Source organism: Melitaea cinxia, chromosome 2 (genome assembly GCF_905220565.1).
Source record: "Melitaea cinxia chromosome 2, ilMelCinx1.1, whole genome shotgun sequence".
NCBI classification, from domain to species: Eukaryota; Metazoa; Arthropoda; class Insecta; order Lepidoptera; family Nymphalidae; genus Melitaea; species Melitaea cinxia.
The window spans coordinates 8,135,073-8,394,093 of NC_059395.1; the positions used below are offsets into that span (position 1 = coordinate 8,135,073).

Below are 259,021 nucleotides of genomic sequence, written 5' to 3' on the forward strand. Positions count from 1 at the left end.
TTTTGTTTTATTTTATTATTAACTGCTCGTGCTTTATTTTTAAAACATGGATGAATTATGCTTATTCTATAGGCGAGTTTGTTTTATTAAGTATAGCCCGACAGAATTGTGACTGCCTAACTTCGAAAAATTTTAGATGATTTAGAAGTATTTAATCTGATAATTTTTGTATCGAGTAGCATGTAGGTAGGTCTAATCTAAATTTATAAAACTGTGATAGGTCACATTTCGTATAGGTCCTGAAGATATAAATAAATAAATGCTTAACACTCAACGGCCCGCAGTAGGATTTTATCCTGTGTCGGGGGTCCGGAAACAATATACAAGCACAAACGCCCAGACCACGACAAACATCTATATGGCCAATACAAATGTAGTGAGCGAGGTTGAACCCGCGACCTGTAGCGCAACAGCCAGTGTTTCGACCGCTGCGCCAACGCGTCGTCTATGATACATATGATGAGAATTTATTTGGAAAGCATTTAAAATCAATAATGAAGTGGAAACTGCTTTTTTTTCAAATTCATGTCTATAATATGGCTTTTGCATTATGGTCATCATCAAAATTACTTATTGAATTTGAGTAATATTAGACACGATCTGGGCATTAGATATTTGAAAATCATTACTGTTCCTTTAACAAAAGAGGGTAAAAGTTAAATTCAGAATCGTTAACGGACTTACAGCTGCAAATAGTTTAACATAAGATAAGTAGCTTACCATGGCAGATACTTTATTTTAGAGTATGAAATAATAGTTATTGTCTGGATCATGGGGATTGCTTTTGTGAACAAACAAATCATTTCTCTTTAAGTGTAACATTAATATTTTTTCCGGTTCTAAAAATGTTTACAACCTGAAAGTCTATTTACTTTATTAATTAGGCCTCTAGGTCAATTTGAACAAGCTTTGAGCAAGTTTAGATAAAGAACAGTTCCATCTTATTTCACAGCTGAGTCACGACAGCTGGCAGATATTGAATAATTGTGTTTGCTCGCAAACGAAAAAAAAAACCGACTTCAATTACATCGACAAGTAATACAACGTAGATCGACGAAAAAATAGTCAAGCAACTACGCGTTATTAAAGATTACTCAAAAAGTAGTTATCAGATCTCGATAAAATTTATATGTGACCACATGATAAACATCAGCTTTCGATTAAATTAAAAATTATCAAAATCGGTACACCCAGTAAAAAGTTATTACGGATTTTCGAGAGTTTCCCTCGATTCCTCTGGGATCCCATCATCAGATCCTAGTTTCCTTATCACGGTACCAAACTAGGGATATCCCCTTTCCAACAAAAAAAGAATTATCAAAATCGGTATATCCAGTAGAAAGTTATGCGATATAATACAACGTAGGTCGACGAAAAAAGCGTCAAGTAAAAACATATTATTAGATATAACTCGAAAAGTAGTTGTTAGATCTCAAATAAATTTAAATGGGACCAATTGGCACACACCACCTTTCGATTAAAACAAAATTTGTCGAAATCGGTCCACACGGGCAAAAGTTCTGATGTAACTACATAAAAAAAAAAAAAATACAGTCGAATTGAGAACCTCCTCCTTTTTTGGAAGTCGGTTAAAAAGACGATAATTAGGAAGCAACTATTTTTACAACCACTTAAGCGCTAAGAGCAAAGTTAGGTGGTTTTCTTCAGATGAAAATTTCACAGTTCATTTCATGAACGTTGTAAAAAATCTATACTAAACAACGTGCTAAGAGAATAATAACAAAACGAGAGAACGAAGTACTGTGTGAGCTGGATACACTTGAACCGATTATTGAGTAGCTTGATGGGGAAGATGGTCTTACTCGAAACGATAAAAAAAATACACTTAGTTGCGTAGTACTTCAATAAGCGACTTACGAAGGTTTGGGACGTGTTATACAGTAAAAAAAAAAAAAGAATCTTAAAACCGGGCGTATTGTACAAGTAGTGTGTTAAAAATAAAATTATTTATTTCAAAATATAAAACATATACTAATATAAGGTGAGACTAATAGAATTTAGGACAAAAATAAGATACCTATAATAAATAACAAAATATAGGTAGGTATAGGTATATTTTAGTATTTATTATTACTGAAGTTTGTAACTTTATCTAACTTTAAGGTTAATTTAATATACTTAAAAATTTAAGAATAGGTAGAAATATACAAAATTTTGCGCTTTTATTTTCATACAAAGAAAACTCCGTGTCTTAAATAGTAAATTACAGTGATATTAATACATTGATTGCTTGTTAGCTATATGCAATATCAATTAAAAGATATATTATAATATTTAATACGTTAGAAATATTTCGGAATCCAAACAAAAATAATTTATTTAAAAAAGTACCTAAAAAGATATTTAAAAATTTAAATTAAGGTAAGTAGGTACTTAAGTACTTATTGAACTATAATAAATATTACTTATCACGTATTTGTCGTAATTTTAATATTAACAATACATAATGTGTGTTTAATTCACAAATAATTAAAATAGGAAATACTTAATTTAAAAAGTACTTCTAATCTCAAATAAATTATTAAATATGTATACAAAATATTGGCTAAAATATCATTTGAATATGTTATATAAAACAACTATATTATCTATTACATTAATTGATAACATCGTTTTGGTCGAGAGTACGATTATTTTGCTGCCAGCCTGTAGTGAAACCGACCGGAGGTGGTAGGAACAGCGGTAAGTGTCCGTGTCACACTTGCTCGACCATTGGGAACTGGTCCGTTGGAGCGGGCAAGGTCTCTGCATCGAAGAAACTTGCATGCAAAGCTACTACCGTCACTGTGGCTCCTGAAATAATTGACATTATTTATAAATAGTTGTGGACCGATTTGGATGATTCTTTTTTAATCCAAAGGTGATGCTTGTCATTTAGTCCCATTTAAATTTGATCAAGATATGATGAGTACTTTTTGAGTTATATCTAATAATGCATATTAATTTGACTACTATTTCGTCTAAAATCGATGTTGTAAATTTGTAATTACTTGTTGATGTAATTTAAGAAGGTTTTTTTCGTTTTCGAGCAAACGCAATTATGTAGTCTGTACTTTTTGTTCATAGCGTACATATATCAATATAGTAGCAGATACATATCTATATCATAGATATTATGTAATAAAAATTAAGACGAATATACGAGTAAAAAAGTTAAAACATAGTTTTATTAAAATGGTGTCAGAAAAGATTTAGTAATTAATTTTATCTTACCTAATACCCAGAATAGGACAGCCCCGGCGCCTGCTAACCAACAAAGAGCCATAGATCCAGCGGCTGCCACTGCATACTGTTGTGTCTTACTCAATTCCCATCCACCAATCTATTTTACAGGATACAATTTAGTAGATCACAAAGCAGTTTTAGAATAAAAAGTCACAGACACAAGAAATAGATTTGCAATAAATTGCCATAGAACACTAAAAAGAGTGATATATGAATATAAGGAGTGCATTTTACAGGTAAATCACTTACTTGTGGCTGAAAATTAAAATTTTTGCTATTAATTATTAATTAAGTGTAACTATGTAACAATAAAGGTAAAGTGCATTTTACCTTCCAAGTATTAGGTCCTGAGGTAAGTTTTTTGTATCCAAAAAAGCTTGCAACCATGGCAATCAAAAGCAATGGTGATGTTATTCTGCAATAATTTTAATTTAAATAATAAATTATTAATATATGTGTGTATATTGATAAAAATTATATTTCAGTTTTTTAAGTTGTTTACATCTTGGAATGCAGAGCTGTGTACATCAAGCTTGTATAAATACAGTTATTACATGTGTGTGTAAGCAGAACAGTAATTTTTTATTCTTAAAAAAATATTTACTATACCCCTTTTCAAATTTAATATAACATCAGTGCACAAAATTAACTGTCTTTTCACAACTAAGCTATAAATAAAAACTTTTTTTTGGGACTATTATTTTATTACTGTTAAACAGATTAGTAGGCAATATGAACTAATTGATTTGTAGCTAGTATACAGCTTTACCACAAAATTACAAAAATAAGGTACTATATAATAAATAGAATATAGTATTTCCCTTTTTTCCCATAATTAAAAAATAAATAAATTTTCTTAAAGTATAAAATATTGGTACTTACAAGCAATAAGCAAATAAACCCAAAAATATAATCAGGTAATTTGCTTGAAAATATTCAACATTTCGGTAAAATCTTCGTGACAATCTTGGTATAGAAGGGGGCACCTGAAAGAGTAATGCACAATTTTAAAAAATAATCCAAATTGTTTAAGAAGTTTCTCAATCCAGATTTATAATTAAAATATAGCACAAGTATTAATATAGATTATATATAACAAAATTATCTAATCTTCTTCTTCTATATATATAAAAATGAATGTTTGCCTGTATGTCCTTTAAAGAATCGTAAACTATACATTGAATCATGTCATGATCTTCAGCAAAATGCATGAGCCCACAAAGATTTCCGAGTTGGTACGAAGAAAAAAAAAAACATAGCAACCCAAGCTGAGTACAACTAGTAGTACATATAAAGAAATACATTGTAAGAGATAAAAATGATGTTAAATTAGTTTGACATTTATATTGACATTTATATTGAGTTTTATTTTTTATCAATTTTATTATGATTTTTATATAAATATAAACATTCGTAAGCTGTTACAATAATACATTTTAAAGAGAGAAATACAATAACAGTGTTGTAATTTTAAATAGAAATTCTACATTTCCATTAAATATACTTTACTTTAAAGTTTTCAGTAGCAACAAATTGCGTCCAAGCTCTGCGTGAAGATAACACTCCCATTACCAACGCAGGCCCTGCACCACTTCTTACATGTTGAAGAAGTCTAGAAATTACACATAGTTATGCATATTAATCAACTATGTAAACTTATACTTTTATATATCAGTAACAGTGACATTAATACATATAATACAAAATGTTTTTGTCTGTTTGTCTATGTATTAGTGCACGCTAATCACAGAAACGGCTTATCCGATTTAGATGTGGTATTCACTTATTGTGGTAAGCTTTCCTTAACATTTAGTGTTTGTTTCATGTCAATCAGTTCATAACTTAAAAAGTTATGTTAATTTAATGAATCACGTTGAATATGTAAATATCCAAACAATGGTGTTTATAATCCCAAATAAACCAAAAGATATATAACAAAGATATATAACCAAAAGATATCCAAAAAATGCATTTTCACTATTTTATTAATATGGAGTTTGTGAACTTCAGGTGAATGGAACTAGTAAAAAGATGACGTCTCAACTTTAGCACCGTTAGTTGAGCTTAGCACAGTTAGTTAAGATAAGCGTAGTTAGTTAAGATTAGCATAGTAGAAAAAAAATTAAAGTTGCTGAACTTTATGTTAATTTGAAGTTACTTCAACATGACTAATTTTACTGTTACAATAATAAAAAACTTAGGTACATATTCTGTTTTTATTTTAATAAAATATCTTTACCTGTGCCCAAGTTGTGCCTTGTATATTTACAATTAAAGAATATATATAATTACATATATATATTGTGTAAAGCAACTAATTAATTTTTTTCTCAACATAATCCTACATTTTAAATACAGTAGTTTATATAGGTTTATAAATATTTCAAATTTGGTTTAGTGTGCTGCTTGTTATTCAATAATATTTAATAATAATAATATTTTAACAACAAATAAATAATGGATGATACTGATCATAGGTGTCATCTCGTATGGTTGACAAAATATAATAATAAAAAAATATATCTATACAATTCTAACACGTTATGCTACAAAAATAAAAGAGATTAAAATAACATTTAAAAAAAAACTGAAATAAAGCGAACCACGTAGCACTGAAAGAATTTGTTAGTAAGACTTACAATTCCATTTCATTCACATACTTTTGTAATCCCCTTTTCTCTGTCGTAGCATTAATTTCACCTGAGAGATCTATATTTACGTTTTCAGCCATTTTTTGTGTAAATATAGTACGATTTTCTAAAAAATTATAAACAAAGTTAATTAGCTACTTGTCAAATGTCAATTGTCATATGACGTTCACTGTAACAAATCTGTCATTGTTTTAAGAGCTCTGTTGGTTAAAAAAAATTGGAGTAAAATATATTTTTTTTTACGTTCCAATAAATAAAACACTAAACTAAATTTATTTCCCTTAAGTTTTTATTAAGAATTAGTAGTAATTTTTAAAATAAACGGAATTATTTTTGAAAAATATCTTTAATGTCTATGGATTTAACAAAGGAAGTAGAACTTTTGCGTCATATCATGGCTGCCATAAAGCTTGATCTTGGTTGCTTTTCTTATGAAAGAGTGCTTGGTTTTCTTTGAACGTCGCGAATTCTGTCAATCTGTCTTTTATTTACGTCCCGACATGCTTTGTTCGGTAAAGTTCAGATAAAGTGATTTTAGTAGTGAGAGAGTGATAATGTCATTAATTTAGAAGTAACAAATTTCGACCAAAACAAAATGAACGACGGCGATTGGATATGTAGCGACTCGAATTGTGGTAATATTAACTTTGCGCGACGAAATTCTTGTTATCGCTGCAATAAAGAGAGGCCTAATGCAGGAAAACCTTCTAAAAAGAAGCTCGGAACTGAGATCGGCAAGTCAGCAGCGGAGAAATCCCGCGGACTTTTTAATGCCGACGACTGGCAGTGCAATAAATGCGCTAATGTCAACTGGGCCCGGCGTCAGACTTGCAATGTTTGCAATGCGCCAAAATTTGGTGAGGTATGTACACAAAGCTAATGTTTAATGCATTTTTATTATATTTACTTGGTCCGTCCACGTGTTTTTTATTATTATTAAATATTTATTCTAGGTGGAGGCCCGCACTGGCTATGGAGGAGGTTACAATGAGCGAGGTGTTGTCGAATATCGTAGAAGAGAATCATCTTCAGATGATGAATATGATGAGTTTGGAAGAAAAAAACGAAAACGGAAATCGGTATCACAAGAAAAGGTATGTATTTTTTATAACTTAAGTAAATAAAATTAATATATTGGCTACAAGATATTTTCAATTTCTAACAGTTATAAAATAAACCAATGGTCCTTTTGTATATTAATAAAATATGGCAGATAATGGAATTTGAAGCTAAGAAGACCTATGTTATTACTACTAAGTGAAATAACTTTTGAAGCACATCATTATTAAAGTGGAGATAATTTTTCCTGCCTTCAGGTTGGCATCACTGAAGGACCTGTAAACAAAAAGTTGCCACCAACTATGCTGCAGAAGGAAATAAATATGGACCATGTAATGCCAGTACCAGTTTTGAATATGTCATTACCGACCACCATATATAATCCTGTAAAAGCTAACGGCAGTCTTAGTGATGGTTCAGTATGTGACCTTCCTCCGCTCAACAAAATAGCATTGAAAGGAACTCATTTTCAAAATCAACCTTTTTATCAACGAGATTTAATCATTCCACCCTATAAGACTAATGGTATTCAACGTAAACGCTTTAAAAGTGTTGGTGATAAAGACCAAACGGGTTCATCTGGCTATGATACTAGTTCGAAGAAAAGTAGAAATGAAAGTAGTGTTTCACCAGCAATGAAATCTTATAATCCAGTCATGGAAAATAGGGTTACATCAACTAATAATGATGTTGTGTATAAATTTACTGGGTCAAATCCAGCTGAGGATTTTGAAGTGACTTATACTGTTGAAGAAAGAGTTAGGGCAGCGGCTTTTGCTATAGTATATAACAATTGCAAAATCAGTACAGAAAGATTTGAATCGTTGTATGATAAACCAGCTCCTGATTTCAAGACAATTTTTTCTTGGAGGCAAAGACTTTTAACTACTGGATGTTTGGTTGATTCACATTTAGAGGTACACAAAAAGGATTTGGAAAGGCCTTTTAACAATCAAACTAATACTGCTGGAAATATCAATAGAAAAAAGGTTTCTCAAAAGCTCCCAAATCCAGATGAAATTCCTATTGTATCTGATAGTGATGAAGAAAATTCTTCTAAGAATCCTGATGTAAATAATCAAGTTTCTTTTAGCTTAAGGCAAAAGAGTTTAAGTGCAGATACCTTAATTATCGGAGGTATAGCAGATAGTGAGACCAGGGTCACTGGTGGTTCTGTTAGCACTGTGGACGAGAGAATGTCACAAGGTAGAAGTCACTCTGCCTCAACACATCATAGAACTAGATCTAGCTCTTGTGACAGTCAAGATTCTAACTATCCTGAATCAGATGTGGAACAAATGGAAACACAAAACTTAAATACAAAGAAAAATAATTCTGTAAAATCAAACAGTACAAGGCAGTCGGTTTGTGATTCCGACTCTGAATCAATTTCATATAATAGTGATGAAGTAGACTTTCGATCTCGTGTTTTTGGTGATAGTAGAAAGTTTAAATGTAAGGCAAACAAACGTCCTACTACTTCTAACGAAAGTAACTTGTATACAGCAACAGAAAATCAACCATTCCAAGGCTATAGCACACTAAAATTATTAGAACAATCTCCATTAGTTACTGGAAATATTTATTCCATGTCTAATTTTAAAAGTATGAGTGTAAATCATAGAAACAGAGATTCACATATAGTTGAAAATGATGGTTACTCCAGTGAATATGTACCTACAAAAGTAGGGGTAAAAGTTAAAAATAATTATCAAGATTTTAAAAATAATGTAAAGAAAAGAGGATTCTGGGCAAAAGGAAATGGAAGTACTTTTTCAAATGTACCTACTATACCTGTTACTGCACCTGCTGAGCCTAAAGATGATGGTGTTAAAAAATCTCTAACGAATAATTACTATGCTTTCACCCAATATGAAACACAACTTCCAGGCTTGGAAAATCGACTTGAAGATTTTACGAAAGATGAAATTGATAATTGTATGACAACAGATCAGTATATGCCATTTGATAAACCACTGGAACTTGAAAAAAATGAAATGAAAGCAACTGAGAGTTCCTCTCGTGTCTTTGAAATAGCACAATCGAGTTCTGCTGTAAAAAATAGAAGTATAATGGACATTTTTGGAAACAATGACGAGAGTCAAGAGAGTTCTAATAAGAGTAATGATTTGGATAATTTCGATAGTGTAAAAAAAACGTATAACACTGAATGGGATGCGGATGATGACGCTCTCTATAAAAACTCTGACTCAGTTGATATTCTGCCTGAAAACTCATGTGATGTGCGTAAGCGTACTCCATCACCACCGAGTATTGGTGCAATAAGAGCGCAGAGTCCAGTGACCAACACGTTATATGGAACTAGTTTAGATACTCAAAAAGACACCAAAACAACTTCGATTGACATAAATGTTATAACAGAAAAACGTGATATGTTATTAGGTTTACTTAAAGATTTGCAAGGAAATGAACAAACTAACAATGATATGTCATGCACATCTACACCTACAATACCAAAAAGTAGCCATTTAAATGAAAATTTAAATCATATTGCTACCACTAATTTTGTAATGCCACAACCAGAAGCGATTCCTAAAGATATTTGTAACCAAATAAATTTTATAGCAGAAAGCAATAATGACATTCCCTTACCCCCCTCAGTACCTGAAATTAAATCTAAGGTAGTAAGTCCTTCTAAAAGAGTACATGTTTTAGAATCAATAACAATAAAACCAGACAATCGCAAAAATATACCTTGTGTTGTAGATAAACCTGATAAGATGGAATTTGATAAAGATCGACCTTTTAATGCACAGTCAACTAAACAGACAGCAGAAATTGTTTCACCACAAAACACTGTAAATCAGGATGTTAATAAAACCCAAACAACATCAAACCCATTGCAGCTTGACCTTTCAAACATATTATCCAATATAAACACAAATACACTTCTCCTGGCTCTTCAAAACTTACAACAGTTTTCACAACAGCCAAGTAATCCTGTGCATAATGATAATTCAGGTAATGGCCATGATAACGGAAACAATGATAACGAAACATTGGAAACAATTAATTTAACAAATGACGAAGATTGGGAGAAAGAGTCAAATCAGGATGAGAGTATAGAAAGAGAGTTAGAAAAGTTAGATGGAAACACTGGGGATACACCTTTTTTAAGTGATATTTTTGACCCAGGTCCAGTCGTAATGCCTCCGAGTGGTACCAAAAAATTAAATATTAATCTCAAAAATACAAGTGATAATAAAACAAATCAAACTCCACATTTGAACGAAAACGCTCCTGTGATAGGAAATTTCAAAAGTTTTGCACTTCCAAAACCAATCATGTTAAATAGACTGAAATTGACGGTTAAACAACCAGACAAGAATGTTAAGACTGGCGATGGAAAAAGAATCAAACGGAAAAGAAAGGTTTGTACAACTTATAAATGAGCGTAAGTTTGTGGAGATGTATTTTTAACAACTTTTCATACAAAAAAAAAAAAAATTCAAAATAAAGTTGAAATGTGGTAAATAACATGAAGTTTTAAAAATATGTCTCTACTTTCATAATTTATGGAAGAAATGAGTTGAAAGTTTTCTTTGTTACAGACTAAAGCATCTGCTTCTCAAGATGAAGAAGCCGGTGAGGAAGAAGATGAAGAAGAATCAGGTGATGACGCTGACCTCTCTAAGTATGATCTATGGGGCAGCGATGGGGAACAGGGCAACTCTTCCAAAATGGGTTAGCGGTGTTTATTATGAGATTATTTTGTTACTTCTCTAAACTAATAATATTAATAATCACATCTTTAGTGATATCTATCTTGATATCGTAATGCTGATTTTAAAGCATATGGATTTTCACAGGTGATGACAATAAACAAAGAGATGACTACAAAGATGATACCTCAAATACTGTAGATAAAAATGGAAGGTTAGAAACTAAAAGCAAAAAAAGGTTTGTTACCATGATTTATAAATACACATATTATTGCTTGTTTATGTATTAAAAATATACAAAGTAATGTTATATACATAACATTTACAGATCTAGAAGCTCATCTTCATCATCAAGTACTTCGTCTAGTTCAAGTTCAAGTCACAGTTCTACCCAAACGCCCAAAAATAAGTAAGACAACTAAAATTTTTTTCAAATATTTTGTAAGAAAATAATAATAATAGGTGCTAAATCTCATAACATTCTAACCCTTTTTTACGAAACCTGAATATTTAATGATTTTTATGTGTGGGTTTTAATTAACGTAATTAGAGCAAACGTAACTCTAACACTGGTTGGTAATAACTTTTTCGCGTTAAACCCCGGTTCATATTTAAAAAAAAAAACATTTCAATTAACATCGACAAGTATTAACAATACACGTTATATGGGATAACTCAATTACTCGTCAGATCTCGATCAAAAATGGAACCACACGACGAGCAGCAGCTTTTGAATGAAAAACAAACAACACAACACAACACAAAAAAAAAAACCGATGGTCCCGTACAAAAATTATAAAAAATATTTTAATTATATGATTTCAACTACAAACTTATGCTTTTCGAAAATTTTCCTTTATCTGTGTCTATATGTATAAGACGTTGCTTCGTATAGTTCGCGTCATGTAAAAAGAACGTTGGCCTTCAAGCTGCGCAAAGGCGATTTATCTCTATTCTGTGGTATGAGGTAGGGCGCGGGTGTGTGTATCACGTGCCGCATGCTTGCCGGTGTACTATTGGTTGGACAGTTCGACGTCGACTCAAAATACTATCGCGCACAAACTTTTAAAATACGAAATAGTTTTACATAGAAGTGAGAAAAAATATTTATAACATACAATTCGCGTCATGTAATAATTGTGTTTGCTCGCAAACGAAAAAAAAAACTGACTTCAATTACATCGACGAGTAATACAACGTAGATCGACGAAAAGATTGTCAAGTAAAAACGCATTATCAAAGATTACTCAAAAAGTAGTTATCAGATCTCGATGAAATTTAAATGTGACCACATGATAAACTTCGGCTTTCGATTAAATTAAAAAATCATTTAAATCGGTACACCTAATAAAAAGTTATTGCGGAGTTTCAAGAAGTTCCCTCGATTTCTCTGGGATCTTATCATCAGATCCTGGTTTCCCTATCATGGTACTAAACTAGGGATATCTTCTTTCCAACAAAAAAAGAATTATCAAAATCGGTACACCTAGTAAAAAGTTATTGCGGAATTTCAAGAGTTTCCCTCGATTTCTCTAGGATCCCATCATCAGATCCTGGTTTCTTTATCATGGTACTAAACTTGGGATATCTCCTTTCTAACAAAAAAAGAATTATCAAAATCCATACATCCAGTAGAAAGTTACGTGGTATAAAACAACGTAGGTCGACGAAAAAAGCGTCAAGTAAAAACGCATTATTAGATATAGCTCGAAAAGTAGTTGTTAGATTTCAAATAAATTTAAATGGGACCAATTGGCACACACCACCTTTCGATTAAAAGAAAATTTGTCGAAATCGCTCCACCGAGTCAAAAGTTCTGATGTAACATACATAAAAAAAAAAAAAAAAATACAGTCGAATTGAGAACCTCCTCCTTTTTGAAGTCGGTTAAAAAGAACGCTGGCTTTCAAGATGCGCAAAGACGATTTACAGTGTTGCCAACCATTGAAATTTTTTTTCCCTACTGTCCATTTTTTTTTTGGAACAGTCTTATTTAGTAAACAAACCCCTGTCAATCGTAATTCACGTTTATTCCGCATTTGAAACTCCATTTACTATTTATTTCATTAAAAACAAATATCAATTTATCATTTTAAACACACAAAAACTATTAAAATACGAATATCGAGAGTACAGATAATTAATATTTTTAAATATGAAATTTCAATATCTTGTTTTATAAGGCAAATAGGGATGTGGTGTGTGTGGCTCCCTTTTTAGAAAAAGCCTCACAATTATTCCACATAAATTATATATAATTTTATAGATTATTGCTTGCTCTATCGGCGACAACAAGTAAAAAATTGTTATTACTTTTGTTTAAAAAAAATTGTAATTTTGTAAAGTGATAATTATTATAGTAATTTAGTGCGCACTTATTCGCACAGGTATTTCTAGTATTTTTTAAAGTAACTACCAATAACCATTGTACGTAGCCGCGAGTGAAAGCCTAATTTAAAAATAAAACAGTAGTACTTTCGTGCGCGAGTGTACCCATGCGCAAACACACCCCCTCCAGTTTCTTTCAGCGTTCTTTTTACATGACGCGAGTTATACCGAATTCCAAGATTCTGAGTTCATAGGACCGTAGAGTACCCTGTAGGTTTTGATTCCCTTGCGAGTGTCGAATATTTGAAGCATAAACGGCTGTATCTTTGTATTGCGTTAGCTTAATAGTGAGTTACTGAGGTAGGGGGCACAGCAGGAAATTTCCTGCTCAAAATATGGAGCAGCCCGACGGATAGTACCTTGACCTTATAGAAGAGATCACAGCTAAATAACACTTCAAGCAGTGTTGTGTTCCTGTTGGTGAGTAAGGTGACCAGAGCTCCTGGGGATGGGATCGGCAACGCGCTTGCGATACTTCTGGTGTTGCAGGCGTCTATAAGCTACGGTAATCGCTTACCATCAGGTGAGCCCTACGCTTGTTTGCCGATCTAGTTACATAAAAAAAAAAGTTTGATTTTTCCACAACTTCAAGGGACAGTACACTTGAGTATTTGATATGTATGTATTTCAGCTTAATACCTCCACGCGTCCACAAAAAAGGATCTTGACAGACAGACTGACAACAAAGTGACCCTATGAGGGTTCCGTTTTTCATTTTGACGTACGGAACCCTAAAAAATGTGTGTGAACTTTGTACGCACGTAACAAGTTATACTTCATTGGCTTGCTAACTTCACGTTGCTAACTTCTTCTTCGTTGACTTGCTAGCTTCAGGGTGTCGGATTTTTCGTGACGGTGTGCGCGCGCAACTTAAAAATTTACTTTTATAATTATTCCCTAACGTACCAAAAAAAGTATAACTTCAAAAAACACAGTTGAAAATTGAAAACCTCCACACAATTGAAAACCTCCTTTTTTGAAGTCTGTAAAAACTGATTCGTAATACTAACTTACTAAAAGTTCGATTTCTAACCAGACTACAATATATGATGATAAATGTTTCGTTTCGAATATAACTGGTTCCTATATTTCATAATCCGTTCTAATACTGCTCTGGTGTAATGGTGCGTGTGCCGTGTCGGCGGCGCCTAAACACCTACAATCGCGGGTTCGATTCCCGCTCGGAGTGTGTATGTGTTTTTATACAAATATTTATATCTAGTCTGGTTGTTAGTCCTTGTTGGCTTCCCCACAGTGCCTCAGAGAGCACATTAAGCCGCCGGTCCCGGTTGATATCATGTACACCTGATAGCGATCGTTACTTATAAAGGAATAATTATGTCCGCTAACCCGCATTGGAGCAGTGTGGTGGATTAAACTCTGATCCTTCTCCTACATAGGTTAGAGGCCTATGCTGTGGAATATTACAGGTTAACGCGATATTTCATAATCGCTTGACGCTGGACTGCACAAAAACCCAGACCACGGCAAACATCTGTATGGCCAATACTAATGTTGTCATGATCGAGCGCGCTACCGCCAGCGCAACAGCCACAAACCAGTGCTGTTACCGTTGCGTTAACGCGGCGTCATATTTCATAATACAAGTGAAAAATGTTTGGTCGTAGATTCGATGACTTCAACCTAAACAGCGAGCGCGAGTCTCAGCACGGTTCGCCTAAAGCTCGCAAGTCGCGGTCGCGGTCCCGTTCACCGCGATCGCGCTCTACGGGCACGCCTTCTCGGAGAAAGTCACGCGACAGCCGGTCTGCGGGGGAAACCAGGTCTGTTTATATTGTATGTTATTATATCATGAAAACACTCGTAGTAGTAGGAAATATATATTTTTTAATTTGTGATATCAATTTATAAGACCTTCAAAATTTTAAAGTTCACCAGATCTAACAGGCTTTGTTCAAATAGCTTAAAAAACTGAATTATTAAATATTTTAATTTTCACTTTTAGAGCCATATCTATATATATAATTTCAATTTTGAATCTCAAAATATTTTTTTGTTTCTTTAGTAGGAGTCACGACACGTCCCGGGAAAAGGAAAGATCCCGAGAACGGGATAGACGCGATAGGTCCCGCGGTTCCCGCGAAAGGAAGGAACGTAGATACAGCCGGGAGGGTTCAAGCAATCACTACGGTGCCAAAGGAAGACACCGCTAAATTCCTCAAAAAAAAAAATTAAGAAAATAATAGATTTGTGCTAAGCGTCAAAATGAAACAGTAGTGTAGTTTATAGCAATGTCTTGAATATCTTTTGAAGCGTTACAGATAAAATAGTTAACTGTCAATATAAATCCTATGATTACACATATGATTACACAGTGGTAGACAGTAATCACAGAAACAAGATTTGTGCTAAGTCAAAAGAAACAGTAGTGTAGTTTATTGCAATATCTTGATAAGTGAAGTGTTAAAGTTACTTGTCAATGTTATTTCTATAATTTACACAGTGGTAATGTTTTCCTGTGCATATTTTGTTACTATTATTGAAATAAGAGAAAATCTTTGAGACAGAGTTGCTTTACACGTTTGTTAAAAAATATGTGAGCTATGTTAATTTTATATTCGAACCATATTTGACGATATGACGTAGGCTAATGAGATTTATGATTAATACAGTTCAAATGAGTATAAAAATCTAAAATGCTAATAGTACGATTGTACTGTAAACTGTTAGAAAATGTATATTCAATTTTTTTTTTTGGATAAAATGGCCTAGTTTTGTTTCCGTAAAAGTTTATTATGATGAAAAAAGTGTTTCAGAGTGAAAGGCCACCGTTCAAACTATTTTTTTTTTAAATAAATATTTACAAAATGCGTTTTTGTTGACTAATCTAATATAACTGAGTATTGAGCAACTCTCAAATGGACGTGAATATAGAAAAAAATCAATGTCAGTTGTGATAAATTATAACTAACGAATTACCTTTTTTGGTATACTCATAAAGAAATAACATAGTAACAAGTAGAGATGTGCCGAGTCGCTGTTTTATGGACTCGAGTCAACTCGGGTTGGTTTATACGGAATCCGAATCCTAGTTCGAGACTAATGTAGACTCGAGTCCGACACTCGAGTTCAGGATTTGAATCCGAGACTCGAATCCAGGATTAAAATCCGAGACGAGTCCAGAATACGAATCAGAGTTCAATTTTAGGATAAAAATATGAAAAAAAAAATCGTCGTCCAAGGTCGCCTGACTCGTGTCAAGCCGTGCTCGGCACATCGCTAGTAACAGTAATACAATAAGTACAGTAAAGCTCGGTTTCTATATTGTCACGAAAATGTCGTGTTCAAAATTAAATGGTCCTTTAGTAAACGTAACGTTAGTACTCGTATTTTATACAGAAACAGGGCTTAATTTAAATCTTAGCAGATTTTTAACAAGCATTTATTGCGTCAAAGATTGGTTAGCTATAAACTTTTGTACGCTTTTAGTTAAGAAGCTTTCTCTTTTAGCTTATTACAAGAAGATGTATACTTGTGAACACATTTTTGTTTCAATTTGTAAATATTAGATATCATTATCGGTTTTGCTGTAAATTAGAACTAAGTACATAACAAATACGATTACTTTTTATTAAGAGTTAAGTTGTTTCGTCTTAGTAACTATCCATATTTTATAAAACCTGATGTGGTAAAGTTTGTAAAAAATTGCCAATAAACGTAAAATATAATTAATACTTTTAGATTTTTATTTGTGTATATTAGTAAAGAAAGCATTAGATATAATTAGATGTTTATTCATGGAACATATATAAGGTTCGAAAGTAAAAATAATTGTTTAATCATTTTGTTGAGTTGATATAAAAAAAGTATGAAAAGATAAATTATAAATAATTATTAGGCTCCGTCCAGACAGTGACATTCTTGCTGTAAGAGAAAAAATAGAATAAACATTTTATTTAAATTCTATCATTATCTATACTTTTTTATACACCACTAATACATTAACAGTGATTAAACAGTTTTGAGATATTTTATCACTTCAGCCTATCGCAGTCCACTGCTAGACAAGGTCTCCCCAAGCTCGCGCCAAAAATGGCGTGAACTCATGTGTTTTGCCCATAGTCACCACGCTGGGCAAGCAGGACGCTGTTGCCCGTCTTCGGCCTGTGCGTTTCAAAGCCAGCAGTTGGATGGTTATCCCGGCATCGGTCGGCTTTTTAAGTTCCAAGGTAGTAGTGGAATTATGCTATCCCTTAGACGCCTCTTACGACACCCACGGGAAGAGAGGGGGTGGCTATATTCTTTACTGTCGTAACCACACAGCAAATAATAATAATTACATACAGTGTAGTAAAATCGGTTGAGGGCTATAGTCAATTAACCATTTCTTCCAAACTAATGATGGTCAAAATAAGTACAACGAAAAATTTACATTTGAAGACTTACCGCAGTTATGGGTTTTTGAGGTATCTTCGGTTGGTCAATCTTTTTAGGATATTTTGGTGTGCACGTTTCTGTCTTCCCGTCTGTAAAAAATCATAAATAATTATCTTCTCTCTATCTCATCGGTTTCTTACATCGACTAATCCATATATAAATCAATTAAAATAAATCGCTGAAATGTATGATGTACACGCGCACATTTCGAACGACTGCAAAAATTGGATAATTTTTTTGAGCAAATAAAAAAAAAATCGGGTCAGTTCGGGGAAATTGTAGGGACGATTTGTAAAAAAGAAAATTAAAAAAATTGATTTATCACGAATGAAAAATGGCGGTATGAAGATCGCCAGATCCGCTACTGTATTATGAAAATAACACTAACCTGGACCAACTTTTGCTTCTTCCACGGTACTCACTTTATACATCTGCAAGGAAATTAAATTAAAAATAAATTACATGTTTTTATAATTACTTACTGTCTTATTTTCCTAGATGTACCTACAAAAGCCATTAAATGTATGTATTGTGATATGGGTAAATTAACAACTTAAGGTAGTTAAAGTATTTGTAATTCTTGCGTATTAGTTAAGTTGAGATTTTCTCTTCTTTTCCTTTTTTTTTGCTTATTGAATAATGAATACTGCGTATGTCATTGAACCTCATAACTTTATATTAAAGATTAAAAAAATTCTATCATCCCACGTATTATTATTTTTTTATTATAGGAAGCCAATACACGTATAACTGTGCAATTTTCGACGTGACAAAGTCTAATAAATCGATGAACGCTGGCTGCGTGCACGAAAAAGAATGAGTCGTTGTCCCGTTGCGCTCATTGTACGCTTGCGCCGCATGTATCTCTCTTCCACTCGATTAACCTATCGTCCGTAAGCCAACATTACAGACAACCATTTTTTTATGAAAATTAAAAATTTTATATTTTTTATTTATTTATTGCAAAATTATAGGGTAAATCAACAAAGAAAGAATAAAACTAAATCGCTTAAAAAAATCTAGATACTAACGTACATTCTAGAATATACAAGTACAAGATAAGATTTCGTTTGAAGCAATAAATGAATATTTCGAGGCGAATATGATACAGTCTTACCCTGCCATCATCACCGGCAGCCAGTCCTGAAGACAGCGGCACAACATCTGGTCCCCATTGTTTCATAAAGTGTCCGAGGCGGGCGACGCGCTGTGCCGCCGTAGTCACCGTATGCGACCCGCCACAGTACCGGTTACAAATGTGTTTTCCTGTGTCTGACCTGGATAAGATATATTCGTAAAAGATTTTAAGGTGTGTATGATTTTATACAACAGGTAAGTTTGGGCAAGCATTTATCATAACAAAATAATTCTTGAACAGGTTTCTTAAAAAGTGTCGGCTGGATTTAAGGGTCTATTCCGTAAAATGACTTTTTATCAAAAATATCCATTTCTGAATTTAGATAATTAAATACAGGTATATCAATGTCATTAATAACTATTTTAGAACAAGTAAAAACACGTAAACACATAGGTAGGTAGATTCGTTTTGGTATCGTAGGGGAACCCATTTACGGGTGATATCCAGGATGCCCGGGTAAGCATTCCTAGACCGTATGTTGGCTTCAGCACTTGGGGGTGCAATACCGACCAAACCCCTGCGGGAGCCTTCAGCCGCTTTAATTGGAGGGTCTCAGAATATTACAGGTTGAACCGTAACTAGTTCTTACTCAAGTGATGATATGACAAACCTAATTTTTTGTGGCTGCTTTTGCTGTGTCATTTGTTTCTCGATATTCTCCCAGTCGTGTAAATTTCGTTGCGGTACATTTGTAGCTTGCGTCTTGCGTATTGCATCTATTAAAGAACAATATTTATTACCAGAAAGCAAAAGTTTTCATTAAAGCTGGAGAACTCTCACGTAATTAATGGATGCCCCCTAATTACCTACCCATATTTTTCGATGTTGATGGACTCTAAATTTAAATTCTTAATATATCTCATATATAAAATTCTCATGTCACAATGTTAGTTAACATACTCCTCCAAAATGACTGGACCGATTTTTATGAAATTTTGTGTGCGTATCGGGTAGGACTGAGAATCGACCAACATCTATTTTTCATACCTCTAGGTAGTTATAAGGGGGATTTAAGGGGGTTAATAACATGTATGACAAAACAAAGTTTGCGGGGTCAGCTAGTATCATTACATAGTATAAAACAAAGTCACTTCCGGGTGACAATATGTTTAGATCTTTAAAACTACGTCACGGATTTTGATGCGGTTTTCTTTAGTAAATAGAGTGATATATATAATGAGTGAGTTTTCTGTAGTAATAGTGTGTTTTATATGTATAATACATGCATACTATAGTAGAGGAACATTAATAGTTTTAGAGGTTTCTAATGTGATGTCGTAAATAAACACTTTTATTTGCGCTTACATTGCAAATATTTATTTTATATTTTAAATTTAGTATTAGCATTGCACCCCTGGGAAGCCGAGGCGGGTTGGTTGTTATCAATAAAATCTGTATAGGTACAGAGGTTGATATTGACAAAAACTTGCTTACCTAGTTCATAACTAAGATATGGTTTCATGGAAAGGTTTGCTGGTAGTGGTTTGCTGACAGGCACAGTCGATGGAGCTTCCATCGGCATCACAGCGTTGGCATCACAAGATATGCAGTTTACGTCCCTATTTCATTCAAGGAAATAATGAGTTTTGTCAAAAACGAGTTTGCTTTAGACCACACGACTGAAGTAAAACTTCTTTAGGTCCATATAACTTATATCTCCCTCACAACTTCCGTTCACCTCACACTTTCGTAACGCTCTCGTCACGCACTCTTCAGCTTACTCCCAAGTCAATCGTGCGTAAAGAAGTTTTACTTCGAAAAATATAGGCGATGAAAATTCTCTATATTTTCCACGTGATGACAGGAGACAATTTATTAAATTGAAATGATGACAAAGGGGTAGGTGTTTTTATAAAGGTATAGTGAAAGTCTTCGATCTACACCCATGCGTTTTGGTAAAAAAACATATAAATATGTAAAATAAAACACTACAATTAAAAGTACTAAAAAATATTAAATTTCATGTTCTCGATTTCCTTATATTCGATTCACCTGAGAAGGCGACGTTTTGTTCCAGCTGCCTCAGCTTCCCGTCTCAAAGAAGCCATTTGTTTGAGATTCTCCTGTAACTGACGTAATTTGCTGTTGAAGAATTCCTTCACTGGTGACAACTCCATCTTGTCGAGTTTCATTTCGATCTCTCGTTGAATGTCGTCCAAAGCTTGTTGCCACAGAGCTTCCTGTTGAATAGAAAACAATCTTTAATACTTAAAGATGTTATCTAAAGCGTATTTCGTTCACGAATAACAACATATCAGCTAAAGACAACCTACAGTTAAGATTTATTATAATGTTTGGTCTTAAATTAATTCATTAATTTAATTGTGTGGTTAACACATACATCAGCAGTTTATGAGCCTAATAATAATGAATAATGATTATTTAATTTATATACTAATGTATTATTTATATTTGCGTTTGTAAAAGATAAAAATATATCTACTAGTTTTTTAAAACACAACCAGTTGCCTAACTTAGGAGCTTACGATGAAAAATATAAGCTTTACTTGCGTAATTATTATCATCGCAAAACTTATTTAAAAGTTGTAAATACTCACTTGCATGTTAAGTTTGCCTAATGCATGTTCTAGACCCCGCGAAAGGTCATCACAGGCGAGCTCAAATTGATCATGGGACACCTTACGCGCTAGCATACGCAAGTCTGCCTTATCCGCCATTGCTTCAACCATGTCTTCACGGTCAAGTTTTATAGTTTTCAATAGTTCTATTTGTTCTAAGAGGATCTGGACATAACAGAAATTAAACTTTGTTGATTATATTTATAGTTTATTTTTTAGTACATTTTTTTTACGTTTTAACATCCATAGGCTCTTGAGTGCCCATGCCTTTTTTATTTACATTTTAATTTTCAAGCGTTGAGGCGTATTATTTTCAACATTGCATGCTTCAAATTACGAACTAAAGCTTATTTGAGTTTTTAGTACATTTATGTATAGATAAATCATGTGTTCTATTAAATAAAATATTGGGTATAATAAAGCGTGGACATAACATCAATTTATATAGGAAAACGATCTAAGATATTTAATGAGATACGAGTATGAATGAGAAATATTTTACGTTCATATGGTACTGTCGGTCTTCCTTTTCGTTCGCCAGCTGGAGAGCCGTATCATGCACCTGTTTTAACTGCTCCTGCATTTCTTGTACCGTTTGGAACAAAGTCATCAAACCTGCAATTTAATTTCCTTAATTATAGAGTTCAACATATTAAATTAAATTCTTTACCAAGATAATTCGTACCTTGCAAATCCTTTACAAGATCGGGAGACAGTTTGCCGGAAGCTAATTCCTCTGTTAATGATGAAACTTGTTTCATTAAGTACTCCACTTGATCTTGGAAGGAATTTAGCTGGAATATTTTTTTAAATGTTGTTGCGTTGTTATTTTTTGGTAGTTGCATTTAAAATGTCATTTTTTACCTGATCTTGTACTACACCGTCATTTTTACCGATGCTATCACAGCATTCTTTCAGACGTTTTTCTAGGTCGTTAATTCTTTGCATAAGTTCAGCTATCATAGCAGGTGATTGTTGAGGAAATTCTGACTGTCGTCGATCTGACAAATAACATAAATTTAATTATAGATTAATTTTAAAAGAGGACTTTATAAAATATCGTCACTAACCTTGAGAAGGTGTAGTTGTTGTTGTGTCTGATGGTTGAATATTTGATGGCGCTAATGAAAACAAAGTATATAAACACAATTAAGTCTTGGAAAGAGCCATAATAAAGGTTTTTTATATTATAGTGTTCTGAAATCTTAATTAATATTTAAAAAAAAAAGTATTAAAAATCTAAGTTCTAAATATAACATCTTTCTAAAAACTCCATTTTCTGAACATACCTAATCCAGTTAGTTGATCTCCGAGAGCGGTATATAAGGAGTTGGTTAAATTGTCAAGGTCAGCCCTTAAGCGGTTTAATTGTTCTTGCAACGTCGCTAGGTCAGATTTGTTCTCTGTTTCATCGTCTACAGCTTCAGTCTGTGACTGTGGAACGAACGCTGATGGAACTGTTGATGGAGCTGGAACTGTTGAAGGGCGTGTCAGAGCTGAAACACTATGAAAATGTTGTATTAAGCTTTGCTTTTGAATCGTAATCATTATTTTTTACTTTTAGATATTTCAAGAACTTAGCAGGCTTTTAGACATAATACGAACATTTGATTTTATTTTCTTACTTTACTGCACAAAAGGCTTAGTGCTCAAAGCATTCTAGCAACTAAATTTAAAACGTACAAGGGCATTGTAGATGAGCGAGAAAGAGAAATGAAATGAAAAAAATTTAAGAGGCAAAAAAAAGAATATGTACCTACATTAAAATAAACCCACAAGCCACTTTGACAACATGCATTAACACATACATATACACTTACAGTCTTACATACATACATAATTATGTATTAACATAAACAAATTCTTAGCACTTAACATGCAGATGAGAATTAACAAAATTATTTATTGTAGTCATATTTCATTCATTAAAACACAGGTTCTTTATTTGAAAGCCGTGAGAAAAATGCTTTTAAATATAAATGTAAACTCGTTGTGAACGCTTGTGGAAACTGAAGTCTGAATATGAAATCATGCAGTGTAATTACACAGAAAAAAAATATATGATAATAATAAGACCGCAGATAATGAGTAATACATAAAGAACACGCTTTTTTCAGGAAACATTAAACATTATATTTAGTTGTTAGTGGTGTGTTAGTATAGTTTCATATCTTTAAAATAATTTCATATCTTACGCCATGGATGGTCGACTTTTCAGTTCATCTTGTAAGCCCGTAGTTTCTGTTATAACATCTTGTACTAATGAGCTAAGCTTCGCAAGGCCAGCTTCGGTTGCTTCCAATCTTGAAGAAACGTTTAAAGAAGTCCACATGTCAGTGATCGCTTTGAGATTAGTTTGTGATCTGTAAAGGTTTTTGTTTCTTAAAACGGTAAGCTAGTAGCTAACTTTGTAAAATTTATCATTATATAAATAAATAAAAAAATCATTCTAAAATAAATATCTTTAGCCTTAATATTTCTCCATATTTGTTATCATTTAGCAGCAATGGAATGTTGTTACGGCTACATTTGTAACTCTATCGAACGAAATAAAATATACACACTCACGGTCACTATCTAAGCCATTATTTTATTAATTTTATTTGACACCATAACTTTAATATCGTAATAGTATATTTTAAAACAAAGTTAAAATTACTTTATTTATATTGGTTTTAAGTTTTAATTTTATGATAACGAAAAGCCTTGAATAGAAAATGTACCAAATTTTAGCTACCTCACTTCTTCTAAAATTTCTTCGTTTTTTGGTATGCTTCCATAAACACGATTTCTAAGATCCTCTACAGTGTTTTCGAGAATATTAAATTTGCTAATTGTCACCAGGGACAACTTCTCTGAGGAACCAACTTCACGTGGTTTTGAAAGATCACCGGGTGTTGTAGGTGGTAAACGACTACGCTGAGATCCCATACCACCTGCAAGAGCTGAAAGGTTTCCCACATGCCTTAATGAAGTAGCTGCGCGTTAATTTGAATACACTATTTGATTATTCAAAAGGTTTTTAATATATGTTCTTATGGTCGCACGCCTGGTGGTGGTTACCGCCAAGGTAAAACTAAATTTGATTCTGGCAAATGTTAAGCGTTATTCTTATACTAGCTGCCCGGATAGACTTCGTTCTGTCAAAAGTTAATAGTATTTTTTTTTAAAAGTATTATAACCTTCCGCGGGCTTAAGGAACATACATAAAAATAAATTAGCCGAATTGGTCGAGCCCTTCTCGAGTTATGCGCTTAGCAACATTCATTTTTATTTATATAGATAAAGACGGAAATTCACATACTATTTCTTCATGCAACTCTGTATGTTTTATTCAACACAAAATAATTGTTTTGTCGGAAAGCAAAACATTATATTACTTTTTTACAATTACTTTTACTAACCTTTCGCATCTGCAAACTTTTTCCGTTCCACTGAAATGATATAAAAGTATATTTTATAAATAAATTTTGTATCATTACGCTCAATAAAAGTTAGATAATTATTATTAAAGCCCAGTTCGATAGATTCGAAATGACGGTTCGTGAGCAAAACCGACCGCTTTTGTTTATAGGAACTGGACGTAAGTGTGTTAAAGCCTCGAAGACAAACAGAGGCATAACCGGAGTTGTCTGTTGTACAATGTTCGTAACGTAGCAATGTGTAGATAATAGCTACCATAGTCAAGATTGGTATTGCAAATGATCCTCAATTTTCTCATTTTGGCATCATTATTTCTCTCTTTACTTATCTACACATATTATTTGAGGTTGCTCTAAGTCAGGGGTTTCCAAACTTATTTTGTCTACTGCCCACTAAGAGAATAAATTATTTTATTGTGCCCCCTTTTAACAATATTTTAATGAATATTAATTGATGTTCAAAAGTTGTAGTCGAGAGTCCTTATAGATTAAGTGACAAATCCGCCACCAAGCACACAACGGCACCATTTTTTTTCTAGGTCTCTTACCACCCTTTAGTACTGCAGTGCCCATGAGAGCTTTATCGCCCACTTTTGGAAACACTACTCTAAGTGTTTATGAGCCTCGGTAATTATATTACACTTGTTAGTTCCTTTAAAAAATAGATTTCGTTGCCTCTTTACTTCACAGAGGTAGAAAATAGGAAATTCAAAGTTTTCGCTGAAATAATTACTTATGATGATGAAATTTAATTTTTTTGTAATAATTAATGAAGTTTGTACACTGAAAATGTACAATTTGAAATATTTCGCAGATTTCTAACCTTTAATGAACAACTATAATAAAAAAAAAAAAAAAACATTCACATAAAATAATTTATTATAAGCTAAAAATAATAATAATGTCATCCTCACCAACTAATAGCGTTTCTTTATCGGTGGGGGATTCGTTAGGCGCTGTAAGTAAATTGATACATATTTAATTAGTCGTCTTATTGGAAACAGAAATGTTTTATTTAAACAAAGTTAGCTCTTAATGTCTTACCTAATTCCTCCTTTTTGATAATTTTTGCTGAATCCTGAAATCGTTTTAAACGTTAGCTACTGTGAAGTAATTCATAACATGCATATTATTGACTTATATAATGTATTTTTTTTTTAATTTTTTACTACACAATACACACGCGGTCGTCTATTCCTAAAGTAAGCAACTTGCTGCTTGTGTTATAGGTAACACCCGACTGGTACAGCTACATATTTTTTTTTCGATAAACATACTTGTAAATAAAATATACATATATGAATATGTAAATAAATATTTACATTACACCCAGACTCGGGGTGGGTATCGAACCCACAACCCTCGAAGCAGAAAGCAGGGACACTACAAAATGCGGCAACTGGCTAGTCGTAGTGAATTGAATATAACATATACTTTACTTGTTTAAATACTTGCTAAACCCAAAAATAAACAAATGTAGCTAATATCCGTTTTTGATGAATATGGAATGAAGGATACACAACAAAGTTAAAGACGAAAAGAACAGCAGCAGAACTTATTTAGCTGGTATAACATGTACACCTTAAAAGTAGTTAATACGTCTATATATAGACATAATTAAGTAAACTAATCTTGGGGATAACGTCATATTTGTTTATATTTGAGAGCAAACATACATAGCAAAACAAATCTTTTAACAATTTCATACATACATTACATACATGTATTGATACCTAGCTACGTAATATGATTGTGTACTCGTAGTAGTCGTACACATACTCGTAGGTAATGGGATAAAAGTATAAATAAACTATATAACTAACTATAATAATGTTTTTTTATTGATTTAATGTAATTTTTATGACTAATTAAAAAAAAATATTAGCTTTCTGCGTCAGCGCAATTTTCGTAAAAATGTGCACAAAGTTTTTACTTCATTTAAGGTACAATCTTTAATCCTTTTAATTTGACAACAATTGTTATTCTATAGGTATAACTATTTAATTTTATTTAAAATAGTATTTATGTCGTTCAAAATACTCAAAATATAAGACAACAACTTGAGTGTAGTCACAGAAATTTGTGGAACAATTCAGTGTTCACAATTCTATTTTTAGAGGAATAAAATTGCTATGTTGCGTGCTTTGCGTGAAGCGATTAAGTCCAATTTCAGAAAGGTTAAATAAAGTGTTTGAATAACTTTCAATGGCTTGACATGCTAATCGTTTGTCAAGATTTGTGTGGATCAGAAATAAATTCAATGTATATTTTATATTATAAGTGTAGCATGTCGTCATAGATTTATTTCTAGGCGAGGTGGTACTAGTCAGGGTAGACTAACCGCAGTCATTTTGTGAAGGTCTTCAAATTTTTTTTCTTTACAGAAACTTAAGTGAGTTGTTTGTTATGTAGTGTAATAAACGCAGTTATTAATTCGGTTTTGATTTTTCTATGTCGGATCCCCGTATTTTTTACCGTTTCGCTTCAATTACATCAATGAGACTATGCAAATTTCGTCTATGTTTGTGCAAAATTGTCACTATTAAACGTATCCTTATTTATTATTAAACTAACCGTTGCGTCGGTGTCAACAACAAATTCGCTGACAGCAATAGTATGCGCTTTATCCCGTCCGACAGGCAGTACGGCGACGCTTCCTCGAAGCTCGACATTCTTCCCGGAAACTCGCAACTGCTGCGCGAGGCAGTGCAGCACTGAATGCAGCATGCCGAAGTCTACAACTCCAATCTAAAACACCAGTATTCAAAAAAACACTAGTTTAAGTGTTTCTCAGTATCAGAATAGAATGTTCTACGCATTCATAAATTTATTCCTCACTTTAGGTTTCTCAGTCTGTGTGAAGCATTTTCCTTTTGTAATTAATAAAAAAATTGAAACTTATTACGAAACATGTATTAGAGTATTTAAAAAGTTTTATAATTCATGTTCTTAATATAAAATAATTATTGAATGTAAAGTTTGGCTAATTAGTAACATCATGGCAATATATTACCTTCTCCAACAACGCCAGACTAATTTAATCCGGGTAACCTACTTGATTTTTACATATCTAATTATTATCATTGGGCAATCACGGCTTATGTTATTGTAATATCAAATATATTATTTTTTAAATACGCAAAAACTAAAGGCGCTATAAATCGAATAAGCTATATGAAAAGTTGAAATTGGACACGTTCAAAGTCGGTAGGCACTACTAGCGCTTCAATAGTAATGACCATTCATTTTAAAACAATTTTTGCACATTGCTAAGGTTTCAAATGTAAGTTATACCTTACCTCCGGCGTTCCTATTGCCAAATCAATCATATCACTAATGTTTAGTAAAACAGCTGTTTCATCTGAAAATATATTAAAATATACCTAAGTGTTAGTAACGAGAGCTTGAACTCATACTTTTGCAAAGCAGAAGAGATTTTTTTAATGACAATCATAATAATGAGAATTGATAATAATAAGGCTTCGACAAAATTTTCACCTTGTGTTGTGACTTTACTTGTGTATTCAGCGCTCTAACAGTTTCGTTTAGAGTGACAAAATTTGACGACGGATTAAGGAAAAGTCCAAGAAAAGATAATGTTTATCATGCCTTACTTTTATGATTTTTTTCAATGACATGGGTGAGAAGTAAACGTTTCGGCAGTGGGTTGATTCAATTACTTTGATTTCAATGTGTCTGATACACGAATGTATATCAAATCATCAAATGAATATTTGACATACTGAATAATCCATAATGACTAATATACATACAAAGGTATACTTATACAACAAAAGTTTGTTTACTATTATTATATAGTTCGTTTATTAATATTTTGGTTTACGATTTAAAGGAATACTAAATTTCGGTTTTTAAAATGTTTAGTACCGTAGTTAATACAGACATATAGATAGACAGACAGACAAAATGAAAAAAGTAACTTACATCCTTTATAGAACAACCTTAAACAAATTTTAAAATATTAGGAATCGAACTTGTTACCGTTTTCTTATAAACATAGATATAAGGATAACTAACTTATAACTTACCCGCCATATTGAAAATTTTAGAAATCGTTTGAATAAAATTTCATTTAAAAATAAATAGCAAAAAAACTATTATCAAATAATTGCTTAAAAATTATTAATCAACATTTTAGCAATGTTTACTTAAAGCTCTTGCTCTTGACGTAAATGATCTTTTTTAATTAATTTATACCAAAAAGTATTTAGTTATTACGATTTACGAAAAAAGGCGATTTTGTTATAATATTACTTTTTTTATATGTTAAAAATAAATTAACACTTACAAAAAATACACGTATTTTACAATTATTAAATTTGATCACAAGTATATGTGATAGACTCAATTTTACTGTGATAACAAATTAATAAAGATAATTGTGTTTGCAGGCAAACGAAAAAAAAAACGACTTCAATTATATCGACAAGTAATACCACGTAGGTAGATGAAAAAATAGTCAAGTAAATACGCATTATCAAAGATTACTCCAAAAGATGTAATCATATCTCGATAAAATTAAATGTGACTACATGATAAACATCGGCTTTCGATTAAATTAAAAATCATTAAAATCGGTACACCTTTGAACAGTTTTTTTTTTTAATAAATACAAAATTAATATATGAATTAGGATAAAGATATATTTACAGTAATTCGACATTTTAAGCGTTTCTATTTTACGGATATACGAATGTAGATGCTTAAAAACTTTTCCAAGGCATACAAGTTGTATTTTAAACCCACATAACTCGTTCGAGATGCCCAAAGATTTTGCGAATTAGTTAGGTTCAGGTATTGATGTGATCTCCTTGTTAAGCATGAAGGTTACATGTTATTTAATTACCTTCTTTATAATATTAGATAATACTATGACATTATCATTAGTATTATTCTGTCAAAATATCAATACCTAATTATTTACTATGTCTTATTTTATTGTTGAATAAAGCCAATATTCTATTTGGTTCTGTCTTTATCTGTATCAATTTATTCAACAATAATTTTGTGTTTTGTTGATATTGTGCTCGCTATGCCTGACGAAAAGGAAAAGTCTTCCTCAATATCGCGGTATCTACGTCCCGAACGTTTTGACGTGGAACCCGCAATGGCCGGCTCAGACCTGAAATGGATTCATTGGAAGTACTCATTTGAAAATTTTATCGCACAGGAAGCCGCTTCGGCTGACGATGCCCTTAAGTACAAACTCCTTGTAAACCATATTTCGCCATCAACATTTAATTTCATTCAAGCTTGCACCACGTACGTCGATGCCATGACCACTCTCAGTACCACCTACGAGAAACGAAAAAATATTACCTTGGCTCGGCATCGCCTTGCTACTAGAAAGCAACAGCCTGGCGAAACGTTAGCTGAATATTCGAGATCTCTTGCCATTCTTGCTCGTGAATGTCACTTCAAAGCTGTTACTGCTAATGAACATCAAAACGAAACCGTATGTGGTACGTTCATTGCCGGAATATTGTCACAGAAAATAAGAGAAAGGCTGCTAGAAAAATCGACTATGTCTCTGGAAGAAACATTGAATCTGGCAATATCTTTAGAAACTGCTGAAAATACTTCACGATTACTTACAGTATCATCTCCATCAACGTCTGCTGTCCCTGTTAATGCAATCTCTGAAACTCAAGCACCGCAACCAAAGCTCAATTTAGCAGCAACAAGAACTCAAAATTTTCAATACAGTCGCCCTACGCAAAGTGACCGCCGATGCTTTTTCTGCGGTGGCAATGTTCATCAAAGGATCAAGTGCCCCGCTAATAATGCTCAATGTCAACTTTGCTCCAAAAAAGGACATTTTGCAACCGTTTGCCGTAGTTCAAGACCAGGTCAACGTACAGTAAATGTTATTACCACAGACAATGACGACGTTACTCAACCCCAACTTACCGATTCTCATTTGTCAATTATATCCGCTGCTGCTCCATCAAGCCTACGCAAAGCTACCATTCCTATTACCTTGAACAACTATCAAGCAGATGCGCTACTCGACACCGGAAGTTCAATCAGCTTTATCGATAAGAATACTGCTCTAACCATGAACCTTAAACGAAAGCCCTGTCGACAAGCGATAACTTTAGCATCTCTTAACAATATATCATATGTCGAAGGACTATGCTACGCTACAATTCAGATTGGTGAACATATATACCAGCATCAACCTCTGCTCATTGTTGGCGATCTGTGTGCTGACGTTATCATTGGGCATGATATATTAGGAAAACACTCATCATTTGAACTTCAATTCGGGGGAGACAAAAGGCCCTTGAAAGTTTGCAATGTAATGGAGGCATCTGTCCCACCAGCTTCAGTTTTTACCAATCTTTCACCAAATATAAAACCTATAGCTATTCGCTCCAGACGGCATTCTCAAGAAGACCAAGAATTTATATCTAACGAAATAAGCAACTTACTTAAAGACAAGGTTATCGAACCCAGTATCTCGCCTTGGAGGGCACAAGTACTCGTTACGAGTGATGGCTATCATCGGAAGCGTCTTGTCATAGACTATTCTCAAACTATAAATAGATTTACGGAACTAGATGCATATCCTTTACCTAACATCGATTCTATCATAACTCAAGTCGCTAAATACAATATTTTTAGCCAAATCGACCTCAAAAGTGCTTATCACCAAGTTCCAATTCTTCAAAAGGAGAAGGTATACACCGCCTTCGAAGCGTGCGGGAATCTCTACCAATTCACACGAATACCATTTGGAGTCACAAATGGTGTAGCGGCTTTCCAGCGAACCTTACAGTATATCATTGATTCGGAAAAACTGAAAGGTACATATGCTTACTTAGACGATGTAACTGTATGCGGAAAAGATAAGCAGGATCATGATGATAACCTTCGCAAATTCATGAAAGCTACTGAAAAATACAAACTCACTCTAAATATGAGTAAATGCACTTTTGAATCAGAATCCATAAATCTTCTCGGCTATACCATCCATCATAACGTTATCAAACCTGACAAATCTCGATTGGAACCACTGACGAATCTTCCTATCCCATCTGATACAACTACTTTGAAAAGAGCACTGGGACTATTCGCTCATTATTCAAAGTGGGTCAACAACTTTTCTGCCAAAATCAGACCTCTGATCGAAGCTACATTTCCTTTATCTGAAGAGGCTATTAACTCTTTTAACAATCTAAAGATTGACATTTCTAAATCAGCCTTGGCTGGAATAGACGACAAAGAGATATTTTCTGTTGAAACTGACGCCTCTGACTTCGCGATCGCAGCAACGCTGTCACAGAAAGGGCGTCCCGTAGCGTTCTTCTCACGATCGCTTAACGATTCTGAGAAAAGACAACCTTCTATTGAGAAAGAGGCTTGCGCTATAGTTGAAGCTTTACGCAAATGGAGACACTTCTTGATTGGAAGACACTTTCTACTCATAACTGATCAACAGTCTGTTGCATTTATGTTCAACCAAACACACTCTAATAAGATCAAGAACGAAAAGATCGAGAGATGGCGCCTAGAATTGTCTTGTTTTAAATACGACATTGTTTATCGACCCGGAAAACAGAACTTTGCTGCCGATGCGCTCTCTCGAGTCTGCATGCACATAAATACTTTGTCTAATAGCTCCAAACTTGTTGAACTACACCGATCTCTTTGCCATCCTGGAATTACACGTATGGTTCATTGGGTCAGATCGAAGAACTTACCATATTCCATCGAAGAAGTGAAAAGAATGACGGCAGCATGCCCTATCTGTGCTGAAATCAAACCTCGTTATATGAAACACCAAGGGCATCTGATAAAGGCAACTGCACCTTTCGAAAGACTGAACTTAGATTTTAAAGGGCCGATTCCATCTAATACTCAAAACCGATACATTTTAACAATAATCGATGAATATAGTCGTTTTCCGTTTGCGTATGCCTGTAAGGATATGACATCCGGAACGATCATAAATTGCCTTAAAGATTTATTTTCCACGTTTGGTACTCCGGCTTATATCCATTCCGATAGAGGAAGTTCATTTATATCGGATGAAATAAGACATTTCTTAACCTCACTGGGAACATCTTGTAGTCGCACCACCCCTTACAATCCCCAAGGAAACGGTTTGGTTGAGAGACTAAATGGTACGCTGTGGCGAACAATTCAATTACATCTCAGATCGAATAACGAAGACGTTGCTAACTGGGAGAAAGCTTTGCTGCCAGCGCTACATTCCATAAGATCCCTCTTATGTACGGGAACGAATGCAACGCCACATGAGCGTATGTTCAACCATCCTCGTCGCTCGATAAACGGCCAATCTTTACCAACTTGGCTTCATTCACCCGGACCTGTTTATATGAAGAAGAACGTAAGGAGTTCCAAATATGATCCGGCTGTAGAAGAGGTACAGCTGTTACAAAGCAATCCTGAATATTCTTACGTTCGATTAGCGGATGGACGAGAGACGACAGTCTCTAATAGGTCCTTAGCGCCACTACCACAGGCCGTTGATGATGACTCGTCGGACGACGAAGAGCAATTAGAAATGGAGGAGGTCCCTTCTAACGAAGCTCCACCTGCTAGCCCAGAAGTGGAGAGTACACAAGTTCGTCGCTCTGTTCGAGAACGCAGACCTCCAGCCCACTTTCAAGATTACGTCTCTTCATAAAGGGGGGGGTGAATGATGTGATCTCCTTGTTAAGCATGAAGGTTACATGTTATTTAATTACCTTCTTTATAATATTAGATAATACTATGACATTATCATTAGTATTATTCTGTCAAAATATCAATACCTAATTATTTACTATGTCTTATTTTATTGTTGAATAAAGCCAATATTCTATTTGGTTCTGTCTTTATCTGTATCAGGTATTATGTCCATTGAGGAGTATTCTCAGATCAAATAAATCATTCTATAAAGCAAACAGGATACTCGAAGGCAGGTGGACTTGAGACCCTTCGGGTGGTCGATTACTTTCTCTTGGCAGTTTACAAACTTCGGGCCGTATTTATAGTACCTACGTGCTTGCGATGTCGGTACGAGTACACGTCTTTAAATGGCTTAAATACTTAGCGTGGTCAAAAAGTTTCAAACTCGTTTTTGAAATGTTCAATGAGTGAAGTTTAAATAAATTTAAATAATGAAAAGAAAAAAATTAGCGTAGAGACATAATCAGAATCACACATCGGTAAGAAATATACTTTATGACCTATTCTCATACACGAAAACTTCATAAAATTCGGTCGAGTCGTTTCGAAGAAGTACGATCAAAAACAACGTGACATGACATTTTTGTTTATTAGATTATGTACTTATGCGTCTTCATAGCGAATTTTTGGACCCGATATCCATCCATCCATCAGCCCTTACAAGTCCACTGCTGGACGTAGGCCTCCCCTAATGCTCGCCACTCCATTCGACCTGATATAATATTGGTAAATATACAAACGTCACGCACCACTAGAAAAAATCCTGTGTCTAGAAAAGTCTATAAGCAATCACAATTAAATTCCAAACTTCGACCACGACAATTGATTGCCTGGGTTGTACAAAAGTTTTTCATACATAGTAGATTGATCACTCTACCCCTAGCGCCCTAGGTTTTGATGAATTTGAATGCATAGCTATATGTTATGATACAAGACATCCCGAGCTTCTTTCTTATTTAAATAATAATAATAATAATCAAAATCTCACATGCAACGGCCACCATTAGAATTTACTCCTATGTCAACGGTCCGGAAACACAAATAATACACAAGCACAAACGCCAAGACCACGGCAAACATCTGTATGGTCAATACAAATGTATGCCATGTACGAAGATCGAACTAGCAACCACCAGCGCAACAGCCGGAATCCAGTGCAGTGACCATTGCGTTGACGCGTCGTATTTTGTAATCAATCGCATCGAATTTATAGCTTGGCGTTATGTATAGCGAAATATTTTGTGACATTCTAAATAGATCTTTGTGGAGCAAAAACAAATTATTAAAATTGTTCGCTCTTTTGTACTATTTTTTTAAGTAGATATAGGCTTATGATTTATGTACAAATATTTTATTAACCGACTTCCAAAAAAGAAGGAGGTTCTTAATTCGACTGTATTTTTTTTTTACGTGTGTTACATCAGAACTTTTGACCGGGTAGACCGATTTCGACAAATTTTGTTTTAATCGAAAGGTGGTGTGTGTCAATTGGTCCCATTTAAATTTATTTGAGATCTAACAACTATTTTTCGAGTTATATCTAATAATGCGTTTTTACTTGACGCTTTTTTCGTCGACCTACGTTGTATTATACCGCATAACTTTCTACTGGATGTACCGATTTTGATAATTTTTTTTTGTTGGAAAGGGGATATCCCTAGTTTGGTACCATGATAAGGAAACCAGGCTCTGGTGATGGGATCCCAGAGGAATCGAAGGAAACTCACGAAAATCCGAAATAAATTTTTACTCTGATGTTTATCATGTGGTCACGTATAAATTTTATTGAGATCTGATAACTACTTTTTGAGTAAATTTTGATAACGCGTAGTTGCTTGACTATTTATTTTCGTCGATCTACGTTGTATTACTTGTCGATGTAATTGAAGTCGGTTTTTTTTTCGTTTGCGAGCAAACATAATTATTACATTTGGTACGATATCTAAATAATAATATAATACAATATTGTTATTCCCAGAGGTCCAGATTAATATTTAATGGTCATTTATGTTTAGTGATGTATGCACAGTATGTAGCAGATTACGTGTTATAGAAACATATGCTACACACGTGCTAATAGCCGATATCTGTACATGAGTATTTAGGCAAACAGAGTTTTAGATATAATATATGTAGTATCTGTATAAGACAAAAGAAGAAAAATATATTTTTAGAAAATGTATGTCTGTCTGTATATTTGTTCAGGCATCACGTGAAATCGTCGGAATTAAATTTGATATAGTTTCCATAGTCTTAGAAATGTAACTAGCATTCTAATGTAAATTTCCTGTTGATACACTGTCAAGTAATGGAGATATTCCTCTATAAACATTTATTGCGAAATCGTAACGTAATAAATTTGTACAATACTTACATTATAATATACAATAAGATGTCTAAAGAAGAAAAAGAAGAATCAACTAGTATAGAATAAACTTATTTACTTTTTGTTCGATAATATACAACTTTGTACAGTTACGGTAACAATCCCATATTACGTCTTATGTTCTTCATTGACGACAACTTCTATAGAAATGGACTACGCATTTTTGAAGTAAAACTTCTTTACGCACGCTTGACTTGGGAAGTAAGCTGGTGAATGCGTGACGAGAGTGTTACGAAAAGTGTGATCGGGTGAAACGAACGATCAAGAGAGAGAATGGAAGTTCGATTTTTTTTCTCTTTTTCTCTTATAGCCATTTACGTTTCTTATATCTAAGACACAGTGCAGGAATATTGTGCAGAAGTTGTACTTCAGTCGTGTAGTCTAATGCACACTCGTTTGCTTAATAATATAATCTCTTTTAGCAAAAGAACGTGAAAATTCGTAATTGATAATTATCATATGTTCCTACTTTAAAGAATTTTTCAGTAAACAAAAAAAGTGGGACAACAAGCCTCATAACAAAACTTCGCTTTGCATTCGTCCCACCGATTCAAGATAATGCACATCACAAAGTCACAAGTTCTTAATATAGGGGTCGTTCATGGAATTCGTAAGGTTTAGTGTCAATCCAATATCGCGTGTATTGTTTGTTCACTTCTTCTGGCGGACAAAAATGTGCAAAGAAAATCATCAGAAAAATTTTACGACAAAAACTTCACACCCATTTTCGTGTAAGAAGATTTTCACCTTATTTAAGTTTAGTACCACCGTCAGCTTACACCAATAATTTTTTTGAAATTCATAAGGATCAATTTCACTTTGAGATCAGAAAATCGAAGTACATATTTACGCGTAAATCGCTTTAGGTGCTTCAAAACCGCATTTTGCACTTGACGTTTTCCGAAGAAAAACCATTAAATATACTGTGACATCTGAAATGTCTTAAAAAGTTTTGTTTTATCATCGTTCTAAATAATGAAGTTGCACATCATCATGAATTTGGATAAATTGATAAAACAATTATTGTATTCACAAAAATTAAATGTTCAGTTTAAGTAAGTGTCGTTTGGCATGGCAAACCAAGAACTCATTTCTTCATTCTGAAATCGATAATGTAATTTAATCTGGCAAAACTTTTTAAAAGACATCGAAAGCTCAACTCCAGTGCAAGCTTCGAGTGACCAGCCTTGGTATTCGAGGTTTTAAGGCTATTTTTCTTTTATTGCTATATTGAAAGGGCTCAAAGCAGTACTTTTTCATCCTTATACTTCATTTTGTTTTCGTATTATTTATTATACACTATTTCCTTCACTTGCTGCAAGCTTTTATCACATTATTTATTTCTCGACTGGGCTTGTAATCACTGTAGATATGTATAATCTGTTTTTCTTGTTCAGTTCTTTTCGTCGTGGGTTTTTTTTTTCTAGTCGAATTATTATAAATTATGATAACGTTTTAAGTGATTATGGTGATAGCCATCAATGTCTTTATTTAATAATAATAATATATTCTTTACTGTAGAGTAGAAGCACGTCTTATTAGAAGCGGAAGAGAATTCCAAAGGCGGACAGCTTTAGCAGAGAAGGAATTAGAATAGAAGAAGGATGTATGGGAAGGAACTTTTGGAAGTAATTGGATTTAAATATACATCATAAATATTAGTATTATAGTTACACAAAGATAAATTATAATATACCAACGAAAACATAGCTAATTATATATTCAAATCACGAAAACGATATTGTAGACAGAAAATAACTCTATTCTGTTTTGAAGTCTTCGAAACACTTGAGTGCTTTGTTATGTCTTATTCCTTTAAGCCCCTCACAGTTAGTTTTGGCAGATTGACCAAAGCAAGCAATTTCAATATCAAAGTTACCATTGTCTATTTTATCTTATTTTTATAACTTTTAAAACTTCAAGCATTTTTTTTTGGTTTTTGTTGAAGATGCTAGAAATTCCTAATGCTAATTAGATTAGCGAGAAGTTCCTACAACATTCTCACTGGGTATTCTTAAAATATAGGTATAAAAACGTATGGTCAATACAAGTTGGTACATCATTTGAAATTGTATGATATGGAATAATGGTCATATCAAATTAATTTTACTAACTAAAATAGAGCAAAAAAAAAATAGTAATAGCTCCATGTCGAATTCTTATTGTGGTCGGTACAATAATTGTTTTAATAGATTTGTTATAGAAATATAAAAGAAAACATATTTGCAATAATAATTTAGAAAATTAAAAATTTGGAAAAACATTTCTGTTATTTTTTCAGTATCAAATTTATATGAAGTATTTTATGTATCAGTAAGAAGTGACATTTCTTTATATAATCGGTTATCATACTACTTATAAAACAGTGAACTTGGTTTGCACAAGTTCCTTCCAAGGATAACCTTCTTTGGATAATCTTTACCTAACAGCGAGAACTTGTCTTAACAGCACAATAGTGTTTGTAAACACGCCGGGAAGTCTTATTTACATGGCATCCATAAATATTGACGTAGGATGCTCACCGAGATAAACCATGGAAACAACGGGTAAATGGAATAGAATATGTACTCTGTAACGATGAGTCGGTTTGTATCGGTGATTACAGGTGAGGCGCTAAAATACATTCGTTGTTTGTTCCATTCGTTATCAAGGCAGCGTTAGTTTCTTGATTCGGTTCGCGCCAGATCTATAGACCGCATCGCTCCCACCGCTGCAATTTCCGAGATCTTGAATGATAGATAATGTATCCAAATTACAACTTGCGGCGTGCGAACGTTTTGTAGTTCAAACCTCAACCGATGCGTGAGAGAGCGTTTAAACGAAAGTGGTTCAGTCGACGACTAGCGACTACCCTGGACGTCAATGAGAGCTCAGTAAATGAACATCCCGCGTATCTATCTATGCATAAAGTGCTGTTTGGTTTGGTTCGTATTTCGCCGAAATGTTGGGATCCTTAATTTTTTCAACCACCAGGTGACCGGTTGCGCGAGCGGGATGGATGCCTACTCCGGCGAATACGAAAGCTCGCGAGAGTTGGGATTCCAGATACAGTCTTGCGTCGGCACGGCCAACGGCCGACCGTCTCGTGAACAGCGTATCGAGTCGAGTGCGATCATTTATTAAACTTTACGTATACGTCGATATTATGCATGTAAACATTCGTTTTAAACGTAGCTTTTATTTTTAAATTTAGTTTTAGATGTTAAATTTGTGCTTTGTAGTAACAACTGTTCAACGTAATTTTGTGTCTTTAATTTTGTGAAAAATAAGGTTATCGAGTGCACGCCAGTGGCAGATCCTGTTGCACCTTTGAAAGTGGTGAGTATTTCATGCTTTAATGTTAAAAAGTATGTTCATCTGAGCTAACTTCCTACAATTGTTGCACTTTGTGAGGTGAGACAGGTGAGTTCAGGTTATTATCTTTAATGAAAAGATAAGATTACGCACGTTTTATTTTAAGGCGGCAAACATTGTCTAACAATAAGTTGAATCATGAAATTCACATTTTCGGACGTTGGAATAAATGTCTTAGACTTTTTTTATGCACTCGTTTTAGTAGTATTATATTTTAAATCTTTCTCACCGGAACACAAAAGGTAAATTTGAATGGTTTTCATAAAAAATGTAATTTTGTAAGAATTGATTAGGTATTATAAACGTATCTTATTAGCCTAGTTATTTAGTCTAAAATCAAATTATTAAGTATATGAGGTAAGTCTTATTGATCAAACCTTAATAAATAAATTACAAAAGCAATTATGTTTGTACATTATACCTACTCAAACGTGCAGAAATTTTAAACCAATAAATACAACGTTATTTCATTGTTATTTTAAAAATACGTCGCTAAAATAATTACTCCAAATGTTTTAAGCAGTCCTAGTAAAAATGACGTATATCGACGTATATTTATTTAGAAGATTTCGTATATTATTTCGGAAGTAATAAATATTAGGAAGATTCATTATGCTTAGTCTATATAAATTAAATAGTTGTAAAATATACTTTTTTTTTACATACAGTGAAAACATTTTTACATGTATCTATATCTTAAGGTACATAGATAATCGAAAATAATTATATTTAATTAAATGCATTTAATATTTACAATAAAGAAAGCCAGGCCTGCGGCCACCAACCCCTTGCCTAGTGTGGTGACTATGGGCAAAACACATGAGTTCATTCCATTTTTGGCGCGAACTTGTGGAGGCCTATGTCCAGCAGTGGACTGTATTAGGCTGAAGTGACTAAGTGAATATCTATAATATATCCTTAATAAATCTTAAAAAATTAATTTATTTCATATACTTGTAGCTCATTTCTTGCATATTTATAATTATAAATTAGCGATGATCGTTGCGGTTTATATTCCGGATAATTGCATATATCCGTATAATTGAGGTCTGGTTAATCAAGTCTACTGTAATAGGTTAATTAAAAATGAACTAGGTATCTCCTAATACTAAAGTGCTTGCGATATCAACGCGCGTTGACAGTTAATGAATACTGTTATTTTACGATAATGTTAGTTAACGTTATGTACTAAGAACATACCTATATAAGTGCTTCTTGATAATCTAAGTCGATAGTGAAGAAGTACTAATTACAATCCATTGAGTAATTTTTATTTGAAAACAGAACTTTTCATTTTATTTTATTTATAGTGTTCTTTAAAGATATAATTGTATATTTTACATAAAGCCGGTATGGGTAAGGTTACCTAAAATAATTTTATAATAAACAGGCTAGTTGCCTTAAATAATAAAAATATTTAAAAATAGAATTGGAATAAGTTATTGCAAATTCCATCAAAGGTTAATAGGACATTAAACTACTACTGTCAAAAGCAAGAGCTTGTATTATCCCCTAAAAATTTCAGGTCAATCAGGTCAAAAGGGAATAATAGAGACCATCATTAAAGAACTTTTAGATCAATTTAACATTTACATTATTAAGACATTGCTTATCAGTGTTATTAATTAATCAGTTAGTGAAAACGAAATTAAAAGTAAAATTAAAAAATATAGATAGATAAACGAGAGTAAAGGTGATTATCGTATCTATTTTTTTTTTACACGTTTCTGCCAGTTTTTTTTCAAGTCATCAACGTAGTACCTACATGTTGTAATATGGTAATTATATGAATATGTTTTGTGTTCTATCACTCACTTCAGTCTATCGCAATCCACTGCTGGACCTCTATAAGTTCGCACCAAAAGTGGCGTGAACTCATGTGTGTTTCCCATAGTCACCACGCTGGCCAGGCGGGTTGGTGACTGCAGAGCTGGCTTTTTCGCACCGAAGACGTTGCTGCTCGTCTTCGGCCTGTGTATTTCAAAGCCAGCAGTTGGATGGTAATGCCGCCATCGGTCGGCTTTTTAAGTTCCAAGGTGGTAGTGGAACTGTGTTATCCCTTAGTCACCCCTTACGCCACCCACGGGAAGAGAGGGAGTGGCTATATTCAATACTGCCGTAACCACACAGCATATTGTGTTCTATACTAATTATAATATACACAAATTAGCTGCCTAACTAAAAGTATTTTTCAAATTCGATACTGACGCTTGACAACGAAGAACCTTGGAATTAACGCGTTGAAACGCAAGAAACGTTCAAAACTCATCCGCTTATAATATTAGTAATTAGTTTTTATATTAAACTTATATTTGTATGTATGCGGGTATGTATGCATGTAACTGTTTATGTATTTAAGTATATATATATTTTATATCACTAATTTGGAATGTATATATGTATAGCAAAATAAGTATATGGCTTTTTTTTTATTATTTTTTTAACTTTTTGTTCAGTTTTTTTTTTCACTTTATCACAAATGCGCTTATGAGTCCCGCGATAACATGTTCTCTCACCACCATGGGTAGACTGGTAGAGATCTGTCACAGAGATAAGTTCGCCCTTGCCAACATTTTTTGTAAAAATGACTTGAAATTATGATTTTTTTTAAAGTGCAATAAAGAATATATATATATATATATTTTATAGATATTCGTATTTTTCTACACGTTTTCCTCTCTTCATTTGTACTCTGAACTGTGCGTTTTAGTTGATTTTGTCTTCTATTTTTTGAATACTAGTTGACCCAACAAGCACAGTCCTAGCTTGCGAAAAACTGTCAAACGTGTGTGTAGCTTAAATACGTAAATTTTTAGAATTTTTCATATTCCTCCACAATTACCCTACCTTTTCATTTCTTAAGAACCTTTACAAAATATTAATAGGCCCTAAAAATAATAATTGTATTTGCTCGCAAACGAAAAAAACCGACTTCGAATACATCGACAAGTAATACAACGTAGATAGATGAAAAAATAGTCAAGTAATACGCGTTATCAAAGATTACTCAAAAAGCTGTAATCAGATCTCGATGAAATTTAAGTGTGACCACATGATAAACATTAGCTTTCGATTAAATTAAAAATCATCAAAATTGGTACACCCATTAAAAATCTATGCGGTATAATACAACGTAGGTCGACGAAAAAATAGTCAAGTAAAAACGCATTATTAGATGTAACTCGAAATGTAGTTGTTAATAATGTTAGATCTCAAATAAATTTTAATGGGACCAAATAACAGGCACCACCTTTCGATTAAATTTTTTTTGTTCGATATCGGTTCACCCAGTCAAAAGTTCTGAAGTAACATATACATAAAAAAAAATTGAATTCAGAACCTCCTCCTTTTTTGGAAGTCGGTTAAAAATAGGCGATTCGGTCCAGCCGTTTTCGAGTTTTTATTGATATGTTTACTTAAAGATTTGTTATTTTATTATTTCTAGATATTATGCCTGAGCAGTATCTGTAATATAAAAGTTAGAGCACGTCAGTATTAAAGATGCATAGCTTCACGCCAAGTTATGGACACTATCGCCTCGTATTGCCTGTACTTAATGTTCTATTGTGGTGTCGGTGACCTGGCCTTTCATTTAAACAGGGGTTCTCTTTTAGTGTCTCAATTGATATGCATAATACACACATTATAAATAGGACGGTAAAAAGGACATTACTGTTATTGAATATTATCGCCAGACTAAGAATTTTAATGTAATGTTTATCGAAATTGATTCTTTTAATAGTTTATGATATTGAATAAACTTCATGTGCCAACGCGATAGCGTTTTATCAGCGCAGAATTTCGCTCAGCACAGAATTTTGATTATATTTCTGATACTCAGTAAATTTTTTTGTTAGTACATAATTTTTTTTTACATTTTAAATACCATAACACGTCTTTTAAGGATATCATTTCTCCAAATTTGTTTAATGTTATGTGTATAAAAATACATAATATTTTTAAATTCACTCCCATGTCGAATGGTGTAGGGTCAGACCGGCAAGTCCGACAAAGAGTACAATGGGCCCGATTGAATGACAATTGAATCCACGCACCAGCGCCGCTGCCCTGCACCATGGAATAAAAACCGGTTAAGTCAATCTCGCAATGATTTTTTAAAAATAAATAGAGTTACTGAAGCACTGGAAGCATTTCACTTTACAAAGTGTTTCTATATATCTCAATTTTAGTGCAAAAAAATAAGATTTTTTATTACTAAGGGGAACTAATCACTATAATCATATACATAATTACTTAGGACTGCTTAGCGTTAGATTTGAAAATTCTTGAATTTCATAAAAGATGTGTTATATATATCAAGGATAAATTGATTAAAAGAAAAGATACTTGTATAATAATTTATATTTTTTTAATAATTTTAACTGAGGTGAGGCACAGCAGGACACAACCTGCCTAAAATTTGAAGCAGCTCGACGGCAAGTACCTCGACCTAACAGAAGAGCCCAGCTAAGTAATACAGCTTTCAAGCAATGTTGTGTTCCTGTGGTGAGAAAGGTGACCAGAGTTCCTGGAGGTTATTAGGGGTAGGGTCGGCAATGCACTTGTGATGCTTCTAGTGTTGAAAATGTTGTGGTTTGTGTCTATAATTAACGGTAATCGCTTACCATCGGGTGAGATGTACGCTAGTTTGCCGACCCAGTTGTGTAAAAAATAAGCGTATTACTTTAGGAAGACCAAATTTTTGTTTGATATACTAATAAATATCTACTTCTATTATTTTTATTTGCGCATATTGCTAGTTTGTACTTAGTATCTGTATAAAATTTTTCACTTTCCAAACCTCAACCATCATAACATTTTTTTTTCAAGATCTGCCTACGAAATTTTCATATGACCTTAATTAAAAAAATACATATTGCAATTTATATTCTTGATATAGGGTTTTGCTCATTTTTTATAAGCCAGTAAATACAAAATAATGCGTTTTGGTTTAGAAAATATTTCTATTAATTATACTTGTAATTGTGCCTACAAGGTATTCGGCGTATGTAAGTGGAGCGATTCCACATGCAATTCTTTGCATAAATACATGGTAATTGATACCGCATTTGTAATTATCCGCCGAATAACTTCTCTATATATAACTTTTTTATTCAAATTGTTCGGTATATTATCTCAGTGATAGTAGAATATAACAGACGCTTAAATATAAAGAACTGCTGTGCTCGAGTCTTGTATGAATATTCAAGTTTTTTAATATCCCTAGATACTCATTTCTGGCACCAGATTACAAATAAAACGACTAGATGATTCGCGTGGTTTTATCTATCTTTTAAAGTGCATGTAGTCTAATTAAATTATAACATACATACATGTTATGTTTATAGATGACATTTTACAATCAGCGGATTTACTAATACTAAAAATTATTTTTGATTAATGATTATAAAAAATATCAAAAGCGAACGTCTTTTACTGTATTTATATTTATCGCTACACTATTTCTCATGAGTTGAGAACTAAAATTCAAGGCGTCAAATTTTTAATTCAATTTTTTAATAAAAACGCTTTTCTTCGCCTAGGCGTCAAGGCCGTCGACATTATTTCTTTCGTTCGAGACTAAACTTCTAAATTTAATAAAAACTCCGATCGCTCGTTTGAAAGAAATTCACACATGGCTTTCGTTACGTTGGCTTTGTTTATTTACGCCAAAATGTATGAACTTTTCAGCTGTTTTCCTATTGGTAAATTAGATTCTTTTTTTTGCTTCAGATTATTCGTACAGAAACATTGTGACCGAAATTCGGAATGTATTTAGATGATAAATTACACAGGTTTGATTATGAAATTGTTTTAGGGATATCGAATGTAGGATAAGTCGGAATCTGTCAAATTGTCTTTGAGAGGAGGACATAAGAATTTTATAAAACTTTAAGCAAATCCTCTGTTCACGGTCCAAAGTGAGTTCACATAACTCGTGCATTTTGTTATTATACAATTATATTTTAAAATATTTTTGTAATTACATTACATCTTATCATGTATATATTTTGATACATATGTTCAATTAACTGTAATGGCTTTCATGAATTTTGTTTCTTAATTAATTGTCATTATACTTATACAAACATATTCAAATTAGAAATAATCAAATAAATATTCATATATAATTTTACATACTAAAACAACCTATCAATATTAATTTAGTATAAATTTTAATAACTTAACTATAGTGTATACGAGTTATTCTAAATTAAGTTGACCTTCATTGCGATAAAATATATTAATTTATGTTCATCTCGTCCTACTTTACGTTCAGTCTAGATTGTCTGTCATGGTCTTTTAGGTTATTAAACACACGATTACAAAGAAACAGAACTATGATTAAATATTAGCACAAAAACAAGACGTCTCGAGCGGTTTCACCCGCGTGGTTTCTGGCTACTGTGTCACTCATATTCACCATTCCTTGACGTTATACAGCCTACAATGTCACTCAAGAAACATGCTTTCCAACCCAACCAAACTAATAGAACTGCTGAATCCTGAGATAAGAAAAAAATAATCTTGATGGCTTCTGCTTTCTTTATGGACGTCTAGATCTATAACTATATCTACAGTATTTTATCTAAAGTATTAAATCTGCTATTAATAGTGAGACTCACATATGAAACCTTCCTTATACATATTTACATGTTATTTGAAACAGAACAAAACACGATTAACGGATAGAATTAATCTCATAAAATGTTTGGTTAATTTTATATAATTTGTCACTATATTGAGTACATAATTATAACGTAAAAAGAATTTAGGTATTAATCTCGCCATTTCGACTTCATGACAATACCAATATTAGTTAAACGTTATTTTGTTCTTAACATATTTAAAATTAAAAGAATATATATATCAACACAAAACGAAAAGAAATTATAAAGTTTATTTTGCGTGTCCTAAAATTGGAGTATTAAAATAAACAATATCGTCTGTTGAATAGAATTAAAGTAGGTTATAAAATAAATCATCTGTACATAATAATGTAAATAATAAACAAAATAAACTACACTTGTTTTTTTTTGTTAATATTGTTATGGTTATCAATACAGACAAAAATCTTTAAGCAATTATAGTTTTAAGTAAAACAAAGTTAAATTTAAAGCTATTCCAAAGTCGATTTTAAAGCTATTCCACGCAATTTGCAACAAGCTGTGAAGTCAATATGAGTAATAGAGTGTACATTATTTAAGTATATACGTTTTTGTTTTTATACACCTAGCTAGACGAACCGCTTGGTTTAACTCATTTTTGTGATTAGTGACAGGCTTTCTATCAAAACAATTTCAATGTCAGAGCAGAACATCTTAAGTTTAATACAGAAAGACTATTCCTTGAATATATGTATATTTAAAGCAGTCCTTAATAGCTTAAACTTATAATAATTAATGCAAATCTCGTGTCACAAATCCTTCCTTTCGCTGGGCGATTGAAATGGAGAATTTTAGTGAAAACAACTATCTATATAACTGTTGTTTATTATTTTAATGATTCTTACTTGTTTGCAACAAGTATTCTTATTTTAGAAAGCAATATTTACTCTTCTATCAGACTTTATTAGGAAGACAGATTAGCGAAGTTGGTAGCATTAGACAGGTCCGTTTCATCGGAAATGTGGAAGTAACGGTTAAACCAGACGTTCCGTATGTAATGATTGTAGTACTAGCTTTTAACCCTTAATAGAACAAGACGTTGTAAAAGAAAGCTTTGACCATAATGAAAGAAATAAATACTGACTGAATAGGATCTACGCTTACTAAAAATAAAATGCTTACTAAAAATTAAAATAAAACACACTAAAAATTAAATAACATACAAATAATTAACTGTCTCTTATTGTTTCAACCAGGCCAGGTATTTTTGGCTACAGAATTCGTATGTTAAGTCATTGCAACATGATTTTATAGATTATTTTATGTCTTTTATGAAGGAAAATTATGTAATTTAAATTCAATTTTTAATTTGAGAGTCTATTTATAAGTGTTAGAGTTATCATTTACTTTACTCTATTGTTTAGATAAGATTTTTAAAAATTAAAATCGAAAGTTTGTATTTGTAAGTGCCTGATAGGAACTCTAGAATGAACAGACCGTAATAACTTCTCAGAACAAAAAATTAAAAATCTACGAACTTGCGCAGTTATGGTAACTTTTATCAGCTATTAAAACTTTTTAAACGAAGAATTTTCAATAAAAAAAATTGTATTAGTAGAGCTTAACTATTTATTTCAATAAGACTAGGTTTTTCGTATTTGTATAAGAATACGTTAATTAGTGATGTAATTGAATGCTTAATGAAAGGAATAGTTTGATGTTAGTTCACTTAGGAAGAGGGTAAGAAAGTTTTTTGTTTACCATTATTATGGTTAACTTATCTAGATAAATAATATATAATAAATGTTGATAAGATATAATACAAGGTTATCGAATTTTATTCAAAATAATTTAATCAAATAAATAGTTGTGTTTAAGATGTATGAAAATTTGTTTTTGTGTACATTTTCCGTTTCTGTCGATCATAATACTGACTTCACATAATAAGGCAACCGTAAATTTACATCCAAGTACCTATAGACCGCAAAAACGTGTTATATTTTTCTTGTCTTTCGTCAATATTTTTCTACAAGCTGTTTACACAAATTGTTTACGCCTCTGGAGCGTCATGATACGACATACGGAAGGTACCAGAAATAAGTAACTACACGATTTATCTTAATATTTATATATTACTAGCTGACCTGGCGAACTTCGTATCACCTTATTTTTTTCTGAAATATAATAATAACATAATATATCAAAATAAAATATAGCCTATCTTTTAAGTTGGATCAAACTGCACACGGTGTGCAAATTTGACTAAAATCGGTTAAGTAGTTTAGGAGTCCATTGAGGACAAACATTGTGACACGAGATTTATATATATTAAGATAATTAAATTATATGAAATTTTAAAGATTTATTTACTTATAAAAAAAGACAGATGGAGGAGTTTGTTACTTGTTTCAACTGTTGTTGGTTAGTATATAAGAACTTTAATTTGTAGATTAAATAAAATTTTAGCTCATAAATTTTAGTAGAGTTAGGTCTTATCTTTGCATAATGGTAACAAAGGATTAGTTTAATCCACAGCGCCTTCTGTATATATTTTGTAATTTTCTTAGTGTTTCATAATGTATTCGCTTCCCATTGAAATAGAAAACCGGCCATGTGCGAGTCAGACTCGCGAATCGAGGGGTCGCTCGGTGCGCGACGTACAAAAATTATTAAAAAAAATTTATTATATGATGTAACTAAACTTTTATGCGTTTCGTAATGTTTCTTTATCTGTGCTATATAAGACGTTGCTTCGTACCAAATTTCAAGATACTGAGTTCACGGGAAGTACCCTGTAGGTTTTGATTACTTTGTGAGTGTCGAAAATTTGCGGCATATATAATGGGCTGTATCTTTTGATTACTTTGGCTTAGAAGTTTGATTTTTTCGCAGCTCCAAAAGACAGTAGACTTTTGATATGAATTTCAGCTTGATACCTCTACGCGTTCCTAAGAAAAAAGGGTCTTGACAGACAGACGGACAACAAAGTGATCCTTAAATAATACATATTCATAATTTATTATTGAACCGAATTGAAAATAGGTTAAGATAAAAAACATTAAAAATTACAAATTAAATGAAAACATTATTTATTTAGGAAATCTTATGCAAAGGTATTTAAAAAACTGTAATTCCCTGACATTTACATTCAAGTAATTAATATCTACAACATTTTATCTCAAGCATTAAAAGGGAAACCAAGCGCAGAGGTAATTGCTTGAAGATGTCGGCTAATGATGTTGATTAGAACGTGTTTGTTTAGTGAACTAGGAGTAAATTTTTCGCGTCAGTGCATTTCTTGTCGTTGAGTTGTGATATATTTATAAACAGTTACTTCGAATATTTACATGGAATTATGGTACTTAAGTTTTATATCTACATAGCTCCGGTGATTTGCATTTGATAACTAGAGCCAAACGAAAAAAAAACGCTTTAAAACGTTCCTAAATTAAAAACACATACCCCAATTGGTATATCAAATGAGATGGTAGGTATAAATGACAGAAAATTATTATACAAAATTGACGTTAATTACAACTAGGACATTAATGTGTGATTTGATTACAAAGACTCTTCGATAACAGAGTGAATTAATTAGGTACTCGGTAGATGGAAAAATAATTCAATACGAATATCATTGGTAGAAACTGGTAGCATACTGCCATACCATAAAATCTGAAAAAAAAAGCAAAGTACATTGACAATATCAAACTTATTTCCACAATAATAGTTACCATTTTGACTAATTTTACTTAATTTTACTTTTAAAATTTAAATTACAAATATACATGTATTGAAAATGCTACCCCTCGCTGTAATTAAGAAAAAATGTTCTCGCCTTTGCAATGCTTTAAAACAATTAAACAGTAACTAGACATAAAAGAGGTCGTTAAGAAGTCGCAGGCCAGGTGTCGGCACTTATTAAAGAAAGGACTTAGAAAAACGTAATTACAATTTCAATCATCAGTAATTAACGAAATTCTTAGAAAGGGCATTCCTTAGATTCTAATATTGGACTTTGTATTTTTAATTGAGAAATTAATATGGACTTAAAACTTCTCGAAAATAAGTGATGTATATATATATACAGGTATTAAAAATATAAAAATTAGTCTTCCGTTAGAAGGTTTTGAGGCGACAAAATATTAGCTGTATAATTTACCGTAACGAAAAGTAATGGTAATAGCATGATACATAAGTAAAAAGCTATGACAAACTTAAGGTTGCTTGAATTAAATCCAAAGTTCATTCTATATATATATATATATATATATTAGTTAGTTCATTCTATATTTTCATATATACATTTGTACCGATTTTATTGCTACGTAAACGTGTAATCAGTAGAAATATGGCATTTCAATCTGTCTGTGGAATGTTACATTTTATTCAAATTACAATTTTTTGAAATATTGTCAGGTACACCCAGGTTTTTAGCCGTAACTTGAAGGGGCTCTCGGCCTCTTTTTATGACGCTTCTTGCCTTGAATGCCCGCGGCCATTCTTCAGAAAAGAAACCAAAGAATAAAGATGTTATGAATGACTGGCGGTTTTTGTCTTCCATTCATTGGAAGCAGCGTTAACTAAAATGTGACGATACGGTGACAATTGACAATTCTATCGTTTAAGTCCTGAATTAAACAAAGTGTATTTGTGTTTATAGCAAAAAACGTTGCTCGATGGGAGTTTATTTGCTTAAACACGTGTCGTCTGAGGATATCTAGGAAATTAAGCTGTATTACAATCAGTGTAAAATAGGGGTTTTGTCTGCAATAAAGATTATTAAATTATCTTATTACTTATTTGTCGATGCTAATTTAATATTAAAACTTGTTACATACTGCAGAATTAAAATCAAAATCTTTAACAGTATGAGATAATTTATTTCCATAAAAAAATAAGTTAAAATAAATATTAGAATACATAATTAAAAATTATTTTTATTACATTGACTATTATTGTTTCCTCAAACTAACACTATCTTTTGTTAATTTATATTTATTTTACTTAGAGGATCCCCCTAGGATTCACTAATGTGTCGGCGGTCCGGAAACACACAATACACTTACACTAACGTTCAGACCACGGACCAAATTTGTGTGGCCAATACAAACGTATGCAATGTGCGGGGATCGAACCCGCAACCGTCAGCGCAATGGCCTTAAGTTAGGGCTGTGATCGTTCGGGAGGTGGGCTTTTGGGGCTCATTTTGCAGAGCTAGCCCCAAGAGTCGTGAAAGCCGCCGCCTCACTGGGAAGGCTGCTGCCGAACGTGGGTGGTCCGAGTGCCCATTGCCGTCGGCTGTACTCCGGGGTCATCCGGAGTATGGCCATGTACGGGGCACCCATCTGGGCGGACGCCCTCGGTCGCGCCAACAAAATCCAGCTGCGACGGCCGCAGCGGGTCATCGCGACGAGGGCGATACGCGGTTACCGGACGGTGTCCTGGACGGCGGCGTGCGTGCTGGCCGGCGATCCCCCCTGGGAACTGCAGGCGGAGATCCTCGCCGAAACATATCATTTTGTGGCGGCGAGGAGATCCCGGGGGGAGTCTCCTACGTGGGAGGAGCTCGCACGCATGCAGAGGCTGGCGCAGGACACCCTGTTGCGGCGGTGGACGGAGGACTTGGCTTCGCCAGTCCCCGGGCAGTGGACGGTGGACGCAGTGAAGCCGGTCCTCCGGAAGTGGGTGAGGCGGCGGTTCGGGCCGCTGACCTTCCGTCTGGTGCAGGTGCTTTCCGGACATGGGTGCTTCGGTAAGTACCTGCACCAAATCGCGAGACGGGAGGCGACTCCAGCCTGCCACGAGTGTGGAGCGCCAGAAGATACGGCGCTCCACACGCTGGAGGCGTGCGCCACTTGGGAACCGCAGCGGCGCACGCTTTCAGCGGTTATCGGACGGGATCTCTCGCTGCCGAGTGTCGTAAAGGCCATGCTCGACAGCGAGAGATCGTGGCAGGCGGTGGTCTCCTTCTGCGAAGAGGTAATGACGCAGAAGGAGACCGCGGAGCGGGCCAGAGAGGAAGACGCCTCTGCTGGCCCACTCCGGCGCAGACGTACGGGGGCAAGGAGAAGGCGGTTTGCCCACCTCCTCCCCCCCTCGTAATAGTGGGGTCGGCGGCCGATAGTCGGGGGACTTCGGCCGGCCGGACGACACGACCCCATACGTCTGGGGGTGGCCTTGTTGTGAGCGAGGCCACCCCACCATCATTCCGGGGCCCGGAAGCTTTGTCCGGGCCTACCGCTGAGGCGAGGTGGCGAATGCTAGCGCGACCCCTCTCGCCCCACCCAGGCGGATGACTGCTAACACGTGGTGGTTTTTAGTCAGTAGGAGTCTGACATAACCCTCTGGCGCCCCCGCGCTGGAGGGTATCCATGATGGATTTTCCCCACATAAAAAAAAAAAAAAAAAAAAAAAGGGCTGTGATCGTAGTTCTAACGCGTCATATATTACTGATGCATGCCGAAAAACGTTTCCTAATAAATATTAAAATTTTAAGTTTATTAATTTATGTTACATGTTTTTATAAACTGCGTAAAACGTATATATATTCTAAGAAGTTTAAATATCTACCTCTTACGGTTTTAAAAATGAAAAATTGTTACAGACGGACGGACTGATGTTGACGGAATGATGAGTTGTACGTGGTGTTGGCAGCGTCTTCCTCTAAAATAAAGAATTTTATTACCTTTATAGAGCCTTTATAGTTGTAATATTTATAGTATATTTTTCTTCTTTAGTATACAGATGTCGTTCTAATAAAAAGAAAAAAGATCTAGATGGCAATTAAAATTTTAACTAATCGAAATTACTAATAAACCGAATTATTAAATCTATTTTACACCACAACGCTCATTAAAAAGTGCAATTTTTTACATTTATGCTAGTCGAATTCCTGCTGACCAACAAAAAGAAACAAAAAAAAAAAAAACTAACAACGAAAGAAAAAAAAAAATTCAAAAAGCTTTTATATTCTGTGATTTCACTTGTGAAATGATGCTTATTTTCTTGAATATAAAAATTAATAGCAGCACCAAGATCTTACAATAGATCATGGCTGCTTAACTCAATGGTAAACAAAACGGCTTGTTTTGACTTAGCTATTTCGGGTTTTAGTTTTTTATAAACGGCCGGCCTTGAATCTACTGGCAAGTTTTTATGGAATGGTAGCGGAATATAATTAAATCATGATTAATATTGATTTAACCACTTTAAATTAAATTCTTACTATCAAATTTAAATTCTAAAAACATGTATAACTAAATTTCACGTTACGTTTAAGTTGAAAAACTTTTTGATTGATTCCAATATTTTTACGAAAAGTTTCATTTATTAAACTCGGAATTTTTATACATGGGAATAATCTCTTGTATTTGAAATGGATTTGCGTTTTGCTGTCCGTTGTATATGTTAGTTAAAACACGATCTAATCGGATTGGACTGTACTAGAATTTTCATATTATGAAAATCTTTACATTCCTAAATGGATAATCCTATTCACTTTTAATTTCAAATCGAATTTAATTTTTGTTCCTCTACTTACGTAAATTTAGTTCGTGTTAAGATTTATTCTATTTAGTATATGAACTACTTCATATTTTTTTAAGACCGTCAAACCTTTTAAGAAACGTATTACCATAAAAGAACTTAGCTGTCAAGATGTCGTGCAGGCTTGCGCGCTCTTCTAACTTTTTTTTTTCATTACAACACAGAGATCGTATAATTAGGCGAATGTGTAAATACCTCCTACTGGCATTCTTTTTCTATTTGTTTTTTTTTTTCATATGGGTTTCTTACGCTCTGGTCCATGGAGTGAACGAATAAGGTGTGAGCGAGGGTGCGCATCCAAATAGGGTATCTAAATTCCTGTATAATGAATGCATTCCCTGTAATAAAGTTCTCGACATAGATTTAAATGGAATGATGATAGTTATAAGTACGTGCTCGGCTAGATGATCGGATGATTGAGCTGGAGAGGGCTATCTCGACGCTATCTAATTAGGAAACTTGTATCCACTCAACTCTTTATATACACATACAGGTACTTTTTGCAATGGCTGTATGTATAATTTGTTTCCATGGGAAATCACTATAATTTGGTGTGGCGTTCAGTATGCTGATGTAAAAAGTGAGCATATGCTTGCAATAGAAATTATAAATTATAAGATGCGATTAATTATTGACATAAACCACTTTTTTCGATTGGGCTTTTTACTGACATTTCTGTTTTATAGGAAATCTCATCGAATCACTATTATCGCTTCGCGAGAATGTCGCTATCTTCTAATTTAATATTAATCTTGTGTTAATTTTATTAATATTTCACAGGATTTGACCGGTAAATCAAGTTTTTTTTTAATGTAATGACAATTTAAAGTTGTTGAACCGCATGACTCAGTATTCGATAAGAATATTATTAGCATATTATGATTCCAACCATATATCATTCACTTTACAAAAGTTTTTAAATAGCTGTAGCAAAAAAATAATTATTTACAAAGTGTTAGGTTTTGCATACCTTAAGGACAATAGAGAATAGATGCATATTATATATATACTATATAATACATAATTCTGTATTCCTAACTTGAGGGGGGGGGTGGTACCTGGTGACTTTTAGTACAGGTATTTTACACCTTTTTGGGCACCAGTCTTTCGCTAATCGATTTGTCAAATTTTGTATTATATTTAAATCATTAATAAAATAAGGTTTCATTGTATTAACATGAACTTGATAAAAAATAAAACATTATTAAACAAATAAAAATAAAATATAGACAAACAGGTTCACATACATATGTCAAACCTTTTGCAGTCATAATATATTATATTTCCAGTTGCAAAATATCGTTAATTTAATTTTGTCTTGCAAGATTCAAGAAATCATAATTAATTACATCTCAAATAATATTTTTATTACCTAAAACTGATTTCCGGTTTTATCTGTTCCGTTATGAATCTTGTGGTCGTTTTACAGCGCATTTTATTACCTCGAGATGTTCTCAGACATTTTTTGCTTTATTGAAATATTATGAGAAAATAATGCAACACGGAAATTACTTTGAATAAACGTAGGTAAAAGTCATCGAGATTATTGCATATAGTGATTTTAATAACATATCTTTATTAGTATTACAACATACGTAAGACTCGCTTAATTAACTTCGAAAATCGAGCTGGTTAGGCAGGTGAATAAAATATGTAAATCTAATAAACATATAAAATTCTCGTGTCGCGGTGTTTGTAGTTAAACTCCCCCGAAACGGCTTGACCGATTCTCATGAAATTTTGTGTGCATATTGGGTAGGTCTGAGAATCGAACAACATCTATTTTTTATCGCCCTAAATGTTAAGTGTAGTCCACCGCTAATTTTTTTTTTTTTAGTAAAATATTTATTTTTTATTTTATTATAATTTGGCGTTAAAAAATACATACAACCCTAAATTTTCACCCTTCTACCGCCAACCCCTATTTTTAAATAGCGTTTAGCGGCAAGACAAAGTTTGCGGAGTCAGCTAGTAGAAGATAAAAACGTCGTTTTATCGTGCGTTAATGTAATAATTAGGTGCAGTCAAATTACTAATAAAACATTTATGCAGTAGTGTTCGCGTGATATGAAGAACGTGTTTCCGTGTTGTACCGCTACGCTGATTCGACCAAGACAGAATCCACTCTCTTCATCTCTCGTCAATCGAAGTGCGACAAACGGTTTTTTTGAAATTCAATCAATAAATCTTTTAATATTCTGAAACAGATTATAAAAACAGTTTTAATACATTCTAGTGTAGTACAAGCAGTGTGCATGATTTATAAAAGCTGGTCTTAAGTAAATTTTTTTCCGATTTTTTGCAACAACAAATTTTGAAGTAAAACTTCTTTACGCATGCTTAACTTGAGGAGTATGCTAGTGAATGCGTGACGAGAGTGTCACGAAAACTGTGATCGGGCGAGGCGAACGGAAGTTGAGAGGGAGATATAAGTTAGTGAAGACAGAAAGAGAAAGAGAGAGAGAGTTGCGTTTTTACGAAGTTTTACTTCAGTCGTATGGTTTAAAGCACACTCGTATTTTTTCTTATCTTAAAAAATATATATATATATGAATATTTAAACATAAGCAATAATCTTACACATTAAAATTTGTTACACCTTAAAAAGTACAATATAAATAATAATAATAAAACGAACCAAAAAAAACATATCTTGTTCGCTACCTCACACTAAGTGTTGTCCCGCTTTTGCACGTCGAAATTCTCAAACAACTTCCTTTTGCAGTTTCTTATGCTGCTTTTTATTATAATTAGTGTATTTATTAATAGGCTGTTCTTTCTTTCACCAGTAGAAGAAATCAATCATTACATACCTGTGAAATATAGGAATCTTCTAATTAAGGGGAATGGCCCCTTATTAGTCTCTTGAGAATACTCATCATAATAGGTGTTTCCCAAAGGAAACTTAACAGTTCGTAATTCTTGTTAGATCTTCGATTTCCAATTGAAAATGTTTCTCGCTTGGATTTCTATTCACAATTCTAAGACTTAGAATTAAATATTTTTTCCAAAGATAGCATACTATATAGTTATCTTTGAGAAATTCTTTTCATTCAATTTTATTGCTGCTAAAGACAAAACTAATTGGATTATTTGAATAGCATCACGCTAAAATTATATACAGATTGGCCTCTACTGGTAATTATGAGAACAAATAAATTATGTATTTTATCTAGTAAGTTACATATTTCCACTTAAGCAAATTGACTGTATAAGTGAATGTTACGATTATTGTATTCCTTCTGAGAGTCTTATAAAACGTCGATATACTTGTAGTCGACGTGTAATGGAAAAGCGCTGTCGCTCGTACGCCGCCGACCGAAATGGGATTAAACTCAACCTTTTATGCTTTTGAAAAAGTAGCTCTCAGCGTCATGGTTAGTCATACGGCTTTGTTGAATATTATTATTATTATATACATACTAGCTGACCCCGTAAACGTTGTTTTGTCATATATGTTATTAGCCCCTTTAATCCCCCCCCCCCCCCTATAACTTTGTAGTATGAAAAATAGATGTTGGCCAACTCTCAGACCTACCCGATATGCACACAAAATTTCATAAAAATTGGTCCAGCCGTTTCGGAGGAGTATGGTAACATTGTGACACGAATATTTTATATATTAGATTTTAAATTAAGTAAAATATAGTTTTTTAGTATATATTCATATAAGTTAAGTCATATAGATCTTTTTGTTAAAATAAATGTTATGCTAGTTTAATATATACATTTATTTATTTTATTTCTCAGTATGCGTTGTTAGTTAATTCATTGGTGTAATTAACGCTTAAAATATTCACAGTAAATAGAGATTCACTGCCATAATCTCAAGAGAAATATTTTATGAAATAAAAATTTTTATTATAAATTATGATTATTTTTCGGAATAACCTTTTGCTTAATCTTTTTATATTAGTAGTAGCAGCAGCAATTGTGCTAAACGCTTAACGTTTGCTATAACAATTTTTCCAGTATTTTTAAAGGAGGATATCTATCAACAGGTTGCAATATTTAATTGTTGAAATTTTATTATCTCTCATAAGTTTAACGGTAAAGGAAACAATGATAGCAATATGACTCAATGCCTAATGTTTTTACTCAAGAGAACAGGTGAATATATCTTTATCGTGATGGTAATATATTTTGGCAGTTCTCATAAATATTACATTTCTGAAACTAAATAAAATGTGCAAATATAACCTGTAGGTATTCTTTATTTTACATTCCGTGATGACCAGTTTCAATGAATATACAAAATATATTTATCTTTTAATATTTATTGACAATTATATTTTAGTTTTTAGCAAATTAGAATGTTAATTTAAAAGATTTGCATTTACCAAACATAATTCATGAAATCACTGATAAAATACTTTATGATTTGTATTGACTGTTAATACTCTCTAGAATTTTTTAAGATTATGAAGTTTAGTAATTTTCCTTAGAGGCACCTTCGGGGCTAAAAAACCGGTCAAGTTAAAGTTGTTATTCATTAATAAAAATATTAACTTAACAATATTCAAGAATAAATATTTCATCATCATTACAGCCTATACAGTCCACTGCTGGACATAGGCCTCCACAAGCTTACGCCAAAAATAACGCGAACTCATGTGTCTTGCCCATAGTCACCACGCTGGGCAGGCGGGTTGGTGACCGCAGTACTGGCTTTGTCGCACCGAAGACGCTGCCGCCCGTCTTCGGCCTGTGTATCTCAAAGCCAGCAGTCGGATGGCCATCCCGCCATCGGTCGGCTTCTTAAGTTCCAATGTGGTTGTGGAACCTTGTTATCCCTTAGTCGCCTCTTACGACACCCACGGGAAGAGAGGGGGTGGCTAAATTCTTTAGTGCCGTAGCCACACAGCACTAAATATTTGTTTGAATATTAAGTTAACCGCCCGTAAAAATAATATACCTTTCGGTATGGATTAGATCCAATGTAACTTTTTACTTTGTCTTATTTTTTTATTGTCATTATTATGTCAAGCGTAGCGCTACATACACACAGTGTGAAAATTTAAAGCTTCTAACTATTATAGTCCAAAATAAAGCTATGTAATGGACGGACGGACAAGTAAGTTTTATAATATTATAATTACTTAACATTTTCACCATTTGCCTTAAAATCGACATTTGAGATGTTATTAACAATGTAGTCATTGAGTAGTCTCAATGAGAGAAACGAAGATAAAAAGTTAATCAAACCAGGTTTTTGCTTGAAGCTGAATTGACCTCAGCAATTTTAAACGTTGTTTTTATTACAAAAATGTCTTGAGAAACTTTTCTGTTATTCGTTGTACAATAGAATCATTGTTATTGAAATTACAATTATTGACGTCTTCAATATCAATCGATGGCTTTCTTTTCATAATCTGTTAAAGTTTATTAAACCCATCGCTTTTCTTTGGATGATTATCGAATATAAAAGTTATTCATTTATGATATATAACTATAAATGTATATACCAAAATGAACTTTAACAATTTAAATGTTTGTGTGACATATTTATCTTAGTTAATGGAATTAAAGTATTTAAATATTTGATTATATTGTTTCTAAAAATGATATGTTAGTTATATATCTGAGTTATATATAATAAATATATTGTTACGGACACAAAGAAACTAGCGCCATCTAGCGGCAACCATTGAAACCACGCAGAGACAGAGACCGCATGAAACTCTCTACTCAATACTAGATGGCGTTAGAGGAGCAACTGTGGAACTATATAGAAGTATAGTCTCGAAAACCGTGTACATGCGCGAACTTTCCAGAATGGTCTGGGCCTCGTCTCGGCCGATATAAATAGCCGTAGCGAGGCGAACGAGTACAGTTCAGTTTGAGCGATCTTCGAGGCGACTTCAAGAGTGAAAACTAGTGATCAAGAGTGGTACCAGCGAAACCTACGACATTGGCTACGACTGAGGACATCGTGAGTGCTTAGTGGTTGAACTTAGTGCTTAGTGTTTAAACCTAGTGCTTTGTGTTGGACCTAGTGCTAGTGAATAAAGTCTTGAAAAGAGTCAGCAGGTCTTTCTCTCCAAATCCTTCGAACCCTATCACGTAACAACTGGTGTCGGAAGTGAGATTTGGAGATGCCATTGACTCCGAGAGAAGACGTTAAGGGGGGCGTCAGGACAAGGGCACAGCGAGCTGCGGAGGCCACACCCACTGGGGACCAAGCTCCGCCCAGCGTGGGCCAAGCCCCGCCCACCGGACCCGCCCACCTTACCACGCCCACCAGTGACACCGTAACTTCTACAGACTCTCAAGTGGCTTTTCAATTAGGAAGTTTAATTAAATTAATGGAGCTGCAAAGGGCTGAAATTCGTGCTTTGCAAGAATCACAAGAGCAACAAAAGGCTGAAATTCGTGGTGCTTTGCAAGAATCACAAGAGCAACAAAAAGCTGAAATTCGTGCTTTGCAAGAATCACAAGAGCAACAAAAGGCTGAAATTCGTGGTGCTTTGCAAGAATCACAAGAGCAACAAAAGGCTGAAATTCGTGGTGCTTTGCAAGAATCACAAGAGCAACAAAAGGCTGAAATTCGTGGTGCTTTGCAAGAATTACAAGAGCAACAAAAAGAGCTCCAAGAAAAAACGCTTTGGGCTATAAAAGATGTTAGTGACGCGGTGACTAAGCTTCGAAAAGATGTCGACGTAGTGGAAGAACGAGTTACCGGGTTAGGATTGGATCTTGAAAATGTGAAAACCGGCCTCGCTGAACTACAGAAGAGAGTAGTACGCCTTGAAACCATGAGAATTGCGATGTCTAGTGGAACGACCGGAGTGGGGCAAGGAGCAAAAGTGAAAGTGCCTCCATACGACGGCACTACTTCGTGGAACGCTTATCGTCGACAATTCCAGACTGTTGCTACTGCCAACGGATGGACGGAAGAACAATGCCTGACCGCTCTCACTGTTGCGCTCAGGGGGCAAGCTTTGTCGGTTCTGGAAGCACTGCCACATACGGAAAATGGGTTCCAAGACTTGATGGAGGCACTTGAATCCCGATACGGGGATCGACATCTGGAGCACGTGTTCCGTGCCCAACTGCGCGACAGAGTTCAACGCCCAGGAGAAGGACTACAACAATGGGCGTTGGAAATCGAAAAACTCGTTAGGAAGTCACACCCAGGAGCAGACACCGAGATGGTAGACACGAATATTGTTCAAGCATTTGTCGACGGAATCAAAGACCTGGAGGTCAGAGCTGCAGTGAGGCTTCGTCACCATACATCGTTAAAGGAAGCATTGGCGCATGCTTTGGAGGTCGAGGCTGTTCGCCATGACATACGGCATAAGATCCGCGAGGTTTCTGAGGAATTCAAGGTAGTTAAGGCTCCTACGAAGAAAAGTTCTGGAGTCATGTGCTACAAGTGTGGCGAGAGGGGCCATCTTCAGCTCAACTGTCCGCAGAAGAAGACCCAGATAGCACGGATGAAAAGGATAGAGGATCAAATAGAGGAGCTGAAGAAGGAAAGGGCTTCACCTCCTGCCCGGGATCAGGAGTATGACTTCAAGACGAAACACCGCAGCGGGAAATTGTATGGGAATGCCGACGCACTCTCACGAAGGCAGTGTTCGGAAGTCTGCAAACATTGTGTTAAGCAGGATTCTAATGAAGTAACATTAAAGCTAACAAGAACAAGTCCTTTGGGTATCTGGGAGAGTGATGCTATGAGGGAAGCTCAAGAAAGAGATGACGACCTTCGGCACATCATCACATGGAAGAAACGGGGTGACGTAAAGCCAATCTGGAGTGAGGTTGCACCCACTGGCGCTGTCACTAAGGCGTACTGGGCTCAATGGGACAGTCTGATACTTCAAAACGGAATACTCTACCGGAAATGGGAGAAGACTAACGGCAGAGAGTTCCACCTTCAGATAATTGTCCCAAGAACGAGAGTACCAGATGTTCTCCGTGAAATACATGATGGCGTATCAGGAGGTCATCTAGGTGTCAAGAGGACGTTAACAAAAGTGCGAGAACGATTCTACTGGTTGCATTGTCGAGATGATGTACAGGATTGGTGCCGCAAATGTACTACTTGCGCTGCTGTAAAAGGACCACAGACCAGGAGCCGTGGGAATCTGCGGTTGTATAACGTCGGTGCACCGTGGGAACGAATTGCAGTTGACGTAGCGGGGCCATTTCCTGTAACGGAATCGGGAAACAAGTATTTTATGGTCGTCATGGACTACTTCACCAAATGGCCCGAAGTGTTCGCCATACCAAACCAAGAAGCTACAACAGTCGCTTCTAAGTTAGTCGAAGAAGTGATATGTCGCTTTGGTGTGCCTCTAGAAATCCATTCTGATCAGGGCAGGAACTTCGAATCGCAAGTATTCCAGGAAGTGTGCAGAATTTTGGGCATGCATAAGACGAGGACCACCGCGTACCATCCACAGTCTGATGGAATGGTTGAGAGATTTAACCAGACCCTTGAGAGGCATTTGGCGAAATTGGTAGACGACAAACAAAAAGATTGGGACAAGTATATACCGCTCTTCCTTCTGTCGTACCGAACCGCCGAGCATGAGAGCATAAAAGCTACCCCGGCGTATGTCAATTACGGTAGAGAATTACGAATACCAGTGGACCTATTGACTGGAGAGGCACCGGAGGGACCAAATACCGTACAAGACTATGTCAGCGATTTAAGGGAAAAATTGCACTATATACACGCCTTGGTTCGGGAAAATGGGTTACAGTCAAGCGAGAACATGAAAACCAGATACGACCGGAAATCGAACACGAGCGGCTTCAAGGAAGGGTCACTGGTGTGGCTGCATAACCCGACCCGCCGGAAAGGGAAATCTCCAAAGTTGCAGACCAAGTGGGAGGGTCCATACAAAGTGGTTACCCGACTGAATGATGTGACTTACAGGATTCAAAAGCAACCAAGAGGGACATTCAAAGTGGTACACATAGACCGTTTGGCGCGTTACCATGGCAGTAACAACGATGCTCGGGACGAGCATCTCTAAGAGGGGAGTAGTGTTACGGACACAAAGAAACTAGCGCCATCTAGCGGCAACCATTGAAACCACGCAGAGACAGAGACCGCATGAAACTCTCTACTCAATACTAGATGGCGTTAGAGGAGCAACTGTGGAACTATATAGAAGTATAGTCTCGAAAACCGTGTACATGCGCGAACTTTCCAGAATGGTCTGGGCCTCGTCTCGGCCGATATAAATAGCCGTAGCGAGGCGAACGAGTACAGTTCAGTTTGAGCGATCTTCGAGGCGACTTCAAGAGTGAAAACTAGTGATCAAGAGTGGTACCAGCGAAACCTACGACATTGGCTACGACTGAGGACATCGTGAGTGCTTAGTGGTTGAACTTAGTGCTTAGTGTTTAAACCTAGTGCTTTGTGTTGGACCTAGTGCTAGTGAATAAAGTCTTGAAAAGAGTCAGCAGGTCTTTCTCTCCAAATCCTTCGAACCCTAACACGTAACAATATTAGTATATTAATTAATATATAGGTAAAAAGATATATAGATAAACTAAATCTCTATTATATCTGTATTTTATTACCCATACGCCTTGTAATAAATAACATTTACATCATAAATTAAAGGTTTGCTTTCAATTATTCAGTTTTAAACAAGAAACTAATAATGAGCGGTTTTCATAACGCGCAGAATTTGTTCTTTGCGGATTTTATGAATTACATTGTTATTTAAACATTATGTAATATTTAGTAGTCGTATAAGACACAATGTTTATGACGTAATTATATAACTGTAGGTTTAGTACATTTTGGATAATAATATCTACATGTATTTTTGGTTTAATATTAACTTTTGGTTCTAATAAATTTTTATTTTTAGATAAGAACTTTTTATATTTATATGTAACATCACTATGGAACTCGGAATGAATGTGAAAACCGATTTTCTTTGTTTGTCCCCGTCCACTGTAAAAATTATTGATGTGCCGGATCGTCAAAACTGTATATCAGCGGATACGGATCCGGATACGGATATTCAGTGCCAAGATACGGACACGGATATTCAGTGCCAAGATACGGACACGGATACGGATACGGATCTTTATTTACTCATTCAATCTGTGTTGGCGCGCGACGTTCGACATTTCAACTTGCATTGCGCGCGTTTTACTTTTGTTTAGCAACCAGGTCCAGGAAACGTCGGCAATTAAAAACTTAAAAAACCGCGATAAAATCCGAAAAAGTTATTTTAATAAAAAGGTTATTTATTCTTTATTTTCTTATATTTATAAAATTAATTTCATAACTTTCTGTGTAATAGTGATCTTATTAGATAGTTAATTGAGTATCTTTGAATTATATACTATTGGTATGGTAGCTTACTAGAATATATGTTTGCAATTAAATGTGCCAAATATTTGATTTTAAGAAATAAAAAATACTCTGAATGAAATTGTTTTTACTACTTAATCACATAATCTAAGTTATTATGCAGAACTTTATCCTATCAATTGAATTTGCAAATTAATAACAGATCCGTAAAAGATCCGCGAGAAAAGTGACGGATATGGATACGCATACGGAAATCATTCCCGCAAAATATCCGCGGATACGGATACGAACCGTATCCGCGAATATTTTGCGGGATCCGGGACATCAATAGTAGAAACATACATACGTATAATGAGAATAATAATATTTGTCAAATAATATTGAGGACTTAATAATATTATAACTTGCGTATATGATAATTGTATTACAGAATAATATATATTGTAAAAAGAATGTAATCAGCGGCTAACATCTTGTAGTCGGAAATACTTTGTGCCTTCTTATTCTTTACAGTTTATCAAAATAAAAAAAAAGTATTTTATTAAAGAAAAATAAATAATTATTTCGAATAATAATTTCAAAATAAAATTTTGTTCATGTTTGAATAGACAAGCAATTACAATCTTATATGCAAATATTTTTTATAATAATGTAAATTATGCACGCTTTTACGCGTGTAGAAGCGCAGAAATGGCGTTTATTAAGTTATCCGGCGGTAACCGTTATGGAATGCCATCTCAATTTGTTAATCATTTTCTGCAGTTTGTTTTACCGTAAGATGATGTGTTTTATTTAAATGTTTTTCTCTACGTGCATTTAACTTGGCAGAACCAAGAATAATTTTGATTAGGGTGATTTTTTTTTTCATTATTTTACATTAGTCTGTGGTTATATTAATATTTTTTGTTGTACACGTAGAATGCTAAGTAGTAATAACTACATTTAACAGTTGTGCAAACATAGTTTAAATTTCAAACACGACATATTATTGTAAAAAGTTTTGATGTACGACACCAAATGATTGAATTTGCTCATTGTGTTAACGTTATTAATATTCAATGGCGTCACGTAGGCTCTTCTATCTATTATTATTATTGCATAGAGGTTCCGAGAACTGTTTGCGGACAGTTTGTTTTTCGGAACTTCCGCAAAAAAAATTCTTAACAGTTTTTGGCGTCGACTGCATATACACAAACCCTGTAATGAACCAAATGTCCATGAGTGGTAGTAACCATTTACCATTGTCTGCTCGTTTTATAAAAATGTTCACAAAGTACCATCACGTATGAAGATTTTAGATTTAAAAAATACGGAGTGCAAGTAAATAGTTGTAATATAAATGTGTATGCAAATCTAATTTAATTTTAAATTACAAAAATAAGAAAACTTTCTATACCATTATAAAAGTTTTTAAATAAACAGAAATATGTATTGTATATCCTTAGGCTGTTCAAAACTAAATGCTTAATAATCTACGTTAGGATGGTATACACGGTACACACATAACGGTTGTCGCAAGTATTATTTATGCATATTTGCCTACATACTTATTTAAAGAGGTACGTATGTAATTGTTTTTTGATTTTTAGTTTAAGATGCAACGTCAAAAACATTAAAACTTGCGTTACGTACGTGGGGGTTATATACTCGACCTCTAGCTTTACCTTTAACGATAATTGCATTGACAGCTTTGACAGCATCGCATTTGGCAGTAGCCATGTTCAAATATTATTTATTATTAAATCTGTCGAGCGACTGTACCTACTTGGATAATTCTTTTTTTGTGTTCGTTATTGTCAGGACAATTTTTGAACAAAAGAAAAATTTGAAAGAATGAAATTTGGACAGCTAGTGAGATGTATTGATTACTTCATAGAAGATATTGCATGAAAAAATAATATTCAAGTGAATAAAAAAGTATACATAACAATGGGGGTCATTAATAAAATGTCATATTGTAATATTTAATAATAGTTTTGAAATTAGACAATTCTGTAGTGACATTGTTTTACGAGTGAATCTCGTAATGAAATGATTAAATTTTAATATAAGTGGAGGGTAGATTTCATTCATTAAAGAATATGATTTTTAACCGACTTCCAGAAAAGGAGGAGGTTCTCAAGTCGATTGTATTTTTTTATCTACTTATGTTACTTCAGAACTTTTGACTGGGAGGACCGATTTGGTAAAAAGAAGTTTTAATTGAAAGGTGGTGCGTGTCATTTGGTCTCATTTAAATTTATTTAAGATCTAACAACTCCTTTTTGAGTTATATCTAATAATGCGTTTTTACTTGACTAATTTTTCGTCGACCTACGTCGTATTATACCGCATAAATTTTTACTGGGTATACTGATTTTAATGATTTTTAATTTAATCAAAAGTTGATGTTTATCATGTAGTCTAATTTAAATTTCATCGAGATCTGATTACAATTTTTTGAGTAATCTTTGATAACGCGTATTTACTTGACTATTTTTTCGTCTACTTATGTTGTATTACTTGTCGATGTGATTGAAGTCGGTTTTTTTTCGTTTGCGAGCAAACACAATTATTTTTACTCTAATCGTAGCTCAGTAAAGTGCCGCATGTATTACATAGTACCTATACGAGTATACATATAATAACTTTTATATATTTGCTTGTACATTAGATTTATCATTTTGGATGTGAAAATAATTATTATAAAATTATTTGTAAATGCTAAGAAAATATTTTTAGGGTAATAACTAAAATAATAGATAAAATAAATAAAAAAAGTCGATGATAAAAACTCAGAGTTTAATTTTACTGAAAAATATAAATATTCGAGAGGACATTGAAAAATATCAGCCAAGAAACAAAACAATCGTGATAGTGAGTAATTCGCTATTTATGATATTTTTTTGCTACACTTTTTAATTACCTGTAATATTTAAGAAGGAAATATTCTGAATACATTTAATTTTATTTCGTGTACTTTTTATACATCTATTGTGAATACTTTTGGTTGTATTGATGTTGATTTAAATTAATATTAATTACTAAGGCAGCGAAGTTTCATTGTTTTGTATATTTATACTCGTTAATTTCTGACGTATTTAATTTTTTTGGTTAATGTTGTCAAAAGCATATGTACCTATTGTCTAGTTTCGTATGTTTTCGTCGATTACTTTGTCAACCTTTATGCTCACCTACTGCATAATTATGATAGTGACGTTTCGTTATCCCTAAGGAACTGAACATTTTTCCGGGATGAAAGGGTCATATGTCCTTTTCGAGGTACCAAATTTCATGGCAATCGGGCAAGCGACTGAGCCGTGAAAGTGGATCAAACAAATAAATAAAGAAACTCTATTTTGAATTTGTTAAATTAGAAAGAATATTGAAAAGGCGTTTGGCTAATTTTTATAGTTAGTTTTTTTCTCATAAATAACCAACAACCACCTATAATGTTCTAAAAAATGCATATAGATCTAAGAAATTTCAATTTATATGTTGCCTCTGTTGCCTATTTAGTAGTAATCAATATACCTAAATGCCGTGTAGGAAATCGAATCGGGCGTACGGCCAAATTCTATACAAACTTTCATCTCCTGTTTTATCATCTTAGGAATACATTTTCAAAAATCATCTTCTACATACATTGTTACTAGATGACCGCCGTGGTTTTCACTTACTTTGATATTTATGGCTACCACTATTCTGTTCTCAGTTAAAAGGCATGTTCTATTACTTCTCTATTCTTTTCTTCTTTTTCTGTTTATTTTAATTTCAATAAATTACAAATAATTCTAGTTTTTTTTTTCAAATAGTTGGTTCGTTGAGTTAATGACTTTCAACAGTAACGAATAATGGAGAAGACAGTATTTAATAGGCATACAGTTAGATTGAAAGTTTTAAGCAATTGTATTATTATTATTTTATTATTAATATTTGATACAATGTTAGACGTCAATAAATGAGTATTTTTAAATAGTCTCCATTTTCTCAGTTCTTTTTAATTGAATTTGTTTGGAACGGTTCCATCAATTCTCAAATAACGATAAACCAAAGCTAACCTTGAATCAATATACTTGATAACATCACTTACCTCTTTTTGTGTATTTCTTTTTTAATGTAATTTAATTTAAACTTAAATATGGAGATAAATATTTAAATTGAAACTGAAATATGGTAAACAATGTGGTAAATGTTTTAGCTCCCTTAAAATCTTATTGCTATGTTACTCGAGTAGAAATTTTTTCGTCTTCCTTAGAAGGACCGGACCAGGCATGCCTGATCAGGACTAGATAAGGCATGTAACGCAGATGATTGGTCTGGACCTGATCAGGATGAGATGAGATTTCCTGATCAGGTCCAGATCAGGAAATCTCATCACATCCTAATCAGCCGGTTCGGTCCGATCATTTTAAAAAACACAAATGTATAGTCTGGAAAAAATTGTTTAACAAAAAAAAGCTAATTGATATTATAAATATGTTACTTAACATAATTATTATGATATTTATTTCCGTTTATTTTTCCAGTGTATTGTATTTATTTATGTTTTTACCTTAAATATTAATTAATTTTATTTCTTTTTATGTTATTAATTAATTATTATTATTAAATAAATTTTATTTATTACCTTCTAATAATTAACTACTAATTAACTATTTCCTATTACTTACGACTGCTCCACTGTTTAGAAATGGACTCCCTGCTAGACTGTCCTGCCGGCCTAGCATGCATACAACGAGATATCTCTTGACGAGAGAGAGAGATAATGTCTACATCGAGTATTTTCTCGATTACCCTAACATGCGCACTACGAGAGACAAAATTCTCTTCCGAAGACTTCGCCTTGTCGAGTAGAGAAACATTATCAACCATAATCACAACTGAATATCATTCTTATTTCTTATGTCGTAAAGTTGAATTTACAAGGTTATTGACCAATCGTGCCAAACCGGGATGAGCCAACGTTTGTATAATTTCAAACGAGTGACACATGTTTTATTTAACAATGTTCTCGGCCTTTTGGCTAAGATAAAAAGTGTATATCTAATTTAAAAAATCTAATATGGAAAATAAAACGGCGTAAGTAAATGAATTTAATTATATATGCAAAACAATATGCTCGTGTTGTGCTTTATATCTTGTCGCACATTAGATAATTGTAATTCTATCACGCGTTGTTTTTTTTTTTTAATTTTTAAAATTTTTCGAATTTTTGAATTTTTTTTTTTTTTGATTATTGATTTTACTTTTATTCTATTTAATTTTATTTTTACTTATTGATTTTTTTAATATAATTTTGTTTTGTTTTTTATTCTGAATGTTGTCTTGTCTTGTTGTACTAACCCAATATGGACTTATACTTTGGTCTGAAATAAAGTATTATTATTATTATTATTTAGAATAAGAAGCAACAGGGCGCAAATACGTTTTTTGTGTCATTATATGGCACACTTCACTCGACTTTTCGCATTTCCCGCTCTTCGTATACCGAAATTATATAATTATAATAGGGAAACGCCATGGTATACAAAAAATAGGCACCCGGTTTTATTTATTTTTTATTTATCGTCTTTCTCGTCGATAATATTGAAAACGAGAAGTTTCTCTTCCTAAAACGACAAAATTCGACAAAATTACGATGTCATGTTAGCTTCCGTAGAGATAAATATCACAGATCACTAAAATTAATGATTATGATTATCTCTTCTATTGACGTAACGAGAAGAGTATCGCGTGCACGCATGTTAGCTACTGTAGACATAGAGAGATAATACGAGAAAAGGGGTAGACAAAATTTTGTCGTGGCGCGCATGCTAGGCCTGCTGATAACTGTATGTATAATAAGTGCACTTGAAAACATTAATAGCGTGATTCAGGCTCGGTTCGCGTAAATTCTTTCAGGCTATCCTGATCTGGACCGGACCGGGTCCTGATCCAGTATGCCTTACCATACTTGATTATGTTATACATCAGGCTATCCTGATCTGGACCGGACCGGGTCCTGATCTAGTATGCCTTACCATACTTGATTATATTTTACATTAGACTATCCTGATCTGGACCGGACCGGCTCCTGATCCAGTATGCCTTACCATACTTGATTATATTTTACACCAGGCTATCCTGATCTGGACCGGACCGGGTCCTGATCCAGTATGTCTTACCATACTTGATTATATTTTACATCAGGCTATCCTTGTCTGGACCAGATGTGGCCCTGATAGAGCTTGCCGGATCTGGCACGCCTTATTCTATCCTGATCCGGTCCAGATACATGATCTGGTTGAGCCTGACCTTTTTTCTAGTCGGGTATATCCTTCTAACTTCTTTCAAAGTTTCTTAGCTTTTTTAGCTTTTTAACCGACTTAAAAAAAGGAGGAGGTTACTCAATTCGACCATATATATATATATATATATATATATATATATTATGTATGTTCGGGGATAACTCCGTCGTTTATGAACCGATTTTTATAATTCTTTTTTTGTTGGAAAGGAGATACCCCAAGTGTGGTACTATGATAAGGAAACCAGGATCTGATGATGGAGTCCCAGAGAAATCGAGGGAAACTTGTTAATTTTTTCGTCTACTTACGTTGTATTTCTTGTCGATATAATTGAAGTTGGTTTTTTTCGTTTGCGAGCAAACAATATTACGATAATTTTTATATAAACTATTACAATAATTAAACAATTAGTTTTAGATAAACTAAACTAAAATCTGCAAGGACCGTATTACATAAATTTCGGTAGCTCCGATCCTAGGTGTAAGATCTTTATCACAATAACACTTCATGTCAAGTTTTATACAATGGATATTTTATGTACCCTGAGTATGTACGAGAGAGCCTTACTTGGTACTTTAGGAGTAAAACTTTCATATGGCCCAGTAAATGTCGATAGTAAGCTTGAGTTCAGTAATCCTCGTAAAGCGATATAAGTATCAGAATACAATTTATGTTCTTACTTTAAGACGCTAGTATATTTATTAGGCTTTAAAATGTACTTATACGGGAGCTGCTTGGTAGACAGGGCTTTGTGTTGAATGTGAACCTGATATTAAATATTTGTCATATTTTTGCTTTAAGTCCAAACTGCCGTATTTATGTGAAAAGCAGTCAAGTTCAAAAATCAAAATCGTTGTTGATAATTGAAAAAGAAATTTTTTGGAACTAAAGTATTTTTTTTTTAATATTATAGTTATAATAAATATATTTTGCAATGGTAACAAATAAAAAAATTATGTAATAAGTAAAAGAATTAAAAAAGATATATAATATACATGTACTTAAAGCATTGTGAATGAATGACCAATAAACAAATTTAAAACTAAATACAAATAAAAATAAAAAATAAATTGAGGTTTTTACATTTATTTTTTATGTAAACAACATCCGCTGTTCTAAGTTGCCCAAACCATTTTTACTACATAAAATATTTTTTACTGTATAATAATATTGAAAAAACCATGCGATTTTTTCAATTTTGTGTCACGAAATTTCACCCGCAAACCTCAGATTCGGATACAGCACCCTAAAATACATATAGAATGAAATAAATCAGAACTACCCCAAAACTTTCCTAGTAAATACACAATTTAACCGTGTTATATGTAAACCTGCAAACTTTTTCATATTTATGTCTTTTAAAATTTGATTGAAAATGCAACAAAGTTGCTGTTTTGTTTTAAAATATAAGTTTACGGTAGAAAAAACGATATCAAAATGTTGTATTTGTATTTTAAGTGAAAGAAAATTGAGACAGCTAAAGTCATGTATTTACATAAAGGTAGACTTAAATTACATAAAACCCTTCGAAAATTTATTACTAAATGCAGGACTGGTTTAATTAAACGAATTTTGAATGTGAAATGTCGAGCCTGAACTGAGAACTGAGCTTGGTGAATTATGACACCTAGATGACTGTGTATACATATAAGTATATTTCACTAGGGTTTTATTGATATGATAAGTCTTTTTCATCAGTCAATCGTCCAACCACACACAAGGCTGTATGAATTTTATTTTACTATATCCTGTGTGAAAAACAAGATTACTTATACTTATTTTATATATCAATAGCTTTTAGCGGCATCGCTCCCGTTGATTTTTTTAATGAAAAGTATTCTATGTTATTCATAATACCTCTAAGAATATGTGTACAAAGTTTCATGATGATCGGATAAATAGTTTTCGCGTGAAAGCGTAACAAACAAACTTACATTCACATTTATAATATTAGTAGGGATCGTTCGATCGTGGTTATCGTTCTTTTGGGAGAATTTCGCCGAAGGTATTTTTTTAGTAAGACCTTAATGCTAAAACTATTAATATAGGCGCTAGTTTTGAAGTAAAATTTCTTTACGCATACTTGACTTGGGGAGTAAGCTAGTGAATACATGACGAGAGCGTTACGAAAAGTATGATCGGGCGAGGCGAACGGAAGTTGAGAAGGTGATATAAGTTAGTGAAGACAGAAAAAGAGAGTTCGTAAGTTTTACTTCAGTCGTGTGATCTAAAGCACACTCGTTTTTTTATATTATGTCTAAATACTAGCGGCTCATCAAAGGGCTAATGTGGAAATAGGGAAAACTATAGTTCGTATAATCTTGCATGGAATGAAATGAAATGAAATGCTTTAACTGTTGAAACCTTTTTAACAAATTACTTTTAGTTAACTATTAACCAACAGTACAAATACTGCAGGATTTTATTAAATGAATAATTAGTACGGTGTTAAAAATGGTTCCTTTTATAGGCATACCGCAAATATATAACCTTAGTTATTGGTATAAATCTAAAAAATGGAAAGCGCATTGTAATATATAACGCCTATCTAACACGTCCGACCAGTTAATGTGCTTTATATGTAAAATAATGCGAAAAATATGCTGATTGTTGACGGACATTACCTTAACCAAACTTGGTCCATGGATATATCGCACGAAGCAGAAAAATATAGGGGTAGCTAATCAAATATTTGGCGACAAAAACGTTGGGGTAGGAGGTATATACCACGTATCCTTGCAGGGTTTCAAAAGGCTTCCCTAGTGAAATATAAGCAAAATTTGTCATGCCAGCTGCTTATTCATAGGGTCGTTTCAAATTACTTTAAAATTAATTTTCGGACACGTATTGTAGGGAACAAAAATACGACCGAATATTTTGAAATTTATTCGTAAAGTTTAATAGTTTATACTAGAAATTTCTGTATATTAAATAATTAAATAATAAATAAACGCTTCACACTCAACGGTCCTTGGTAGGATTTTCTCCTGTGTCGAGGGTCCGGAAACACACACAATATACAAGTACAAACCAGACCACGACAAACATCTATATGGCCAATAAAAATATCTGTCGCGAGCGGGGATCGAACCCGCGACCGCCAGCGCAACAGTCAGTACTGTGACCGCTGCGCCAACGCGTCGTCAAATTTAAAAAAAAATACTTAAAAGTAAAAAATCTATATAAATTTAAACGGATCTTAAAAATGTTCGTCCGCGCAAAAGATATCCAAACGACTGCTTCAAATTGGACAATTATTTTTTGTGTTCATAATACTATAAATTAAAACAAAAAAGGAGTTTTGCTTTAGACCATACGACGGAAGTAAAACTTACGAAACGTAACTCTTTCTATCTACTCTAACTTCTATCCTCCTGTTAAATTCAGTTCGCCTTGCCCGATCACACTTTTCGTAACGCTCTTGTCATGCATTCACCAGCTTACTCCCCATGACAAGCTAGTGTAAACAAGTTTTACTGCAAAAACTCCATTTACTCACAAAAAAAAATCACTAAACACAAATTCCCCGGGTCTGCTAATTTATTATAAGCAAAGTGCAATTAAGAATATCATATAAATTGTTATAATATTATTCAAAAGTCAAACGAGTGCCATCTATCATGATTAACTTAGATCATTAAATTATTTATTCATTAAATCCATTCACAAATTAAACTGGAATACTCGTTGGCGCCTAAGTATGTTTTAATTATCATAAAGACTTATCATGTGAAATTAATCACTGTCAATCGTAAAAATTGCAATCTCATAAAGAAAATAGCATTTACGTATATACTCAGTTACATTCGTAGCGTACGCTTAATTGCGTGTATTCATTACTAGCTGCTGCCCGCGACTTAGTCCGCTTGGAACTTTTAAAGGGGAACAATTCTGTCGTACATGATTTTTGCGCAAACTTTGACTGTTTACGCAGCGCACGCAGCGCACGCAGTAAACGATTTTGAAACATTCTTTATTGGTGCTCCGATTGTAATGGTCTTAGCGTGATGAGAATATATCCTATATCTCACCTTGATAAATGGATAATTTCCAATTGGACCAGTAGTTCCTGAGATTAGCGCGTTCAAGCAAGCAAACAAATAAACAAACTCTTCAGCTTTATAATATGGGTATAGAATTAGATATCTTAAGCATTTACATCTATTAAATCTCAATCGGTTTTTCGATGGTTCGATAATGTGGCATATTATCACGGCGTGTTGACATTAAAATATTATAATAATTTCGATATGAAATAAAATTTCTTTAATTGTCAATACAAATAGTCATATAATACGAATAATAATATAAAATATAATTATAAATAAGAAAAATATTTTACGATCCGAACATCTCAATCAGAAATCGCCTCAGGCCGGCCCAGTAGCCTCACATCCGCTGTGGTTATAAATCTGTCCACAACTTTTGTCAGATTGCCTGAATGGAGGCGGCTTGATATGATGAAAAAATATATGCAAATTATTGAATAACCATTGATTAGGAATTACGTCATTAAAAGGTAATTCATGTATCTTAAAAAAAGGTACTAATTCAGCAAGTACTTGTGCCTCTAAGTTTAGCTAGAAAATATTATTAGTGGTAAATCAAATCGAAATTAATCTTATTTTATTCAAGTGTAAGCTTACTGCTGTAAAAGTAGTGTTGAATTTCCATTGTTAAATAATGAATTATTTCAATTTGAAGTTATCACCAGATTCGGAATGTTGATCCTCCTGAGAAAAACCGACAAAAACTTAACAGCTACAATTGAAACTGTCGATGCCGGTTTGATGAGTTTTTTGAGCAGATTATACAATATAAAACCTTTTCAATAGCGCTTCTAAAACCAGTCAATGATAAAGACAAATGCTTTAATGGTGACAATAGCACCTTCACCTTCAGCATCTACAGTACCAACAAACAGTACGACGTATAGCGAGGCGGTGATGTAAGTGACAGCAAACGTACTATGAGAAAGAGTCTTATGCAAGTTTGAGTGAAATATGTTACCACTAACAGAAGATTTAAAAATTAGATGTACCTACTATTAGAAGATTCTTTTTTAATTACAAACAGATAAAAATGAAAACGCTTATATGGATTTTTTGAAATAAAATCAGAAGAATTAAAGCATTGTCTTTTGATTTGAAGCTTGTCTTTTGATCCAGAGTTCCTAAGGATTCCCTCTATTGGCAGTGGGTGTAGGATCGGCAACACGCTCGTGATGTTAGTTAGAAGCATTCATAGGCTACGGTAAAGGCTTACCGTCAGGCGGAGCGTAAGCCTTATTTGCCACAACAATTTCTCTTTATTATTATTATTAATTATTAAGAGATTTTTGCTAAAACTTGTCACAATTTCAAATAGGTGTCATATATTCAAATACATTATTAAATTAACTATTTAAAAATAAACATATCATCATCATCATCATCATATACATATAATCAAAAAATGTAAATGTAATAGGTTTGTGCACGCTAATCTCAGAAACAGATTATTTGTTTTAGATGTGGTTTTTACTTATAATATTGTGCTAAGCTCCATATAACATTTTTTTTGTTTGTTTCATGGCAATCGGTTCATAAATAAAAAAGTTATGCCAATTTAAAGAATCACGTTGAGCATGTAAATACCCAAACGATGGTGTTTTATAATCTAAAATAAACTAAAAGATATATCCAAAAAATGCTGTCCAAAGTCACTATTCCACGCGGACGAAGTCGTGGGCACAGCTAGTTAATTTATATATTTAAATATTTATTCATAAAATTCTCAGAGAAATAGGTAATTTATTATATTTTTTACTCTCTGGGTTTGTTTTTCAAAGCGAACTTGCAAACAGATTTTTTAAGTCTAAAGTTGTTTGTGGTCGGTGGAATTTTTACATAACGTCCTGGTTTTTTTATTTAATTTCGTACATAACATAAACAATTAAGTAGGTATGTATATTTTTAACTGACTTTAAAAAAGGAGGTGTTTTCTTCTAAATTGGAACGTATATATATACATATATATTTTAATGTATGTTCGGGGATAATATCGTCATTTATAAACCGATTTTGGCTTTTTTTGTTGAAAAGGAGATATCTCAAGTGTGTTATCATGATAAGGACACCAGGATCTGCTGATGGAATCCCAGAGAAATCGAGGGAAACCCTCGAAAATCGTAGTGACGACTAGTGCGTTTGTTATATATTTTCATCTATACTTGTGTTGTATTGTACTTGTCGATGTAATTGAAATCGTTTTTTTTTCATTTGCGAGCAAACAATTATTATATTTCAAAATTGATAAAAACAATATATATTGAAACCTTCACCTTTTAAATACATTCAAGTTATAAATTTGGTCAATTGATTCGTGTTTGATCAAATTGGATCGGACATTTAAATAAATCGACTTTCGTATTGTAGGAGACATCGTTTATTAAATTGAATGTCACTTTATTAAACGAGTTGTCAAATAGTACAATATGTCATAATAATTTCACGCTAAAGTATCTTATTATTGTACTTGATATTATGTAAAATACGATATTAGTTGTAGAGTACTGCGTTAATGTCCCGCTCAGATTGTGCTACATGCAATGTTGGACATATTTTCATGATCAAGATTCAGCCTGTAACATCCCATAGCTGTGCATAGGCCTCTTTCTTCATGTAGGAGAAGGATCGGACTTTAATCCACAACGCTGCTCCACTGCGGGTTGGCGGATATATTCCCTACTATAACGATCGCTATCAGGTGTCTGTGATAACAACCAGGACTGACACCAATCTGCTCTCCGAGGCACGTAAGGGACCACACAACAAAATGATAGACATCCAAACCGGAAACAAATATTAAAATAGTAAATATAAATTTTAAAAATAAATGTGATCTCTTCATTGCTTTGGTATTTAAAAAAATACGACAGTATTTTGTCTATTTTAGTTTTAAAAACTTCGGTAAGTACATTTTATGTTCGCCGAAATATTTTTAGTCTAGCTTTTTGGGTGTATTTTTTTGGCGCCGCGCCGTCAAGTACATCTTAAAGTTTGTTTTACTATTTTGAATTTATTTTAGACAAACTTTGAGATGACTTAATTTTACATGTTTATTTTATAAAATAGACTCAAAGAATTGCAAATACATTTTTAATTATATGTAGGTACGTGAAGTAAGAACCTATATAATAAAGTGTTTAATATTTTGATGTTTATTTAATTTTTTATTTCTAACAAAAAATAATTATATCAATAATATTGCAGAACATGTTATTTCCTGTTTTGACGTTCCTTTTTGAAAACATTACAGAACGTTAACAGCAATAAATAAATAGACTACAAGGAAATAAAGTAACTTGGAAAGATGTTATGATACTTTTAGAAAGTCTATTAACATGAGACTTACTTTGACTAAACATGTAATTATTATGTAGCACGCAGTAACCCTTTATTTACGTGAACTTGGCAATTTTATGCTTCTATAGTTCCATCACTCCCGGCGGATGTGGAATGCCTAGATAATACTACTCCTGGGAACAGATTGGATAATAGGTTTTAAGATAAACACTAAGTTAAAAAACGTTAAAATGTTTTTAAATGTATATTACATTTTATGCAAGTAATGCATTACTTTATTTTGATTATTTGCAAAAGAGAAAAAAACCATTGAGCCGTGTGGTCTTGTAAGGGATTGTCCATTAATCACGTGATGTTCTTTAAAAACTTTTTGGACCCCCTATCCCTATCTTGGTGATATTTGATGAGGTTGTAAACTTGAAAGACGTGTATTTTTTCTGAAAAGTAAATTTTAATTCTCAGAATACTGTATTTAAATACAAGTATCTGGTTTAATTATAAATAATTAGCGTTGTGCTACAAATTTCTAGACAGTCATCAAGGTTGTTGGTTGTTTTTTTGGTTTAGAAATCGCGTGTTTAACGATAAATAAATGTACGTGATATCTCAATGTAGCCGTACTCCTTGTGATATTTTGTGATGTTTTTTCGACCCTCCCCCGTCATTCGAGCCTCACGTGAATAATGGACGACTCCTAACGGTAATATTTTTTAGAAAATCAATTTCTAGTGACTTTCGAAAATCTGTAGATTGATAAAACTAACAGTGGTCTACTAGTTAATGTTTTTAACATTAATTTAGTTTTATTTCTAATTTCGATTTAATTTTTATTTGTTTGAATTTAGTGTTAATTTTATGTTTAACAGATTAAATATTTTTTTTTGAGTTTTATCAAAACGTAAGAGATATAAATACGGACAAAAACTAATGCCATTTACCATGTTCTTCTCAATACAAATTTCGATATTTTAGTCTTTACAGAAACATGGCTAAATAAAGAGATGTAACAAACCACATTAACATAGGATTGACAGTCCTCGTCACTCGATGGCGCTGACCTCCGTTAAACCGCGCTATGAAAGTTTATCAGCATAAGATTGCTATTGTTATATTATTGGTTATGGTATGTAAAACACAAAAATAGAAATATATTGTTGTGTTATTGTTTTTGAACCAAAGTGAATATTTTCTGTCAATATTTTTTTTATCCGAAGAGAAACTTTACTATGGATTTCTTCTTTATAAAATATTCCACAAAATCTGTAAAGCAAATTGTGTTTCTTCAGAGATTTGTATTTGTAATATGTTTACTTAACTTGAAAAAGTCTGACTCACCTACAGGCTCTAAATTCGATACATACACGTTTCATTAATCGTTTTCTTCTTAAGGCGCCTGCGTCTCTACCTGCCTAATGACTTAATAAGTAGTTGTTATATGGGTGTGCCTTATTACGGGTTTCAAATTTATACAATTTACATATTATCTACTGTAATTCAATTAAATTATCTACCTTCTCAATTATAATTATATTAATTAAGAGTCAGGAAATCTACTAAACGATTGTATCAGCTTTTAAGCATTAAAGCTTATGTTTTTAATAATATGGATATGTCCGATGCTTATTCTATAATTTATAGTTCATAAAATATAATCGTGTACTTGAATACACGAGTTTATTACATTACATTTTTAAAAGCAAAACAGTTCGCATATTTTAGTACTGATTAATGATTTTGTTTCTATAAAAACTTATATCTTATTTAAATCTTTTAGATAATTTTGATTACGTTAGGAATACGGTAGAAGTCGATTACGATGGTCTTGCACTGCTACAATAACTCATTATAGTACACCAGTAGTTTATTTAAGATATAACAAAACGTTAAATCAAAAGTAATAAATCGCAATTTAAGCTTTGCGTGACATTTCTAATGGGAGCATAAAACGCAGTAATATTGTGGCTGACATCAGTCGTATGCAGTCTAATTTTAGCCGTATGTTGATCCAAATGCGTATTTCAGTGTGTTTTGGCGAGCTACTAGCCAGGAAGAGAAGTGCTATTGCACGAACAAATGGAGTAGACGGCGATTTAGTTTTTTAGGACTTATTTAAAAGGCAATTTGTTTTGACCGCGGATATGCGGTATTTGCATCTGTTATTTAGTGCCATTACACGGCAGAGTTGTTTAAATCTTTAGAACAACTTGAATTTCTGATTAGACTTAGAATATATTTTACTATATGTTAATGTAGTGCTCCATATTATTTTTTAATTGAGCCTAATCAACAAGTAAACGTAAGGACTATTCGTTTTTAAATTATATTACATCTCCATTGTATGATAGCTCTTGCAAAGTGTTCTTTTTTTTGCAGATATAAATAACAGTAGGAAAACGTCACTTGGCCTTACTTTTGCTGTATATTTAAGTAAAAGTTAGATAGTCTAATTCTAATGTTCTATTTTTACTAGTGCTAAAAACCAGTAGACTTGCGATTTAGTTCACGATGGCTATCTCTATCATGCTCTGATTCTTCTCCTGCATGGGGAAGAAGCCTATGCCCAGCAGTGGGATATTACAGGCAGAAGCGATCTCTATTATTAAACTTGTAACATAAAGTATGAGCGCCAGCTCAAGATGAGCCTACGTTCAAAGATTTGCATGTGCATTTTGGGTTTCAAGTTGTTTTCGATATATACTCTACGCTAACTTAGTTCAGTTTTTTAAACTCGTTTGTGATATTGAAATCTAAACATAGAAACGTTTACAAATTTATTATTAGTAAGATTTGTATTGATCAAAACTATACATTAAAATTCACAAGTTAATGTGAATTTTATTGCATAGCTATTAAAATTTCAAATTGACCCGTCTGATTTATTCATTATCTTTAATCACTTTTGACTAATAGCTCTAAAATGGCCGATAATGAGTTCATAATTACCGCTTTTAAATAAACATTAAAACGTCAAATCCAGACGATTTTTTTTTAGTTGTCAATCAAGAACTCGAAAAAGTAATTTATCAAAGTGCATTAAAATAAAAAGCCAACTATGTAGAATATCTTTAACGTGTTTTTGTGGTGATTTCACTTTTTTATAATTTTAGAACACGAAAATCCGGTACGAAAAAAATATAGTGAAACTAGCAAAATACAATTAAAAAGAAGTAGGTATACTCGTCTAACAGAGTATTGTTCTACACTACTAAGACAGACTATTTAGACGTTATCTATATATTGTTAAAAAAAAAAGTTTAAAATTTTAGCTTAATGTTCTTAGATCTTGAAACTAGGCTATAAAAATGTGGTTTAGCTAATAAGTTATATATGTAAAAGATCTTCTATTCCGATGTAGGAGAAGGATCAGAGCTTAATACACTACGCTGCTCCAATGCGGGTTGACGGATATATTCCCTACTATGAGTAACGATCGCTATCAGATGTATATGATAACAACCGGAACCGACGGCTTTACGTGCTCTCCGAGGCACGGTTAATATATATAGGTATATATATTGTTGTTTGATGTTATAATCCTTCGCAGTTAGCGGTGGCCTCGTTTTTAGCTCCAGTGTTGCGAGTTCGATACTCGCTCCCAGCCTAAGTATAAAATTTATTTATGTATTTGTATCTATAACTATAAAAAATCGTAAGTATACATATATCAGCCAGTTGTTACATAAAACAAAGACGTTAAGTTACCTTACGATACCTACTATAAACATATAAAGTTTTTTATTTATTATATGTATTCCTAATATCATTCGTGTTTTGGGAATTGTTCCAATAATATAGGTTAGTTTTTTTCCTGTCCCTAGGGAATCTAGATACCATATGGAACATATATTTATCTGAAGGTCAAAGCTATTAGTATAACGATCATTACAAAATTCTATCAAGAGATTCCCACGCCGTTCGAGCAAAATCAAAAAGAAAAATACCCAATATTTAACTAAATATTTTTTTATTATATGATTCATCCCTAATGACAAAGAGATTTATCACGCTTTGACTAGCAATTGCAGGTAATGTACATTTATAAGTAGGATTTTATGATATTTTTACCTAGTTGTTATATGTAGGGCCTGTATCACCGGTTATGGATTAAGTTTATCTTGTAAAAAAGTAACGAATAGACTTAAACAGTAGGAGGTAGAATAGGCCATAAGGACCTGTTTCGCCTCACTCAGAAACTACAACACACGATTGCGAATAAAAATACGCCATTTATGGCGTATTATAGTGGAATGATGATGATGAAAAAGAATAATATACCATAAAATTTTATCCTTGTGATACCGTCATTTATCAAACCTGGCAAATAAAAACAACCACGAGTTATCTTTGACAAGCTCGTTGGCGCAGTTGCGGCTTCGATTCCCGCCTGAGTCTGGGTGTAATATTTGTATTTATACCTATATGTAACATTTCTATGTATATTTATATAAAAAAAGTATTTAGCTACCTATATTAGCCGGCTGCTACCCATAACACAAGCATTAAGTTGCTTACCGTAGTAATAGACGACCGTGTATGTTATAAGATATTTATTATTTATGTTTATTTATTTATCTTCTGGACGAATTCATACATTGTCGACTGTTTAGTCTAATGACTTGTTTGTGTATTATAGAAATACATAGCTATGTTTATACTACGTTTATGTATAGTTGTGTATTTATTTTTGCTGGGGAATAAAATAAATTGTTACATGTATATACTAGGAAACGACTGGCAGGAACCACATGGCCTGATTCGCGCCTGTGCATAACCGTGGGAATTCATAATGTAACCAGATTTAACTAGTTATACAGTTTGACATTTGATAATGATATAGATATACCTACATTTTTATTTTAGTCAAGTAGGTACTAACTGCTGCTCGCGTAATAAGCCAGCAGATTGTCTTACTTAAACCCATATATGGTTAGTGCTACATTATACATTTCTAAGGGTAGGTTTGTATAAATTGTAGAGTAGAAATAATAACTAAAAACAATAACAAAAACTTTCATCCCTATTTCTCCATTTGTGTATGAAATTCAAAAAAGCCTTTTTAAATTACACAGCACAGAATCAATATTCTATCAGAAACTCCTAGCAGAAAGCATGCCGCTTTGTTATTCTCCTGGTGTTGAAGGCGTCTATAGCCTACGGTCACAGTCATTGCTTACCATCCGTAGAAAGACCATACGCTTGTTTATAATCCAAGTGATAAAAAAACCGTACAAACTGTCTGTGAATCTGAATACAGTAAGAGAACGAGATAACGCAATAAATTATTTATTACATCGTGTTGTTTGTATATCTGGCTAGAGCAAGGTAAATATTAGTTGAAAATAGAAAAGTACAAGAAAACTCAAGTTATTATAACAAATACGCTTTATTCCCACAAATTCATAGTAACAAAAATATTGTTTAGAAATAACAAACAATTTTTTATTTCAAAAAAGGTCTTTACAAATACATCTAAACTAATAGTACCTAACTATTATAACAAATATGTGAAATATGTTATAAATGAGTAAAATACGTTTCTTAGTATCTAATCTTAAAACTATATGAAAAAAATATGCACAAAATTAAAAGTTTCATCATTTTTAGTAATTATTTTATGGACATTTCTTATAAAATAAACTATAAGTAAGATATTTTAGTGAGGTTACAAACTTTTGATAAGACAGTGTAGGAGTAATCTTAACTTTTATGAAATATTGTCAATATATATGTCAAAACTGAAATTTGAACTTTTGCTTTGAATAGCTGCTATTTCTTTTTGCAAGTTTGGATTAAGAGTTTGTCTATGTATAAAATTATTTCCTATTCCATGATCAACGCCTCCTCTTCCACGACCTCTTCCTCGATACTGATTGAAGTTTCCATTAGATTTAAATGGGCTAGACAAATTAGATTCAGTGAATCTAACCCTTCCTGGTCCACTTCCTGCGTTAAATCCACTAAAGTTGTTATTATGTGGTTTTAGTGTTTGCTTGTTTAAATAACTTGTAGTGCCAGTGCTATTTCTTTGTATTTTTGCAAAATCATTGCCTACAGTGATTGTTATTAGTGGAACTGAATTATTGAAACTATTTTTTGATTGTATAAATGACTGTTGTTTTTCAATATTCTGATGTGAATAAGTTTGACGATGCTCCTGACGTGTCTCATCAGATCTCAATTCTTCTGTGCGATATTGATTTCTAGTGCTAATACCACGGCCTCTCTTTGAAATTCCTTGTTTAAGTATCGCTATAGGCTTACGCTCAATACCCCTGTTACAGTTTGAGTGCACTGATGCTGGAATGTCGAAGGTATCATTCCCGATTTCTGTTTTTCCTTCCGGAGCTATGCTGTTTCCATTAAATTGACAACGTAAAGTTGATCTAGTTCTTTTATATGAGAAACTTCTTTGTCGTGATGTTGATCTTGTCTGAGATCGAGAAAGTCCACGTGACCAAGATCTAGCTCTGGACATCCGAGATCGAGAACGAGATCGACTCTGTCTCTTGTTGCTTCCAGCTCGTGATCTTCGTCGACGAGAGACTGCACCACCACCATTAGTAACACGTCCACAAACACGACGAGGTCGATTTCTTTTATTGAGCTCGATATATTCATCTAAAAAAAATAGGATTAGACATGTTAGTTTTTAATCTAATTAAATGTATATGTATAGGAGGATGAGTTTATAAATAGAATCATTTTTAAATAAGCCAAATATATTTTTAAAGTAAGGAGGAAACTGTTAAATGAGGTTTATTATTTTTTAGGTATTTTCTATTACGTTTTTTTGCTATCTTATTTTAATTCACGGTAAGAGCTATAAAATGCTATATGTATGTTGTAATGAAAAAATGCGGCGTTGACGCTGGAAGGCAAATGAAAATTAACACAACAAAACAAACATATCACAAACTTTTATCTGTTAGATTATCTTTGTCAGCGAGATAGACATTTGAAACTTTATCAGCACCAAGTAAAACAAGAGTTAAATAATATAACAATACATACCCAGTGACATGTTCTCCTTATAGGTCATTTTTCTACTTAAGATTACACTCACAAGATTTGTCTTCGACAGTCTTTTTTAAACTAAATATATAAACAATTTATAAATTACTCAAAAACAAATCACTCCTATTAAAATAGAGATTGAATAATCTAAATTAGTAGTTAGTATTAATTATAAATTTATGCAAAGGTGAATGATAATTTATGCAAGAGCCAGAGAGAAGACAACCACTAAGATTCCCTGTCAATTTTATACTAAGAGATGCTAAGCCCATACCCTTCTACCTGCCTTCATCCCCTCTTTAATTACAGATTGTAAAACCAAACAATACACGTACGGATGTTTATTACTCATCCCTAAAAACAGCAAACTTTCTACAACAAAAAAAACCACTTTGTTTTTCCCTTTCATTAAACTTTGTAAAGCCAGACAATAAGTAGGTAGGTACATATCCCTTAAAACAGCCAAATAAAAAGAGACATTAAAAAAATAAACGAAGAAGTAAACATAGAAAAGAGGCCTTATCTCCTGTAGGGTGCGCGGTAACGATAAGAGTAAAACTTTTTATTATACACTAATTACAATTACAACAGTTATAGAGGAAGAAAATCAATACGATTTTCTTTTATTTTAAGTTATGCGAGTAATTAATATCTAATAGTAAGAAATATAATCACGGTATAATAATGACACGTGTATATTATAACAAGTATTTCTTAGTGGACATGCTAGATCCTTGACGACATTTCGTCTGCTTGGTGGTTCATCATAATTTGAGTATACACAGTTATTTTGCTTCATAGCGCTGTAATCCGTGACCTTTCGGTATGCAGATGACAGCACCGTTGTTGAGCGTTACGTGTCTGACGCACGAGCGAGTGGGTCTTAGATCCAGTCGCTGAGAGAAGCCGTGATTCAGCATCTGAATTTTCCTTAAAGCTGTCTCTGATTGGGGTGACGCAAACCTGGTCAAGTTCCATGCCTGTTAGACCCAGGCGTGTCTATTTTCGGCAAAGCGGAGTCCTTTTCACTTTACTCCCTCTTTCCGAGGTGTGCCCGTGCCCATAACCGGGCACCTGGAGCTTTTGGTGTTACTTTGTCATCTACCCTCGATTTTGGCTTATACATAGAGGCAAACACTCAAACAGCTGCCAAAAAAACTGGGCGTCCTCTCGAAGGCGAGACAGTACTTCACTCCGGGACAGCTTCTATATATCGAGTGCAAGTTCGATCATGCATGGAGTAGTGCTCTCATCTTTGGGATGGCTCAGCCAAGGACCAGCTGAAGCTTCTTGAGTCAATTGAGAGATGAGCCAGGAGGCTCATTGGTGATGATGCACTGGTCGCTGTAAAGCTTGCATCATCAGCGTAAGGTGGCCGGCTTGTCGGTTTTTTAAGTGGAAACACTTCGTGCGCATGAACTTCATGCCTGATTCCGCCCTCCCTCTTCCATCAAAGTACAACCAGTCACATTGCGTTACGCCACCCTGATATGGTTGACATTCCCCCTATACGCACTAAGCGATTAACTAGTACATTCTTGATTCGTACGGCCAAAGAATGGAACTCTCTACCAGCGTCTGTGTTTTCGGAAAACTATAACCTGGGGCTTTTTAAGTCACGAGGGAATATGTTACTTCTAGGTGAGCTTGCTCCATCTTGACCACATTTTCACATTTCATCAGGTGAAATAGTGTCATAAATAGAAATAGGTCAGAAGAAATAGTGTCAGAAATAGGTCAAAAGCAAGGATATTTAAAAAAAAACATTGTTTAATTTTACATTCAGCATGTTAACGAAACTATTTCATGAATGATGATAATGTGTCCGTTCGAAGATGTGTAATTTCGTTTTAATGAAGCAGACTGTGGCTATCTATTCAATATTGATGTTACAGTTTATAACATATGCAAAATTATATTTTTAATTACAATAACGGTAATTACAATAACGATAAATAATTTTCGTAATTGACATGACGATAAACTAATGATTGCAAAGTTGAGGTAAGGTAATTAATTAATGATTTTATTGTCTGTAAAATCAATTTTTATTATCTACTATAACATTATGTTCAAAAAGTCTATTAATTTGCACATTTTAAGTTTTTAGGTAAATTTTATCGAAATCCTAAATATGTAGGTATATATACAAAATTGTTCGGTTACATCTCCAAAGGATTTGACTGCGTTTTCGATTAATTCTATAACCGTGTTATGAATTCCGAATATTAATTTGAAACAGAATTAATTCTAAGTTGTATAAATGGAGTTCAGCCACATATTTTGCAAATACGAACTCCAAATAATGTAGATTACCTACTCAACTACTCACTTATGTAACTTTTTAAATAAATAAATAAATTTTAACAAAAATAATAGTAATATTTTCTTTGTTACAAAAGATATACAAGATATTATTAGAATGTTTTAACTATAGTTATGTAATAAATCATATTCTTTAGTATTAGTAAAGCAAGTAATCTGGAAGGACAGCTTAGTTATCAATACAAAGAAGAAAAAAAAAAACGATAAATTACAAAAACAAAATACCTTTATTCACATAAGTTCATAGTTACAATATCAATATTTAGTAATGATAGATAATTTTACAAAGAAGTTAATTTTTTAAACAAGGTCTATACAAATACTTATAAACTAAACAACTTAAATTTTAAGAATTACATCAAGTATGTGATTTATGTCGCGAAGGTTACAAAATTGATTAAAATCATATGTTTATCTCAGACGAGATTGAGAACGTCAATGTGACCGACATCTACACTTGATACACAAGCCGGTGAACGGGACCAGCTTTGTCTGTTGTTGTGTCCCACTCGTGTTTTTGTCGTTGCTGTGTCCTTGTTGACTAGGAGCTGCCCCTCCACCACGAGTACAACGTCCCCTGTGTCCACCACCTATAAAGATAAAAAGAAATACGTTATTTTTAGGTTTTTCAAACAACTTTTGTGTGACATTACTTAGCATCGAATATCAAAGTGTAAATAAGCGATGTCACCGCTGGCGAAGAGATGAAATTATGTTTCAGTTAAGTTTAGCAGGGACTTTGATGTCACAGAGGAAACAAATTTATACAAATTTTTACTGGTTAGATACCTTTTTACGAGGGATAACCATTTGAAACTTCATCAGTACTAAGTAAAACAAAGTAAAACAATATAAAAATACCCTGTGACAAATTTTCTGCGTAGGCCATTTTTCTGCTTTTAAAATCCAGTGAACGCTTCCACAAAATTCGCCTCCAAAACTGCTTTTTTAGAGTAAAGATTTAAAGGTTTAATAAATCACTCAAGAAGAATCGCTTTTAGCTTAGAATGCAGGTCAAATAATTCTAAATTCGAATTATAGATTAATGAACCTGCGATTGGTACGGAATTGCGGGAACCAAAAAGTATAGAACCGCTACGTTCGAAAGTAAATGTGTCTACTGATTCCCTGTCAATTTTATACTGAGGCTAATGACTAAGATACGTTTAGTGTACCTTCATCCCCTCTTTAATTACAGATTGTAAAACCAAACAATAGTACACGTACGGATGTTTATTACTCATCCCTAAAAACAGCAAACTTTCTACAACCACAAAAAAAACTTTGTTTTTCTCTTTCATTAAACTTTGTAAAGCCAGACAATAGTAGCTAAATATCCCTTAAAACAGCCAAATAAATAAACCTAAAAAAAAATAAACGAAGAAGTAAACGTAGAAAAGAGGTCTTATCTCCTGTAGGTTTGCGCGGTAACAATAACAGTCAAACTTTTTATTATACACTATTGTATTGACAATTAGCACAGTTATTTAGGAACCTAAACATATAACAATGGCGGTATTTCCAAAAAAGCGTGGAATATTTCTTAGCATTTATTCATTTCTTATATTTAGAAGAATATCTATACAAATAAATAAAATTGGAGTGTCTATTTGTAATGTTAAAGTAACCGCTTTTTTACTAAATGCATATGGACGTGTACACGGTATATACTATATATACCAAAATAGCAATATTGGGCTGCAGCTACTGCTCTAGCCGGTGACCCCCCGTGGGAGCTCGTGGCTCGTCGTGAGATCCTTGCTGAGACCTACTCATACGTCTCGGGTATGAGGGCTCTCGGTGGGAAACCCCACGTTGGTCGGAATCCTACGGGTACGCCGGATGGGGCAATAAGCACTTATGCGGAGGTGGGAGGAGGATCCGGCGGAGCAGCCGTATGGCACACGCGTAATGGTTGCCTTGCGCCCGGTCCTTGAGCGGTGGATGCGCCATAAGCGCAAGCCCCTCACCTTCCGTCTGACGCAGGTTCTCATCGGGCACGGCTGCTTTGGTGAATACTTATTTCGGATCACCCAAAGAGGTCGTCGACTAGATGTCACGATTGTGGTTCGCGGCGGTGGACTCTGTCCAGCACACCCTCGAGGTGTGCCCGAGATGGGCGACGCTGCGTCGCGACCTGACGGTGCGTCGCGATCTGACGACAGTGTTCGGAGGGGACCTGTCACTGCCAAGCGTCATCACCGCGATGCTCGGCGACGACGAGACCTGGAAGGCGATGGTCTACTTCTGCGAGATGGTAATGTTCCAGAAAGAGAATGATTAGTGGATGAGAGAGGGGCCGCCGACGAGGCTTTCGTCCACAGGCGACGAACGGGTGTGCGTAGGAGGCGCTACTTAACTGCGCCTCCAGTAACGCCCCCGTGCCCGTGTCATGCCAGGATGGGAAACTGGTCCTGCTAGACATGGCGTCGTGAGGATTGTTCAGAGTTGAGCCAGACAGTCCCCATGGAGGAGAAGTCTGGCCTTTTCGCCGAGGCCAGCCTGTCGCTGGAGGGATCCTGTTGCCTGCAGATCCGGGACCCTCTAATTAATACGGCTGAAGGCTCTCGCAGGGGTTTTGGTCGGTATTGCACCCCCAAGTACTGGAGCCGATATACGGTCTAAGAATGCTAGGCGCATTCCCCCCGGGAATCCTAGATATCACCCGTAAATGGGTTCCCCTACGATACCAAAAATAATTGTGTTTGCTCGCAAACGAAAAAAAAACCGACTTCAATTTCATCGACGAGTAATACAACGTAGATCGACGAAAAAATAGTCAAGCAACTACGCGTTATCAAAGATTACTCATTAAGTAGTTATCAGATCTCGATAAAATTTATATGTGACCACATGATAAACATCAGCTTTCGATTAAATTAAAAATTATCAAAATCGGTACACCCAGTAAAAAGTTATTACGGATTTTCGAGAGATTCCCTCGATTTCTCTGGCATCCCATCATCAGATCCTGGTTTCCTTATCACGGTATCAAACTAAAGATATCTTCTTTCCAACAAAAAAAGAATTATCAAAATCGGTACATCCAGTAGAAAGTTATGCGGTATAATACAACGTAGGTCGACGAAAAAAGCGTCAAGTAAAAACGCATTATTAGATATAACTCGAAAAGTAGTTGTTAGATCTCAAATAAATTTAAACGGGACACATCACCTTTCGATTAAAAAAAAATTGTCAAAATCGGTCCACTCGGTCGAAAGTTCTGATGTAACATACATAAAAAAAAATACAGTCGAATTGAGAACCTCCTCCTTTTTTGGAAGTCGGTTAAAAAGACGTTATACGTGGGTAAAAAAATACCTATGTGTAGTAGTTTCATCCTATTTTCTTTTAATATTTTACTTTTGTTAAACATTTCAACTTATGTTAAAATACCTTTGAATGACTTCTTTCTGTTATCATAAATTGTATAGTTTTGTCGTTTGTCTTTGAATGTCTGAATTCTTATTAATTTTGCTTGGGACGTTTAGATTTACTCGTATCTCAACTCAAATCAAACCTTAATTAATGTCAAAATTATACGCGTCTACTGAGTACCGTCATCGATTGAGACCCATGCTTCAATTTAGTTTCATGCAAGTGTATTTTTATTAAGTAAAACTAAAGTAAGTGGTAGGTTTACCTACTATTGTGTCTGTCTAAATACCTTTCCAATTACAGCATTTTTCGTGATTATTTTTTAAAAGTTAAAATGTTATATATAATCTAGGACTTTTCTGTAGACATATTAAAGTAGTATAATTCCACCGCAATCAGTATATCGTATTCTTTATTAGGCTTTAAAATATTACGCTATAAGTAAAGGCAGAGCATTGTTTAGGGCACTCAGTGTTGTTACGAATCGAAATATAATCTAAAATGAAATATCTTGCAGGACTGATTAGTTGGATTCGAGCAATTAATTATAGTAAGAAATATAGTCACGATATGATAATGACTCTTGCATATTATGTCAAGTATTTCTTAGCGGTCACGCCAGCTCGTTTACGACATTTCGACTGCTTAGTGGTTCATCATATTAATACGAGTCGTCATAATACAGTGCTGTAACGATGTTTAATTTTACGTTCAGCATGTTAACGCAATTACTTTATAAATTTATTGTTCTGATAATGTGTTAGTTTGAAGATGCGTAATTTCGATTTAATGATGTAAACTACGGTTAAGTATACAATCTTGATGTTATAGTTTATTACATATATATTCTTAATGACAATAACGGTACTAATAAATATCGTAAGTAGTTAATGATTTTATTGAGAAACACGATCATTGACTAATGACTGTAAAGTTCAGGTAATGTATTTAATTAATGATTTTATTAAATGATGATTGTACATTGATTGACCCACGTTTGTATTAAACCGCATAACTTTTTACTGGGTTTATCGATTTTGATGATTCTTACTTTAATCGAAAGCGAATGCTTGTCTTGTCATATTTAAATTTGATCGAGATCTGATGACTACTTTTTGAGCAATCTTTTATAGCGCGTATTTACTTGATTGTTTTTTCGTCTACTTACGTTGTATTACGGTGTCGTTGTAATTGAAGTCGGTTTTTTTTTCGTTTGCGAGCAAACACAATTATGTGTAGGTTTATTTGAATTTTGAAATGTTGCAAACACCTGTAGTGGCGTATCAGTTATCCTTTATTTTATATCTATGTGCTTTTTTGAAAAATTTATATTTGTTGATATCGTCGATATTGTATCTTTGAAAAAAATATATATGTTAATTACATTTTGCACTGCGAAAATATCAGTCAAAATATTTGCTTTGGGAATTTAGATTTAATTATTCTAATCTCTTATTTTCTTTTAACGTCTTTAAAAGTTTTATTTAACACGAATGTAAACCTATGCATATAGGTTAGGTGTTCACTTTATTATAATTTAAATCCGGTTATATACTCACTTGAGTTTGATTATCGATGATAAAATTCTTCGATAAAGTTTTTTTAAGCTGATGTATTTAGTTTAAGATTAACACATGTACATTTGGCATATCCAAGGTCTTAGAATTTCCATGTTAATTTACAGATAAATATTTCATTCGTGATGACATACGAGTAAAGCATTGTATATAATTATATAGTTTTCTATTTATGCTGAATCATTACTCGGTTGGTAAAAATAATAAATATATTTTTATATTTTAAACTATGAAACTGTTATCATGAAATTGATTTACCCTAGGTTCAACCTTTCATTCTTATTATATTTGTATCACCTTGTATCTAATATATATTTATGTAGGTATTGTATGATTATTAAAACTTCAAGAGAGTAACGAATCCTGTCAAAGTTTATATAAAGAGTTGCAAATTTTATCTTGTACAAAGAAAACTACGAATACACAATATACTGGCTCTTACAGTAACATACATATATTGTTAAATTACGTTTCATTTATGTAATTCACAATGTGTGTGTAACACATTACTGTGTAAATTACACACATTTATGTGTAAATTTATAAAAAGTAATTAAAAATCAAAATTAAAATTATTCTTATTCAAATAGACTTCAAAAGCATCTTCGAATCGTCATTTTACAAAATTTTTTTTTTAAAGTGAAGCTACTACCGGTTCGGAACGCAGGTTCTGGAGAGAAGAACTGTCCAGAAGCTCCGCACTTACTCTTAAAAAAATATAGGTATATAAACTGTGATTTTATACAAATTTTTGAGTGATCTTTGATAAAGCGTTATTAAGCGTATTTATTTACTTGACTATTTTATCGTCTACTTAAAAAGAATAAAAAAATTGAATATTTTTTGTAATTTTGTGAAGTGATAATTATTATACTTATTTAGTCCGAATTATTCGCACGGGTATTGCTAGTATTTGGGTGAGTTATGTGTTTTTTGCTCCATAAAAAAATTGCTTGCTTATAAAAAACTACAGATTGTCAGCGTCAAGGTAAACATGAAGTTATATTATTATTTTGTTACGTTTATACTTAACTTAACTTAACACATCTCTAGATTTATCTACAGTTAGTAGGTTAAATTGTTATTGAGCAAAATTAAACATTTAATAATAATAAATAAATTAATATTAATTAATTTTCAAATTTATTTTAATTAATTTTCAAAATGGTTGACAGCGGGTAATGTGAGCTTAACATGGCTCTCATTACCCGACGTTGCTTTAATTACCCTATTAACTTCAATAATATATTCTTGTCATTTTAGATTTTTATATTTATTAATTACTAGCTATGCCCGCGGCTTCGCTCGCGTAGAAATCAGTGTGTCACAAAGTTTTCCCGGCAAACTTCCAGTGAAACTATCATCAAAATCAGCTTAGCTGTTCCGTAAACGTTCCTCATGAAGCCCTCTCTCCATTTGTAAAACCGCATGAAAATCCGTGACTATATACTTACACATATACTTTTGGGGACTTTGTTTTATAATACACTAACTGTCGCCCGCAACTACGTTCGCGTGGTTATGAAGATATGCATTACTATTAAGATGTTTAACGCAAATTATTTTTTTTATTTCAGTCACTTGAAATGCTTATCCACACTGAGTAACTTTTTAAAAGGCGCAATTTAGTATAATTTAATGGTTATTTTTATAAAACCTCTCTATACACCACATTTTTAATTTTATTTTCAGGCTGCAGTATAAATAACCTATCAGGCGAACTTAAAGCTGCTGTATATGTTTCATACAAACTATTAAACCCAATTAAACCCCCTTAGCGGTGGAATATCGCAAAATCCGTTCTTAGCGGACGCCTACTAACTATAATCTACCTCCCTGCCAAATTTCATCTTTGTCCATCCTGGATGGATGGACCATCCAGCGGTTATTAAGTTCTCGTGATGAGTGAGTCAGTGACCTTTCTCTTTTATATATATAGATTACGATGCATTATTTGGACACCTCCTCACCATCTATAGAGCATACATTTTAAATTTCAAATCTCTTACTTCAAAAACATAGGACTTTCATACAAACTTCCAACTCCCGTTTTATCCCCTTAGGGGTCGAATTTCGTAAAATCCGTTCTTAGCGGATGTTCACGACCTATAAGGAGCCTATCTGCCAAATTTCAAGTTTTTAGGTGTTATAGTTTCGGAGATTTCGTGATGAGTGAGTCAACCTACCATCCCCCGTTTTAACCGCAAAAGGGAGTTAATTTCTAAAGATACATTATTTGGACACCTTCTCGCTATCTATAGAGCATACATTGTAAATTTCAAGTCTCTTACTTCTAAAACATAAGACTTTCATACAAACTTCCAACCCTCGTTTTACCCCTTTAGGGGTAGTTGAGTTTCGTAAAATTCATTCTTAGCGGTAGTTTACGTTCTATAAGGAGCCTACCTGCTAAATTTCAAGTTTGTAGGTGTTATAGTATCGGAGATTTCGTGACCAGTGAGTCAACCTACGATCCCCCGTTTTAATCCCAAAAAGGAGTTGATTTCTAAAGATACATTATTTGGACACCTTTTCACCATCTATAGAGCTTACATTTTAAATTTCAAGTCTTTTACTTCAAAAGCATAGGACTTTCATACAAACTTCAGACCGCCGTTTTATCCCCTTAGGGGTCGAATTTCGTAAAATCCGTTCTTAGCGGATGCCTACACCTTATAAGAAGCCTATTTGCCAAATTTTAAGTTTGTAGGTGTTATAGTTTCGGAGATTTCGTGATGAGTGAGTGACCTTTCGCTTTTATATATATTATAGATTACGATGCATTATTTGGACACCTCCTCACCATCTATAGAGCATACATTTTAAATTTCAAGTCTCTTACTTCAAAACATAGGACTTTGATACAAACTTCAACCCCCGCTTTATCCCTTTAAGGGTCGAGTTTCGTAAAATCAGTTCTTAGCGAATGTCTGCGTCCTATAAGGAACCTACTTGCCAAATTTCAAGTTTGTAGGCGTTATAGTTTCGGAGATTTCGTGATGAGTGAGTTAACTTACCATTCCCCATTTTAACCCCAAAAGGAACATTATTTCTAAAGATACATTATTTAGACACCTCCTCACCATCTATAGAGCATACATTTTAAATTGCAAGTCTCTTATTTCAAAAACATAGAACTTTCATACAAATTTTCGACCCCAATTTTATCCTTTTAAGGTTCAATTTTGTAGCTGTTGTAGTTTCGGAGATTTCGTGGTGAGTGAGTAAACCTACCATCCGCCGTTTTAACCCCAAAAGGTGGTTGATTTCTAAAGATACATTATTTGAACACCTTTTCATCATCTATAAGGCATACATTTTAAATTTCAAGTCTCTTACTTCAAAAACATAGGACTTTCATACAAAATTCCAACCCCCGTTTTTTCCCTTTAGGGGTCGAATTTCGTAAAATCCGTTCTTAGCGGATATCTACGACCTATAAGAAACCAACCTGCCAAATGTCAAATTTGTAGCTGTTATAGTTTCAGAAATTTCGTGATGAGTGAGTCAACCTACCATTCCCGTTTCAACCCCAAAAGGAGGGTGATTTCTAAAGATACATTATTTGGATACTTTCTCACCATCTATAGAGCATACATTTTAAATTTCAAGTCTCTTACTTCAAAAACATAGGACTTTCGTACAAACTTCCAACCCCCGTTTTACCCCCTCAGGGGTCGAGTTTCGTAAAATCCGTTCTTAGCGGATGCCTACGTCTTATAAGGAGCCTACCTGTCAAATTTCAAGTTTGTAGGTGTTATAGTTTCGGAGATTTCGTGATGAATGACCTTTCGCTTTTATATATATTATAGATTTACATTAGGTGCTATGTTCAAGAGATGAAACAACTCAAAAAAGCTTTTTGGACGGTTGATAAATTAAAAAAATTGCAGTCCGTATTCTCAGAAGAGGAGACATTTTGGTATACAAAGTGTGTCACAAAACTGGGATACATGTTAAGGAAGAGATATATATTAGCAAAAGCTAAGAATGACAGCTACAAAAAAATCTCGTAAGCTGGGGCTGTACTGTGTTTGCACTTTTGCGCAAAAAGAAAAACAAGCTAACCATCTTCGCACTATGGCAAATATATGTTTAATATCTCAGATTAATAAACAAAAGGCAGATGGAGCGTGTGCAACAAAAAGTATGAAGCCACTTTTTATTCATGTGTGCGTGGCGACTAGAAATGGCACTGTAGGAACACGTGCATCTATGTGTGTATAATGATACCATAAAAAGAAAAAAACTCCCTGTATTTTTTAAAATGTCCTTTTACGACAATAGGTTCTAGTTTTATTTGGATACATGAATTTATAACTAAATAAATACTTTAATAATAATAATAATATTAATAAAGGTTTCGTTAAAAATAACGAAATAAATAGGTAATATGTCAAGATTTTTATAACTAGCGGTCCGTCCACACTTTGCTTCCGGTATTAATTTTGTTTTTGTTTAATAAGGTTTAAATGGACTTTACAATGTTTACAACTCTAGATAATAAAACTTTAGTGTTTTTCAGTAGTATCATATTTATTTCATTAGACAAATTAAAAAAAAACAATTTAAAATATTTATTAATAATAATAATAATAACTCGAACGCGACGGAGTCCGGCTCTACTGGGACCTGCCTATCGCCACAGACAGGACGATACTGGCGAACAAGCCTGATATCGTGGTGATGGACAGGGCACGGTCGAGGGTATTTTTAGTGGACATCACCGTCCCGCATGACGAGAACCTCGTGAAAGCCGAGACTGAGAAAAAACGTAAATATCTGGATCTGGCGCACGAGATTGTCGACATGTGGGGTGTGGGGTCTGCTGAAATAATCCCTATCGTAATATCTGCCAACGGTTTGATCCCGGTTAGCCTCGCTCACCATCTGAGGCAACTGGGGATCCGGGACGGTTCGCTCGCAGCCAGGATGCAGAAGGCGGTGTTACTTGACTCGGCTAGGATTGTCCGCCGGTTTCTCAGCCTACAGCCCTAACCCCCGGCCGTTTGATCTCCCTGCCGGGGCGTATTCCTCCACCCGCTTATATTTATATATGTAAGTATAAGTAAATTTACTATATTATTTATATAAGTAGTTATTATAATATATGTATCTATTATGTATTGGGCGGGCGGAGTGACATTCAGTATAATAATAATAATAATCATCATTTATTCACACACACACACACATACATCGATATACAGACAACTTAAAGACTAGACCAAAAGATTAGATAGTATTACAAATAATTACATTGGATTTTTTTTTTATCAACCTACGACATTTTTCGGTGAAGCATAAGCCATCCTCTTTAAAATGTAATGAACACACAACGCAAAATTTTGAAACCTGCCAATTATTGTCTTGCCTGCTTTGGCGAATAATAGAAACCCATTCCTCGCGTAGAACAACATCTGTCGGCAAACTGCAAAAATCATTAAATAATAAAACTTGACACTTATTACAATATGTATTCTTTAAATATATCTAGCATCTTCCATTAATTCCACTAATATTATAATCTAGCTATTGCCCACAACTTAACAAAATATACCATATATGTAAATATATATATATATATATATATATATATAAGGAACTAAATTGATAACCATATACATTTTTATTTAAGCTCCTGCATTAGATATTAATGACCGAATCACAGTAAATGGTAATAACAGATAAAAATACATCTAAATTCGGAATAACTATTTAGGCGTGATATTACGTGTGGAAATCGAATACACGTCCGTACATTTAAAAGTAAGTCTCACTAACGCCTAGACCATCAGGTAGTTTCCCCAATTGAAGGGAAAAACATTTCGCCGAACACAGGCAACACAGTTGAATTAATGTCGAGGTTTTGTGTTCCGAAATAACCATATAATTTATTGAGTGAAAAAATAATAAAATCAATTAAATAATTTATAATTACCTGTGAAATGAAATTCTATCCTCTTTTTTTTATTTTTGGGAACAACTTTCACAATGTTTAATAAACACAAGACGGCATTTTTTGACACAAAATAATGAATCACTCGAGACGTTTAAACAATACGACGCTATCTTTAGCACTGCTGCGACTTTGTATTCGCTTTTGATTTTGTATTCGCTTTGGTGGCTTCACTCGCATGTTCGGTGCGCTCCATCTGCCTTTTGTTTATTAATCTGAGTTTAATATGTACGATTTTATTTTTGTGTTACCCACATATCAAACATTCAAAAATGTTTTGATATGATATTCAAATATATGTTTATTCCTTATAAATAATTTAGCTCTCCCCAAAATCTTCCTGTTTTTAACGTAGGTAGCTAGTATTTTTAATATATTTTTAATTACTATTAATCTAATATATAAAATTCTCGTGTCACAATGTTAGTAACCATACTCCACCGAAACGGATAGACCGATTTGATTAAATTTTGTGTGCATGTTGGGTAGATCTAAGAATCGGCCAACATCTATTTTTCTTGCTGGGTCAGCTAGTATTGAAATAAAATAATGAGATACAAATACATTGAGTTTTACATGTTTTATTTTATCATATTTTAGATATTAACAAATGCAGTGATTGATGAAAAGTTTTGTTTTGATTAAACTTTTTTATACTATTGTTCTTTAGCTAAAATAGATATATATTATTTAGTTATTTAGATATGGTTTGTAAATACGTAAAGCGGTGCGTAAGCGGTGTCCTGATTTTAGCGAAAGGCACCGAAGTCGTCTGACCTTTGTAAAGTAACGGAACTCGATAATTCAGTTTCATGATTAAATGTTATTATTGTCCTTATGTATAATTAATATATGCCCACTGCAGCTGACCACGTTTACATTTGTGGCTACTGTTCTAGTAGAATCACTTTTTATAGCCTATTTAGTTTTCGGATACAGATTTATAAAAGTGTCAGAAGTGAGCAAGTATTTATACAAATATTATTATCACTTAAAAGACAAAAAATAAAAGAACAAAACTAATTTACGCATAATCGGGAATATAAATCGGGAATCGTGTAACGTGTAAAAAGAAAAACAGATTTTACTTAACTAAAATTTACTACAAATAATCTTTCAAATGTTCAATTGTATAGTATTGTATTCTATTTGTCTTAATGGATCTCCGGAAACGGTCTTTTAAAACATTTCTATTTACATGGCCTTTTATACATTGGATGAGAATGTACATCAAAGATTAAGAGCAAAGTAACTTTTTGTATCGGGATTTAGATGTTTAAAAAGCTTAACAGAAAACCTTTCATATAAATGTTTGAAATGAATTCTCTGTTAGAAAGTCTCTCGGGAATGCTTAAAAGATATATTACAGAATAAAATTCTTTATAAATACTAAACGTAAAATAATTTTATTGAAAATATGATTTTTTGATAACCTGATATGATTACGTATTACGCCGGTATAGTATTGGTTAGAAGAATTTAAAATGTCAAATATTTTTCATTATTTTAATGTTGAAAAAGTTATGGTCATATTTTGGCTTTCAAATGAAGTTTTCTTTTATAATACATTGTCAGCCAGTAGATACCCACTTACAACAATATTTGTACAATCTTGTAAATTATTTAAAGAAATTATTACACAAAAGTATAAAGGTTATTCACTCTTTTATCCTAAGCCTTTGAAACATGTAAGATATGTAATAAAATAAATATAAATAAACATAATAAATAAGCCTGATCAAATTCACAAATCTCATTAATAGGAAAAAAAATTGTACTATTGAGAAAAGCATTCGTAATAAACCTTTTGTCGCTCTATAGCCGTGGTTATGGTGGCAACGGTGGCAATGCGCCATGCACTAATGAAAATATCGCGTGGAGGCCGCTCGTTTATAGCCTATGAGCCAATCTTGATATTTGATTTTGTTTATAGTCTGAATTTTGCGAGCTATAATAGTAGTACTGTACAGTTTCCGTTTGTTTATTTTGTAGTTACAAACATTGGCTATTAATTTATATCAAATCAGATTTTATAGCTCTTTATTTAGGTAAATGAAATTTATGTACAGAATTTACTTATGTAAGTGTGTAATGTCAATGTTAGTAAATAGTAGATGTATCATACACGATCATTAAGTTGCTTAGCTTAGAAACAGACAATCTTGTGTGTGTTATAAATTAGAGAATGGTTTTATTTTCTGTTTATTTGTAGTGGTCTTCATTTATATATAAGTTATTTTTACCTTTTTCATCGTAATAACGTGCCACAGCTTTTTGGTGAATTAAATGATTCATTTGGCTTGACCTCAAAGCCGTCACTTCACCCACATTAGCAAGTACCCTTCGAATGTAGCGCTTTGGGGTCTATACCTTTATTTTTCACGTTTATTTTGTTTTATAAAAATTGGGGCATGAATAATATTTTTTTTATATAAATATAGGTAAATCGTGGTCGAGTTTATTTTACTTGCTATGTTTAAACTCTTATAGACTCTTAATTTAATGACTCTCGGTGATTATTTCGATAATTTTAAAGATTACATTTTAGTATTTACATTTTTGCCGTAAAACATTTTTTAATATATTTTAATCTACGTTTTATTTATGGGACTACTTTAGGTCTCGTTTATCAATTTATCATTTTACCCTAAACTACGGCTGTAAATGTTTTTAAATATTAACTATTTAAAAAAATAATTCTTAACATGAGCTTTCTTTCGCAGCTTCGCCCGCGTGGATAACTGTTCCGCTTGCTTTCGTTAATATAATTATAGTCTATGTCTGATGTCATATGTAACGTAGCATTTTACTAGTAAAAGATTTTCAAAAAACGGCCAAGTAATTATTTTGTTTATTCAATACAAACGATGAAAAAATCAAGTGCTTTCTTTTTTATTACATGTATGTAGATTACCTTCCGTAAGGATAATTAATTAATTAGGTTTTTATTGCTAGAGTAACTAAATAATGATGTTTTACAACAATACAAGTATCTCATTAAATTTGAAGTTTCACTCATTTATTACCTTTATAAATAGAATGGCTTTGATTTTTTCCTCTTTTCCATTAATTCCATTCAATAAACTTAACGCTTTGTGGTTTCGTTTACGGAAAGTTCTTACGAAATATCTATTAGTAGATATTCTCTGCGACATTGGATTTCGGATTTCAATAGAAGATAGTTCTTGTGCAATTTTATGATTATTTTTAGTAATCAATGGTATATTATTAAATTATATGTAGGTATATTAAAGTCTGCTAGATGGTTAGTGTGGTTAAAACTCCGTTTACGTTGCTGTTCCATTTTGACACTTTATAGTCTGATGTTTTATAACCTATAACCTAGTATTCCTAGTCCTTGATGAACGAGTTTTCTAAAGCAAAAAAAAAAAAAAAACTAAAAGAATTCCGACTCAGTGTGTTCCAAAAAGTAAACAAAAAATCAAACAAACTATTTAACTTCATTTCTATTAGTCACTTGTAAAACAATGCTTGCTATTCTTTTTTCTCTTTTGATTAAAGCTTTGCCATATATCTCGATCTTAGGTAGGTATATAGGTATACTAATGTTGAACCTAATAATAGTCACAAATTTTACGATTTATTTAAAATGTACTTATTATTCTATACATAAGCTCCACTATCGTATTATAGTTTGATTGTTTGAATAAAATTATTCGTGATACCAAATGATGGGAATATGACCTTTAGAGTGCGCACAGTCTATGCTAAATTGCTTGCACTATGATTTCTTACCAAAGACTTGTTAAATGTTTCCTGTTAATTCATTGGTAACAATTGCAGTCTTCGTATACGTATTTATAACAACACCTTCGCTATTTAGTTTAGCGTTTAACAAAAAATATCTTTACTATAATTATTGCAATGTTTATCTTTGGTTTGCAATTCATAACGACGTGATTTTTAATACAAAATTTTCTCTAAATTTATCGAAAATATTTTGTAATGTTACTACATAAACTTACGAAAAAGACTTTATGAACTTACTGAACTGAACCGATTGTATTAAAGTATTTTACCTTTAAAAAGCTACATTATGAAACGAAGTGAAACACGTAACTCACTCACGATACTAGACAGATGCATCAGGCTGCATCTGTCTAGTATCTAATATATTGTAATCTCATAATCAAGTCAATGACCCGGTATGCATCTGTCAAATTCAAATATTATGAAAGAAGGAAGTTTAAGCAATTTCTCAAGTTCCCAAACCCGCCTACTAATCAACGACTGTGAATGACCAGTTGTAAATGGCGGTATCAATATCAAGTCTAGCAGTTGCATTCCCAATCAAGGGAAGCAATTTAATTTTAGTGCTGACCACACATCGGTGCATTACTTATTTAAACTGATTGATCCCCGTACTTTGACCCGTTTGAGTTTACTTTGCGGTATTGAAACGAATAGTGCAAATAAATCTACATGTCGAATCGAAATTTAAATTTTTTATACAACAGAAATGGTTCAACATGTTTTGTTTTTTAATTAGTTTTTAACATTTAAAAGTTGGTTAGAGAATAGTCAAAAATATAGAGATAACTGTTTTATATTTCAAGTTAAATAAAAACCTTCTAGTCATTATCAAAATGCTTTAAATTAATTCAAAGGAAAGTCATGACATCAAATTTCCTTCTTATTTAAATAATGGTCCAAGTAAAAAAAAATCCAGCAATTTTCATGCAAAACTGAATAATACCTGAGGGCGAACGTGAAGTATGAAAGGATCGTTATTGCTTCTGGCTTGTCTCCGTCCTTCATTTAAATATCTTTAAACCTCTTGTACGTACAGCTACAGGCATAAAACACTCAATGTACTGTTAACAGCAACACGATGATCGTGATCTACTGTCTATGAAGGCAATGAGACCCCTACTACGAAACAGTATATCACGGAGCATACTAACATGAAAATAAAACTGTGCACACTCTAACAAGAGCTAAAATAAAAGGAAATAAAACTTCACTGCAATTTCATGTGATGAACTGTCTTATAATGAAGGAGAAAAATTTTTCTTTTGTTAAACCTTTCGTGGAAATTGAAATAGATGCCAGACAGAAATACTTTAGTCGAGAATATTAAATACGGTCGTTTGTCCATTTTAAGTAAAAATGTTAAAGTTTGTAATAAAAGCTTAGTAATGATAATTATGTCTATGCGTTGTCAAGTGCGGTCGTAAGGTTGATTATTCTTTATTGTCTGCTGCTATTGTTCGTTACATCTTAGACTGTTAAATATGGTGTCGTAAGAACTGTAGTGTCATAAAAGATAACGATCTTTTTAGTAATTTCTTACAATGTACGTTTTGTGTACGTGTAATAAAATTATTAGTCGTAAGCATAAAATACTTTGCAAAAGTGGCGAGCATGAATCTCATTAACACACGAATTGGCTTATTGTCCGCTTAAAAAGTTTTGAACATACATACCTACGTCTTTTGTGAAAAAAACAAACCTTTTGAAAATCGAATGTTATTATAAGCCAGTGATAAATAATTACTGTAACTTTTGGTACAAAGACGTTTCTACTTACTAACGATTGAGTATATAGGCAATACTCTTCAACAGAAAAGTGATTTGCCTACAATTGTATTATTTGTAGGTTAATTTAATTTAGACCAGTTCGTGAAATTACATTAAATCATTGACAGTATCTATTAACTTATCAAAATATTTGACAGAACAGTTTTTTCAGTTAAGGCCATGAAATTTTGAGAGACGATAGTAATTGTTCACTAAATGGTGATTGCCGTCCGGCTGTTAACGAACACAGTAAAACAAGTGCACTTAAAACTAAGAGGCTCAAATTAAAGATGCGATCCACTAAGCGGAGTAATGAGTTTTTTGGTGCGAGGTGGATCGTGAGCACGCATGTCTAAGTAGCGAAGGGTCGGAATAAACAAGTTGACAAAAGTGAAACGATATCTTGTTTTACACAAACGTCAAACAAAAGCTCGTCAAGCCGTCGTTTTTTTTATCCTTGTTAAATATTTAAGTATGTTATTCATACTCTTTTTAATTTAAGCTGGCTTTACTTTTTTTATTTATAGATACTTTGATTGGTTTTAGGTAGTAGAAAAACGAATCGGATAAAGCTCTGACTCTCATTCTCTCTTCTCATGTATAGAAGAAGAGATCTTTGTACATTTTTTGGGTTTTTAAAGACTTTTGCCTCTTTGTACGAGCTGTAACATGTTACAACTATTAGATAAGGAATTTTCTTCGTTATAAACTATAATTTCTTTTTTTTTTTGTGTCATGTCATTCCAATGCAGAAATAGTATGACGGAACAAGTAACAACGGTCAATTAAATGTTACTATCAGGAGAGATATCATATGTCAATATTGAAGATGATAATAATTTCTTTAACAAGTAATTAAGAAGGACTCGACTCGATTGCAACGAGAGTTAATAAACTGCATTATTATTTGTAATACGCGTTCTATTTATCATTCATCAAATGAACGTCAATTAGCCAGTTTAGAAGTCTCACATTGTAAGAAAAAATACTAATTATGTTATTTCAGTCCAATGTTCTGTTTAATATTTTATATGACTAGGTACCTACTATTGACAAAAATTTGAAAGTATGTAGGTATACATATGTAAGTCTTCAAAAGGTCAAAGAGCATAATATAGCGTATATAAATTTTAGGTGCATGTTTTTTTAGTTATATTAAATATGTACGTTATCAATTACAAATATAAAATCCTGCCCCTTTTTGTTTAAGTATTAAACGCGTTATGTAAGAATAAAGGCAGCGAGTAATTATTACAAATAACGCTTACTAATTGATGGAACAAAGTTTCATAAAAACCATTAATGAGATTTACATTTGCTCCCTTTACGGCTGTTGTTAAACTTTGCGGAAGATGTGATTAATTCCTAATTTAAAAGCTTTATTTAAAACTTCCTTCGTATTAAAATTAAAATCAAAAATTTATTTATTCAAGTAATCCTTAAGAACACTTTTGAATTGTTATTTTACAAATTGTAATTATATAAATCTTTGAAAAATTTATTATAGTAGATATAAAGCTACCGTCATCACCATCACCAATTATTTTTAATTTAGCCATGTTTTGCCTGATATATAGCATCATTAAACCCATTAATGTACCGATGTAGATTTAATGAACACATTATTAATTATAATTCGGAAGTATTCTTTCTGATGCCAATAATATTAGTCATAGATCGTGCGGTTTTTTTTACATTAAAATTTATGTTATGAAAGATACTAATTTATTGTGGAGCTGTAGCTTTATAAGTACAAATACATTTTTACAAGCTAAAGTGTAAAAAAATAATAGCTGGGTTTGCTTAAAATTAAATATTCCTCAACAACTCAACATAGGTATGGGCTTTTATTCTCGTTGTAAATAGAAAGCGTGCTCTTAAATTATAAACAAGCGACCATTATAATTCCAATACTGTTACAATGTAATGTAGTAAAAACAAAATATAAAGTTTACTGAACTCTATAGGTAGGTATTTTAGGCATTATTAAGCTGGCAACTTTACAAAATAAGTTTATGTATTTACTCATCATCATCATTACAGCCTATACAGTCCACTGCTGGACATAGGCCTCCACAAGTTTACGTCAAAAATAACGTGAACTCATGTGTTTTGCCCATATTCACCACGCTAGGCAGGCGGGTTGGTGACCGCAGTACTGGCTTTGTCGCACCGAAGACGCTGCTGCCCGTCTTCGGCCTGTGTATTTCAAAGCCAGCAGTTGGATGGTTATCCCGCCATCGGTCGGCTTCTTAAGTTCCAAGGTGGTTGTGGAACCTTGTTATCCCTTAGTCGCCTCTTACGACACCCACGGGAAGAGAGGGGGTGACTAAATTCTTTAGTGCCGTAGCCGTAGTATGTATTTACTAATTAAAATTAATTAAACGTGCGTATCTATCTATGACTGAGGAACCTTTAATTTTAAATTAATAATTTCAGAAGAACCAACAATAAAAAACTTGTGTCTTTTTTATGAAGCAAACTAAATTGTTTTAATATTTTATTTCTATAAACTAATATTTTTAACAAGTATTTGTATTAAATAAAGATCTTTCAATCAAAAATGCTTTTTATTTTATTCTTAATAAAAACACAATGTTTTCGAAAAAAATAAATAGAGTGCTTAATTACCTAACTTGAATATATACACAAGTTTATTTGATTATATATGTTTTAGTGTAGTAATATAGAGCGAGGCTAGACAGTGATAGTAACCCATTTTAAATTGTGTGGCGTGGCTAGGGCACAATATTCTTGTCTCTTGCTTGTCGACATCGATCGTTCGGAGCCCCTATCAATTACGTCACGGTCTGCATGGCTATAAATCAAGATCAACGGCGCGCGCGCTGGGGTGGAACGCATACGAACAAGATACCAGTCATTTATTTGTAATTGTAACTAACTGATTGGCTGTAAGTGACCCTAAATACTTCTAGCGTCTCTTGTAGCTTTGAGAATGTGCTGATCGTTAAAATTGTTATGATATGTACAAACTGAACTAAATTAACTTGTAATTGTCTTTATAGTAATTATATTATATGTAATTTGTATAATAAATTAAACAATTTCGGCGTAATTTTTTCTTGATTTTAAAATAAATAGTAATAACAAATAATATGCATTAAAAACATCTTGGTGCTTAGCCGTGTTTCTTTTCTTTTTTTATTAATATGTTTTTCTTATTTATAATTAATATGAAAGCTAGATATACTTCCATACTTCTGTTAAATTAATTACTTGAAAAACTTCAATATAAATAAACATAATTATTCTGTTTTACGAACGTAATACTTTACGTAATACAAATAGGTATGTATTTTACATTACCTCTTTTTAGATGCACGTAAAATTAATAGTGAAGCTAGCTTTAAATTTTTCGCTTTTATTTTAAGCAATCTTTTTCCTATAATTTTTCTACGTATCATTTTCTCACAGTATCAAATTGAACTAAAAACTCGAGTAATTGACCTCCTGACCTAAAATAATTAGATTTTGTTTGTGATTGATATTTAACGTGAACTTTTAATCACGGTGGTGACCCATGAGAATTGAAAGTCAAACCATGACACTAACACGTGGTTCAATAAGTCCCGAGACTAAGTACTAAAAAAAGGTCTTTTTATAAAATTAATTTTTATTCATCAACATAGTCTCCTCCAAGAGCGATACAGTCCCTCCAACGCTTTTCTAACTTTTCTATCCCATGTGTGTAGAACGATTTGTCTTTGGCTTCAAAATAAGCCTCCGTTGCTGCGATAACTTCACTATTTGAGTCAAATTTCTTACCCTGAAGCATTTTTTTGAGGTCTGCAAACAGCCAGTAATCGCTGGGGGCCAAGTCTGGCGAATAAGGGGGATGAGAAAGCAATTCGAAGCCCAATTCGTTAATTTTGGCCATCGTTCTCACGGACTTGTGACAAGGCGCGTTGTCCTGGTGAAACACCACTTTCTTTTTGTTCATGTGAGGCCGTTTATCCGCAACTTCGTACTTCAATCGCTCCAATAAGCACATGTAATAGTCACTATTTATATTTTGCCCCTTTTCAAGGTAGTCGATGAAAAGTATTCCATGCGCATCCCAAAATATAGACGCCATAACCTTACCGGCCGATTTCTGAGTCTTTGGACGCTTCGGGCGGCTTTCACCAGCCGCTCTCCACTCCGCTGCCTGCCGATTGGATTCCGGAGTGAAATGGTATATCCAGGTTTCATCCATTGTTACATACCGACGTAAAAAATCCTTTTTATTATGATTCATCAGCGCCAAACATCGCTCTGAATCATTGATACGTTGTTCCTTTTGATTAGTTGTAAGCAAACGCGGCACCCACTTAGAAAAAAGCTTTTTCATGGCCAAATTTTTATGTAAAATAGTGAAAACACTACCAGCTGAAATCTTCACTATCTCGGCTATCTTACCTTCCGATCTTCCAATACGATTTTGAGGACTTGGTTAATATTTTGTTGAGTCACTGCTTCATTTGGACGACCTGAGCGTTCCCCATCATTGGTGTCCATGTGACCGCGTTTGAAGTCGGCATACCACCGACAAATGGTTGCTTTAGAGGGAGCTGATCCTGCATAACATTTTATAAGCCACTGCTGTGCTTCAACGGTATTTTTTCCCATTAAAAAACAATGTTTTATCAACACGCGAAACTCGTTTTTTTTCCATTGTATCGAAATTACAACCGTAGCGTCACTTAAATGTTTCAAAATCAATAATTTTATTGTTCCATTTTTAAAAATTTGACACATATTCTTGTATTGATAGCCAGTACTTTTTAAAAATCAAAAGAGTTTTTAATATATGCGCCATTTCCAGGTTAGTCTCGGGACTTATTGAACGATCTAGTACTATATTTTTTCTTATAATATTATAATTATACATTTGGAATTAAATCGAACCCATATCCAATGTAGTTAAAGTTTCACTTTTTATTAAATCGAGAATAGTTAAATACAATAATATATAATTACTAATTTGATACTCTTATTTTCAACATGAATACAAAAACTATCTTTCCGACCGCGACTTTGTCCGCGTGGATTATAAAATTTTTGCGTTTCCGATTTTACCAGTTAAAATATGTAAGTTGGTGATAACGTAACATAGTGCTGTTGAAAGAATTTTTAATTTAAGCCTTTTTTGAGTTTGTCCGTTAAAAAAACAAAAAATCAAGTATATCCTGTTTGTAATTAATATTTAGTATAGATACATACCTACTTGCCGTGTGGTGTCGGTCGAGTAGAATAGCACCACCCCCTTTCTTCCCGTGCGGGTCGTAAAAGGCGACCGAGGGATAAACCTGGCTCAAAATCATCAGGGTCCTGGAGAAGGAAAACTTCATTCGAAACCCGGAATGGGGTCTCCGTCAAGCATTCGTGGCATAGCTCTAAAATGCGAAAGACTCCTGCAGCCGAACTGGCTCCACACGTATCGCGTCGTTCCTGTGGGCCTAGCCAGTGAGGTCAAGAGGGTGGCGCAGAGCTTAGGCAACTGTGCGTTTTCCTGAAGAGTGTCCTAGGCGACACAGTGTCGGTCTGACACTGTCAAAATCGTCTGCAATAGACGGACTAAGACCAATGAGACATACAGAAGTATAAATAAAATGTCGTGTTTTTGTTATGTAAATACGACTATGTCTGTTTAAAGAACTGCATGACATTTGTCAAGTACAGGGTTAACAGGAAAGGAAATAAGATACCTACGCAAGCGAGACTACCAATACAATTTTTTTTGATATTTCATGATATAAATTGTAAAATAAAATTCCTATTTTGAAGTACAGGATTTTATAGGTTTGCCGTATTATCGAGTAAATATCATCTATACATATAATAAAATGGTAGGAAAGTCAAAACTGTACATTGAATATTTTTTTTTTAAAGAATACTTGGGGTGTCATCTACAATCGATACCGAAGCCAAAAATATAGTTTTTAGAACTTTTGTCTGTTTGTCTGTATGTATGTCCGGGATAAACTCAAAAAGTACCGCATGGATTTACTTCAAATTTGGCACGAATATTATTAAGAAGTCAGGTCAACATATAGGCTACATATTATCATGCTATCACCTACCGGGAACGAGCAGTGAACCTTTATTTCCTCAACGTATTCTGTAACAACGTGTAATCTAACAACGCATATTTGAATGTTATTGTTATTATGTTAATAACCATGCTATATAAGCTAGCTTCACACTATAAAAATCACGCAATATAAGTAATTAAGCCGATAAACATAATTAAAATGAATATAAGTAGACAAGACATTTTAAAGCTGCGCCATCTATGAGATTTTTCTGTAGATATGAAATGTAAAGAAGAAACGGGTAAGTGAATGTTATTTTAAAAGGTATAATCGTAGTTATTTTTGGTGCTGTATAGCGTTCACGCAGACGACGTCGCGGGCAGCAGCTAGTATTATATATGGCTAGGCAATTTTTCCAAAATTTGAGAGTTCTCATCAACTTTTCACAATCATTAAGATGATTTCTATGAAATATTTAGTTTTTATTTAAATTTGCATGTTTTTTTTTATTTATTATAGACATAAGAAAATATTCTTGAACTTTAACAGAATCTTAGTAAACGGTAACTTATGTAATATATTTATACAGGTACCCCACGTATTGTACAGTAAAAAACTAGTAAATAATCATTATCTCTAAGTTTGTAAAAAAACAGCTATTTTTACTTTAAATTAATAGCAAAAAACTATATAATAAATTTCAATAAAAAATTTAAAACCAAATTTTTCTTTGAATAACGGATATTTGGAATTTAGACGAGCTTTTAACTAATACTTTTAGGTAAAATAATTTATCTATAGGTGACCGAAAATTTAAATAATTAAAAGTTAAGCATTTCAAACAATACTTTCATATGATTACATAATTATAAACTTTATTTCAGATCATTCTTATATCGGAAAAATATTAACAATTTTTTAATCCAAGTACGTGTTTAGTTTATTAGGGTATGTGTTTATCCAATTGGTGAAATCAACCAAGTGTTCAAAAAAACCATTTGGTATTCATGAACGTATTTTTTCTAAGGGCTCCAACCGCCGGTTCAATTCTGCTAAAAGCAGCATCGTGATTGGTTCTCTGATAGATTGCCATAAAATGTTTCCTGTACGCTAGAGTAACTCAATATTTTAATAGCTGGAATAAAATTGCGAAGTTAATGGTTGCAGTACCGCAGAACATTCCACGCTTTCTCTTGTCATTTAATAGATACGACCATACGAAATAGTATAAATTGTGTGTTTGTTTGTACACTTGTATTTAATTATAACGTAAAAATAAGAAATCCTTAAGCAATATGTCTGTTAACTGGCAGGAAATTTGCAAAACTTCAAAACGTTTTTTTATAATAACTATTACTAAGAGCAATGGACATATTCATTAGTTCTATACAGACACTTCATGTAGGCTAAAGATAATTGTAAGGTATTACGCGTACTCGTTCTCATGCATAACGTTATATTATATGTCGGATAATGTAAAATGTAGGGTCTACGCGTACAGTAAATGTCATGTTTTATTAAATAGAAACTCTATTCCCAGACGTGTACTAATTTTGTAATATTTCACACTAAAACTTTTTTATTTTGTTTCAGTTGGCAGCGCAAGATGGCGCTCGAAATAATAAACAACCAAATTTCGTTTGTGAAGTCATTAAAAACATGAAGAATATAGAAGTAGAGATAGAGAGAGAATAAATTAGAATAAAATTAAACTTTTAACAAAACTCATCACGAGAAGTTTTATCTTGCAAATAAATGATATTAATCGTAAAATAAAATGAATTTTAAAATAATATCACTATTATTAACATGGAATTTTCTATTGATAACTGCGAAACGGGACTCTCTAGAAGATGATACTTCTGGGGCGAAGGAGTTAAGAAATAAAGAGAACAACCGAAACCGAACAACCTTCAACGGTACTTTAACTGATGTCCCTGAAAGAAGATACTTAAGGCACCGGAACAGTTCAAGATATCGTGGTGATAGGAGAAGATTTTGGGAACGAGAGCATGAAATCAGGCGTGATAGAAGAAGAGGTTCAGATGTGTATTCTTCTGAAGAACATGTCAACCGAACTGATCCTTACTCCAAACGAGATGATAAACCTCGTAAAACTGATAAGCATTGGAATAAAAGTTCAGATAAAATAAATGATAGAAAGAAATCGAGTAATCAAAGTAAATCGCCTGATCGGTCTCCGGTAAGAGAGAATACCACGAGATTCAAACCGAAATTGGCCAACAAATGGCAAAATGGTGGATATATTCCGTACCCGCAACCGAGAGAAAAAAAGCCTAACATAATATTGGTTTTGACTGATGATCAGGACGTTGAACTCGGGAGCCTTAACTTTATGCCCAGGACTATGAAGGCAATTAGAAGCGCAGGTGCAGAGTTTCGACATGCGTACACCACGACACCGATGTGTTGCCCATCAAGGTATGTTCGACAATTAAAAAGCAAATAACAGAGTTCATAGTATAAAAAAAATTAAGTAATATCTAACGAGAATTTTATATCAATAAAAAGAATTTAACTTGAAATTTTTACAAGTGATGTTAATTTTTAAGAATATTTAGTCCAAAGAATTTAAAATATCATATACATAAATAGTCTAAGGTTAATGTTTGCTACCCTTCTTAGAAAAAAAACCTCACAATTACTCCATATAAATTATATATATCATTTTATAGATAATTGCTTGCTCTACCGGTATCAACAACTAAAAAACTTAAAACTATTTAAAAAGGAAGTTTAGGTATGCCTTAAGAAGAAGGCTAATTTTTTACTCAAATGAACGCGGGTGAAACCGCGGGTCCCAGCTAGTTACTCATAATTGCGATGCGTATAATTATGTAATTTCGTTATTCTTATGATGATACATCATGCTGATATCAGACTTTAGATCATCCTAAAACACTACGTATGAATTTTAATACGAAATAACGAATTTCTTAGTTTATCTACTTTGGTATTGTCTAATTTTATACTATTATATTATAACGCCAATACAAAAAGTATTAACACTTTAAACACCTCGCAATCTACGGCCTTCAAAGGGTGGAATGTCCTTTCTATGTCAGAGATCTAGAAACGTAAAACATACGCCCAGACCACAACAACTATATTGTCTATACCTACAAATACAATTGTTTGTATATTTATATGTCGCTGGGATCGGACCCGTGACCTCCGTGACAATGCGTCGTTATTGTTATTAATGAAGCTATTTTTTGAATAACCTAATACTCTATCTATGCTCAAGAATGACTGCTATACTTTGAAATAACTAAAATAAAATAGTAATTCGATTCTGTCTCTTACATCAGTTACGTTTATGTTAATAGGAGTTCTTTGCTTACTGGGGTCTACGTTCACAACCACAATGTGTACACCAATAATGACAACTGCTCATCTCCGATGTGGCAAGCCAAGCATGAGACCAGCACCTTCGCAACATACCTATCCAACGCCGGCTACCGAACTGGTAAGTACTTATATCTAATACATCATTTAACTTAGTTATAAGTGTAGTAAAGGTACTGCTATCAGCACTTTTATTTGTACGGGTCTTACCGTGATATTGCTTTCTACTCAAGAGTGATGAGTAAGTAGTCCGTGATTTTGTCGTCTTCAACGTCAAAATATTAGCCCAAGAGCACGCGAGGGCCAGACCTTCATTATTTTATAAAAGCTGAAAGTTTCTCAGAACATGCTCCCAACACAGGTGTCAACACAAATTAGCCTTGGTGAGGTGGCGAATGCTAGTGCTACCCCATCTCGCCTCACTCGCCTCGGAAGTTTGCTCACACGTGGTCATTTTTGGTCAGTAAGTCTGACATAACCTCTCCGGTGTCCTCGCGCCAGAGGAGTATCAATGAGGGTTTTCCCCCAGTAAAAAAAGGTGCCAAACAAATGCCAACTAACTTTCGTTATTTCATAACGCGTAATTTTTTAATATTATGGTCGCAGTTACATTAGAAGTCACGTCAACCATTGACCCAACCTTTTGTAAGTTAACTTATGTCATTGGTGAAAGCTAAATTTTATATATGTTACTTGGGTAGCTAATAGAAGACATTTCCTCAGTAGCCGGACAATTTCGATAATTCTAATCCAATTTGGTTAAGTGTGGAAGCGAACACAAAGTAATTTTGTACACCTTTGGTACCTGGTATCTGCTATTAAGTACTGGTATTAAGACTGTGTGAGTTAATCTTCATATTGGAGCATTGCTTTTACCGTCGTTAGGAGCATGCGCTGAGAATTTTTTAGCGTTTATAAAATGACGAGGACCTGGCCCTCGCAGGCTCTTAATCTGTCGAGAGTTACAAAATGACAATATCGCTAAGTTCCGGATTAGTAAAACTTAAATAATCGTAAAACATAAATCAAAAAAAGCCTGCTAAACACAAGAAAATTTTATTCCTATTTTAGTAATGAATATGCAAAGTCTTCCAACCAAGTCCAAGATGTTAAAGTAAAGTTTTCGCGCTTGAGGAATTTTTATAAGTTTTATCATTTAAAAGTCTGAAGCGTCACAAATCGTTTTGATGAAGCCAACTCAACTATAATAAATACAAAAGAAATATTAAAAATGTGCTAAGTCGACCGTGCACTTTGAGGCTTCACTGAAAAACTTTAAATGAAAATATTAAATTTACTTTTAAACTAATCGATTTAAAACTAAGCGAAATTGATAAGGGTTAAATAAAACAAACCTTTTTGAACACTATAATCTGGTTTCTCCGGTTTTGGATAAAGTTTATCCTGCGTATAAGTTACGAATAGACTTCAACAGCATGAGATAGTATGGGTTATAAGAAATTACACACATATGAAAACCTATAATTTAACAATTTTGATCAAAATTGTAAAAGATATCATTTGATCGCTTTGCTATTGCGTTGCGTAGATTAATAACTAAGTCCTTACAGGAGAATATATCTTCCTTCAAATTGAAAAAAAAATGTAATAAATATAAATAAAAAAGCTATACGAAATAATAAATAACGCGTAAGTTATGACATTTCACAAGCGCACCGTTACGGGACATTCACAATTTATTACTCAAATCGATCTGATATACAGCTGTAACGTAAAATTTAAATAGCTCGTTTTTATTTAACGCTGTCATTCGCATCGAGTCCAGATGTTAAGCGGTATTTGCGAAATATCATTTATTTCATCGTAAAACTACAGTTAATACTTTACGTTTTATAATATTATGCGCAGTTGTTTTGAAATTAATTTGTTGAAATAAAACATACAAATTGTGAGTGATGGAGATATTGTGGTAAAGCAATATTTTTCGTTTCGCTTAATTAATTTTTTTTTATCGAGTGTTATTTTCATTGATCACTTCCAAAGTTATGAATTGTTTCGTCAAATTATCGTCATTACTTACTGCCCGCGACTTCATCCGCGGTGAATAGTCACTTGAAAAAAAAACCCCGATTTTGAAACTTTTTTCATTAGTGCTCCACTCCTATTAATCTTAGCATGATGATATATAGCCTATAGCCTTCCTCGAAAAATGAGATAGATATCTAACACTGAAAGAATTTTTCAAATCGGACCAGTAGTTCCTGAGATTAGCGCGTTCAAACTAACTTTTCAGCTTTATAATATTAGTATCATCATCATCATCATCATTGGCCTTAGTCCGTCTATTGCAGACGATTAAGACAGTGTCAGAGATACACTGTGTCGCCCAGGACACTCTTCAGGAAAACGCAGAGATGCCTAAGCTCTGCGCCACCCTCTCGACCTCACTGGCTAGGCCCACAGGAATGACGAGTCCATACGTGTGGAGCCAGTTCGGCTGCAGGAATCTTTCGCATTTAGAGCTATGTCACGAATGCTTGACGGAGACCCCATTCCGGGTTTCAAATGAAGTTTTCCTTCTCCAGGACCCTGATGATTTTGAGCCAGGTTTATCCCTCGGTCGCCTCTTACGACCCGCACGGAAAGAAAGGGAGTGGTGCTATTCTACTCGGCCGACACCGCACGGCAATATTAGTATACATATATAAATTACGCGTCACGTTGTTTGTTTGCGATGGACTCCTAAAGTAATAACTTACTAGTTATAATAAAATTTGCACACCGTGTACATTTCGATACAACTTGAAAGATAGGCTATATATATATTATTTTGATATATGTTATTTGTTATATTTAAGAAAAAAATAAGGCGGTACGAAGTTCGCCAGGTCAGCCAGTAGACTATAAAACATCACAATACGACTTCTAGAAGCAGAAACTTGTCTTTAAACTTGATTAAACATATTCAACTTCTTCATTCAACAAAATTGAAAACTTTTATTCAAGAAAAATATATAAAGCAATAAAAACTAGTTCACTAATCGATTTAACGGTATGAAATTTAATAGTTGCAATTATATACTAACCGTCAGGTATTTACGACCCGCGGGTACATTAATATTGATATCAATAACTAAAGATGGAGTTGTTGGTGTAACGTAGAAACACGATACTAACAACACCTGAGAATGCACCTCGGTTAATTCTTGAAACGTACCATCGATCAAATATCATAATTTGATTTTATGCTTTTTATAAATGATACTTAAGTTTATAACCGATCTCGTGTAAAGATTAATAACGATTGTACGGATTCGAAGAATTTATAGATGATCAATATATTCTTCGACTTCATAAAGGTAAGATTTATATTAAAAATAACTTTTAATTATTAGTAACTGCTAACTGCTAGCTGCTGTCTGTAACTTTACTTAGAAATTTTCAAACTATACCATATAAGATGGCGCCGCGTTTCCGCAACGGTCACGGCCATGGATTGTGTCTGTTGCGCTGGTGGTTGCGGTTTCGATCCCCGCACATGACAAACATTTGTATTGGCCATACAGGTGTTTGCGGTGGTCTGGGTGTTTGTGCAGTCCTTGTGGGTCTCCCTACCTTGCCTCGGAGAGCACGTTAAGCTGTCGGGCCCGGTTTTTATCATGTACCTACACCTGATAGCAATCGTTACTCATAGTAGGAAATATATATGCCAACCCGCATTGGAGCAGCGTGGTGGATTAAGCTCTGATCCTTCTCCTACATGAGGAAAGAGGCTTATGCCCAGTAGTGGGATATTACAGGCTGAAGCATATATGATGCTATCAAAAGGAATACATTTTCTCCGTTTTTTGACAATATTTTTAATGATCGATTCCTCCGTTCCTATTAGTTGTAACATTATGTCATATAGCCTACAGCCTTCCTCGTTAATGGTATATTAAATTTAATGTCCACTTTCAGCTACATAATATAAGTATATTTTAGGTTTCTAAAACAAAAAGCTTTTCATAGTCCATACAGGACTCAGGACGTAAATTAATTACATTTAAAATAATAAAAACGCTTGTTTAAAGCTATTATCATCCATTAATGTCATAATTGAGTCATATAGCTCTTATGTCGAGGTAATGATGTCATTTTTAATATGAATGAAATATACTGTATATTACTCGTACATACAAAGATTATGTTTACTTGTAGTTATTTTACCTGCGTGTAATTTGAAGACGGACCTGAACGGAGGAGCGTTGAACGTTTATCCGACAAATACCTGGGGAATTTAATGATGCAATAAGCTTAGGAATCCGAACTAGCACTTTTGTATCAGCTTTAGTGGTTATAAAAATCTTTCTTTGTATTTTCGAGTCACTAAAATTAATGAATATAATTTAGTAAGATAAAGATGTTTACATCGAATTAGGGGAAAAAAGGTGCGATTGTTGACGAAATTCAATTATAATATAACTGTTATAAATTATAACAGTATGTAAAATTAACTTTAGATATCATATCTGAATGAAGTCTATATATATTATATACTAGTTTTTTTTTGTATATAAACATTAGTGGGTCAATAGTTTTTATTCCTCGTTATATACGGCAACTATACGGTTTCAATTATATAAAAACAAAAGGATTTAAAATTATAAAAATATTGTTGTGCTATTTTAAATTATTCACAACAATTAAAAACACTCATTTAGTTTTATTAATAGCCAATTAATTGATTGCCTGATAAGGGTAATACGCGATTGTTTCACATTTATATGGGTGTTACAAATAATTTACCGTACTATTAAGTGTATCATATACATTTCAGAATTATTAACAAAAAAGAATTACTAGGTTTTTAGTCTCTATATATTATATTTGTCAAGGTATTTATTATAAAACGTATTAGTGCTAAATCATAGCGTTGAAGTTACTAAAACTACAGAAAGATAATTGTAAAAACTAAACTAGGATTTACACTTGTGTATGAGTTTTTATTTAAATGTCTGGGTTGTTTGTAAGGAATGGCTAATTAGCCATAAGTCCGCCCATTGTACTTCACTGTTAGTTTTTAGAATTTTTGTCTGTTTGTCTGTATGTATCATCATCATCATTACAGCCTATACAGTCCACTGCTGGACATAGGCCTCCACAAGTTAACGCCAAAAATAACGTGAACTCATGTGTTTTGCCCATAGTCACCACGCTGGGCAGGCGGGTTGGTGACCGCAGTACTGGCTTTGTCGCACCGAAGACCGTCTGTCCGAACCCGTCTTCGGCCTGTGTATTTCAAAGCCAGTAGTTGGATGGTTATCCCGCCACCGGTCGGCTTTTTAAGTTCCAAGGTGGTAGCGGAACTGTGTTATCCCTTAGACGCCTCTTACGACCACGGGAAGAGAGGGGGTGGCTATATTCTTTAGTACCGTAGCCACACAGTACAGTACTATCTTTATACTTTGTTTGTAATATATTTGTGGTGTACAATAAAGTATAAAATAAACAAATAAATAAATGTCATTAAAGTCAGTAACTGCATCAAAAATTATAGTTATTTGAATGCCCAATTTGTACTTATGGGACAGGCTACGCCGCGGCTCAGCTAGCATTCAATAATTCGTATCTAATAGTAGATATACATTATCCGGGAAAATGCTGCCAACATTCTTGCATTAATTCCACGCCGACATTATTTATACGATATTTATCTTTAAACTGTTATTTATTTTTATTTGAAACGTATGTACTTGATTTATTTTAGTTTTACTTGTGCGATTTATCCCACAGTATAAATAATAATACAATTTTATACTCCATCAAGAGTTAAATGCAAATGTTTTAGATGCTAGAGCGCATTATTTATATCCTTAACGCCTGTCCGGTTGTTATGTTATCATTTCGCAGTACAAAGGATCACAAGTCAATACCGATAAGCCATAGATAGCGACAGGAGTAATCATATAAACGACATTTAAGATTTGTTCTAAATATTGCATCATGGGCGTGGGCGCACGTGGGTCGCCGGACGATGCTTATTTCAGCGCATCACACTCGTGTCACCGTCACGTATGAATAAATTCAGATAGAAGTGTCCTTGTCGGTATTTGGGGAGGGCGATCGTACGCCGTCCGGCGAAGACGCGAGCCGTGATTTGAACAGGACGGAAAACATCGTTTGCAAACGTCGCATTGTCGTCTATAAAACTCGCAACACAATGTAAGTGTTGCGGGCAAAGTCCGCGGGCTGTGGACGATCAATCACGGCTGGAGCTCGTATTTTGTATGAAACGAAATCCGGAGCAATCTTTTTACGAATTCGGTGGTTTTATTCAGTTTTTCGACATTTTTCGATATTTTTCGAAGTATCAGATCGTTCATAGGAATGAATTAATGATTTTTTCGTAATAAAAGAGTGAATACCTAGTAGTAATAATGGCTCTTCATATTACAGTCTACAGCTCTCAATAAAATAAAGGCGTGTGTACTCTTTAACATAACTAATGACACTCGTTTAGAAAGTTGGTGCTACGCCCTGTCTATTTTTTTTTTCATTGTAATTTCAAATTAGTTAAAGAAGTCTGTATAAATGATATAAGAGTACTATTTATTTACGACCGCTCTGGTATAATGGTGCGCATGCCGTGTTAACGCCGCCTAAATACACGGTCGCGGGTTCGATTCCCGCTCGGAGTGAATATTTGTGTTTATACAAATATTTATTTCCGATCTGGTTGTTGGTCCTTGTGGGTCTCACCACCGTGCCTCAGAGAGTACGTTAAGCGGTCGGGGTCCCGGTTGTTATCATGTATACCTGATAGCGATCGTTACTCATAGTATCATGAAGGGAATATATCCGCCAACAGCAGTGGGATATTACAGGCTGAAGTGATTTATTTAAAAAATCCTACTTTATATTTTTTTCTGACGGGCAAAATGCGAATTAAAATCGGTATTTAATTTATTAATATTATATTTTAGTTTAATAACTGTTATCGTAGTCTTAAAAATTTTACTCATAATTTTAGGCAACAAAGCTAGATCAAAAAGACATAATTTGGCAGTGGTGCCGGAGGCACCAAATTATCCCATTTTTCCGGGCGTTCGAGAATCGGGCGTATCAATAACATTTCGCAGATATTTCCATTTATGCAAATATTTTTTTTGTGATCACCACCCACCACACCACATCTGTGATATTAGTAAAACAATTATGTATTTTATTTAAATTTAAGTGTCAGAAGCATACCGCCTGGACTGCATTAACATGTGTGAGGTTTTCGATATTAAATGAGTGCCCATACAAGCGGCACGTGTCAGCGATTTATCACGGCGTCGTTAAAGAGTCTATTTAGCTTGTAAATTTATGCTGGAAACGAGCTATCATAAATTCCCCGTGGTTTCCTTCCGCCATGAGTGAATGTGGGCGAAGGGTCCGCCCACCGGCGAGCATCTTAGACGCTTCGATGTAATCACTAGATTGCTGCTTCCGTTGAAAGATGAAAGTGGAGAGCGTGGGTATGCTGGTATGCTATTGCGAGATGTAATTTGTACCATTTTTATATGATTTACGTTCTTCTATTATGCCTTATATATAGCCTTAGTTGGTATAGCATTATATATTGAATAAAGTAAATTAAAGTTAATTATTATTTTTGTGATGCTAATTACCCTTACAGAGAAGTATATATTTATTATATAGTATTTATGACATAAGTGGAAAGTAAGTTATATACGTCAAAGTTCTGCGAACCTCGCAAGTTCATATTTACGCTCCATTTGAATGAGTTTGCTATTATCACGTCTCTTCAATTACATTCCAGCGTTTACTATTAGGGAAACTTACATACTCTTAAGCTTAACTCCAGAAATTACTTATCTAACAACATATATTGTATACTAGCTGTGCCCGGGGTTTCACACGCGTTACTTTTAGGAAAAAATAGCCTTCATCGATAAATGGGCTATTCAACACAAAAATATAATTTTTCAATTCCAACTAGTATTTCCTAAGATTAGCGCGTTTAAACAAACAAACAAACATACTTTTCAACTTTATACTTAATATATAGATTCCTGTTAATATAAAATCCTGTGTTTAAATATCATCCTTACAATGATATTAATATTGATTAAAAAAATCTAAACAAATTTAATATTAGAAGACTACATATTTTATCCAAGGTTGGCAGCACTGTAATATAGAAACTACGCTACGATTTACAGAAATCGAAAATGTCAATGTCGACGTAGCCAACCTTTTTTTAATTTTTTACTTCATATCTATTTATCTAATTTATTGATATAAATTTTGTGTAATTCGTCCTGGAATTTTTAGCTTAATAAGATAGACTAAAAATATTAAATATATAGTTGGTTTTTGTGGGTCACCTCGAACACTGATACGTTAATAAAATAAAATCAATCTGATATACATAATATATCTATACTAATATTATAAAGGCTATGTTATATTGTCAAAAAAAAATTAGGGATTCTAAACATTTTTTGAATATCATATCAAAAATTGACCGCTCCAGCGGGATTCGAACCCGCGTCTTCGACATACCGTGTCGACGCTCTAGCCAATTAAGCTATGGAACGATATACTCGCCAGAGCGAAACCTTTGATATGATGATTTTTACTTTCGGTTTAAGCGAACCGTGGCGCCGTCTATAGTGAGTTCTTTACAGAGACTCGTAACTATTCAAAGTTTCATATTACAATGAAAATCTTTGACAGGAGACGACACCATGCTATTTTTAATATGTACGATTTTTATTTTTGTGTTACCCACAAGTAGGAATTCTAAACATTTTTTGAATATCATATCAAAAATTGACCGCTCCAGCGGGATTCGAACCCGCGTCTTCGACATACCGTGTCGACGCTCTAGCCAATTAAGCTATGGAACGATATACTCGCCAGAGCGAAACCTTTGATATGATGATTTTTACTTTCGGTTTAAGCGAACCGTGGCGCCGTCTATAGTGAGTTCTTTACAGAGACTCGTAACTATTCAAAGTTTCATATTACAATGAAAATCTTTGACAGGAGACGACACCATGCTATTTTTAATATGTACGATTTTTATTTTTGTGTTACCCACAAGTAGGAATTCTAAACATTTTTTGAATATCATATCAAAAATTGACCGCTCCAGCGGGATTCGAACCCGCGTCTTCGACATACCGTGTCGACGCTCTAGCCAATTAACGCCACGGTTCGCTTAAACCGAAAGTAAAAATCATCATATCAAAGGTTTCGCTCTGGCGAGTATATCGTTCCATAGCTTAATTGGCTAGAGCGTCGACACGGTATGTCGAAGACGCGGGTTCGAATCCCGCTGGAGCGGTCAATTTTTGATATGATATTCAAAAAATGTTTAGAATTCCTACTTGTGGGTAACACAAAAATAAAAATCGTACATATTAAAAATAGCATGGTGTCGTCTCCTGTCAAAGATTTTCATTGTAATATGAAACTTTGAATAGTTACGAGTCTCTGTAAAGAACTCACTATAGACGGCGCCACGGTTCGCTTAAACCGAAAGTAAAAATCATCATATCAAAGGTTTCGCTCTGGCGAGTATATCGTTCCATAGCTTAATTGGCTAGAGCGTCGACACGGTATGTCGAAGACGCGGGTTCGAATCCCGCTGGAGCGGTCAATTTTTGATATGATATTCAAAAAATGTTTAGAATTCCTACTTGTGGGTAACACAAAAATAAAAATCGTACATATTAAAAATAGCATGGTGTCGTCTCCTGTCAAAGATTTTCATTGTAATATGAAACTTTGAATAGTTACGAGTCTCTGTAAAGAACTCACTATAGACGGCGCCACGGTTCGCTTAAACCGAAAGTAAAAATCATCATATCAAAGGTTTCGCTCTGGCGAGTATATCGTTCCATAGCTTAATTGGCTAGAGCGTCGACACGGTATGTCGAAGACGCGGGTTCGAATCCCGCTGGAGCGGTCAATTTTTGATATGATATTCAAAAAATGTTTAGAATTCCTACTTGTGGGTAACACAAAAATAAAAATCGTACATATTAAAAATTAGGGAAATGAAATATTTTTAAATTTTGGTTAAATACCCGTGCGAAGCCCGGGTGGGATGTTTGTATTTTATAAAACTTAAGCTTAAATATCATAGTCTATCTTTCGAGCTATACAGAGAGGAATGTAATTCATATATTGATAAGGGAAATGTGAAGAAGTAAATATTTTAAATTTTTTAATAAACATTTGACTAATTTAAGTTTACAAAATGTAAACAGCTACCCGCACGTGATTTAACACAAGGCGTTACTTAATTTCATAGCTCATAGCGTAGCATCTTTATAGTTTAACAAGGTTAAAAATGCTATAGGATAAACTATTGGAAAGTTTTTGAAGATATTATATATTTTTCTTGTATATTAATATTAATTACAAGATTTTTAAATTAACATGGTTCTTTTCATTACTAAAATTATTTAAAACGATATATTTACCATGTCTTCTATCTACGAATGTATTGTTCACGAGACACGAGCTCCGCAAATAAATAAAAAATAAATTGTTGATAGTTTTATACTATTAAAAATCTGTCCGTGTGAAGGACATTGTGAATTCTACATCATCATTATCATCATCATCATCATGATCATCATCATCACCATCATCATCATCATCACTTCAGCCTATTGCAGTCCACTGCTGAACATAGGCCTCTACAAGTTCGCGCCAAAAGTGGCGTGAACTCATGTGTGTTGCCCATAGTCACCACGCTGGGCAGGCGGGTTTGTGACCGCAGGGAGGCTTTGTCGCACCGAAGACGCTGCGGCCCGTCTTTGTCCTGTGTATTTCAAAGCCAGCAGTTGGATAGTTATCCCGCCATCGGTCGGTTTTTAAGTTCCAAGGTGGTAGTGGAATTGTGTTATCTCTTAGTCGCCTCTTACGACAGTCACGGGAAGAGAGGAGGTGGCTATATTCTTTACTGCCGTAGCCATACAGTTTAAAAATTACACAAAAGTCTAGAAATCCTAAATACAAATTGATTCATCAATAACGGTCACTATGTAAGATAGTCCACTTCTAACGAAATATGTAATTTTTCTTTTCTTTTTTTTTTTGAATTTCAAGATTATAAACTGATTATCACAATCTTCAGTAAATAAGATTACATACCTCTATGTAGTCCTTATCCTATATACAGAACGGGCCATTGCGCAACAGTAGGAAATTTACAGGATATTTTAATTTACTTGATATGTAGGCTCAAAGTCAATAAATTTTTTTCATTTTACCGAGAGGTAAGAACCTCTTCGAAAGATTAAGGGCGTCGCTCAGTAAATATAACAAGGAAGATATAGCCAACCGTTACTAAAATATAATCATGGTCTTTTTATCCCTATACAAATTCATATACTTTTACCGCAAATAACAAAATCCCTATTCAGTTTCCGTTAATCTCATGACAGATAGAAAAGCCGGACGTTTTCGAGAAAAAGTAATAGAAGACTCGAATTCAATTATAGACAACTAAGTTTATAATATCGATAGTTAATCTTGTAAAAACTTTTATAAATTAATTTAATTAATTTAAATCATAATCCGTTTTTAGAATGTTTTAAAACGTAGTTTTTATAGCTTTATTTTTGCTACAAATATGCTTAAATAAATGGAATAATATTTCAAACCAAACTTTATTTTATCCTCAGCTCTTTTATATTTCTGTTAACTATAATAGGTAATAATGACATGTTCATAATAGTAGAAGAGAGAGTTAAAATGATTCGCTGCCGGTTTTGATGAAGTATTTTTTAACCGACTACAAAAAAGGAGGAGGTTACTCAATTCGACCGTAACAAGAATTGCTCGTTTAATAGTATAAGATATTGACATTTGATTTCGATACGAGAAACCAAATTTAAAAATAATTTTATTCACATTACTATATAATACACATAATATAATTAAAGGGATCAAACAAAACCTTTGTTCTAATATACGAGTATACCTATGTGTAGATTACACACATCAAATGAAATAGCATAGTCGCTTCTATATTTAGTCATGCTTCAACGAACGGCAACGGACCCTTAGCATACCTTTACGTAATTCAGAGGTCAGCCACTCCTATTTGATAACATCACAATTCATGCATATGTACAATCAACCTCGACAAGACTATTTAATCGAAATAGAATAATTTTTCTTACTACGAATACTAAATATGTTCTCCTTAGTAATAATTATCATTTTAATCAGCTTACCGAGTGTCATATGTGTCTATCTCAAGGAGGTCTCAATGAGTGTCATTTGATTATTTTGAATCTAAACGTGAATTGCAATATTATGTGGTATAATATGTAAGTACTAGAAACAGTAGATAACCGTTCTGGTTAGTAGCACGAGTGCTTTAACATTGGCGTTCTGAGATTTGTTTCCGCTCGGGTTAGATATTCATATTTGTTTTTGCACAAAAAAAGCTGTCTAGTTTATTTTTGTCCATCGCTTGGTATGGTGGGGAACTTATCTGCTAACCCACAGTGTAACTAATCATTGTATTCTAAGTAATTATTATATAGAGATACCAATATACATTACCAATATATACATTTTTTTTTCAAATATCAAGTTCATATTAATTAAATTTAAAACATACTTTTTCCTTTGGTGACCTAAGTACGAATTGACTTTAATTTTTAAATTATTATTATAAGGCGAGACCCACTGTACCTAACCTTAATGCTTTTACAGTTCATTTGCTAAATATATCACGGACACAACTAAAACTAGAGATGAAACGGATATCCGATAACTATCCGATATCCGGCATATCCGGCCATATTTTCACTATCCAGCCGGATACCGGATATTAATTCAGTATCCGGCCGGATACCGGATAGTAATACAGTATCATCATCATTGGCCTTAGTCCGTCTTTTGCAGACGATTTAGACATAGTCAGACAGACACTGTCATCTAGGACACTCTTCAGGAAAACGCAGAGTTCCCTAAGCTCTGCACCACCCTCTCGACCTCACTCGACGACACACAGGAACGACGAGTCGATACGTGTGGAGCCAGTTCGGCTTCAGGAGTCTTTCGAATTTTAGAGCTATGCCACGAATGCTTGTCGGAGACCCCATTCCGGGTTTCAAATGAAGTTTTCCTTCTCCAGGACTCTGATGATTTGGAGCCAGGTTTATCCCTCGGTCGCCTTTTACGACCCCCACGAGAAGAAAGACAAGTGTGTGTGTGTGCGATACACCAAACAGCTAAGTTTCGCCGGATATCCGGCGGCCGCATATTCGGATATTCAGCCGACTACAAAAATCCCCCAATATCCGGAATCCGGTATCCGACCAAACTGCTATCCGTTTCATCACTGACTAAAAGTGTGTAATTTTATATTATTTTTCTAATATCTAAGATTTTTATTTTTGTGTTACCCACATTAGGAATTCTAAACATTTTTGAATATCATATCAATCCTAATCCTAATGTGGGTAACACAAAAATAAAAATCTTAGATATTAAAAATAGCACGGTGTCGTCTCCTGTCAAAGATTTTCATTGTAATATGAAACTTTGAATAGTTACGGGTTTCTGTAAAGAGCTCACTATAGACGGCGCCACGGTTCGCTTAAACCGTAATTTAAAATTATCATATCGAAAATTTCGCTCGAGCGGGTGGATCGTTCCATAGCTTAATTGGCTAGAGCGCCGACACGGTACGTCGGAGACGCGGGTTCGAACCCCGCTGGAGCGGTCAATTTTTGATATGATATTCAAAAATGTTTAGAATTATTTTTCTAATTTGATTTTCGAAGATTGTCAACTCATTTTCTCGTGCAAGTCATTTCTCGCACATATGTAGAATTTCAGCAATCACTTGATTTTTTTTTGTATATCAGTTTTAAGGTTAATTTTAAATGTACTTGAGAAGTTATTTCTTTAAGATTAATAAATGTAGGCACTTACGAGTATATACATATATTATTATTATTGCTTACATAATACAAGGTTTCATTTTCAGTTACAAAACAAAGGTAAAATTTTATTATCATTAACGATACCTCGTTTCCGTTTACATTCTTAATGAGACAACGATAGACGCACGATACTAAATCAAGTTATTGTAATCAGGAATGCGTGGGCGCAGCCGCCATGCTGTCTAAGACTCGTGGGCAACCTTAAAACGTATTATAGTCGTAAAAACTTGAATAAATCTTATAATTATTTTTGTTTTTTCTTGTTTTTACATGAAGAAAACTGTTTTACTTTGGTGTTAAAAGAAATCTTATTTTCAGTTTTTATTGCCAGGTTTTGCTTTTCGACTAACCAACCAATTTACGCGAATTATAGGTTTTAGGATCTCCTTTATAAAATAACTGTCAAATATTTTTTTTTAATACACTAGATAAGACCTCTTTCTACTTTTATACGGTTTTATACCTGTATACTGTTTTATACGGTTGAATTTTTTTTTTGTATAAAGAAATAGGAGCACAATAAAAAACTTCACAAATGTAGTATTTATAAAACATATAAAAAACTGCTGCACTGCTAATACCAACTCAGTAGTCGAAATACTTTTCCACATTTTACAAAAAGTGGTCCTGACAAATTGTTTGTTGTATAAATATTTGTACAAGGCGTGTCTCTGTAGGGTCTGGGACAGTCGGGGTATACAAGTAATGGACTTTCAATGTTTAAGGTAGAGGTTTAAAGACTTTTTAGATTGTGTTAAAGTTATAGTAAAAAATTTTTTTAATAAATATAAATAATACTATTCGGTTAAATAGTATATTAATGACTAGCTGTGTCTGCGATTTCGTCCGTGTTTTGGGTATTTACATGTTCAACATGGTTATTTAAATTAGCATAACTTTTTTGTTTATGAACCGATTGACATGACACAAACACTAAATGTTAAGTAAAGCCTACCACAATATATTAGTCAAAACCACATCTAAATCGGATAAGTCGTTTCTGATATAAGCGTGCACAAACACACAGACTAACAGACAAACAGACAAAAATTTGCGTTGATAAAAGTCCCAATAATATTTTTTTATATATCTTCCATGTACGGACAGAGATCCGTTACATTTTTATTATATGTATTGATAAAGATGACTATGTTGATTTAATGGCGTTGATTTCATGTATTGCACTTAAGATATGGCAAAAATTTATAATGATTTCAGTTTTTTGAGTAGTAACTGCGTTCTGAATAAGTGGTACCTTCGTATAAATATAATTATATTATAATTTGTAAAATGACTTTTACAAATTTTTTATTTTTTAAAGTACTTTTGAAATCTACTTGAACAAAGAAAATAATGATTTGATTTTTTAATTATTTTGTGATTACCGTCGTACTTATACTTTTGTATATAACTAGCTGTGACCAAACATTCATGTTTCAAAGTTTACGAATTTTGATACTAAATCATCCTAAACATATTTATGTTTTATCGCAAATGGTGTAATAATGTAAGACATTATTTTAAAACTACATTTGTTGTTTGTTTAATCGCGCTAATTTAAGGAACTTCTGGTCCGAATTGAAAACTTCTTTTTGCGTTGGATAGCCCGTTTACGGAAAAAGGCTGAATAAGAAAGCTATACCTATAATATTTTAGTAAAGTTTTTTCCTCAAAGTACCGCGCGTAAAGCTGCTGGGCACAGCCAGTAACGAATAAATTACGTAAGAACACGTCTATAAATAATAAGTATATATTAAATATATATATTTTAACACAAATATTAATATGTGCTACAAATATTTTATTAGAAAATAGATTTTTGTTTTAAATAATCGAACAGGGTAACAGATTTGAACGTGATAAGGCGTTAGTGTTGTAACTGTAAAAAAATCTCTAAAGTCCTACAATACTATATCTATGTGACACACACTTGTTGATATTTCAATATCAGCTTTATTTTTGTTGATAATATTCGCCACTATAATACAAACGTACATTTTATCAATTCAGGTCATAATTAACATGTATTTCCTAAGTTGAAAATGTTATGGCAACAACATCATTAATGCAGGGAAACAAGTCTATAAGCAATATAAACACAAACACCTACGATAGTTTATCAAAATACAGTTAGAAGTAAATAATGATCAAACAGGCCCGCGAGGCACGTAGACAGTACAGACGCCAGCGTGTCTAGTTATGCGTCCGCGCACGTCTCATTACATTCAAATTAGCTGCGCATGCTAACGTTAAGGAAACTTGGATTATATTATGGGGAAATAACAAATGTGGTAAGAAAAAAAAATTGTGAGAAAAGAGAATGAATGCAGGAATTTAGAAAGTAAGAATCATGTAATACAAAATAGTTTACAAGAAAATCTGACTGCGATAAAACAGGAAGAATATAGAAGAAGACCAAGTGCTCGGTCTATGCATGGAAGAGGAATCGGAACTTAATTTTCTATACCACTCCATTGATGTTTGACGTACTATTTATTTCCCTACTGTAAGCTAAAATCATTAAAATATAAACATTGTAATAATTTCGGTCAACGGTGGAAACTCCACTGTTATTCTCGTGACACATTTATCATATACGAAACATGTTTATACCTGAGGTTTATACAAATACAAATATCCGTTTCGACCGGAAAGCAAACTCGTGACTGTCACCACACTATCTCTATTAACACAATAGAACTTTCATTACCTCTATAACAAAACAATCGTCTTAGATTTAAATCATTTATCTGACCTCTTTGGTGTAGTACTCTTTTGAAAGGTGGTGATGTCATTAGAATTACACCATCATAAGAAAATATTTATTTTTAAGGTCGGTTATGCCTCCTACATGTGAATGAAGAGGCTTAAGTCCAGTAGTGAGATGTTACAGGTGGTTACAGGTAGAATCAATCAAAAATTATAATTTTTTTTATATTGGAAGTCATATCATAATTATGAAGGTAATTGTAGTTATATTTCTACATACTTTTTCCTAAGGAATTGAAGCTTAAGAAGGTCTAATTAATTATAAACTAAACTTACCACAGCGATTAAATAGAAAATAAAAAAAGCTCTCAAGCTTATATATAGCACACAAAAATATTGCATAATGATAAAAAAAATGTAAACTATAATTCAACAGTTTTGGCAAAAGTTTCAAAAGTAAAAGCAATTATTTGACCGCTGTGGTAAATTTAGTGTTAAAATTGATTAAAATAATCCTCACTCAACGATTTCTCAATTAGGTATCTACAAATACTCAATAACTTCCTTGCGCACACATTATACCTTATCACTCGTAATAAGTACCGCTATCATGATCAGATCTAACTAAAGGGAAATGTTGTTTATATACGATCGCATTTTCACAACACAGCGTTTATACAAATAGTATGAATATAATAGGGAAAGCGATGTTGCACAGCTACCAATCATCGGACAACATGCGACCTATAACTAACTGTATGTTTTTATGTACGTCATAATATTCTATGTTAACTATGTTATGTATTGTAAAATTTTTAGTCTTATAATTACTACAATACATAAGCAAAGTCGTAGCTAGTATTTTTTCCTTTCCTCCTTTTATAGTAAAGTCATCACTATATTAATTTGATATATGCAGTTGTCACAATCTTTTTTTTTATATTTGACTAGCATCCCGCCCCGGCTTCGCACGGGTGTATATTTAACAAAAGTTTAAAAAAAGAATCTTAATTTTTATTTAAATAATATATATAGCCTATGTCACCTACGCATAGTGTAGCTTCCCAACAGTAACCGTAAATGGGTTCCCCTGCGATACCAAGAGAAACCCAACAGTGAAAGAATTTTTCAAATCGATTCGGTAGTCGGAACAAGTTGCAATGACGGTTCCGCACGTGTACTGAACAACTATTTTTAATACAGTTGCGAAAAAATGAAGCAATTTAGTAAAATAATAAAAAGAAAATTTCTGAAAAATGGTGCCAACCGTAGAATATAAGCAGAGTTTTTTTTTCTTCACCCATTCTGGTAGGCAAAGGGAACTATGCCCATACAGCCAAGTCTTCAGTAGAAGTTTTTTATTGATATGAAATGAAAATGAAATTTAATGAGATGAAATGAAATGAAACCTAACCAAACTCATTCAATCAAATCATTAAATCTGATATTGAAACAAATTAGTAGCTTCTTTTTAGAAATATACGTATTTGCATGAATCATAAAAACTTCTATGAATTTTTTTAGTAAAAACTTCATGGTTGGTTTTTTTTTTAATAGACATTATTTTGACAGTTGGGAAAGAGAACGCACGAGTTCGGGAAAGGTAAAAAAAAGCACGAGTATGTAATAGCCCACATCCCGAACGCTATACGTCCCTGCAATACGCCACTTTTTGAGCAACTGTATTAAAAATACAAGAACGCGATGCTGTTCCTACGCCTGATCCTTTAAAGAACTCTGTATTTTCGATACAAAAGTAAACCTTCATGCTTAATCAAAAATCACGTTTCTTAAGCAAGTTTAGATATAAAATATCATACAGCGACTCATACTTAGGCACAGCGCCGCATTAATAATTAACGTGAGTGAAAAAGCACGGTTCGTCTCATGCAAAACATTAGCAAAACCACGAAAATGTAGAAATGATGAGTCAAGAGTAATGAATATGACAAGATAAGAGACACTTTGCCAGCAACTCATATTTCACAGCTCGCACTTAACTTATCTAGGTACCAATGTTAAAGGATGCATGTTGTGTCCAACAAAAATTTTAATGGGCAACCATTAGTGATTTCGTAATCGAACTTGTAGACATAGCGTGGGGGAACGGTTAGTGGCTCTGAGGTCGTGGGCGAATAGGTCAGCTAAGATGAGTTGTTTTGACTACTTTTGGATGCTTATTTGAAAATTGTTCAGGTACTTCGTATGGCGTAACTGATGATTAATTAAAATATGACCTAATTGCTATTTAGCGAGATTATATTTTATGTAAAGAACTAAAGGAGTTTGTTGTGTAATATTTATTTTTATATTGCCACTGTGATAATTGATTCTTTTAGTATTTTATAATGCACTGTAAACATATATATATATATTTTAAAAATACTTGAATCTGGCAATTATGAACTTTTCTAGAGATAAGTATAGATATCGCTCTTAAGAAACCTTTGATGGTAAAACATCTAATTTTACTAATGCAAGACACAGTAGACCACGATTTTAAGCGTTGACAGACACCATGTTAACATGATTTGATCTTACAGCAGCCAATTTAAATATGGTATCCAATGACATAAATAACCTTTTTCAAAGGGTAACATTAATGTTTATTTTTAGGGTTCTTAATGTCACAATAATAGACTGGTGAACGGAAAAGACATGTCACATACACTTAGAACTTTTTCTTTTCTTTTAAAAATAATATATACACACATCTTTCTACAATACAAAAATTAGAAGAGGGCTTATTATTCTTTACTGTTTTTCTAATGTCAGCTCAATTCAAATATTTGGGTTGTCTGCAAGAATTGGTTTATTAATTGACCATAAGTGTATAATTTGTATTTTTAGTGTCAATAAAGTATTAGTAAATATACATAACCCCATCTTATTTTCTATATTTATTAATTCCATCTGTAATGTCATATCTGTTACGTGTTACAATATTAGTGACCATTGGTGTTAAGTCTAATCCAATAAAATATAATTATAATTAAAAAAAAAAAACTCTGATCGTCTAATTACACAAATTAAAACTAATGTTGTTTATCGTGTCCCCCAAATTCAACTAAGGCCAATGAGATAACCATTTATTTTGTGCTCCATGGAGGTCACTAATTGAATCTAATTCAACTTTTTCATAATTACGCTTGTCATTTTGAAGATTTACTAATTTCATATAACGGCAATTGAGACAATTGTTCTGTTAAAATTAAGGTCCTGGACGTCCTGCTTACAAACCGGATAAGCACTAATTTATCCATCACCATGTTATAATAGTTTCCTTACATAATGAAACTATAGAACAAAAGACTAATTTTAGCTTTCACATCGTTGGTTCACTGACTCTGAAATATGATAAGTACACAAACAATATACACTATATGACTGAAATGTTTGTGGAAATTTCCTTTTCATGATTTCGTTTGACTTCCTGATGCTATTCATTAATTTCTAATTAAAACCAGGGTTCGCCAAACCGATTCATAAAGGTAACCGTTTGAAACGGTTACCGTATGAATCGGATACCGATTGAATAGGTTACCGTTTTATTTCGGTTCCAAAACCGTAATAAAACGGTTACCGATTAAACTGTAATACCGAAATATAACGTTATGTATTTCGGTTTTAAATGATTCGGAGAAGTAACAGAGGGAGACAAAATCTGTGAGCCATCGTTTAAAATGAAGAATCTGTAATGTTCCTTTGCTTTTATTGATAATGCTTGGTTTTTCATAAGACTGGCTTCTTTAACTATGAAAGTAATTAAGTTTTTTGTTTTGAATTATTCGTTATATGCAATGTAAACATTAACGCGAAAAAGAGATGAAAACTTGCTCGCACCACGCCCGGGGCCTGTCGTCTATCACAAATAAATAAGTTTTAAGTAAAATCACGCAACACACGGGAGCGAATGAGATAGAGATATGGTGTACGTTCGGACCGCAATCCGAGCTAGCGCAGCGCAGCTACAAGAACGGGAATTGCCCGCTTAAACTTACGACGCGAACGTTATGCCTACTACCGGTTTATTTCGATACTGTATTACCGATATGATTCGGTTACCGAATGATTCTCTTACCGTTATTTTGATTCGATAAATACCGTTTTATAAAGGTAAATAACCAATACCGGAATATCCCTGATTAAAACTACAAATAAAAATATATTGTTTCCAAAAAAGTAGCACTGCTATACCAACTTTCATTACCCATTTAAGGGGTTGACCCTTAAGGGTGGAATTCAAATAGAAAAGACTCACACATCACTATTTAAGTGTATAACTAAGTAAATTAGGAAATTTTATTTCAACAAAAATTTCCTAAAAATATTTCACACCAAAATATGATGTATTAAGAAAATGTACTTATGTTATATTAAAAGAAAAGCTGTAAAATTACGTGTTTATAATAAAAATGCTAATGAACACGTTGCGTGTGATAGCTCGTTCATTCATTAAAAAAGAATGAATGAATGATAGGTCCGCCCACGCTTCGAATATTTTAAGGCTAAGTTACACGAATTTATCTTATATTTTTAACTGCAATTATTTATCTGTGTAACTTAACATAGTATGTGTTTCGTTTTTTATTTGCAGGAAAATAAATAATTTAGTGTAATATTCCTGCATGAAAAATATATTGCTTAATAACATACTATCTAGTAGATATGATAACTGTAAGTATTTGAAAGTATATTTTTAATACATTTATTTAACTATAATGGGTAGTAAACTTATGCAAATATAATAAACGAGGAAAAGAATACAGGTATAAATTAAATTCGTTTTAGAGCATCAAAGAAAACAGAACTAAGCTACCATTTTTACGTTCAACTGTACACGTCGTCTGCACCCGAATTCGAGGCGTCTTAAGCCGCAATTATACTTAGCCCGCGCCGCGTGTCGCAACGCGTGGGTAAGCTATCGGTTACATACATTTAGTACTGGAGTGATTACATTAGTCCCGTCCCGCGTGTCGCAGAGCCTGCTGACGCCACGCAGACCGAGCGATTTCGATCGGCGTGGGGTCGGTGGTGGGGGTTCTGACGCGTCAGCCCAGTCGGGTCTAGTGTAATAACGCGTGGGCACGCGCAGACAGCCGAGTGGCGACGTAGAACAGTGGACGTGTGTTTAAAAATGTCAGACGAATTAATTGAAGTCGTTAGAAACTATGAAATAATTTACAATCAAAAACACAAAGATTATAAAGACCAACTAAAAAGAAATTCGGCGTGGGAGGAAATATCTTTAAAAATAAAACTACCAGGTATGTAACTGTATTGTTTTTATTTTTTTTAAGTAGGTACCGACGATATTATTATGATAATTGTTGCTACTTCAGAATTTTTTTCGAAAATAAAGTACATAGGTGTTTAGAGTCTCTTGGGATTATGATGATGATTATGATATGATGAATGAGACACACTCTAGTCTATTCTGCCTTGTCTGATCATATCCATTTGCCACGGTACTTGTCCTTCTGGAGAAACAAAGTACTCTTTAAATTTTTCTCTAACAGCAATAGCGTCTTGACGGTAATTTCTTCCGACAATTTCAATATTAGCGAGACCGTCTTGAGAACTTTGACTTTCATTAGAATTTAGATAATTTTCTTCAATTTCTTGCGATTTTTCGGTACGCAAATAGTTATGAAGGGCACATGCAGCTTGTACGATTATGTCTGCCATATCCGGTTGTACTTGCATAGGTCCTTGAAAAATGCGAAACCTTGCTCTTAAAATTCCGAAAGCATTTTCTACAGTTCTTCGAGCACGTGATAAACGGTAATTAAATACTTTATTAGAATCATTGTTTACAAGCTTTGCTTTACTGTAGGGCTTTAAAAGGTACGTTTTTAAAGGAAATGCTGCATCAGCCACAATAGTATACGGCATAGGTTCAGAATTTTGATATATTGGAGTATTCTGTGGAACATTCAGTTGGTTCCGTTCGAACATTTTCCCCATCACGGAATTTTCGTATACACCACCATCACTGTTACGGCCATACGCCCCTACATCTATCATAACAAATTTATATTGAGCATCAACTAAAGCAAGCAATACGATTGAATGATCTTTTTTATAGTTGTAATAGGTTGATCCAGCATTTATTGGGCATATTATGTTTACATGCTTGCCATCCAATGCGCCAAGACAATTAGGAAAATGCCAATATGTTTGGAAATCTTTTGCAATCTCTTTCCATCTCTCTTCTGAAGGTTGTGGCATTACAATGGGTGCTAGATTTTTCCAAATAGCTTCGCATACTTCCTTGACTATATTTCTCACTGTGGTAAAACCCATACGATAACTGAATGCCACTGAACGAAAGGAGTTACCAGTGGCCAAAAACCTGTGAACAAAAAAAATATATAATTAAACAACAGATATAGTAAAAAGAAAAAATATAAAGTCAAGTACCTAATATTAAAGTTAACATAATAATACATGTTAACAAATTGTCTACCAATATTTTAAGGGATGATAGTGTTGAGAAATATGAACAACTTTTCAAAGGATCATAGATCGCTAAAATGATTTTGTACTAAGGCACTATGAACAACTAAATTTTAATTCCATATTTCGAACTATGTTCCATGGGAAATAGTTGTTTAATATAATAACACTATCAGCTCTTAAAGTAACGATTTTTGTTTCAGTTGGAGAATGCAAAGATAATTGGGCTAAATTACGCAACGCATACTGTAGTGCACTAAAACGACGAAAAACTAAATCTGGGCAAGCGGCAACGCAAGGGACTCCATGGAAATACGAAGATCAAATGGGTTTTTTACGTCCATACATGGAAATGAGAAACACTAAGACTAATTTGATACCGCCATCATCTCCGTCGACATCTGCAGAGACCATCACATCGGAATTACCTGCAGAAAGTCCTGAAGTTCCTGAAAGTCCGTCTGATTTCAGAAGTGATTCACAACAAAGCAACTTAAGTTCATATTCTCAAAGGAGCCCATCTTTGAAGAGAAAACCTGATTTAGCCGACATTTACGATATGATGAAGACACAGCATAGTCTGAGGCAACAAAAACAACAGTCAAAACTGGACTTGGATGAAACAGACATGTTTTTCTTAAGTATGAGCAAAGCAGTCAAAGCACTACCGAAATTAGACCAAACAAAAATTAAATTAGATTTACATATGGCTATTTCTCAGGCTGAAATTCGTAACATTGAAATGGAACGTGTAGTAAAGACACCGCTTAGAATAGTTTCTCAAACGGTAGTTCCGCCAAGTAACCAGCCTCTCCCAGAGCCATCCAGAGTCTACTACTATCATAATTCACCTACAGAAATAAAGGAGTTTTCACCTGAATCTCAGTCCATACTCGATCCTGAGGCTCAAAATTCAAATTCTACCGGAGAAGAAAACTTGTCCACTTATTACAGCGGTGTAACTTTTGATTGAGCACCGTACTTGAATGATTAATATAATAGTTTCGTACTTGTTAAAATTAAAATTGTTGATTTTTAATACAAAATAAAAATTACCTCAAACAAACTGCTAGCCTTTCTTTTGTTCCAATGGGTCGGCGAAGTCTGGTATGAATCTTTTTAATATCTTGTTCAATTAAAGAATGTATGTAATTGAATTGTTGTTTTGTCATCCTGAAGTACTGTTGAAATTTAATTTCATCGCTTTTTAGTTCTTGCACCAACAAATGATATTCACTTCGGCTTCCTCTTGAAGTATTTATTGGATGTACCCAATATCTCCTTTTCTTTCTTTCCTTTTTGAGTAAGCTTAACATGAGCAGGTATGCTACATTTTCTTCAAAATCCGTATCCGAGTCTGAAGAAAACATTGTATACGTTTACTCCAAAGGCCTCCACTGTACTGACTAAGACGAATTTTCGTCAGGGCGCGTGGCGACACGACACGTAAATGTAATAACCCGCCGTTGCGTCAGGCAGCGTGGCGACACGCGGCGCGGGCTAAGTATAATTGCGGCGTTATTTTTCGCCAGCGGCAGTCCGCCATTGTATTCCTAATTAAGTTGTCAATCGATGCCCGTCCTTGACTGGAAGTCCTTTATATTGGCCCACCCACGGCTGCAAATCATTACGAACCTATTTCTGTACATCCTATTTGGATGTACAGATTTTATTTATATCGATCATAATAATTTATTGAACGTTGTAGCGTTGGAAGAGTTGAATTGTAAAGTAGATATACCACTGTGGTAAATAAAATTCTGTTTAATAACGCTAAGTTAAAAAAAGTTATAAACGTTTCTGACTTATTTAGAGCTCAGCGGTGATGAATATATTAGAGACCTCTGTTATAGACTTGTAGCGTAAGATATGTTTTTAAGAAAGAAAAACCAATTTTATATGATTTCGCTAAGAGGTATGGGGCATTTTTCTTATAAAATAAATATTTCATTTCCTTCTTTCTCGTTTCGAAAACCTTGTACCTTTATTTCTTTACAAGATAAAAGAATTGGATGTCAAAACTGGTTTTCTTTCTTAGTGATGTGGATATGTAATAGCAAAGGCCTTCTTCTAATAAGGAGAAAGATGATTATGGTATACAAGCCTTCGCGCCATTCCATTTCAGATTACCAGACATACAAGTGCCTTAAGGGTCAACAAGTCGACGGCGCGAACTCGTTGGTAGGCGAGGCCTAAATGAATGCTATTTCACCTGACATAGTGTGCGAACGGGAAAGACTCCGAGAAGAGCAGTGAGAAAATATCGCGCGCGTGCATGTGACAAGCTAGCAAATGCGTTTACGATCTCATTGACGACCTCCGTAGCGCGGTGGCTAAACCGCCACCACTATGAGTCTCGTGAGTTCCGAGTCTGGGAATCCCATCTGGGATCCATCTGGGAGTTAATATGTAGATTGTTTATTATTATTAGTATATAAGTGAAAAAAAAATTGCGTGTATATACATTTTGGCATTTCATTTTTATTTATATAAAGATATCATAATATAAATAAATGAAATGAAATAGATTAGTACGTATTATCATAGAGAAATAAATAATCAATACCTAATAATAACATTACTGAAATAATCTCAATTCAATCTCAAAAAACATCAAACAACCAGTCACATTATTAGCATTAAATCACTACATGGTAACCTATAACAAGACTGCTTACTTTAGATGTTTTTTTTTTATTTTATTTTTTGAACACCAATGACAATAAAATAAAAAACATAAAATAAATAATTTGGGGCGCAACGGTAGGTAGATACCTATATGTAGGTATAAAGCGCGCGTCGGCATCGGCGCGGCTCATTTTTAACCGACTTCCAAAAAGGAGGAGGTTCTCAATTCGACTGTATTTTTTTTTTTTTTTTATGTATGTTACATCAGAACTTTTGACCGGGTGGACCGATTTTGACAAATTATGTTTTAATCGAAAGGTGGTGTGTGCCGATTGGTCCCATTTAAATTTATTTGAGATCTAACAACTACTTTTCGAGTTATATCTAATAATGCGTTTTTACTTGACGCTTTTTTCGTCGACCTACGTTGTATTATACCGCATAACTTTCTACTAGATGTACCGATTGTGATAATTCTTTTTTTGTTGGAAAGGAGATATCCCTATTTTGGTATCATGATAAGGAAACCAGGATCTGATAATGGGATCCCAGAGATATCGAGGGAAACTCTCGAAAATCCGCAATAACTTTTTACTGGGTATACCGATTTTAATAATTTTTGATTTAATCGAAAGCTGATGTTTATCATGTGGTCACATATAAATTTTATCGAGATCTGATAACTACTTTTTGAGTAATCTTTGATAACGCGTAGTTACTTGACTATTTTTTCGTCGATCTACGTTGTATTACTCGTCGATGTAATTGAAGTCGGTTTTTTTTTTCGTTTGCGAGCAAACACAATTATTTAGATTACTTACTTACCTATTTCTTTTCAAGATATTTTTGAGATATGAGCTATCACTTTCACAGTATACAACAAAGTCGCTTCGCGCTCTCTGTTTGTCCCTATGTATACTTAGATCTTTAAAACTACGCAACGGATTTTGATGCGATTTTACTACATAGGATGGTTCAAGAGGATGGTTTATATGTATAATACATGCATAATATAGCAGAGAAACACTGATAATTTTAGAGGTTTCTAATGTGATGTCGTTAATAAACACATTTTTTGCGCTTACATTGCAAACGCTCGCGCTGGCTGAAGAACCCTACGAGATGGATCAAAATATTGTACTACAGTATTGTAGATCTTAAAAAGATCTACAAAAAAGTCCGCGATGGTATATGTATAGCTCTTAGGGATAACCCACAATAAACCATTTTTTATCCTTTACTTTTTACGAGAAATTATGTCTTATTTACGAAGCTATTTTAAGCAATACAGCATTAATTCTTGTCCCATTAAGTATCTTCAATACACTGTGCATTTAATATAGATCAATATAGCTCTTTACAGCATGTAATTTAAATAAATATTTTCGAAGATATTACAAATTTAAATTGCAAGGACATAACGGTTGCGGCGGTACTACGGCCGGACAGCCGGCGGCGCGTTCCTAAATAAGTAATAATAAAAACAATAGCAAAGACATTCTGTAGTACATTTAGTATCAGCATTGCACCCGTGCGAAGCCGGGGCGGGTCGCTAGTAATGTATAAAATATTACTTACCTACTAATTGGTGATAGTTGAAGTTGATTTATAGGATTTGAGGAGTAGGAAAAAACAAAGGAAATAATTTTTGTACAACGTAATCTGTATTAGTATTATTTATCTTTATTGGTCTTATCCTGTCCTGTGTATTATCTGTTTTACTTAGTTTGCAATAAAGATTAATTGTATTGTAGGTATTGTATTTGTCAGATCTGATAGGTAGATTTCGAGATTTCAGTTCCAGCCGAACTACTGATATTATGCTATACTTGTACCAAGTATAGTATAATATTATGAAGATATTCCTGTGCTTCATTTAGTCTCAAAGTGTCAAAATTTTCAGAAGTAGTGAGACTACTAACTATACTAAAATAAAGAATAACCTCCCCAAACAATCACACTAACTAAAAGCAAAGGCTTGTGTTATGTTACCATGTACCTAGTGAACTAGGGGTGATCCTAGAATATTCATACATAAATACATACACACCTAGACTCGGAATATACATACTGGTTAAACTTTAGATTATGCTCACAAATCCCCATAAATCGACGGTCCATAATCTAAAGTTTTTAGCCTAAATTTTTTTTTGTTGCGCCGTGCGGGATCGAACCTGTGGCTTCACGAGTCCCTCAGCTGGCGACTTAGCCACCGCGCTACGGAGGTTGTCAGATGTAAGTAGCTAGTAAATAAATTAAAGCTACATAGGTAGGTACGCTGTGGTAGGTAAGCATTGTCTACAGGATCCTACAAGGGTTACAAATTAGGTACAACTAAAGGGAAAGGGAATTTACTGCAATTGTAAACTATTTTCTATAAATCACGATAAAAACAAAATTTCGATTAAATTGTTTTTTTTTTCGTAGTATTAGGGAAAGCGATGATTTATATAAAACCCTAAATCTAAATCTCTTGCTTCCAAGTGCCCCAAAGATATCATTTAGGTAAATAGTATAACTAATAAATATAGTTTTTAGAATAATTAACTTCAGATTACTTTCTAGTTTATTTCCTTGTAAAACGCAATAATAATAAAAAACATAAAATATTTTTCACACTACTTATAAATTTTGCGCTAACACGAACAACCGCTGCAATGAATAAGAGCATTCATGTTTACGTAAATACGTCTGTCTACCTTTGATGTACCGACTGCCGCGACACGCGACAACGACGCGACTGTTGCCTATTTCTTGTCAAAAAAATATTGTGAACGGTTTAGCAAGGACCACCAATTGTCAGCGTTATACCTATATCAGATTCGCATTCGAGGCTATGTTCACAGAATTCATAAAAATTTGCGAGTCTTTTAAACTTATTTAGTTATTGTGTAAAATGTTGCTGGCAGGTTACTAAGAACTTAGTAAACGACTAGAAAAGGTACTTTACTTATTGACAACATTGATATGTAAATAATTGTGTTTGCTCGCAAACGAAAAAAAAACCGACTTCAATTACATCGTAGTAATACAACGTAGATCGACGAAAAAATAGTCAAGTAACTACGCGTTATCAAAGATTACTCAAAAAGTAGTTATCAGATCTCGATAAAATTTATATGTGACCACATGATAAACATCAGCTTTCGATTAAATTAAAAATTATCAAAATCGGTAAACCCAGTAAAAAGTTATGCGGATTTTTGAGAGTTTCCCTCGGTTTCTCTGGGATCCCATCATCAGATCCTGGTTTCCTTACCATGGTACCAAACTAAGGATATTCCCTTTCCAACAAAAAAAGAATTATCAAAATCGGTACATTCAGTAGAAAGTTATGCGGTATAATACAACGTAGGTCGACGAAAAAAGCATCAAGTAAAAACGCATTATTAGATATAACTCGAAAAGTAGTTGTTAGATCTCAAATAAATTTAAATGGGACCAATTGACACACACCACCTTTCGATTAAAAAAAAAATGTCGAAATCGGTCCACCCGGTCAAAAGTTCTGATGTAAAATACATAAAAAAAATACAGTCGAATTGAGAACCTCCTCCTTTTTTGGAAGTCGGTTAAAAACTATAGATCAATGGTTGACAAGCATTAATTCCGCCGATAATCTGTCACGCAGTTTGGTGGATTATAAAATTGTACAGTATTTGGTCAAATAAAGAATTTATTATAATAATAATAATTATTATTATTATTATTGATTGTTTTATAGTGAAACAATATACAAGTCACTTCCCTTCACTGTACTAATAATAGCGATTAGCGAGACAAAGTCAAAATTCAAACGCAACGTATGTTTCACCCAAAATGGGAATTCAAAGTAATAATAAGACAGGCAGCAGAACAAGACATTGTTTAATAATAATGTAAAGACGCGCGCGCGGATGGCGCGGCGCTTGCCTTCCCTCCCACTCCCCGCGCGTAGGTTGAAAGGCACATAGATTCATAACTAAAACGACCGCGTAAAAAAATGTGAATAGACTTTTAGCATAACAGTTATTATAGAAAAACTACTAAATGTATCTTTTCGAAATAAATTTATTTCCGCTTTTGAATAACTAAACTATATCGGTATGGGCTTTATTTTAGAGTTTTCTTTCTCCGTATACTATTTATTTTCGCCCAAAGTTGGGCTAAAATCAGTGTTGAAATACGAAAGTTTAGAAGCTTGTATTTTTTAAATGTACACTTTTTTTACGGTTTTGAGTACATACATACATAGATAATGACGAGATCAATTGATATTATCCTTAATTTTGAATGGTCAACGTCGAACATTGTAGTAGTTACTGTTATACGTTTGTATGGAAAGACGAGCGACTTGTTTAACCTTAATGTCACATAATACAAATTGTGATTCGCTTTTTTTATTTATTCGCCTCAACTAATTTTTTTAAATTTTATATAATGTTTATAATTTAATTATAAATATTTCAGATAGTTTTTATAAGTTTTTCGCCTTTTTTAAATACATTGTGTTATAAATATTTAATAATAATATATTGTATAGTCAGTTTTTTGATAAAGTGGTTCCAAGCGTAGACTATTCATGTGGGCGAAGTATTTTTGTAGTTACAAACGTCGAGTCGCGCTAGTTGTTGTACCAACACCTACGTGGGTCATGTAATGATTTAACACTTACGCTTTTTCCGGCATAAAAATAGTTTTGCTTTTGTTTTTATAAAGTTTGAAAAAACGTTTCTTATCATATTTTTTTTAAAATACCAATATCACATTACTTTAACATCCACCATCCGCAAGGCACTTTTTAAACATTAAAATGATTAACTAGTATATCTAGGTACAGTGATGAATAATAATTAAAGTTTAAAACAATTAATTATCGCCTTTAAATTAAATTTTAGTGTAACATACATTTGGAATATTTGATATTGGTTAAGTGCGCAGTTTAACTATTTTGCCAGTTAAGAAATACTTTAAAAAAAAACTTAGCGTGTGCTTAAGACCGCACGGCAGAAGTAAAAACTTCATTGTGAGTATAGTAAACACAGCGACATAAAAGCGACTGACAGTAGCAGCTGACTGTATCTTTTTTATCCTCCCGGGTACACTCGGCTGTCCCAAGCTCACCCGATCGAGCCTTTCACCTCAGAGCGTTACGGATCAGCCTAACTTACTACTACCAACGAAAAAATGTGTGTTCGGTGCACCAAAAGAAGTTTTCACTTCTAAAAAATACTCTTTTCTTTCTCTCTTCGCTTGTGTATTGTACTAAACCTAGTAGAGGTGTTATAGCGGGTAAATTGACAAATCGGACAACACTTCCTGCTTTTCACTGCGTGGGCTTCGCACGTGGCGCCTTGACGGCTCGCCGACTCGCATGCCATTCGGAATGTGTTACTCAATGAATGTCTGTCACATTTGGTTGAGATGCCATGTTACCATCTGCCAACTGTTGATACTGATTTTATATTCTCTACTACCATCGAAAAAGTTACAATTACCCATAATAGTTTTGTTTTCGTTTTTATTTGATTCTACGGGACTTACCTCGATTGCTTTTACTGATATTATAGATCATAAGATATAAAAATGTGTACCTACGGTAAACGAAATAATCTGGTATACAAAAGGTTCTCTTTATGTTCGCCGAAAATTTAATTTCGATAGGTAAACGTAAGCTTCTTTGAAAATTATTCTCATCTGCGGTATTTTAATGACAGAATGTTAAGGCCTGATCTACACTGTACATATTTTCCTGTCACGATTTGTTTTCGACCCGATCTCGTTCTAACCGGATTGATTGTGTTACATTGCGCAATACTTCACGGTTGATTTGAACAGTTCGTAAGACAGATCTTTATTGGAGTTGAACACGATTAAAACGTGACTATTGAGTACAATATAAATGAATATATTATTATATATTTGAAATATATTACAAAATTTAAGTTTGAAACGTAAAATAACTAACATTTTAGTTTAGTACGACCCTTAATAACACGAGGTGAACATCTCCATAAACACCCACCGAAATAATAACGCAACAACAAATTAACTCTCGGTAAATATTCAAATAACAAAATAACGATGTCGTTGAATTTAATTAAAAGCAAATGAATACAATACCGCTAAATTATCCACTTGTTCTGTTCACGTTTAACGCAAAGCACAATTTCGTAATATTATTTTGATTTGTCTTTATTTGTGTTTATCTTTCGACAAATTGAACACGTTTAATACTAGTTCACTGTCCTTAAATAAACTTCCGTCAATTTAAATAGAATCGCTGACTCACTAGTTCACTGGAAATTAAATAAAATATAAACAATCTTGACTGTTAAATTAGGACCTATTTCGTGATTTCTCGTCCGTTAAATGTAAGATAAGTCTTAGCAAGCTGTCGACTAATTTACAGCCGCTGAATCACCAGGAGACACGGGTTAATTGCTGCTTGGTTTCTATTATTATCTAAACACTAATTAATTCTTGTTTACTAATTAGAAAATCTTGTAATTAACCGAGAAAATTTACAAATATCTGAATTAAAACGGGTTTGATTAGTTAATTAGATTTAGTTTAGTTAATTTCTTTGTAACTTGAAAAACGAGAAGAAGTTTGAAAGAGAGTTGTGTAAATGTCAAACAGTATTTTTAGATATTTGTAATTTTATTTTAGTCGTTTGATATTTTGTTTTAGTATTTTTATGATTAATCTTTAAAACATAATTGAGTAAATTATCATTAATATGTGTCTATTTTTACCTATTTATTTTAGTTATTTCAATGTTGATAAAAGAGACTACCACAAGTATTAAAAACAAAAACAAATTAAAAACAAACTTTACCTTAATATACAATATAGAACTTTTAATTTATTGACAATATAAGAAGTTCTAATGAGAAATTTTCAAACTTTTGCTTTCAACTATTTAGTACCTAAATCCTAAAATATTTTTCTCATTTTTTATTTCTCATTTAAAGCGAATACATTATTTTCAATTCTAAGCAGAGGTAAAAAAACTTATGCTATATTTCTTTTAATTACATAAAAATCACATCAAATTTTGATGTTAATAAGCTTTTAAGATAAAAATTTTATTATTTCGCATCCATTTTTATGTCTGAGGGCGAACATTGTAATCACCCACTCACAATAAATAATGTAACACTTAATTCTATTATCATCGGCACTCATAAAATACTCGAATGTAAGGAACGCTGTTGAAATGATCAATAGCCACTCGATACAAAATGAATTAGTGTCTTGTTACCCGAGTGTAAATAAGGGCTAAAACGGAGCGTTTCTTATTTCGGAATTGTGTACCCTGTTATAAATAGTTTTGCTTGTCGTGGTTTCCGCCTGGTGTCTAATTTATTGCTAGATGTAACTGGTTTACATGGATATGTACTAAGAAATAAAGTGCTGTCCATATTTAACAATTATTATTTATTTAGTAGAAGTTTATTGTGTTTTCTATTTACTTTTTGATACGCATATTATTAAAGCTATTGATTATATAGATATTATATATTTATAGTGATATAAGAAGTGTCATTATGATTGATATAACGGTTATTTCAATAAATTGCAGTCAAGTTAGAAGGATTATGACAATAGATAAGAAATAGATAAATCACTACAACATTTTTGGTGTAAACAGTTAACGAAATTATTCATCTAACAGTGATCAAAATAGCTGTTTACCTAAATAAAATTAAATACTATAACTGCGCAAACTAACATTATGAGATGAAATTCAACAAAAGGGATCAGTCAAAGTCCGATGAGATTAAGGTTCTAACGACCTCTGTGAAATCTTCGTAATACCGTAAAGTCTGTGGAATTTTCAAACGATATATATATACTAGCTAACCTGGCAAACGTTGTTTTGCTATATATGTTATTAACCCCCTTAATCCCCCCCTCCTTATAAAAAAACTTAGGGGTATGAAAAATACATGTTGCCTGATTCTCAGACCTACCGAATACGCACACAAAATTTCATAAAAATCGGTCCAGCGACGAACGAGAACTTTATATATAAGATTTTACCCAGTGTTAATCTCGCCTTTATTTTGTGAAAATTGATACGTAATTAGCGCTCTTAGCTAAAAGTGTTTAGATACCATAATGATTTAGTAAGCCCTTTGCGTACAACGAAATATTTAAGATTACTTTTTGTTTTGGTATAATTTACATAACATTATTTTAAATAAATATGATATGTCTACTTTATTATTACTTAAAATATATAAATTTAAAACTACTATCGCCATAACATAGTTCAATCAAGGCTATTTGTCCCCAAATACTTTAATATTTTTTTGCTTCTTTGGAAATATTGTATGTATATCTTGGTGACGAAATAAGTGAAGTGACTTTACCGAAGTTGTCTTTATATTTGTGAGATGTTGGCTATTATTTACATGGTATGTGTATTTGATGAGGTCTAACCGTCTTGTCGATTCAATAGTATAACATGACAGCACTTCGATAACAGGGCAACGGCAACACGGAGATTAGATACGTGACTCGAATGTAGCTAGCTTAAAATCCACAAACATGAATGAAATTTAGGTCGACTTCGTGAAACCAAATTCTATCGCTTTAATGCACGAATATATTTATGATTAAAATGGAAATTAGGTACTAGATAAATAAATTGTTCAAACAGTATAACAGTATCTACTTCATATTTAAGCTTAACAATGTTTATCGTTTATTTGAAATGTTTGTACTAAATTCCGAGGATTTGAAATTGTTGTTTTTGCGTAAATCCTTAATTATCTGGAAGACTCAAATCAAAAATTTCTGTATTCAAGTACAATTCATAATAATAAATAAGTACTTTTGAACCGTTATTTTACTAATTAATTATTGTTTTATTAGTCTTTCATAAAGTAATTATAGGTAATGAGAATCTACTACAGATTTGAATGGAGATTATTATTGTAGAAGTCAGCAGAATTAGCAAAATAATAAACACATAAAGTAATAACCGAGGTATTACGTTTGAATATTAAGCTACTATATTAAATGTTCTGCAGAGTGAAAAACCGTTTGTTGTTTTAGAACGAACTCCCGCAGTTAGTTCAGTTAATGTTTTAATCTAAGATCGAACTAGACATGATCTTCACCCATCTCACACACACACACACTCACACATTAGCCTAATGCAGTCAACTGCTGGATGTAGACCATCACAAGATCACCACATCTTGATCTTCACCTATCTGCTTATTATTATTTTTATTGGATAAAAAAAAATAATTATCTTCTTTAGTATATTAAAGGTAAATCGCGAAAGGGTTGGCTGGAAATTTCCTGGCCAGGCTATATTATATTCTGCAACCGCCATTCAATCCAGACTTTTAGCAGACAACCTTATGTCGTCGTATTCGCAATGAAACATTTACATGTAAGATTTATTTGTTAAACGTGTGGATGAAAGTAACTAGTATCAACATATATTATACAGACTAGTTATTAGGCTTCTAGGATTCTAAAGTTGCGGTGATTATACCGATGCATGCAAAAAAAAAAGATATACCTATATATATGGAATAACAAAAACACGGGCATAATAAGCCTGTGGATATATCACTTAAACAATAATAAAAAAAAAAACATATATTATACACCTGTTTATAGCTGCGAACCCGATGGTTATGGTAAAAAAAATGATAGATAGCCCAACGTTTTCATTTTCTGCAGGCTTCATACTGTCGTTAGATGTTAAATTTATTCATGAAACTCATAGGTGCATTTTAAAATATATTTGTTTCAGTTTTGAATTAAATATAGCCTGGTCAGAAATTTTTAGCAAACTCTTTCGCGATTTTTTTTCCTAATAGGTATACTAAAAGATACGAAATAATTTTAATCCATTACGCAGATGGGTGAAGTTGGTTTCTAGTTCGAATCTCCTACTATTAGTTAATAAATTGACAGCAAAGCTATGAAAGACATCGCTTTTGTGAGCTATAAATTTATATATATGTACAGTAAATCTATGTGCTACATTCTTTTGTTTTGTGACTCGTCCGCATAACGTTGATTGCCCGAGTGTATAAAGTAGCGAACTGCAACGTGTAGACTTTCCCAAAATTATATTAAAGTACAAACACATACACATCAAAAGCATCTCATGCTTTTTGCAAGTTAGAATTTAATTATTTTCATTTCAGAGCAAGAAATTTCAATGATGTTTTTATAGAATGGTAAACTCTCATAACTTATATATTCACCAGACCGATCCATATTCACATTTATATAAAAATGTATTGATTACTTCTAGGAATATACGACTAGTTTACTTTTAAACACTAATTGTAAGTATATGAAACAATAATTGGTTGTCATACTTTGTTACAGTTGATGTTTCCTATAATTAATGTGATTGAAAGACATCGAGGTTTTTAAATATTAAAAATATGAGATTATTGGACACTACGGTATTGATTTATGTTTTAACTAGCATTCCACCCCGGCTTTGTACTGTGGCAAAATCTATCAATATTCCCCTACTATATTATGCATGTATTATATATAAACCTTCCTTTGGAATCACTCTATTTACTAAAGGAAATCACATTAAAATCCGTTGCGTAGTTTTAAAGATCTAAGCATACAGACAGCGGGAAGCGACTTTGTTTTATACTATGTAATGATTAATTACATTATAAGAAATTAAAAATATTTTATTAGGTAGATACTAGCGTGCCGCCCTAATTCACGCGACATTTGCTAATAAGAGTAAGTATGAAAAGAAAAATGTGTTAAACTAAAAACTTTTAGTGTGTTTTTTTTATGTCAGGTGGTTAAAAAAAAAATTTATGTTTTTAAATTATCACACTCCTAAAAATTTTCCATAACAAAACTTTAATGCAAAATCCAGTAAGTTAGCGATTCAACATTGACATATTTACAAATATCATAAATATTTTTTATGTATATACATATAGATAATTAAAATCAATAAACAGCTTTCGAAACGAATAACGGAATTAATTTATTGAGCGATTGATTGAATTCAATTAAATTCATTAGTGATTCAGTGAAATGAATATAATGAATGACAAATTATTACACTGTACAAGCGGAAGTTAATTATAAAAAGTTTTGTTGGGTAAAACATAGACTAAAATAACTGCCTTCGTACTTTGCTCACTTGTAAGTTTTTATATTGTATTTTTCTTTCATAGACTTTAAAAAACCATCTGGTGCAGTGGTGCGTGTAGACGCTTAAAACACCAGCAGCTTGTAGGTTCGATTTCCGCTCGGAATGGATTTTTGTATATGTACAAATATTTATTTCCGGTTTGGATATCTGTGCTTTTGGGTTTCTGCACCGTGCCTCGGAGACCACGTTAAGATGTCGGTCCCGTTTGTTATTATAGCGATTGTTACCCATAGTAGGGAATACATACGTCAACGCGCTGTGAAATGAAGAAAAAGTCCGAGCAGAGGGATGTTACATCGTGATATATAAATCCATGTTTAAATGTACTTTCCTAATTAGATTTACTACACTTTATCCACATTACGTATTATATAGCATATGTTTTTCCCTGTCGATGTGTTACTTTAACGTTTTAAAATATTTTTCAATCTCTTAGTGACTTGTATTTACATTGTCCACGAGTTTATTTGTCAAGGAATGCATCAAGCGGCCAATTAATCTACCAAGCCTTACATAATAAACTTCGTTTCGGCTCTCTTCCAAAAACATTTTCACTCACAATTCGATCCATATTGTTTTTGAGATTCCTTTGTACATATATTTTAAAATATTTGTCGTAACATCTTGTAAGTTTTTAAAAATATTTCTCTTATTTTCTTCATCGCAGAAGATTCAATATTAACATTCACCGTTGCTTACATAAGACGGTTCCGAAGTAATCAACGTTCAGTCACTTCATTGCTCTCGCGCCCCTTGGGAAAATTAAAAACCCTTGTATTTTCATTTCCATCGCCGAAGTTAATATTTCAGAACTATTGTCTCTCGAATAATGATTTCTGTTGCGGCTTTTATTTGCTCATCAACGATTTTTAGCTTGGTATTATACTAGATGTAGGTAACTCTATTTCATTGCGTTTAGTTTTTGTGCTTGACAATATAATTTACTCGACATAGGTTATCCGTTCAGTGCGCCTCTGTGATGTCTTTATTTTTTTTTTTTATATCATAGGTCGGCAAACAAGCGTACGGCTCACCTGATGGTAAGAGATTACCGTAGCTTATAGACATAATCAACGTTCAGTCACTTCATTGCTCTCGCGCCCCTTGGGAAAATTAAAAACCCTTGTATTTTCATTTCCATCGCCGAAGTTAATATTTCAGAACTATTGTCTCTCGAATAATGATTTCTGTTGCGGCTTTTATTTGCTCATCAACGATTTTTAGCTTGGTATTATACTAGATGTAGGTAACTCTATTTCATTGCGTTTAGTTTTTGTGCTTGACAATATAATTTACTCGACATAGGTTATCCGTTCAGTGCGCCTCTGTGATGTCTTTATTTTTTTTTTTTATATCATAGGTCGGCAAACAAGCGTACGGCTCACCTGATGGTAAGAGATTACCGTAGCTTATAGACATAATCAACGTTCAGTCACTTCATTGCTCTCGCGCCCCTTGGGAAAATTAAAAACCCTTGTATTTTCATTTCCATCGCCGAAGTTAATATTTCAGAACTATTGTCTCTCGAATAATGATTACTGTTGCGGCTTTTATTTGCTCATCAACGATTTTTAGCCTGGTATTATACTAGATGTTGGTAACTCTATTTCATTGCGTTTAGTTTTTATGCTTGACAATATAATTTACTCGACACAGGTTATCCGTTCAGTGCGCCTCTGTGATGTCTTTATTTTTTTTTTCTTTTTTTTTTATATCACTAGGTCGGCAAACAAGCGTACGGCTCACCTGATGGTAAGAGATTACCGTAGCTAATAGACGCCTGCAACACCAGAAGCATCGCAAGCGCGTTGCCGACCCAATCCCCAACCCCCCCCAGGAGCTCTGGTCACCTTACTCACCAACAGGAACACAATACTGCTTGAAAACAGTATTATTTAGCTGTGATCTTCTGTAAGGTCGACGTACTACCCCAGTCGGGCTGCTCCAGATTTAGAGCAGGAAATTCTTGCTGTGCCCTACCTCAGTTATAAATATTTTATATCTTTACTAAACTTTATTGATATAAAGATGATATGAAAAAATAAGAACCGAACTCGTAATTGCTGAGGCTAGTGGTTTCATAAAAACAAACTAATTTTTTCTTATTTTTATGTGTAGTTTATTAGTATGTGTATGGTTTATAAGTCCAGTGAATTAAAAAAAATATTAGATTATACTCCTCTGTCTGGAATCGAAAGGGTTGTGGTTTTACTATAATGCTGTGGTATTGATTTCAAATAATGTTTTGGGAATTTCTTGAATTATTTTATCTCAAAAAAATCTAAATTAATCTTAATAATTTATTATAATGTACCAAAGCTTGGAAGTTTGTAGGATGAATGTTTGATAATGGATGATCCCACACTTTACCGTCAAAACTTCTTATCCGTTTATGAAACTCGTTATGAAGACAGTCAACTCATATTGAAATTTTAAAAGTGTTGTTATACCGAATCGCCCGCGAGAATTTAACAGCGGGGTGAAACTAGTAACTATGTAAAATTAAATTTCGTAAAAGAAAAACAGCATATACTGACACCAGTTCTAAAGGAAGATATTGATTAACATGACATTGAAAAAAAAGTTCTAATTTGGATATATCTAGTTAAAAATAAGAGTTTACATTTTAACCATCTTAGGTAATGCACGGTAGTAAAATTGTGCTATTTAGTTTCCATTTTATAAAGGTTTTTAAAAGGAAAATTATTGATAAATAAAAAGTTTGTTAAAAAATGTTGATTCTATGTTGATTTCATTATGAATATGTTAATTTATTCCTTCCCGTGGGTGTCGTAAGAAGCGACTGAGGGATAACACAGTTCCGCTACCACCTTGGAACTTAAAAAGCCGACCGGTGGCGGGATAACCATCCAACTGCTGGCTTTGAAACACACAGGCCGAAGACGGGCAGTAGCGTCTTCGGTGCGACAAAGCCAGCCCTGCGGTCACCAACCCGCCTGCCCAGCGTGGTGACTATGGGCCAAACACATGAGTGCACGTTATTTTTGGCGTAAACTTGTGGAGGCCTATGTCCAGCAGTGGACTGTATAGGCTGTAATGATGAATTTATTATTTTATTTTAATAGTCTAACAATTATTTCAATGTCTCTAATAAGTTTCGTTGTTTCAGGTTATTTTGGAAAATACTTGAATAAGTACAATGGGTCATACATACCCCCGGGCTGGCGTGAATGGGGTGGTCTTATAATGAACTCAAAGTACTACAACTACAGTGTTAACATGAATGGGAAAAGAATTAAACATGGCGACGACTATCAGAGGGTAATGTATTATAATTGTAGCTATAAAAAAATATAAATTAATTTTCTTAATAAGTAAATTATATTATTACATAATGAGTCGTACCTTGATATTTTGTATTATTTTGAAGTGCAAAAATTTCGATAGCTTTAAACAAATACAAAAGACCGCGGTAGTGTTGTGCTATGGCACCCAACTCCTTTTTTAACAACAACCTAATAAGTCTGTTAGTTATAAAACGTTAAACAGACCGACAAAGCTACGGAAGAAATAAAGCTAGCTATGATTAATTTGATGATTCAATAAAATACATCTACCTGTCTACATACATAAAAATGCATCGCCGAATCCATGAAATTAGAACGACTGCGGCACTTTGAATTTTTCTTAATATTCGTTAATGTCAGAAAACGTGTTTAAAAGAAAATAAAAATAAAATCGATATATTCACGAAAAAAAAAATATAGCGGTACGAAGTTCAGGTTCAACTAGTATAAATATAAATATAATCACTTCAGCCTAATACAGTTCACTGCTGGACATAGGCCTCCACAAGTTCGCGCCAAAAATGGAGTGAACTCATGTGTTTTGACCACGCTGGGCAGGCGAGTTGGTGACCGCAGGGCTGGATTTATCGCACCGAAGACGCTGCTGTCGCACCAAAGACGACTATAATAATATAAGATAAATACCACTGAACACAAATATAATAATATATTTATTTCTTATTCCATTGTATACGGCAATACTTGCACGATAAAAAAGTACTTCTTCATTTAGATGCCTTTAATGTCTCTGCAGAATCACGAAGGGCCGTAATATACCGTTATGTCACGAAAAACGTCATCTTTTTTTTTAAATATTGCATGTAGTATTCTTATTTAAAAATATTACGATTCAAATTTAATTTTCTTTTCATTCAAATTCAATTCAATTCATTCAAAACATGCGTCATAAATTCACTATTAGGTTTATTTTATTTATTTCAGTGAATTTCAGAATAAGATAGTGTTATGAATCATTAGAAAGTATACATGAAAATTTTAATACAGACGATGCATTATTTGCAAAAAAATGCAAAAATATCCTCTTAAACTAAACTTAGTAAAAATATAAAAAATCTATAGAAATGAAAATACATCGCTAAATGTGTTGCTAGTAGTACAAAACTCGAGATCAGTTGGATCAATTATAGCGAATGTTTTTCTAAACTTTTCTGAAGGTTCTTATAGAATGAAAAAAATTGTAAAATTGCACACAATATTTAAAAAATTCAGATCATCTAATAATTATTTATATCAGATGTGGTGTTAAATATTTCATAACATAAGTGATACTAAGAAACCGTATAAATAAAAATAAAAATAGTAGTTAATAGTTGAAGTAGTTTATAAACTAACAAAACCTATTTCGTTTCAGGATTACTATCCGGACTTAATAGCAAACGACTCTATAGCATTTCTCCGAGCCTCTAAACGAAGATTCTCGCGGAAGCCAGTTCTTCTTGTGATGTCTTTTCCAGCACCCCATGGACCTGAAGACTCGGCACCTCAATTCTCCCACCTCTTCTTTAATGTAACAACACATCAGTAAGTAATTTTTTATTTTGGTTTATCTTTTCTTACGTGTAAAAGTTGCATCTACAGTAACTTGTAAACACACATTAATACTATTATGATAGGTTAAGGGGAAAATGAAAAACTTTTACCAAATTAATATTAGACTGTTGCAGATACTCCGTTATCCTGTTTGTTTGATTAAAACCGGTTAATACTAAATGAAAATATTGTATTGGTATAGTATACACACAAAACTACCTACTCCGTTCTGAAATCAGTTGCATAATATAATTTGAATATACGAAACTCGTTATTTATTTTTTTAAATTGTGTAAGTGATTAAACACTATTAACAGTTATGAGTAGCAAAAGAATAACAACTAATAGTCGAGTCAACAAGTTCAAAAATGTGTTAAATAGAAATAAAGCTCCTAAAAATACGTGCCATAGCTGATTCGATCCGGAATGATGTCTAGAAAAATGGGTCGGAAGGATTTTCTAGCATGCAAAAATGGCAAAGTTATCAAACAAATAACGTTGCTTTAAAAAGGAATTTCATTTTTTGTTAATAACTCCGAAACTATTAACATTTAATTTTAAAAAGCCCTAACTCCCGGAGTTCTGACTCTATTATTTATAATTTTAATTTAACGCTGAAAATAAGTCTCCGCGCGGCCTCTAGGGGATTCGCTTGCCACCGCCAAAGCGAGTACGTCCCAACAAATAATTTTTTTGAACATAATTATGCATTAATTGAAAAAATATGAAAAAAGTATGGTGTAAGTATTCTAAACACTTGAATGAATAAATTCCGGTTGAAAAAAAGTTTAAAAGTTTATTTGTCGACAAATAGGGATATTGTTAATTAGTAAAAATTTTCCCAACCTCCGTCTTTATTGCAGATAGTATATAAAAAATATTTAAATAATTGCTCTATAAATTTTTCGTTTCTTGGAGCAATTTTTATATTTATAGTCAATAGGATCACGTTGCAAAAGTTTTTAACAATTGTGTATTTTGTTAATAATAATGTTTTTAAAGTAATTTTTTAATTAACTTCAAAAGATGACTCGTAGAAAGGTAGCTACGAGATGGCTGTATTAAGAACCGCTATGCCTACACATAATATGCATAAAGTCACTGGCATTCTCATTCAAAAATACCTGCAAGTCTGAGGAGTTGCTAGGAATGTCATTCATTCACCTCGGTTCCATCTACTCACGTAATATAAGACGCCTTTTCCTAAGCGAGGTTTGAAAGGGTAGTACATCACAGTCACAATCATCTTATTTTAGTTAACTAAAAGACATGTACAAATAATTCTAGTCGTAAATTTCTTAAGCTTTCTAAGGTAACAAAATTTTTACTTTAGGAAGTATTTATTTATTTCTCTCTTTTGTATTACGAGATGTTTAATAACTTTACAGTGGTGTTACTAGGTTGATGATCATATTAATAAAAAATTTAGTCATATCTGCATATATAAATAGACTTATAATATATATTATTATTAGTATCGTTTCACAGTTCATGTCAATTATTTCAGCTGCACAAATAATTGCACATAACGTATGGATTGTAATGAATTATACGTGCACCTACCGCAAAGATATCGAACACATCATTGCGGTTAACCTGTCAGATTAAATAATATTCTCAGATAATATAATTTAAACGACTTATTTTTTTTTTTTAATTTATTTATTTAAGGTCGTTTTCTAACAACTAAGGTCATTAACGACCACAATTTATAACAAACAAAATATTATATTATATTAAGTTATAAACATTAATCATTTTTAAGAATTTTAATGTTTGGTTACAACCATTTTCATTCAAGCAATCTTTAAGACAATTGGGTAAGTTACATACTTGTTTTTCATTATTATATGCTGTGCATTCTATTAAAAGATGAGTGACACTTATATCCTGTCCACACTTGCATTTATTTTTTGGAGTTTTAGTTATCAAATGTATGTGTGATAAGTTAGTGTGTCCAATACGTAGTCTCGTTATTATAACTTGATCTTTTCTGTTACTGAATGAAATTGGGGATTTATCGAAAATAGAATTTCTTACATGGATTAATTTACTTGTATTTCCTGTTTTCCAATATTGATCCCAAAAACTTTTAATTTTATGTTTGCAATATTTTTGAATTTCTGACGGGGGTGATTTTATTGTTGTGCAAATATCATTTTCATAAGTTGCATTTCTAGCTTCTAGATCAGCTTTTTCGTTTCCAGATATCCCTTGATGACTTGGGATCCATATTATTTGAAAGTTATAGTTATTACTTAGGAGGTCTAACATTTTTTGTTTAATTTCAATAATTAAGGGATTTGTATTATTTCTATTTTGCAAAGCTGTAAGACATGATTTTGAATCTGTATATATTAAATACATTATCGTATTAGGTTCATTACATATAATTTCTAATGTTTTAAGTATAGCTAATGATTCACAACTAAAAATAGAGTGGTAGTCGCCAAGTCTATATCGATAACTACTATTACTTGAGACAACTGAAAAACCTGATCTTCCATTCATAACTGACCCATCAGTAAAGAAAAGCTTACAATTATTATACCTACTATTTATTTCATGATATAAGTTTTTGTAAAGTTCTCGAGGGGTGTCATCTTTTAAGTTATTAGCTAGTTCTAAATTTATAGGAAATTCTTGGTTTTCCCAAGGACCACATGACAGCAATTTCTTATTTAAGATAGATGGTATGCTAAGGTTAATTTCCTCGAGATATTTAGCAGCTCTTATTCGTAAAGGTTGAGGAAGTGTAGGTCTGGAATCATACTGTGCGTTTAAGAATGTTATTTTAGTAAAATAGTTAAAAATAGGATTTTGAGGTTGAGATAGTATGTTAACAATGTATACGATTACCAGTTGCTTCCGTCTAATTTCTAAAGGTATTTCTCCCGCTTCAGCTAAAATACTTTTTGTAGGACTAGTCTTAAATGCACCTATACTAAGGCGAAGTGCAGTATTTTGGATACTTTCTAGGGAATTCAAGGTTCTCTTTTTTGCAGAATCATATATAATAGAGCCGTAATCTAGTTTTTGTCGAATTAACGCATGATATATATTAATGAGACATTTTCGGTCAGATCCCCAAGTAATTGATGATAAAACCTTAATTATGTTCAGTCTTTTATAACATTCAGATTTTAGTTGATTTATATGAGTTATCCATGTCATTTTTCTATCGAATGTTAAACCTAATATTTTTAAGTTATTGACTTCTTTGATTTTCGTATTATGTAAAGTTAATTGTAAATTTCTTGATTTATTTCTCTTTTTAGTTAAAATTAAGAATTCAGATTTAGTTTTTGAAAATTTAAAACCAGATTTGTTAGCCCATTGTTGAAGACTATCTAACGTTTTTTGGATTAATGTAAATATGGGTTTCAGTGTTCTACCACTACATGTTATTGTCAAGTCATCAGCAAATAAAAATCCTTTTACTGGCTTGTCAATACAAGAGAAAACATCATTAATAACTATTAAAAATAATATTACACTGAGCACTGAGCCTTGCGGGAGACCATTTTCTATAGAAACAGAGTTTGATAATGTGTCATTGATTCTTACTTTTATTGATCTTGCTGTCAGAAAGTTTTTAACAAATGCTAAGGCATTTCTTTTAATATTAATATTTTGTAAAGATTTTAAAACTTTATGCTTCCAAACCATTTCATAAGCCTTCTCAATATCAAGAGCTACTATTACTGTGAAATAATCATTGGCAAAACTGTCAAGTACTTCACTCTCAATATTCATTAAATGGTCTGTAGTTGATCGAAATTGACGAAATCCATATTGAAATGGAGATAAATAGTTCTTTTTTTCAATGTACCATCTAATTCTTTTACTTATAATTTTTTCCAATATTTTACACATATTACATGTTAGGGATATTGGTCTATAACTAGTTTGTAAATTTGGGATTTTTCCAGGTTTTAATATTGGCACTACTAAGGCTTCTTTCCAGCTATCTGGAAAAACCTGCTTTTGCCAAATAAAATTATATAAATGAAGTAAAAAATTAAGGGCACTTGTTGGGAGGTGTTTTATTATAATATTTGAAATATTATCTGGCCCTGGACTTGAATTCCCTATTTGAGATAGAACCATTGTCGTTTCGTTCATTAATATTTTACCATTTATTGGGTTGGAATTGTTAAATATTTCAAAATTTTGTATAGTTTCCTCAGTATTTTTGTAGTGAATAAAATTATCATCATAGTTATTAGAGCTAGAGTTATTAGCGAAAGTCTTTGCTAATATATAGGATGTTTCTTTTGGGTCAGATGCAAATGAACCATCAGGTTTCTCAAGTACAATTTTGTCAAGTCTAATGTTACGGTGATTAAGATGATGTATTTTTTTCCATAGGTCCCCAACAAGAGTGTGATTTTTAATAGTGGATACCCAACTCTCCCAATATCTTTTCCTATTTTCTTTTAGAAGTCTTCTATGATAAGCTCTCTTTTTTTTATAGTCAATTTTATACATCGAATTGGGATCATTTCTTGCATACTTTTTAAAAAGTTTAAAGGCTTTTCTTGTTGCCCTAATTGCGACTTTACAGTCATCGTTCCACCATGGTAGATTATTTTTCCTCATATGACCTGTAGTTTTTGGTATGGATAAATTTGCTGCTTGTAAAATTATTCCAGTAAATTTTTCAATAATATCATTTATAGGGTAATCGGGTAGGGAAAGTGGAGATGGTAATTCAAGAATATTTTGATTAACCAATTCAGAAAACATTAACCAATCAGCTTTGTCATACTTCCATTTTTTTGGTAAACATATATTATTATTTTGTAAATTTTGGCTTATTAATGTTTTAATAAAAATTGGGAAATGATCACTGTCATATAAATCGTCTAAGACGTTCCATTCAAAATATGATGATATATTTTGAGAAGCCAAAGTTAAATCTATATTGCTCGTGTTACCCGTATTACCATTAAAATGTGTAGGTTGTCCGTTATTTAATAATAATATATCACTATTATCATCGAGCCATTCAGCAATTAATTTACCTCTGGTGTCGCATTTAGTAGATCCCCAGTAAAAATGGTGGCTATTAAAATCACCCATAATTATAAAAGGTGATGGCAGTTGACATATCAAATTATTTAAATCACTAATATTAAGTGCACTGCTATTTGGAAGGTAAATATTGCATATAGTAACAGTAAAAGGATATTTGATTTTAATTATTATTGTTTCTAAATTGGTGTTTACATTTATAATTTCTGGAATAGTATATGGTTTGATAAAGATTGCTACGCCTCCACTAGCCCTGTCACATTGTAAACGGTTTTTAAAAAAGTGTACATACCCCTTAATTGAAGCACAGTAATTAGAAGTGAAATTCGTTTCCTGTAAACAAATGCAAGTTGGACTAAGTCGATTAATCAACAATTTTATGTTTTCTAATCTTTTAAAATATCCATTAACATTCCACTGTAACACATCCATGAAATAAATTGATAAATATGTATTATATTTATATTAATTAAGTATAAAGAAGTAACATACTATTAATTCTCTTTGTAAGTAGGTACAATTGCATCAGTAATTAATATTTCATTTAATTTTTTGGACAAACGCGAACATCTGTTTTTTAAACTCTTATTTAACTTACTATGTATTTTATTGCACATTATGATTAAACCCTTAATATTATCTGTATAAGTATATGTTAATTCTTTCACATTTTGTTTTCCTTTTGCATTATCCAATAAGCTAATAAATTGATCTAAATTAATAGGGAATAAGTTGTCACTGTTTATTTCTGCCATATTATGTTCAATATCTTTCCAAACTTCTTCTTCAGTTCTCATGTCATCTTTCTTCAATTTCTTTTTTTGTTTTTGGTTTAACGACGATGTCATCCATTGAAACATTACTTTCTGTTCCATCTGTTTCCGATTCAATTATATCAGATTCATGCCCTTTTACATATTGTCTTAACTGTATATCTGGTACTGATAGTTCACTAGTTGTTGGGGAATGGATACGTTTCTTTCCTTTCGAATTTAATGGAATCGGTTGTGAGGGTGGTTCTTGTACAGTTTGCGGAGTGTTGGGTGGGTCCAATATACGATCATCGTTTCTTTCAAAAATTTGCTTAATTACCTCTTCAAAATGATTATCGGATTCCTTGATATCAGAAACAGCTGCTTGGGGTACTGTTCTATTCTGTGGACAATTTTTCGCTAAATGCCCTATTGTGTTGCAGGAAAAACATTTTAAGGCATCATTTGAAATGTATATCCAATAGTTTGTCCCTTCATAGGATAGTTGAATTGATTCTGGGAGGCGCGATTCATCATCAGGGCTAACATATAGCTGCCTTCTAAAGCTTAAAATATGAGAGAAACCTGGATCGCTCACCCCAATTTTCATAAAGGATATAGGAGACATTATTTTAATCTTCATCTCTTCAAATTTTTCTTCAATAACCTTATTTGGTATAACTGGGCAAACATTTGAAAGAACTATTCTTTTATTTCTAGAAATCAAAGATTTAATTTCAAATAAATTTTTATTTATAGTGACGTTTTTCTTTTCTTCAATAAGGTAATCAGCTGTTTTCTTACTATCTAAATATATACATATTCGAGCATTCGATATGCGAGATATAAACCGTATAGTTGAAGCTGGAGTTATAGATGACAGCGCAATAAGGTACTCCCTGAGAGTTATACCTTCGATTGAGTCCAAAATGATGGCTTGATCCTTTTTGGGGAAACATGTTGTGGATGTCACGTTGGCGTAACTTGATACATTTGGAACTTTAGACATTTGAGACTGAGTGGGTAATTGCGACATTGGGGGATTTTGACACGTTTGGGGGGAAAACATTTTAAAATAAAGGGCCTCCTGTTGCCAGGAGATACCCCGTTCTCGTTATTTTAATCTTTTAGTATTACGTAAATGATCACGCGTAAACGAAACACGACGGTTCGATCGACCTAAGAACGGCACGCCAAACGACTTATTGTTAGTGTGATTTGTACAAAAATAAATGAATCGCGAAATGTGTTGCTAAGCAAAACTCAACAATGGCTGGACCTTTGAGGAAGGTTTTATTGAATTAGGAATGAAGAAAATTGCACAATAAAAATTAACGAATATTTAAATTTCACGCATTTAACAGTTAGCAAGACAAGACAATGTCTGTCGGGTCAGCTAACCTTTAAATATTTCTGAAAATTAAAAAAAGTTATTTCATATGAATGGAGACAAAAACGACAAGTTAGTGTTGAAGATGAGAAAGTAGAATCATTCCGTTATTTGAAACCACAATTAAAACGCCAGTCTTGTTATTTGACCGCTTGTTCTGTAAATATTTCGACAAAATACTAATTGCTCCGAATTTTTTGCGGGCGCGGCCATTTTACTTCTTCTTAAATATTTAAGAAGTTGTTTGTGGGGTTCCTTCTCATCGTTGCAGGCATTTATTTAAGAAATTATATGGTGATGTGAATTTCATTACATTGTGTGAAGCATTATCAAAAGAACTGCAATCGTTAAAATCTCTCTTACACAATTGTTTAAACAATCCTCTTAAGACGCAACAGTTGTAAAGAATCTTTTTTTAGTCAAATTTATTAATACATAAAATGTTTTATCACGTATTATCAGTATGAGGAAGTGCAGTGCACAAATCAGTAAGAGGAGGAATAACCCAAATTACTAAAGCTCCCAATTTCAACAACAACTTAGAATACAATACAGTTACTTAATTCCTGTGTAAAAACTATTTAGTTAAAGGCAAATACTATTAATAGTATTAAAAATTAAGAGATACCTGTATCGTTTTATAGTTTATAGTTTTATATGACTGACCGATTGTAACGCATCGCTTGCTTGCATTATGCGGATAAACGATGTACTGTTCCTTTTTCTTTTTGCATAAATGTTTAGATCTTATGGCAAATCGAACCTTAATCAGATGACGAGACGCATTATCCACGGAACCATGTATCCATATAAAAAGTGTTAAAGCATTGAGCCCGACCTTGTTTTTTCGCTACTCGGAAATTTCGCGTACCCAACTTCGTACTTTACGGAGCGCCCTGAATAATTTTACCGGCACTCAGCCTTGCTGCTGATTTATGTTTCATAAGAATATTTAGCTCTGGATTACGGTCTATGCTTTTAAATTTTTTTGGGATGTTATAAATTATTTGCAATATCATCTCCGATTTATTTATTATCTATGCTTTTATTGAATTTTGATATATTGAAAGTGTAGATTTTTAGGCCACATTATAAGAGGTATCTTAATACAAGTATCTTTGTATGAAAAATACTGCATCTGAGTACTAAGAAGGATCTGATTAAAAATACCTACGCAGCGTTGTTTTCGTTTCTTTTCATCTATAGTAAACTTTTCACTCATCTGACGTCGTTTGAGAACGCGTATAAAAAAGAAGACGAAACATTTTATAAGCAAGATTTATGAGTTGAATACTCGAGTTTGCATATTTCGAGATGTCGAATTTAATATTCCGTATTTGTCGCCGTTCACAAATAGTCAGCTTTGGAAACAGACATGAATTCCATGAAGACAGCGCAGGATGCTGACGACAGAAAATGCAGCAGCTGTGCTTTGTTATTGCTTGTGAATTTCAAGTGTGCCTCGAACTGAGAAAGTTGTCGATGCGGCTTCAATTTACATTGCATTTTAAATTGAACGCAAAATCATTCACAAAAATTTTCCAATAGACTATTTGATTAACGCTTGAGATAAATCGCTTTGTAAATTTATTTGATACAAAAGCAGTAGGACTTTTTTTTTGTATGAGGTGGAGGAAAATATTATTGTAAAAATATTTTTTATAATACCTATATACCAGTATACAATAAATTTGTAATAATGACAATTATAGCTTGTTCATTATAATCTGCTACAAAAGTATATAATACTTAAAATGGTAATGTTATACTTCGATTTAATATCTACATAATTTGATTACGTATATAAGCAGCAATAAATCAATTGATACAAATTATACCAGCATTAATTTGAGATAAATATCACGTCGGTTTTGACGACGCTGCCGCTGATATGAAAATAATTGCAAATAGCATTTAACAACACCCAACAAAAAGAAAATTCTGTGTTGATAATGAAAACACACTTAGCACTAAAGAAAATGCACGAAGCACGACAAATACCTTGATGGTCTATTTAAATGTTTGTCATTGCCCGCTCATATTGAACACGCGACGTTTAATAATTTGGTAGTTATTAATTATTTTAAACATATTCAATATAATTCAACTATATTGAGTGGCTTTTAACTGGGATTTTAGTATTTTGAATTTCTAAAAAGATTGATTGATTCAATTTTGACAAGACAAATGATATAATTAAAGGTAAAAATAAGACTTTTTTGTATTTAATTTGTTTGCTTGTTAGTTCTTTTTTTTTGTCAATTCTTACGAAGGTTAAAAGATTTGTTATATAATTTTCGTACTAGAATTTAAATGTGACATCTGTATGTTTACTTTTCTTATTCGGTTAGAAAATATGCGTAATTTAACTGAAAGATGATTTATGAATATCAATATTTGCCTATAACATGTGAAACGACAGCAATAAAAGTAAAAAAGGCTTACGGTTACATCGCAGTGCATTCGTATAATATTAAGCAATACACTGAAGAGTACTCGTAGGTATTGTATTGCATATTATGCTAAATATAACCTTAACGTGTAAATTGTGCATCGTTAGTCCCTCGGCTATGAAAAAGCAAATTTAGTATACTTACCGATGTTAAAACATGTAGGTTACTTTGATGAGAATTCTTAGCTTAAATTCATTCTAATATTATTATTATATTATTCTAAATACTATATATTTTCGTGTTAGTTCTATGCAGTATTTATGGCTTTAACAGCAAAAATCATGTACCTACTAAAAGTACAGCGTTTTTGGCTTTTATTCAAAAAATTGATATAAGTATTGACGATGAAATAGTATGTTATGTCGAAATCAAAGTCACAAAAAACCGTTTAGCTATGAGTGTAAATAATATAGAAAGTGTTTATTATAATCATACTTTATTTAACAATTTTTCGACGATCATTACAATCTCTCTCTTTCATTATCATATTAGGTTATAGTCAATTTTGACGCTTTTCAAAATAAAAAAATCAAAATCGTATTTTTTTTAAATTAAAATTATATCAGACTTCTGAATATAGATTCTGCAGAGAAGAATCAACAAGAAACTACGCTTTTCATAAAGTCGTATTATATTTTTGCGAGCATATTATCACCGCTGATTCTGACGTTGGACATGATACTATGGAACAAACTCCCAAGAGTCATTCAAACTAATCCTTCCCTTGTTTCCTTTAAATATAAATTAAAGAAACACTTGCTTTCACTAGCTAATGTGTAATCATCTGTATATTATAGAATATGTATGTATTTACTTATATGTTATAGTGAGTATGTATATGTTTATGTTTATGCATATGTATATTTGTATTTTGGTATGTATCTTTATATGTATTTGTTAATATGTAGTATGTTACATTTTTGTATATATATATAAATTTTATTCTTTTACTTTATTTATTTTTTCTTTGTTTTTTTTTTTTTAATATTTATTATTTATTTTCTTCTGAATGAATACTTCTTGCACTGTTTGCCTCGCTATATGAAACTCATGACCATGGGTTGACTGGAAGAAATATCTTTCAGAGATAAGTCCACCTTTGCCATAAACCATTCTATTATTGTATGTTTTATATCTATTTTTTGAGTGCAATAAAGTATATAATATGATACCGTGTTTGTAAAGGATGAGGCAGAAACAAATAAATGCAAAAATTCAATAAGTACATAGAAGAGAAATTCAAAATCTTATTTTAATTTCCTTCGCTATCTCAACTATTTAAATAATATCTTGGGGACGTGTTGGCTAATCTCAAATTTAAATTATAAATCTGAAAATTCTGTTTTATTAGCTTCGAGTCATGATGGGGTAAATGTCCCAACTTGCACCACCACTGTGGGTACGTCCATGGATGCTATATCTGTGCAACGATGCAGCTATTGATAGACCCAATATAACAACTTTAGTATACTATTTAATATTTTGGCAAGAATTTTGTTTGGAGAGAACAGGTCTTAAAGCGAAATCTACTCGTTAGGCCATTAGACTGGTCGCGCCGCAGGACGTCCCCTCCACAAGGTCGCCGATTTCACTGTCTTCTACCAGATCTAGACTACGTTAAAAAGAAAAGGCTGGCTGTGTTTAAATTCGTGGAAGAAGATAGAATACACATAACAGATGAAGATAGGTATCAGCAGTTGACGTCCATTCACGGCGATGATAACAATATTATCAGACCAGAAAAGTGACAACTATCAACTCAATTGACTCAATCCAGTTTTATTATGTTACATTATATTACGGTAATACGTATTGAAATTAGACAAGTATAAAAAAAATTACGTTAAAAAACCTCTATTTGAAACAAATAAAAAGCGGTAGTGGAGCAACGTCGTGGATTAAGCTGTAACACTGCTCTTACACGGAGAAAGAAGCCTGTACCCAGTACTGAGTAAAAGGCTCAATCAATCAAATGTCTTCATGAACTTTGTGAAGTTACTTAAAAAGTTTAAAAAAAGAAATTACGTACTTAAACTTTGCCAAAAGGCAACAAAAAGATATATTATCCTGCTCAGTCGGAAGCCTCGACTTTGATAACCGAAAGATGCAATTTTAAGTCTTGCTTATACTTTCCGTTTCTTTTGCCGTTACCATGTAAACTTTTTAATCGTTTCGATTTATTGTGGAGTCTGAAATCATAATGACCAATTTAAGGTTATGAAAGACATATCAACAACTGAGCAGAGAAATCGTAAAATGTAATTTTTCGTGGCTATTTGATACATTTTGTTTGCTGCCTGCTTTCCAATACCACCCTTGGGATATCTCCTTTCCAACAAAACAAGAATTATCAAAATCGGTTTATATCGGTTATTATATTATAACCTCCTCCTTTTTTGAACTCGGTTAAAAAATATGTACTCTTACTTCTCAATAATTTACGTAGATTTACATTATTTAAAATACCTACGTATTTCTTTCTCTTATAATTTTTCGCAAAAACATATTTTCTTTTCATAAGGTGTATTAATTAAAATTAGACTATTAATTTATATTTATTTAATGGGCACATTGACAACACGGCGCCGATAACCGGTGTCGAACGCAGGACCAACCGCGGCTCTTTTAATATTCAACTATCGGCGCTTTGTGTGGTCGCCAAACCTGTCCCCGGAGATCAGGCGCCAAAAATAATAAAAAATAAAGTTCCAAAGAAGTTTTTATTCATTATATTTCAAAAATAAAGAAAATAAAATAAAAGTATGGATAAAAGTCGTATTCAATATCAAGGCGGGTGCGTCTTTGGTGCCTGTATATCGGGCAAACCGCTACGCATAATATATTGTTCTTATTAAAGCCTACTGCGACTATAAAGTTCATTTTCACATTACTTCACCAGATGCTAATCTTGACCAATCCGCACGTATAAACATTACACACTCGAAAGTTTATGAAAATTAATTGACCAATGATTGTAACTCTAATATTAACGAATCAATTCCAACTAATATTTTAATTATGGACATAGGACTGAATATATCGAATACGGGCATATTTAATACATAAGTTACATTTCGTCCCTTTATTTTAAATTCAGCTTTTGTTCCTCGATAATTGTGTTTGCTATTAAGCTAGTGCAGATTTTTATTTTATGTTAAGAAAAGATAGTAAATTTTGGATCTGGACGGAATTTTGAATCTCTAAGTGTTGGTTGTAAATATTAAATCCTTTTCTTATTGCGTTTATATTTTAATCATTTATTTATTTATTGATTTATAAGATCACCAACATACTGTACACTTTTGTTACATAAAATATAATAATCAACAGTAATATAACTAAGTGCCAGCACAATTAAAGGTGACGACAACATGCAAATCAATAATAGTAAAATTAAGACCGCGTACGTTACAGTGGCAAAAATATTCTATTTACATAAGGAGAACAATGTTAAAATAGAACAATATAGAATAGATCCAGTAGTCAGAATAGTTTTGGGAACAGAATAATAATTCATGATTACTCAAATGATATAAGAATTTTTAGTTATTCAATTTAAAAATGTCATTAGAATTAAAAACTGTGAGATAAAACAAGTAATAAATAAAATTTAAAAAAAAGTGCATACATAATTAACATCATTTGAAAACAATATATATGATATATTAATATATTATAGTGCTGTGTGGCTACGGCACCAAAGAATATAGCCACCCCCTCTCTTCCCGTGGGTGTCATAAGAGGCGAGTAAGGGATAGCAAGGTTCCACTACCACCTTGGAACTTAAGAAACCGACCGATGGCGGAATAACCATGTAACCGCTGGCTTTGAAATGCACAGGCCGAAGACGGGCGCAGCGTCTTAGGTGCGACAATGCCAGCCCTGCGGTCACCAACCCGCCTGTCCAGCGTGGTGATTATGGGCAACACACATGAGTTCGCGCATTTTTGGCGCGAACTTGTGGAGGCCTATGTCCAGCAGTGGACTGCAATAGGCTGGAATGATGATATATAATTATATATAAAATTCATTCAACAATGTCATAAAAATTAAAAATTAATAATTAAAACAACCAATACATAATATCATTTAGAAAAATATCATAAACTTAATTAATAATTAAATAAAAAATCAAAAGTTGTACACAAAATTAACACCTATATGACAATTGACATGTTTACCCACTATTTACGAGTATATCATAATAATTTCCTTCTTAAATTTGTAGAGACTGTCTGAAAAAAGGTCTAACTGATCAATTTTTGCAGTTTCGTTGAATTCTTTTACAAATTTATTTAAAGGAGCATTTTGCCTAAATTTGTATTAAATTTCGAACTTCTTAAAACATTATGGGACTGATATTTTTGGCAGCTTATAAGGAATCAAAAAATTCGACGGTGAAAGTAGTTCGGGTAGGTCTAAAGAGCCATTAACAATCTTATAAAGAAAAACTATGTCGAGCATGTGTCTTCGATTCGCCAATGATTGCATTTTAAAAAGGTGAGTCCGTTCTAGTACGACTTAACTTTCTTGGCCAAATTAAACGAGTAGGTTAGATGCCATAAAAATCATATTTATATTATATATATTATAATTATATTTCGAAAAATATAAACCATGATTGGGAATAAAATAAATAATTACCTTACACATACACACAGTCATGTGTTTCTATATGTTTGATATGTGTTTTTATATACATATATTACAATCAGGTTCAGGCGGGAATCGAAACCACAACCCGCGGACCAAAAAGCACTACAAACTGCGCAAACGGGCTAGTTTAGTATTGAAATATTTTGATTATAACTCACTGTTAATACTAACTACTAAGTCTACTACATAAGTCGTACATTTATACATGTAGGTTCGACTAGATACTAAGATCTATTAAGACTTGCAAACAAATAGCAATAAAAGTAAATTACATATGTTTTGACTCAACTGAGTTATTTATTGCTAACCCGTAGAAGAAAACAACTTAAATCTGTTCCTTTTTGCGGTCGCATTGATATGCGTTTTTTTGTGGTTTCATTATAAACTTTGTTAAGAACACCGACGACTTTAATGTTAATATGCAAAACAAATATACGTAAAATATTATATAATAAAGATACAATAAAGATAATTTTCTCATTTATAAAAAGGAATTAAGATATTATACTAAGAATTATGAGAACGCGTTAAATGTGTTTGCAGCTCTATTAATATTCCTCTCCATCTTATCTTTTAAACCATTATTTAAAGTTAATACTCAAATAATAAAAACCTACGAATAATTTAATGTTATGTAACATTGATGACATGAAGATCCGCTTTATTTTTTAGAAGTAGAAATAGAGAAAAAAGGCATCATATTGTAATTTTGTTTGCTAATATTACAAAAAAAAAAAAATAAGAAATTTTTTAAAATACCTACTCAATTTGTTGGACCTCTTAGAGGAATCCGTTTGCCTTTTATTCAATTACAGTATCTGTTTTAAAGGATTGTGTATTTTCTAACTGTTAACGAGGTTCACATTAAACCGTCATAAAGGTCATTTTTAAAATGGGACAAAATAGTTATTAATCATTTTACAGAGTTGTTGGTAGAGCTAATAAGAAAAAAAATACAAGATTAGAAGACAGATGAGAAATATATTCCATACACACTAAATCAAAAATAATATCAATAATAAGAAGAAGAAAAAAACACACTAAAAAGACGTAAAAACTAGCAATATTCATCAAACAAAATTTTGTGGAAGTAGTAAAATATACTTGGGTTGTGCAAACTGTTAACAGCATTTTTTAGAACTCTAAGGATTTAGTGGACTTAGTGACGCTGTATTTCATGCAAGATATTACTAATTTTCTACTAAAACACAGTTTATATATTATTTTTCAAAAGAGTAACTGCGGAGTTTCTTGCCGATTCTTCTCTGCATAATCTACATTCCGAATCGGCTGTAGCTTTACTATTACAAAAATAATACTCATTTTTAAAGTTTTAATTTGTAAAATGACGATTCGAAAGTGCTCATGGGGCCTATTTCAATAAAGTTTTTGATTTTGATTATGATTTTGAACAAACTTCATAGAATACAAATTGCTATATGTTTACATGATATAATTGTAATAATAAATACATATTATTTGTAGCACACCAACATACGACATGGCTCCAAATCCTGACAAGCAATGGATTTTACGAGTCACGGAGAAAATGAAGCCCATTCACAGACAATTCACAGATCTTCTAATGACCAAGAGATTGCAGACACTACAGAGCGTTGACATGGTATGTTTACTATTAAAGCTACTGTCTTTTTGGTACATATTTTACTTGCACGTGTAATTATATCAATTACACTTAAACAGGATAAATATCATGAAATTCATTTATTTATATTAAACATTTGAAATAACGTTTCATAGAAAACTACATATTATTTTAAGACGATATTCGAACAAAGACGAGTTTGTTCGAGCGTGCTTCATGATGAATCTAGCATGCTTGGTTCTAGATCTCCAGGCATCCTATAATTCAGTGGACGAATGTCGATTATATCAGTCCTTAAATTGCAGGCAGTCGAGCGAGTCTATCAGGAGCTCAAAGCGCTCGGAGAGTTAGATAACACTTACCTAGTTTACACGTCAGATCACGGATACCATCTGGGCCAGTTTGGACTGGTTAAAGGGAAAAGCTTTCCCTTCGAGTTTGATATACGTGTACCGTTCCTTGTTCGTGGTCCTGGAGTCGAACCGGGTACAGTGTAAGTATTTTAATGTACAGCTCGAAATAACGACATTATTTCAACAATTTAATTATAAAATGTACACTTTTTATTACTTTATCTTGTGTGACGTATCAAGTTGTAATCGGCAAAGTCGGAAAGCACAAAGAAATCTGCATGTTTTAAGAGAAATTCTGAGACATACAGTCATGTGAATATATGAAATTGAGAACGCTAAAACTAATTATACAGCAAGTACGGAAATCAAGGCAATGATAAGTTTGATTGTCATTAATTTTGCTGAATCAATAACTTTTTAATTACTTAATATAGTTTACGTACGTCGTCTGAGTTTGAAAAACAATTAAATGAAAAACTTTAAATTTTTATTAATTTTTGTGTGGTAATTATTGTTATTTCGTGGTATTTATGTTTCTATGTATTTAAAAAGAACTTTAATCTATAATTGTACACTTAACAAAAACTAATTTTACCACTAATCAATGAACATCAATGAACTACGTCATCATATAACAATGAACTAAGTAGGCCATCGCCTAAATTGCTCTGAAATTAAAGTGTTTACAATCAATCAAATTAAATGATTTACAACAACCACTAATATATTTAGAACACTTATAACAACAGATATATTTGTTTTATTTACTGTTTCAGGGTAGACGATATAGTACTAAATATTGATTTGGCACCGACATTCCTAGATATGGGTGGAGTAGAACCACCAGCACACATGGATGGTCGTTCTTTACTACCTTTACTTCAACCGAGACGTAGACGAGCTGCTGCAGCACACTGGCCGGACACATTTCTTGTTGAGAGGTCAACGTGGAATCTAACTTTAGTATTCTATTGTTTGTTTAGTCGTCCAATAATTATAATGCTTAGAGTTGACTTGTCTTTTTCTGATAAAATCTCTGCACTGGCACTCGACGCTTAAAATTGTACCTGTTAGATCTTTATCTCCCTACATTTATGCTTAAAAACTTTAATGTATTAATTAAAACGTCAAAACTTGTGAAAATTCAAATTTTAAACAAGTGGCAAGTATAATCCTGACCTGGACAGTCAGAAATTTTTGTAATAAATGTTCCAATGGACAGCTTAAAAATTTATCCAATATTTAGTTTACAAATAACTTTATTTAATATGCGTCAACAAGATTTTTTTAACATTATAATTTTATTTGGTTAAATACAGTTCTGGACGTCGAGAAACTCAAGCTCATTTAATGGAAGAAAGATTGCGAGCACAGAAATATAGCCAAGAGATGAACGAAAAGTCAACTACTGTACAACCACAAGATACGTCGTCAGAAAAGGTTGACTTTGATGTCGATTCTGAAGATGATTTCTTAGAGCTCGACGATGATGATGACGATAGTGTAAGAATTATAGCTTCTCTTTTAATTAAAATCCTTTACGTATTCAATGTTTTGATTATGATAATTTAATTTTAGGATAGCGTAGAGACAAGAGATCCCTTAAAATTATCGGCGCCGTTTATATCCAACGAGAGTCACAATCCAATACTCGAAGCGAGTTTAGAAAAGGTTTTGGATGCTGAAGAAGCTGGTACTAATAATCTTAATTACCTACCTACTTCAGGTATATTTATTATAACTAAAATGGAAAAAAATAAAAATTTATATACTATATGTTAACCTTTTCACAGATATTGAAAGTAGTTTAGTAAATGGCAAAGCAGCTCGGTTAGCAGCAGAATGCTCTAAAGCTGAATTGAGAGCTCCTTGCTCCATTGGACGAAAATGGAAATGTGTCCTGGTCAATGGACGATGGCGTAAACACAAATGCAAATATGAGGTGACTTTAAGCTATTATGTTTAAAATGTATATAATATTAATAAGATTGTCAAATACTAATATTTATATTTATTTATATTTTAGCCAGAGATAAGCACTTCACAACCAAAGATGAGTACAAAAAAATGTGCTTGTTTCACACCAAGTGGGTTGGTATATACAAGATTAGAAACTGATGGTACCATTGCTAGGCGACCAGTTGAAGTACAAAAAGATAACAATAATACGAGAAGCAAAAGATCATTAAATAATGACGTTTTCGAACCCGACACTGTTGACAGTATTCTAGAAGAGAATCCAAGTATTGGACATTTGAGCTTTAAAAATGAATTTGTTGATGAATCGGAGAACAGAAACATTGTTAACAATATAGATAAACTTATAAAAGAAACTGAGGCATTTCTTAAGGCTTATGAACGTACCAAAGAAAATATAGATCATAAGAGGACTAAAAGAAAAGCACAACATTGGAATCGTAATAAACATAAGCAAAAAAACGATCCAATGTTGAATAATAATGAATCGTCACTAGAATGTAAGATAGAAAAGGATGGAACAGTTAACTGTTCACAAGTTATTTATAATGATTTAAAGGCATGGCACACGAATAGATTAAGTTTAGAAGACCAAATAAGGCAGCTGAGAACAAAACTAGAAGATTTAAAGGAAATTAAAAGGCATTTAAAAATTAGTAAACCTGCAGTCGAGATACAAACGATAACACCGACATATTTAAGCCACCAATTGCTTAATAAGACTGCAAGTCATGAAAATAACACTAAAGAAAATTTTAGAAAAAATCGTTTACATAGGCTCAAATCGAAACACCGAAATGGAACTTTGTTTGATAAAAAATTCAGGCAGTCAAACGAATACATACTACCGACGGTAAATTCTAACACTAAAGACGACGTTTTTAATACGCAGTTAAAGAATGAAACGTCCCCGGAGACAAGTATGGGATTAATTAATATTTCTAATCAAGATATTAGTAATGATACAAACCAGACTAATCATAAAGACGAATCACTGATATCTCCAGTTATAACAGTTACAACTAGTCAAAGTTTATTTGATCAAAATTTAATTGACGAAAAAACCACGCAGCCAAGTGTCACGGGAGTTTTTGGTGATGTAACAGCAACAGAATTTTCTCAATTTACTGACGCATATACCACAAAAAATACAAAACTTAACGAGAATCTAACCCAAGTCACGAGTGATTGGAAAACAACACCAGTTGACTTTTTTTCGAATTTACATTATTATAGTTCAGCAGCAGATAAAGTTATTTCTGCACATAAATCAAGTACAATAGAACCAGTGACGACAGTTAGTTATCTCACTAGCACGTATAACCCCTCGACGAGACCTAGGACGACTGTTGGTACATTAGGACCTACACGATTCGATGCATCGGAGTATGAACAAAGAAATCCAAATAAGGGAAGTTCTAATAAGAATGGCATATTTGGCAAACCACCAGACGTGTTTCAAAAGAGACTCCATCCTTTATTCATTGAAAATGAAGATCAGCATGTATGTTACTGTGAGGAGAATCGGTGGGTGGTATTTTTTCATTTCAGTGTCAAAATGTTCTTATATATTTAATTACTTAGATTTTTATTCTATATTTACTTATTTTTTATAAAAAAAATTACAGTAAAGTAAAACCAGTGGGCCATTCTTATTTGGAAGCTGCACAAAAAGCTAGAGAAGAGCGAAGGAAATTGAAAGAACAGAGATTACGAAAGAAGTTGAGGAAAGCGAAAAAGAAGGTATTCATGTGATTTATATATAATTACTTGTTTCTCCTAGTTACTTTTAATTACTTTTTTCTCCTAGTGTGATGTTAAATAGCCTATAACTCTTACAAATCTGCCGTTGTATGCCGTATATATTTAAAAAAATACATTTATTTAATACACTGCTGTGTGGCTACGGCACTAAAGAATTCAGCTACCCCCTCTCTTCCCGTGGGTGTCGTAAGAGGCGACTAAGGGATAACAAGGTTCCACAACCACCTTGGAACTTAAGAAGCCGACCGATGGTGGGATAACCATCCAACTGCTGGCTTTGAAATACATAGGCTGAAGACGGGCAGCAGCGTCTTCGGTGCGACAAAGCCAGTACTGCGGTCACCAACCCGCCTGCCCAGCGTGGTGACTATGGGCAAAACACATGAGTTACCGTTATTTTTGGCGTAAACTTGTGGAGGCCTATGTCCAGCAGTGGACTGTATAGGCTGTAATGATGATGATGATGATGATTTAATACACAATTAAGATATGTAATAAAAAGACAGTTAAAGATTTATTTACTAAGATAAACATGTATCATAATTTGTATTTAGGTTGTTGTACTTTCAGGCGGAATTGGAAAGACTATGTGAATCGGAACGCATGAATTGCTTCCGACACGACAATGACCACTGGCGTACCGCTCCGCTTTGGACTGCTGGACCTTTTTGTTTCTGTATGAGCTCTTCAAATAACACATACAACTGCGTTAGAACAATCAACGCCACACATAACCTACTTTATTGCGAATTCGTCACTGGATTAATAACTTATTACAATTTACGAATTGGTATGTTTTTTGTTTGTAGTATTATATTTTTCAAATTATCTAACAAACGACTGAATTTATTATGAACAACTTAAGGATACTGCATTTAACTTAAAAACGGCACAAATAAAACTATTTCTAGCTAGCTATTATGTATAAAATATTGAAAAGTTATTGCGCATATAAGTCATAATAAAATAGAAGGATAACTACAACTAAGAATGAATGTGCTTGTGAGTTATTATTATTATTTTTACAGATCCTTTTGAAACACAAAACCGAGTGAAATATTTAACATCATCGGAGAAAGAATATTTTCATAACCAATTGCAACAACTGTTAAGTTGTCGTGGCCCATCGTGCAGAAGATATTCGCATTCGAATCAGTCCGGTAAGTTTATATTCATGAGACTAATACTCAGTAGTTTAGAATTAAAATTATTATTCATTTGGTATTTTTATTTGTTTTCTAGGAAGCAATGAAGATATAAGTAGACGTTATGAGGATGATCTTTCATATGCTGGCGAACCAATTGGATATAACGGAAGGTAATTCGTTATTTCGAAGTTATTTGTGGCTGATTTTTGACAGGATCTTTTCATGGTAAAAATAAGCAAAACATTCAAGATGCCAAGTAACAGATAACACATAACTATTATTTAACTTACGTTATATAAGTTAGTACATAATGCTTGGATTCGGGAATTAACCGATAGTTTGGGCTTTATGTGGCCACCTGAACAGATCAAACGAAATTGTTTTCAAATACTTGTTTTCCTTGTGTGCATCGATGAATGAAAAAAGAAATAATTAAAAGGAAATGCAATGTGTCATTCTCGAGTATCCAGTATATTACAAAGACTGACAGACTGGTCAATCTTTCAATGATTGCACCTTTATTTATTTATTTTAATAGTCCAAAATCCCAGAGCCATCAAACATCACTTATTATTTGATGTACGAAATTTATACAATGTAGTTGTATTAGTGTGTACAGTGAACGTACACATACCCGCTAGCTTAGACGGACGGCCAATTATTAGATACCAGCAGGCCTAGCATGCGCGCCACGACAAAATTTTGTCTACCCCTTTTCTCGTATTATGTCTCTATGTCTACAGTAGCTAACATGCGTGCACGTGATACTCTTCTCGTTACGTCAATAGAAGAGATAATCATTAAATTTTAGTGATCTGTGATATTTATCTCTACGGAAGCTAACATGACATCGTAATTTTGTCGAATTTTGTCGTTTTAGGAAGAGAAACTTCTCGTTTTCAATATTATCGACGAGAAAGACGATAAATAAAAAATAAATAAAACCGGGTGCCTATTTTTTGTATAGCATGGCGTTTCCCTATTATAATTATATAATTTCGGTATACGAAGAGCGGGAAATGCGAAAAGTCGAGTGAAGTGTGCCATATAATGACACAAAAAACGTATTTGCGCCCTGTTGCTTCTTATTCTAAATAATAATAATAATAATACTTTATTTCAGACCAAAGTATAAGTTCATATTGGGTTAGTACAACAAGACAAGACAACATTCAGAATAAAAAACAAAACAAAATTATATTAAAAAAATCAATAAGTAAAAATAAAATTAAATAGAATAAAAGTAAAATCAATAATCAAAAAAAAAAAATTCAAAAATTCAAAAAATTTTAAAAATTAAAAAAAATAACAATGCGTGATAGAATTACAATTATCTAATGTGCGACAAGATATAAAGCACAACACGAGCATATTGTTTTACATATATAATTAAATTCATTTACTTACGCCGTTTTATTTTCCATATCAGATTTTTTAAATTAGATATACACTTTTTATCTTAGCCAAAAGGCCGAGAACATTGTTAAATAAAACATGTGTCACTCGTTTGAAATTATACAAACGTTGGCTCATCCCGGTTTGGCACGATTGGTCAATAACCTTGTAAATTCAACTTTACGACATAAGAAATAAGAATGATATTCAGTTGTGATTATGGTTGATAATGTTTCTCTACTCGACAAGGCGAAGTCTTCGGAAGAGAATTTTGTCTCTCGTAGTGCGCATGTTAGGGTAATCGAGAAAATACTCGATGTAGACATTATCTCTCTCTCTCGTCAAGAGATATCTCGTTGTATGCATGCTAGGCCGGCAGGAGCCAAAAGAACGTAAAAATTATACTCACCATACCTTTATTCTAATGGCTTATTATTACGTATGTTGTAGAAAATATTATCAATATATAATTATATAAAACTAGCTAACCCCGCAAACGTTTTGCCATAACACAAAATTTCAAATATTTTTTCTCAATTTGATCGCAGCACCAACTGTCGGGACAAACTGAAATTAAAATAGAATAATATTTAATATTTGATGCTGCGATGGTAGTGCAGTCTACCGGATCCAATGTAAAACATTCCAAAATTAACAACTACTTATAAATGAAAAAATAGTTAAATAAACATTTTCCAGTGGACCAAATTGTGAATCTAAACCATCCTCGAATCCCCATGAACTCACACAAAAAATTTCATCAAAATCCGTCCAGCCGGCTAGGAGGAGTTCAGTGACATACACACGCACACAAGATATATATATATATATATATATATATATATATATATATATAAAGATTGCAAGAATAATACTAATAATGCCAGACACTAATTTAATTACATTCAAAGCTCCTTACAAAATATATGTAGCAATTCTTTATATGAGTAAAATGTTTACGTTATTATGACAGGCTAGAATAATTATTAAAGAACTCATTGATTATTAATGAACCATTTTAAACTTAATATAAGCTTCATGGTTCCACATAGTTGTTGATTTAGGACCAATCCACTTTGGCAGTTTAAAAATATATTAAAATGGCCCCCTAAACATCAAACATACTAAAAAATGTCTGAGGACCTGGGATCTTTCTCTTTATCCTTTCAGCATGTAATATCCCACAGCTAGGTATAGGCCTCTTTCCCCATGTAGGAGAAGAATCAGAGCTTAATACTACGCTGCTCCAATGCGCGTTGGCGGGTTGGATTCTCTTTATGGGCTTTTATAATAGTTTAAGTTGTATATTTTACATTAATTTATTAATAAGCTGATATATTATTGTAATTTAGACCATGGCGAATTGGCGGATACGGTCGACGTTATGCAAGAGCGAGGGAATTACATCGGCGCCGACACACGATGGCATTCTAGTCGATTTAATTTATTTGAAATATTTTTGTGAAATTTTCGTAATTTCTTGGTGATTATAAACCAAGCGGAATGTATTAAAAATAATAAACCGGAAACTGCACCACATGCAGAGAATAGTTGGAACTGGAAACGACAATAGTATAAGCTATGTATTCTTAGTAAAACTACATCGAATCTTATAGGGCTTCCCATTATAATCATTGTCAGTGTATATTTACATTTCTTATTACATACATGTATGACAGCTTGTAGTAAAAACTCTATTACTGTGCCTATATCCTTCTTGTTATATAATGGAAGTTTTTGGATATTACTTGAATAATTCATAGTACCTTTAGAAAAAATATATAAAAATGTTTTGTCTATATTTTATTTATTCCACTACTACATACCAACAGTCTTCCCTGTTTCTCGTGAAACTTACTAAGCAATCTCATCATATGTAATCAGAGTTCCTAGTGCGAGTTTTGTTTAATCCGTCTCGCAATAACGGGCGTAAATTTTAACTTCATTTTGTATGGGAAATTCGGCATTTCAACCTAGTTCTCGCGTTTGCCGCTAGATGACTCTGTATGAATTATATCGTATACTATTCTTTATCGTCTAGGCTGCAGTTTTTAAATTCCCATGCAAAATAATCTTCACGTATAAACGCATTTCTCTCATGTTTCTGTGAATAAAACTCGCACTAGGCACTCAGTTCGGAGATATTTTTTTGCATTTCTGCCGTAAAGTATTATACGTAATATTAGTCTCTAGAAATTAAAAACGTAAGATTACTACAATAGGTATACTTACAATATACTACTTTATTGCTCTACACAGACTGTACAATTTTGTAATTTCTTTAAAAAAACTATAATTAGTAACTAGTACTCGGTAGATATATTAAATGTTTTAAAATCAAACAAGCCTGTAGTGTATTTTATCTGTTAGAAGTAAAAAGTGATATGAAGTTGTTGCCATGTGACAAATGAAGATGATAATTCTGGAGATAATTTTAATAAGTGGCCACACAGTAGAATTTTTTTTTTTAATTCTTATTTTAAAGAATGGAACTAATTTCTTTTCTAACCAAGTCTATTATAATGTAAATCCCTAAAAGATAATTTTTAAAATGGTCCCTATTTTAAAATAAAAATAACCTATGACAATCAAGTTAACCTTAATTATGTTGTCATAGGAATTGTGCAAATGTGAACAGTTAAGAAAATTACCTCCCAAATTATCCTTCAGACATTTAATATTAGTAGTTAAACGGCTAGTAGACTTTCTTTAAAATGTAAACTTAATAAGGAATATGACATTAGTCTGTGGAACATTCTGTATTACAATTTATTAATAAAACTAAAAGAACTTTTACATTGTTTAATTTTTATATAGTATGTTAAAAATCCAATATTGTATCTATTTCACTATCATCACACAAGTCAAATATGTTTTTATTACATTTTTTTTTCATACTGTTCTCATTTTCCTCTAAATCATCACTATCAATAAACTGTGCCCATTTGGAGTCTTTCTTTATTTTTTCTGGTTCAATGTGTTGTCTTTTATGCTGCTTTATTACATTAGTATTATTTTGAGATTTAGTGTGAAGATTTGACTTAAAAGATTCTTGGTTTTTTGGCGCAAAACTTTTTGCTGTAGAATTACCAACATTTGTATCAGCTATTAAATTAATTTCATTTCCTAAGTGACTGTCCATATTCAATTCACAAACATCATTACTATTAACTGAATCTTCTAAGCCTTTCACCTGGTGATATTTTCTTTTAGCTTTTCTTTTTTGTGGTATTTCTAGTAATACTTCCTTACCATTGAGATATTCTGTCTGACCAATTTCATGAGTTTCCTCAGCTTTATCAACATATACCGACCACTTGCTTTCTTTGCTAACATTTTGAGGTGTAATTATTTTCTCATCATTATTAGATCTCATATTATTATCTAGATTTTCATCATATTCACTATCATCAGAATCATTTCTGTTCTTTAATATTTCTTCTTTTTCTCCTCTCATTTTATTTAATTTTTGAACATGAATTCTGCATTCTTTACTAGTTCCTAACCCATAGTGCCTTTTAATGGACTGTTTCTCTCCACAAAGCTTACATACCCATTTATTGTCTTTTCTAGTTTGATGCACCTATGAAAGATCTAATATGAATGCATGCCTATTATATGGTCTTATAAATAAAGAAAAAAGAAAAAAAGATGTTATAGGTATTTATTATGGGATTATGTTTACAGACTGTACAAATAATTTACATAACAGGAGACTACTAACTGTGAAGTTTTTTTTCATAACTGTAAGTTACGATCTCCTGTTGCTTTTCACATGAGTACATAGAATCCTAATAGCTGTACTTTCAAAATTTACATATTCCCTTTAACATAATTAAAAATGTAGGTAATAAACATTATAGTCAAATAATAAATTCCTGCTCCGAAGGTTGTTGGTTCAATTCCCACCTCCTGTCTGGGTGTAATTTGTGTAGTTTTTATTTATATAGGTATGCATTATTTGTTTGTATATTTATCAAAAATAAATAAAGCTTATTTAGTTTGATATAGATATTTATTTTTTAATCAGGTTCCGTATAAAAAGTTGATAATTTTTATTTACCTGAAATACTGCACATTTATAACATCTCAACACTTGAAATATCTGTGGCATAGTATAGGTATAGCTAGCTATTGCTAAAAGTTAGTTATATAATTAGAGCTTATAAAATTAACAATATGAGGATTGTTTGTTTTAACAGGTAACTTCATTCATTCCTTTAGTATAATGGCTTCCAATTGTGCTAAGATAGCACAGATGATTTCGCCAATGTCACGTAGAATGGAGAAGACACGAATGAGATTGTTCAGTGCGATTGTGGTTACAAACTTCGTATAGTTATAAAAAAAAATTTACAGGAAATAGTAGTAATTTAGTCAAAACAAATACCACTCTTCGCCTCGAACAACGCAGACAAATGGGTATTATTTCATTGTTTTGAAACAGCGGTCAAAAAAACTGAATTGCTTACTGATGATTCAGATAACAAATTGACAACTAACCCTATCGTTGTCAAATATCAGTGACAACTGACAGCTGACATGATTAGATAATTGAATTGAAATCTATGGTGTAAGCAAAACATACAAGAAATACAACGAAGTAAAAAATAAAATTAAACTGATTATATACAAAAAATAACTCCTTTTGTAAAAAGAACTTTATAAGGTAAATTTAAAGTTTGATTATATATAGAAACAACAATACCGGTGTGTCGGCCGAGTAGAATAGCACCACTCCCTTTCTTACCGTGGGGGTCGTAAAAGGTGATCGAGGGATAAAACTGTGGTTAACTGTGGTAAGTAAGGTGACCAAAACTCCTGGGGGGATTGGGAGTAGGTTCGGCAATGCACTTGCGATGCTTCTGGTGTTGCAGGCGTCTATAAGCTACAGTAATCGCTTACTATTAAGGCAAGGTTTACGCTTAATGTACATGTATGTTTATGATGTATGTTATGTTTTATTTGTCTACTAGAGTGCCCGGCAGACGTTATCCTGCCCAGAAGACAGCTACCAAATTTGAAAGCTTACATACCGATAGCATCGCCACCTACCTATTGAGATAAAAAACTACCCTATCACCCAAGTTGAACTAAATTACAGATGCTTACAAAATTTGATAAAAATTGGTTCAGTTTTAAAGTTTATCGGGAACATACATCCTGACACGAAATTTTTAAATATTTATATAGATTTAAACTTATTTCATTTTTAAGTGATCCATGTTTGTGATTTCGTTTTTTTTTCATTCTAATAATAAAAATACAAAATAAAAAATAGGTTATCTATAAAGTTGGTTTACGGACGATAGTTTTATGTGTAAGCGTTATGCAGAAACATTAACGAAAAATGCACATTTTTATGAATTCGCGCACTCTCGCTCTCGCTTGCACGCTCAAACTCAGGCGGAACGTGACTTGTTCGTGCGTGCAGCCATGTTCTTCGATTATAAGACGTTATCACGTCAAAAAAATAAACATTTTAATGTGCCTAGTTTTAAAATAAAAATCCGTACAGTAGCCGTTTTAAATTTGTCAGATACGCTTATAATACAATTTAGTATTATCAATTAAATCTATAACACGATTAAGTATGGACATAACCGCTTAAGCCAAATCCTCGTTAATCGAAGCATAGATATACCATACCGTTTTATAGGCGTGATAGATTTTAGTAAACTTTTAGCCACAATAAGTTTATTCCGTTTATTTTAAATAATAATTAAAATAAACACATGTATGTCTTCTCTGTACTTCTTATACAATTGTTATGGTGCCTGTCACAAAGGTTGCAGCCACGGCGCACGTGACAGCTCACGTGTTTTAAGAATCTATCACTCGCTCAATTATTTATTTGTCAATTTCATCGCGGTATACGCAAAGTATTAAAATAAAATAGAAAGATACACATCGGATGCATGTTTTTGTTTCCCATTTTACCAATTAAATTTTGCTCGGGGAATGGCTCTTTAAGATGTCTGTAGTCTATGATTGTTTATATTACCTAGGGCGCCTTTATTTATTTTTTCGCGATAAATTCCTAAACTACCTACCAATAGACAATGAAATTTATGATACAGGTTTCGGTGATTGATATTTAAAGGTTTTATGTAAATTGGTCGAAATACGACGATAATTATTAGAAATATCTGAAGAAGTGAAACTACCTAGGAGTTTTTATCGAAAATGGCGAAAAATATTTATAAGGTATAACGTAATAATGTTCAGGGGAATTACTCCTTTTTTATATGTATGCAGAAAAGAAAAGGGCAAAACAGAGGGCAGCTTTTCTATCGATGTTTAAGTAGGAACATTGTCGTTGGAAGTGATAAAAAAGCGTTGCCACGTTTAAAACTTTAATGGTTCGATTAATTTAAATCTTTCTTAAAACCTTTTCTAAAGATTTAAAGAATTAAAAATAATAATAATAGAAAACATAAATGTTATTATCGAAACCTAAAACTACTTCTATTACATTTAAACAAATTAGACTTTCATACTATTTTATTATCGATCCACATTCATCACAGTTTTCGTATATCAATATTTTTCAACTCGCCATATTATTTTATGTAAAAGAAACAATACACAAAAAATATACAGTGATGTAACGATTATCGTTAAAAAGTACACATTAGTATCGTATGATAAATAATTTTATTTTAAAAAATATTGCACGCTTATTGAATCTTAAATTTACTAAATAAAGAAATTTTACTTTGAGCGTTTATTTTTAATTACATATTATCTATTTTAGTGATGTAACGAATGTTGGATTTATTACATTCGCGAATGCGATTAGAAATGCGAATGTTGACTTTTCAAATAAAGTCCGCTTCAAAAGTATGAAATTTTGTATAGGCCATGTTTAACCAAGCATGTTCGAGCGAAGACAGGTCGTATGACCCATTTTGGTTATAATGGGGGGGTTATTGAGCGGCCGGTATCTGGTAGTTATTGTCTACCGTCACGTATGGATATCTGCATTTTTAGAAAAGTTACAAGTGAGTCGCTAGGCTTTAAGAAAAATATATCTCATAAAAATCCTCAAGAAAAAAATAGCGAGATGATCTAGTCCGTGTGGATGATATCTAGTCCTGTGGCGAAGAATGCGATTGTAAAAATGGTAGTTCCACATCGAAGACTTTTTCAAATCACTACCCACTATAGTAGTAGTAGTAGGAGTAGGTAAAAAATAATACGAAGAGACAACGTCTCTTCTTATACTTAAAGGTTCCACACTTCCATAAGTTTTGGATCGTCGATAATGCGAACCGCTCGGCGTTAAATGGAGTCAAATTATTGGAGTTCTTATAGACGAGCTCCTGCCTATCGAACAACAGCCCTCACAGGGACTGGCTTGTTCTTTATAAAGAAGGGGCCGATGTTCCGATGTGATGTATGGTCTCCTGCTCGGAATTCTTAGCTTTTTTGCAGTCATGGCGGTACCTAGATTTTGTAAAATCGGGGCAAAAACAAATAAACATAAAACTCTACAAGTAGTTAAAATTAAATATATCTTATTTGCTGCAACTTTTCATTAGTACATACATTAGTTTCACTATCTAAATTACTACAATAATAGCTTGCGAAGGTTTTAGTTAAATCTAACGAAAATTTACTTTTTAACATATGAAATATCAATTATTAGATTCGAATAGGAGAAGGGCAAACCCACCTTGCCTCACCGTGGCTACGCCCATGTTTGCAGCCACTGGATTTGCTCTCCAAATAATCCCGGATTTGTACTTTATTTGTTATCTACCCCCAATGATCCCAATACTTTTATTTATGTTTCATAAAAGATTCTGAAAAATCGGCACTGCAATACAAGGGGCCTCCTTAAAGAGAAACGCGCAATTGGTGTCGACGTGGGGTTAAATTAGACGAAACTATGTCTGGCTCATTCGGATACCTGCTCCAAGGATGTCTTGGTTTTAAATATAATTTGTCCCTACTACCACTCGAGGCATACTAACCGGTCACTGTAAAAAGCATTACTCGTACTGTCATCAGCATAGTAACGAATGTTGCTTTTTTGCATCATCTCATGACATAACAGAATAAACAGTGTGGGTGAGAGCACTGAACCATGAAGAACTTGACAAGTTGTCAGACATAGTTTTAGATCACACTCTGTCGACAGCAACATGAATTCTACGCTCTTACTTTTAATCTAAGTTTCGACTATTAATATTTGCACACCGAAAAAATTGGTAGAACATGTTGTTTAAAACTTAAGATTTGAAATCCTGTATACCATATTCTGGAAAAAAAAGAAATGATGGTTGCCCAGCGAGAGATCAACAGTTCAATCTGTGCTGAGCATAGGCTTTTTATGTGATAATGAAGTTAAAAATCTTCGAGCAATGCATCCTGCCTGTTTTAACATACGGTTCCGAGACGTAGGCACTGACGAGGAAACTAGTCCACAAAGTCGCTCAACGTGCAATGGAACGGGCTATACATGGGGTCTCTCTCAAAGGTAGGATTAGAAATGAGACTTACTATCCACGAGAGAACGAAAGGGACCGACATAGCCCACAGTTAGCCCGCAAGTTTAAGTGGCAGTGGACTCGTCACCCGTGTCGTAGAACCGAAGGCTGCTTGGGAAAATCCACAAAGATGAGACATCTTTACCGGAAAAAATATTCATACAAATATCAGCGGAAACCAAATCCACACGGCCGGTATCTTATATGCACTACTACACCAAAATGGTTGTTTTATTAGAATATAAGTAAATAACAAATATAAATCTTATCAGAAGTATTATGCTTCCATAAAATCGCTAAATATTCGTATCCTTCCGCGCAAATGCGAATGCGAATATTGAAAAATTGCAAACATTCGCGAATGTGAATATTCGTTACATCACAACTATCTACCCAATAACAATAATTATAATATTATTTTATTATTACTGTCACCACAAATGTTGTATTTGTCTTATGATGGTAATCATTTAAATTAATAAAAAACGAGTGTGCTTTAGACCGCACTACTGAAGTAAAACTTCTTTAGCTCCATCTAACATATATCTCCACGCTTTTGGCGCACTTTACTGTCTTATTTTCATTCGTGGTTTTGATCATAGTTTATTGGACTTGTATTAAGTACACTGATATTTATTGTAATACATATCTAGTATAAGATATTTGTGTTTGTTTTAGATTCATTCCTTTCCAAAAACTGCGCTAAGAATGAATGTTGTTATTTTTTATATATTAAAATTTATTACACGTATTTTATTTAAATGTTAAGTGATGTAAGGTATCAAAATTTCGCAATCATATTAGACAAAAAAAGTTTGCAATTTTAGAAACTTGTTAAGAAAATAATATATTAGGAAAAATCTCGTAATTTACGTTACTTTTAAAAATGGTTTCATTTCAAGTGGATATTTTACGTAATTTACTCTTATGTATTGGACGAATATTTGATAGATACAACTAGTATTAACAATTTGATTTACGTAATATCAAATTAATCTTATACTACTTACATTAATAAGAGAAGAGAATAAGAAGTATAAGTTAAGGTTTAAGACGTAGGAAATACATATTTTATTTAAATCAGAGTTTTTATAACATCGGAGTTTCAAAGATTGTAAGCTATTTTTTAACCGACTTTAAAAAAGAAGGAGGTTACTCAATTCGACCGTATATATACTCGTATATATTATTATATTAAACATTTTATTTTTGAAATGTATGTTCGGGGATAACTTCGTTTTTTATGAACCGATTTTGATAATTCTTTTTTTGTTGGAAAGGAGATATTCCAGGGGTAGTACCATGATAAGGAAACCAGGATCTGATGGTAGAATCCCAGAGAAATCGAGGGAAACCCTCGAAAATCGTAGTGACGACTAGTGCGTTTGTTAATTTTTTTCATCAACTTACGTTGTATTACTTGTCTATGTAATTGAACTCGGATTTTTTTTCGTTTGCGAGCACAATTATCATGTTTGTAGATCTGCGATTCTATTAACAAATATTTAGTAACAATTGCATCTTTAAATATAGAGGTAGCTCAATGAATAATGCCAATAATATACATAGGTATATTTAATACTAGCGACCCGCTCCGGCTTCGCACGGGTATAAAATATAATTATAGCCTATGTCATTCACTGAAAAAATGATTAAAATCGATCAGTACTTTTGATTTATTCATTACTGCCCGTGACCCGCACGCGTTAACTTAGAGTAAAAGCCGGCCGGAACCGCCGCAAACGCTACGTACCGCGATTTTTAAATCTGTAATATCTTCGAAAATATTCATTTAAATCATTTGCTGTAAAGAGCAATATAGATCTATATTAAATAAAAAATATATTTAAGGTATTTAATTGGATAAGGATTAATGCTGTATTGGTTAAAATCGCTTCGAAAATTAGCCATTATTTGTCGTAAAAAGTAAATGACAAAAAAATGTTATTGTGGGATATCTATAAGAGATAGGTATATACCATCGCAGAGTTTTCTGTAGACCTTTTCAATGTGTACAATACTTAGTACATTATTTTGATAAATCTCGTAGGGTTCAGGCTGCGTTTGCAATGTAAGCGGAAAAAAATGTAATTATTTACGACATAACATTAGAAAACTCAAAAATAACAGTATTTCTCCACTATTTAATGGATGTTATTATACATATAAACCTTCCTCTTGAATCAATCTATCTATTAAAAAGAACCGCATCAAAATCCGTTGCGTAGTTTTAAAGATTTAAGCGTACATACATGTGCAGGGACAGAGAAAGCGACTTTGTTTTATACTATGTAGTGAAGATATTTTTGGCAATTTGTAATTTTGATAAAAATAAATAATATTTACAAATATTAAATTAATCTTAAAACTACTTTTTACCGGATTACAGATATTTTTATAAAGGTAACAAAGAGTAAGGTGACATTATCATCTTTACCCAATGCTAATGTTGTACACGTACACATATTAATGTTACGGAAATAGTTATATTTTTAGAAAGCTTACATATAATTTGACATATTTTTTGTTTATGTTTAATTTAAATTAGAACTGCAAAAATTGAGGTCCTATGATTTTATAAGATAATTTGGCTAACTTTTACGTTGAGCATTTAACTTTAAAACATGTGCAATTAATTGCATTGTTTTTTTTGGATGATAAAGCTTATAATTATTTCAAAAAATAGAAATTTACAGAAATATTCTTAAAGACCCTCTTTGCCTACAAATGTATTTATTTATTTATTTAACAGTTTATTGCACATTTGAAATAACATTATATACATACACGGAAAATACAATATTATAACTTAAAAAGGTCCAAAGGCGGCCTTATTTAACATTACTTCCACTGATCACTAAGTATATTCAGTAATAGCTAAACAAACGTTATTTGTAAAAAGGCATTGTTCATTGAGCTACTTTGATATGGTCTGGCTATATGAGTAAATACCGCTCACTATGGACAAGTATTTAACGTAATTATATGACATTTACTTATCTTTATTACGTATGTTTTAAAATATTTATACAGGAAACGTATTATTAGATACAAAATAGTGAATACTTCCAAACAATTTATCCAGTCTCATTTCTCGCTCTAAATTATTTACGATAAAATTCTTTACAGGATTAATGCATTTTTGCGCTTTCTGTATAAAAATAAAATTAAATTTTTTAAAAAATATATTCAATATGATTTGAATTTTCTAATAAAAGTTTTCCTGTTATTCAATACTTGACTAGGAACCAAGATTTCTTATCTATGTCCTATACAATGTTTTCTGATTTCAAAATATTTTTTTTATTTACGTATGTTGTAATTGGCAAATAAGTAACATTAGAATGACTAGGTACTAAATTCAAACTTTTTTGAGCGGTGGATAATGCATAATTTAACTTATTGTAAATGTATAATATCAACTTTAATAAAATAATTTTTTTTTTGTGTTAAAATCTATCGACAAATTGCAGAATATTCGAAACACGATAAAATCTCTTACTAATAAAATTTTTAACAAAAAGATTTTTAATTAAATTGCACAATTCTTTTTGGCACTATAAGACGAATATTTGACACAAATTGGCACAAAATATGAGCAACAACACAAAGGCCTTAAAAATAGGCCTTATCTCTATCAGAGTTTCAGGAACTTTTATTTAAAGTCATTTTTTAAGATTATTTCTTAATTGTTTGGGGTTATGTATGTGTGGTTACCACAACATTATCACAACATACATGAAACCATTACCGTTTTACCACTTCACTTCACTGTTACCTTTACCGTTATTACCACAAACCAAATTACCTTTACCGACAAATAAGAAGCGGTTCTGAAATGAACTGGTTTTTGTTCATGAAACGAGATATTGGCAGTTCTGACTGTCTAAGTTCCCACTATAGAAAGACCTTCATCGAGCTGGTTAGTGGATTAAAAGTATTTTATATCCAATTTAATATGTCAATATTATGGTTGTTATCATAAATACCTGATAGCGATCGAGTGAAGGTAGTTTTATAGGAGGATCCTATACTATAAAAAGAACTGCTTCGTTAGTGAAAAACAGGACATGCACTCAGTTCTGAAAAGAACTACTGTGAATCATCACAGTACGCCATGTAAAAGGCGAATACACCATCAACCACACGCAGAAGTCGTAGGTTCAGCTTGTACGTCCTCTACGTATATCGTCACAATGTGTCGACACGCCGCCGCCAAGTGAAGTAAATCCCGAAAGTCCGTTCGCCACGACGAGCGCCCCCAAAATGCCAAATGAGCGAGCCGTGGGAACGTATGGCGTATTTATCGCATCGCCCCACACTACCGCGCCTCCGACGTGTACGACTGGGCACACGCGCGAGGAAAAACACAGAGCCGAAATACCAATTTCTTATTGGTTAAAAAACTAAATTTTTAATTAGTTAATGTACTTTTTGTAAATAGATCTGTGCATATAGCCATTTTTACCCCATAAATCATTCATTCATTCAATCGATACCTTCTGATCGAGACTTTAATTCCAACACACTAAGACCCTAAATATGCATAACGGTTGTTCGTCGCGTGTAACCTCGCCTGGCTGCTCCTCCCGAGCCTTGAGCCTCGCATTCCCTCCTCACTCGATCTATGATATCTGCTACTAATTTCTCTTCCTTTGATCGCTTTTCTTCCCAATCAGATTTGTTATTATTTTCTCCTGTAATCAACCGAAATAATATAAATAATTTACGAATTTAAGACACGACCAAATAATCGAAATAAATTATATTTTATTTGATATAGTAAAATAAATAATGTTTTAATAAGAAATACATATGTATTTTAGGTTGGTAGAGTTGGTAATATTTTACACACTAGCTGACCCCAAGCAACGTTGTTTTGCCATATATGTTATTAACTCCCTTAATAGCTCCCCCCTTATAGCTTAGGGGTATGAAAAATAGATATTGATCGATTCTCAGACCTACCCGATATGCACCCAAAATTTCATAAAAATCGGTCCGGCCGTTTCGAAGGAGTATGGTAACTAACAATGTGACACGAGATTTCTGTATTTAAGATTTACATAATATTATTTTATAATTAATTTTGGCAAATAATGCAAAATTCACTACAATAAAAACACTAGAGCTGTGTCGGATTATAAAAAATATATGTATATGCATAATTATGTGAATACAGTTCTTTGGGGTCGTAAACAACATAACGGACAAGTATCAATTTTTTTTAAATACCATATAAATAATTTCATTTTAAAGTAGGTTCTAAATTGTGTAACCTTTTATTATGTTAATGCGTCAAAATAGTTTTTATTGGTAAAAAAAAAGAGATTGAAAGTGTAGAAGTCTTCGGCAAATCTTGTTTCATTAACTTAGAAATCGCTCCACCGTTATAGACGTCAAACGTCAATCAATGGAGACATAATACTTATCTAAATGTACCTATCGTATTCTGTAGCTAAACTCTTCAAAAAAGTTAAGCTTTGAACGAGACCAAATCAAGGAAGTTATAAAATGGTTTCCTTTCATATATATATTTTTTATTAAGAAGTCAAATGTCAATCATTCAAAATTAATTGTTTTTCTTTGTTATCGTCTTTATAATGAAGTTCAGGTAGCAGTGCGTAGGTACCACATGATATTTAATATACATACATTACTGCACTTAATAACAAAATTATAGAACCTCCATATTTAACACGCAATGAAAATTTAATTTAACTGGTTGTTCCTTTTTGTTAAAGTAAAGCAAGTAATGTACTTTTTATTTTAATTATATTTAATATATTTTAGCCTATTTCCCACCATCACGTGTTTTGAATTTTCTTTTGAACTTTAAAAATAAAACTGTCGTATAAATAATTTTGTCCTTTTTATGTAGATGCGTAGTTATATTAATAACTCTTATTTTTGCACAGACAAGGAATTAAAATCTTGAAATTGTTTTTTTTTTCTTGATTTTGATGCACTACAATTTCTTATTTGCATTAATAAATAATTTACCTAATATTATCAGCATATAAGCATCGACATACCTGCTGTTAAATCCTCCTTCTTTACTTTTATTACTTTTTAGAATAATTTATATAAAAAATTCGAGCAAATAAGTTAAACTTCGGGATGGAAGGCTTAATGACGGTAACTTAAATACGCTTACTTAAGTTACATTCAACCTAATATATTAAACGGAATATACTACCTAAGAGAAAAATTTAATCCATATGTATACATATTTACAAACCTCTATGTTCTCTATTTTTAAGACCCTTTTTATTTTCCGGATTTCTCACTAACACGCTATTTATTTGTTTCCCATTGTTTTGATAATTCGGCACACTTGACTTTGGTATAGACATTTCTGGATCAATTTCCTCTTTGATGTCAGTCTGAATGGTCGCAGTCTGTTTCGCTAGAGCTTCGGCTTGTGAATTTGTTAGGACGGGGCTGGAGTCTCGTAGAACTTCGCTGTGTCTGCTAGCTATGTGACCGATGTACCCTAAAGAAACAAAGTCATCATTCAGTCACATCAGTCAGTTACACAGCGCACTCTTCACACTGCACTGTTACACTGCTTTTGAAACGTGTTTGACTCTTATGACTGTGTGACTGTTTATGTAATACATTTGTTTACAGTTAATTTTAAGATATAAAACAAAAAAGCGTATTATTGAGGAGAGTTATCAACTATGAGAAGTACGAGATAAAAAAATAGGATCACTTAATATTGTTGTCAATGGGAGCCGACATTATTATTAAGCGGGACTTATTTGGTAATCTGAAACTAATCAATTCTAACGTTTTTTTTTCCTCAGTCTTACAGAGCTAAATATTCTGGAGATTATATAGACAATTAAAATTCAGCCATGGGACATACCATATGTATATCAACAAATCTGAAGGATACCAAAATATAACGTGGTAGAACATGGCGGTGTCGGATGTACTCCAACGTTTAGTAGTTTATGAAATTAATTAAATTATTCCCTAATACGACTTATGGGCAGAGCGTTGATTGGCGTTATGTTAACCACAAATTAACTATTTAGTTATTGGTCTAACATACCTTTTCTACTTTTAAAATACACCAAACAATGTTCACATTGAAAAAGCGGAGCCGGATTCAGCGGTTGTATTACATGTAATTTATATTTGTGTCTGTACCAGTGCGTTCGACTTTGTAGTATTTCTCCACAGAGCTTGCAAACTACACTACCGTCTTTCCTAGTCATGTATTCTAGTAGATCATTTCTTACTTTTGGAACTTCTTTTGTATTTTCTTGGTCCTTGTTTTCGTTAATTTCATCTTTATTGAGTTTTTCTGTTAAAAAGTGAACACCAGTGTCTTGAATAGCTTCAAAGGTGTTTTGTTGAATATGTTCTAGATTCTCTTGTTTATATTCCGCTCCAGATGAGCCTGATAAGACTTCCAAAGTTATAATTGGTATACTATTACCATCGTCTTCGTATGTGTAATGATATTCTGTAAAATAATAATAATTAGGTACTTATTAATATTAATAAACATACATACAACTTAGTTAACTTTTTTTAGACTTTTATACCTACCTTATACTATACCTACTAACTAGAAGGCTATGTCGTTAAATTAGGTGTCTTAGGCTGTCTTTTTTTAAAGTGAATTCAAAACTTATTTATTTATTTTGACTGTATTTATTAAGAAGATATGTAGGGGAAAGTTGTCACTCTGTGTAGAAAGAATCTAATACTTAAATTTTATTTATTTTAAGTACCTACTTCAAAATAGTTAAATTTTCATATTATAATAATTATTATATATAAGTTGGTAAGTAACAGAAATTCATCTAGTGTATAAAGTTACCAACGGGGACGGTACCACTTTGTAGTGGTAGCTGGAGCTTTTCGTAGGGACAGTACCCAGTCCAAAAGCAAATTGGGGGTTATGATATGCGTTATGACAGTCAAGGGGGCAGGCATACCTACCTACATAATTAGAAATTTAATATTATATAATAAAATACTTTAAAAGTACATCTAGTTTTGTCTAAGATGTTTTTCTTAATATTATAACGTAAACAAACATTAAGACATTTAAATAAGCATTAATAAATTAACTAATTGATACGGTTTAGGATTGTCGGTAACAAGTCTACGCAAGTTGGTAAACAGTTGGTTTAACTGAGGTAGGGCACAGCAGAAATTTCCTGCTCAAAATATGAAGCAGCCCGACTGGGGCAGTATTGTGTTCCTGTTGGTGAGTAAGGTGTCCAGAGCTCCTGGGATTGGAGATTGGGTTATGATGGTTGTACGATCGATCGATTAGTTTCTAAACATACCACTAGACGGCGTAGAAGTGTCGACTTTTGGATTTTCCAAATATTTTAGTTTCTTCTACATTTGCAATAACACCTTTCTACTCTATTGCAGAATCTTGCTTACAAGTATTTGGGAAAAATATACAGAACAACCGTTAACGTAAATGTGAATCTTCTAATCGCGCAGTGTCACGTGATAGTTAAACAAAATTCACCTCACTTATATATTAAAAATGAACGAAGATATAAAAACTTCGCTTTTACAAGTTGTATTTTATACCTCGTAAAACATTCTTGTAATCAAAACTACGAATATCTCTAACAATAACTATTACTAATACTCATAAAAATTATATACACGATAAAGCGCTTCCTAATTTACATAACTGACTTTTCATATTGTTTAAAATAAGTCTCTGAAATTTTTGTCTTGCTTCGTATTTTCGGCCTCTAACTTTTCCTCTCTTCGGTTACCTTATCCATTTCTGAGAATAAAATATAATGCGATGTACATTATATTTATTCGAATACAAATTCGTTACACCTCGTCAGTTAAACTAAAACGTGCTGCATTCATTAAATCTGAAAGTGTGCGTCGTTTATTTAATGTATAAAATGCCCCACATACGAAGAGTGACCACTTTCCCTTAAATATATGCTACAATCATGACTTATAACGTTAATGCTCAGGAACTGTTTAAAAGTATTAGAAACGACATCGTTAATTATAAATAAATAATACAATTCATAAGCATAGTGGAAATATAGCTATGTTTTTGAACAATTGTTACAAATATCACTCATAGAATTAACGGGGTAAAAATTTGGAAAATAAATTTGATCCACTTTAGTCTTTTATATTTTTATTTGAATTATTATTTGTAGTTTACATATTTTTGCATTGCATTTCAATGCGTTGGTAAGATTCTCTTCCTTAAATAAGAACTAGTTTAATTTCTTGTTACATTTTAAACATTATATTCTTCATATTTCGTATCTTAAATCAATTTACTGTTAAAGCTTTGCTGTTTGCAACGACAATTTAACTCTATATTAACAAAATCATCCAGTTAAACTGTGCTAGTACTGTTAACGTTGATATAAAGATTAAAGTATACATAGCGATATATTTAGTACTTAAGTTGTAAAAATACTAAAAGAATATTAAAGGTTAGTGTCCAATAACAATCGTCGTCTCTGATTATCTAAAATGGAATCGAAAGATCCGATCACCGCTTTAAAAGAAAAACATAGCATTATATTTATAATATACAAAAAGTAGATAAGAGTAATACTAAGACCGTTATTAGGATGATAAACGGCACAATAAATATACTTCTGTACTTCAGTTAACTATTTTTTCAATAGAATATAGAAAAAATCAACACGCGTATAAAAATTGCACTACCTTGATTCTAAATCTTAAATGATGAATGATATAACGTTCAGTACGTTTTTATCTTTATTCTTGTGGACTAAAATTGTTGCGTATTTTTTAAAATAATATTATCGATCAATCGCAGACAGCTGTAGGAAAATAATGAAGAGAAAATTTAAATTTTTTAACAATTTCTAAGATAGAATTATATATCTATTCGGTCTATTTGTTTACAATATAATTTAACATTTTAGTAATTGTGATAAAATTTTACCATCCATATAGGAATATTAATATATAAAAAAAGCAAATTTTAAAATATTAAAATATCATTTGTTTTTAAACTCTATAATCAGTGGTATATGTTAAAACCAATCTTGAATTAACTTAAATACTTTAAAAAAAACATATGAAATCTTTATGGTTATGTAATAAATTTCACGTGCTATAATTTAAAAAAAAACATTGCTTGTAAAGAAATTACAAAATAATATCTCAATCTGTGCAAAATAAAAGACAAATTATTTATTATGATAATAGAGTTGCGTAAACCATCGCCGATATTTATTATTAAGTAGTTGTTCACTTATTCGTGACCATAATACTTAATGAAAACGATAATACGTCTTATATAATCTATAATTATATATAAGCTGCCTTGCAGCATGTGGTTAGAAAAAAAAGAAATAAGATACAACAATGAACGCGTCGCTAACTTAGTTAGCACTAATATCACAAAAACAAAATACTACAAAAAAAAGAAAGAAAATAAAACATAAATAACATGTCGCCACTCAAATAAACGAACCTCGTGAGGAGTCGAAATTTATAACAGGAATGGAAAAAGAAAAAACTCGAGAGATTTCAATTTATAAACACTTATAAACGCAATTATCAAACAGATTTTGTGCGATTGACTGGCGCTGGTATACCTATCTAAAAAAATCACACTGTTATAATTGTTAATACCTTATCGGCAACTATAAAATCTATAATGATTCAAGTCTAATCTTAATTATATACATCAACTTGAACCTATCAACCTTATATAAACTTAAAAATTGTGCGCTAAAATTAAACACAAAACTCAATAATAATCTTTTAAGTAGCTAATACAGTAAATCTACGTTCTATACATAAAGTAATTATAATATAAATTGCTAGTGTTATCAAAACTCTTCATAAACTTAAGCCTATAATAATATAATTAACGTTCAATTTAAAGACAAAAACTTAATTTATATTAACCTCGGAGATTAATTAAAAACGTCTAACAAATATTTTCCTTATTAATGGAAGAACTTCTGATTGTCGTTTCCCGGGCTCCAGGCGAACTAGAGCCCACATACGTTAAACTAACTCTATGTATAATGAAAAGATAGATATGGAAAGGTTTTATACAACATTAACATAATGTGCTATGGCACTAATAGATTTTACGTAAGCATATTTATTGTATATATCTTTATCTATAACTTCACTTGATATTAAGAATTAAATAGATATCGTAACAATAGGCTCACTAATAATCAAACAGTAATTTAATATACTTCTATATATAGTCTTTATAATAAGTAATAATAATTAATATTCTGCAATGTAGGGATAATATTTTCGCAAGTTGACAAACATTTTGTTGTTTTAGAACTCATTTAGAGGATAAGGCAAGTTAGTAGATACTAGTTTACTTTACAATATTGGTTTTTATTGCCTCTTTTTATTTTAAAGTTTGGCATAGAATAAAAAGTAGTCTTGCCTGCCAGCATTTCACATTTTTAGTTCAAACTTTTGACATATTTGTTCAACGTATATTGCGAAGACAGATTAAATGATAATAATGTACAGTCTTTGGTTGGTGTCTTGCGATATTTTTAATATTAAAGTTATAATTTAATGCAGCTTTTAATAAGGGTTCAAAAATCTAGAGTAAAAAATGATTGTAACGCTCATTTCAGACTTGCAAAGCACCTATTAATAGAAAATGTAAATATTAAAATTTAATACGCCGTAAAATTTGCGTAACTGGCCTCCATTAATATGTGTAAAATATTTATTGTCTAATATTTGCACAACCACACTTTTAACAAGTAAAACGTAATGAGCTCTATGTAACGAACATTAGATATTAAATGCAAAACAGTATCATTGGAAATACTTTGTAAAATGTAAATCGTCAAAATTTCACTCCAAAAATAGAACAAATACTACGCCTAATGAAGTCAGGGCTTCTATTTTTTTAGAATAATATTTTCAAGTATACTATAGTAAAATACGTATACTATAATTTAAAGGCATTTTCGAAGGCACTATTTATATGGTTCGAACGATAATGTTCTCTGAAATCCATAATATATGTCACATAGTCTTCCTCAAACTTGCGCAGGATCAGGAGAAGAATGTGAGGGCGTGGAACCACGGGGCGATCCCGAACCTACCGTTTCTAATTTTATTCCAGGTGGTAGCTGACCTTCCATTCCGGGTAGCATGAAGAAGGCGTTCGGTGGATAGACACAATCCTTCGGCACATAACAATCATGTGTGGTTTTCATATGATTTTTCATTTTGTCTGGTCGAGAGAATTCCTTGCAACACACCGGACACGGAAATACTTTTCTCTGCTGCCCTTCGTGATATAGGAAAGCGTGCCTCTGGAATGAATATTTGTTTTTGAAGGTTTTTTGTATGTTATCTTTCGCGCATTCGGTGCACTGGTACACTCCTTCGTTTACCGAAGCGTATCTAAATAGATTAAGACCGCGAACGGACATCTCTGTCAGCTGTTCCGCTGGATCGTTCGACGCGGAGTTAGCTCTTCTTCTTATACGTCTTCTGACAACGGGTCTTTGCATCTGGCTCCCTCCTGTTGGTAACGTATTATTATTAATGGAATCGTTTTGATATTCATTTGATGTTGAAGCAGACTGTGTAGCGGGATTAATACGAATTTTTCCATGACCGTCGTTTGATGGCGATTGTTCATATTTAATATCTTTATTTTCAAATTCAGGTGTACCACGACCTGAAATCAGGTAATTCATTATTATCATAAAAAAGTACCATGCTTATGACACACACTAATACAACCGAAGTGTGTCTACAAATAAAAGTAAAAAAAATATATTTTACCTAATGATGAAAATAAAAATAGGTAATCAAAGGGATAAAAGAAACAAAAGGCGAAAATATATTAATATTTATTTCTTCAAATTAAATGATGAAAATAATTACACCATGATAAAAACGAAAACCACGTGACAGATGGAACTACTGTAGACAAGTTCGTCATGTTAATTAACTTAGTATTGCAGAAGAAGTAAGTAGCACCAATCATATTTTATTGATAAAGCTCGTTTAACTGTACAGATACGTTAGAATGACAAACTCGTCCAAATATGAATCCTTAAATAAAATATATATCAAACTAGAAACAAAAATAAAAATTTAAAACATTAAATAAAAGGTTCATTTTATCGATATTCTTAAGAATAATTTTGATACAAAGTAAAAAAATTCTGCTGTGCAAAATAATTTCTCGTTTGAATAACACAAGGCAGTGGTAGAAAATAATTAAAAAAAAATCATTTGGATAAAACAATGGATTCCAGTAAAGTCAAACGTCTAAAACTATATAAAATAATAATTAAGTCTACGTAATAAATTAAAAAAATAATGTAACAAAAAAGATAGTTTTCACTATGTTAAAAATAGGACTCAAGTGTTTGCATTTGGAACTATTTCGGCAAGTGCGGGTACATTATTTAAATAGAATAATGTTTCAGTTTACCTTAGCTCATAAGATCACATAAGGTGGGTTATTTAGTTGAGATAGACAAGTCTAATTAAGGCAAGGATTGCCATTAAATAATTATGAAATATAGCTGCCTTCATTGATTTTAAATAACCAAATAACATAGCCTCGTCGTGGATTACATTTCGCAAGACATCTAAATCTATTTTTTAAAATAAAAAATACAAAAGCAACAATTTGTACTGAACCAAAAATACTTTGTTTTCGCATAGCGTCAATTTGAGCAACATAGAAAGCATTTTAACGTAACTAGCTCTAACCACACCGTCTACGTGAGAGTAGTATCATGTGACAACATACCTACCTGATCAGTCCTCTCTTCGTGACTACTAGTTTTCTACAGAATAGAAAATTCACTCCATTGTAAGCAACACAATTTATGTCTATAATTATTATAAATAACTTAAACTAATCTTTACTAATAACCCGTGTTGTTACTTTGCTACTATTAAACATAGTTCATTCTTCAATAAAGTCTGAATAATTTTATTTATATAAGTAATAAGCATCGTTGCTGATATCACCATAAAAGGTACGCTTAAAGGTAAAGACGTAGCATCATCAAATGTTTCGTCTAGATAAACGAATCTTGGCAAGATAGGTTTCCAATATAAATAAGTGTCAATAGTATATAGTATACAAAGATATAGAATTTTAAAGACACTAAGTACTCGTAAAAAATATAACAGAAACATAATTAAGTAAAACAAAGCATATTATTAATCTCATGTCATTCACATGAACAAAGTAAAATTGGCTCATCTTTAGCTTAGCAGTTGGCTAAAACCATCGCCTTACAAGACATGTTATATATTAATAATATGCCGGTATAAAGTTTACAAAAAAGGTCACAATAATTTAAAAAGGTTTAAAAAAAACATAACGAATGGAACAAAAGCAAACAATAACATTAATAGAAAAGATTCTGTTTAGCTTTAACTTTTATTATTTTCTTTAAAGATTCTAAAAATAGTAATTAACACCTTATTGTATACGATCGTATTTCTTTTAATAACAAATAATTCTATGTCGTGTAACTTCCGAATCTAAATTTTTCTAAATTTTACACCTTGCATTTGCTATTGTCTAAGTGCAAATAACAAAAAAATATGGAGTCACATTTGGCTAATAACTATATAATAATTTAATAAGTTTTTTGCGTCAAATTTAGTGTCATGTTAAGATAAAATATGTATTTGTAGGTATAGTTTTATTTCAAAATACTTACGAGAGGTGTAGAACGGTCTAATTTTAAACTCTCACTTCATGACTGAAATGTAAACTGCTCTGTCTCCTATTCTTAACCTAAGACTGACAATAATCTACGATTTGAAAACATTTTGCAATGATAAACATTCCGTACTGTTCATTTTGGTATACGCTTAATTCTACGAACAATCGAGTCAATAAAATATTAGCATTGCAATTGTATAACCAAAGTCTTCTAATTCAAAAATACTTTTATGCAAATATGAGTACTTACTATGAGTGGGCTCAGTTGCTCAAAATAGTATTAAATCAGATTACACAGTTTTAAACCACAAAACAAAGTAACCTTTAGGCTATTGACTCGATTGATAAAATTGAGCGTCAATTAATTTAACAACTACATATTTTCTTCTCAGTTGATTTCGAAATTAACCTAGTTTTATATTATTAAAAGTTTCATATATGTAAAAATGCTGCTAGTTATGACTTGAAATTATTCCTGAAACACCTCTCTAAGTTACAGTAGTCCATAGTAATATTATAATAGAAAATAAATAATCACTGTAATTATTATAAATGTATTATTTTTATAATTTATATTCTGCAAATTTAATTTGATAACTTTCCTACAAACCTTTAAGAATTAATATACTCTGTAATATTATAAGCAAATATATATTTAACAATGAAACGGCTGATGATCTGTTATAACTCTGTGATATATGTAATGTTAAAAATATGTCAATATAATATAATCTGTCTGTTTAATAGCATCTGCCCATAGCATTATCATGTATACATAAAAATATTGATAGCTGCACATATTTTCTGAAGCCCCGAAAAAAAATATTTTTAACGATAAAATAATATAAGGGCAACACATAAAATGTATTTTAAAACAATAATATTAACAAACAACATACACTTTAGGGACAATTTTTTAATGTCACATCACATGTGACGTCGCCTTAAGTTTAATTTAGCACCAATTGATGATATAGCTTTAATTAAATAATGTTCCATCGATATAGAAATAAGATTTCTAAATAAGATATTTATCGTTAACATAAATATACATTTTATAATTGTTTACAACAAATACAATAGAATTTAATCATTATTGTATAGAATTAAATGAAGGAACTCTGAAAGGAGAATGATTTACGTGGTTTTAATTAAGGTAAGTTTAAGGGATTTTCAATTTTAAACACTTTTAAGTTTAGGCACTGGCTAAATTGACTATCTTTAATTATTCGAAATATCCAATAGCCTCACCTTTCAATATATCTAATTTTCCATTAAGTACCTATCCATGTTCAAAGATAAATTTTTCATATAAAGATTATGAAAGGTACAATAAATTCGTTTATATGAATTCAACAGTCTTAACATTTTTAACTAGGCATAGTTGTCGCCTTGATTTTATATAATGTTTTTTTTTTTAAATATATTTACGAGTTGTTCCGATTTTCATATAAAGTGGGAAACATGAGATGATATCCCTAAATTTAACTATAAACATCGTATTTAACTACTTGGGCCTAGAGGTTTCTATAATCCTAAGGAAGCTTCTTAAAGTAGATTGTAAACTTTGAATAATGAAAATAAATAATTATACATAATATTCTTTGAAATTTCTTAGTCACCTAGTAGTCGATTTAACTTATTAATATACAAGTAAAGGCACACTAATAGGCAAGCGTTCCCTGGACCTACTACTTATTGAATTGGAAACGGTTTGATTTCGGGTCGAAAACGTAAATTTTTAAAGTTCCACGCTTCATCTACACTTGTTTTTGTATTCGAATCTCCACGACCGCGGCCCGACTCTCGATCTGTACGCTTTCTCAAACCGACGCTCAGTCCTATGTTTAAGTGTAAACTTGGCTAAGAGACTAATGTCAATATATCCAAATGTTTGTTCAAATTTGTATTTAACAACTGAATCGAGAAAGTGTAGCTATCATTATATGGAAGACTACTTTTGCTTCTAAATTTAACTAAATAATTTAATAAGTACGATTCCCTAATATATATTTAAGGCATTTTGATTTCTACTAAAATAGAATTTACAAATCATCTCATGGTTCCAGTATTTTAAACTTTTCTCCAAGCACCTTGCTATAATCACCTTTAACAACAATCTTGTTGTCGTTTTTAGTAATATTTACAAAACTAAACGATAATATTTTAACTCTCACACAAGTTTTGTTATTAATAAATCTGCTATAACATGAAACTGGTAAGAGAATTGTTAAATGTGTATTCTATATAACGTCCCTCTTTATATCGAATATAAATATCATTCCCCTACGAATATATTACAATATTGTCTTTGACAGATACTTGTTTACAGAAGGTACATAATTGACCTATAGATATATGTAAAGTGTATAAATATACATGCATCTCGATAACGAAAGAAGAAAATGGAAAATAGTAGTTACTCTTTTACTACTGATGAAGTTGCGTACATTTTATGGAACTGAACCTACACTACGTTTGTTTAAATGAGATTATTGTAAGCTATTCTATCTTCCTCGGCCATCGTATATTATGGTCTATTTTTTTTTTTTAATAGAATACGTTTACAACCAAACATTTCAACATTGATAAACTATTTTAAATTAACCTTAACAAAATCTACAAATTAAAATCATAGCCCGTGTTGAGTTTTACTTCGGAGAAGTTATATCGTAAATAATAAAACTAAAATCACTAATAAGGCAAGTTAAATGAAAATGCATTTCACACCACTACTGAAAATGGCATTAGTCTAGCCTTTTTTGTAGAGCATAGCCTCTGTTCAGGAAATATTAAATAGTCAGAATCTTAATAAATATAATTTATACTAATTATAAGTTTAAAAAAGGCTCCGCCATTGGTATACTCGTAAAAATAACTCCTAAACTACACTAACTAATTCAGTTCAATGAGAATTGCATGTAATCGAATAGACTACGTTTGAATTAACGATCACCATGAGTAGTTACTTTGTACCCTGAACTTTTTGTAAGTAATAAAATTAAGTAACAAGTGAGTGCAAAATAACAAGTAAATTATAGAAAATTTCATAAATCTCTTTGAAGCTCAGCACTCTGAGAAACAAATGGAACAACATAAATAAATAGATAAATACAACAACAAACGACTCTTGTCGCTAAAATACCAACAAACTTATTGATATACAGTGAAACTTAGAACTCGAACGCCTATTCAATTGCAATCTACACTTTAGACACTATTTATGAATTCAAAGTCTATTTTTACTTATGTTTGAATTAAAATTAAATCAGATCTTTCAAAATAATCGTTTAAATAGTATTCAACGTTTCTATCCGTATAATTAAGACTCTTGTTTCGCTGTCTGCTCGTTGGCATTCGGTTGATTTTTATGAATGATTTTTAGATGTGCTATCATATTATCTTTACGAGTGAATTCTTTAAAGCAAATGGGACACGGGAAAACTTTGACATCTTTTTTGTGGGACGTGACATAATGTCGACAGAAGTTACTAATGTGAGTATAAACTCTTGCGCAAATTTTGCATCTAAATACATTTTCACCTTCCTTGATACAATAGTCCCGTACAGATTCGTTAGTTTCCTCGTGATAATTACCAACGTTGCCTATGTTATTTTTTCTAATAGGCGATGGGAATATGCGATGCTCCCAGTTGGTTTGGGCTAAGTCAGAGACCTCGTTGCTAGCCATATTTAAATTGTTTTGCTCTAATTCAGCCGCGAACAATTGAGTAGCGAGTGCCGGCATTAGAACAGTTTCAGGGGGAAACTTATCAAAGCTGTTGAGAGCGGGGTTCAGATTAGACAGACCAGAGAGTTGATTGAATAGACTTCGAGCTCTAAATTTAGACATTTGGGGTAGTAATTTTTTACTATTCTTTGGCTTTAAATTACGACCTAGTCTTGTTTTGTCATCTGAATCATTTACCGGACCTTCCCGAGAGTTAGAGTTTTCGCGACTTCTATCTGGATTGTATTTGTATTCGATCGGCTCATTATATTCGTCAGTAGTTTCAGAAGTAGGCTCCTGTTTGATAGATCCATTTTCAATAGACAATACCGGACCATTTGTAGGAAAACTATGATGAGTTTCCTCTTTTTGTTGTTTCTCTACATCTGAAAATTGACAATATCATGTCTTACTATCTGAATGGACTTTAATACATTTAAGGTATTTAATGAAAAAAATTGGAAATATTTTAGCACAATTACATTTCAAATATCATAAGTCAAAACTATAATATTTCCAACGAAGCCTTAAATGAAGGAAAGCTATTGGGAATAAGCCTTGTCTGTTTTCCCGTTTCTCATGTAAATAATATGTTTAGTTTTAATAGATTATAAGAGTGAAAATATATTGCTCAAACCATTACCAAACCGAAATTGCCCCTGGCCATTCCTCTAATAGCTCTCCCCGAAAGCAGAAAAGCAAGCAATAGTTATATCTTGTAGAAGTAATAAGCATTTATTTTCTCGAATACGTACGTCATAAAAATTTGAGAAATTATCACTTACCCCTTCAGAATAAACTTTAAATAAATATAATATAGATATTTTAATTACACTTCACTTTTCACTTATTTAATCCTAACATCAAAGCTTATATCCCAGTAGCTTTTCTCTTTTAAAATTCAGTTATATTTTATTTATTTATCTATACGGTGTTAGGTAAATGGAAAGGAAGATTAAAATATTTACAATAGATAAGCGAAAATTATTTTGAACTTTTTTCACGATAATGTACAATTTACATAATTTTTCGCTTTAAACTGATGAAACCGATGATTCCGTTTAAAATGTCAAAAAAGGATAACTTAATCTAAACATATTTCTACCAAGAGCTAATAACGAGAACTGGAAACAAAAATTGTAACAGCACGTACCTGCTGATTCTGAATCTTTGCCGGACGTAGGAGCCTCGTTCGACTGCGCGTCGTCGCCTTCGTCGATCATTAGTGCCTCTCCGCCGTCTTCACCACCCGATGTTGCCCCATCCTCAGCATTAAATCCGTCCATTGACATTTTGACTTCTAACATTTCCGGCGAACCACGTAATAACTGATCTCCTGCTCTATTTGAAGATGCGTGCGATGCGGACTCGGGAATAAATTCACCCGGCGGACTGGCGGCTGTGTTTAGGGCGTCACTAGAGCTGCCACTCAGCTTTCTGGGTCGACCACGTTTTCTCTTCGGTTGCATTAAAGCATTGCCCAATAAAGGCATCAGCAAGTTAGGGGGTGCACCTCCGCTAGGAATGCCAGATGCTGGCCTTTTTTGATGCGCGTATGGATGTATTCTATGTAATTGGGGTGGGGGAGTATGCCCAGTGTTGGTTTGTTGCTGTTGTATTAACGAGTTCGTTAATGCAGGTATATCGCATTTTTCCTCGTTTACCTCTGTTAGTCCCTTTATTCTTAAGCTCTCGGCTACTTTGAGGAATGCAGTTAACCTCTCTTGGTCAACACTGACTTCACCCCTGTACATAAAATCCAGTAAGCTTTTCATATCTGAATAGGGAACATCCTTCAGGATAACAATAGGATGTTTCTCTTGATGATTGACAAAAAGAGCTTGAAAGTATGGACTACAAGCCGATAAAACCATTTTATGTGCTTTAAGCAACTGACCTTCTACAGCCAAAGTTACGTCAGTGAACGTTTCTGCATGCAGTAGCTGATCAAACACTGACAACATATTGGTCTGGTGGTTATTCCACCTCAAACAAAACCTTTGAGTAGCCATTTTTAACACTGTATATCCTTCTCGAGAAGATATGACAAATAAGGGTCCTGCCTTAGAAGCTATCAACAATATTTCAATGATGTATACATAAGTATTCTCTCTTATTCCATGAACAATACAACAAATCTTTAACAATGAATAATATTTACTTAGAAGCCATCTTTAATTTGTTTCATAGTGTTTCGTGCATTCGTTGTGTCAGACGCAGGGAGTTCTGGAAAGGAAAAACGATTATTTTAGCATTACACTAATTACGGGCTTTTTATATTAAAGCTTAAGTCGGTCGGATCAGTTAAAAAAAACATGAAATATTAACGAGTTAACAGTAGTTTTGAATTTAACTGTTACATTAGGTATATATTAAAATCTATATGTTAATATTACATATGTTATATATTATAATGTACGTAATTTATTTCACAATCTTTATTTATCAGATGTTTACGTTGTATTTGTTTTCTTTTATGTTTTGGTTTATTGTAATAATAAATAAGCTTAATCCTTTTTGTTGCCATAATATCTTTAAAAAATAAAATGTTGAAATTAATGCAGGGCAAATAAACAAAACGAATTACAGATTCCAAATTATTTATATCCGCTATGTCAATTGTGATACGATAATAAAATGATTATACTATACTAATACAGTATAATGCTTTGGATTCTTTTTATTTCTTTTAACCCTAAAATAATTATTTAGTAACCTAAATGACACCTTCAGTGATATTTTGATTATTATTAATTACGCGAGACGGTACCCCATTAAAAATGCTTAGTTCAAGGTGTCCAATATAAAATTAATAAACATATTATTTTAAACAACTCTTAAAAGTTCCAGTACTTAGATACCTCGCAGATTCAATCAAGGTTGAAAAAATCGAGGGCGCCTCTAGCGGCGGGAGGCGACTCCGTGCATTGCTGAGCGCACTGCAGTAGGAAAACTTTCTACGTGTAAACGCTAGATACATATAATAACCAAACCTACAATAACGTTACTACTGTATGCGAAATGTACGACATCGAGAATTTATTAAAAAAATGATTCAAAACAATATCCGCGGTCTAACAGATCTCCGCCTCTAAATTTTCATTAGATTCCAATTAGAATCCGCGTGAACTTATTAAATTCTTGAAAACATACATTTGTTCCATATCCACAGGTGCTGACCACAAACGTTATCGCGGTATAAACGGGCGCACGAATTATTACTACGCACCCAGTCGAGCGCGTTACATTACGTCATCACAATGGCATTATTACCTACGATATACACATTAATTCAGCCGATACGATGAGATAAGAACAATATGTGAATAATTATATCACTGCACTAACATAAGGGAACATACCACACGTATCTGCACCACAATCAACTCGACCCTTTTATGGGAATGAGGAACAGCCCTTCCGCCATAGTCCGAGTCCGCGTTTACGTCGCACCCCGCTCACCCGACGACTGACGGCCGCAGCCCGCAACCCCGCGCAGCGAACACCGACTCGCTCCGCTACTCGAATATCTCTCACAAAAAATACGTCGTCATCATCGAAATGGCGGCAGCGGATATATTCAGCGCAGGGTGCACGGTAAAATATTGATTTATTGAAATTTATTGATTTACTCTCCTGCAACGAAAATCGCTTGTATTGCGCTCCTAGGACGTTAGTGACTATACGGGGTAGCGGATTTACTCTTGACATTGATTTTAAAATAACGCGAAGAGGGATACCGTATTAGCAATTGTTTCCTATTTGCATGAAAGGGGCGAGGCCGGTACGTATTAACTAATGACTAATCCTATTTTTCGAACTACCGAGTTCTCTGTATGCGATTATTCATTTCATAGAATATTTTTTTTTAAATGGCAGGTAAGTCTATTTTGAGAGACTAATTAGATAAAGTTATTACAAGGATATAAAAGCCAGGCGTCTGCTTAAAATAAATATAGAATGATCGAAATAAAGCCTTTTCGTTTTACGTTTTCCGAGAAACTTTAAAAATTAAATGTAACGACTAATAAAACGACATATGTACACATTAACATCATCATCGACGTACCTTCACATGTACATATTCAAGGGATGAGTTTTCCACGTGAAAAACATCAATCCATTCGTGTTGTCGCCATGTCAGCAGCGTTCGCCGTCTCTGTTGCACGCGGGCGGGGTGAGTTGGACGCCTTCCTATCTGCGATCGCCGCCGGAGATGCCCGATGCTCAACCACTTTTCGCAACCGAACGCACGCAATACCGTACGGAAAATAGATCGCGGGGCGCACTGCTATTTTTTATTTTATTATCGCACTTCAAAAACACAAAATAAAAGAAATCCATAAAAATTAGCTGTTTTTATTAAATCGTCCACTCTGTTAATAGCGTTAATTTTTTAACATTTCAATTAAAATTTTCAAGGATTTAAGGATAATGAACAAAAAAGTCCGCGCGCGATTTGAGACTCGGAAGTGTTTTTAATAAAAATGGCCTGCCGCCTCGGCGGGAGGAGTGGCAATGGGCAATGAGGTCGGTACCCTCTCTCTGGCACCCGCGCGCGCCCCTCCCTGCCGCTCCACTCCGGCACAGGGTTAGAAAGTTACAAAAGTGAATCGAGGAAAACGCTTAACGCGCATCAAAGCATTAATGTCCTGGATGATAGAAAACGACCCTTTTTGTCAGGGTTGGGGTCATTTTTATGTAAAGCAACCCATTTATGCATAAACGCAATAAAAAATATATATATTACTATAATTTTTGACCTATCAACTAACTTGTTTGTCTTAAAACTAAAACAAAAGTATTGTTTTTGTATAACTGTTAAAAATTATGAATAATTTATTAAATGAATCTCATTACATTTGTATTTGATTAAAGCTTTAAAAAATTCATCTCATTCTCGACGATGAAAGAAATCTTTGTGAGAAAACCTGCCTACCTCGGAAGAAACTCTAACATATATGCTATAATCTGCGGTTGACTTGTGTGGCAGAATGAACTTCAACTTTTCTCATTATAATAATAAAAGAAAACTAAATTGTGACAGAATTTTTTTGTAATAAAAAAAACTAATGTTTTGCTGATAGAGCAATTCTCAAAATAATGCTGAATGATCGTTGTATTGCTGTCCCATAAATTGACTTAATTTTTTTAAATGGTAGAATAATATTATGTTCAAGATAATACTTAAATAAATAAAATCACTGAATTACTGTTTACATTCCTGCTTTCATTCTTATGACAAATTGATAATTTATGAAAAAAAACAAAAAAAGATAAACTATTGAGTGTGCAAATGTATGGAGAGTGATGTGTCCCATTTAGCAGTGTATGACTTTCTATTAGTTTTTTTTTTTAATATTATGGGCTGACATTTAATTTTATGATGCTATTTTACGCTGTTACTATCAATTTATCACTCGAATATACAATTTTGCGAAAAACATTGCATATTTTAAAAATAAATATATTTTATAACATGTCTTTAAAAAGTTCCTTTTGTATTTTCTTATTTTGTTACGTGTTTTATGGAAAATATTTAAAAACAAGTTAGTAGATTATGTTTTTCTGTGCACCGGCAACATTTGAGAAGAACGAAAATCTAAAATTAGCATTGCATCCACTTTTCGAATTTATTTGAAAATACGTTTCATTGTGTGGTGCGCGCCGGATTCAAAATTTTCTTCTTGTTTTGTAACTGTATTAACAAGGGTAAGTTTATAATTTTTAATGTTTATAGTGTTAAGAATTGATAATTGTTTAATACATTTTTGATATCTTATCACCTACAGTCGATTTTATCAGATTTTATTGTAGAAATAGATGAAATGAAACTTCTGGTCTATGTTCGTTACTTCCTCTTTGGTTACTTTTGTTTGATTATGTATAAGAAGAATATGAAGTAACAAAATAGGAAAACGTAAGGCAGAGTCTACATTGCATTGTTACCCAACTATAGCACAATATAAGGGAGGGTTATTTTTGACTTTATGTCTATAAGTATTTAGTTCTTTTCTCGGGTTCGAGGTTCTCAGTTTGACCTGTATGTTTGTATGTATGTACGTTGTGTTTGGATGGGGTTTTCACCATTGAGTAGCACATTTATTCAAAGTATAAGCTTTTGTCCGATTTCCAATGATTTTTTGTGTTTAAGTGGGTCGTAGATGGCTTAGATTAACAATTAGACCCAGTAAGTAGGTGGCACTTCAATCGGGTTCTAGGGTTAAATTCTACGATTTTTTGTTGTGGTTCTGAGTGTGGTTTCCTGAATTCCCCTGATAATCCTGATTCCTGATAATGATTTCATAATTATAACTAAATAAATAATAATTAAGTTTATTTGATATTCCATTTGTGATTTAGATATACTAACCTATAAGGATTTTTGATTTATTTACTTTAGAATAAGTATAATTAATTTTTACGTGAAATGTGATTGATAGTACAGTATTCAACATATACATATATTTAAAATACTATGCTCGAACAAAATTTGTGATTTCTAAGATAGCTAATTAACATCATTCTCAATCTTAAGTTCGAATTATGTTAAATAAAAACATTGTTTTGAATTGTGTATTGTATATACTCAGCCTTATAAGTTCTTGTTGTGTTACCAAAGTTCCTACTTTGTTATTGTCCTGATAGAGATGACCGATTCTTCTATTAATATTTAAAATTTAACAATTTTATATAATAATTAAGAGTGTTACAGCATAGATTGTTGATTTATTTTGTAATTTTAATTAAAAAATGATTGAGATTCTGCCTGTGAACTTAATAATTTAAAAATTTTTCCAAGCAGGTGTTCCAAAGGTAACGAAATGGACAAAATGTGGTCTATTTCTTCTAAAGTATTGATCTTATAATTAAAGTTTTCCGTTCTCTGTCTGTGTTTTCATTTAAAATATTTAAAATTTATTAAAAAGGTTTGCAAACTTTTACGTGTTTTCATTTTTAACGAATTTTATTCGGTAACGTAATAAGAACATTTTTAGACCATTGTCTTAAAAACTTATATTTTTTCCAAAAAATATTAAATAAATAAGGTAGTTTTATAAAAAATAGTCAAATTTGATTATTTCTTTATTAATTGGAAACATTAATAAGTAGGATACTGTCATTTTGTTTTTTAAAGTCAAAATAAAAATTATTCAGCATTATTTTGAGAATTGCTCGATAAGAGTTTTGTCTGTGCGCGGTGTACCTAACATCGGCACTCCTGTCAGGGGTGGCGCGTCACCGAGATCAACATATCGACACGTTATCGTAATTTATCTCACATCTATCATCAAAAATAGGCTACATCACTCAACGACATGACATTTAACAGATTTAAATTCAGATATATTCACTATCTAGCGCTCATACGTTATTTTTTTTTTTTAAATTATCATCCTAGATTTTATGACAAACATAAATTTAACGTTAGTACAAAGTGATTACTATTAAATCATACTTAAAATTCTAATGTAGAATGTTAATAATTAATTAATTGTTTCTTGTAACTCGTATACAAAATAAAGTGTCGTTTAATGATGCTTAATTGAATTATTATTAGTTTCATTTGCGTAATAGCAAATTATGTATTGAGTTAAACTTATGTCTAAAAATGTATATCTGATATTTATAAAATTGTATTGCACATTAATTCCAAACAACTGCACCAAATTGGAATGGTCTTTTTGTTTTTGGTAGTGTCAGGAAAAGGTTTACATAAATTAAAATTGAAACAAAAAGCGATACCAATATTAAGTAAAAAAATGGTTGAACGAATTTCGCCGTGCCAACTCATATTTTATAAAGATTTACTTAGTAGTTTAATTAGTTTTATCGGCATTTGGCAAATTCACCTGTTTCGTGTGATTTCGTTGTTCTGACAATTTATGAAATTTATAAGTTATATTATTACTTTTATAACTTATAATATAATGGTTTAAAAAAGGCACGGGCAACTAGGAGCACGTGGATATTATACAATAAAAAAAAAAAAACTTATAAAAGAAAGGTAAAAAATATGTAATTGAGAAAGTGAAAAAGATCGTACTACTTCTTACCAAACTTATAATTACATAGCTGTGCCCGCGACTTCGTCTACATGGAAATTAACAAAAAAGTTTTTGTTCAGTTCGTAGAGTTATAAAATAAATAAATTTCTAAAATAAAACTAGCCCAAGTTACTCCTTATTACATCAGCTATCTGCCAGTGAAAGGCCCGTCAAGAGCAGTCCAGCTGTTTCAGAGATAAGCCAGAACAAAAAGACAGACAGACAGACAGAGAGACAAAAATTGTAAAAAATGTTGTTTTTGTATATGTACCGTGTATACATCCATATGCATTTAGTGAAAAGCGGTTATTTTAATATTACAAAAATACACTCCAATCCTATATGTATAGTTTAATCAATATAAAGAACTAGTGTTTAATACAACGATATTGAAGAAAAAGTAAATGACTAAAAATATTTTACACTTGAATGGTATCTTGTAGAACTTATTCGAAGAATTAATATTTAAAACCAATTGGTTTACTAAAAAAAAAACTCGTTTACTTACTAATATTATTAATGTGCACATAATCATAACTACTCAGGTATACTTATTAAAAATAAATTTAATATCTCAATGATTATGAAACCAATCCATTGAAATACGTTAAGCATTTTTAATCGCCAAAATAAAAAACAACCGTACAATTTATGACTGAAAAAAAAACTACCCTCATTTTCTCACTGCTTTCACAAAATGCGAAACCAATTATGATATTTTCGTAATGACGTAAACTCGAAAAATAAAAGCTTTTGTATCGATTCCGTGCCTGCAAGAGTAATTCAGTGGCGACCTGACCTAGGTTATCGTGTCACTGAGCTGAAGTCCTTACCCAGAGCTGACCCACTTTTCACGAGGTTGGTGCATAAAGGCTTACACTTTCCCAGTAATAAACGTGCCCTGAAATTCAGGATACTGACGTTTTGAGCGAAATATAAATAAAGTTGAAGTTTATTTATAGAAGTAGGTAAAGAAAATATCGCAGTTTAATATTAATTTGATTTATGATTGGGAAACAAACAGATAGGTTATAAAATATATTAACACAAATTAATAGTACAAAATCCAGCATAGTTTCCACCAATTACTATTACATAAAAGCACTCTAAAACAATGATAAGCAATAATAAATCAATCAACTTTAAAATATTGCCTTCTGTATTTCAACGCTAAGTTAATACTTTACTATAATTAGATATATGTGCTTGCATTATATAGGTATATATATTTTAGGTATTAATGCAGTATTTACCTTTTAAAAATGTTGTAGGCATACAAGAGATTCGTAAACTAAACACTTATGTTAATACTACGAAACTAAGAGTTTTTTAGAACGCACTTATCTCAGGATTAACTAGTCTTAGGTTTTTGTGTTAGTAAAACCTTTTTATAGAAAACTAGCGGACCCTTGCAGTTTTATCCGTGTACCTTTTAGCGTTAGTTATAAGTTGGTACTTAGACTTCATTCGTGCTAAGTATCACGGAAATCAGTGCAACATTTTTTTTAGTTAGGTATTTGTATGTAGGTTCATACAAATATACATACAAACTAAAAGCTACTGTTTGAGCTATAGAAGTGCAAAAAGTCCTGGCGCAGAATCAATTTCTCTATAATTTTATGGTATAATTATTGGCTTTATTACATGCCTACTACTACCATTCGTAGGGTCAGGGTAATAGGAAGTTACCGTAAATTCAAATAGGATAAAACGGCGGTGTTTGTTTAAAAATACTTATATAAAATAACTTGACTTACAGAACACAGAAATATCGTGTAGTTTATTTTACATTTTTGAAGATACTTTTTACGGGTGTATAGAAGCGTGCCACTGAATTGGTGATGGTCACGTCTGCTTATGGTCATTGGCAATGCTAGTGATATTAGATACGCCTCATTTTGTTCATACACTTACTAAACTAGGACATAAATTAACTAAATAGAGTTTATAGGTTTTTTTGTGAATATTAGTTATAGGTAGCAATAGATGTTTATACTGAGTATTAAAATTAAACTTCAAAAGAAATTTCAACATCGAAAGTATAAAATACTATTTACGTTAGAGAAAAATAAATAGAGCGCTAAGTTTTTTGGCTCTAGGCGTTAGCTATGTTTTATCCTCCTGCAAATAACTGTTATTAATAGTAATATCTAACCTTATTATATTCTTATTTCAAGATTGCAATAGCCTCAAGTCTAATTTTATAAAATGAGCAATCAAAAACAGTAATAGTAAACATGGTGTGAAATATCTAAAGTTTGACCATCTGTACGTTCAATGAATAAGCAGAATCTTCGTAACGGCGCACGGAGAGCGGGTAACTGTTAAAACTACGAGAGTGGTAAAAGCTGCAAACAAAAAGAAATCCTTCAGCTTTCTAACAGACGTGTGCTCTCTCATTTGGCACGGGAGGCGATTTTATCTCTGCCCAATATGTCATCATAACACTATCACTGCGCTTCATTTGTATACCATTCTTTTATCAAATGTATATTTGTTATTTAAAAATTATTCTATTTAAATAATTATCCAGTTTCAAGTTTTGCGTCTAATAACAAATGATACAAAAGAATGCTAAGATGCTATAAAATTCGACGGCTTTACGGAAAACTAGCATATGTTTTTTATTAGTTTAACTGTCTTGGTAGAGCCTATTGTATGCTTGTGTTAATTTCGTTATTATGTTTTTTGAAATAATTTTATTAATACTACATTTCCTATAAAGGCAAATCAATCTATCAATCAAGGGAAAGCTTTTATTTAGTTTCTTATGAAAGTTAACAAGGTTGCATTTCGATCGTCAAATAAACGCGTCTCTAACTACTCGAGACATCTCGCCTACATTCCGCGACCATTAAATTTGGACGGTGAAAAAAATTAGGTGCAATAGTGGGAGGTAGAAGGGCCCGTCCTGCTAGATTTGAATCGGTGCGACTAACGGTGAGGTTTCGGTTCATTGACTCGATTCGGACGCTCAATTTTCGCTGGGTACTGTTAGATATCTAGCAATAACAGACCGTCGATAGAATCGTCCCGAGGCGATGTCGTGGCTGCAGATGATCCTTCTCTCTCCTAGTGTCTTGTCTGATGTCTGTTAAGTCGTTAGTTCGAGGAAGGAACTTGTATACCTACTTAATAGCTTCGATTTATAATAATCACTGTTATAAAATCTCGATAGATTTTGGAAAGTTACATTTTAGGTAATAAAAACATAGTAATTTACAGTTTATAGCGATTATTAATTTGTTTCAAACATTAAAATTTGTAATTAAAATGTTTATTTTGACATAAAATAAGTTTCGACAAATTGATGTATGACATTCTTCAATAAAGATACGAGTCTTAATATTTACACGAATATCAATAGTAAATAAATATTGATTATCTTATGTTCGGACTGTACTAGTTGTAGGCATGCCCATAGTGCACTTGTAAAGCGTGTCACGAGGGAGTGCCTCGTCCTGTCGCTACCTAGTTCCCAGAAGGGCGCGGGTGAGACTAGTAAGAGCCAGACTTTATCAAACATCTAGCCACACATTTCTATACCTTATTGGTAACAGCAATATATTAAAAGACAAATAATTAAAAGTTAAATATTTAAAAATATTTTATTTTGCGAAGTACGCTTTGTTGAATGAAATTGCGGATGTTTTTGAGCTGAAATATAGCGACCTGAAAGGGATTATGTGCTTTACTACTTTACCCCGTAAGTAGGTCAAGAGCCCCAGAATGCAAAATTTATATTAATGTATGTACACACACGCGTTCGCGGGTATTTTAAAGAAAATGCAAATGCTATACACTACACATAAATGTATCTTTCTATATATTAAAGATACAAGACCTCAAATAAATGTTATTTAGTTATACATTATATGTATTTACAAGTTAATATTTAAATGTTTTATGATAAAATGATTTTTAAACAGCATTTACTGTCGTTAAGTTTAACATCATTTACACTTACAATAAGTCAGTATTTTATTCATCGTATTTATGGTCTAATGTCATTTATAAATGATTCTAAGATATAACTTTGTTATATAAAATAATAACATATAATTAAAATGATTGTTTTAAAATTTTCATTTGTGTGTGTAGTGTGTACTTGTTTACTTTTTTTATTGTTGTCATTTTTCCTCAAAAATATCATACAATTCAAAGCTTATTACATATTTATTGACCGTGCAAATATGTTTTACGAGAGGTGACTGTTATATAAATAATAGTCCTATCGTTATTTCACTTACATTCAATATATGGCCTACAGTACTTCTCAATCATCCAGGTTTCTCATGGTGAAAAATCATGATGATAAACGTCGTTGAGGCAGATTCAGAATTTTCCGAATACACATTTTGAGTATTACAAATAAACAAATAAATCTTATTTTCCATGCACTAGGCAGTAAAATAAGAAATACCTTTTACGATAAGATAATATTAGTTACAACCGTATGAAGACTCTTAGCACCTGCCAAGCGATACAATACCGAACCCCGTTATAGGTATTCCGTTACTACGCGGATGAGTACAAATTCTATCTCACGATAACTCAGCTTTGGAAGCTAAATCGATTAACCCTTCCGATATCGAGGGCTACCAATAAAAGTTAAATTTGATGATTTTGCTAATTCTAAGTATTTATTTGTTTACAAAATGTATAAAAGTTTCAATTTTATACAAGTTTTGAGCTCTCTCGGTAAGGTGATATCTCAAAAAGGAAATACAATCCTAGTGTAATTGAAATATTAACTCATATTCTGCAGCCATTAAAAAGAACCAAATTTTATTAAAGAAAAAGTTCAATGTGGTTTTTTAGCCTGTTACCTTATATCAACTAGGTAGCAGATAACAAATTCCAAGTAAAAAGCTTAAAGGTTCCTGGGATAACCGTGTTTAATAAAACTAATAATCTTTTGAGTTTTTTTTTTATATAAAGAATTATCTAGATGTTCGATCAAGACAAATAGATACAAACTATATAAAAGACAACGTTATGCAATTTAATTGGAATCTATAAAGATTGAATAAAGTTGTTATTACTAAGATATTATTATAAGACTTTTCATATTAATTGTTTATAGGTATGTCAAAGGCCAAACACGAATTTATGCCAATCTGGTTTATTCTAGGATAAACTATATTATCCTTTTCAAGTTTGAAGAAATATTTTAGCTTAAGAAAAACTAGTTAGGCCTGAGACAAACCTGTCAAGTCTGGGCTAAAATGGAATGTTAGAAGTGACAAAATTACCTTAACCTTATACAACCTTAGAACCTTGTAAAAGCTTTAAGCTTTGCTTAGTAACTAGGTTTTTAAGGTCAAATAACCTCTCCGCCTTGGCATAACAATACACGGACAGAGCTGCTCACCCTCCGCGCCTCTGAGCTTACTAAAATGATTCTTGGGTTTAATACTAGTGAGTACAAGGTAAAGGTAAATTTATGTCTAAATCTTTGAATGTATTCCTGTATTTATTTATAGCATTTTGTGAAAGTGAATCTTTTAAATAAAAAAATAAGCAAACTGAAAATCTTCTCAATATCTGAAATACGTTGTATATACTTTCTTATTAATAAAAAAATAGAAATGATTGACAGATTCATCAATAAATATATTATATGATTATATAACCTTTTAACTGTTTGGTAAGTACATAGATAACGTATAGAAAAAAATATATATATATAACCGCGAGTTCATTAGGGTATCGGTAAGATGGCGAGGCTCGCGCGCGTGGAGCGTGGAGCGCGCGCTCACAGGCGCGGGCGCACCCGAGTGGCTCAGATTGCGTAAGCACGGGGCCGATTTCTAGCTGATCGGCTCCCACGCCGCAAGGTCAGCCTTTGGGGACTGCTCCCACTGGCTATACACGAGTCGAAAATTCGAGATAATATTACTTTTGATCGTCGCGAATTTATAGGATTCATCTTCCTTATATCCTGCTGGTAAACTAACAAAAATGCTTATTTAATATGATTTATTCATTTCAGTGTTAAGTTGTGTAGTAAGTGTGATGAGTTTCACACTGTAAACGCTTTATATTTACTGGGAGAAAAGAAATTATAAAATAAAAGTAAATTCAAAATAACATAAACATATAAAATTATCAATATGTATTTTCTATTGCGTCATTCGTACTTAGTTGTTATTAAATCTGGAAAATGAAACTAGCCATTCTTCTCGTTTTGCAGTTATCTCTGTGAAGACTTCCTAAGTCCTACCTATTACTTTCACGCGTTTTAATTGTACGCTACATTTGTAATACACACACTAATGTAGGTACTCATGTGTGCAAATAATATATACCGAACGTAGGGTAAGTGTAAAAGTTCATAAATACGTCACATTTATGCATATGCTGTCTAGTTTTAGTACCATTTTGTAGTCGTTTTATGATTGTGCGCGATGATCAAAGGTTTTAATCATTCCTACACGTTGCGCTGCACAAATGATGTTCATACAAATCATGTTCGTGTATATAAGTATACTTAAATAGATAATCTGCGCAACCACCATCACGGCGTGAGACCTTGGGAGGCGACGCCTACCTACCTCATGTTAATGTAACTAAACACATTCGCACACAAAGGAAATCTATGCTTTATTTAAAGAGGCCACAAGACGCTATCTTTTTTAAGATCATATTTTCAGTGACATTGGAAACAAAGTATTATTATGAAATAGTATTTTTGATTTAGTTTTATTATTGATTTGGTAAAACGGTGAAATACTTTACGCCTACGCGATTTCGTAGCGTCTCGATTGGTCGAGTCCGTTCTGATATTTATTTAATCTGTAGAACCAGAAGTAAAATATTTAACTAAAACTTCCTCCAAATTTTACATTTTGAATTAAATAATATTTTCTATACATTTTTTATTTCTTGATTTATAGGTACAATGAAATATTTAAAATTAAGCTTGTTATTATTAAAGTTGAATAAGAACTATATACGTCAATAAATTTATTAGTGCACATGAAAAGATAACAATATAAATGTATCATGTGTTATAAATTTAATAACTCAATATTAGTCATTAAATATCGTAAACAGGAAATTATCAGAATGGATTCAACGCGAAGTAGCGGTAACATTGCGTTCTCAGAGCCTCCGGCAACAAAACAAATGAAAAAGAATGATCAGACGGCATAAGATAGAAAAAAAGTGGGTTCCTTTTCTCCTATGTTTCCACGGTGCCGAGATGATTATTGAATAGAATAGGGATTCATGAGAAAGAATTTCAACCTGAGCCTATTTCATTTTACGTCTACACATAAAACATAGTTTAACGTTTACAGCAATTAAAAAATATAATTGAAAAGTAATGATTCCTAATATTATACAAAAAGAACATACATTTATGGTAACAACTATTCCGTGTGTACATGCAGATATAATTAAAACGTCTACATTAAGTAAATAAAAAAAAAAATCAGAAGCGCCTCTATTTAATGGCAAGCTATTCAATGGCAAAGTATGAAAATTAGAGAAGATACATAATTTGTACGAGTACTGTATGTACTGTGCCTTTTTAGACTTAGTACCTGTTTATGCAACACATATCTATTTGTTTGTCTAGTATGTCATAGAGAAGGACAGAGGTTTTTTGATAGGCGCCTCGGACGGCATAGTGCGGCGCGCGCGCACGTGAGAATGGTCTGCGCGAACGGTACAGAAATAGTAAATGCATAAAGTTAGACAGAGACGTTGAATGTGAAATTAGGGTGGTTCCACGTGAGTTCATTGACCCTCCGCGACACGCGTGTCGGTGATTTTTATAATTTAGATTTTGGGATAAATGTCTATCATCGTTAAAAAAGTTTACAAAAAAAGTTACTCCGATTACTTTTTTATTTTCACAAATTTATGTTTTTTCTTGAGAGAAAAAATTACGAATAATAATGATGTTGCAATTATTTAAAAAAATATTTATTGAAAAATAAACATTTGTATTTAAAATTAAGATATCAATACTAAGGAAGTAGCTTTTTATTTCAGTGATTAAATTCTAACTAACTCCACATCGTTTAGTAGCACTTTTAATTGAAGTTGCATAACGAATCGTATGTCTAGTTCCAAGCTGTATAGATGTCGTCTGCCCGTATAAACTTGATTGATTACTTCCATCTGATCGTACGATAAATGATCTACCTAATATTAAACCTTTTTAAAATAGCAAACATTAAAATCGAAAATATAACTACAAAAAATATAGTGGTTTTTAGTCACATAATTAAAAGAACATCTAGTTTTTTAGATAAACCATAGCCAACATTTTTTTAAACGCTAATATAATCACATTAATAGTAATCTGTTACTCTTAAGTGGATCGTCAAAAGCAACTTAATATTCAGTAATCTTTTAAAATCTGGTCGTTACAATATAGTTTAATAAACAGGCGAAACAGAAGCGATTATTCAGCTAAAAAGTCCAACAAAAGCGTAGCGAACTAAGACATAGCGTTATCTATTGCTTTCTAATATTTACGTGAATTTCATTAATTATAATGATATAACTTTTTCCGATTTTATCGCGGTTTATTAGGTTTTTTACATATCCGACGCTTCGAATACTTTACAGCAACCATGTTCACGGGACTCCTTCCGAAAAAGTTATTTCATTATAATAGCTTTATCTTTTATATAAAGTAAATCGTCGGCTCTTCGCTTGTAAATGATTATAGTAGCTTAAAATTATCTCTCATAAGATAAATTGCGTATCTCCTCCGTAATGCCGTCATCTTATTTTTAAGACTGTTTAGCAACAACAAATATAATTTTTTTATCCTGGATTTTAGAATTTTTCTTCATGTCAGATCAAGCTATTCGTCTAACAGTATCAAATTTACTATTGCTTCAATTACTTTGAACATATAAGAGATTATATATTTTAGAAAACCAGATGGACAAAAGACCGGGAATATTCATTGTAGGTGGGTTAGGTGTTAGGTAAGCGTGGACATCTAAGATTGTCGGATGTACAGGGTTCTTTGGTACAAACTTTAAATAAAAATACTTGACAAAGCAAGATAAATGTAGCGAGTGATCAATGGGAGAACTCTGTTAATATACCCTTGATGTTGTTGTTAATGGTACTTTTTTGTACTTTTATAAAACAACATGAATAAATAATGTTTACGTTTTGACTTCAATAGCATATCAAGTAAAAATAAAAGTCGAATCCAAAAAACGAACAAATATAGTAGCAATTAAATAAATCAACGTACATCAAATATCCGCTTTCAATTAAATGTGATCATATTTCTACGCAACCTGCTTTTTATCTGCAATAATAATTGAAAAGTTAATTATCTTTTCAACCACATCAATATTATAATTACTAAAACGTTTTTAAATATATTTTAGTTTTAGAAAAATGTCTTTATTTAATTTTATAAGCGATTAATCATTCGACCGTTGTTAAGTTTAAATGCTTAAAGGCATTAGAGTTAAAAAGCTTATTGTATTTTTTTGACTTTTAAAGAATCTATGAGCTTGTTCACATAAATACAGTGCAGCGAATCGTCGACGTTGAAATGTACCGTGACACGTAAACGCCTTCTTAGTTACAGTTGGAGAAGAAAATATTTCGTGCGGACCACATTTAGTATTGTACGAAACTGACACTTCACTGATTCTAGAAGACACAATATACCATACCTATAGACAACTATACCATACAATATTGATATAGACAAACCCTAAACAAAATCAAATAATTATAAATCACAACTATGTTCTAATTGAAAAATGCACGAGGATATCGCTTTAATAATAACCAAGTAGCTTATATAATGATTTCGTCATCGTGTTACACAAACAGCTATTATATGATAATCGTGACCTTCACATCAGATGTACTTTTATCACCCCCCAATACCGAGCATTTAATAATCTCCAGTGGCAAAATTGTGATGTATTTCAAAATACATATGTAATTGTTACTGTTCAAGTGAATAAGTACGCAAAGTCAGCATTGACCCGACAAATGTGCATATTACAGCAGAACTCGATTTAAAAGCATTGAAATAATTGTAATTTTATTTGTGAAGACGCTCTTTATAATATATATGATGTCATTATTTAAAATATTCGATTTGAAGATACAAATGTCGTTATATTAAATTGACCTTGATTTTTAGTCTGTGCAAAATGTACCAATAATCAAAAAAAAATATATATATAGGTATATATAATTTTATCATATTGCAAATTTTTTCTTATGCACCTTATTACATTTTTATTTGTTATTTTTTTTTTTTCGTTAGAAGATATAGATTTTTATAAGTTAATTGCAGATCATCGATTTCAAATATTATAAATATTTTTGAAAGGTAATTTAAACTAAGCATAATTTAATTGCATCTTTTCATATAAAGTATATTAATTACAATTGAATAGCAATGAAGTGTATGTTGCAGTTTTTGAAAGAATATCTAAACAAAAGTCAAGGTTATAAATCTCACGCCCACAGCTTGAATATCAAGTAAAGTAAGATTTTAAGTGAAACGGAAATAGTCAAAATCTTCGGTCCCCTATTAAAGCCTCTTGAATTCCGCCTTTCTCCGGGCCGGGCCATCGGCTCCAATAGTTTGGGAGTACAGCCTTGGTTGCGCAAAGGTAAACGCTTCCCACACGCATGCATCAGAAAGGCGCACTCTACGAACCGTTATTTTTCCTACTTCACAACAAGTATTACAGCGTTATTCATATCGTAAAAGTAGGAATGTTTAATTAGAGAAAGGGCGCTTGCTGAGTGAGGATTGAGAGACGTGTTGCATTATTACGTCGACGTGACAAATCACAAATCCTTACCTATACTCTGTAGCTAAATTATTGCAGGGTTGTACTGCACTATCAGAAAACATAAATTTCATCGCTGTGTTCATTGTTTTCCATTTTTTTTGTATAAATGATGAGTTGTATATTTTGTTTCAATTCGTTTTGAATGTTCCACTCAAATTAAACGCATTAAAAAAGAACTGTCAAACGCTACAAAAAACATAAAGCCTTTAAAACTCCATCTTGTTAATAAAACAATTATGTAATTCACAAGGCTAAGGTTGAAAAAGTATCTTAATGTGTCAGACAATAGCAAAATGTAAACATAATATTGTATCGTACAACCCTGAGTAATCGACGAGTTGCGCGGGCGACACTTAGAGGCCCCGCGGGTTAGCTGCGCCAGAGTTGCTTTCCCCCGCCCCTAAGCCCCTCGCCACATGCGGGAAAATTGTACCCGAACACTTATGTCACTATGGCCGAGAAAATTCCATGTAACAATTGATTTGCATGCTACTGTAAAGCTATAATCTAATGTCACAGTCATTACGAAGGTATCGTCAAGGTACATTGATGATGAATATTTGCAATATAAACATTCATAAGACAATTAATAGTAAGACTTTAATTTGTCTTTTGAAACGTAAGTTATGACTAATATTTGTTCTATTTTAACGTTCGCCGCTTCCTGGGCTTGTCTTTAAAAGAAGGAAAAAGAAAAAAGATTAGTAGGTACAGATTTTATTTCTAGTTCGCCTTGACTCCAGGTAATTTGACGAATATAGGTATAACATGTACTTGGTATTATTCACATATACGAACATAAATAACATAACCTTTGAAGCTATTATATGCTCTTCAGCAAATATTTAAAATGTTACCGTGATATTTAAGTTGGTAATGTATAAAGTAGGCACTTACTAGAGATGGGTAATCAAAAAATCTCTAAACATGTAATAAAATTATTAAGCGGTTCCTTACCACTTACTTTTTTCGTTATGGTTTAATTTACCGCTGTTTAAATTTTAATAGTAGAACTTAATATGCAAATTTGATTTTTATTTAACTGTGTTTAAAAAAACTAAAGGTTTTCTAATTTATATTTCTCGAAATGTAATCGTAATTGGTACAACTGATATTATTTTATTTATTGCCTTTTCAAGCATTAAAAGCATGAAATTACGACAACGATTGCTATAAATAAATATTTGTACTGATAAATAAACATTTTAATTATATACATCTACAACAAAACCATTTATTATGTAATAAAAACGTATAAAATAAAAATAAAAATTAAGCAGTAGTTATAATCCATATTAATAACAAAAGGTAAGATAAAAATGTTTTGGAAGATGTAGGTATCATCAAATCATAAGAGCACAGGACGCGAGGGTCGAAACGTCCTACAATATCAGAGGGTCATGGGTCTCTCGATAAGCGCTCTCCACTCTACTAACCTTATAGAGCGATTGTAAAGATACCACTGCACTCAGCTCGTTAGCTGAGCTGCACAGATAATCAAGGTTAAGAGTAGTTCAGTTTTATTCTGTTTTTTTTAAACTTTAATTTATGCTTGTCGTTAGTTATATCTGTCTCATTAAAACTTATTTCACAATACCGTAGAACTCACGCTTAATTTATTTACTACAGTTATTTGTTTGTAAACAATTAGGCTTCATTTTGCTTTTTTCTAAATCATTTTTTAATTTTTATTTCATACGATTACTGTTACATATTATTTATTATAATTACATAAGTGCAACTATGACTATGAATACAATTGAGAAAAATTGTATTATTTTTAACTCTATATAAAAAGGAGGTTATAAATTCTATTTTTTATGAGATACCTTTTTACTGGGTATACCGATTATGATTATTCTTTTTTTAATAGTAAGCTGGTGCCTGTCGTGTGGTTCTAATTGAGATCTGGAGACTGTTTTTTGAATTTTATCCCTAATAATGCGTACCTTCGTCGTAATACTTGTCGATGTAATTGAAGTCGGTTTATTTTTCATTTGCGAGAAAATGAAATTGTTTATTTTTGTAATGTCCTGCTTTTGTAGTATATGAATAATATTTATATAGAAAAAAGAAACTTTTTTATTTATAACATATTGTAAGTCAAATACCGTGACAGCTGTAACAATTAAATTTCAACAAATCAATTATTAATTTTCATTAGTACTTTCAACATGGCACACTATTGAAATATAAAAGTAGTATAAATGAAGATAGATTATAAAAAACTACAAAGCAAAAGTATTGGGAAGAAGAAAAAAAGAAATTATTATTTTTACCCACTTGAATTCTTCTTAAGCTAATTTTTTTGTCATAAAATAACTTTTTATGACTGTATAGTAGCTATAAAAACAACCATAAATTATGAGATATACAAAAACTAATAAATCTTCGTATCATAATGAATCACTAAACACGAAGTCCTACTTGCCAAAATTAAATAAAAATTTATCACTGTTATAATGATTAATTAATTCATTTACTCGTAATACCTTTGGAAACTAGTTTTTTTTTTAAATATTATCAAGAAAAAATTAATAGATAACATAACATTTTTCTGAAGAAAAACAATTATAGGCTTTTTTATACAACTAGGTCGGTAAACAAGCGTACGGCTCACCTGATGGTAAGCGATTACCGTAACTTATACACGCCTGCAACATCAGAAGCATCGCAAGCGCGTTGCGGACCCTATCCCTGACCCTCCCTAGGAGCTACGGCCACCTTACTCACGGGAACATTGCACTATTTGAGAGCAGTATTATTTAACTCCTGTAAGGTTTGAGGTACTTCCCCGGACGTGCTGCTCCAGATTATGAGCAGGATATATCGAGACTATCACTTAAAACTTTTTTGTTTTAGTAAATAAAATTTATCAATACATTTTATGATTAATTTTATGATACAATGAAAAAATATGTTAGTTTAGTGACACTGTATTTCATCCAAGACATGACAAAACTTATAATAACTGACGGATATCAAAAATGTAACTGTTGAAATTTGTTTGCTGATTTTCTCAGCTGAATGTATATTTTGAATTGCTAGTAGCTTTAAATTAACCATAATTTATTTATTAAAGACTTAGATTTAAATGGTAGTTTGTAAAAATGTCGATTTAAAAGTGTTTGTGAGGCTTGCGTGAATAAATTATTTTTGTTGATTAATTGATTGATTGCTAAGAGTATAGTTTACCCAATTATGATTTTCCATCACGAAAAATGTCGGAAACGAACATTTATAGCGAGATTACGATCGGGGTCGCATCAATGAGAGGGCACGGGTTCAGGCCGGAAGTTAGCTAGCGAGGGTTCTATTTGATTGTGATGCAAATTCCTTATTTCCGGTGGGGGACGCTACAGGTGGGGGTCGCGCCACCGTCAATCACTGTTCTGACTACCACTCAATTGCGTTACAGATTGATGGTGAAATAATAATTCTTTTAACTTGTTTGTGTACAAAACTGGTCCTTGTGTCTTCCTTTTATTGACGTTTTAGTATACATCTATTTATATGCGAGCTATGCGATATATACCCTACGTTCATATGCGAGTCTCGTAGTCAATGACCGCTTTGACACAATACTGGCAAATGTTCCTTCATTCGAAGGTTGGCGGTTCGATTCCCTCTTTATGCTGGGTTTCGTTCCTAGTCAAAGATTAAATGAATTTCAAGTCTAAAAGACTTTAACTCTACAAAAAGTATTAAAATAACATTGAATTAATCTGAAGCGTAAAAGAATGGATAATGAGCGGCTTAATATATGAGTAGGTAAGAGTTATGTAGTAGGAAGATGTAAAGTTCAGGTGTATACGTATGTAAGAATGTTAGTTCACTTAAATATAACTACTTCTACATATTACATCACATTCTTTCTGAAACAACAATGATTCATATGCCCTTCACACTGAAATCCGTAAAACAATAAACGCATTGTTGTATGTCGGTCAAATTCCTAAATATACAGGAACATGGTGAACAAAGCGACAGGTAGGTATATATATAATTAGATAATGTTTCAGTTTTTTCTGTTTTTTTAACCGACTGCAAAAAAAGGAAGAGGTTACTCAATTCGATATTTAGAAAATTATGATTGAAAACTTCAGCGATTCTAGCTAGGCTTTGAAAACGTGATCATTACCAAATGGTAAATTGTCGTATTATATCTACAAAGACATGTTGGCTAATCAATTAACATTTTATACAATAATTACATCGTATTTATAACAATTTAGCAATTGTAACAAACATTATCGTGTCTTCGTGTCATCGTCTCGCAACTGGATCAATGGCGTTCCCCCACTACGACAATTTTTTAAAGTACTAATATTACAGTTTTATTTACTTAGTTCAATAATAATCAAATAACACTTAAATAATTAGTCATCATATTATAATTAATCTAGTTAAAACTAAATGTGAGTGAGTACGAGTGAGTATGAGTTAGTAAGTATTAGTCTCAGTTTTCAAACTACACCTTAGTTATCCAACAAAAACTTTCACAATTAAATTAACTAATCTCATAATAAACAGGTAGGTAGGATGAAGTGCACTATATGGTACTGTATGAGATTGTAAATAATTGTTATTCTGTCAATAGTGGTTAAGTATTGTAGTGTTGTAATTTGAGTTTCAAAAAGTACTAAATATTTTAAATAAAAATATTAATAAAAACGTTAGAAGTTTTTTATCTTCAGTAGAATTTTACATTAAATCATGTTTTATATGTAAGTAATGTTTGCATGTACCGGGCTTATCGTTAGTAAAGGAAAGGTAAAAATATGCATTGCGTAGAAAGCTTTTTGTTCACGACAAAAATTAAGTATTGATTGATTGGTTTCTTAATATTTCACTGCTGAGAATAGGCCTTTTTCTTCAATTCTCTCTAGTCCAGTTTCCTCCTTTTCTCTATAGGAGAAGGATCGGAGCTTAATCCACCACGCTTCTCACAATCTGTGAATCGGTAAGTTGTTCTTTATTAGTTAAACTAAAAATGGCATTAAGGACTAAGGTGGTTAGTAACTTAAGTAAGAGCTAAACTTTATTAGCAACAGATAAAATTCGTCTGTCTAAATATAAATAGGGATATATCTTAATGTCATTTATGTTATTTTTTTAGTAAATGCGTGCAGTTATTGTAGCTAGAAAGCTAGCTCCGTATTAAAACCGTCTGCGATCCAAAATCTTACCGAACTAGTTTACAACATTAACATCGCAATACCGATAGCGACGGTGATTGATGCAAATTACCAAAAAAAGTAAAATTAGCAAACTTTTATCCATCCTTTCACTTCTAACTTTTATTACAAATAGAGCAAAAATTTTCAATAAAATATTTTCACAATTTAATAGCTAGTATAAGTTAACTAAACGTAAACAAACTACATAAATCACGTTTGACCGACTATAATTACCATGCAAATATCCTTTTCCGGTTTAAAATCGTCGCGTAACATAAGGGTCGTGTTTACTTCAGCGTTAAAAATAAAATGCCACATACTTACAACAGTAATTGGTTCCATCACCCTCGGTATAATAAAAGCGAGGGTCAAATTTTGATTTAATTATTTTCGTCTACACTCCTACACTTTAAGTTCTTTATTAACTTTTTTTCTACTATCTATACTTGCAATAAAATTGTACCACGTCCAATTCTGAATATTAATTTCTGTCATTGAAGCTATTTCGATTTTATTGGAGGTCTCTTTAGCTCCGTAATCAACATCATCCAAAAAATAGTCATTTTTTAAATTTTTGTTTTTTTTCCATTTGTCTGTATCTTTGCTGTGAATTACGCCAAAACTAACTAAACACTGAAATAATTTAAATGAAATTAATATCTGTTCATATAATAATCTAGGACACTGGACTCGTTTTATGTCAAAATTTATTATGATTGTAGCGAGCAAGGGGTGAAAACCAAGATGTGTACTTTAATATAACTCTCTAACGCTTTGTCCTATTTATTCTTTTTTTGATTTTTGTCAGAAAAGACACATTTCAAAATGCTAGTGGTCGCCCAGCGGTCGAAATTCGACCATTATTAAAACATTAGATTAAAAAAACAAAAATAGTGACAATAAAGAACCTTTTTTTTAAATTTCTCAAGTTGATTACAGACTTTGACAATCAACAAAAGAGTTATAATATGCGTTTGTGTGTCAAATACTTGGTAGTGTGTGTAATGTTTTTTTTTTTTATTGATTTAATATATTTTTATGCATAATTTTAAAAAAAATGTTAGCATTCTGCACTCCTTCTCTATAAACATATTCTCTATAAATATATAAACTATAAGTGAACGAAATTGAATACTCCCCCGTGCATGGCTGCATTTTCGTAAAAAGGGGTACAAAGTTTTTGCTTCACGTATTAAAATAAAGATTTCGAATATCTTAGTTTTGGTATACAAAAGTTATATACATCATAACACGTAATAATTTAAAATAACTTGAAACCCAGAACATGTAGAAACCTTGAACGTACGGCTTATCTTCAGCTGGCGTGCATAATTTATAAGACGACTTATAGACTTAAAAGAGGTGGCCATCGTAAACGAAATCGCGGGCAGTTATTTGTCAATTGTCAGTTGAGAGGGTTAAGTTAGTGAAGATAGAATATTATTTTTCTTATTATATTTTTTAATTTTTTTTCACAATATTTCTTTTACCACCAAACTACGCTCATCTGTTCATATTAATTATAATTAATTAATAAACGCTTCACACTCAACGGATCCCCCAGTAGGAGTTTCTCCTGGTCCGGAAATACACACAATACACAAACAAAACGCCCAGCCCACGACAAACATCTATATGGCCGATACAAATGTCTGTCGTGAGCGGGAATCGAACCCGCGACCGCCAACCAGTGCTATGACCGCTGCGCCAACGCGTCATCAGATATTAATAATTATTATATAATTTATTATATCTAATATATAAAATTCTCGTGTCGCGGTGTTTGTAGTTAAACTCCTCCGAAACGGCTTGACTGATTCTCATGAAATTTTGGTTGCATATTGGGTTGGTCTGAGAATCGAACAATATCTATTTTCATCCCCCTAAATATTAAGGGTAGTCCACCCCTATTTTTTTTAATTTTTAGATAAATTATGTATTTTTTATTTTATTATGATTTGGCGTTGAAAAATACATACAACCCTAAATTTTCACCCTTCTACCACCAACCCCTATTTTTAAATAGCGTTTAGCGGCAAGACAACGTTTGCTGAGTCAGCTAGTTTTTGAATAAAAAATCCTTTATTCGAAAAGGCTTCAAAAGTACCTTCGAATTGACAAATTAAAAATTAAAATTATATATAAGTTAATTTACACACATATTAAATTTATAAATATATGTTAACACATGTAATTTTAATTATGTTTTATTGACTATGTTTTAAATTTGTATATTTAGATATTTTATTTTATTGTATTAATTGCATTTTTATCAAGTATTTAATTGGATTTTAGTTTTATTAACTATAGGTTTTAAATTTATTTATTGGTTTAAATTTATTTTATTTTTAATGAAAATTATTGAAGTGATGAAATTATTATAGTTTTATTAATATAGATTATCTAATTTTACTATGTATAGTGAATTTTAGTACTAATTTTGTTTTGTTTTGTTAAATGAAATAATGGAATTGAATGTGATGTCAATTTTTGTATTTTTATCTTCGTATTTAATACGACAACGACACTAACGCATTAGGATAATATCCTGTAATGTTAGATGTAAGATGATGGAATAAATAAATAAATGTTTCCAATAACTGTATACTGAAGAAATGTGTAAGTGTTTGGTTGAAATAAAGAATTTATTATTATTATTATTATCCTTACTATTAAAAAATTACTTAATTATAGTTAAGTAAAACTGTGTGGTTACTGTAGCAAAGAATATAGCCACCCCCTCTCTTCCCGTGGGTGTCGTAAGAGGCGGCTGAGGAATAACACAGTTCTACTACCACCTTGGAACTTAAAAGGCCGACCGATAGCGGGATAACCATCCAACTGCTGGCTTTGAAATACACAGACCGAAGACCGGCAGCAGCACCTTCGGTGCGACAAAGCCAGCTCTGCGGTCACCAACCCGCCTGCCCAGCGTGGTGACTATGGGCAAAACACATGAGTGCACGCCATTTTTGGCGCGAACTTGTGGAGGCCTATGTCCAGCAAAGAACTGTAATAGGCTGAAATGAAAAATATTGAAAATAAATGTTGAATAAAAGTTCGATAAAGGGCACAACTATACAAAACAGGGATATATTACGGGTTAAAAAATTATAACTTCTAATAAAAAAAATCTAGGAAGGTCAGGAGGAAGAAGTTAGAAATATTAAGTTAGCTAGTCAGTGAATAATAACGACATGTCGCCGCTTAAATAGAATAGTGATCTTAATCAAAAATAGCAAATTTAGCAATACACGCATTTAAAGTTTTTACTTTTATTCAAATCAATTTTTCCTTAAAAATTTTATATTTACATGTAAGTGTATTTACATAAAGATTAAGATATCTTTAGCACTTGGCAGACTGTGATATGTGAACCAAAAACTTTGTACACCTTTTTTCGAAAATGGCGCGGACGGAGGAGTTTGAAATTTCGCCACTTATAGTTTGTATAGAGAAGGAGTGCACAATGCTAATATTTTTTTTAACTGTGCATAAAAAATACATAAATTAATAAAAAAAACATTACATACACTACCATGTATTTGAAACACACACTCATATATAGTCTATTGTTTGTTGCTTACGGTTACAGCCATGGATTTATACCTGTTGCGCTGGCGGTTGCGGGTTTGATCCCCGCACATGACAAACATTTGTATTGGCCATACAGGTGTTTGCCGTGGTCTGGGTGTTTGTGCAGTCCTTGTGGGTCTCCCCACCGTGCCTCGGAGAGCACGTTAAGCCGTCGGTCCCGGTTGTTATCATGTACACCTGATAGCGATCGTTACTCATAGTAGGAAATATATTCGCCAACCCGCATTGGAGCAGCGTGGTGGATTAAGCTCTGATCCTTCTCCTACATGGGGAAAGAGGCCTATGCCCAGTAGTGGGATATTACAGGCTGAAGCGTAAGCGTTATTGCTCAAGGTTACAATTTAAATTACTTTTATTATAGTCGAATTTCGACCACTGGGCGACCACTACTTTATATAAATACAAATGTATGTACACGTATAACTTCCGAACAACTCCAACAAATTGGATAATTCTACCAAAGGTAAAAAACTCAATAAATTTACCAAAAAAATGGCCGGGTCAGCTAGTAATACATATCTATAATATAAAAATGAGTCGCTAAATGTGTTGCTAAGCGCAAACCTCGAGAACGGTTGGACCGATTTCGCTAATTCTTTTTTTTAAATATTCCTTGAAGTACGAGGATGGTTCTTACGGAGAGAAAAATTCTAAAAAAAATATAATAAAATTAAAGAATCGACTGTTAGGCGATACGAAGTTCGCCGGGTCAGCTAGTTTTTTATAATGTTGTATGTCATATACCAAACGTTCAGCCTGTACAATTTTAAATTAAAATGTTCAGTCATATAATCGTGACGTCAAGTAATGACAACAATAAAATTCGGCGTTTTAAAATTCATTTCCACTTGTCAGCGATTTTAATTCATGTCTTGTTTTAATGATAATTTTTGATATCTTTCATATAAATCGTAACGCACTGTATTTTAATCGATAGGCTTACTTCCTAAAATAATAATAATAATAATAAAATCCTAACGATTTATATTTCAATATAATTTATATAAAACCACGTTTAGAAAAAAAAAGTATAATGCGAAACCGAAGTATAGGTAAAAGCTTTCCTTCTTGACAAATTTATCAACAGCTTTAATTTTTGAAATATCTTTAAATAGAAATTCCTGAATTCTGAGAAAGTTTTCCTGATTAAGGAAATGACTTGAAAGCATACTTAAAAAATATGGAGCCGAAGTAAATGTTTTAAAAATATGTTGTTTGCATTCAGCAGTTTTCATTTTTATTTGATACTTACTTATTTTATTTTTGTTTTAGGTTCTTAACTTTGAATTTTGCACACTTATTACATTACATTACAATAAGGTGCTTATAAATATAGCCAAAAAATAAAACACACGTAGTAGTGTCGTTGAGTACCTCAATTAGTGTATTCTCCAAGACATTAAAAAAAACTGCAAAAGCACGTTAGGGTGAAATTTAGATCTTTATAAATACATTGTTACAGACCGTCACCCAAGCGGAGACGCAGGGGGCGGCCACCCCGGGCTGAGGTCGTTCACCTCCCCCCTTGCGTCCGCGCAGCGAGTCCCTCGCAATCACAGCCCTTTGTGCGCCCGCGCAGAGGGCTACTCGGAGGGCAAAGACTCCATTTGTATTTCTTTGTTTTGAAATACCTTCTAACTCGAAGGGTCTGCAGGTACACAACTGGTCATTGGAATCTTTGTTTCCGAGAAGGTGGATTTTAGTTTTTGTCATTGTAATCAAGAGACTTTAATTTTGTGCGTTATAAATTTTTATTTTACATTTCGCCATTAAATACCATCACAATAAAGTTATTAAGAATATTATTAATTACAGAAAATTCTGCTGAAAATTTTATGAATAGACATTATTTTGTTTTATGCTTAATTGTCTAGGAATATTCATTTACAGCACTTGTCATATGCCTTCATTCAGTATACTTCTAAAAGGGAAATCATAAATTGTAAACAACAGATTTACGATTACCATAATAAGTACGTTACTAGTAGTTGTAAATGATAATGAGTTTCCTGGAAAAAAATTATAAACTTAGAACTCGAGATAGGGGTTGCGTTCAAACGATAAGTTATCAAAGGCAATAAAGGAATGGAGTGAATTACTATTCTTTGGGTAGTTACTGGAGTGTACGATGAGATTAAGTACCGATGCATGAAGCCACCCTCAAGTAATCAACGAACTATCACGCTAAGTGATTCTACCGCAACGTTCGTGGTAAGTTGGTAACGGACAAGTGCATTACTTGACACATTCTTTTACACTATTCTTATATATAAAATTCTTGTATTACAATGTTAGTTACAATACTCCTCCGAAACTGCTGGACCGATTTTTATAAAATTTTGTGTGCATATCGGGTAGCTTTAAGAATCGGCCAATATCTAGTTTTCATACCCCTAAGTTACAAGGGGGGAGGGGGTTAGGGGGATTAATAATATATATGGCAAAACAACGTCAACACGTTAAACTCAAAACAAATTTTTAAGTACTTGTGCATTTTCACTGTGTAAATATGCTTTGCATTTAATTCTTCTTTATTTCTTTTTTCTTTTTTTCTACTATATTATTACAGGATAATTCTCTAAAAAAGCTGTATGCCTTTTAATCCGTCTTAACGTAAATTTGCCACACCAGAAATTCTTTTGCGATTAGTCGTTGGCATCAATTGTAGCGTGATTTTGAGAGCTTGTTTTACACTTGAACTCGGCTTTAATGTGTAAAATATTTTTTTTAATAAATCAGCAGTTTTAACTCGTAACGACTAACTAAACCAAAAAATCAGTCTACCCATAAATAATATCTTACCTTCTGTCACAAGTACAAAAGTAGGTCTCCAGAAAATAATACTACAATCACATTTTAAATTTCAAGTACCAGACGACTTTACAATAAAAAATACACCCCTTTAAAAAATAAACGGGTAGCGAAGCACAAAAACATTAAAAATAAATGAGCACCCCGCCCGCATACCGACGCACCGACTCGATCGTGTCAAATTGAAGAGAATTTACTACATTACAGAACCAATTACGAAGACAAAAAACTTAAAAAAACAATTCGTATGCCATTTAGAACTTTATGCAATTCGAATACGTACGCTATGTTTCCATGAAAATATTTTCGTTTGAATTCTTAATATGCGAGGGTGCAATAATAGGGGTGGTTCCATTTTATCAATGAATTTATTCACTGAAGTATAATTGTGTGATACTTTACATCGCCGGTTACAAACGGGTGATTTTATAACTAATATAAACGAAATATCGTTCGCTTGTAACGAATGGCAAATGCTAATTAATCGTATTAAATGAAATATGGGGAGAACCTGTTTTATATGAATTTATTATTTATTTTTATAAAAAGCTTAAAATTTTAAAAGGACTTGTAAGGAAAAAGTGTATGATATAAAAAAGTAATTAGATTTTTTTAGCATCCGTAATAAAGTAATTATTATAAATGCTAACGTTTGTGTGGGTGGGTGTTTGTCACTCTACTCGTAATACGATATATCTAATAAACCCATAAAATTTTATATGTAGATAGATTATTCCAAAGCAAATATGTCGCAGCTTGCTAAATATAAATTATTTAAGCCTAAACCTTATAAATTCTTTAATCAAATAACAACCATCGGTAATTGTATAAGTAAAACTATGTGGCACAAATATTAATAACTATTTCGCTTCAGCTGACGTAAGCCGTAAGTCAGAAGCGTAAGCCTCAACAAGTTCACGATTAACTTCCCGGTTCTCCGAAGTCCCCTCATCCAGCCCTCACTGGCGATCTACGTAGGTCATCGGTCCAGCGAGCCGGAAGTTGCGTTTGCCAACACGTGGTCTTCACTTCAGGACACATCTACTCCAACAGTGGCCATCGGTGACCATAAGTGACCAGCCCACTGCCAATTTAACTTGCTTTTCTACAGGCTATGTCGGCTACTTTTGTTTTCTCGCGGATAGTCTTATTTCTGGTCCTATCTTTGAGAGAGATCCAAAGAATAGCCCGTTCCATTGCACGTTGAGCGACTTTGAACCCGTGGACTAGTCAGCCCATCGTCAGAGTCCATGTCTCGGCACCGTGTCAAAAAATAATATAAAATTTTACCAAATTTAATATCATATGTGTATCATAGAAGCTCTGACTTAAAAAATATTTTTAATGTTTTACGTAAAATGAATATATTTATAAAAATATATTCTAACTAATCTAAGACAAATGTCTTTATATCATGTCATCAGAAGATTATAATTTAATTATAGCGAAACTTTAACAGACATTAGTCATTACTGTGTAAAACCTGCTAATCAAATTTCATTTTCATATACAAGGCATTTGAATCCTAGACAGACCTCTCGTTAAAATGCCACCTTTTTTTATCACTCTTCAGTAACTATCAATCTAAGCACTACCCTGATGTCAATAAATACAGTAATGCAGATTATTTGTTACATTTATTGAAAATTACTTTTTATTGTTGAAGCCATAAGGTTTAAATTTGTTAAATATATGTTATGTTTCACAATCTTTTAAACGGAATTGCAATTTGTCATTACAATAGAAGCAAATTACGTGAAAGTAAATCAAATTCGAGAGTAGCTGACACGGGGTTTGCAAAACGCGGATTATTTTAATCAATACAATGTTTATTGTAATAGAAATAAAATAAAAGTTGTAACACAATACGAAATTTTAAGAATAGGAATTCGCCGTTAACTACTTTACTTTATTGGTTCTTAATAGTTTTATAATTTAAAATATCTAAAACATATTTGCAATCTATAAGTAAATATTATTCCCATTATCGTGATAAATGTTCATTATTAATGTTTCTAAGTATAAAATCATTTTTAATAATTACAATTTTTAATACTGACCAGTAAAGAAAAAGACGTTTTAGTATCTATTAGCATGTTAGTAAAGTATAGGTACTTAAGACATTAAAAAAGTCACCCATCAAGGTTTACCGGTATTTACATTTATAGTACTGTTTCGCTACGAGTCGAAGTCTCCTGGTCTACGTTACTTATGAGTGTATTTATGTAGTGTTAAATTAATTTAATTAATTTGGAGGTTTGAAAGTTTGTCGTTAACAACATTAAGAATTTTTGACGTGATAACGTCTTATAAATCAATAAATATCGGCTGCACGCACGAAAAAGTATCACGTTCCGCCTGAGCCTGAGCGTGCAAGCGAGAGCGCGGAACAAGGGATAGAGAGGGATGATCAGCCCAAGCGTTGGCTTGTGACACATTATTTTTCTCTCTTCTCGCGTGACGTCAGAGCTAGTAGTTCGAAATAATTCAGTGATAATAATTCAATTCAATTCTTAAAAGTATGTAATTTTTCATCAATGTTTCTTTATGACGTTATTACGTACAACTATCGTCCGTAAACCGACTTTACAGACAGCCGTTTTATTTTATTTTTTCATTTTATTAGAAGCAAACCTAATCTTAGTAATAGGATATAGAAATATGTATACTGAAACGTTTTTAAGTACTATACAATTGTAATCTTTTCAATTATTTACGTAGTCATTTGTCAACTAGCTGTGCCCGATACTTCGCACGCGTGGAATTTAACAAAAAAGTTATTGTTCAGTTTTCAGAACTATAAAATAAATAAATTTCTAAAATTAAAATAGCCTAAGTAACTCTTTTCTACATCAGCTATCTGCCAGTGAAAGTCCCCTCAAAATCGGTCCAGTCATTTCAGAGATTAGCCGGAACAAACAGACAGACAGAGAGAGAGACAAAAATTGTAAAAAAATGTTATTTTGGTGTATTTATGTACCGTGAATAAATCGGTATGCATTTAGTAAAAAGCGGTTTTTTTAATATTACAAACAGACACTTCAATTTTATTTATTTGTATAGATATAGATAAAAAGCAGGAAATAGTAAGAAGTGGTAATTTTACAATTTATAATAACTCCGTTTGTACGGTGAATGTATTGAACAAGAGAGTTTAAAATGTTTGAGTGTAGTGGAACCCTACTCGATGCGTTATCGATAATAATAAAGTGACTCCCCCATAAGGGACCCAGTGTAATAACCTGTAACTGAAGCGCCCTCAACGCTTATCGGGTCGCGGTGTCAAACGACAAGTGTTAGTAGTTTTCACGGTTATGATGTAAAGTTTGACTGGATGCGATAATACTTGTGAATTAAAATAAATTCTATTTAAAAAAGTTTTCTTTTTATATATGTGAGAATGTATTTTAAATATTGAACTGGTTTTTAGATTGAAAGGTATAGTAAGTTATAACTTCTATTCCAATTGTGGCACATTAAAAAACGTTCGCTGTAAGAGTTTCCAAATTCTAGTACGATAACGTACCTACCTGCGGAAATTCAAAAATATAAAATACTAGTATATATAAGAATATAATTATTCTTATTGGGTTTAAAAATGTTACTTTTGGATCAATATTAAGGGTTACGCTATTAAAAATTCATATACTTAGTAACATTTTCGTCGATCGTAGTAATAGCTATTTAGCAAATATGAGCTTGATTACAGGTGCTCTTATCTATCATAGGAATAGGAATTATATATCATAGGAATTCAATTGTATAGTTTTACTGAATTGTCAAGTTAAGCATTACCGAAAATTACATATGTAACTTCTATTGACAACTCCTGATTTTTTATCCCCAGTACATGTATTTTGAGAATTTCAGAAAGCCTTTCTAGTAGCTTTATAGCTTGAACAAACGTCACAAAGCCAGTCACGACATGTCACGTGACAGCACCACCGACATGGGGAGTGAGTTCATTCATATTTGTGATCCGGTCTAGTGCTCGCAAAGAATGACAAATATACATAAAAAAATTACTGTACATTGTATTTAATACAAAGTCAAAATTTAACTGAGACTTATATATTAAAAATATTTTCAAATTTTTGATAGAAATCGTAGCATAATTTTAATAGAAAAGCTATTTTAGACAAGCTTTTCGGCTGCAGCTTCAAGCTATTACATTGGCTGTTTTGTTGCCTCTGGTTAAAATGTCTCTTATTATATGTCACTCAGTAACAAACCAGCATTATACCGGTGAAGGAATTTACAAAATTGGTTTAGGACTTTCTGAGTTAATAAGTAGGATATTGTTTTAATAAATATTGTGTGTGAAGACATATTTGACAACGTGCTACGCAGAGGGCACTGCAACTCACTAATGTACTAACACAATATTGAAGTAGGTTTCAAACAACAGTAACTGTACATTTGCCCTTCTTGTCTTTATCTAAAAATTCCGCCATTTCACTTTATTGTTCGCAATAAATTAAAAAAATACTCTTAACAGATGAGACTTTACGATTCTACTCTACGCTTTAAGCTAATCTATAGACAATTAAAACACAGTAATAGCTCTACACGTGTTGAATAAAAAATATAATTCTATCGACGCTTAATTTTATTTATTACACGAGGAAAGTGCTATTTCTTAGGTAGCGTTAATGCTTCTAACTGCACCACAAAAAATCAAAATCTAAAGTCTCCCACGAGACGTCCCTCGGAGGGAAGGGGAGTACGCCTGGGAACGGGTATGTTTTGTTTCTTTTTGAACCGTCCGAAAGGGGGATGACCGACCGTCTTTGTCCCTCCTTGCACCTCATTTTTAAGATTTTACTTTCGATGCCGTGTCGTATTTTAAAAAGTAAAATCAATCTTGTATATTAATAATTGTGTTTGCAGGCAAACGAAGAAAAACCGACTTCAATTATATCGACAAGTAATACAACGTAGGTGGACGAAACAATATTCAAGTAAATACGCATTATCAAAGATTACTTCAAAAGTTGTAATCAAATCTAGATGAAATTTAAATGTAACCACATGATAAACATCGGCTTAGATATTAAATTAAAAATCATTAAAATCGGTACACTCAGTAAAAAGTTATGCGGATTTCCGAAAGTTTCCCTCGATTTCTCTGAGTCCCCATCATCAGATCCTGGTTTCCTTATCATGGTACCAAACTAGGGATATCTTCTTTCCAACAAAAAAAGAATTATCAAAATCAGTTCATAAACGACGGAGTTATCTCCGAACATATATTATATATACGGTCGAATTGAGTAACTTTCTCCTTTTTTTGAAGTTGGTTAAAAAAGCTTATAAAAGTTTATTTCATGTGTTAATTTCTAAATTAAATAAGATGCTTATATTACTTTTAACTACGCATTAAAAGAAAATCGATTGTATTTTATATTTTCGTAACACTAATTTCTTTTCTAAATTAATACTTAAATACAGAGTTAAACGCTTAATATTATAATTTTATATGATTACCAACTCATTATTATGGAAACTATAGTAATAAAAGTTTTACAACATTAAGTAAAACTAACTGTAATTATAGACGGCACAGTCAGCTTTCTCTGGTTATATTGTTTTACCTAATGTCAACACTATCAACGATGTTTGCTTGTTGTTATTGCTAGCTAGGAGGTATTCTAAGGTGTTCTTCATTACTAGTAAAGTACTAATACTAACGTATATGTCTACAATTTTATCGAAAAGAACTCAAAAAATTAATCAATTTTATACTGTACTATCTTTAATCGAAAGAAATGTTTAACTTTTAGGATATCACTAATTTTTTGAAAATAATAAAATATATTGTAAAAAAGTAGGTACCTACTATATTTTCAGGATTTATATATGTGCAAATATGTTCAACCATTTTTTATGTAACACGCTTTTACTTAAATCCCTGGAATTCTAATAGGCTTTATAAATATGGAAAGAAAATTCAAGTTTTGGAAATATATGAATATTGACAATAATTCTAACACTGAGAAAGCTTCATCATTTAAAGGATAGGGCTTACTTCTAATAAAAAATTTTCCATTAATTCTGATACTTGTATTTATTCATTCATTCATTCAGATTAATGGCTTCTAACAGTGTCAAATTAGTACAGATAATTTCGTCAAATGTGGCTATCCGCGAGAGAACGAAAATAACCGACATAGTTCAGAGAATTAGCAAGTTGAAGTAGCAGTCAGCTGGTCATCTGTATCGCAGGAAAGATGGCCGTTGGAACAGACGGGTCCTGGAGTGGAGACCGTATCTTGGCAAACGCAGTGTGGGACGTCCTTCGGCCCGTTGGACCGAAGATCTACGTAAGATTGCTGGTGTGGGCTGGATGAGGATTTCGGAAAACCGGAATGTCTGGCGCGACCTCGATCTATCTTTATACCAAAATTCATCAAAATTGGTTCTGAGTCAATTGTAATGATTAATAATAAAAAATGATATATAACATTGAAGAAAAATACATGTAGAAAAAATTAAAATAGGAAAAAAGAAATTATATATATATAAAAAAAAATATATGTAAAGATGCAGTTCAATAGTCAAGTTCTGAGAATTTGATGCCTTGAAAATGAACAAACCAAAAAACATAATAACTTAAAATTGAGCATGTTGTTATCTATTTAAATTTAAGTGTTTTAGTATAAATTTTCAAAATTCATATAATACAGCTTTAAACGTAACTTAGAAATAATATATAATGCATTTGGATTTGGAATCTTACATAATGAAAGAACTTTAATGAAGAGATGTCGATTGACTGCTACATGTAAAGATGATGATGATGGTCCAATAAAGGATCGAAACGTCGCATGAATTTGCAATTAGTGGTTTTATTGGCACCTTATGTCCACTTTCCCGTGAACCGTCAAAGAATACTTATAACAAATGGACACAACGATAAATAATTAATAATAATACTAAAACACATCCATGCTTGACAAAAAAAAAGTAACAAAAAATTAGTACATGTAGACAAGATAGATAAATTGTTCGCTACTTTAAAAATACAATATGTATAGATACAAAGCATATTTTATTTATCCAGTACAATTAGAAAATATATCAATACTAGCTGTGCCCGCGGCTTCGCCCGCGTTGAAATCAGTGTGTCACAAAGTTTTCCCGGCACACTTCCAGTTAAACTCTCATTATAATCGGCTTAGCCGTTCCGTAAACCTTCCTCTTGAACCGCATGAAAATCCGTTCAGTAGATTTTGAGGAAATCGATCACATACACTTTTGGGGACTTTGTTTTATAATACACTAACTGTTGCCCGCGACTACATCCGCGTGGTTATGAAGATATGCATTACTATTAAGATGTTTAACGCATTTTTTTTTATTTCAGTCACTTGAAATGCTTATCACACTGAGTAACTTTTTAAAAGGCACAATTTAGTATAATTTAATACTTGTTTTTATAAAACCTCTCTATACACCACATTTTTAGTTTTATTTTCAGGCTGTATATGTTTCATACAAACTATCAACCCCAATTAAACCCCCTTAGCGGTGGAATATCGCTAAATCTCTCTACTCTACTACTATTATCTACTAATTATAATCTACCTCCCTGCCAAATTTCATCTTTATCCATCCTAGATGGATGGACCTTCCAGCTGTTTTTGGGTTCTCGTGATGAGTGAGTCAGTGACCTTTCTCTTTTATATATATATCTATCCATCTATAGAGCATATATTTTAAATTTCAAGTCTCTTACTTCAAAGACATAGAACTTTCATACAAATTTCCAACCCCCGTTTTATCCCCTTAGGGGTCGAGTTTCGTAAAATTTGTTCTTAGCGGATGTTTACGCTCTATAAGGAACCTACCTATCAAATGTCAAATTTGTAGCTGTTATAGTTTCGGGGATTTCGTGATGAATGAGTCAATGTACCATCCCCCGTTTTAACCCCGAAAGGGAGTTGATTTCTAAAGATACATTGTTTAGAGACCTCCTCACCATCTATGGAGCATACATTTTAAATTTCAAGTCTCTTACTTCAAAATCATAGGACGTTCATACAAACTTGCAACCCCCATGTCACCCCCTTAGGGGTCGAGTTTCGTAAAATTTGTTCTTAGCGGATATTTAAGCCCTATAAGAAACCTACCTATCAAATGTCAAATTTGTAGCTGTTATAGTTTCGGAGATTTCGTGATGAATGAGTCAATCTACCATCACCCGTTTTAACCCCAAAAAGGGAGTTGATTTCTAAAGATACATTGTTTGGACACCTCCTCACCATCTATAGAGCATACATTTTAAACTTCAAGTCGTTTACTTCAAAAACATAGGACTTTCATACAAAATTCCAACCCCCTTTTTATCCCCGTCTTTTAGGGGTCGAATTTCGTAAAATCCGTTCTTAGCGGGTGTCTACGCCCTATAAGAAACCAACCTGCCAAATGTCAAATTTGTAGCTGTTATAGTTTCGGAGATTTCGTGATGAGTGAGTCAACCTACCATCCCCCGTTTCAACCCCAAAAGGGAGTTTATTTTTAAAGATACATTATTTGTACACTTTCTCATCATCTATAGAGCATACATTTTAAATTTCAAGTCTCTTACTTCAAAAACATAGGACTTTCATACAAACTTCCAACCCCCGTTTTACCCCTTTAAGGGTCGAGTTTCGTAAAATCAGTTCTTAGTAGATGTCTACGCCTTATAAGGAACCTATCTATCAAATATCAAATTTGTAGCTCTTATAGTTTCGGAGATTTCGTGATGAATGAGTCAATCTACCATCCCCTGTTTTAACCCCAAAAGAGAATTTATTTCTAAAGATACATTATTTCGATACCTCTTCACCATCTATAGAGTATACATTTTAAATTTCAAGTAGCTTACTTCAAAAAAATAGGACTTTCATACAAACTTCCAACCCCCGTTTTACTCCCTTAGGGGTCGAGTTTCGTAAAATTCGTTCTTAGCGGATGTCTACGATCTATAAGGAGCCTACCTGCTAAATTTCAAGTTTGTAAGTGTTATAGTTTTGGAGATTTCGTGATCAGTGAGTCAACCTACGAACCCCCGTTTTAACTCCAAAAAGGAGTTGATTTCTAAATATACATTATTTGGACACCTCCTCACCATCTATAGAGCATACACTTTAAATTTCAAGTCTCTTACTTCAAAAACATAGGACTTTCGTACAAACTTGCAACCCCCGTTTTATCCCCTTAGGGGTCGAGTTTCGTAAAATTTGTTTTTAGCGGAAGTTTACGCTCTATAAGGAACCTACCTATCAAATGTCAAATTTGTAGCTGTTATAGTTTCAGAGATTTCGTGATGAATGAGTCAATGTACCATCCCCGTTTTAACCCCGAAAGGGAGTTGATTTCTAAAGATACATTGTTTAGAGACCTCCTCACCATCTATGGAGCATACATTTTAAATTTCAAGTCGTTTACTTCAAAAACATAGGACTTTCATACAAACTTCCAGCCCCCGTTTTACCCCTCTAGGGGTCGAATTTCGTAAAACCCGTTCTTAGCGAATGTTTACGCCCTATAAGGAGCCTATTTGCCAAATTTCAAGTTTTTAGGTGTTATAGTTTCGGAGATTTCGTGGTGAGTGAGTAAACCTACCATCCCCCGTTTTAACCCAAAAAGGGAGTTGATTTCTAAAGATATATTATTTGGACTCCTTCTCATCACTACATAGTATAAAACAAAGTCGCTTTATCTGTCCCTGCACATGTATGTACGCTTAAATCTTTAAAACTACGCAACAGATTTTGATGCGGTTCTTTTTAATAGATAGATTGATTCAAGAGGAACGTTTATATGTATAATAACATCCATTAAATAGTGGAGAAATACTGTTATTTTTGAGTTTTCTAATGTTATGTCGTAAATTATTATTATTTTTTTCGCTTAAATTGCAAACGCAGGCTGAACCCTACGAGATTTATCAAAATAATGTACTAAGTATTGTACACATTGAAAAGGTCTACAGAAAACTCCGCGATGGTATATACTCGTACCTATCTCTTATGGATATCCCACAATAACATTTTTTTGTCATTTAATTTTACGACAAATAATGCCTAATTTTCGAAGCGATTTTAACCAATACAGCATTAATCATTATCCAATTAAATACCTTAAATATATTTTTTATTTAATATAGATCTATATGGCCCTTTACAGCAAATGATTTAAATGAATATTTTCGAAGATATTACAGATTTAAAAATCGCGGTACGTAGCGTTTGCGGCGGTTCCTGCCGGCTTTTACTCTAAGTTAACGCGTGAGCGCCACGGGCAGTAATGAATAAATCAAAACTACTGGATCGATTTTAATCATTTTTTCAGTGAATGACATAGGCTATAATTATATTTTATACCCGTGCGAAGCCGGAGCGGGTCGCTAGTTATCTATAAGGCATACATTTTAAATTTCAAGTCTCTTACTTCAAAATCATGGGACTTTCATACAAACTTCCAACCCCAGTTTTATCCCCTTAGGAGTTGAATTTCGTAAAATCCGTTCTTAGCGGATGTTTACACTCTATAAGGAGCCTTCCTGCCAAATTTCAAGTTTGTAGGTGTTATAGTTTCGGAGATTTCGTGATGAGTGAGTCAACCTACCATCCCCCGATTCAACCCCAAAAGGGAGTTGATTTCTAAAGATATATTATTTGAACACCTTTTCATCATCTATAGAGCATACATTTTAAATTTCAAGTCTCTTACTTCAAAATCATAAGACGTTCATACAAACTTGCAACCCACATTTCACCCCCTTAGGGGTCGAGTTTCGTAAAATCCGTTCTTAGCGGATGCCTCCGTCTTATAAGGAGCCTACCTGCCAAATTTCAAGTTTGTAGGTGTTATAGTTTCGGAGATTTCGTGATGAATGACCTTTCGCGTTTATATATATTATAGATTATGATATTTACATGCTAAATTGTACGTTCTTACAAAAAAAAAGTGTGTGTGTGTGTGCAATTTACAGATGGCAGAAGTGAAACTTCTGAATAGTAGCCTAAATTTCAACTCACTACGATTCTAAAAAGCTCATTCCGACCCAGTTTAATCTTACATATTTTTCCGTGAAAGATTGAAATATTTTTACACCTAGGAAATTTTGACGGAACAACAATATTAATTTGGGACAAAAGTCAATCAGAGTCGAAAAAACATTAAAGACGGTCGTTATAGTTACGAATAGTTCTTCGCCTTCTACCCCAAGGTGAAATGATAGGTATCTATAATATAAAAATGAATCGCTGAATGTGTTGCTAAGCGCAAAACTCGAGAACGGTTGGACCGATTTCGCTAATTCTTTTTTTAAAATATTCCTTGAAGTACGAGGATGGTTCTTACGGAGAGAAAAATTCTAAAAAAAAAAAATTAAATTTCCTGAAAAAGTCTAAAAACAACACTTTTCTATACTCCCACAAAAGATTTGTGATAATACTTAAAAGTCAATTTGAACTTTAATACCATACGATAAAGTTTGTGTTAGGCGATACGAAGTTCGCCGGGTCAGCTAGTGTTAGTATAAATATTGTAGTGCGGGTCTACACTATACTGCAGCATTTTAAGTACTAGGATTAACGCGTTAAACAAAGATATTTTAGTTTCAGGTCTCTTAAATTCAAATAGAAAATAAATAAAAATCTAAACATGAAAATACAAAAACAAATACATTTTACGTACTATGTTTAAACTACTGTTTAAACAAACCGATAACCTTCTGTCGAATATCCATTTCATTAAACATAATTGAACACACATTTTTTTGTCACACACGTCGCACACACGCACCGATGGCTCTGATTAAGTGACACAATTCGCTTGACAACTTGCTAATCATAATTTCGAACTTGATAATTCTTACCCAGTTAGGGCAATAAATAGACCTCCATTAACTTTACTTAAATTTAGAAGTAACTGACATGCTTTTTGCTACGCCTAATTTAAGTTAAATCTAGGACAGACCCGAATATACTCAATATAACACGGATCAATACCTGAATTTAATTACGTAACAATGCGACTAGCCACTTACTATTTTATATTTAAAAGAATTCTGTAAACTACAAGAAATCCTTTGTTTCTAAGGAAGAGTTATATTCACTTAAATTTAACAATAAGTTGAAAAAAAAAATCACGACCAGAGACAAATAATACAATGAATGATATATGAATGAATATACGTATACAACCATACCATACCATGAATATACGTATACAAGTTTCATAAAAATTTATAGTGAAAATACTGTTCATTAGCATATTGTCTGATAGCTAATCTATTTTGGGGCGTTGCAACCCTCTCGAATTGATCTCACTATGCGGGCCTTATCGACAATGTATCGACGGGGAGACACCACCCACCCCACTACCCTCATCTAGGAAATACGGTCTTAAAATAGGCTTTATTCCAACACGTTAAGTGTCAGCGATGAATAATGAAGATATCTGCACGGATCGATGCCGTGGAAAACTATCAACACGAAAAGCCAATTAACTCCTTCATGTGCCCGTATTATGCGACCTAATTGAAATCGTCCCGGCATTTCCATCTGCTCTAAATTCATACCAAATTTTTGTGATCTATTAATAGTAAAATCCTGATAAATATTGACAGCTGCTATTGCTTATTACTTTTTGTTAAATAATTTAAATTTCTATTAATGTTCCACGGAAGAACTTTAACTTCATACACATTTGAAGTAATGTGTTTCTACTAAATTGATATAAACCTCTTTATCTCTGTCTTTCTCGATAACAAAAATTAGCTGAAACCAAAAACATTACATAAACCGAAGGTAATACTCAAAAAAAAATCGTATCTTAATTTGAGTACGATCGAATGTACTTATATCAAAATCTGACGATGAGCTGTTCGGTCAAAATCTTATAACTATTCAATTTCCGTCTAACATTAGTTATTATATCTTATTAGTTAGTTGTAAAAGTAATCATTAGTTCAGAATCGACAGTTCAGAATAATCATTGCAATTGTTTAGAAAGTCAGTAGTCAAATAAATGTTCTTTTAAAAAATATGAAATGTACCTTTACGTATAATGTGAGACAGCCAACACTTTAGTTTTTTGACTTTTTAGTATGATACTAGATATAGATATTGGCTATAGTTAATAGGCCTTATGGACTAGCTTAGGTTACAATTACAAACCTTTAATAATCACACAGGTACATACACAGATTCGAATCATTTAAAATGCTAGTGAGAGTTGATTGTTCAGTGTGAACTCTGTAGATACATTACTGAGGTTACAGGATTTTATGACTATGGAATATTCCGTAACAATTGCAGTTCAATCATCTGTCAAGCAAAATGTATGTATTTATTACTGGATTAAAAGGTTACATTGGAATTAACACAATTCTTATATGTAAAATTCTCGTGTCACAATGTTAGTTAACATACTCCTCCGAAACGGCTGGACTGATTTTTATAAAATTTTGTGTGCATATCGGGTAGGTCTGAGAATCGGCCAACATCTATTTTTCATACCCCTAAGTTATAAGGGAGAGGGAGGGTTATGGGGGTTAATAACATATATGGCAAAACAACGTTTGCGGGGTCAACTAGTATTTTATAAATCTATATATACGTAAAGCAAAAACTTTTTACCCCTTTTTACGAAAATTGCGCGGATGGAAGAGTATGAAATTTCGTACACTTATAGTTTATAATTATAGAGAAGGAGTGCAAAATGCTAATATTTTTTTAAATTATGCATAAATTTTTTTTTTTAAATGTCAGCTACTTTCATTATATTTTGTTTTTTTTTTATTTGAATTTTTAATTTTGGTCGAATTCCGACCGCTAGGCGACCACTAGTATAAATGCATAAATAAAATTAAAATTAATCCCACATAACTTTCGAACGACTGCGCCAAATTGGATAATTCTATTATTTGTACTTGTTTTTCTTACAACAAGGTTTATATAAAAAGAAATTAAATAAAAATCAATATTGAGTGATACAAAAACTAGCTGATCCGGATTAGCTAGTTCTAAAACAAGATTTACTAAAAATTTCATCATTAAAAATGTCCGTGCAACAAACTTTTTAAAAACACCGGATACATTAAAGGATCGCACGAATAACTTAGTTTCCTTTGAATAGCATACCTCTACGTCGATCGGGGAAGGAGGTATGTAAGTCAATAGCGTGACACTAACTTCGCAGAATCATGACCATTTATTATACTTTTTTACAGTTTTTTGTTTTATCCAGAAGAAAAAGTAAATTACTAAGTTCAAGGTGTCGACTTCAGGAACTAAATATTCAGACATATAAGTAGATTTAAATATAAAATTAATATAAATGTAAAATGGACTTATATAATTAAAGTTACATGATTTGCGTCTATTTAAGCAATAAGTGGTTTAAAAGATGTTTTTTCTTTTAAATATGGGTAAAGAGTTCTTAAAGTAACAAACAGTTCGCTTCTCCTTTTTTTGTTTTCCCTTCTTTGTCACGCTGTGTCACAATTTATGTGTTCCGCTTTAAATATTAGGTCACGAAATTTCAACACCTTCCCCATATAAAAATCCTTCCAAATCATTTTATTCCTAAAATTTGGGATGAACTTTGGATATCATGTTCAAATAAACTTCCTCTGCCAGTTTTCTTTTCTTTTTGTTAAGCAAAACCTGTCCTCTTTATATACTATCGAACATATTATGAACGACTCCTAAATAAAGGCATAATTGAGTGTTAAAAAAATCTACCTACAAGTAGTTACTACCTTCGAAACCATGCTGTGATGATTCACCGATTGTAGCCTTTTTAGACGTCTTAAGATGCCTATTCGGAATTTCATTAGTAAGGTTTAGCATTTCAGACTATTAAATCTATCCGATTTTTTTTTGAATTTCCTAAATTTGTTAATCTATAAACGATTTTTTTTCAAGTCTTGTTTTTAAAAAACATCGTAGAAATTGAAAACTGAATATACGACAAATATAGGACGTTCAACTACTTACCCTTTTACCTCGTTTTCAAACTATATAAATTTAACTAATTTAAAACTTTTTAAGAGTTGCTGGATAGTGGTTATAAACTAACTATAATAAATAATAAATAAATAAATAAATAAATATCTTATAACATACGGTAAACGGTCGTCTGTTCCTATGATAAGCAACTTAATGTTATGTGTTACAAGTAATAAATATAATTTCGATTATCTAACGGTTAAATTAGATTAGCAAATTATATTTTCCTTTGTTTTGTTTTTAGTTATAAGCGTTACTTTTTAAGTGGTTTAATGTTTGAATTTGTGATCTGATCTTGTAGTTTGCTAGGTTTTATATTATTGTAGTTGATCTATGTACTTTTATTTTCTTTCTGCATCCAATTATAGCCAAACTATAATTTTGATTTCACTTGATAACATAATTTCGCTGATTAAGATTCACCGTAAATTGAAATAAGTATAATTTATTTAATAGAACCAAATAATTTACGTCACGTTACGTAACTGCAACTACTCGTACTATTGTAATATACATCTGTTACATTACGAACAATCAATGTCATTAGCACACGCGCCGCGAACGTTTGCTGAATGCATGTTAACAGCTTAATTGAGTGATAATAGATGTTCGTGTTTAGTGCATCCTAATAATTTTACTTGTATAGGTATATATATATGAAGAAAATTGCTATGAAAATTTTCTTTACTTGAGCTTGTTACCAGATAATAATCTTAATTTAAGGTTGCCTTCGAAATTTATTTTTAAGCGTTAGCTTAACCTAAACCTCAAAGGTATTTCAAAGATTATCTTCCTTGACTAATCCGCAAAAATATTGTCCTTAGTGAGAACAATACTAATACTCGTAGTACACACTGGAAAAAACGTTTCAAACCAACCTACACACTGCATAACTATGTTACTGCTAAAATAAGTATCGGGTTCTATTGTTCTATATGATCGATGGAAATGACAAAATCTAAAACTTTACGTACTACTGGTGCATATAAGTAGAAAAACTCATATTAAAAATCTTTCTAATTACTGTTACAAATCTGTCATAAACTTTAATAAAATACATTAATCAAAACTAGTGTAGACAGACAATAAAATATTATTATAAAATAAATTTTATTTACAAAATCGTTTTCAAAAACTAAACATTTCGTTTTCAAATTTTACTCCAAAATAGACTAATCATAATTTATATGTTTAGAAGTAGAAGTAATTCTTACTTTTCATTAAATTTTAGTATCATACCTTCATCGGCAACATGCATCCTAAGTATCGTTTTTAATTATCTTTTTTTAAGTTTTTTTTTAAATAGCATTACATATGTACATTAAAATATACGGATGATATAATTTAAATCTTTAATAATAATATGATATATAAAAGTACGCAGATTGGATTTTGTAATCAGTCTAATGTCACTAAATGATGAGCGTTTACTGAAACTCGAATGTGTTGGTAATCCATAAAGTCTCGGAGGTGGTCATTCGAAAGGTTGCCACCTCGGGCACACACCTGCACGGCAGACATTCTCGACACGGCAATAGCCGAACTTATCGCCATGCGCTGACGCAACCCAAACAGGATCCACCTCCCAACAAAAAGTTCCACGGCCACTATTTCGAAACTCGTGCGCACCTAAATAGAGAAAGGCATCTATGTGCTTGTACATCATTTGTAGCTCCGCTAGTCACAACCCACGGGGTACGGGGTGAATGCCCTTAATGTCCTCCGTCCTCTTCGAGCGTATCGCCCTCCCGTTCTAGCGTACGAGAATCCCTCTTCTTTTGACTTTGAAAAGAGGGCACGTATTTAGAAACGGTATTATAATCTAAACTTTAGGTTATAAAAATTAAAGTTGAAAGTCGCGTGCTTGGGTAGTTGCTGTATTCAGTTAAGGGTGTGTGCGCACGCGCATTGCGTTTGTATTCAAATGAGGACAGTGCGTTCCGCGCCGGAGAGCACTATGATTGTACTTTTTTAGTCCGTGAGCTGTAATCAGCTACAAGGAAATGAGCATCCTTAGGGGTGGCGCGAGGCGTGGACCATACTATTGAGCACAGCATCTCGTTAATACGCGGCAATTAAACGCTATGAGCCGGACACGCCATGCGACATATTACATTGCCGACTGCCACGATTAATATTAATTCATGATTTTCATCGTACACTTTATTTTAGTAAAACTCATTACAAAGAAACAGTAAAAAAACTTTTACTAAAAATAATCTAGTAATACACAATCACATTATAATGAGATAAAAATAAACGTATTACACTTAGTAGTAATAGTTACTACGTGGTACGTCCACATTGCTATTATTTCAATTAAATTTATATTCAAGTGTCATAAGTAACACTACAACAATTACATATATGAATATGTATTACACCATTGTTCATAAATAATAAGTAATCAGTAACGAAGAATCATAAAAAAATTGTTGTATTAGTTATATTAATTCTAAGTTATGCCAGAATTCATTGTGCTAATTAAAAAAAAAAAAGAAAGCAGGTTTAACTAAGTCAGGAACTTTGTACTATTTTTACACTTTTTTTTAATTTATTTAATTAAATGGCCATAAATTTTGTACAAAAAAAGTCGAAAAGATTATCTGTAATTGCATCGGGATGAAACTCCGTGGTTACTACGGTAACAAACTTAATTACTTTTAAATGTATGGAATACAAAATAAGTTCGGTGGCAGGTGCGATTCGTGTATCTCCATAGCTTGACCATTGCTTGAGATGGAATATTTGATAAAAGTTTGTTTCTACTTTAATTGGAAATTTATTTTATCTCCCTGGACGTTACTTACCTCCACGCATTCGTTTTTTTTTAATATTATATATTCCATTTAAATACTAGCTGATTTAAGAGACTAGTTCTATCGTAGATCTTATTTTTACTTAAATATTCAAATTGCTTGAAAATTTTATGGATTTCATAAATAGCTTGCCTGAGATCTAACTAAAAGCTCTTAAATCTGAATAGAAATGAAAATGAAAATTATTGTCCAATAAAAAAAAATCCATGGGATGCATAAAAAAAAAACAACCTAAAACCCGACTTTGAAGTATCTACGACAATTAGGTGTACGTAGGCGGTTTGATAGTGATGTAATACAGCCTCTTTTTATCGTAATTTTTATGTAGTGTCTGGTGATAATAAACACATAAACGCATAGTTACGGGTACTGTTAATACTGATGTTTTTATTAGGAATCCAACGGCACCACACGTTACATGAATCAACACTAGCCTGACATTGAAGCTTGTCCCACGTATACCGGTTGGCAAGGTTATGCGAATCTCACCCTTAATCATATACATTATAATTTTTTCTGACTAGGATGTATATATATGTGTCTATTTTGTGAAATAGATTTTATTCTACGCAAATAATGTTAAAGTAAATGAAAATGGTACATCAAGGAAATACTTATTTGGGATTTGTTTTTCCCCAACAAAACATGTAAGAGTATAAAAATAAAAATAACTTTTATATAATATGTATGTATATAAAACTGACGAAGAATCTTTTTTGACAATTCTTTTTTTGTTGAAAAGGAGATATCTCTGTTGTGGTACCATGATAAGGAAACCAGGATCTGATGATGTTATCTCAGAGAAATCGAGGGAATTTCGAAAATCAGCATAACTTTTTATTGGGTGTACCGATTTTGATGATTTTTAATTTAATCGAAAGCCAATGTTTATCATGTGGTCTCGTTTAAATTTCATCGAGATCTGATTACAACTTTTGGAGTAATCTTTGAAAATGCGTATTTACTTGACTAATTTTTCGTCTACCTACATTGTATTAGGTACTTGTCGATATAATTGAAGTCGGTTTTTTTTCGTTTGCTGCAAACACAATTATTACTTTTAGGTAACAACATATTTCTTGGAAATAAATTTTTCTAATTGCAAAATAATAATTAACAGTTTACTCGTTTCCGTTTCTTATTTAAAAACAAACTAAGAAGTATTTTCTCTTTGTAATATTATTATATATTATATACAGTATACAATGTAAGTAAATATTATATAACTACACACATAACACAAGTCACATTTAATGACAAGCCTTGTCACTCGACGTCATAGTAGTTACTAGAAGGTGGGCGTCACGACCTTCGCAGATCCTGACTCGTCTCTTGTTTTCCTACAATATAACTTATTAGTGCTACATTTTACATAGAACAAAGAGACACAACTAAATACGATGTAAAAAATTAATTTTAATCTTATATAAACTTCTATGAATTTATTACTTATTCCAATGCTATATATCAAGGGGTAAAAAAAAAGTTTACTCTGCTCAAAATTTGTTATTTACTACTACTACTAACTACTAAAAACTATATATATATATATATATATATATATATAGATATGGACTAGAAGTAGAAAATCAATTAGGAAATGTAGGTAAATAACATTACGAATTCATTAATTTACCTTAAATAGAAAAAACATACATTAAAGTATGTAATAACTTGCTATGATAAAATTAAACTAAAAAAAACCTTAAGTATATATATACATATTATAATAATTAAAAAATATTATTAAAAGGAGTCCCTTTAGGCAAGGTTCCGAAGATACTGGCAGTGTTCCCCCTTTGAATAGCTAGACTAATTCTTTGTCCGAAGTAGCTGCCAGCTCTTCGGTCTCCTGTGACGTCGAATAACCTTTTCGATATTTCCTTAAAAAGTGTTATAGCACTAGGACCTATATATATATATATATATATATATATATATATATATATATATATATATATCTTTTGTTCATGTAATAATAATTCAAAATTGCTTTTGGAAGTCATTTATGATTTCGATTTTTTAAGCTTTCCGACTACAGAGTGACTTTCATAATAGGCCGATAGGCCGTATACGGAACGTTACGGACGTATAACGTAGGAAGGTATGATAATACCTTCCAGTTGCACTTGAGGAATGAAGTGAAATGATGATAAGAAAAGTATTTTCTTTGTAATTTTATTGCTTAAAAAGTATAAAGTCGAATCATTATTTGAATTTTATTGTTTCAGCTAAATATTTTCACAAAGGCGTGATGCGAGACCAAGATACTTATAAATATGAGAAAATGCGTTTTTGTGTTTACTTCCTGCTGTAGAGTGAGCCTGCAGGGATCCGTACGTTAGGGTAAACTAATGATTATCAAGCTGGTGTAATTTGACCATATGGATTCGAGTGTATCTATTTGTATAGGAAATTGTGCTTTTCTACTAGTACTTATTACTTACTACTTTAGTACTGAATACCGTCCCAAGGTCCTAACAAATAGGTTTACCGTTTCCTAACTACTTAAAAAAATTGAATCTAACGTACACTTATTGCAGATCTCCTGAACTCTATCTCCTAACCAAGATTCCTTCTTTAAAGACTGACTCACAACTCAAAGTCGTTTAATAGACATTTACTTAATTTCATCAATTAAGTTGTTGTTGTTGTTTTTTTTTTTTTTTTTTTTTTTAATAAAAAGCTATTCAATTTTTACACTTAATTTAGCAATCGTGAACGAACTTACTATTTTTCGATTCTATTGTATAATTAGGTATTGGACAAGGTAGACATACTTAAATTAAACTATACAGTTATTAACTGCCAAATTTCTGTTTAATTTAAGAAAAGTACGGAAAAAGAAAAACCAATATAAAACCCGAGTACACTATAAAACTAATTTAAACTATTCAAAATTGCGAATATGCATATCTATAATTAAAATTATGTAAGGAAATGATGTTATACATTCGGTCAAATAGTAACATAATATTAAATTATGTATTTACAACATGGCTTAGTTATTTACATATAATAGTGTAGGTAAATGTCGGATGACATTAGACTGGCTACACTGGCCACGTCGAAAAGCTCGCCGTCTCCTGCGCCGTGTTGCGTGGTCCAGCAATAAAACATTTCTTTTTATGTCTCCCTCGTGTAACGCTCGAACCCGCCTAGATTGCGCAAGGTGCGTTCCGAGTTTACGCCACACGGACAGTACCCCCGTGCTCTGAGGAAGTCGAAAACGTGTTTCGCCTATTATCAGTCGAGTCAAGTTCAATATCGAAATAACTATTTTAAACTTTTCCTCTGATTATTCGTCAGAACAACATTTAAAACTTTATTACAAAACTACGTTAAAATACCTTCCTTACTTCCATCAACTATCATATTTAAGTAATGATGGTACCTAACAATGTAATGGTACAAGTATTGCGATAAAGTTTTGTTGTGTAAAACAATGTCAATCCACATTTTAAAATTTTATTCATGCATTAATAATGCATCTTAACATAGATAACAATCATAAAGACAAGTAAATAAAACTTTATATTTATGTTATTTAAATGTATGCCCATAGTAAAGAATTTACCTAATGGTGAGATGCAAATAAGTGTTACAAAGTGAAATACTAATTTCAAATTCAAAAACAAAATCTAAAGGCCTTAAAAAACATTCGTCAACGTATTGAATATACCTACAAACACTTGTCGACTCACAAAGTTGTACGAGTGTAATGCAGTAGGATGTCTTAGTTATAACCAAATTACGACTAATTAATAAAGCTCTAATTATTGTAAGTCTATCACAACCATTTTGTACTTACGAAAATCATTTTGTACTTTATGGTCACAGTTGACTAAGCAAATGTCGTAACCATTATTGTTTAAAAAAATATTCAAAGTAGAGAATTGACCTTGCTTAAATTTTATTTGGTATAAATAAATAAATTTTACAGTGTTTTCATTGTAAGCGCAGTATGGTCCGAATAAGATGCATTATAAATCGCAAATGTCCACTTCTATATTTATATCACACTTATCGGACAAAACAAACTAATAGTAATAATTATGTTTACTCGCAAACTAAAAAAAACCGACTTCAATTACATCAACGAGTAATACAATGTAGATAGACGAAAAAACTGTCAAGTAAATATGCGTTGACCGCTTGAAAAGCATCAGCTTTCGATCAATAAAAAAATCATCAAAATCGGTCCACCCAGTCTGATTTAACATACATAAAAATTACAATCGAATTGAGAACCTCCTCCTTTTTTGGAAATCGGTTAAAAATTATCTCAAACGCTGAACAACACGTTTTAAAATTTACAATACCTATGGTTTATTTTCCTCGTAAATATTATAATGACTTAACAACGAAAATCAATCATTTCTCGTTTCTGTGAAACAGCAGGTAGTGCCGGCCTCAATTTACCCCACTGTCTCCGCAGTTTCCATTCGCAATCGCAAAAACTTGTGAACGGAGCTACGGGCGAGGCGGTGATATCGACTATCTTACTAATGTCCACTTTTTCTTGACATGTCACGCTTATAACCGATTCCCCTATGAGTCGCGTTAAATCGAAGAAGCGAGGGAGGATGGGGATCATCTTAGCTGGTGCGAATTTAATGACACATTGTTGAAGACGACGAACGGTTTGAGGTATTGAGAAGTTCTTGTGATGCGATTCAAGCGGACCGTTATCCTATTTCCTCCCTCTAAGTTTGTTGCTGCTTATTGTAATATTTAGCAAATAAACGTCACATGGTTTTGTGGACTATACGATACTCCTTGCTGAGACGTTACGCCTTTCAGCTATTAATTTCTGAATTCAATTCGACAATTAAATTATTTCCTTATCGTATGGTAAAATGTTTCATAACAAGAATGTATGTTATTTAGAAAGCAGACACAAACTAGAATGTTAATATCGAAAAACATAGCTTATGACTATAAGCAACTTCGTTACTTATTAATACATACACTGTACATTTCTTTTTCACGAACATATTATCTACTGGACTAATAAAAATAACGAATTTAACTAAACAGCTTCCAGATTTTCGTCCCTTCACATACTATTTTTGTCTTCATTTAGTACGAATATGTGAATTTAGTACTCTTTGTAAATCAGATCACGGTGGATATCCACCTAAAGCCACCATAATCTGTTAACTATAATTATAAATTACTCGGAAAATTAATGCATCTAGCTTTTTAACTCCCACATATAAGCGGCAGAGTACTGCGGCTCGGTTCGTAGGAAAACTATAAAATGCATACACGAACGTTTCCAATGGAGAGCGGGTGATGAGAAGGGGGCGGTGCGGGGTGAGGGGCCAGTCGACACACTTTCTGAAGGGCTCTAAAACCACGGCTTTTGTGGCCACCTTTATGAGCCATCTATTCGTGGACCTTTGATTTATCACAAACAGTTAAGGCCAGTTTTTGTGTAAACAGTTGGTATTCCACATTAATATGTAGATGGAACTTTGAAATATTCCTTGTCACAAGCATCTATATATTGAAGCTCAACTATTCTTGAAAACTTTGGTACACAAACATCCGTATTAGGTTATATATGTAAAAGTTCTTAAGATAAAGTATCATGCTACGTTTAATTATCACGTTACAAAATACTCGTGTACATAACTATCTAGACTTGTTACGGCAATTAATACTTTATTATTATAGACTGCTTCAACATTCCGAGATCATTGAAAATGGATAAGATCTAATAAATAATAAGATAATAATAATATAACTAGATCTAATAAGATATAGCTTATAGCTTCCTGAATACTACTTTTAAATAAACAAAGCATACATTTATAACTCGTCATAACGATTTATGAATATCTCGAATATATTTTATTGTTTGAACACAAATTAATAAAATTGTCGAACAACAGCAGCATTCTTCTTTATCTTTTTCTCGATTCGAAAAAGTGCAATGTCTGTCTTTTTTGTTAATCATTGCCAAACTAAAATACAGACCGCCAGCATTGTCACTGCTGAACTTTTCCTAAACAAAAGAGTACAATACTTCTTTAATGTAATCGCTTAGATAATAGTTACTTAAATACAGTAAGGCAGCTTTTGAAGATAATATATATGTATAATATATCTAATTTTTTTTGAAGATATTGTTTGTATAGGTAATTACTGTAAAACATTCATTAGTTAAACACATATTTCGATAAAAGTTAACAATTTAAAACGGGATTATGTTTTCTCCTCACTTAAGTAGTTATTTAACAAAGTTTAATTTAAATTTAATCAATATGTTGCACTTATCCACAATTTACAATTGAAGATATTGACACATTAACTCCATGCTATCATAATTATATCATTACGAGACAATTTGTGGTGACCATTACAAGTTTTTTCGATTAGATAACATTTTATTGAAAATTATATCGAATGTGTATACTATTATTGTCTATATTCTATTATCAACTACTAAACATAATTGGAAAAGTAATAATTTCAAAATATGTGAAAAAAATCTATTCAAATATAAATCAAACAAAGAAATTTTAAGACAATTGTTAATATTATTTTTCTAACTTGATGCCTTCCTTGAATCATGAAGTACCCGAGCGAGGGCAGTGGTCTCAGGTGGGAGGGGGATAGTTGCGCAACGCATTACAATAACGCGACATTACGTGCCTTGGCCGCTGCGCCCGCGCCGGGGTCATGCGCCGTGGTTCGGGAAACGTTTACACCATTGCCACGTGGAACCGAACTTCTTATTTTGCAGTTAGTTACTATATTAGCAAATTATAGAATTATATACGTGGGCATGATTTACACCACAACTATCTGTAAATATTTAGTTCTTAAGTTGTAAATTAAATAAGTATGTATAATATTGTAAAATCAATAAATAAATATATATATATATTAATTATAGATCAATTTGAGGCGTTATAAATATCCTTAATGTGTATATCTTTTAATTTATAAATATACAATTAATCATCTGTATTCTATAAGATCATTGTTTGAATGATCGAAATGTAGAAAGTTTAGTCGTTGATAATGTTTTGTTAAAACAGTTTTAGGTACCTACTTTTTTTTTCTTTTTTTCCGTATTTATTACTTAAAAATACATATACATATAACACAAAAATATAGAGGCAAATATTCCAATTTAAGTTTCACAAGATCGGTAGGTAAAAAAAATCACGAGAAATTGTAAAAAAGTTTCAGCGAACAAAGCCGTGTGAGTTATTCTTTTCATTTTAAT

The 259,021-nt window shown here is 32.6% G+C and overlaps 7 protein-coding genes and 3 long non-coding RNA genes across 12 annotated transcripts; 5 read left to right on the plus strand and 5 right to left on the minus strand.

The window, feature by feature from the left end:
- Positions 1 to 2,596: 2,596 nt before the first annotated feature.
- LOC123660218 (prenylated Rab acceptor protein 1) lies at positions 2,597 to 5,994 on the minus strand. The gene is made up of 6 exons (XM_045595319.1): positions 5,907 to 5,994; positions 4,756 to 4,858; positions 4,129 to 4,232; positions 3,577 to 3,661; positions 3,235 to 3,343; positions 2,597 to 2,814 (listed from the first exon to the last, which is right to left on the minus strand). Exons 1-6 carry the CDS (start codon positions 5,975 to 5,977, stop codon positions 2,717 to 2,719), a joined length of 570 nt encoding a protein of 189 aa, XP_045451275.1. The 5' UTR covers positions 5,978 to 5,994; the 3' UTR covers positions 2,597 to 2,716.
- A 280-nt stretch (positions 5,995 to 6,274) lies between these two features.
- On the plus strand, positions 6,275 to 15,691 carry LOC123663878 (bromodomain-containing protein DDB_G0270170-like). The gene is made up of 8 exons (XM_045598527.1): positions 6,275 to 6,759; positions 6,851 to 6,991; positions 7,214 to 10,348; positions 10,529 to 10,661; positions 10,787 to 10,877; positions 10,968 to 11,048; positions 14,656 to 14,811; positions 15,057 to 15,691. Exons 1-8 carry the CDS (start codon positions 6,493 to 6,495, stop codon positions 15,199 to 15,201), a joined length of 4,149 nt encoding a protein of 1,382 aa, XP_045454483.1. The 5' UTR covers positions 6,275 to 6,492; the 3' UTR covers positions 15,202 to 15,691.
- A 1,075-nt stretch (positions 15,692 to 16,766) lies between these two features.
- Positions 16,767 to 28,620, minus strand: LOC123659231. Its single transcript, XM_045594482.1, has 21 exons — positions 28,614 to 28,620; positions 28,510 to 28,526; positions 27,864 to 27,947; positions 27,139 to 27,312; positions 25,609 to 25,642; positions 25,479 to 25,520; positions 24,547 to 24,576; positions 23,880 to 24,120; positions 23,338 to 23,505; positions 22,432 to 22,646; positions 22,007 to 22,143; positions 21,828 to 21,936; positions 21,645 to 21,757; positions 21,122 to 21,307; positions 20,556 to 20,743; positions 19,998 to 20,122; positions 19,174 to 19,279; positions 18,543 to 18,702; positions 17,814 to 17,856; positions 17,435 to 17,514; positions 16,767 to 16,912 (listed from the first exon to the last, which is right to left on the minus strand). Exons 1-21 carry the CDS (start codon positions 28,618 to 28,620, stop codon positions 16,883 to 16,885), a joined length of 2,289 nt encoding a protein of 762 aa, XP_045450438.1. The 3' UTR covers positions 16,767 to 16,882.
- Positions 28,621 to 29,617: 997 nt separating this feature from the next.
- LOC123659238 lies at positions 29,618 to 33,241 on the plus strand. Its single transcript, XM_045594490.1, has one exon. The coding sequence runs from the start codon at positions 29,618 to 29,620 to the stop codon at positions 33,239 to 33,241; it is 3,624 nt and encodes a 1,207-aa protein (XP_045450446.1).
- Positions 33,242 to 38,724: 5,483 nt separating this feature from the next.
- Positions 38,725 to 178,360, plus strand: LOC123659246 (extracellular sulfatase SULF-1 homolog). The gene is made up of 17 exons (XM_045594497.1): positions 38,725 to 38,989; positions 110,510 to 111,358; positions 112,267 to 112,406; positions 152,304 to 152,455; positions 153,854 to 154,023; positions 169,806 to 169,944; positions 170,232 to 170,419; positions 171,056 to 171,220; positions 171,599 to 171,782; positions 171,858 to 172,005; positions 172,073 to 172,221; positions 172,306 to 173,783; positions 173,885 to 173,999; positions 174,591 to 174,810; positions 175,049 to 175,180; positions 175,263 to 175,338; positions 177,916 to 178,360. The coding sequence occupies exons 2-17, from the start codon at positions 110,694 to 110,696 to the stop codon at positions 177,995 to 177,997; spliced, it is 4,203 nt and encodes a 1,400-aa protein (XP_045450453.1). The 5' UTR covers positions 38,725 to 38,989; positions 110,510 to 110,693; the 3' UTR covers positions 177,998 to 178,360.
- A 991-nt stretch (positions 178,361 to 179,351) lies between these two features.
- On the minus strand, positions 179,352 to 181,089 carry LOC123663887 (MRN complex-interacting protein). Its single transcript, XM_045598538.1, has 2 exons — positions 180,627 to 181,089; positions 179,352 to 180,146 (listed from the first exon to the last, which is right to left on the minus strand). The coding sequence occupies exons 1-2, from the start codon at positions 180,675 to 180,677 to the stop codon at positions 179,385 to 179,387; spliced, it is 813 nt and encodes a 270-aa protein (XP_045454494.1). The 5' UTR covers positions 180,678 to 181,089; the 3' UTR covers positions 179,352 to 179,384.
- An 8,375-nt stretch (positions 181,090 to 189,464) lies between these two features.
- On the minus strand, positions 189,465 to 205,666 carry LOC123663899 (protein tramtrack, alpha isoform). Of its 3 annotated transcripts, XM_045598561.1 has the most exons (4): positions 204,655 to 205,666; positions 192,122 to 192,538; positions 191,300 to 191,554; positions 189,465 to 189,755 (listed from the first exon to the last, which is right to left on the minus strand). In XM_045598561.1, exons 1-4 carry the CDS (start codon positions 205,511 to 205,513, stop codon positions 189,595 to 189,597), a joined length of 1,692 nt encoding a protein of 563 aa, XP_045454517.1. In that variant the 5' UTR covers positions 205,514 to 205,666; the 3' UTR covers positions 189,465 to 189,594. The 3 variants fall into 3 exon arrangements, with proteins under 3 accessions (XP_045454517.1, XP_045454510.1, XP_045454503.1); XM_045598554.1 differs by lacking the exons at positions 189,465 to 189,755; positions 191,300 to 191,554; positions 192,122 to 192,538 and adding an exon at positions 196,414 to 197,749 and having other exon boundaries at positions 204,655 to 205,578; XM_045598547.1 differs by lacking the exons at positions 189,465 to 189,755; positions 191,300 to 191,554; positions 192,122 to 192,538 and adding an exon at positions 203,042 to 203,887 and having other exon boundaries at positions 204,655 to 205,578.
- A 22-nt stretch (positions 205,667 to 205,688) lies between these two features.
- LOC123663931 lies at positions 205,689 to 207,026 on the minus strand. The gene is made up of 2 exons (XR_006744724.1): positions 206,864 to 207,026; positions 205,689 to 205,727 (listed from the first exon to the last, which is right to left on the minus strand). It is a non-coding gene; the product is annotated as an uncharacterized LOC123663931 (long non-coding RNA).
- LOC123663939 lies at positions 207,018 to 232,926 on the plus strand. The gene is made up of 2 exons (XR_006744726.1): positions 207,018 to 207,098; positions 232,600 to 232,926. It is a non-coding gene; the product is annotated as an uncharacterized LOC123663939 (long non-coding RNA).
- LOC123663926 lies at positions 207,112 to 207,850 on the plus strand. Its single transcript, XR_006744723.1, has 2 exons — positions 207,112 to 207,285; positions 207,381 to 207,850. It is a non-coding gene; the product is annotated as an uncharacterized LOC123663926 (long non-coding RNA).
- Positions 232,927 to 259,021: the final 26,095 nt, after the last annotated feature.

What these genes read in the sequence shown, in the direction of transcription:
- LOC123660218 (XM_045595319.1), bottom strand. Translation starts at nt 5,977, where the DNA reads ATGGCTGAAAACGTAAATATAGATCTCTCAGGTGAAATTAATGCTACG. An exon ending in GGTTTATTTGCTTATTGCTT is followed by an intron (nt 3,662 to 4,128) that starts GTAAGTACCAAT and finishes AAATTATTGCAG; the next exon opens with AATAACATCACCATTGCTTT. An exon ending in CAGGACCTAATACTTGGAAG is followed by an intron (nt 3,344 to 3,576) that starts GTAAAATGCACT and finishes CCTGTAAAATAG; the next exon opens with ATTGGTGGATGGGAATTGAG.
- LOC123663878 (XM_045598527.1), top strand. Translation starts at nt 6,493, where the DNA reads ATGAACGACGGCGATTGGATATGTAGCGACTCGAATTGTGGTAATATT. An exon ending in GGGCAACTCTTCCAAAATGG is followed by an intron (nt 10,662 to 10,786) that starts GTTAGCGGTGTT and finishes GGATTTTCACAG; the next exon opens with GTGATGACAATAAACAAAGA. An exon ending in ACCCAAACGCCCAAAAATAA is followed by an intron (nt 11,049 to 14,655) that starts GTAAGACAACTA and finishes GTTTGGTCGTAG; the next exon opens with ATTCGATGACTTCAACCTAA.
- LOC123659231 (XM_045594482.1), bottom strand. An exon ending in TATCAAAAAGGAGGAATTAG is followed by an intron (nt 25,521 to 25,608) that starts GTAAGACATTAA and finishes ATTTACTTACAG; the next exon opens with CGCCTAACGAATCCCCCACC. An exon ending in GAAATTTTAGAAGAAGTGAG is followed by an intron (nt 23,506 to 23,879) that starts GTAGCTAAAATT and finishes AAACCTTTACAG; the next exon opens with ATCACAAACTAATCTCAAAG.
- LOC123659238 (XM_045594490.1), top strand. Translation starts at nt 29,618, where the DNA reads ATGCCTGACGAAAAGGAAAAGTCTTCCTCAATATCGCGGTATCTACGT.
- LOC123659246 (XM_045594497.1), top strand. Translation starts at nt 110,694, where the DNA reads ATGAATTTTAAAATAATATCACTATTATTAACATGGAATTTTCTATTG. An exon ending in TTTAATGTAACAACACATCA is followed by an intron (nt 154,024 to 169,805) that starts GTAAGTAATTTT and finishes TATTATTTGTAG; the next exon opens with CACACCAACATACGACATGG. An exon ending in TAATTACCTACCTACTTCAG is followed by an intron (nt 172,006 to 172,072) that starts GTATATTTATTA and finishes ACCTTTTCACAG; the next exon opens with ATATTGAAAGTAGTTTAGTA.
- LOC123663887 (XM_045598538.1), bottom strand. Translation starts at nt 180,677, where the DNA reads ATGCCACAGATATTTCAAGTGTTGAGATGTTATAAATGTGCAGTATTT. An exon ending in ATAAATGTGCAGTATTTCAG is followed by an intron (nt 180,147 to 180,626) that starts GTAAATAAAAAT and finishes GATCTTTCATAG; the next exon opens with GTGCATCAAACTAGAAAAGA.
- LOC123663899 (XM_045598561.1), bottom strand. Translation starts at nt 205,513, where the DNA reads ATGGCTACTCAAAGGTTTTGTTTGAGGTGGAATAACCACCAGACCAAT. An exon ending in GTATTTTAAAAGTAGAAAAG is followed by an intron (nt 191,555 to 192,121) that starts GTATGTTAGACC and finishes TTGTTTCTTTAG; the next exon opens with GGTACATCGGTCACATAGCT. An exon ending in TAAAAATAGAGAACATAGAG is followed by an intron (nt 189,756 to 191,299) that starts GTTTGTAAATAT and finishes GGTTGATTACAG; the next exon opens with GAGAAAATAATAACAAATCT.